Source organism: Lepisma saccharinum, chromosome 1, assembly GCF_977018435.1.
Source record: "Lepisma saccharinum chromosome 1, izLepSacc3.1, whole genome shotgun sequence".
In the NCBI taxonomy this organism is placed as follows: Eukaryota; Metazoa; Arthropoda; class Insecta; order Zygentoma; family Lepismatidae; genus Lepisma; species Lepisma saccharinum.
Genome location: NC_139229.1, coordinates 104,503,227 through 104,791,584, shown reverse-complemented (window position 1 = coordinate 104,791,584; position 288,358 = coordinate 104,503,227). Strand labels below are relative to the sequence as shown.

Below are 288,358 nucleotides of genomic sequence, written 5' to 3'. Positions count from 1 at the left end.
TCTGTATGGAGAAAACTGATAATTTTAAGCATTGAAAAATATCTCAATGGATGAGACTTTATAATGCAGAAAAGCCGGTGTAAATATCTCTTACGGTTTTCATGATATACATTTTCAAAGTTTGGGTTGTGCAACTTTTGAAACACACTGTATAAGAAGCTGAGCATCACTGTATTCAAAACATCGCTAAATCATTCGAGAAATAGGAAATGGGGTGTTGGGGGACAAAGAGTAAGAAATTATTACTGACTCTCTGGAATGTTCACAACGTTGATTTTTTTTAAAAAATAAAATCATTTGCTAACTTACGCTGTACTGCAATTTCAACTTGGAATCATCAAAATTTCGTACATATTACAGCATAAGATCACAGTCGCCAGGCTGAAAATTTTAGTCGCCATGGTGACCTGGCGACCGGGATTTTTCGAACCCTGTTTATGTGTGTTTATTTTCGAAGAAAAAATAGGCTTAGCTTTTCTTCGAATGCTTAGAAATCATTCATATTAACACGTATTTTTTTGTGTTATAATTATAAATAAGAGATGATTCGTGAAATGCTAACGAGTTAAGAAGTTAGGAAGAAAGCATGACCAAAAGTACTATGATCATATACATATAATCACAAACAGAGAGAGAGAGAGAGAGGTTATTTTATAATGAAAAATACACATCGTACAAAAAAAGATGTTCTATATGAAAAACGTGCTGCTGGAAGGAGGCCGTAAGATCTTCTAATAACCTTGCGTAAGATATCCCTATTGGTTATGTCGTAGGTGGGGTTACTGTCGGTGAAACGAATATCAACTTCATTTTTTTCAAACGACAAACCCCTTCTTTATTGCTGAATCAATTTCATCGCCAAAAATTATGGGGACTTCGTCGTCGCAAAGTTCATTTTGAAGCAGTGAGTCCCAATAAAAGTTACTATCCCTTGGTAGATAAGGCTTAGCAAACTTCCAAAACTGGGAGGAGGGGGGGGGGTATCTAATGTAAATCTGTACCAATTTGCATGTTTTCATCAGAAATTGCAGAGATCTTGGGAATAGATCAATTGACGTAATTATGCTTCCATATACGAGTAAAAGTATTACTGTTTCTATTTAACAAAAAAAAACTTTATTGATATAGAACAAGGTGCACATTTGTATAATCCTTAGGCATAAATCTACATTTATCTTTAACAGTGACACATATAAGCCTATAAAATATGGCACGGCATTTTTTCTTCTCGTAAAATCTGTTTTAATAACCATCGCTGATAACCACGGCACGAGCACCTTCAATAACGCAATTGCTTGAGTTATCGCTCGTTTGTGGCATTGTTCTCCACCATTTCGGCTTTTAGAGTATCTGCATCTGGATTATGATGAACAAGATGGATGGTGAACAATTTAAGCACTATTGGCTTCAGTTAAGATAAATTTTGAGTTGTTTCTATAGTCATATTTCGAAAATCCTTCGGATATAAATCTTATGTTCGATATAGGATGACTATCAGGGCTTGCATACGTTGATAGTGATGCATCTGTAAACACTTGGAGATAAGAATGCGTGGTTAAATTAAGAAAGAGTCGATCCATCATTTGGCAGCCTTAAGTGGTTGTCAAGTCAGATTTACAAAGTTTTTCTGATAAATTCCACGTGTTGCATGTTTTACTCAAGGAAAGTGGAAACGTTCAGAATTCGAGACTTGTTTTGGAACAAACCAATACGTGATGATGTGTCACTTTGCTATCAAGCAATCCCGGGTTCGATTCCCAGTTGGGGCAGTGTAGTGCTTCGGATCTTCACATTTACCAATCTCGGCTATATCGGCAGGCCAGCCTTCCTTGAGGGCGTTGTGGTAACGTCGTCGCTTTGTAATTAAGGGATCCCGGGTTCGATACCCAGTAGAGGCACATAGTGGTGCGGATCCAACTTTAAACTGTAGGTGCGGTCCCGATTAGCCTATCTGTGGACTGTGAAATGGACTTGAGAAAAACTCAAAGATACAATATTGGCAGGTCACTTGAGTTGTTCGTTGTCTCTTAAGGTCAGGAAGTAATCTATTGCATCGAACGACTGACAGATCTATAAATCCACCGAATTTCATCTTTGTAGGCCTAGTAGTTTCTGATATATTGATAGTTGACATGTTACGCCTAATGGATTATCAACACAATAAATTGATTCATGACATATTTTCAGCATTTCTGTTTTGCCTAATCTAGCTGAAAGGGAAATATTTTTAAAGGAGGTAAATTTTTGGTTAGCGAGTTGCGAAACACATACTTTGTTTTGTAAGGGTAACATCATAACATAATCCCTATTAATATAATTGTAAAACTGATTATGTTTTGCCATAAGGCTTCTGTTGGAAAATACACTTTACTCGTAAGTAATACATAGCTAGATCTTATATTAAGTACAATAATTACGACATACAGAGAACGACTAATACAAGCACTTTTATTATTTATAATTGAAGACGTTCTCCACAAATGAGTTCAAATCCGTCCTTCCCCCACCCCCCAATATTTTTTTTGCCCCAAACCAAACCATCGTTATTTGGCAAAGTAAACTTCAGATACGAAGATGAGAACCATCAAATTAATGTAATTTCAAAAATCCTTGCTTGTAAATATATCTTCAATTTGACGTTATATTCTTTTAAGTTATCGTAGATTGTGCCTTGTGTTTACACGTTTCTTAACACGTGTTATCTGTGAATTAAGCGTAGGATTAGGAAGAAAACATTAGTCAAAGTTAATAACGTTTAATCAGCAGCAATGAAGGTTGTTTGGAGTAGAGCTTTAATACATTAACTTTGATAAAGAAATGCTGATAAGCTCTACTCTTTCTATGATTTTGTATAATTCCAGGAACATGTGCGTGGGTTGATTGGAACTAACTACCCAAGGAATTTGTGAAAAGTATAACAAATACACATATTAATACAAATAAATGATAATATGTTCTCGTCCTTTTGGATAATATCGTCTCATACCCTTAGGTATGTGGGATCTTTTGGCAATATAGCTCACTAATCATCATTCATCCTTGATGGTAAAGCACTCTCTGCTCGTGGTGAGCTTGGTGGTAAGACGCTAGAGGTACTAAATTTACACACTTGAATGGCAACACATGACACTTGAGTTTCACACCCCTAAAGACTGGATCAGCGTGGGTAATGTAAGGATATACCTGTCTCTGTACTCGAACTGAAGATCTGCTGTGAGAGGTTATGGTTGTGACTGTACGTAGAGTCTGACTTGCGACTCGCGTTAACACACTCTCCCTAGAACCTCCTCCTCTCTCTATATTCAATCGTAACTTGCTCCTCAATAACTGAATTCGAACTGGCCCCGAACTCTCTGCCTCCCAGACATTTATTGCAATTCAATTTACTAAACAAATGCACAGTCAGGACTGTAGCCTCTTCCTGGATTTCGTCCGTTTACATGTTTATACCGCTGATGACCAGGAAGAGCTTCAGTGCTGTCTGCACTGCATTCCTGTGATGTTTCTGAATATTTTCTGATTGGAAAACGATGGTTGAATAACTGGAAGTTGGAGTTCGTTGTCCATAATAATTAAAAGGTACTACGGATCGTTACGGTATTGGGAAATCAATGAGTGAAAACAGGGAGGTATGTGATGAGGTGGCATTTCCCCTTTGATAGATAATTTTGCTGCACATGAGCCCTATTGATTGTAAATCCAGTTAGTATGACGACAGGCTCAAAACTTGGACGTCCTCACCGTTGGTGTGGTAGTAAGGTTGTCCCTTTTTAATCAGTGGGTGCCAGATTCGATCTCGCGTTTTGTCCCCTGTACCAGCGTTTCTCACGGCGCGGTATCGGGTCCTGACGTCAGTTATACCTGGTGAGGTGGTTCTGAAGTTTGCAAATTGCCCAAGCTGGTAACCACTTAGTAGATGTCCTTTCGTTCGTTCGTTTCGGTTTTCGAGTTCGACTGCGATAACAAGAAATGGTTACGAGACAGTATCAACAGATGGATCAACGGGCACCACGGTCAATTTAGTTTGGCAGCAATTTCGTTAACAAATATATTGAGGTGGAAATATTCTGATTAATTGGAATATTTTGGTGACCGAAATGCAACATGCAAATGAAAATCAGCACTTACAAAATTGATTTAATGATATTGGCCACAGGAAACTAAAATATTCCATTAGATGAAGTCGCTGTCAAAAAATTTAAACCAATTTTTATATTTTGCAACAAGCCTAGATATAATCGAATTAATATTCTCTATGTTTATTCACTAATTTATTTATTAATATTAAAATTTAAGGGTACATATTAATTAACGTATGAAGTTTTTAAAAAATAGAAACATAGTTACGAGTACAATTGTTAGCATCGGAGCATCAACTTTGAAAAAAACGAATTTACTGGACCGCGGGCTCACGAAGGTAAGAACCACTGCAATAGAGCGTTCAATGTCAACGAAATCTGAGGTACTAAGATTACAACAGGAACATGTTCGTCGACAGAGGCTGGCTGGGAGGAACACAATCAGGGCACATGGATCAAGTTTCCTGGGGGAAGCGTAACAACTTCTCCTGAGATTTCGACCTGTGTATGGGACCGGTTGCCACACACCATCGTGAGGAAATTGGGGAGCTACGAATGAGCAGCGTAACCCGATCATGGGAAACCTACAACGACTAGGGGTTCGTCGTGCTGACCACACGTCAACCCGTAACTGGTTGGATGATCTTCCACCTCCTGTGGGATTGAGGCCGGCAGTCGGTTACGCCACGGGTTATTATTTTTTCTGTAGATTGAGGCACATTGCACTGTGGTGCTGATCCTACTAGTTCACTACCAATTAACCTCTTTGAGCGTAAAGTGGACTTACACAAAACAAACTTTACTTTGTCAACTGTTCTTGGAACAAAATGGGGAAAAATCACTTTTATATACTATATAGTATTGAAAAAATCACTCATGAAAGGAAACAATGGGGAAAAGACTACTTTATGGACGCTTCGCTTCGGAATTTCGATAGATGTCTCTATAGACGTACACCAGATATACATTATAAATTACATTGAACCTCTTTAATGTATTGATTCACTTTTGTTTATCAAGTGTTCTTATTTAGCACCAGGAAATATTAATGTTGATTGATGCTTGTCTTTCTTCTACCGCATATTTTTTGAAGGAAATTATAGAACAAAATAGAAGTGCTGAATACTCAATAGGAAAAGTGGGCAAATCTAGTACAATGACAGATTGCCTAAAAGCATTGTTCTTCTTTCTGTTTACAGTACATATTGGATTGATTGATTAGCACCGCAGCTAAAGAAGTGAAGAGCTTTCCCAGAATTGTACCACACATGTTATGAGGAGATAAAGTTGAAAATTCTCCAGGTGGTAAAACCAAACAATTGCTTGATCATAGGCATGTAATAATGACCGGTAATCACAGATCTCTAGTTACGAAACAGGAAAAATATAATACTTTGATGCAGGGTGGGAGGACTCCCACAAGACTCAACCGACTGACTGATTTGGTTTATTTACATCGCTTTTCTTCCAAATTTAGCTAATCGCAAAGATGAGGATCAGTGATGATATGATGAAGGGACACTCACAAAGAACACCCATGCCCAGGCCGGGATTCGAACGCTGGACCGCTGGTGCCATAGCATGTAGTAACAGCAGTGGAACACTGAAATTTCGTGGAAAATATTAATATGAGAAAATGAATGGTCTATTATATAGTTAATAATTATCTTATCGTTTGCACTAGTCGTCGTTAGTAAAAATAACAAAGGTCTTTTATCTGCGGACCAAAAGAGGGTGGATTTCTAGCAACCCCCCAATAAAAATGTTTAAATCACCCACTGGTTTGATGACTGTTAAACTTAAAAGGCAAAATACGAGTCAGCTAAATTATAACTCAACTTGAAGTAACCGTAGTCTTCTGTCAATATATCAATGATACAAGACAAATAATATGCAATTAATAATAAAATAATGAGAAATGAGCTTAAAATTGTTACTCCGCCGTCTATCAAGATCGCGATGCTTACTTTCCGATCTAGTACTATATGTCTGTGACATTACTTCGTTGCCAATAGCAACATAATAAAATATAATTACTCCATGAACATAAGTTTCCATTTAGAATCGGTACAAGTCAAGGAAAGCTTGGAATCAAGGATATTCATAAAACAAAAATGGTTTTATTGATGTTGCAAGATTTGTTCAACACATTTTTGACGTGGGCAGCTCAGAATCCAACTGACTTCCTGTGTTATCTCTCGATGGTCCTTATCCCAGCTCTTCTGATGTCGTTGTTCCTCACGTACAGATTAATGAAAGAAGAACAAGCTAAGCAGAAGAGGAAGATACGTGTTAATCTGTCGAAGATCAGAAAGGGGAAGCATGAGTGATGAAGGTGAAGCCTCCAATGAAAACATGATGTAGTAGTTGACAGAACTCTCAGTTGTGGTAAAAGAGAAATAATATTTTGATTATTCTCTTTAAATATCTATTTCTGTGTTTGCTCGCTGCAAGTTTGTTGCTGAAAGATTACTGTTTGCGTTACTTGAGGAGCAAATAAATGAAAACATAGTGAAGATTAACAATAATATGATTATTGGGAAAGACTACATGTTTTTGCTCACTGAAGGTTTGTTACTAAAAGATTGTTGTGAATGTTCATTTGCGAAGTCCGATAAAAATCACTAGTAAAACGTTACTACAAGGTTTAGTATTGTAAATAATTAACCTAGATTGATGATAAATCTATCAACATAACTTCCCAGCATTGCCGTTTATGAACGTAATGTAAAATTACAAAGCTCAGATGCGTTATCGGGTCGTGTTTCGTACATTTGATATCAAAGGTGCTCATTTAATTAAAGTTGGATCATTGTATCTTGCCCTGACTTTTCTGAAACGTAACAGCATTGAATATTAATTAATATTACTACCGCAAATTTTTATTTTGACTATGAAATGCGGTGGTAAAATATTCTTATCTTCAAAATGAAAATTACACATACATTTTACACATATATATGTTGAATTTAATGACATTGTAGTGTTCAGTAACAAGTGTTGAAGTTTCTCTAATATACTCAAAATGTTTTAGCAAATATAGTACATCCATACAGGGTATGACTATCATTATTTTTACTGTGTTAAATTATCTATAGTCAGAAACCACAATATATTCAATTCCTATCTGAAAGTTACAAACAATTCACAAAGTGTGTTTTAAATTATTATATGCACAGATATGTCTACTGTGACTGGATGTAGGATTTCAAGTTAGATACCCGGGAATCAAACCCGTTTTTTCTAAATGACTTGTGGGATGGGATAATTTGCGACTTCTAATTTCTATGATGGGAAGGGAGTGGAGGTTGGTATTCTGTGGAAAAGGACAACAAGGACTTTCAACGTAGGAGTTACTTCATTTTTGGACTTACAAATTCAACTTCGACCCACAATTCAATACCTGGCCTTGGTAAAAAGAGGTAAGTTACCTTCTTTGGTTTAATTTTAGCCTTCATTTTTTGTATCTTCATGTGTCGATGCGGAAAGCAGTGAGAAATAGTGTGTGGGGCAGGTGACTTCGGCCAATTTCTAACATGCCTTTAAAAGGGACTCTATAGATACAGGCGGGGCCGCGGTAGCGGTAGGGGGCGGTAAGTCAATTACCCCAGGGGCGGAGCCGGGAACCGGAGGGAAATTTTGGCTCAACAATTGCAAACGACAAAATCGCCACTTTAAACGGCTGTACAGTCGTAAATACTTCTTTCCGCGCTCCAATGTTTTTTTATTCACAAATAGGAACGAGAATATTTGAAATGTGCGAAAAATCGAGGGTGTAGAAAAGGGTACCCGAGCCGGATAAATCATTGAAGCTGACATTGTTTCAAATATATAATCGAATCTAAACAATGAAAATACAATTTAATTACATCTCTTAATAATAAATAATTTACTGAAATCAGCCAAAAGTACAATGATTCCTTATTGTAGAGCGTAACATAAATTAATAGTTTTGCAAAGAAAGAAACATAACTTGCTACAGCTACTGGATTATGTTGCTGTCATTAAAAAATCTTCTAAAATATCATCAGCAGTATTGAAATTGAAGAAGACTGAGGTGGGAAAACTTCAAAGGTTTTATTTTTAGACATTTTGATTTTTTTAAGTATAATGAGCAACTTAGTATAAGTTAATTGATCAATTATGATACTAGCAACAACAAGGGCACAACAGTTTTCCTCCTTAAAATAAAGTTATACTTTTACAAATTCTTTGTGCACAGTAATAAAATATTAACAGAATATATTATGTTGTCAAGGGGAACTTTCCTTCCATGATTGGGTGCAAAATGTAGAAATATAGAAGCAAGAAGGGAAAAATCGAAAGACAAAGGAGAATCCTTTGGCTTCTTCCTTACAATCTGAATATAATCCTTACTGTCAGGCAGCTTCAACAAATTGAAAACTTTATTCTACACTCGTACATTTATATATTAGGTATTACTTTACTATAGGTGAGACATATATAAATAATTTATTTCGCACTTTTTTACATTGCTAACGTACTATTCTGCATTGCGGAACATTTATTTAGGTGAAATAATGAATTTCTAACGAAAATAATGTATATTTCTTACATTAACGAGTACTTACTGTTCTTACTTATAGAGTAATTATTAAACCATTGGCGTTAGCCCCAAAAACCATTGACGTTAGCCCCACAAACCATTGACGTTAGCCCCAAAAGCCATCCAGGGGTAGCCCCACAAACCATTGGCGTTAGCCCCAATAATTCACGATAGCCCCACGAACCATCACGGGGACGATGCCTACGAGGTTAGGTTAGGCCTGTTAGGTTAGGTTCCTTTAGCACTCATTTCGTTCAATTTAGCATATACGAACAACATCTGTGTTTTTCTCATTAAAATGGATCAAAACTACATTCACGAACTTCAACAACGCTACAGAAAATGATTTGCGTAAGTACTTTCTCCCGTAAATTTGAAGAAATCCGTCTCACCTATAGTAAAGTGTTGTGTTACCTGCAAGTTAACGTTCTCCACGTTTACCGGTCTCTCAGTAGCAGCGCGTTGAGCGGCTTACTCCTAAAGGAGAGGGGGTAAACGCCATCTAAAACGGCTGTTGACGTCAAAGGACTGGTCCCATATGTTCTTGGAAAAATGCACCTATTGGAATGAGCTAGTGGGGCATTCCAGCGTTACGTGTGTGACATTTCACACACAAAATGTAAGATTCTAGACATGAGATTGGATTAAAATATTCATAATAAACTGATTTGATAAAATTATGAGTACTTCGGGGTGTATGCTAACAAATTAGAAATTAAACTTGAGTTTTGATTGCATAGCCTGAATGCATGAAATTCATTAACGAAAATGTGTTATATGTGTGTGACACTTTAAAAATGTAGCAAAATTTGACTTCTGTGAAGCATATAGGCTACAGATATTAATAATTTTTGTTGGCGAAATGTGCAAATTGCATTCACAATCATTTAAACCTGAATGCAATTATAATTTTGATATTAATTCATTTTGTTATTTAAAAAGTGGAGTAGGACCACTTTTCGTGGAATTTCCCTAATAGATCGAAAAATAATTTCCTTGGCCTTACAATACGAGTACTGTCAGGCAGTTTTAACAAATTAAAAACCTTATTCTGCAGGATCCTAACATTTCAGTAATCGTGATTTTTTTTTAAAACGTCAGTTTTCAGATTTCGATTACATCTGAAAGCTCTTCCGTTTAAATATAACACATGGTGTTAACTATCAAGTGACCAGATAATAGAGAACGTGGAAAACCCGAACCTACATATTAATTTAACGAGAGGGCTTCAGCTGATATTACCGGTAGAGAAATAGCCTTGTATTGTATTAAATTTGTTAGAGTTGGTTACTTTGTACCAATATTAATTTTCCATTGTTTACTTTCATTATTTAAATAATATAAAATATCGTCACATTGATAGGGAAACATATGCTAAATTGATAATGAAATCAGAGACTATAATGTTAGAATTTCATCTACATAACATACTTGTATACCTAATGTGAGAAAGGAGCACGAAGTTACGAGAATAATGGACCATTTACACGAGGCCAATTGCGAATACATTCCACTATTGGCATCGTGTGAATAGAGGCAATCCATGTGAATAGAATGTCCCAGCCATTGTCTCAAGCCACTCCACTAAATTAGAATGTTTTCAAAGTTTTCGGCGCCAGTATCTTCATTGGATTGGCTCAGTGGAAAGTCTTCACAATTGGCCTCGTGTAAATGATCCACTAGCATTGTCCAGATAGGGAATTGAAGCTCCCCTTAAGGCACCCCAAATCAATTAGTCTTCGCACGCCTATGACTCAAACATGCACATAATTTTATGTACGTAAAACTATAGTATGTACTAACTGCTCAACCGCCACCTGATAATAAAATAACAATTCAATATGTCACCTTGTTGTGCTCACAGAAACAATGGAAGTTCGTGAAGACAAAATATTAAAGGTACTCAATTTTTTCGATTATCTCTAATTCTAATTTGATATATGAAAGCACAACTAACTGAACACGATTGATTGATTTGTTTTACTTGCCACTTTTGGTAACTGAACACGAAGTACTTAGATCCAACTTCACTCTAGGTGCAGGGATCACGGTTGGTCGTCTGAGCTAGTAGTACATTTTATTGACATACAGACTCGAAGTGGCATTAATTACGATCGAGTTTCGCCAAGCCGCTGGCACTCTCTCAAAAGGTGGGCACATAACTTTCAATCCACGAACTACACACACAATACAAGAAAGAAAAAAAAAAAGGAAACAGACGCAATCAACTTATCACTACCACTAAACACAGTAACTTCCAGTTCCCTCGCTGTGAGGCGCTACTAGGCCTCAAGTGAGTTGAAAGGGGCATACACACGATGCGTCCACACGTCGCAAAAATTAGATGCTGAAAAGAGTACTAACACGGTACTACAGCTGATCCTAACCACACCACGTAGGCATTATTAGAACTAGGTGTAACATTAATTGAAGGGCTCGGGTGTAAAACATGGTAAGTGACATTTTGATCATTTCTGAGTTACAAAGGAAAATGTGCCATCCTTCAATTTTCAAGTGAAATTGCCATGTCATACAATTTGCATTGGACTCGGTGAAGCCTTCTGAAATTGGTAAACACAACATGAGAACAATTTATCTACAGCATAGCTTCTCATAACCTTTTTTTCTTAATGAACTCAGAAATGATCAAATTGTCACTTACCATAGTTTACACCCGAGCCCTTCAATTGTAAAAACAATGCATGTAGCCCTAAGTTAGGAAGACTAGGTTTGGTCGCGTGCATGAAGATCCTGACTTTTTTTTACCCCGTCTGTATCTTGGTTTGCATGGATGGGCGTCCAGAGGGGAGGGAGATCAATCCGGTCAGTCAACTTCACGTGAAAATTTGGATCATTCATTTCAAGTTTGACAACAAAGAAAAAAGTATATTATTTTTATAGTCAATAGAAGAAAGAAGTTTTCAGTATTCCATCAGAAAATCCAAAGGAGGAAATTAAAGTTGGGAGCACAATGGGGTGGAAGTGACGCCAAGCGGCATTGAGAAAAAATCAGGTAATTAAGCATAAGGTCGCGCACTTCGACGGAAGCAGGGTGGGGCGCAGTGAGGTGAAATACTTCTCTCCCGAAGGTTGCTTGTCTACTTCAGGTGGTGGAAGGAAATTATTCGCTTCCAAATATTTAGGGCCTATAGGAATTCCAGGCACTGATAGTAAACATTTTCCGAATTATTAATATTTTATGCATAAGTAAGAACTTTATCCTTGACCTTAATTTTATTTGTGTTATTTAGCGTCGCTTTTCTGCCACTTCTGGCAAATCCCGACCATGAGGTTGAGTGATGATATGAAATTGATGAAGGGACACTCACAAAGAATGCCTATGGTCTTCGAACTAGGGCCCCTGGCGTCATAGCTCGCTGTGCTAACCACTCCGTCAAGGGGGTGGCATTATCTTTTTACTACAAATAAAAAATACACTATTATAATGCCAAATTATATGTGCACAATGCACATTACAGTATACATTCTTAGTCACTTACTCTGGAAAAGTATGCACTTTTGTAATTATGAAAGTCAATTGTGAAGGAATAATGGGCTGCATTTGATGAACTTACCTTTTTAGCTCGTCGTTCTAAACTTATAGATGGAGCTACGTAAGTTCTTGCTTTGAAAGACTGGCTGTGGCTCACTAAAACTAACCGATCTACCTGGAAGACTTCAGAAGTCACACTGAAAGTGACGCGTGTGCCCAAGTTGAAAATTTCCCCCACTTCCTTCCGCAGCACCACCCCAATTCGAGTGGAAGCGAAGGGGAGCGAGAAATTTTTCGCCTCCTCAACTCCCGAGACTCAGCCCTCTTCCGTCAGTGTGGAGTTTGAGTACAAGTATTTTCCGCCGCATACCCCGCTTCGATCCGATTGAGTTTAAGTGCGAAATGCGTTAACAAGGTCAGAATTTTTCCGTTTTCATATTCTACACCTAATCCAAGGAATAGGTGGTTTTTCTAGTTTTCGAAATTCTAAATAATAGATTTTTTTATGTGAAAGGCTCACACAACACAGACTTCATGATTAAAATTTCCCCTTAGCTTTCAAAGATTTTTCTTGAATAAGTGTCAATAAGTATCAAGGTACGAGGGTCACTATTTATATTTTGAGCCTTGGCAACACTGATTGAAGTTAGGCGCGATTTGACGTTTGCACGGAATCGTCTGGCATTATTGACCATAACGTACTTCAAATGTTTTGTCAATAGCTTCATTTGTGTTGTTTATGTTGCCTTGGAGATTGCGCGACAACAATAAAATGGAATTAACTCGTGAACATTTTCGTGCGATGATTTTTTAAGATTTTCGACGTGGATTATCAAGACAAGAGTGCATCGATCAACTTACTTCCACATTTGGCGATGAAGCCCTATCCTTTGCCACTGTGAAACGCTGGTATAACGAATTTAATCGTGGCCGCCATTCGCTCACCGACGAGATTCGCGAAGGTCGTCCAAAATCAGTTGTTGTTCAGGAAAACATTGATGCTGTGCAAAACCTAATACTGCAAGATCGTCATGTGACATACTGTGAAATTGAGGCAACCATAGGCATTAGTTCCACCAGCATATATAAAATATTACATGATCACTTAGCTGTGAGAAAGGTATGTTCTCGTTGGATCCCACACAATTTGACAAAAACTCAAAAAGACGCTCGCGTCAATTGGTGCAAACAAATGCTCAATAAATACAATCGTGGTGCTTCAAAAGACGTATATAAGATTGTAACAGGTGACGAATCATGGATATATGCATATGAGCCGGAACGTAAACAGCAGTCGACTGTATGGGTGTTTCAAGATGAACCCAATCCAACAAAAGTTGTTCGCGCTCGAAGCACATCGAAACAAATGGTTGCTTGTTTTTTCGGGAAAACTGGTCATGTGGCAACTGTGCCTTTAGAGGAACGTAGAACGGTCAACTCTGAATAGTACACAACAATTTGTTTGCCAGAGGTCTTCGGTCAAATACGGAAAACAAACAAACGCCGTCGGATCATTCTTCATCAAGACAACGCCAGCTGTCACACATCTCGTCTAACAACCGACTTTATGAACAGTCAAAAAATCGAATTGATGGGTCATCCGCCGTACAGTCCTGATTTGGCACCCAATGACTTCTTCTTGTTCCCGAATGTCAAGAATAAATTGCGTGGACAACGATTTTCGTCGGCGGAAGACGTCGTTGATGCGTTCAAAAACCATATTATGGAGGTGTCTCAAGAAGATTGGAAAAACTGCTTTGACAAATGGTTCGAACGAATGCATAAGTGTATTAACCATAAAGGAGAATACTTCGAAAAACAATAAAGCAGTTTTCAATGCCAAATTCCTGTTTTTTCATTGTTAGGCTCAAAATATAAATAGTGACCCTCGTATCAAAATAAAAAGGCTATGAATTTCAGTATGTTAGCACTAAATTACAAAATTAAATATATAGATATGAAATAATAGAATAGATCCTACACTCTTATACATCAACATAAGTTCATATTGTAACTTTCCACAAGTTCAGCAATTAAACCTCTTGTCCTTTAGAATTGATATATTTCTGGTATTTCACTTAGAAATTTTATAAGCTCTACATTATTAGCTATTCAAAAAGTATTCACTATGTACTTGGGAATATAAAATCGTATGCATAAAATTGTTCCTTTTATTTTTCTTCTTTCTTCTAAGGTAGACATATTCATTCAGAATAAGGCTATAAATAGTAATTATTTTTGAAGTAGTAACCTGATAAGAAGTTTTGGAACTAATTCGACTTTTTGAAGGTAACTCTTGGTAGTCGAAAACCTTAATTCATTACTATATTCTCGAATTGGACGAACGATTGTTTTATACAGGTATACTAAAGTACTTTCTTCTTGAAAATCTTTCCATGAAAACATTCGTATATGACCTAATATCATGTATGTTTTTTCACAAATTTCTGAAATATGTCCATAAAATACAAGAGAAGAGTCCATTAATATTCAAAAATCTTTGTAGTTAGCGGACACTTGCACTTTACGTTGATTAATGTAAAACTTAGGTACTATACGTATAATGAACTTTCTTAGTGCATGTTAAAACTTTACACTAATTCAAAAATTAAATTCCATTCCATTAAATGTACAGTCATGGAAAAAAGTTCTTCCTCATAAGGCTTTAATAGGAGCAAGTAATGCAGGAGGGTAGGCAACACATATTGCACCCTTCGATGATCGGGTGATTTTGCCTGTCTTAACACCGAGAAATGTGTTCCACGCGAAGGTCAACATGACAGGAAAGCAAAGAGGGTCACGTGACTATTGGTTACGTGGAGTGTTGTGCTTCTCCACGTCCCCAGTTCTTGATCCACATTGCAGAAAAAGTAGAGCTGCATGCAATATATGAAAATAGGTTGTTTTCAACTACACGCTTAATTATGATTTTCCCAATTGTAAATCTATCAGACGTGTCTCCCGATTTAGTCGGGACAGTCTTTTACTTTGAATTCCTGTTTGTCATAGGCGTAACTTGACGGGAGCAGAAAGGGCATTTGTAACCCCCCCCCCCAAAAAATCAGGTTTCTTAAAGCTGCTAAAACAGGAATTAAATACTATGATTTGACGCGTCCAAAAAAAGTATTATATTGAAAGATTTTTCTCAAATACGTAGATAGCAATTTAATACTTTGAAAGTGTCTCAGATTTGTTTATTGTCACAACTTAGTGTGGCACAGGTCTACTACAAAAGTGGAATTTCGTAACAGAAATATGAACCCACTCCTTTTATTTCGTAGCCGATTTCATCTTGAAACTGAAATTAAGAATATTAGTTAACAATGTCATTGGTAAACAATAAAAAAATGTGTTAGACCCAATTCTTTAATACCTTATCATAATCTTTATCGCAAGTTTAAATTTTGTTGTAAGTCCACTTTATGCCAAAAAAAAAAAAAAAAGGTAAAGTTCTCACCTGTGCTTGGCGCTACGCCATGAAGGCGTATAGGGGGTGTAGGGGTAACGCCCCACACTTTCTTGATTCGTTCGTGGTTTCCCCCAGGTACCCATGTCATTCGACGCTGGGTGGGCGCTGGGGCCGCTTCCAACGTTAGAAAAGTTCCCGGGCTTGAACCGGCCGGGAATCGAACCCGGGGCCTATAGCATGGTAGTCAGACGCGTTACCGACTGAGTCACCGGCACAGATAGACTAATCTGAAGTGCATACAGTTTAAGGTGGGATCCGAACCACTATGTGCGATCACCTGGTATCGTACCCCAGACCCCTTGATTACAAGGCCTTACCACTACGCCATCAGTGAGGCGCACACAATCTTTGTATTTCGACCTTTTTAAACCTATATGTATCATATAAGAGGTTGTTTAACGTTGCTATGCCTCTATGGATTATATTTAGCCAGTATTCGAGCACATAGCGTCAGATTTCATAGAATATAAGCTTCTCTTCCATGTTTATGGTTTCCTGTCTGCAGTAGAAAAACTGGCAGGTTCCCATAGCTTTTCTTTCAATAGTCTTCCAATGGTTGCATATCATATCACTCAAATTTGATTCATTCGTTTCGAACACAATCCCCGATGGCGCAGTGGGATCGTGGGCGCCTTGTAATTAAGGGATCCCGGGTTCGATACTCGGTGGAGGAACATAGTGGTTCGGATCCCCCTTTAAACTGTAGGTCCATTCACGATTAGCCTAACAGGACATAAAGTGGACTTAAGACACCAAATCAAGCAACCAACACAATCCCGTTATTGTCCAGATTATCGAATCCAGAACCTTCGTCGCGAAGACAACGTGAAATAACCGAACAGAAACAGAACCTAAAACCTACATCGGATAGATTGGATTAAGTCGACGATACAGCACGGGTTCTGAAATGAAAAAGAATACGAAAGTTGAAGGACCTCTATACGCACCCACTTTTCCTCCACTCAATGGGGAAGATATCCTTCTAGCTGAGAAACCTTTACGTAGGAGTGCCCTGAGGGAACTTCAAGGCCACGACGATAAAGGGTTCTACGTGCAATGACGGGACCAAAACATACGTCAGATAGCTGTGTTCCTCCTTATTTCGTACGCCATTGATAACTGGAACACGTGACCTCGTCTTTGGTAGAGCAGAAGCCTGCTTGCTTGCCACCACCCTTTAGTTCTGTGACCTTCGCCCGTAGTCAGCAAGAGTGAATGACTCACCATATACTTGTTGTCTGTGAGGCTACACAAGAATAGATATTTCGTTAGTGGCTGTAAGTATTGTTTCATCTGCAGTTATATCAGTTAACATTTCAATAGTTTCCTTCCTACTGGTTACGTTAGTGATAAACATGTAAATTAGTTCTCGAGAGTGAACGTTTTATCTATTTGAACGGGGGATTTTTATACAGCCTGCATGTATTATTTTTTCCTGAAACAAGAAGAAATTCGAAGACGCAAAAAGAGTTGTATAAGAGTAGTTAACAAAAGAAAAAAAGAAGAAGAAAACGAAAATGTAAATGCTGAAATAAATTATGGTAGAGATCGAGTGAATAACATTTTGTCATGGGGTCTCCTCGATGGCGTAGTGATAACGTCGCCTTGTAATCAGTGGATCCCGGGTTTGATACACGGTGGATGCACATAGTGGTTAGTATCCCACTTTAAACTGAAGGTCGAGTCCAGATTAGCATATCTGTGCACCAAACCAAAACTAAGAAAGAAATTGTCACAGTGTAAGAAAATTTCATGTTCAACCAGATACGAAACAAAAGGGAATAATATATTGCAGGTTGGAGTTCACATCTGTAGCATCTAACCAGCACAATTATGAATCGCAACATATCGTATCAGATCCATTTTTATTATACATGTATGATAATATAAGAGAAGTAGAGGAAAGAGAAAACCAAGCGAAACACGAACGCCTTCTCCAGAATTTCAAATCTCGTTACATAAGGTACTGGGTTGGAGTCCCGAACAGGCATGACTTTCTTGTTCTTGCCCTTTTATCTGCTTCATTTCATCATAATTCATCGTTATGGTTTACCTGCAGGGGAAGAATAATGACAATAATTGCCAATACAAAGCCAATGACAAACAGAACAACTCGATTAGGAGGTGCCAAGAAGAAACGAGACTTGACAGTTTCTCCGTCTCTCGGTTTGTCGAATTGAAAATTGCTCTCCCGTTCTCGGTCTCGATTAGTTAAATATAGAAATCGAAAATGTATGTGAATGCATATACATGTATTTTATATATTCCGGTTTTGTAGGAGATTTCGTGAGAGATGAAATAAGTACTCTTCCATCGTATTTATTAGGGCCTCCCCGATGGCGCAGTGGTAGCGTCGTCGCCTTGTAATCAAGGGGTCCCGGTTTCGATACCTGGTGGAGGCACAAGTGGTTCGGATCCCACCTGAAACTGTAGGTCCAGTCCCGATTAGCCTTACTGTGCATAAAGTGGACTTAAAAAACACCAACTCAACAACCATCGTATTTATTTTATAATTTTTATTCCCTGTTCGATGATCGCGACGATAAGGACGAGTGACCATTACATGAAATTGATGACGAAATAGTCAAACACCCCTGACAAGGACGGTACTCAAACCCGGGAACTTTGGCGACGATATCGAATGTCAATCACTTAATGAGCTTGACCACCAAGCCTGCTTAATGTTGTTTCTGTCAGGTAATTCGTAATAATATCCCACATTCACTATCATTTGCTTCATAATTTATCTTATTGTTGTGATTAACCTGAATTCAAAGAATTAGTTGAAAGGCAAAAATGCAAGATTGAATGTCTCTGATGTTACTTCGTGCCGAATAATATGACGTGGTATTATGATATGAATTTATTAATCATATAATATGCCTATTCATTCCATTGATTGATCCCAATTGAGCACACAAAATATGCTATAATGTCCACTCCATGAAGGAGTGGTTAGCACAGCGCGCTACGATGCCATGGGTCCCTGGTTAGAATCTCGACTTGGGCGTGGGTGTCCTTGGTAAGTGTCCCTTCATCAATTTCATCATAGCATCACTCATCTTCATCGTCGCTATTTGCCAAAAGTGAAAGAATAGCAAATCTAAATAACAAACATCCAATCAAATTGAACATCTCTACCGATTTAATTCTATACGGTACCGAATTCCCACTTTATTACTGCATCTTAAGTCATTTTACAGCATCTCAATTGTTTTCCGATTCGAAAACATTTGGAATGTTGTTTTGTGCAGTTGATTGTGCATTGTTTCGTTGTTTGGATTGTTTAATTAACGTCGCATTAATTAGTTTTAGACCAATCGTGACGGGGGAAGCAAGAGCACAAAGAAAGCGAAAAAGACAAGGAAGAGACCACGGCTTTCTTTAAAGATAGCATCCCGTGAATACAACTCAAGTGACTGCAGAATATTATGAATAAAATTTATTTCGCTTCTTCTTTTTATTTCTGTTTCAGTTATTTTACTTCGCTTTTCTTCTACCACTCGCGTTACTCGTGTCGGTGAGGAAGAATTATAAACTCGTGAAATGGACGATGGTACAAAAAAATATATGCCTCTCCCACGGTTCGAAACTGTCAGTACAAAATATTGTCTTATTTTTAAAATTTACGGGCAAATATGGTTTGTCACGTAGCAATTTTCGCTTATCTCTTTCTCAAGGGGTTCCATTGCCTCTCTGATGTCGTAGTGGTAACGTCTTCGCCATGTAATGAAAGGCTTCCGAATTCAATACCAAATAGAGAGGCATTTGGTTCGGATCCCATTGTAATCTGTAGGTCCAGTGCATGAACTGGACTTAAACAATTAACGTGTGGCATGTGGTCTGTGATGAGAACCATCATTTCAGCGAACCTTCTTGACAATGACTCTAATATCACTTGAAAGAATAGTATTTCCTTACGAGTAGCTCTTGTCAAGAATCCAGTTCCTGAAATTTTCTTCTGGAGGCATCGTAGCACCCAGCTGTTTGTTGTGGCTGGGGCACGAGTCATGTGACTCATGCTATCAAAGCTCAATCCTTCCCGAGAACTCAGAATCACCAGGCAAACTTAAGCGAATATTTTGTTATTTGGGTTGCATAAACAACAGGCTTTAAGACGTTACGAAATTCTACGTCCCGTGGCCCAGGTATTTTTTTCTAAGACTGTACACCAATGGGTCATTCTATCAATAATAATAATAATATATTGGAAATAAAAATAATAGCGTATTATTAGTTTTAGTAATAATTACTTAATTATTATTATTATTATTATTTCCACTATTCAGTTTTATATTAAGGCTGTTGAAACGGCATGATCCCAAACAAAGATGTCTGGCGACGCTTAAGAAAAGAACTAATAAGAATCCAACAAATAAAATACTTAAATCCAGCTTCTCATTTGCTTTGAACCTTGCTTCATCCGATCCTAAATTAAATCGCCTAATTAACTAATAATCTATTATCTTATCAACAACCTTTGAAGGAATTACTGTGGATTTTTCTTTTAGTAAAAATAACAAAGATTTTACGTAAATTCCAGTGTCTTAATTTCCTCTCCATCTAATTATCATTGGCGATGATTGTTCTAAATCTTCGCTCACTCTTCTTAACATCTCGTTTGTCACAATACAAAGACGCCGCAGAAGCTTAAAATGGCTGTTATGATTTATAACTTTCCAATAATCTTCAAAAGCCTTGATAGGAGATTCACGACACACAATAAGCAAATGCAATCGGAGATAGTATTTGCTTAATCTAGAGATTTACAAAAGCTATTGGGAGCACAAATTCCTTATACAAAAGTCAACTTTCGATTCTTTCCACCCAATTAAATTGAACGTACGTCATAGTAACCTCCTTAACTTATGGTAGGCTTGAATGTCTACTCTATTCTACAAACCTATATTTTCAGATAGGTAAATTAGTTTAAAGTCCAATGTCAAAATATTGTTTTAGGTCCATTTTATGCTTATAGACACTAATCGAGACTGGATTTACAGTTTAAAGCGGAATCCAAACCACCGTGTCTCCACCCTACAGCACTCCACTGAACCCGAGGTCCATTATGGCATGTGCATGTAAGCTAATCTCGATAATTACAACAGTTTAATGTGCAATCAGAACTAACATAATCACCATTATTAATTCATTCGATATGCCGAATGTGAATAATTTTGCATTTTGACAAGATGAAATTATACTTGTTATTTCCTTATTGAGATTTCAAGTAACAAATGTTAAACCAAAATTATGTTTGAATTTCCTCTGAAACTACACTCTGTCCAGGTAATCTGTGGAACAAGCCTGAGTATAACCGTAGAAAATGAGTGAAGGCGAGTGAGTGGAGCAAAGCAGTGCGCGCTGCTGCAAACAACTGGTAGCTGCAGCCGCGTTTTCCCCTCCATGAACTCACTTCCACTGTCACGAGATCATTGGTCGAGCTCTCTCGAGTGACTACTTGCTCCAGACATTTCCCGACAGAGTGTATTTATGATGACTCGTACTGATGACGCTCCTTGAGGTCGAATTGTTTAGATTTTGGAAACATTTTTGAAGAACATTTATCTTAGAAGTCTTCCGGGTAACGTAGACGTAGTGGTGCCCGCAGTCACAGTCGCCTGGTAATCAAACGATCCCGGACTCATTTCTCGGTCGATGATCATGGTGCTTCGAATAAATTCCCTATTACCTTGTAAAATGGACTTAAAATTACTTTTCCAAATGAATTGTTACCTTTATTTAAGTTCAAGCCTCGCAGTTAATTTTGTGTAATGGTGCTAATACGCATGTTAATCGTCACTAACAATATAGGTATCTTTATAGTACAGTAACGTTATTTGGTTGAATTGGTTTATTTGTAACGAAACTTCAAACATGCGTGATAGTAAGATAAAAATTCGAACTTCTTACTGTGCAAATATTGCAAACTTTAAATAGCATCGTGCATAATTTATTTGTGTTCAATGTTCTAATAAGTAATAAAAACTTTTGTGTTTTGTGTCGAGTGAAAAATATTGCGTAAGTTTTTTCATACCTCTGGATATAGCCGTTGACTTCTTTATGAAAGATATTGAACTGCTTTTAAAAAAATTAAAGTAATCATCGATAAAAAATGGAGCTATTGTGTTCCAGGTGGTACTGATCTCCACAACCTCCCTCCAGGTATGTGACATGACGCCAGGCGTTTGTGATTACATCTTCCTATGTTTTTGAAGTCGTATAAAACGTTAAATCATTACTGGGCAGCCACGTATCTAGAAATATACTGTATTCGAAGGAGGGTGGAGACCTGAACCAATTGTCTCACAAATCATAATAATATTAATATAAATGTTTAAATTAAAATAATTAAATTAAAATTATATTAAATAAAATTAAAATATTAATAAAATATGTAAATTAATATTGTATTGTTGTTATTACATAAATAGGTAAAAAGACGGCATAAGAATATAGATGTAACAGCACGTATTATCTTCTGTGTACTCAAGATCACCAAAATTTGTGTAAAAACAAGCGCTCTCGCAAGGAAATTCATTGTTTAATAGATAAAGAATTGAATAACAAACAAGGATGTTAGATCCAGTTGACGAAAAGTAAAGTTCCTGATTAATATTTTATACATATTATCAAAAGTAGTAGTGTGCATAAATCTTCTTTGTAATGTCCTTCGAAGCCGTAAGATCGCATGCACTCCTTGCCTTCCAATAAGTCCAGAGGAAATAAATAAGCATTGATTATACAACAAATGCTAAACAAGTACATTTTCTTTATTTAATTTATGTACTTGAAGTGTTTTGGGGGGTGCGGACCCCCTGTACCCCCTAAATACGATCTTAGTGATTGGGGGAGGGGGTCACAAATATGAAGAATGTATATTACAATCTATTATTTTCGATACAACAGTATTTATTTGCATTTCTTCGGAAAAGAGTGTATTTATAATAAGCACTGTAATTTCCTGCGACTAGGAAAGGAAGGAAGTTAGTGTTGCCCACGAGACGAGACTTTGGCCTGTCTCGTCTCGTGGAAATGCTGTGAAATGCTGTCTCGTCTCGAAAATATTCGTTTGTCTCGGGACACACGATCAATCTCGTCTCGTCTCGAATTTTTAAAAGCCCGTCCCGTCTCGTCCCGTGGGCAACACTAAAGGAAGTAGATTCACGCCATACGAAGGAAGTCTATTTTCCGGGAAACTAAATATTTAAATTTTAATTATCATTTATTGTATATATTCCCAGTATGTAAATATTCAATTGATCAGCGATACTATTCTTTTATTTTATTATTCCAACGCAATTTAGAAAATGATGCAGCCACACATTTTACACACCTTCTTTTCTAGAACTAGACTGATTTGTGAGAAACAGTCATTGAGACTTTGAGGTACAGCTACCGGCAAAGTTATGGTAGACAAAAAATTGTCCAACACTATTTCCATTCTTTTTTTTATTATTATTCTACAGGGTGATTCATAAGTCTGTGAAACATTTTAGGATTGTTTTACAGATAAACGATACAACTCACACTGCATGTTCCTTGAATTTTTTTTAAAAAAAAGCGGTACGCTTTCTCGGAGCTTGATTTACGGACGTTTTGAAATGGCTGGTAATTCTGATGCCAATGCAACTATAAATTATCCACGTTTTTGTACACACCTCACAAACCCTCTACCTTCGCTGATGCGCCAGACTAACTGAACTGTATTTCGTCCCACATGTGTGTTAGCATATCACGGTCTATCAGTGCCACAACAGCGGTGTTGCGAAGTTCCTGGAGATTTAAGGGGAGTGAATTAAGTGTAATAAATTATTACACTTAATTCAAATACAACATTAAGTTCTTTATTATTAAAAAAAAACAAAAAAAACAACGGCGTCTGACCTAATATTATTTGTAAATAGGTCAACTGTTATTATAACTTCATGCATGAAGGTATGCATATTGGCTAAATCATATTTATCATTAAGAAGCGTATAAAGCAATGTTTGTAGCATTCTCAAGAACACTTGCAGAGAAATCAATATTCTATTTTTCTTGTTCAAGGTCGCACAAAGTACATGTGACAAAGCAAAGAAAACATGAAGAAAAACACATTATGCGTATTAAATTTTAATACGATATTCATGCACATCCTTGGCGTCAACTCTTCAGGTGTAAAAGCAGAAAGACAAGCGACATGAGGACTGTTTTGGAGTTTCAGATAACTTAGACTCTATCCAAGTATTAATACATTTGTGAGATTGCGAGAAACGTACAATCTCTAATCACAAACTAGCATTGTCGGGAACGCATTTGTCTATTAAATGTGTTGCCATGTTCATCAATAGACTTAAACAGATTCATAAACAGTTCAGTTATTTGTACTTTAACTTCGGTGCCTAAGCACTTAAAGTGTCTCTCCATAATGTTTATGAGTCTGGTTTATCTCTTGGATATGTGAAAGAGTGTGAAGATGGTTGAGGAGTTGGTGAGTTCTTTTCCGAACTGCAGCTTTCTCGTCTGTTCTCGGAGGAGTTCACACAGAAGGATGTCTGAAAAGAAACAACGTTTCAGCGTTGGCTTACATAATCTCTTAATCATTTCAGCTTTCCTCAAGAACATGTAAAATTTGTTCTAACTTTGAAGAAATTAAATGCGATGGCATGATAATAATTCCGATACTGAGGATTGGATTGATATAGGCTATAGAATACTTGATAACAGGGGGAGTTTGATGTTGTCTCTGTTGTATGTCTGAAAATGGTAATGAAAAATCAGCACAGTGGCGTATTAAAGGTAGGCTATGGTTTACATGCTTTGAACCTTCCTAAATGTCCTCGATACGAATAATATTTGTCGTAAGAGGGCAGATTCATATGTTCTAAAAATGTCAAAACTTGTACTAAAATTTCGTCTTTGCTCTCAAACGTGGCGGAAAAGATTAAGCTTGCAAAATCTCTTTGTTTAAATTTTGGCTTTATGGTCAGATGGACTAATCACATTTGTATATTTCTTATTTTTTTTAAATTTTAAAATTGAATAAGTCTCCAGCTACGCAGATGTTTGCAGAAATACTTTAGAATATTCATAATGCATAGGCAGTACCTTACAAAATGAGAATTTTTAGACTGACAAGTCATGTCAATTACTTTTCATTTGACTCGAGAACCCAAGCCCCAATGACCCCTTCCCAACACGCCACTGCCTACACGTAACGGTTAATTCACTGAATAAGGACCGTCAAAATTCGACGTTATATGCTATGAATTAGAAATGAATATTTAAAGTTTATATGAAGCTGGTAAATACCTACCTGGCTAGCGCGTCGCCATTTTGCTCGTCTATTCTGGAACCACGTTTTCACCTGCAAGGACAAAGTAAACATATCGTGAATATTTAATGTCTTTCTACGCTCCCTTCCTAAATGGGTGAACCCCAGAGCAAGGAGGTCGTTTTACGCATGGACAAAGTAGGAAAAATTCCGACGTTAGATCACCCACCCCAAGAATGAAACCCGGATCTCCCGTGGGGCAATGCTGAACATCTTGCCACCTCGATGCTTCACGAATTTGTGAATAGAGGAGACCGGATTTCGTTGTGACAAAATGAGGATTTTTTTTATTTCGCTTAACATTTTCTTTATTTTCGCTGTTTTTTGCATATACATTTAGCTATTACCATGAATTTTTATATTTGTTCAAGTTACAGCATAAGGACAGTATGTGCAAAAAAGGAAGGATAAGTGTTTGACACAACATGTTCCGTTGTGGGGCTAGTTTACCAGGGGCAAGTTGTGACAGCAACTAGCACTTCTAAATTACATAGTGTTGACAAATTAATTATATGTCATCACTGTGCAGTAAAAATAAGTTCAATTATTAGAAACATAATTAATTACACCATTAAGATGAAAAAGTTACATCATCATCTGATTTGTAATTATTAATCAAGGGAATTCTCTAACGCCACATCAGGAAAATAATATAAGAATGTAATACTCGTTAACAACATAATAATACAATGAAATAATGAATTGTGTAATTCAAGATGGTTTATATATCATCATCTGAGTCACAATTTTGACATATATGAACAGATTGTCCCTCAGTATAAGCATCATGCACTACCCACTGTTTATACTCAAAGCACTGGACCCCACTTCTCCCTAGATTTACAATTGGAAAATGATTCCGTACATACAAGTCAAAAACAATCATCATCATTATATGAATTTTGATCATTTTCAGTACTCTTCCCCCTTTCATATAAAATCGGTAATTTGACAGCTGTCACAACCTACCCCTTACTTTTCTCACAACTAGCCCCATATGTACTTTTTCACTTCTAACCCTTGAAGCTCAACTTCAAGATTAAATTTACTTGAATCAAAATCTCTCACATACTGACTATAAATAATAAAATTCTCAGGATATATTACTGCTGTTTGAGGCTATATTGAAAATTGAAGAGAAGAAATAATATTTACCACAGAAATTAGGTAAAAAAAAACAAGAAGAAAACACCCACCTAACTCTTCTCTGGGGAGAAGCACACAACTGGCAAACAATGGATAAGAAATGCGCGTGCTAATGAACTATCACTGTCAACAACAAACTAATATCACTAATAGTTTCCACGGAACAGTGCTTGTCACAACCAGCGCCTGTCTCAACCAACCCCGGTCTCCTCTATTAAAAATCTCATTAGTTTTCCCGAACTAGCTCTTGCAAAGTTTATAACTGTATTGCGTCAGTTTGATTATTAATATTCGTTGTAAATATTCAGTTGATGGCCGTGTGTTTAGGAACGCTGTTGTCTGTTGTATTCTTAATAAATAAATAAATAAATAAATAAACTGCTTTAGAAGATTCCTGGTCATGGATATTTGTTTGAGTTGAGTTGGTGTTTAAGTCCACTTTGTGCACAGTAAGGCTAATCGGGACTGGACCTACAGTTTAAAGTGGGATCCGAACCACTTGTACCTCCACCGGGTATCGAACCCGGGACCCCTTGATTACAAGGCAATGACGCTACCACTGCGCCATGGGGGAGGCCCAATATTTGTACAAGAATGATCAGTGCCAAATAGTATAAGCCAGTGATTGCCAACTCTTTTCCTGGTGCAACACTTATCATGTTTTGATTGGCTCATTTACCACCAGAACCTGAAGTTTCAAATTATTTCAGAAGGGATTATTTTTTTTTTTTAAGAAAATGAGGACAGAATTGTATTGTAAGGGACAGTTTATTTGTGATTAATGATTAAGTATATATTCGTGTATTCTACAGAAATCCATTTCATTATGAGCAATCTGACAACCCGTCGGTGAGAATGAGACTAGAAAGACTACCCTACCCCCATAAAAAAAGCACTATCACTTTTAGGACTAGATAAGAACAGTTGTGGTCAAAATCACCTCCTGATTAAAATCTACTAATATCCATGGTTGTACATAGGACAGAAACAACAGAAAATCATTTATTGTGTTTTTTATGCTATAATGACTGGTGAGACTGCCTTCGTACTTCCATACGTCGGAAAGTGTAAGGTTATAAAGGGACCTGGACAGGACATACATAACGCATCAAAAGGTAAGGAGAGACTAAAAACCTAGTTCTAAAATAGTTTCGGTGAAATGACGCTCACCTGTCGATCCGTAAGCTTGAGTTCCTCCGCCAGCCTCCGTCTGTCCTCCGGGCTGAGGTACTTGAGACCGTCGAACCTCCTTTCCAGGGCAGCAGTCTGTTCCACAGAGAACCTCACCTGCCCGCCCTTCCGCTTGTTGGGGTGTCTGGGCAACGGGCTCCAGTCTATTACTGAAGGGAGGAAAAATAAAGCTTTAATAGAAACACCCTAAAGTTCTTGCTGTGAGTTAGTGGTAGGGGGATGCAGGAAGTATGTGAAATTCAGGGGGGAAACTTGAACGTTTCTTTTGTAGATAAGTTATGTTGAAGCAGTTTTCCATTGTTTCAATAAAGCCTAAATTTTCAAATAATATTTGAAAATAATTCCTGCTGTATGGACATGTAGACTAATCGAGACTGAACCAGCAATTTAATGTGTTATCCCAAATGTCAAAATTGCACTATCAGGTATCGAATACATCCTTAAAAGTTTCACAACAATGCCCAACAGCACAGGCGTGCGCACGGGTGGGGGGGGGGGCAATTGCCCCCCCTAATCATGGACTTCCGAAGATTTTTCAACGAAGGGACAAGCAAGGTATTTTTCCATGGGGCACAGTGGGGCGGTTGGGTTCCAAAACTTTGGGGGGGGGGCAAAGTGCCAAAAGGGGAGGCAAGGACAGTTTACTTTCCATTGGTACATAAGGTTTAGCATAGTGGGAAGGGTAACTGTACCAACGCCTCTCCTAATTTCCGCCGCAGATTACCCCGATAATAGCGTTGCCCCCTCAAAAAATACCACTTGAATTTTAAATTATCGCAATCCTGCATCCCCATTATGATAATGAAAGTAAATTACTGTGACTGAAATCAAATTATATATGTGAAATACTATATACTCTTAGGTTGACATTCGTTTTCTAAGGGGGAGATGTGGCCTTGCCTCCCCCTCCTCCAGACATCCATGCCCCTATATTATTATACTCGTACTTGCATCTAGAAATTTAGTGCAGAGGAATCTTATCGCCGTTATTAAACGATATTATACTCTTTAAAAAAATGGAAGTATTTTCAAGCAGATGAATGTTCAAAGCAACAACGTGGGAAGGGGCTGCAGTGGTGCGACCAGGGGTTCAGGGGGCATTGCCCCCCAACCGTGGACGGAAATCAATTCAAGCGGGGGCAAACAAAGAAGTGAAATAAAGCAAAACTAGCAGAATTTATGAGTAGCAGGTCAAAAGGATACTCAAGATGGTATTACTTTTCACGTCTATCTTGCATTATTTCTTCCAGATGGCCAAGAGCAACTGCAGGAGGGCACAGATGGTTAATTGCCCCCTTGATTAAAAATGTTATCGGGAGTTGGCCCTGAGCACCGAACGAACTAAGTGAAAAAAATTGTAAAGGAGAATGCCATGGCGCCCCATGAATTTTTTTGCGCCCTATTAAATCAATATTGTTTTCAGTTTGTACAAATTTAGATTTAAAAATTTTCTTGCTCGCTTCGCTCGCAATTTCATTGTTTTCGCTTTCTGTAAATTACCAGAGAGAGAAGAACAACTAAGTACTTCAGACTGTTGCTGCTAATCAGTTTTGCCTTAGATGCATGAACAATTGTTCAGATGAAAATGAACGCGCGCATTTCAGAGACAATTTATTTAATTTTGCTGTTGGTTTGTTATGGGACGGATTAATTGAATATGTAATGTACAGTATTTAAATAATATGTTTACATATATCTGTATATCTATGTCTGTATGTATGTGTATGTGTGTATATATATATATATATACTCAAGATGGTATTACTATATAAATATACCGGCTGAATCGCCTAAAACTTGCACCCCAAATATTTCAGAAATGGAAGGTGGAAGGTGCTACTGATGTGCTCTTTTCACAGAAATGAAGTGTAACCAACCAAGGGCTCATAATTGTAGCCTATACACAGATTTTTATAATTATTAGAATGTGTATTTATTTTAGAAAGTTACATTTTTCAAATGGAACAATGCCTATTGACAATAACAAAATAAAACTAGGGTAAATTAGAATGTCAATGATGTTTCTTTCAGGATTCTAGTACAAGTAGTTTTCGAACTATCGTAGTTTGAAAATTGTACAGACCGGCAGTTGTCTGCTCCATTCAACTGCTTAGTTACGAGGCTGTGATGTTCGTATGTTTGTTTCATATTGACAATAACAAAATAAAACTTAGAGTAAATTAGAATGCCAATGGTGTTTCTTTCAGGATTCTAGTACAAGTAGTTTTCGAGCTATCGTAGTTTGAAAATTGTACAGACCGGCAGTAGTCTGCGTCATGTGTCAGCACTAACGTAAGAAAAAAGTGAATAAATAAATTCGTTGGATTCTGAAGAAGAAAGAGAATTGGCCTTCAAAGGTTGTGTTCAAAATGACACCCACCAGCTTCAATACAAGCTTCCAGTCTGCCATGTAAAGATTGATGCACACGTTCTAGCATTTCATCATACATTTCAGCGCAGGCAGCAGTAATACGTCGTTTCATATCATCTGGTGTAGTCGGTATGTCCTTGTAAACAGTCTCTTTTAGCTTACCCCAGAGAAAAAATCTAAAGGGGTCAAATCTGGTGAACGGGCCGGACAAGGTGCAGGTCCCCTTCGTCCAATCCAACGATTTTGAAACAATCGGTGAAGACAAGGTGTAGTACGTCGTGCACTATGCGCTGGACAGCCATCATGCTGATACCACATGTTCCTCCTAGTCTGCAGTGGAGCGTCTTCTAACATCTGTGGAAGTTGGTCTGTTAGAAGGTTGAGATACTTTTGAGAATTTAGTGTTCCTTCTATGAACAAAGGGCCTATGAGCTGATGGTTCACTATTTCACACCACACATTTAAACTACATGGACGCTGACGTTCCACCTGACGAAGCCAATGGGGATTGTTGACGGAGCAATAGTGCATGTTTCGGAGGTTTACTTAGCCATGGTTTGTAAATGTTGCTTCATCACTAAACAAGATACATGATAAATCTGGTGTATCTTCTCTTAATGCCCGTGAACAAAAGTTAACACGATTCTGGAGATCGTTTCCATGCAGCTCTTGATTGAGAGAGACATATACGGATGCAACTTATGATGGTGGAGAACGCGTAGTACACTTGCCTGACTCATGTCACTTCCTCGTGCGCTTGCACGGGAACTAACGTGCGGATGTACAGCAACAACAGCGAGAACGTTAATTTCACCCTCTTCTCCAGTCACTCGTTTGTTTCTGTTACGTATTCTAGGTGTTACACTTCCAGTTTCACGTAATTGGTTGAAGAGGTTCACAAATAATTGTCGCGATGGGTGACGTCTATTGGGATATTGTTCCGTGTACAGAGTACAAGCACTAACAGCATTCCTCTTACATTACATAAGTAATGCTTTTGTGAAACTGATCTTTTTACCTTGGTCCTTTTTTTTGGCTTGTTTTATTTTTGTTTATTTTATGTTATCCGTTCTTTTGTTTTTAATCTTAGTCTATTGTTTTATTGTTGTTTCTTTCTGGTTTAAAATGGCTTCTGCTGTACTGGAAATTTCAATAAATAAATAAATAAATACACCATTAACATGTCGGCTTTTTCAGCATTGGTAAACACCATCTTCCACCACGTCCGACTTCTTGCACTATCACCACGTAACTGACAAGGAAGTCGCAATGCAATCAGTGGACTGTAAAGGCAACAACATCAGAGCCTCGTAACTAATTAACAGACAACTGCCGGTCTGTACAATTTTCAAACTACGATAGCTCGAATTGTACTAGAATCCTGAAAGAAACACCATTGACATTCTAATTTACTCTTAGTTTTATTTTGTTACTGTCAATAGGCATTGTTCCATTTGAAAAAAATGCAACTTTCTAGAATAAATACACATTCTAATAATTATAAAAATCTGTGTATGGGCTACAATTATGAGCCCTTGGTTACACTTCATTTCTGTGGAAAAAAATATATATATATATATATATATATGTGTGTGTGTGTGTGTGTGTGTGTGTGTGTGTGTGTGTGTGTGTAAATAAAATGAGGTTTATCTTTTCCGAATGAACTTTATTTAAGGCATTTGCCCCCTTAATCTGAGGGTCTGAGCACGCCTATGCCCTACAATTCTTTTCACAATGGGTTGATTTGTAGTCATTTTGATATTTTGGTTCTAAATTTTTCATTGCCCTTACACACGCAGATTGAAAATTCTGAATAAACTTATGCTTCCAATACCACCAAGAATGTACCATCTTGGGTTCAATTCGATTGAAATTCATCTTCATTAAAGATAGATGTTGAAATTGAGGCTGAAAGAAACATATACAAGAGAGAAGGAAAGAAAAAACGAGGCAAGACAAGTGGAAAACAAAGACTCGCTTGCAAAATAAACTTACACAAATGATTGGAAAGGGTTATGTTTATTTTCATTTACTTAGGTAGAAAAGTAAAAGGGGTAAGTCAAATGCAATCGTTAGAATAAACTGGATATGCCTGAAGACTTCCTCATTTCAATTTAATCAACATCCAAATGAAGAGTTTGACATGTTATAATGCAATACGTAGCAGGCCTGCCCATGGGCGTAGTTAGGTAGGGGCTAGGGGGCTAAGCCCCCAGGACCAGACATTAGCCCCCCCAAACGTATGCGACATATGCATAAAATAATTTAATATATAATAACTTTTTTACGGGGACCATATGTTAAGGAAATATATTACCGTTATTTCTTTGGTCTTTCACCTTGGAGCGCTAGGTAAACATTGTTACATTCAAACAATAGCGACGTTGCATCCGGAGTTTATATAAATGTAGCCTTTCAACAATGAGTTTCTACAATGGGGTTTTTCGAACATGAAAAAGAGAAGCCGTCATTGTAGAGACTTGAACAGAATAAATAGTTTTGATAGAAAAAAGGAGTGAGTTCAAAGAAGTGAATTTAGTTTCTGTGGATTTGTATTACGTGCAGGACATTTAAAGACGTATGCCTAAATGTCGCGTGAATGTGTACCGATCATGTAGAAGTGATTGAATCGCGCGTAATTGCTTTATTAAATGGTGCTAACTACAGTTCATTGACGAGATCACTCATTTCCAAGTATTTTGTGTCGTTGCACCGCGTCGCCAACATGTATGCAGATGCGCTGGATTTATTTGGATTTTTCATTGAACAAAGGCTGTGCAGTTGAAAGTTGTTGATCTCTCCTGGTGATGAGCGAATCTTGTGGATCACTTCTAGGGATGCTAGGAATCAGGTATCTATCTCTTGCAGTGTCAGCATCAGCGGCGGCGCTAGGATTAATTACCTAGGGGTATTGAGGGGGTGCGAAATGAAATTTAGGGGGTGCGATGTTGAAAATAAATGGCATTTCTTCGCGAACTTTGTTCCTCCTCGCAACATACTTTGAATATGTTTACTTGAAATGTTACGTAGAACAAATAGAACGTACTAATAAGGAAGCTACAAGCCACAATACAACTCACGTTAAATAATTTCAAGAGCACGACCTGGTGATATCTTGAAAGCAACTGAAATTCTTATTCCACTATGACTTGGAGAAAAGAGGAAGAACTATTAGTTCGGAATATAAAATGCACAAAATATAATAAAATAAAATAAAAAGAGGAAATGAAATAAAATATATAAAAATAATAAAACGACTCGCACTGAGCTATAGGCAATGATGGAAAGCAAAGAAACAGTCCACTCAATTCTTAACAATACTGAAGGAAAGACAGAAAGACGACGACCGCTGATCTTTGTAGATAGTACAGGAAAGTAAATGCTGCTTCTCTTTCAAAGTAGGATCTATGGTTTGCCTGTTGTATATAGTAACAGGGGCCTCACTTCAATACATAACATTCGTCGCTCAATATAACTTGGCATGGCATAATATGACAATGTAAGAGAGAATGCATACTGATTGATTGAGTTGATGTTCTATAAATCTACTTTATGCACAGTAAGGCTAATCAGTACTGGACCTACAGTTTCAAGTGGAATCCGAACCACTGTGTGCCTCCACCGGTTATCGATTACAAGGTGACGACGCTACCACTGCGTCATCGGGGAGATCCCCATGTCGCTTGGAAACGAACCAATCAACAGAAACCTAAGAGGCATGACAGGCTGCATAAACGTGTCGCTTATTTGTTGTTTCAAGTAACCCACAAAAAGATTGTCGTGGAAGGATATGTAGCAACAAGAAATCTTAATCATCTTTTGGAGATTGGAAATTATCAGAAAATCATTCTTTGATGTTGTGCTCATGCTGTTGTGAATTTAATGCATAAGATGACACAATGATCATTCCTTTTAATAGAGACTTTTGTAATAGTAAAATTCAGGCGTCGAACAAACAGGCTTAGACTATTGAATTTTTGAATTTGAGAAAGAAAATTAAAGATGTGATCATGTAAAGCCTGCTTCGAATGTCATATTTGGTGTTCTTTCGAAGTTACCTGGCCAGGATTATAACAGTTGGGCTGAAAAGTTCGTAGGCTGACTCATAGATGGCGTTACTAGAATTAAATCCATGTGATTTTTACTTAGTACTAACCTTCAAAAGATACGTGTATAAATTTCACAGCTGCCGGATAATTAGTTCGTGAGGTATAGCATTGTGAGTGAAGCAGCTTTTGTTATTGTGAAAAAATGGATAAAAAAGAATTTCGTGTGTTAATAAAGCATTGCTTTTTGGCGAAAAAAATACTGTTGAAGCCAAGGCTTGACTTGATAAACATTATTCGGACTCTGCACCAGGAAAATCAACCGTTGAGAAGTGGTTTGCTAAATTTAAACGAGGCGAAATGAGCATCGAAGACGATGCACGCAGTGGACGCCCCAAAGAGGCTGTTACCGACGAAAACATCAAAAAAGTCCACAAAATAATTTTAAATGATCGTAAAGTGAAGTTGATCGAGATAGCTGAGATTATTACATAGCGTTGTTGGAGCGTTTAAAGGATGAAATCACGAAAAAACGGCCCCATTTGAAGAAGAACAAAGTGTTGTTTCATCAAGACAATGCACCGTGTCACAAATCAATGAAAACGATGGCAAAATTATATGAATTAGACTACGAATTGCTTCCCCATCCACCATATTCTCCAGATCTGGCCCCCAGTGACTTTTTCCTGTTTGCAGACCTTAAAAGAATGCTCGCTGGAAAGAAATTTAGCACTGATGAAGAGGAAACTGAGGCCTATTTTGAGGCTAAAGAGAAATCGTACTATAAAAATGGCATCGAAAAATTGTATGACCGCTATAATCGTTGTATCGCCCTTAAAGGCAACTATATTGAATAATAAAATCGAATTTTGTCAAAAAAATATTTTTTACTATGTTAGCCTACGAACTTTTCAGCCCAACTGTTATATACGAGTAAATTGTTTGGTCGACGATCCTCATTTAAAAGTTTAGTTCTCAGGATAATTAAATTAGGTTCACCTACAATCAGCAACTTTCTACATCTCATGCCATAATTTATCAGTGCATGTTCTTTTTTTATATATTTTTTATCAATCAGACCGTCGTCTCAGGCACAAATGGTAATTATTTTAAGAAAAAGTGAATTTATCCTTGAGCCTACAATATAGAGACCAAGAATAGCACATGTTTCGCGATAATTCAGTAACTTGTGAGGTTCTCAATTTTGTAATAGTCTAATTCTTTGTTTTCTTAATTCACTTCTTCAACAGACATTTTCTTAAGATCCGAAAGCGTCATAAAACTTATAGTGTTCCAGTTTAGTGCATTTAATTTTAGACTCCCATATGTATCTATATATAAAAATACACATTATTTATTTTTAGATACGTCGCTGCTCATTAAATGTTGGCAAAACGTAAACGCTGATGTTCATTCTTATATGGTTTCTCATTTGCCAATAGATGGTACTGGACTATAATCTGAATCAATGAAACCAACAATGAATGGTGTTGATTTCTGTTACATTAGATATTACGCAATTAACGTCTAATTATAAGCATGGTTAAAAAAATCTGCATGTAAGGCTTAAATGAATGGAAACTTATTAGAGTCTACAGAATAGTATTCTGGGGAGCTCTTTGCAAATATCTATAAGATTATTAAGATATCAAACCAACTAAGTTCACCCTCTCCCCCCCCCCCGTTCTGATAAAATATAAAATAATAAATCGCACCCTGGGTAGGTGATCATTTTCAGTTGACTTAGATTTATTACATATCTATCTTCGGTTCCAGATGAACTGTCTTTTTCTGCAATGAAACGTATTAAAGCATGGCTAATGTCAACTATGGGCAAGACAAATTTTCTTACATCACTGTTGAACATAGAAAGGGAAATTGTAGTTTACCGACAGATTTTTTTTCAGGAATTTATACCGATAAGAAGAAAAAGAGCACTTCTCTTGAGGTTTTAGGAAAGACAAATACGTAATGCGTGTAATATCAAAAGTTTTCTTTGCGAATCTATTCGCAAGTGATTCTCAGTTGTAGTATAATTAGGAAAAAGCGAAGTTTCGTTGTATAGAAATTAAGGAAATTTAAAATTTTACTATTCCATTACCTATGTAGATTGTGCTTTTAAATGCCTTGCGTTGCAGCATTATAATTTGCTCAGTACCATGAACGCTGGATTACCCATTAATATTATCACATATTAAAATATACCTTCTTTAGTAGAGTAAATATGTACTTCTGACGACAACTCTGATTTCTTGACTAAACGACCACAAAAAGTTGAAAAACTCACTTTCCCCACCCGTTCCGCGCCTCATTTATTACGCTGACGACGTTTCACGGGCGCAAAAAGGCAGTGATGAGTGAAAGATGAGCTCTCATCCCCTCATCCTCTCATCTTTCTCATTCTCTTTTTATTCTCTCATCTTCCTCTCATCCTCCTCTCATCCTCCCATCTTTCTCTTATTCTCTCATTTTTTTATTTTCTTATTTTCTTATTTTTTGAAAGATGAGTGCATCTTATCGTAATTTTCCAAGTCTGGGACCAAATGTTTATATATCATGACCTACGTAAACCTCTTTTCTCATTCTCTCATTCTCTCATTCTCTCATTCTCTTATTTTTTGAAGGATGAGTGCACTTTATCGTAATTTTCCAAGTTTGGGACCAAATGTTTATATATTGTGATCTTCGTAAACCTCTCTTCTCATCCTCTTATTCTCTCATTCTCTCATTCTCTCATTCTCTCTACCTTTAGAATATTGTCGTCAATATTAGAGATGAAGTTGGAGTGCTGGAATCAACGGGGCCAAATGTTTATATATAGTGATCTTCGTAAACTTCTTTCTCGGGGGGGGAACGATGTGGCATATACACACGCGCGCGCTCTCATCTTCTCATTTTCTTATTCTCTTATTCTCTTATTTTTGAAAGATGAGTGTATTTTATCGTAATTTTCCAAGTCCGGGACCAAATGTTTATATATTGCGAGCTACGTAAACCTCTCTTCTCATCTTCTCATCTTCTCATTTTGAAAAATGAGTGCACCTTATCGTAATTTTCCAAGTCCGGAGCCAAATGTTTATATATATCGTGATTTTCGTAAACCTCTCCTCTCATCTTCTTATTTTTTGAAAGATGAGTGTACCTTATCGTAATTTTCCAAGTCCGGGACCAAATGTTTATGTATTGCGACCTACGTAAACCTCTCTCTCGGGGAGGGAACGATGTGCCACACACATACGTGCGCGCGCTTATATATTGTAACACAAACAAGCAAACAAATAATAATTGTTGTTTTTTAGAATGCCTGGCCCCTATATAACCTCGCCAGGGTGCGTGGTGCCCAACCAAAAATGTAAAAGTTTTCTAATGGCTGCGGTTATAGATTACCGCACCTCTGTAGAGTTTCACGTGTTTTTTTTTTTCCCCCAAACTTCCATGAAACCCTACAGAGGACCTCCGTAATGCATGCAACGTGTACTAACAACTCTAGTATTATTTGATGTTGTGATATTTTTTGGATATAGAGTTTTATTATAAGATAGATAAAAATGATTATGTTTATTATAATATTTTCTTGATGAAGATGGAGAATGTATGTGTGTGTGTTACAAATAAAGTTGCATGCTTATTTTCTAGTGTGTGTGTATATGTTTTTGATGTTTCGACAGCATCTGAAACGATAAAAAAGAAATTTTATTGTTAATTTTCACGTGTAAAAACAACAACAAATTTTTTTGTGCAAATTTTCTGATTGTCTCGTGCTATAGTGCAAAAAAGATATTGTAGCTGATAGCTAATGAAATTGAGATTTGTAACTGATCTGAACTAGTGAAATTCGTATTGTGCCATTGTAACTGATTGTGCTAGTGCAGAAAATTTCTTATTGTGCAAGAAAAGATGTTAAAAAACTTGTTAAAACTGCTCTGTGACCCTCTCATTCTTCACGTCGTAGGCGAAGGACTTCTCTGCAATCAGGATGACACTGCATAGGGTATCCTCGGGCAAGGCATCGTGGAACTCGCAGACGACCTTGATGTTGGTTCGATCGTTGACCACCACCTGCTTTCTCTTAGATGTGTTGATGACGGTCATGGGTCTCCGTGCTTTGAATTCGCTGGGCGTGTAGTACATGTCCACACTTCCCTCGGTCACGCGTTTGTAAGCCGAAAACGCTTCGTAAAGTTTGAGGTAATCGTTTTTGGTCACGTCAAGATTGTAATTCTCGCGCGGGAACACTTCATTGCGTCCATTCTTCAGATAAACGTTCTTGATCTTGCAGTCGTCGAATTTGCTGGAATCTTTTTCCTGATTTTTGTCCCTCCCGGTCTGAAAGAGCACTACGACGAAATCTGGCATGTCGAACTGTATGTTGTTGAACTGCGTCGTCACGTCGAATTCCATGTGACTTCCCGACGCCATCTTCTGCACGCACTGGTAACCGTGAAAGTGAATCGGTACCTGCGGACTTTTCAAGATCTCCGCTTTGTACTTGAGGGCGTAGTTCGTTTCGTATTCCACCACCGGCATTCTCAATTCCATGCTTCGGATGACGCATTTCGCTGCTTCGGGTAAAGTGTTGGCTATCGGCGTGGTGCCGTCCGGGCCCAAAGTAGCGTATCGCATCAGTGCGTCGTTGTCGTTGGCCGCTCTTCGAAACGTGACTCTCAGTCCTCCCTTCCACATGATCTCCTTGTAATCGGAGAAGAATCCCGGAAGCAGACGCATGGGAAAGAGCACTGTGTGACTTCTCGTCGATATTTTGGTCCCGGCTTCGAATCCTCCCGCTTGATAGTATGCTGCGTCCGTTTTGGATAATTTCAAAGTTCCCACTGCTGTCGACGTGATGCCTGGATAATCTATTCTGTCGATGACGGTGTTGTGTTTCCTCACCTCCACCTGCGAGAACAGGTGAGGCACGAAGTTGTCTACGAGTATCAAGTTTGCTGCTGCGGGAAACGTGTCTCCGCTTTCTTTTTTCACCACGTCGAATTGAAGGTAGAGGTCTGCTCTGTGAGGATGAATGAACCCATCGCCTACGTCAACGTCGTATTCGATCTCCCTGTTCGCCTCGTTGAGATTGGCGAACGTGCGACGGTTGGGAGGGAAAGATTGCAATTCGTAACTTTCGATTTGCTCCATTTTACATGTATGGTTATTTATTATACGTTGATCTCCACGATGGCAGTAGTTGTTGCACCTGCGAAATCCACCACGTCTCCTTTCTCGTTCGTCACCACCAACTCTATGTCGTCTATGCGGTTGCGACATACTGGAAAATAGATCGGCGAAGAGGGCGTGTAGATGATCGGTTCCATGAATTCGGAACTTGGTTTGAAAGTGGCTATGATTCCCGTCTGCTTGTGACTTCCTAACAATTCGTCCGAGGATTTCGTGATCATACCTTCTGCCACGTTGCAGTGTACGTTCAGAGTCTCTATGGCCAAAAATTTAGGAATGTTTGTTGCCACGTGCTTGATGCCAGCTTCGAGTTTTGTGTTGTTCTCGAAACCTAAAAGTTCTCCTATGGTGCCCAGGTCCACGGTCTCTGTCGCCGACAGGATTTCCACTCTGTGCGTGACCGAATTTTGAGAAAGGTACGTGCCTTTGGGTAACTGAGCTTGCAAAGTGGAAAGATTGTATTGTCCTGGCGTGACGACGATGTGTTCGCTTCCGACGCTAATTTTGTTGTTGTGCTGCGTAACATTAGGTATGAGGTACATGCTGTAGAATGCACGCAGAGCCACGGATTTAGGATAGACAATGTCGTCGTGCAGCGTGAGTTTCAAGATTGAAGATTCGCTCGTGAGATGGAACACGCCCATCCTAGTGATGCTGTTTCAGGTTCCACAGTACTTTCTGGAAATCCTCGATCGTAGGGTTATTTATTTTAGAGAGAAACGCGAGCACGGAGAGGCAGAGATGACCGCAGTTCACGTCTCCGAAATCTTGAATGCGTTCGTCGTTGTAGTATATGGAGGTTTTGCTTGTTTTCAGATAATGAACTAAATTTGTAGGTGGAACACCTCCGAAAGAATCGAAAACGAATGCTTTATCATCATTTTTGTGGTAACATATCCAATGCGTGCCTGGATTTTCTTGACCGTCCAAGTTGACTACTCCGCATTCTCTTCTTTTGACGCTTGAAGGTAACGAGTCGGACATAAAAACTCCTCTGAAGTGTTTGATTTGTAACGGTTCGATCAGAGATTCAATGTCTCGGTTGGTGAGTGCTTCTGTTTCTTTTTTTTATATTTCTTCAAAGCATCGAGGTTGCTTTTTTGTTTTTTGGTTATACCTTTCCCCTTCTTCTCCATGGCCAGGTTGTGACGTTTCTGTTCTTCCAATTCCGCCTTGTTCTTCTTCGAGTCGATGACGGTTTTCGCAATGGCGGCACTTCCGCCGGCCAAACTTCCAACGGCCCCCAATGCTGCCAGGATGGCCGGGATGCTGAATATGAAACCTCCGATCTTTTGCTGTTTCCGCGAACGCTGCAACCTTTTCAATTGAGGTGTGCTGAGCAGCAATTTCATTCCATGTCCTTTCGACAAGCAAGAACGTTTCTTCTCGCATTGTTTCTTGGTGAGTAACCCATCGAGGGTACCTAGATTTTTTAGATTGGAGTATGGTATCTGGTACACGACACCCTTGGGCTTCATGTTGATGCTCTATGTGTTATTTTCACGGTATGTTATTTATATATATATTCTGAGATTTTTTCTTGTGTAGTTTTTTACGGTATGTTATTTATATATTTTCAAGGCCTCGCAGTCGTTACACAAATTCTATAACGTGCTTTGTTTTCTTGCCAAAAAGTTCCTTTGTCCCCTTGTACACGATTCGAGTTTTGTTCTCGATTAAAATAGATAGCTTCTCATCCGATAACATGTTAGCGTATCGATCTGGTAAAAATAGACTGTATTGTGCGTTGAGCAACAGGCGTACCTTAGGACCATACTGGGTAGAAACGATTGAACCGGAAGTTATCGTGTAAGATTTGTCGACTTCCAATTCCCGAATTTTTACATACTCGACTGACAAATTTAGCATTTGTTTTAATGCCTGGAGATCACTCATTTTTTCAGTTGTCATATCGAAGAAGAGAAAAATTTCAGTGTGTGTGTTAGAGAAATTTAATTGTTTTTTTTTCACGATGTGTGTTATTTATATATCAAGTTTTTTGACACGTATATATATTATTATTTTTTTAACAGAGGAAGAAAGTTCGTGCTTCGGAAAACGCGAGGATGTGCGTAGTGATATCTTCCTTCTCCTGCATAGACTTGTACCAATCATCAGTATACTGTCTTCTTCCCTGCATCGCCTCGTACAGTTCGTCCGACCTATCGTCCAATTTTTCCCCTGCAGCCGAAAGCAGAATGTTGAGATCACCGCACCTCAGGCCGCTGATCTCCCGAAGAAGGTCCTTGAGAACCATTTCACAAGGGATGCGAAATTCCGGCATTGTTCTTGCCATGATTAGAAGTTTATTAACATCTCCGTTTACTATCTTTTTGAATATTTTAGATAATAGCTCGGGTGGCAAATTAGTTATGTAATCCATGTTGTTTTTTTTTACGGTATGTTATTTATATACCCCACCCCAATTTTTGTTTCGTGTTCATGGCGATGGTGGTACCCAGTGCGGCGACCCGTTCACCCAACGATGCGTCTCTGCTCACGAACCTTTCGAAAGCTGCGTGCTCTAACTTTCTGTCTGCTTCGTGACGTGCGTCCAGATCCGTCTGTGTGGTGTTGTAAGCGATGTCGTGATCTTTGCATGCGGCATCCAACGGATTCACACCCTTGTCTCCTCTCTCCAATCTTTTCTCGAGTTTGGTACCCGGTCCGCAGTACTGGTAGCCAGGTAGATGCATCTCGAAAGGTAACTTGTTGATGATGTCGTTCACGAGTCCCTTTCCTTCGGCCACGTTCCAAAATTTAGGAGGCAGCGTGTTGATGATTTTGATCAGGTAACCTATGCCCTTGTCGTCGTTCACGATGAAGTTGGAAAGTTTCGTGCTGATCATGTCCACGATGCCAACCTTCTCGTTGTAGAAATTACGGTTGCCTGCATTCTCCTCGCCGGCTATCACCAACAATCGGTCCACGAGTTTCCTAACGTCGTCCACCCAAACGAATTCTTTGGGTAACGTGTTGTAGCGTTTGACCCCGCTGCCTGTTTTGACCTGGTTCCAAATCGGTTTGATGAGATTCCTGTACTTCTCGCCGCTGCTTGATTTCACCCTATTCTGCGAGGCGTCGTTGTTCTGGTACAAGGCATCCGTCATGATCAGAATTTCCTTGTAACTCTGGTAATCTTCGTCGGTATAATCTTTCGGCTGCTTTTTGGCAACAAGTTCCCACAGTCCCACCGTACCCGGATACCTGTTCCAACTATCCTTTTCGCCTAAATTGACTTTAATGTCGTTGCCTTCGAAGGTCACCTTCGATTTCCCAATCTTCCACACCACACCGCCACCTTCGCTGGTTTCCATGCTGGGATACAATCCGAACACTTCATCCTTGTCGAATTTCCCTGTACTCAGGTAGTCTCGTGCCAAAGGTCCCAACTCGATTTTATCCGAAGACGACGACGTGCTGCCTATGGCTCGACGTCGTGCCGGTGCATCCTTCAGTTCGAACGGCGTCGAAGGAATGCTTGAAATAGGCGTGGGTACGGCATAACTTTTAGCTGCGAGTGGCACGAGTTCATTAATCAAATTTTTATTTTGTTCCGTGACACTTTTAATTTCTTTACCTAGACCGCTGATGGCATCGATCACAGGTTGATCCTGACGTTTCTTCTCTTCGTAGAATCCGCGATTCTCGGATTTCCAACCTTTGAAGCGTTTCGCGAGGTAATCGCGAAGCTTGAGATTTTCGTCTTCAATTTTTCGTTTCCTCATGACGTTATTTATATACGTCGTTTCTCACAACGTTGCAACGTTTAGAAAGTCGTTGATTTTGTTTCTGTATTTTCCGTCGTTGGGTTTCCTCGTCATGTCGATCGTCACGAATCCGAAATCGTCACCGTTCCAGCAAGAAGAGCAGCCTTCCGAAAATTGATTGTAGTTCATGTCCCCGCCTACGTAGTCATCGTACGCATGCTTGAGGTTGGTGTGATCTTGACGAAACAAACATATGAAATTAGCATTGTCGCGTACTAACTGTTTTGGAATTTTGGAAAACGTTTGAGCTAGGTAGAAGCAATCCATTCCTTTGTGACGACCTTGCGTGAAAAAGTTGCGAATTTCATTTTGATTTTCCAGGATGGCGTCGTCGAACACAACAACTGAATTTTCACGACAATCGTCGAGTGGTTTTATTTCCGAGGCGAACGTTGCAATGTCCAGACCATCGTACAGTTTCATCAGTTGCTGGTATTTGGATTGCTCCAAACTTTTCGAGAACACGTACAGGTGCCTGTTCTTCCAATCTAACCAATTCGGTGCGAGGAGAAAATTGTCCACGAGCAGTGTTGTTTTCCCACACCCCGAAGGACCTACGATCAGACAGCGGATGCTGTCGGGAAGCAATTCGCCGTTCTTTTTCTTCCTTCCACTTTCCGAATTAGGTAAACGTTTCACAACATTCCACGTACTCATAGAATCACTTCGTTTGAATCGATCCAACTTGTTTCCGGAAGTCCCAGCCATTTCACCAAAAGTTTGTTGCCTCTCTTGCGCAAAACTTTTTCAATAAGGTACGTGTCGGGGTATTTAGTTTTAGAGAGTTCCTCTTCATAGAAGCGCCCCAATAAAATTTCACCGCCACTGTCCTTTATTATATACGTGTGACGGTTCCCGGGTAGAACTCGAACCACGGTAAAAAGTTCAGTACTCCAGTTTCGTGTGAAACCCCTGTCAAACGTTCGCTTCAATTTACTGACCCTCACCTGTTCTCCAATTTTGTATTTAGCCTTTTTTGTCGTGGGCGTGTATTTTGGACAGTAAACGCTAGAAATTAAACGTTGCTCATCAGACTTGGTAACGTCAGCTGGCTTCATGCCTATCGTTGCGTGCCGTGTGTGATTATAGTCGTTAACAAGTTCCGGAAGAATAGTGACCCACTTGTAGCTTCCCTGAAGCGTGAAGCGTGACCACATGCGCGATTTCAGAGTGCGATTGAATCTTTCCACGATGCTGGCCTTGACGTCACTGAAGGTCGAGTAATGTTGAACGTTGTGTTTCCGAATAAACTTTTGGAATACGGCATTGTAAAATTCCTTCCCTTTGTCCGTGTGCAGAAACCGTGGTTGTCTGCCGCCGCTTTCGCGAAAAATTGTCTTGAATGCTTCCGTGACGCATGTTCCCGTTTTCGCCTTCAAAGGTAGAGCCCATGCGAATTTCGAAAACGTGTCTATGACGGTGAGGAGGTACTTGTTGCCCTTGTTCAATTTATGTACGTTTTTTAACTTGCCGCTACTCATTTCGACGAGGTCGCTTTCCCAGAGGTCGTCGATTCCCTTGGTTACCACAGCCAAACGTTCGTAGTTGCGGCGTGCAGCTTTATGCAATTCTTGGACGATAGCTTGCCTAGACATTTTTATTATTTTTAGAGATTACGTTTGAAGAGAAGCACAAGCGTGATGGGATTCAAAGAGGGTGGCACTTCGCTCGTGTTTTGAACGATCAGCTTATCGCCGGCACTCACGTCGAAAACGGTGAGATCTTCGTCTTCGTGTATTTCATATATGTTGCGCGTTTCGTTCCAACGTGCCAGAGGAATGTTTCCTGCTTTCTGGACACCACGATTCGATATCAAAGTCATGGTGGGAACGCTAGCTTTTCTGCCGTGAGACCAGTACGAAAATTCGTTTATCTGAATCGTACCATTGAGGAGAAACTTGTAGTACGGATGATAAGGATGCAACATGTACAGTTTGTTACCTTCGACGAAGGTGGAGATTCTCTGTTGATTGGGTACGCTGTTGATTTCGATGGCTTGCAGAGAATGCAGTTTAGCGAATTTAGTATCGACGCTAACGAGGTTGCTGTGAAGCTGACCCAGCGTGTTTTGTACGGGCAACAAATGTTCGACTATGGTATCCGTTACGGTAGAAAATGACGGTTTGATTTTCACTTCCACGTTCAACTGCTTGTAGCTTTCGTTGAGTTCTTGCAACTTGGCACCGAAAGAGGCCAGCGTAGATTCCTGCGTTGATTCCAGCACTCCAACTTGATCTCTGATGTTGACCACAATGTTCTGAAGGTTCTCGACTTGATTCAATTTCGAGCTCTTCTCGGTAAGATCGTTCACGATGATTCGCATCTCTGTAAACTGCGTGTGAAGGTCGACGACGCTCTGCGAAGTGGGTAGCGTCGACACCAGCGAAGCAAGTTCGTCTCGAATCTGTTCCACGTTCGTCGTTTCCGTTTCCAGTCGTTTCAGCATACGTGATATGTTCCTTTTCAAAGCGTGTAATTCTTTGGAGGTAGGGAGATTGGCCACTTTACTCTCGAGATCGCTCAACGAACTTTTGATGTCACTCGAATCGGATAGTGCCGTCACCGCCGTTTTCAATTTTTCCAAATCTTCGCTTGAAGGTACGCTCGTCCGTAACGATTCCAAGTCACCCTGTATGTTGTCCAGTACGTGATGAAAATGAGCGAGATTCGTTTCGACGTTCAAATTTTCTAAATATTGGATCTTCTGCTGAACCGTGCTTAACGTGTCCTGAATACTCGTCAACACACTTGCTTCAGCGTGAATATTTTTAATTTCTTCGTTGATCAACTCCAGAGACGCCTGAAGCGTAGCGATGGTGGTTTGAATGTGTTCGAAATCTTGATAAGCCTCCAGTTGAATTTTTATGTTCGCGACGCTTTTACCGATGACCTGCAGTTCGTCCGACGATGGTAGGTTCGTCATTGTATCTTCCAAAGTCTGCAACTTGGATTTAATTTCTTCCAACGTGCTGGTGAATTCTTCTTGTAATTTGGAAACAACGACATGCAAGCGTTCTGCGTCTATATCGTTCACCACAGTTTGAAGTTCAGAGAAATTCTTTTCTATTGCGGAAGTTCGTTCTTCGATTTCGAGTTTCAATTTTTCCAAATCTTCATTTTTCGATTGAAATTGTTGTAATTTGGCCAAATCATTTTGAAGCGAATCCACGTTCAACTGTATATTTTGAACACTGTCGTAAGAAGGTACGTCGACATAATTTTTTATCAGCGTTTTCAGTTCGGAATCGATTTTCAGAATAGGGTCGAGACATTGCGTTTGGAGCGTAGCGATTTCCGACTCTAAACTTTTGTTTAAGGTTTCCTGCAAAGCGATCAAATCAGTCCTCAACTTCTTAACTCGAATGTCCAACATGAGAATCTCTTCTGCATGGTCCACACGCTTGGTGTTGCCGAAAATGTCGTTAGGCATTTTTTGGTTAACGGTTATTTATAATAGGATAGACGATTCGTAATTCTACGAAGAGAGGAATAAGTTTGTCGTAGTCTCCGAGGAGTTCCACGTAAAGATAATCTCCTGCAGACACATCGTACGTAATGTTAGAAAGTATCTTGTCGTGCTTCATTCGAAAAATGTTCTTGCCGGTAGATATTTTGATTTCGCCTGTGTTCTCCGGATTCACGGTGATTTGAAGTTTCCCGTCGATCGGAATTTCATAGAAATGTAAATTGTTATTAAAAACATAAAACATCTTGCCCACATCGCTATTTATTTCCGTCCATATACTATTAAGATGTACAATTAGTAGACCATTGAGTTTAGATAATACGGAAGGTAAGAGGTTATTAGAATTCGGTGAAGGAGTGTCCATCTTGCTTTCTTTGCGAAAACCAAAGAGATTCATTGTCCTTGTTAGTTATTTAACACAATAAGTGTTAATGAAGTCCGCTGTGTTTTTTTGAAGAAGAATAGCATAGGGAGGAAAAGAATGAAAGTGGGAGCCCTCGGGCGATGAAAAGTTGCAACCTGTTATTATGCTGTTAAGCCCGCTCCAAAACGAGACTCATTAAATTCAACTCTTATTTTCATCGCCCGAGGGCTTCCACTTTCATTCTTTTCCTCCGCCTGCTTTTGAAGAGGAAAAAACACAGCGGACTTCATGCTATGGGGTTACGGTTAACACACGTCACATTTATCGCTTCCATTGTAGTGTCCCCACTCTCGCGTGTGTATTTGACAATTGAGAACACGTAACTTGTTGTCCCTTGCATCCAATGCTACTTTGGTTACGCGCATCGTGTACAAATCATGCAATTTACTTGCAATGCGATGATCGGTGCTGAGTTGCCTTTTACCATGAAAAAGGCATTCTTTGTAGTCTTGCATGCTAAATTTGCTGGTACTTATTTTTCCCACCCCCTTCGCCTTCTTGATCTCTTTTTCTTCTGTAATCTTTACACAGTACATTTTGGCACGAAGCCCCGCAAATTCACTGATGTACTCCCCGCCAACTTCATCTTTGTATTTTCCAATCGTCATTTTGTTTTCTGCCGAATGTAAGTGATGGCCTGATGGTAAGTTGCTAAAATCAAACAGATGCTTCATCTTAGTCAGATCATGTTCGAGGCTTGGTGTTTGGATTAGAAAAATGAAGCTATCCGTGTCAATGTAACATATTTGGATGTTATCTCCATAAAAAGGTTGAAACTGATCGTAGTACGATTGGTACATGTGCAATTTTGATAGTTCAAGGACAGTGGCACCTATGGCAATCGGCTTGTTGAGCATCACTTGCTTCTTGTTCCTCTCGACGAATACTAGATTCTCGTCGAAAATGGTGAAGTTTTTGAAGTAGGGGGACGCGACGATCTTTTCAAATTTCTTTTCGTCCGTGACCAACGTTGCGTCGATGTAATTACGCACGTTCTCCATCGTCTTGCCGTAGATGGCGTTATTGAACAGTTTGTACAGATCCTTGTCTGCAGGCGATGTCGATTGCGCTCTGCGTCGCGTGTTCTCGGCTATGTACGGTTCGAGCCACTTGCTCTGTCGGAACTTCAATCCTCTATGAACTTTCTTCAACTGCAAGCCGTGACTTATGTAAAATTGGAGGAGTCGGTAGTGCAGAACGTAATTCCGCTTGTTCTCCATGCTTAGTATGAGTTTTGGCTCCGATCCTCCAGGTGGCTTCTCCTTGGTGGGGGCCAGGGCCAATCCGTGATGTTTCTCGTGAAGCCTTTCGGGATAATCGAGATCGACTTCCAAGAAACAGCCCCATTCATTATCTTCGCTCCAGTTGAGAAAATCCTCGCAGGAGAGTTCCTCTTCGGTCATCCACCCGTAGTCGCTGATGGGAAGACACTGGGACATGGAGTGGCCGTACAGGTTGTTGACATCCCAGTAGACAATATAGGTGTTGGGCTTCGATGCATCGTAACCAGGCGTATGAGGATTGTTTGCCTGAGCATGGCGTCGGGGACATTGGACGATGCCACCGCGTATCGCACTCTCCATGAAAGCATACTGTTCCTTCTCTGCGATGAGGCCCAGTTCCACCTTGGTGTATTTCATCATCGATTCCCAAGTCAATCCCGGCGTGGTGAAGAAATACGCAGGATCCAACTTGTATATCGCGATGCATCTCTTACGAAACGATTCGAAAATATCCATCAGAAGTGTCACGTCCAATTTCAGATAAAGATCGTGATAATCCCGAAAAGTTTGGCAATTGAATGCCGTCCATACACTACGAGCGTGTTCGTAGTTTTCTTCGGAACAGACGTCCTCCGTGAGATGAGAATAAAATACCTCCCGGGGTGGAAGTTCCGTCTCATCAAATTTCTCGAAATCGTTGACGTACTCGTAGGGGTAGACGCCCTTGCGACGCAACAGATTCAAATTCTCATCTCTCCCCGAAAAACATTTTTGCTTGGTGGCCACAAGATCTTCGTCGTCAAGTTGAGATGCAAGGCTTGCGAGGCTGGAGGACAGGAAATTGTACGAGTCCAGGATTCGCACTTCCACACTTCCTCCTTCTTGGAGAGGGATCCACACTCTCACCGCAATATACTTCTCGCTCGTTCTCGGAATGATGCTGATTCGAGAAGTTATGTTGTGGAGCTCTTTGACGAAGAGATGTGTGTCGTACTTCTCCGTGTAGTGCAGAAACACGGCAACAAAATGCGACTCCTTAATTTTAAGATTGCACGAATTACAGATGGTGCTTAGAAATAATCCATTCTGGTGGTTATGGTGGACGACCTTGTAATTTTCGGGGGTGAAAGTCTGGTTACACTCCTCGCATCTTGTCGCCGCGTCATGTCTCTGTTGTTGTTCTGTTGTGAGAGCAGGTGGAGAAACGTAAGAGCCTTTCAGGCTGGGTGCAAGTTCTCTCGCGCATTCCGCTATCTTCTCAACAAAATGTTTTGCCGCATCGGGTCCGCAATACAAGATGACATCATTCAATTTTTCTCCGTAGATGGAGAAACTGCAAGGCTCGTGGTGAAAAATTTGGGTCGTGCTTGAGGTAGAGGGATCAGGGTTGCAAGACGTCATGGGAACTTGGAAGCTTTCAAAGTCGGCATAAAGGACGACGGGATGGTGGAGAAGAGCCTGGTGTTTCTGAAATTTCATCTTGGTTCCGGGTTCCGGCATGACATCTTCGGGTTCTGCATTCACGGAGCCAAAACACTTGTGCTGTTCTTTCATCTTCTTTCCCTCGCGAAAAATTCTCAAGCATCGATCGCAAATTTCGATCTTATCGTGATGCTTGGTGATCTGTCTTCCTACTAATCCTGAGAAATTCCGTATCAAACTGTAACGGCCATCTACAAGCAAGAGTCGAATTACATTATTCTGGCTTCTAGCAGGTCTTAACACACGAATATTGCCGGAATCGTCAACCCCAAACACAGAAATATCGATATATTCTCCTTTTTCCTCTCTATAGTTTTTTAAAAATTGATTGATCTTATTCAGGGGCACAGGATAGGAAATTCCTCTCATCATATTCTCGTATCTTCCCTCGTATCCTCTGTAATTGGACAGGCGTTCGGGGTGAACATTATTAGCTGGGTGTAATGCGGCGATGACAGACCATAGGAAACTCTTCTGATCATTACTTTGTATGTTCAACACTGCATTTTGTTTTTTTTGTTTTTTTGTTTTTTTTTGAGTGCTGCGTAATGGTTTGTAATTGCAGACTCGAAGTTCTAACATGTGGTTGTGACCGCAAAGACTCCACCCACTTCCTCTACCTTCAAACTCTTCTTGTTTTTGTGTCAGGTGCTCAAATAGCCGTGTCACTATCTCGTCAAGATTCTCGTTATTGTCATCGTGTAAGCTTTCACACCCTACGTAAAAGCTAAAAGTGCTTGACTCGGACGAGACAACTTTCTCATACAGCAGGGTCAAGACGAGATGAATTTTAATTGCAACATTGACGAGGCAATCACGTAATTTATCGACTACCAGAGATTTCACATTGTCGAGGAAGATGCTCGAGTCACATTTTTCGTCGCTTCCAGATTTATACGTCATGATGCGTGCATTTTTATTCAAAGCACCGTCTTCATGCACATCAATGCGAGATTTTTTTGCCGGCGGGGCTACAACATCATGATCCGGTCGACGACATTTTTTCAAATGCCTAGCAATATTAGGTTTAGAAATCAACTTTCCACAGTTGCGACATGCCACTTTCCCGCAAAGACCGGAGGGACCTGGTTGCGATTCCATTTTTCTCTCTGTTATTTATATATATATACAGAGAAATTTTTTGGGGAGGTTGTGGTGATGGTAGTGGAAAGCGCACTGAAACAGAAGGAAAAAAAAGTTGAAAAATGCTAGATATTTTTTCCTTCCACATATATATTAGACGCGAACAGTATGTATGTATGTATGTGTGTGTGCACTGTTGTAGGAGGTTAAAAATATGGGACATGTAAGTGTGTGTCAATTTTTTATGGCTCCTCTGAATATGTGTGTGTCAGACGCAAAACAAAAATATTAATATATCATGAAAAAATAAAAACTTACCTTTCAAGAGAGATAGAGAGAAACTTCAAAATAAAAACTTGTAGCTCACTAAAACTTCCACGATGATAAATATGTATACTGCCAGATAAACAATTAAAAATACTGAACTGCCACGATTGACGTTCACCTTTCAAGAGAGATAGAGAGACTTCAAAATAAAACTTGTAGCTCACTAAAACTTCCACGATGATATATGATATATGTATACTGCCAGACAAACAAATTAAAAAATACTGAACTGCCACGATTGACGTTCACTATGATAATAATGTACAAAAGAAGAAACTGGTACGTTATATAGGAACTCCTTTTTTTCCCCCCTTCTCTCCTTCCTACTCCACGCAACTCTCTTTGGTGAAAACACAATGAGCGCTATAGTCAATATTCTAGCAAATAAAACCCTTGTTGGCTGATTCATTTATTCATGCTATATTTTTTTTCAACAAAAGATTTTATGATGCGCACAATATCCTGTGGGGACAAATAACAATAAACGGGACGTTGATAGTTCTACCCATGTATGTATTGTCGATTATTTCCCCCCCCCCGGCCTCTATTCCACGCCCCGTCAGGGTGTGGTGTGTGAAACAAACGATTCCCAGTATAAAACTCAAAAAGCGGAAGTTGCTGCTGTGTTTGCTTCCGTCATATTCCCCTCTGATTCTATTGTTATCGGGGATGTGATGGATTCTTCATTCAGAACCGTGGGAAAGCTGAAAAAAAATAGAATCTCTTCGGGCGAAAGAGGATGCAAGGTGAATGGGTTCGGGGAGGGGTTGCTGTGGATAGTTTGGTCCGTGATGAAAATGTTACATTGGGCGACGAAACACAATTGCTCCACAGTGGGACAGGAAAAATTCTACCGAGCGTCGCTATCCACGCGAACATTAGAAATTGCCTGAATGCCTTGGGGGCTTGGCATAGGATTATCGATTTTTGTTTTTAGAGAATAATTTATGTAAGATTCTAGCATCGAGAATAAACAATATTGATTAAATTTTTGACAACATTCACAGTACAAATCTAAACTCGTGATGATTTCGTCGCCACCATGCACCCCCCCGGCGAGGTTATATAGGGGCCAGGCATTCTAAAAAACAACAATTATTATTTGTTTGCTTGTTTGTGTTACAATACGGAAAATAATAAGAGGCATACGCACGCGCGCACGTATGTGTGTGGCACATCGTTCCCTCCCCGAGAGAGAGGTTTACGTAGGTCGCAATACATAAACATTTGGTCCCGGACTTGGAAAATTACGATAAGGTACACTCATCTTTCAAAAAATAAGAAGATGAGAGGAGAGGTTTACGAAAATCACGATATATATAAACATTTGGCTCCGGACTTGGAAAATTACGATAAGGTGCACTCATTTTTCAAAATGAGAAGATGAGAAGATGAGAAGAGAGGTTTACGTAGCTCGCAATATATAAACATTTGGTCCCGGACTTGGAAAATTACGATAAAATACACTCATCTTTCAAAAATAAGAGAATAAGAGAATAAGAAAATGAGAAGATGAGAGCGCGCGCGTGTGTATATGCCACATCGTTCCCCCCCCCGAGAAAGAAGTTTACGAAGATCACTATATATAAACATTTGGCCCCGTTGATTCCAGCACTCCAACTTCATCTCTAATATTGACGACAATATTCTAAAGGTAGAGAGAATGAGAGAATGAGAGAATGAGAGAATAAGAGGATGAGAAGAGAGGTTTACGAAGATCACAATATATAAACATTTGGTCCCAAACTTGGAAAATTACGATAAAGTGCACTCATCCTTCAAAAAATAAGAGAATGAGAGAATGAGAGAATGAGAGAATGAGAAAAGAGGTTTACGTAGGTCATGATATATAAACATTTGGTCCCAGACTTGGAAAATTACGATAAGATGCACTCATCTTTCAAAAAATAAGAAAATAAGAAAATAAAAAAATGAGAGAATAAGAGAAAGATGGGAGGATGAGAGGAGGATGAGAGGAAGATGAGAGAATAAAAAGAGAATGAGAAAGATGAGAGGATGAGGGGATGAGAGCTCATCTTTCACTCATCACTGCCTTTTTGCGCCCGTGAAACGTCGTCAGCGTAATAAATGAGGCGCGGAACGGGGGGGGGAAAGTGAGTTTTTCAACTTTTTGTGGTCGTTTAGTCAAGAAATCAGAGTTGTCGTCAGAAGTACATATTTACTCTACTTTCTTTATTGAAAAGAAGAAATGTTTTCTATAATTAATTTGCAACCATCTATAATAGTGTATTTATTCTTTTTAGCAATTCCATTTCTTTCGGTTGATTTGATTTGATTTGTTTTATTTTACTTCGCCTTTTGTGCCACTTTTGGTTAATTTGCGAAAATGGGGATGACTAATGACATGATGAAATTGATGAATGGACACTCACAAACATCCATGCCCAGGCCAGGATTCGAACCCGGGACCCCTGGCGTCGTAGCGCAATCTGCTAACCACTCCGCCACGGGGGGCGGCCCATTTCTTTTGGATAAGATGATGTGGGGATTACCTGTCTACCAAGGAGAATGTCCGCGATGATTTTTGTAATGGGTAAAAGCATGAATAAGGTTAGCCCCAGGTAGCCCCCCAAGTGAATGGGCAAAACTACGCCTATGGGCCTGGCGTTAACTACGTATTACCAACTACTATGAAGTTTGGATTTTCCATGTGTTACGACATCCATCATATTAGTTGAAGCTGTATATTATTGGCTTTTTGTCTGTTCAAGCAAGGCGAATGTCGAGAACTGCAGGAAACACGCGCGGAAAACAGGAAGAAAAATTTGACCAAAATCCGGATTAAAAATCACTATTCGCATGTAAGCTTGGAAGTGTGTATCGTTATCGCTTCCTTCTCTAATTGCTAAAGAAAATTTAATTTCCTGCTGCTTTAACAATAGCTATACGATAGGAAGCATAAACTTCCCCTAATGTCCTATTTTCTCTCATTTATGCTCACCTTAAAAAACTTTTGAAATTTATTTGCATATTTGTGCAACACAAGTCAGCAAATTAAATGTTTGGCAACACAAACATCTACATAATATAAAGTAGATGAAATGCACTGTGTTTCAAAAGTCACGCAAATCTGCTTTAATTGCTTATAACCTGAAACTGGGAGAGATATTCAAACCAGATTTTGTGATACTTTGAAATACCTTTGGCTTGCCATTTTACACCACACAGGAAATTTTAGAAATTAATTAATGGCTCAAGTCAGATTTTTTTTCAGAATACCAATTTCGTGGAAGAAAAGGGGATAATAAATTATTGCAGCATCATAATTCGAAGTTCTGTGACTGGCACGCCTATTATAATTAGAGTGTGTATATACGAGGGTCGTTTCAAAAGTTCTGCATGCTGTCAAAGTAGTCTCGAGTTTTCTCTACATCACAGGTGCCAAACTGTTGGAAAAGTTGGAAAAGTCCCCAGGATGCCAGAATGCTCGAGTCATCTTATCAGAAATATTTTGAATTTTACCGAAGCCTTCCACTGAAAGGATCCAAACTTTCGTTTGCAACATCGTCAGCCGGCTACTTAATGCAGTCGACCGAGGTTGATGACTTCAAACCATCAAACAGATTGTTTGTACATTACAAACAATATAATTATGGTAATTTGCATATTCTTATTCGAGAAATGTTCATTACTTTCGATTGCGTTCCTTACGATTTCAAGAACCGAGAATGATTTGTTCGGCATCTTTATCGTTGAGGAAGTTTATATCCGGTGAACACTTTCCTATTATAGTCCCATAAATTGGCACAAAATTTTATTCTCTTCACACACACACACACACACACTGCACGTGTAATATGTAACCGCTTTTCCGCCGGAACTTCCCGTTTGTTTTTGTACTCACGACTAATTTAGCAGAAAATACATTCAGTATGATGTTTTGAGTTCATAGCATAATTTAAAAAGAAAAAAAAAAACAGTAGGCCTATTTGAAAATGACACATACATATATGTATGTTCGTGATGGTATTATCATTACAATGGGAACCAAAAGATTGCTCAACATACAGGGTGTTTCAAATTAATACATCGCATTACATAGCGATACTTGCAAATTATATAAAGTTCTTACAAGTTGGAGAAACTAGGAATGCACTGTTCAATCCAGTATGGAAACAGTTCGTAACCAACTAACAAAATTGTTCAATTAACTTTTTTTAGACGAACACGTTGCGAATGGATTGCCAATTTTGTGGTGGCCTCCTCCGATACAAACCTATCCAACTTTTTAGTGTATTTTATTTTGAAAACAAACTGTTGCGGAGACCCTCACACTAGACCATGCGATATTATTCAACCTCAGACACGAATATAAATGCAATGAAACATTTAATGTATATATATTTCGTGGTTTAGCTAAGGCGTAAAGGGTCAAAGGTGTCTAGTTATTAATTTTATGACCACGCTTTCTTAGATTTTCTAGCTATTGGGGTACTTTTTTTTAACACATAGATGCCTTGGAGAATTTGTCTCGTGTTGTATTTGAACACAATCGGAAGGAGTTTTAAAATCACATACAAAAGAAAACCCACTAAAATCCTTTCATCTTCGCATCCAGAGAATACACACAGTTGGAAACAGAGTTGCCCAAGTATATCTTACTCCACGTTACTAATTTTAAAGTCAACAATTTAAGTCTCTTAAAGAAACTGTGAAAGTAACTGTTGATGGCGTTATTACTATTGCAAATGTTACTCTGTTACAGTTACAGCTATTTACTTTTAAAAGTTAGAATTGCTCCAAAAAGAAACTGCTATTTGTCACTGCGTTACAGGTAATTAGTTACTTCCAAACATTGAGTATAACCTCTAATGCAACTGGCAACCACGTTTCTTGAGTTACCTTAGCAGTTATACTATTCATTCATTCATTTATACGAGGGCAAATCGAAACGTCTTTGCAATAGGTTTTTCTTGGAACGGCCCAGCGTTAACTCTCGGCTGCGCGACAGGGCGCTGCTGTTAGTTTGAAAAGATGGCTGTAGTACTCAACACGTCCACGTCGTATGAGCAGCGGAGTGTTATTCGTTTTCTATGGAGCAAGGGACGGACGCCCATCGAGATCCATAGCGAAATGCAGCCGAAGTATGGGGACAAGTGTCTCGCTTTGAGAAGTGTGCGGTGGTAGTGTTGATTCGAGAATGGCCGAGAAGACCTTCATGACAATGAGCGGTCGGGGGTCCTCGCTCCTCGCTCACAACGGAAAACATTGCCCGCGTCGATGCAATGGTGAAAGCGGATCGGCGTATGCATCTGAAGGACATTTTCAAGGAGCTTGGCATTTCTTATGGCAGTGTTTACGATATCGTTCACGAATCCTTGGGGTGTCGCAAGGTTTCATGTCGGTGGGTGCCTAAGATTTTGGATGACCTGAACAAAGGCAAGCGAATGGTGGCTTCACTGAAACATTTACAGCGTTACGCCGAGGGTGAAAGTTTCCTGGATCTCATTGACACTGGAGATGAAACGTGGGTATTGCATTCACTCCAGAATCAAAGCAGCAGAGCATGGTGTGGAAACATTCACATTCTCCTGTCACGAAGAAATTCCGCAGAACGCCATCAGTCGGGAAGTTGATGCTCACGTTCTTCTGGGATCACCGAGGACCACTCCTGCTGAATTTCATGACAGGAGGTGACACCATCAACGCTGGCAGCTATTGAGGCACACTCTCACGTCTGCGAGCTGCCATCAGGAAAAAGCGCAAAGCGATTCTCGATATGGACAATGTGGTTATCCTTCACGATAACGCCAGGCCTCATGTGGCAAACAGGACCATCGACAGACTTCAGTCATTCGAATGGGAGATTCTGGAGCATGCACCGTAGTCCAGACACTCCGTGCCCGGAAGTAGTTCAGGATAGAAGGAAACGATACTTGAATTGTGTTGCGACATTTGTTCTTGTATCACTATGAAGTCTTTGAGCTCTTATCTCTCTTGTCGTGTGCATCCTCTGGTGGTAAAATCAGGAAGTTGAAAGTTTAACTACACTGTTGGGGATATATGATCTGTGCTGTTCTGTTGGGTTTGTATCTATGCAAAGTAATGCTCATGGAAGAGCACTGATGTTGAAAGCTTCCCCACCAGAAGCCAGAAATATGTTCTTCTCGGGAAAGATACCTGAAACATTGAAGATACCAAATTTATAACTTTAGAAATGATTCTAGATTGATTTGAGGACAATTTCATTATATTGTGCAGGCGATTGTTAATAATTGAAGTCTTAGCTGGAATAACGGCGTAACTCAGAAAACATTGTTTAGAGGTAATCAACGAAAACTAACTTCACCCTGCATTTCTTGCTTGAATATGACAATATTCATGAGTATTTGCCTATGCATAACTTCCCTCCCCTGCTTTGTTGTCAAAAAAATTCAACAATGTTAAATATTAGTTTCTACTTTTGCTGAGTACGGTTTTCCCCTTCAAGATGATAGAAACCCTTAGTACTTACTGAATAAAAGTGAGGAGGATGTATTGAAGAATGCCGCACACTTTGGCAACGATGGGCTGAGGATTACATGGTAAGCAGCTGGTTGCATCGTCCACGCTCCCTCCGCTCGCTTACGGTTGAAGATTCGACGACAGCGCCAGAGGGGTGTTCTCATCGTGATCGAATGTCTTTGTCTCGCGAACTGAACTTCACAGACAAACGTTCGGCTAAGGAAATCTAAAGTGATACAGTTTCGAAAAGTGTGCTAAATATAAGTAGTATACGTGCCTGACACCAAAATCAAAGATTTCGGCAAACTACGATGGTGTCTGTTCGCGAAAAGGGATGTTCAAGGCTCACGTCTTGCTCCAACCTTTTATCAGAAAGAGTTGTTACTTCCAACTATTCGAGTGAGATAAAAGCAGAAAAGGAACATCCAAATCTTCCCAGGCCAACAGGCTGCTGATGGAAAAAGAAAAAGAAAATGTGGATGACAAAAAGATCGTTCCTGTCATTGACACTGCCTAGAGCTCCAGAGAATGTTGAATGAGGAAGTCGCAGGCGACGTCATTATTCCTTTACCATAATACGGTGGTGTCCAAAGAGTAGATAAATGGGAGGGGAAGATTTGCACGATCACCATAAATATTTATCAAGGAGTGTAACTCGCCGTATGCGCATAGGCAACAGTACTGCTAGTGTCAAATAGACCCGTGGTTGAAAGGTAAACAAAACACAGCATATCAGAACAAGAGTGCCTCATTCTGTATCGAACGCTCATTGTAATCGGAGGACAATCTCTTGGTAAAGTGTGCAATGTACAGTAAGAACATGGCACAAAGACGTCAAAGATGATTCACTCTCTACTTACATAAAGGAAGCTACACATAAAAACTGACATCTACATCCGCAGCGATTTTCAGCCACTCAAATTCAAATACGCTTTCGAAAATTTGCATTGCGTGCTTAACTTTTGGAAGGCAGTGTAGTTTTATGTACCGTCTTAATTTTTGACTATCTACCATAGGGACGATGTGTTTCTTCACAAATAAGATTTATGATTGCGCCTTTAGAAGATTCTTGAAATACAAGTTTGAAAAGATCAGAAGCATGATCGTTGTGCTGTCGGTTTTTCGATACAGCTATCGGAGCACTTGTGTCAATATGGTTGGATGGGATTAATAAACAGGTAAAGATGAACAATCTGTCAACAGTAACCGTGGTAGTTGATGGTTCAAGCTTTGTTGACACAGTGCTGCATTTCCTTCGGAGTGCTATCTGTCGGAGATAAAGACAAATAAAACATCGCTTGTCTGTCGCTTGAGCAATCAGTGATCGTACAACAAACGTCATGTTAACTTCGGTAACTCTGTACACATAATAGGTGTCATTCGTTATCTGAAGCACACTGAGGAGCGTCCTGTGTTGACACTCTAGATTCGACGGAAACTCGTTGTGTAGCATATTTAACGGAAGGGAAAGGTTTCCTTTGAAAAATGTAGGAAAAGGTGCAGTCCCCAAAATCGCAAAGGCATTCAAGTACTGCAGTAAGTGAATGAGAAAATTACACGAGGGTAGAGAGAATTTTGAATGCTTCTAAGATTATCTCCGCCATTTTGAAAATAGGACGCCATATTGGATTTATCGCATTGCTGACATTCAAGCCAGTTTTCTCAACAATCAATAAGAAAAATTGCATAGAATATTTAGAGATCGATCATAAAACTTGATTTCACCATCTCATATTGCAAGTTTTAAAATACACATTTGCTTGAAATGGATTTTGAAAAGAAATGCCTGACCATTATAGAAAATAATATTTAGCCTATTTTTTAAAAAGATATGTTAGAAGAGCTTTAATTTAATGTAATATATTGATAATATATGTGTATAATATGTTGGGATTGGTTGGAGAATGGCAGATTCATAACTTTTTATGGACTAAAATACAAAGCTGTAAATACTGTGTCTTATATTAAGTATAATTATTACGAGCACACAGAGAGTCATGGGCGTATTTAAGTGGGGGTTTAACAGGTCCAACCCCTCCCCCCTTTGGTTCAGTAAAATTACCATATTACCTGTTCTATCCGCTATGCGCAGAGATTTGTTCGTAAAAATTTATTCAGATTTATTTTTTTCTCATAAATTACAAGCGTATAGAACGAGATACGGATGGGAAAGAAATTAATTCCACACACCAGATGGGACTGGAAAGCAAGTGTCTGCAATTTCCTGATAGTTTCGGAATTTCTCTGGAAAATACTCAGAAAACTCCTGACGTTTCACAAATTTTATAATGCCACATGTAGCTAATTTCCGCCCGAAGCAGCTGCTTGTGAACTTATAGCACGAATATTATAATTTCATTAGAAGTTCCCGATATGGTTTGTTACCATTCAAGATTCAAGTATTCCTCAGATTCTAATTTTTTGATAATTTGAAATTTCCCAACTGTTTGATAATCCCGATAAACCATTTTCCAAACTCTAGATCGGAATGGGAAACTTGACCCTATTGGAGATTGTAACTGCATCGTGTTAGCTTCAGCTATTAGTACTTCTACTCTCTCTCTGGGTTGAGTGGGTGTGGATTTAGAAAAAGAAAAGTTCGTGAAGAATATGATAGTGCTGATGTAATGGGTGGTAGAATAAGGGGGGTGAGATAGATAGATAATTTCAGACAAGTGTCCAATAGCAATGTTTGTACATTGTTCAGCACATTTTAACCCTGGCTATTGCACAGTTCTGTGGAATTTCTGCAATATTGAGACTGTCAAATCAGTTATATTTTTTTCCTCTCGAGTCCTCTCAAAGGAGCAGCTCCCCATGGTTAGCACATCGTGGGTCCCGGGTTCGAAATCCAGAATGGGCATGGGCGTTTGTGGATGTCCATTCATCAATTTCATCATGTCATCAATCATCCCGATCTTCGGAAATTAGCCAAAAGTGGCGCAAAAAGCGAAGTAAAATCATGCAAATCAATCAATCTTCTCAAAGTAATTTTGTTGTAAAAACGCAGTGCAATATAGCTAGGGAAGTACTGTAACGTTCTCAAGTTGTTTGACACAATATGGACAGAAAAGTATCAATTCTCAGTAGGGTAACTTGTGAAATCGTATACACTAATAGTAGAAACTTTACTGTTGTCAATTTTTGGATGACCATTTTGTAGTAGAAATGAACCCAAGCTTCTCTGAACACAGTCAACACATTGAAAAATTGCAACAACTTATTCCAATATGAAATGCCTATTTTTTTCTTTCATTGGAACAGTGTGTTATAATGTTGGATGACCTGGTTGATATTTTTTACATTTTCAAATCTGAATGAAAAATGTGGCAAACAGTAATAGAAAAGACATGTCCAGGGTCTGCATTGTAGGGAGAAGAAAATTGTTGGTGATCTTGGCTACACTGCCAGTTTCATCTTCAACACCCGAGAGGATGTTCTCGCAATGGGGCTGTTCATTGCCAAACTTTTCCGGTGGCGGGGCCACCTCCGTTGCGTCCCTAAATAATTTCGTTCTTCATTTGGTTGCCCTAAACTTTACATTGACATTGGAGCTCTATGGGATGGCTATTCAAACGTTATTTTCAGTGAAGGTAAGAATTTCTCGTGTAAATCGATAATAAAAATGGGTTTAGCAAAGCTTTAAGATAATGTAGCCAGTCATATGTTTCCGAAAATTTCTCCTGAAGCTAAGAATTAATATATTAAAGCGCAACGGATGGTTGCGAAAATGAGCTAAATATAGTATGTTTATGCACAAAGAACACTAAATGACGTCATTTTGGTCGTCTCTAGCTGTCATGTGTCGATAATACAAAAATTTAGATTTTTACACTATGCATTGCTTTTTTCTGGTTGCGAGCATGTGTAATTCAACGGCGGGTAGGAATCGAAGAAACTCCCAACATTATAAAGAAAATATGTATAAAGTGTTTAAATGCATGATATATATTATTATACACTATAACTGACATTATGCCCTATCCGATAACTTAATATTAACGTATGTTTTCATTGTATTAAGCAGATATTCTCCCCTCGTATTTTCGTCCTTCTTTTCCTTGGTAACAACAATTTTAAAATTATAATACCTGTAAATAAGATAGCCCTAGAGGTTGCGGGACATGAAACAGAAGAAAAAATATTTTATGTAATAACTATTCTTGACAATAAGTGTGTGTAAACAAAACAAAGAACCATATTTACTAGTTACGTGGAAAAGTATTTATCACGTGAAAAAAAGTCAGTTATTAAAAATAACTATAAAAATAAAAGTAGAGTCGCGCTGAATTACTATGCATTATTCTTGACCGGATACTCAACAATAGATCACTTAAATTGTGAAAATTGCAAGTGACGTAAAAAAGTGCTGTGCAAATTTTAAGGCTTCTTTGAGTTCCGATATCATTCTGTTGTTGACGATCGTCTTTCCAACAGTCTTAATCTTACAGCACTGATTATTCAACTATCATGTTCAGACATCATTTCTGAGGTTAAGATGATATTAAACTTGCAATTTAATGTAATAGCAGCACGTTCGGCATCAAATTCCCCATGTATTTAAATGGGAGAAGAATTGCCCATCAAAAGCGTGGGGGCGGAACACGTGTGCTGCCACCCACAATAATTTGCTTTGACCAGGCCCATCCCACGGGAGATCCTCGACTAATGGACCCTGCACTACGAACTACATACAAATATTAAAATAACACCAATGGTGTTATTTTCAATTTTGTAGCAAGGAGGAAAATACTAATTCTAACATTGTAATTCTTTTTTAAAGAGAAGCTTGGATTAACTTTTTCAAAAGCATTTTTTGCTCATTTGATGTAGAAAAGTTAGAAGTTCGTAGATAGACTTAATTTAATAAATGTGTGACCTTCCATGTGGTGGCAGAATGGATTTTTATAGCCAGATGACGCTATACGTCCCGGATTTTCAGGGACAATTCCAGAATGGTATCATTTGTCCCGGTGTTTCGAATAGTTTTTTCGGGATGCACAAATGTCCTGCAATCGGGTGGGAGAAAGAAATGATTAAGACTACACTTTCCTGAACTTTTATTATATTTAAATGCGTGGACGTAATTTTAAAATGCTCATTTTACAAAACAATATAACTCTACATTGAACCACTCCCTCTCCATAATACAAGAGTTAACGAGATACAGACGGTACTGCAAAACATCTTTGACTTCACGATGGCGCCGCCGTCTGCTAGCAGTGCTGAATTTCAGTTACGATTCTCTTCCATTGTATATACTATAAAGAGTCAGTCTTTGGGTGCCTATCTGTTCAGTCCTCAGTTTACAAATAATGTTCCTTCCCACACAATGTGGGATGTAAATGACAATTATGTTGTACATACATACAACTTTATTGTGTTCAGCCCCCCCTCCCCCGCTCCCTAACAAGCTACCGGTCAGTAGTGTCCCGGATTTTCACTTATGAAATATAGGATCCCTAATTCAACCAAAAGTTGACCCCCCCTCCTTTACGTGAGCTATATATACGTCCATGCAGAGTTATTAATATAATAGTATTTCTAATAAAACGAATACATGTTTTTTTTTAATACAAAAGAACACCAAGATGAAGTAATATTTTATAGTGACTGAGAGTATTAATCGACAATGAGAATATTTATTTATGTTTCATAATGCTGCTATGATATAATTATACATTCATAATAACTCCATCAAACGCCAAACTCATGTTTTTGATTTTCCGATTGATCCGATTTTGACAGTTTTCTATTTTCAAAATGCCGCTGCACCAGTCATTACTTAGTACCCTCTACATCACGTCATCGTTAACAAACCACACACATTGACTGTTTTCAAACAATAAGTATAAACTCTGCGAGATCCTTACTGAAACTGGATCAAAGCGTGTAAGAAAATATTCAGATCTATTTCTTTGCAAACTGGCAATAATATTTATTTAACTCTTTTCCAACTACCTTCTTTTTTTTGCTCGTTCGGTGGCCTGGTCGACCGCCATTCTCCTCCGCTTCTATCTATGGCTCACAAAGAACTCCCAGGGTTGGAATTCGAACCCGGGACCCCTGGCGTCGTAGCGCGCGGTGTGACTATTATTTTTGGGTTTGTCAGTGACACAGCCAATTTCCCCTTTTTCATTAATCGTACTTCTATTTTACAAGATAGTATATTATTTTAATACTGAATAGATTTTAGTATATTTAATAAATATGCAATCTTATAATATATAATTATTTATAGGTTTACACTATTAAACCGATGTTATTATGTTCAGTGATGTGTTATGTTCAGTATTATGATAATTAAATTTTGAATGTTTTCATTACATGTTGTTACATATTTTAATCTACTAAAAATGCAACATTTTATTTGTTTCAGTCAGAAGATCTCCATGGCGGAGTGGTTATCACAGCGCGCGACGACGCCAGAGGTCCCAACATGGGAGTGTGAGTGTCCCTTCATCAATTTCATCATATATCATCACTTATATTCATCTTTGTGATTAGCCAAAAGTTTCAGAAAAGCGACGCTAAATAACAAATAAAATAAAAATCTTCATTTCAGAATACTATTCGAATATTCTATTTCACTAAACCATGGTTAGTAGTGGATGAATGAGATAAGCTCGCTCGCTATTTATTATTCGCAATTTATTCGCATGTACTTATAACTAATTTGCACGGGTTTTAATTAATTCGCATGTACTTAGAATTCATTAGCATGTACTTAGAGTACTTTACATTTATGTATTTGCATGTTTAGAACTTTTTATGAATATATATTTATTTATTTTATGAAAAATATGTATATAGAAGGTAATTAGAGGTACTAAACGCTATGCATATGGTTTTATATTCATTACTGCAAAGTATGTAATGTATAAAATGTTAATATTAATGTTTATAATATTGAAAATAAGTTTTCTATGGTTTATGAACCGCTATGAACGGTGGTAATGGGTGTAGGTACAGGTTCAATTACGATTGGGGACGGTTCCGGTACTCGAACCCGAGATATGTAATATTATTAATTAGTACTATGCAGTAATTTCATCATGTTATGAAACACGATGGTGCAACACGCTAGACAGAATACTGTCTCAGAATTTCGACTCCGCTCTGATGCCAGACAGAGAGAATGAATTAATATTCCGCGCAGGTAGAGAAGAAAGGAATTTTGGGGGGAAGCGCGCTCAAGGTCAAATGACGTCACAACGTCAGAACAAAGAACGAACCTGATTGACCAATCAGAGAACGCGTCGGTAGATTTTCAGAACCGGTTTTTTCAAGGTTAACCAGTACGCAAGAACAGGGGAAAGCTATGCAATGCTGTAGGGCAGGGGAGGGATTCAACCAGACAACAAAGGATGTCTGAGAATGCGCAGCAAGGGTTAAATCTCTGAAGCTATGCGGTTTCCGCCGCCAATTAATATTCCGCTCAGGTTTGCCTCCAAGGCACAGGACGCTTTAGCGCAGGGTTTTTTTTATCTGTACTATGAAGAAGGGAGAGCTATTAGGGACGGGGCCTACAGTTTTCACCATTTGCTTTTATCACGGGGTAACGAACCTAGGACCCTTTGATTATTGATTTAGGTAGTAAATGTATGTTACTGTGTGCTATTTAACTTAATTTTGAGTTTATTTTTTACCAAACTTTGACTTTATGTCAAATCTTTTACAAGTTTTTATGTATTTTTACCAAAATAACACTATTTATACTATTCAGGCAACATTTTTTATTAAATCTTGGATTCGCAAAGATATTTTTTCAACTTTTAATTTATTATTTTACAATTTTATGTTAATTGTTTTACCAAAATAACACTATTTGTACTATTCAGGCAACATTTTTTATTAAATTTTGGACTCGCAAAGACATTTTTTCAACTTTTAACTTATTATTTTACAATTTTATGTTAATTTTTTTACCAAAATAACACTATTTGTACTATTCAGGCAACATTTTTTATTAAATTTTGCACTCACAAAGACATTTTTCAACTTTTAACTTATTATTTTACAACTTTATATTAATTTTTTACCAAAATAACACTATTTGTACTATTCAAGCAACATTTTTTATTAAATTTTGCGCTCACAAAAAACATTTTTCAATTTTTAACTTATTATTTTACAACTTTATGTTAATTTTTTACCAAAATAACACTATTTGTACTATTCAAGCAACATTTTTTATTAAATTTTGCACTCACAAAAAAGATTTTTCAATTTTTAACTTATTATTTTACAACTTTATGTTAATTTTTACCAAAATAACACTATTTGTACTATTCAGGCAACATTTTTTATTAAATTTTGGACTCACAAAGACATTTTTTACCAAACTGACTTTATGTCAAACATTTTCCCAGCTTATCCTTATTATTACCAAAATAATACAATTCAATCTGTTCAGGAAAGACTTTTAGTTATATTTTCGACACACAAAGTGTGTGATCTCAACTTCTATCTGTTTATTTCACAAGTTTAGGCTTATTATTACCAAAATAATACAATTCAATCTGTTCAGGAAAGACTTTTAGTTGCATTTTCTACACACAAAGTGTGTGTTCTCAACTTCTATCTGCTTATTTCACAAGTTTAGGCTTATTATTACTCAAATAACACAATTTAAGGTATTCAGACAGAAGTGTTTATTTCATTGTGCATTTACAAAGAGAGATTTTCAACTTTTAACTTATTATTTACAAGTTCAGGCTTATTTTTTACTCTAATAACACAATTTAATTTATTCCGGCAACATTGTTTATTAAATTTTGGACTAGCAGACATTTGTTTTATTTGTAATTTATTATTTTACAACTTTATGTTAATTTTTTACCAAAATAACACTATTTGTACTATTCAGGCAACATTTTTTATTAAATTTTGCACTCACAAAGACATTTTTCAACTTTTAACTTATTATTTTACAACTTTATGTTACTTTTTTTACCAAAATAACACTATTTATACTATTCAGGAAAGAGTTTTAGGTATATTTTCGACACAAAAAGTGTGTGTTCTCAACTTTTATCTGTTTATTTCACAAGTTTATTCTAATATTTACTCAAATAACACGATTTGAACGTGTTTTTTATTACATTTTGGACACACACACACACACACACACATACACAGACACACACACAGACACACCATCACACACACACACAGACACACCATCACACACACACACACACACACACACACACACACACACAGAGAGAGAAAGAGAGAGAGAGAGAGAGAGAGAGAGAGAGAGAGAGAGAGAGAGATTTTTTCCAAGTTTAGGTTTCTTTCCACTCAAATAACACAATTTAGATGTGGTTTGAATTAAATTTTGTACACATGAAGTGTGTTTCGTCAAGTTCTACCCTTTTATTTTACAAGTTTAGGCTTAATATTATTCAAATAACACAATTTAATCCAGTCAGGAAGGATTTATTATTATATTTTGGATGCACAAAGAGATGTTTTCAACTTTTTTACTGTTTTTTTGAAGGGTATGTATTAATTTTTATTTATTTTGTTTTGTATTATATATACATTTACAAATTTTTAACTTAGAGTTTAGTATTTACTTAAATCTTTTCAAAATCACTAAATAAAAAGTACTTTTAGCTAAAATGTAAGCCACAGAATATATTATTATTATTATTATTATTATTATTATTAGGGTTTACTGATTTCCACTATGCTATTTTTGGTTCTGTATTTCTATATGTATTTATTTAGGTCAGGTTACGCCTGCTACGTAGGAAAGTTTGTTTATTTTAGAGTTTGCTGAGTATTTTGTTACTTTTATACTAGGTAAAGTTTCCTAAATATATCAGGTAGGGCTCCATCCATATAATTTTGTTTTTGCTGTTTGGAGATGATGCGATCAGCATCACTCTCCATCTGCTTTTTATTTTATGTACCCAATATTATTTTGAGGCTTAGTGAATTCTAGAGCCTATTTATGCAGGAGAGAGGGCTTGAAAATTTTGATCTCAGATAACCCACAACTATTTGTCAGAGTATTTTAAAGGATATTTTATATTTATTATGTGCCACTAGAATATCAAACCTTGCTTAATTTTTATGTCTGTAACGCTGTTATTGTATTTCTAGCTAAGCTTTACTGGATAAAGTACACGAAATGTTTATCATTTCGACTATTTACCTTAATACGAGGCCAAATTTTTAGTGTAACGAAAATTATTGTGTGTCTATAAAGACTGAAATTCTTTTACCGAGGGGTCCACAACTGGACGCTTACCAACATTGTTTTTTTTTTTGTTTTTTTTAATATAACCATTTATCAATATATTGACAATTCACAGGACAAGACGAAGTTCACACACGACTGACTATATGAACCATAGGTCCACTTGCTAAACTTTTTTTCTATGCTAGAAGAATAATTTAGCCTTATAGCTTTTTTCAAGGTATTTTGAAGTATAACTGGTTTTTTGGGTGCATCAACATTTGGGTTATTTCCATTTGGTTTATTACACTAGGCTACAATCACTATCTGAACACTGAAATCCTCTGATTGCAACTAAAAGCTTAGGCTGTAACTAGGGATTTAGTATGTATATCGACAATTTATAGGACAACACGAACCTTACAAAGGATTATAGGTGGCGTAGGACCACACGCCAGAGCTTTGTTAATCTGCAAGAAGCACTTACAGCTAATATTACGAGGAAATGAGGTTGATTTTTTACTGTTTCACAAGAATGCTACCTTTTATACACCCAATATTTGCTTTTTCAAGTAACTACTTGTACCAGAAGCATTTACAGGCCAACTCTAACTAGACTTCGACTTATTCTATATCAGGTGCTAAATTTATAAAGAACTATGATTGTGTATATTTCTGAGGAAGTACGCAAAAGCAGATTACCCGATTAAAGTATCTGAAAAACAGATTTTTCTATGCAAGTATATTTTTATTGACTGGATTATTTAACAGATCGAACAGGAAGACTGCAAAATTCATTAAATGTAGTTCTATAGTATAGGTGGTTTCAGAGATATAAAAAGAACAAATATAAGATTTCGCTTTTTTTGCTTCTGAGGCTAATTGCGACGCTAAGGGTAAATGACGAGGAAATGTAACGGAGGAGAAACAGTCCCAAAAGTTATGGGCTGCATGTAAGTTAATACCACAGAGATATTACAGTAGGTGTAGGTTCTACCACCAGAACTTTTCTATTATAATAATACTGGTTATGCTGTACTGTTAGCTAAAGATGCTGATATTTGAGAAATTTAAAAGCTTACTCACGACTTACTGTTGCAAAAGATCCGATGACAAAATTTAAAAATTGTAATCGGTCAGACAGGGACTCGAACCCTGGACAGATAGGTTAAAATTTTTACGCTATACCAACTAAGCTATCTGGCACAAGGTATTCTTTTCTTCAAAAGTTTGTTATGTTAAGAAATATATTGAAACAATTGAGAACACTGTTGGTCTGGTTCGACAGAGAAGGAGACAACATTTCCAAATTTTTACAGACTGGGTGTATTTTCCACTATTGAGGCCTTCACTATATGTAATTCGAAACGCTAAAGTTCAGCTAGCTTCCAAAATTGAGGTAAAGATTGTGTTTGGCGAGATTAACAAGTTACAATTATATCCAGTTACGGACAAATAAAGCTAAAACTCTCAGATTTACTCTACTAGCCAAGTTTTAGTAACATTTTCTTCACTTTAGTACAAATACCAAAGAAATAGGTATATTTTATTTATAATTTGACAAAATGTACTAGTATTTAATTCACAAAGTTAGGTAAAAAACAGTATTTTTAAAAAATATTGTTACTGCCTTCAAATTTTATGTTATTTACCCACTAACAACTGATTTACACTGTTTGGCATCTTTTAAATAGGAAAAGAAGGAATTATTTGTTTAGTATTTTTACTTTATATTTATATTTATTTAAGAAAACAATTCTACAGTTTAACTTAATTTTAACAAATTGTTACTAATTTATATATCAAAGTTATGTTATTTTGAGTGTATGAAGGCGTATAAAGTTAATATTTGCACTTATCAGTGCAACTAACAATTATATTTTACACACAAAAGATAATGTTTACAGTTAAATTACTTGAATCAGAGAATAATATTTTACAGTAATTGATTCATTCAGCACTAGTCAGTACTTTTATGCATCAGAAAGTTTTCTTAATTTTCTATTACGCATGCTATTTTGGGCTATTCTTAAAATGTATTTCTAAGGCAAACTGGTTTAATTTTCTGCTTATAATGCAAAGTTGACAGTTTTCGCACAATGCATTGTACATTTGTTATATTCTCTACGTACAATCCAAATATTATGCTTATTTAATGTATAACTAACTAACTCTCTAGTCTTTTTAAACCCGAATGTTCATGGCTGCAGCAACACATGCCTTTCATCTGTTCCTGTCCTAAGGAAGATCTATATACTCCTTTCCTTCCCTACCAATTTCCTTTAGGTTCATCTCTACATTATCCCTCCATCTTTGTTTTGGTCTTCCTATTGGTCTTTTACCATCAGGTTTCCCAACAAGAATCCTGTATATTTTTTTCCTTTCCCATTTGTACCACATGATCTACACACCTAAGTCTTCTTGATTTAATTATTCTAATAATATCTGGACATGAATACAAATTATGTACTTCTAAATTATGTAATCTTCTCCACTCATCTGCCTCTTCATCTGTTTTAGGCCCAAATATTTTCCTAAGGATTTTATTTTCAAATACTCTCAGTTTATGTTCCTTTTGTTGTTGTAGAATATTTTTGCATGATTGTTTTGAGATATTGAGTGTCTGCTGTTTTACTTGTAATTATTTTCCTTTTTGTGTTGTGTATTTGACTATATTTTGTCCAAGTTCGTAGTATTTAGAATAATTGTTATTGACTTGTAGATGTAGGGAGTAATAATCCTTTGCAAGATGCCCTATACTTTAGTCTGAACATTATTATTAGTATTCTGGTAGTATTATTAATGTAGAGGTAAATTAGGCTGAAATGTAGGCATTTTTCTGATAAATTATATTTACTTAGTTGTTTCAGCAGGTAGAAGTTGCATGATGGTTTACTGCTGATGATGTTAATTTGCTCTTCTTATGTACTACGTATGATGTAGCTTACTTGAGTAATTGGAATTTTCTACTGAAAAAAGGATTGCTTGTCTATTTTATTCCTATGTTGTTGAGTTTGTCCATAAGCTAGCCATGTTTTTACTCTATCCTATGCCTTGGAAGAATCTAGATATATTGTGTTTGCAGTTTTATGTTTCTCTAAGGTTTCAGCTATGTAGTTTCTTAAACTGTGCTATGGGTGTAACTATTGATTTCTTTTTCTGGATGCCATGTTGGTTTCTGTATTCCTCTTGCTGCTTGAATTTGATTTAGGTTGTTTGCTTTTCTTTTTAGATCTTTATTTGTTTATTTGTTCAGTATTTTTTTTATTTTCTTAATATTCTTTTACATAAAAAAATTCAAAGTACATTGTTAAAGTCAAAGTGTGTTAAAATTCAATTTTTCAAAGATAAAGTTTTAAAAATACAATTTTCTAAAATTAAAAGTTATAATAGTACATTTTTGTTACTAGAAGTTTTTATACTATTGCAAATTATTTTGTTGTTAATGTAAAATTTGTTAGTTAATGTAATATTTGTTAGTTAATGTAAAATTAAAGTAATTAAAAATCAATTTTTCAAAGTTAAAGTTTTAAAAATACAATTTTCTAAAATGAAAAGTTATAATAGTACATTTTTGTTAGTAGAAGTTTTTATACTAGGGCAAATTATTTTGTTGTTAAAATAAAATATGTTAGTTAATGCAAAATTAAAGTAATTAGAATTCAAATAAAATAAAAAAATACTGAACAAATAAACAAATAAAGATCTAAAAAGAAAAGCAAACAACCTAAATCAAATTCAAGCAGCAAGAGGAATACAGAAACCAACATGGCATCCAGAAAAAGAAATCAATAGTTACACCCATAGCACAGTTTAAGAAACTACATAGCTGAAACCTTAGAGAAACATAAAACTGCAAACACAATATATCTAGATTCTTCCAAGGCATAGGATAGAGTAAAAACATGGCTTGCTTATGGACAAACTCAACAACATAGGAATAAAATAGACAAGCAATCCTTTTTTCAGTAGAAAATTCCAATTACTCAAGTAAGCTACATCATACGTAGTACATAAGAAGAGCAAATTAACATCATCAGCAGTAAACCATCATGCAACTTCTACCTGCTGAAACAACTAAGTAAATATAATTTATCAGAAAAATGCCTACATTTCAGCCTAATTTACCTCTACATTAATAATACTACCAGAATACTAATAATAATGTTCAGACTAAAGTATAGGGCATCTTGCAAAGGATTATTACTCCCTACATCTACAAGTCAATAACAATTATTCTAAATACTACGAACTTGGACAAAATATAGTCAAATACACAACACAAAAAGGAAAATAATTACAAGTAAAACAGCAGACACTCAATATCTCAAAACAATCATGCAAAAATATTCTACAACAACAAAAGGAACATAAACTGAGAGTATTTGAAAATAAAATCCTTAGGAAAATATTTGGGCCTAAAACAGATGAAGAGGCAGATGAGTGGAGAAGATTACATAATTTAGAAGTACATAATTTGTATTCATGTCCAGATATTATTAGAATAATTAAATCAAGAAGACTTAGGTGTGTAGATCATGTGGTACAAATGGGAAAGGAAAAAAATATACAGGATTCTTGTTGGGAAACCTGATGGTAAAAGACCAATAGGAAGACCAAAACAAAGATGGAGGGATAATGTAGAGATGAACCTAAAGGAAATTGGTAGGGAAGGAAAGGAGTATATAGATCTTCCTTAGGACAGGAACAGATGAAAGGCATGTGTTGCTGCAGCCATGAACATTCGGGTTTAAAAAGACTAGAGAGTTAGTTAGTTATACATTAAATAAGCATAATATTTGGATTGTACGTAGAGAATATAACAAATGTACAATGCATTGTGCGAAAACTGTCAACTTTGCATTATAAGCAGAAAATTAAACCAGTTTGCCTTAGAAATACATTTTAAGAATAGCCCAAAATAGCATGCGTAATAGAAAATTAAGAAAACTTTCTGATGCATAAAAGTACTGACTAGTGCTGAATGAATCAATTACTGTAAAATATTATTCTCTGATTCAAGTAATTTAACTGTAAACATTATCTTTTGTGTGTAAAATATAATTGTTAGTTGCACTGATAAGTGCAAATATTAACTTTATACGCCTTCATACACTCAAAATAACATAACTTTGATATATAAATTAGTAACAATTTGTTAAAATTAAGTTAAACTGTAGAATTGTTTTCTTAAATAAATATAAATATAAAGTAAAAATACTAAACAAATAATTCCTTCTTTTCCTATTTAAAAGATGCCAAACAGTGTAAATCAGTTGTTAGTGGGTAAATAACATAAAATTTGAAGGCAGTAACAATATTTTTTAAAAATACTGTTTTTTACCTAACTTTGTGAATTAAATACTAGTACATTTTGTCAAATTATAAATAAAATATACCTATTTCTTTGGTATTTGTACTAAAGTGAAGAAAATGTTACTAAAACTTGGCTAGTAGAGTAAATCTGAGAGTTTTAGCTTTATTTGTCCGTAACTGGATATAATTGTAACTTGTTAATCTCGCCAAACACAATCTTTACCTCAATTTTGGAAGCTAGCTGAACTTTAGCGTTTCGAATTACATATAGTGAAGGCCTCAATAGTGGAAAATACACCCAGTCTGTAAAAATTTGGAAATGTTGTCTCCTTCTCTGTCGAACCAGACCAACAGTGTTCTCAATTGTTTCAATATATTTCTTAACATAACAAACTTTTGAAGAAAAGAATACCTTGTGCCAGATAGCTTAGTTGGTATAGCGTAAAAATTTTAACCTATCTGTCCAGGGTTCGAGTCCCTGTCTGACCGATTACAATTTTTAAATTTTGTCATCGGATCTTTTGCAACAGTAAGTCGTGAGTAAGCTTTTAAATTTCTCAAATATCAGCATCTTTAGCTAACAGTACAGCATAACCAGTATTATTATAATAGAAAAGTTCTGGTGGTAGAACCTACACCTACTGTAATATCTCTGTGGTATTAACTTACATGCAGCCCATAACTTTTGGGACTGTTTCTCCTCCGTTACATTTCCTCGTCATTTACCCTTAGCGTCGCAATTAGCCTCAGAAGCAAAAAAAGCGAAATCTTATATTTGTTCTTTTTATATCTCTGAAACCACCTATACTATAGAACTACATTTAATGAATTTTGCAGTCTTCCTGTTCGATCTGTTAAATAATCCAGTCAATAAAAATATACTTGCATAGAAAAATCTGTTTTTCAGATACTTTAATCGGGTAATCTGCTTTTGCGTACTTCCTCAGAAATATACACAATCATAGTTCTTTATAAATTTAGCACCTGATATAGAATAAGTCGAAGTTTAGTTAGAGTTGGCCTGTAAATGCTTCTGGTACAAGTAGTTACTTGAAAAAGCAAATATTGGGTGTATAAAAGGTAGCATTCTTGTGAAACAGTAAAAAATCAACCTCATTTCCTCGTAATATTAGCTGTAAGTGCTTCTTGCAGATTAACAAAGCTCTGGCGTGTGGTCCTACGCCACCTATAATCCTTTGTAAGGTTCGTGTTGTCCTATAAATTGTCGATATACATACTAAATCCCTAGTTACAGCCTAAGCTTTTAGTTGCAATCAGAGGATTTCAGTGTTCAGATAGTGATTGTAGCCTAGTGTAATAAACCAAATGGAAATAACCCAAATGTTGATGCACCCAAAAAACCAGTTATACTTCAAAATACCTTGAAAAAAGCTATAAGGCTAAATTATTCTTCTAGCATAGAAAAAAAGTTTAGCAAGTGGACCTATGGTTCATATAGTCAGTCGTGTGTGAACTTCGTCTTGTCCTGTGAATTGTCAATATATTGATAAATGGTTATATTAAAAAAAACAAAAAAAAAAACAATGTTGGTAAGCGTCCAGTTGTGGACCCCTCGGTAAAAGAATTTCAGTCTTTATAGACACACAATAATTTTCGTTACACTAAAAATTTGGCCTCGTATTAAGGTAAATAGTCGAAATGATAAACATTTCGTGTACTTTATCCAGTAAAGCTTAGCTAGAAATACAATAACAGCGTTACAGACATAAAAATTAAGCAAGGTTTGATATTCTAGTGGCACATAATAAATATAAAATATCCTTTAAAATACTCTGACAAATAGTTGTGGGTTATCTGAGATCAAAATTTTCAAGCCCTCTCTCCTGCATAAATAGGCTCTAGAATTCACTAAGCCTCAAAATAATATTGGGTACATAAAATAAAAAGCAGATGGAGAGTGATGCTGATCGCATCATCTCCAAACAGCAAAAACAAAATTATATGGATGGAGCCCTACCTGATATATTTAGGAAACTTTACCTAGTATAAAAGTAACAAAATACTCAGCAAACTCTAAAATAAACAAACTTTCCTACGTAGCAGGCGTAACCTGACCTAAATAAATACATATAGAAATACAGAACCAAAAATAGCATAGTGGAAATCAGTAAACCCTAATAATAATAATAATAATAATAATAATAATATATTCTGTGGCTTACATTTTAGCTAAAAGTACTTTTTATTTAGTGATTTTGAAAAGATTTAAGTAAATACTAAACTCTAAGTTAAAAATTTGTAAATGTATATATAATACAAAACAAAATAAATAAAAATTAATACATACCCTTCAAAAAAACAGTAAAAAAGTTGAAAACATCTCTTTGTGCATCCAAAATATAATAATAAATCCTTCCTGACTGGATTAAATTGTGTTATTTGAATAATATTAAGCCTAAACTTGTAAAATAAAAGGGTAGAACTTGACGAAACACACTTCATGTGTACAAAATTTAATTCAAACCACATCTAAATTGTGTTATTTGAGTGGAAAGAAACCTAAACTTGGAAAAAATCTCTCTCTCTCTCTCTCTCTCTCTCTCTCTCTCTCTCTCTCTCTCTCTCTCTTCTCTCTCTGTGTGTGTGTGTGTGTGTGTGTGTGTGTGTGTGTGATGGTGTGTCTGTGTGTGTGTGTGATGGTGTGTCTGTGTGTGTGTCTGTGTATGTGTGTGTGTGTGTGTGTGTGTCCAAAATGTAATAAAAAACACGTTCAAATCGTGTTATTTGAGTAAATATTAGAATAAACTTGTGAAATAAACAGATAAAAGTTGAGAACACACACTTTTTGTGTCGAAAATATACCTAAAACTCTTTCCTGAATAGTATAAATAGTGTTATTTTGGTAAAAAAAGTAACATAAAGTTGTAAAATAATAAGTTAAAAGTTGAAAAATGTCTTTGTGAGTGCAAAATTTAATAAAAAATGTTGCCTGAATAGTACAAATAGTGTTATTTTGGTAAAAAATTAACATAAAGTTGTAAAATAATAAATTACAAATAAAACAAATGTCTGCTAGTCCAAAATTTAATAAACAATGTTGCCGGAATAAATTAAATTGTGTTATTAGAGTAAAAAATAAGCCTGAACTTGTAAATAATAAGTTAAAAGTTGAAAATCTCTCTTTGTAAATGCACAATGAAATAAACACTTCTGTCTGAATACCTTAAATTGTGTTATTTGAGTAATAATAAGCCTAAACTTGTGAAATAAGCAGATAGAAGTTGAGAACACACACTTTGTGTGTAGAAAATGCAACTAAAAGTCTTTCCTGAACAGATTGAATTGTATTATTTTGGTAATAATAAGCCTAAACTTGTGAAATAAACAGATAGAAGTTGAGATCACACACTTTGTGTGTCGAAAATATAACTAAAAGTCTTTCCTGAACAGATTGAATTGTATTATTTTGGTAATAATAAGGATAAGCTGGGAAAATGTTTGACATAAAGTCAGTTTGGTAAAAAATGTCTTTGTGAGTCCAAAATTTAATAAAAAATGTTGCCTGAATAGTACAAATAGTGTTATTTTGGTAAAAATTAACATAAAGTTGTAAAATAATAAGTTAAAAATTGAAAAATCTTTTTTGTGAGTGCAAAATTTAATAAAAAATGTTGCTTGAATAGTACAAATAGTGTTATTTTGGTAAAAAATTAACATAAAGTTGTAAAATAATAAGTTAAAAATTGAAAAATGTTTTTTGTGAGCGCAAAATTTAATAAAAAATGTTGCTTGAATAGTACAAATAGTGTTATTTTGGTAAAAAATTAATATAAAGTTGTAAAATAATAAGTTAAAAGTTGAAAAATGTCTTTGTGAGTGCAAAATTTAATAAAAAATGTTGCCTGAATAGTACAAATAGTGTTATTTTGGTAAAAAAATTAACATAAAATTGTAAAATAATAAGTTAAAAGTTGAAAAAATGTCTTTGCGAGTCCAAAATTTAATAAAAAATGTTGCCTGAATAGTACAAATAGTGTTATTTTGGTAAAACAATTAACATAAAATTGTAAAATAATAAATTAAAAGTTGAAAAAATATCTTTGCGAATCCAAGATTTAATAAAAAATGTTGCCTGAATAGTATAAATAGTGTTATTTTGGTAAAAATACATAAAAACTTGTAAAAGATTTGACATAAAGTCAAAGTTTGGTAAAAAATAAACTCAAAATTAAGTTAAATAGCACACAGTAACATACATTTACTACCTAAATCAATAATCAAAGGGTCCTAGGTTCGTTACCCCGTGATAAAAGCAAATGGTGAAAACTGTAGGCCCCGTCCCTAATAGCTCTCCCTTCTTCATAGTACAGATAAAAAAAACCCTGCGCTAAAGCGTCCTGTGCCTTGGAGGCAAACCTGAGCGGAATATTAATTGGCGGCGGAAACCGCATAGCTTCAGAGATTTAACCCTTGCTGCGCATTCTCAGACATCCTTTGTTGTCTGGTTGAATCCCTCCCCTGCCCTACAGCATTGCATAGCTTTCCCCTGTTCTTGCGTACTGGTTAACCTTGAAAAAACCGGTTCTGAAAATCTACCGACGCGTTCTCTGATTGGTCAATCAGGTTCGTTCTTTGTTCTGACGTTGTGACGTCATTTGACCTTGAGCGCGCTTCCCCCCAAAATTCCTTTCTTCTCTACCTGCGCGGAATATTAATTCATTCTCTCTGTCTGGCATCAGAGCGGAGTCGAAATTCTGAGACAGTATTCTGTCTAGCGTGTTGCACCATCGTGTTTCATAACATGATGAAATTACTGCATAGTACTAATTAATAATATTACATATCTCGGGTTCGAGTACCGGAACCGTCCCCAATCGTAATTGAACCTGTACCTACACCCATTACCACCGTTCATAGCGGTTCATAAACCATAGAAAACTTATTTTCAATATTATAAACATTAATATTAACATTTTATACATTACATACTTTGCAGTAATGAATATAAAACCATATGCATAGCGTTTAGTACCTCTAATTACCTTCTATATACATATTTTTCATAAAATAAATAAATATATATTCATAAAAAGTTCTAAACATGCAAATACATAAATGTAAAGTACTCTAAGTACATGCTAATGAATTCTAAGTACATGCGAATTAATTAAAACCCGTGCAAATTAGTTATAAGTACATGCGAATAAATTGCGAATAATAAATAGCGAGCGAGCTTATCTCATTCATCCACTACTATGGTTTATCTTGTTGTAATTACATCAGTGGTAAGAAATATTTAAAGCAATGCTATTTTAAATAAATAAAGGAGTCCAATAGTTGTGCAGTACTAATTTTGTGTTACAGTTCATTTCACACACTCAAAACTTAAGTTTTCACAGTTTTCTCTACAGTTAATAAAAGTAAATTGTAATAGTAAATTAGCCACGGAAAAATAAAACGCCATCCAACTGGAAAACCGCTGGTGATATTACTACATGGAAGAAGTTGAGAATAGAAGAAGAATCCGAGTGCAAGGGCAACACTTACCTTTGAAATCAGATCTCAAGACGTCAGGATAGTGACTCCCATATTGTCCATACGCCGAGGGGTAATATGAACCGGCCTTCCAATTGCACAGCATTCGAGTGTCGTGAATAGCGACAGGAGGCAGGGCAAGTCTTCCATCCGACAGCAAGAACGGTGAAGCACTTAACACTTGGGTCTTGGGCAGACGCACAGGGTAACTGCCATGAATGGAAGAAGAAGGTAAGACCATTTCGCTCGCATATACAGGAACTGGACGCGACAACGGGCACTGAATGGTGGTAGTCAGAGGTTGGGTCTTCTTTGTAGACGATGTAGAGTTTGGTAGTTTGTCCACTACAGTGTCATCGCGAGTGAGGTCTGTAGATTCTTGGCTAGAACCAGCCAATATGTCGTCAATGAGGAACGACTTGGATTTGCAGCTTTTCGTGGAAGTATCTGACTGCATCTTTGTCCGCCACACTTGTACTCTAAAATCCAGACAACGATTTGCTGTACTTCTTACGGGAGTGTGCGTCTATGTAAATATATTTGTATATCTCACTTAATTTGTACGTTTTGTTGAAATAATTGAAAATAAGAAAGCAATGATAATATGCATATTTCCCTAAACCATATCGGCAGCACACGTACATATATGCATCCTGCCTCGTGCGGAAATCTTCACCGTGAGCCAATCGCTAGTGATGGATGTCTTCCCAGTCTCACTATTGCTCCTGAACTGCTGGCTCTCTCACACTCTCAGTCGGAGGCTTAACATTATCACAGCCCAATTGTTTCCTATTTGATAAGATATGTAGCCGACCACAGCCTCCGAGTTGCAGACGCTTGCCTATTCACAAGTGCGAAACGTTTGGAGCGCTAATAGTTGCTAAGATTTTCACACCTACAAGAGTGATGTGGACAAAGATGATAAAATTTAAATAGATGGTGACTGTTAATTTCACAATTTATTGGTCAATATAAGATTGCATATACATTGTTCATTCACCAGTGTTAAACAACATATCAAAGTTTTCGGGCTTTAATGATAACTTTGAAATATTAGGTACACAGTTGGAAGTAAATCCATTTTGATTTTCCCTTTACTTTTCCGTTGTTATGAAGGACAGGCCATTAAAAGGCTCTTATAAGTAAAAAAAAAACAAAAAAAACGTAAATGTGTTGATTAGTTTGGGGGACTCAAATGCAAGAATTATTTCTATCAAACATATTTTTAAAATACACACATGTGCTCATTATTGAAATGTATACGACAACCACCAATGACAGTTCGCAGACAGGGAACAGTGGGAAATTTGTTTCATTCGTGGCCCCATCTTCTACGCATTTTCTATCATAAACTATTTCTGGAGATACTACAGGCATACGTTTATTGAGAGACAGAAATTTGAGTGTGTGCCGCTCTTGGTTGAGTTGATTGATTGATTGGGTTTGTGTTTTAAGTCCACTTTATGCACAGTAAGGCTAATCGGGACTGGACCTACAGCTTAAAGTGGGATCCGAACCACTATGTGCCTCCACCGTGTATCGAACCCGGGATCCCTGCGTGCCGCTCTTGGATTTTAGGATGTAGCCAAATTGAGAAAAGATGAAAAGAAAAGAAAAGGATAGAACGTCGGCATCAAGGGCCTGAAGGTCCGCTGGGCTGTTTTCCACCGCGGCAGGGTTTGTCTGACGTCAGAATGAAACTGCCTTCCCAGCATGGACGTCCGAAAGGGAAGGGGGCAAGGGGTAGACACCCCCCAACTGGAAAATGAATGTCCACGTAAGAAGTATATATGTTACAACAATTTCTTTCCATTCACTAATTTATGTTAATTATTGTAAGGCTATTGAAGAAACATGATAATTCCAGACTGAAGCAGTGTTTTTCGAGGAAGCATCACTATTATGGGGGAAAATATACCTCCTTTGCCTCCGCCCTGGGGAAAAAAAAATACCTTGCTTGCCCCTACCTGGAAAAAAATCCTGCGGATGTCTATGTTTCTCAGTATCTCATACTTCAATAATGCAAACAGCAAAGCACGTAACATTCAGAGTAATGAACAAAGGTGTGGATTTATAGACACTAAATAAATAAAAACTTTCAAAATAGGTAAGCAAATAGGCACCCAAAGTGATGCAAATAGGCACTTCTTGACCTGTTTTCTTTCTTAAAAATTGCATTGTGTCTTTCTCATTTAGGGTCACTATTCTGTTACTTTAGAATAATCGCAAAAACGCAATGGCATTGAATAAGAAATCTTGGTCTAATTCATTGAAAACGATCTTATTTTTGTGTGTCAAACTGAATATATGATGGCAATGGATATGAGAGATTCCGCGCGGCCAAATAGTTAGCGCTCTCCCCTTTGGTGCGAGCGATCGCAGTTTCGAGCCCAATTGGTAACTAAAAAAATGGAGTTGACCCAGTATTGTGAGAACAATTGGGGAGCTACGTGGACTTAAAACCGTCATGGGTGCTGCCATTGATAAAACTAAAGTAGTAGAAATAATAACAATGACAGTTATCATGGTTATGATTATTATTATGTAATAATAGCTATTGTAAACTAATACAAATACCAATTTTTGAGCACTGAACTAACTGAACTATATTTCTGATATTAACAATAAAAAATTAAAAGCTTTCTGTTCTTTTGTAACTGGAAATGAACGATGGCAATTTTCAGTGGGACGACACACTGGTTCGAGTCCTCCCTCCCGCCCCCCCTCTCGAAAAACGACCTGGTAGGACTTGGTCTTCAAAAGGCTATTTCCATGGTGTTTAATTTTAATTTTACTGACCACTTTAGTCTTTTTACAAGAGCCGAACATGGATTTTTTTATGCACCGAATGATGGCACTTCCCTTCAGCCCACATTACCTGCCCCCCAAAAGGATTTCGGACACTGGTCACGTGAGAGTGTATCACGCTTGTCCCATTTCCCATTTCTTGTTAAATATGCATCCTTATCGTCGCGATTAGTCCACGAGAAAAGCAACATAAAACAACCAACTTAGAAATGAAAATTAAAAATGCTCCACCGCACGGCATGAAGATCTCCGTCCCCGTGTGTAGACAAATGAAAATAGAAAACGCTTGATAAGTAATTTGCTTCTCTATATCTCTTGATTTTATCATGTAACTGTTATGCACTACATAACTTAGGATTAATTAAATCGTAGGGATTAGCCAAAAGTGGAAGATGCGAGACGTTCGTTAAACAACAGGGCCGCCGTTAGGAAAAGCGAGTCCCTTATATTTTGAAAAGTAAAAATATAGTTACCTTTCATTCCTTGTAAAATTCTACACACAAATCTCATACACCCCCACCCTCAACACACATGAACAACTGACGAAGTTTGGCAGCGTGTAAAGGCGTCAATACATGCAACATTTTGGTAGTCAGGCCTTGTTTCGGCACTACCAACCTTCGAAAAACCCTGTATTTTATCGTGTACAGTACTCGAAGTGCAAATTTGTTGCTGGGGGGGGATGCTTGGCCGAGTTTGGAGATAGGGAGGGAGGATAATTGTATGGATCAACATGGAGACAATTCACTAGGGATAAAACAATGAGGGGGTTAGGTTAGGTGATTTTTCTGTCAGATAACATACTAATGACGTCAGTACTTTTTGATCTACAGATTATTTACCTTTCTTGGTGAAAGATCGGATTCCTCCATCTTAAAAGCGTGCAGAGGCGGCCACATAAATATTTGAGGGGAGGATTGACAAATATTCTTAATGTATAATGTATAGACCTCTTAAGAAATTTGTGGAGGGCTGAAAGTACCTTGAACCCCTAAGTCGGCGCTTAAGAAACGTGATTTTAATATATTTGATTCGAGCTCCATCATCGAGAAATGGTTAAACTATACCTATACGTATTATTTACCTCACTTGGGGAAAGATAGGATATCTCCATTTTATGAGCGTAATTTTAATAAAGTTGATTCCAGCGCCAAGATCGTGAAATTGCTGAACTACACATTACTTACCTTGGGAAAAGATTGGACACCTCCATTCAAAAACCATGATTGTAACATATTTGATTTCAGCGGCATCATCGGGAAATGACTGAACTACACACTTACCTCCTCTGGGAAAAGATTGGATACCTCCATGTTAAAAGCGTAATTTTAATATATTTGATTTCAGCACCATCGTCGGGAAATGACTAAACTAAGATGATTTACCTCCCTCTGGGCAAGGATACATATCCAAAGGAAGGTACATGATTTGCAGTTCTGCTACTTCCCGATGATGGCGCTAAATCATATATATATTAAAATCTTGCTTTATCCTATATTTCCCAGAGGGGTCAATCCATATGAAGTGGTGTACAGTGTCTCTCAAAAGTTTTAGGACAACGACATTTTAAACTAGGCAACCCAATTTACACAAGCCGTTGGTGGGTTGCGTGCAGAGTTAGGCTCAATTTCAGGGTTGCCACATGCACAATAGATATTTATAAAATACGCGAAAGAAATATAAACAAGTATTATTGTATAAAATTATTAAAAATATCACTATTATATCGCAAATGACAAAATTCTTTCTGAAAGAAAAAAAATAGGTTTTCTAGTATTTCATCGCTGATGAGTCTACAGTAAGGAAAAGAGGTGAGAGGAAACGAAAGGTTACAAAGGAGAAGAGAAAGAGAAAGCGAAAGGAGAAGAGGAAAAGTAGAGGAGAGAAGAGGAAAAAAGAACAAAGAAGAGAAAAGAGGAGGAAAACGAGACGAGAGGAGACGAGAAGAGGGAAGTGGAGAGTAGAGTAAAGGAGAGACAAGGAGAAGAACGAAAAAAGAGAGAATAGTGCAGTGGAGTCGGAAATCTAAGACAGGAAAGGAGATAAGAGGAGTGGAGAAGAGTGGGATAGAGATAAGATGCGAGAAAAGTAGGGAAGGCGATATGAGATAAAAGCATAACAGAAAGATGGGAGAGAAGAAGGAGAAGGAACTGGAGAGAAGAGGTAGTTGCAAAAATATCCTCTGAGCGTCAAGAATGGATGATGCATTGGTCAAATTATCGACATGAAACATTCAATAACATTTTGAAATGTATTGGAGAATATATTAGATCGGTGCGAAATGCCTTTTGGCTGAGTTCAGAGCAAGTTAAAATCTTCCATGTAAGATCTTTGATTTTACCTGCGATTACACCACTAAAAAAATGAACGTAATTTTTAATATTTATTCAATTTTTGTCCACTTCTCGGTTCGTTGAAATGAAGATTTTGTAATTCAATATTTCCCCTCCCCCCATCGTTAATTCCAAACGGAATCATTCCGTTTCACACGGAGTGGACAATGAACACAATGGGATATGTCTAAAACTTACGAAAATTTTCTGCCACCGGAAGGGTTTGAACCTACGACCGTCAGATTGACAATCCTAAACGGTAGCCACTACCCTACAAGCTTTCGCTCCTTAAACCAGGTAGAAGAACCACTACACCACGCCTTTACCTTCGAATGAAACAACATTTGTTTTTAAGTATTCTGTCCCTCCAATATTGTAAATGTCGTTTGGTATACGTGTAGTTGAACTTTTACTTTAATTTTGATTTGCTTTCTTGTAGTATAACCGATATCTTCGAGAAATAATTTTCGAAGTGATTAAAAACGAGAATATTGGTAGTTGTGAAAATGCGAGTTATTTCTTATAACTTATTATTGTGATTAGACATTATTAATGGAAACTATCTAGAGGCGTGAACATTACAGGACGATATTCTTTTCCTGTGATACTGTAACAGACAAGATGCTTGTTTACTGATGCAAGTCTTGTGTCCAGAACAGTCTTATGAAATGTATTTGCTGTTGCGAAAGGTAACACGAAATAATTACACCGTGTGCGAACTACCAAATCTGCGGAACGTTATACGTAAACAGGCGGAAAATTTTATTCATAAAATCATCTCACATTTGACAGTATGAGTCACGAGAGACTCGTGGGACACTGTGTTAAGGTGCTGGACTAAATCCTTCTAATTTTTTTCCTCGAAGAACAAGAAATTTCTAAGAAAAAGCAACAGTAATGCTCTTTCTTATTTCTTTTAAATGCTTACACTTTCCTTTAATTGGGTTAAAAATAAATAAGATTATTGCTTGCATTTCTGTCATTGACGTAGACCAGGTCCGTACGCAGGATTTATTTGAGGGAGGGGCCAGACCCAATTACATATGTGTGTGTGTGTGTGTGTGTGTGTGTGTGTGTGTGTGTGTGTGTGTGTGTGTGTGTGTGTGTGTGTGTGTGTGTGTGTGTGTGTGTGTGTCAGACAGATATTACAAAATAATTCAAATAGTGCGAGTGCCATTAAAAAGTCATGATAATTCTATGTTTAGAAAATAATATATTTATAAATTAAATGTTGTGTACTTAGAATTATTCATAAAATAAAGATCATGTCTAATTGTGAGTTAACGAGAACAATAATAAAAAACAATAATAAAGAGACATTTTCGCATCACGATTGCAGTTCGAAAAAGTCGGGACAGGGATTGTAAGTAGCGCACTGTCCTGACTAAATCGGTGAATCGGACGTCTGGTAGCCTTGCATCAATGATTATAAAACTAAAACCACCCAATATTGCTGCTTGAAGACTTTTGTGCAAGAAACAGATTCATTTATGCAAGAGCAAAATTGAAATTTTTACACATTTCAAAAATCGACGATGTTATTTTCGTATTTATTTATTATTAGGTTCACATTTAAATATTTGAGAGTTCGAGGGGGGAGCATGGCCCACATGGCCCCTCCTCTGGGTACTGACCTTACGTAGACAGTGGAAGAGAAATTTTGGAGAACCTTTCTATTAAATTTAGTATTTACATTCACCTTATGCTCAGATAGGTTAAACCGTTTATTGACAATCGTGAACTTTTCGTTTAATAGAAATATTTGGTTTTAAACGACGGGAGAACATTGGTCGAATTTCGTTTCTTGCTCTTTTGAGAGAATACAGTATATACTTCTACAATAGCAATCGCGTTCGGAAACCGTGAAACAAATGACTTGGTTTTCAAAGGCAGACAAGCTTGGTAGTCTAGCTTGCTCGCAATCAAAGTGACTCACTCACGCTATTCAAGGCCGCTTCTTATCGCAAAACACTGTGCTTCAATGCACAGTGTCTGCACCCAGCACGTTACAAGTGACCAGAGTCGAATTTTAAAGAGAATCTGAAGAATGGTAGATTTCATCAGAAGCAGCTAGGTAGGCACCAGCTCAACATGCAATAGTTTCAGTGATAATTCCTGACAAACAAAAAACCGTATTGAATAATTATTGGGATAGTAATACGTGTATCCGCTCCTTTTTAACAATGTAAGCTCGAAGACAATATGTATTCCATTTATTTATATTGGCAACTTGGTCAACCGGAGGTTATTTTATCGCCTTCGATAATCGAATTGTCTGATCGATTATTTTTTGTTTACCCAGGAACATGCCCCATAGGAGATTTCCGAGACCGGGTTACGCTACTCACTCGTAGCTCCCCAATTTCTTCACGTTGGTGGGTTGCCACCGGTCCCATACACAGGCCGAGAACCTAGAGAGTGAGCATAGGCGGATTCGAATCCATGCCGTCCTGCAGTCGGAGGTCACGGAGGAGGACTTTTCTTATTTTACCTTTGGCTAATCGCGACGATGAGGATGAATAATGAATAGAAAAATAAAGAAGGTCACGCACAAAGTAGAGGACGATCTTCAACCTCTTAGGTGACGAGTTCAAGCCCTAAATATGAGGATTTCAACCTTAGATGAGCTCAATTTCAAAATTATAAACAAAATGCCTACTTACACTAAACTTCTCATCAAGGCCAAAATAGTTTGTAACTGTGAAACTACCCCTGAATACAAATTGACATTTTTTTCCATGTGAGTAAGAATTAAATGTGTGGCATACAGAGATAGATGATACCTTTTGAGAAACAATTAACTGTACCCTGTCCCAGCATCTCTGGAGCAAAGCCGCGCATAGCGGAAGAGAAGTGGAGAGAGGAGAGAGGGGATCGAGTGGACAGAGCGAATCAGTGCACGCTGCTGGGAAGGCTGGTAACTGAAGTGGGTTTCCTCCCTCCACGCAATCCCGTTCCTCTCACGTGTTCATCGCTGCTCAGATACTTGTCTTCGTTCACCTGCTCCAGAGATAAGTGGGATAGAGTGTAGTTCACATACATGTAGCAAGTAAAGAAACTTATCCCAGAATGAAAATTCCACATAGTTTTAAAACGTTTGTTTAAGCAATAAATGACTGGAAACGGATCACACATAATTCCCTTGCCAAAATCTAGTGGTCGAAATTTAATTTCAAGACATTTCATATCTATTCACCATATTCCAAGTTATAAGGAACTATTTCGTAGATGTTCATGAAACCGTTATAAAATTACAAATAAAATATACGTATTCACAAGCTTAGACATACTAATACGAAGAAAGAAATTCATAGTTAAATTTCAAATGCATGTGTATAAAGTAATTCTAGAAGTACAGAGCTATATCTGAGTATTTAACTTCTTTTTTGCAGATGACGTTTACAATATTGAGGCGACAGAATAATTAGGAACTGTAGCTCCAAGAGAAACAAAGGGCGTAGTGTATTGGTTAGAGTTCTTCAAAGCATTGCGGTCCCACGTTCGATCCTCCATACTAGATGTTCCTTAAAAAATATCCCTTCCATTAAACAAGAGCATGGTAACATTATTTATAATAGCAGTATATAGTGGCTACATTGCTCTGCATATGGAATTTATAAAAAAAAAAAATGAATTGACACACGTTCACCGGGATATTTTTATATATAAGATCGTGAATTATGATACTCTAACGATAATTGTGTACTGCTTCCAAGACATTGACAAATATTAATGAAATAACTATTTATATGTGTGGCAATTCAGGACATGCTAATTTTACCCCTTTTCCCACTCGGGTTCAATGCAAGGATACCTCCGCAAATATCGAATGAAAAGTTCTCACCATGTGCAATCCTCCATTAAATGTTTTCGCCGAGTCGTACTACTTTCGTTTTCTTTGTTACAAACAATACTTGTTTGCACGTTACATGCAGGAGAGTTACATCTACATTTCTCATTGGTCAGCTCCTTCTACCTGACTTAAGGAGCGAAAGCTTGTAGGGTAGTGGCTACCGTTCAGGATTGTCAATCTGATGGTCGTAGGTTTAAACCCTTCCGGTGGCAGAAAATTTTTGTAAGTTTTAGACATATCCCATTGTGTTCATTGTCCACTCCGTGTGAAACGGAATGATTCCGTTTGGAATTAACGATGGGGGGAGGGGAAATATTGAATTACAAAATCTCCATTTCAACGAACCGAGAAGTGGACAAAAATTGAATAAATATTAAAAATTACGTTCATTTTTTTAGTGGTGTAATCGCAGGTAAAATCAAAGATCTTACATGGAAGATTTTAACTTGCTCTGAACTCAGCCAAAAGGCATTTCGCACCGATCTAATATATTCTCCAATACATTTCAAAATGTTATTGAATGTTTCATGTCGATAATTTGACCAATGCATCATCCATTCTTGACGCTCAGAGGATATTTTTGCAACTACCTCTTCTCTCCAGTTCCTTCTCCTTCTTCTCTCCCATCTTTCTGTTATGCTTTTATCTCATATCGCCTTCCCTACTTTTCTCGCATCTTATCTCTATCCCACTCTTCTCCACTCCTCTTATCTCCTTTCCTGTCTTAGATTTCCGACTCCACTGCACTATTCTCTCTTTTTTCGTTCTTCTCCTTGTCTCTCCTTTACTCTACTCTCCACTTCTCTCTTCTCGTCTCCTCTCGTCTCGTTTTCCTCCTCTTTTCTCTTCTTTGTTCTTTTTTCCTCATCTCTCCTCGAATCTTTTTCCATTCTCCTCACTACATCTCCTCTCCTCGTCTATCCTCTCTTTCTTCTCTCCTCTACTTTTCCTCTTCTCCTTTCGCTTTCTCTTTCTCTTCTCCTTTGTAACCTTTCGTTTCCTCTCACCTCTTTTCCTTACTGTAGACTCATCAGCGATGAAATACTAGAAAACCTATTTTTTTCTTTCAGAAAGAATTTTGTCATTTGCGATATAATAGTGATATTTTTAATAATTTTATACAATAATACTTGTTTATATTTCTTTCGCGTATTTTATAAATATCTATTGTGCATGTGGCAACCCTGAAATTGAGCCTAACTCTGCACGCAACCCACCAACGGCTTGTGTAAATTGGGTTGCCTAGTTTAAAATGTCGTTGTCCTAAAACTTTTGAGAGACACTGTACAACATGGTTGCTTGACCATTTTTTAAAAAGTTTAATTTTTGTGTGGTGTGAACCTCATATGTTGACAGTTTAGAACCACTGTTATTTTATTTTTACTATCATCGATTTGAAGATGGCGGGCATATTTTTATCATGGCGCGCGTCATTTTCTCCATTCGTAAGCATCAGCGGCAACTTTTTTATCTCAGCTCTGGTAAGTCCTACGACAATGAGACAAAATCTGTGATGTTAAGCACATTATAGGCTACAACCCCAGCTGAAGAACTCTCAGCGTATGTGAGAGAATGGAGTGGAAGGCCGCGTACTGCAACTGATGGAGGTCATCGGAATCATGTTCAGCTAGGATTTTCTTTACGAGCATGAAAAGCCCAAGATCTCACACTACTGATGTCTACGCATTCATCCCCGTAAAATGCCTTCAGTCTCAGATGAATAGCACATTTTCTGCGGTTAGAAACTCGATCACGGCAGGCTCTCCACCGACATAGCATGATAACATGCTGCCATTTTCCTCGCTATAGTTCAGCACCCCCAGGCGATATAAGTTTGAAACCTTCAATGGAGAAGTGGGAAAGTCTTATGGATGCTATTCACCGGATGTTTACATTTCTGTGTTTCCTTGGCGCTGGCGGGGACTGCACTTCCAGTTTTGAAAAGAGTAACATTGAATTCAAAGGAGTAAAGGCAGTGTGTTCGGAAAATGCGACAATGTTTGTGTGGCTTTTGGTTTCAACATGAGATAGGGAACAAACAATTGTTCTCAGGTATCTATACATCGTTTTCAGATAGACCCGATCAGTGGATTTAGGCAGTAAAAGCGAAAAGATTGGACACAAACACGAGGGAATAGGCTCTGCAGTCGGCACTTCATCAAATGAAATGAAAATATTTTACGTGTTTCGAAAATTATAATTGTCTAACGCACATGTGTTGTTTAAATTAGGGATGGCCAGATCCGGATCCTAGCGGATCCGAAATCCGGATCCGGTTGGTTCCGGATCCGGATCCTAAAATTTTTCGGATCCGGAATTTTCAGATCCGGATCCAGAACTTTCGGATCCGGATCCATTTTGCCATCCCACAAGCGCTTCTTTCAAAAGTAAGAATGTGTTTATAACATATTGTTACCTGCTAATATACATATACAGGGTGATTGGTAATTCGACCTATTCCTGGAAAGGGGTAATACTAGAACACATTTGCAACAAATTTGACCCTATGCACCGGGGGTCGGAAATCAATGGGTTTCGAGTTATTGCTGTTTGTAGATTTTCGTGACATATTCCGACTTGCGACCAAAAAACTACTAATTCTGAAAAAACTACTACACCCTGAGCATATAATCGACATGTTGCTAACAGCTGACGAATGAGTGACTACTGGGGAAAAAATTCATGCCCAAAATTCCCATACCCACAGAAAGAAACAGTCATTGGTGCAAACGTCATGAAGAAATTTAGAAATTATCGTTTAAATCGAAGAGGATTACTCAAACAATTGGTAACACACTTGGCGTAAAATTTACGGAAAAAACTTGCTCGTTTCATAAGCTCTCCAAAAAGATAAAAATGTTGTCAACTGACACACGGGTTGGGGGGAAAATCTGAATAAAAAGCGGAGAAGGCGCGTTGTAGACCTCTTTGTAAAGTGAAAAGAAGTTGTCGTTTGTGAGAAATAAAGGAACGAAAATGAGTGAAATAATAATGTTATTTACCATTCACATGATTCCAGGTTGTCAGAATTAACTGTTACAAAAACTACAAATCCTGCGGCGTACTTCAGACACAATCACTCGCGTTGACACTCTGTCTCTTATGTCTCAATTCTCTCTCTCTCAACTCTTCTTCGGAATCCACTGGTGTACTGTAGACTATTTCATGTGACAACAAATGTAAAAGTCGCATGCTATTGAGGAGGGAGATCCTGTCAGAAGGATGGATTTTTGTCTATTTTTACTACATACCGACACTGAAGACCCCCATCACCTGACAAGAATTCTGTGAACGGACGAATCCAAATTCGACCGCGATGGTATTACGAATTTTCATAATGCGCATTTTTGGGTCCCTAAGGGTCTAAGAAAATATAAAGAAAATGCTAACCAGAGAAAATTCTCACTAAATGTGTGGATGGGAATCATCGACAATCCTGTGATCGGTCCATTTTTTCTGCCGCAAAACCTAAACGGCATTACCTACGAAAACGTCCTAACGGAAGAATTGACGACGCTGCTGGAGGATGTGTCGCTCGCCACAAGAAGGGGTACCTATTATTAACCAACATGATGGCTGCCCAGCCCACTCTTTACGGGGTGTGCGACAGTGGCTGGACGACAATTATCCCATGCGATGGATTGGTCGAGGCGGCCCGGTTCCCTGGCCAGCGAGGAGTCCGGATTTAACGCCATGCGACTTTTACATTTGGGGTCACATGAAAGGGTTAGTCTACAGTACACCAATGGATTCCCAAGAAGAGTTGCGAGAGAGAATTGAGACAAAAGAGACAGAGTGTCAACGCGAGTGGTTGTGTCTGAAGTACGCCGCAGGATTTGTAGTTTTTGTAACAGTTAATTCTGACAACCTGGAATCATGTGAATGGTAAATAACATTATTATTTCACTCATTTTCGTTCCTTTATTTCTCACAAACGACAACTTCTTTTCACTTTACAAAGAGGTCTACAACGCGCCTTCTCCGCTTTTTATTCAGATTTTCCCCCCAACCCGTGTGTCAGTTGACAACATTTTTATCTTTTTGGAGAGCTTATGAAACGAGCAAGTTTTTTCCGTAAATTTTACGCCAAGTGTGTTACCAATTGTTCGAGTAATCCTCTTCGATTTAAACAATAATTTCCAAATTTCTTCATGACGTTTGCACCAATGACTGTTTCTTTCTGTGGGTATGGGAATTTTGGGCATGAATTTTTTCCCCAGTAGTCACTCATTCGTCAGCTGTTAGCAACATGTCGATTATATGCTCAGGGTGTAGTAGTTTTTTTCAGAATTAGTAGTTTTTTTGGTCGCAAGTCGGAATATGTCACGAAAATCTACAAACAGCAATAACTCGAAACCCATTGATTTCCGACCCCCGGTGCATAGGGTCAAATTTGTTGCAAATGTGTTCTAGTATTACCCCTTTCCAGGAATAGGTCGAATTACCAATCACCCTGTATATATAATATACATATATACACACATATATATAGTGTGTGCGCGCGCCTGCGCGATTTGTAATTAATTAATACACTTACAAGGGAGGTCTAAGTCTCCCCCTCCGATTTCCATGAAACTTGGCAGGTGTATGGAGGGGCCCAAAGGAAGAAATACGTGTTTTTGTGTTTCAGCTAAAAAAAACTGTTTTAGGGGGAAACCCCCCTCCCGCTCAAATATCAAGATGATGAGAAATTGAAGTGGGGATCCGACCCCGAAACCACGTAAATATGGCATACGAAGAAACCTGCCAAATTTCATGGAAATCGGAGGGGAACACAGGGGTCAGATACTTACTTCAATTTGTCCTCATCTTGACATTTGAGGGGGGTTTTGCACCCTAAAACAGTTTTTTAGCCGAAACAAAAAAAACTCGTATTTCTTCCTTTGGGTCCGTTTATACACACACCTGCCAAGTTTCATGGAAATCGGAGGGGGACACAGGGGTCTAATGCCCACTTAAATTTGTCCTCATCTTGACATTTGAGGGGGGTTTTGCACCCTAAAACAGTTTTCTAGCCGAAGCAAAAAAAAAACACATATTTCTTCCTTTGGGCCCGTTTATACACACACCTGCCAAGTATCATGGAAATCGGAGGGGGAAACAGGTGTCAGATCCTGACTTCAATTTGTCCTCATCTTGACATTTGAGGGGGTTTTGCCCCCTAAAACCGTTTTTTAGCTGAAACAAAAAAACACGTATTTCTTCCATTGGGCCCCACTATACAGCCTCCAAGTTTCATGGAAATCGGAGGGGGACACTTAGATAACCTCCCTTGTTAGTCTTACACTTTGTAATTATATAACACTGCATATATTATAATGTTTTATTTTAATTTGTAAAACTGTAACTGTAGAAAAATTGTATAATTTTTGTATAACATTTCTATCTTGTTATATGTGTTAAAGGTTTCATCCTGGAATGGAATTTCTCACATTTATGTGTGTTTCCATTTCCAATACATTCGAATGAATACATATTCGTTTCAATGGCATTTGAAAAATCACCTCTGACATTTTATGTTAAACAAGTAAGATTATTTTTGTGCACGAGTGTGTTAGCCGATGCGTAGGAAAGTATTTTAGGAACAACACTTGAAAAAAATTATTGTAGGACTAACTAATGAAAAAATTCTTTGTAATCGAAGATCATAATACCTTTTAAAGTGTGGTAATATTATAATGGGATTGACATACGAAACTCTCGGATCCGGATCTGGAACTTACGGATCCGGATCCAGATCCGATACTTTCGAACCCGGATCCGGATCCGGAATTTTCAGATCCGGAATTTTCGGATCCGGATCCAGATCCGTAACTTTTGGATTCGGATCCGGATCCGAATGGATCCGGATTTTTAGGATCCGGATCCGTTTGGCCATCCCTAGATTAAATTTAAAAGTTGGAACTATTTATAATCATATTATAACGCATTTGCCTTTTGGTTGTTGTTAAGCGCTCTCTCTATGGGCGTCGGTAGGTCAGTCTACCTCCCCCCCTTGGAAATTGACATCCTTCATTTCAAGTTGCAAAAAAGCAGGAAGTTTGTTATTTTTATTGTTTATAACAGAAGTAAAGTTCACTTGGTTAGTATTTGAACAGAGTAATCAATGTAAAATATGCATTACATCGAAAAAATGAGTGAAAAATACAGGAACTAGGATATTTTTTTCATATTCTACCATTTAATTCAAAGAATAAATGGTTCCACAGTTCTCAGAATTCGAAAAATTATAATTTTAGATGAGGTCACACAATATAAACTTTGTGAGTATTTTCTTCTCTTTTCTAAAGTCCTTTCTTGAATGACACTTGCAAAAGTCAATAAACAAAATACAATAACTGGGCATTTCAGTATAGTAACTATGAAATGTAAAAGTATTAGGCCTAATGGAAAATAGTTGTGCTGGATATTCACTCGGCTTGTGGATCGAATAGCATGATATTAATAATAAACAACAACAATAATAATAAAATTAAAATTATTTAATTAGGTATATATTATTCGTGTATAACAATAATTGTAACCGTAGTAATTATTATTATTTCTTTTACTGTTCTGATCGAAGTATTTCAATGTTTATAATTAGTGTAAGCTTCATTTCAACCTGGAGAAGTCTTTTCAAAAACGAAACTGATGGTAGAAGATCAACATTGCCTTGGAAAATATTAGTATTGTCCCTTATATCTGCATCCAAAGGATCCGGGAAATTGCCGATCTTTTCTAGGTACCTTTGTTTCTCTATATCCCACGTAACCACCACCGTTGGGCCAACGTCAGTTTTTACGTGGGAAAGGTTGGTTTTACGTTGGTTGGCAAATTGATGTTAGTCTTACGTTCAGGCCCGTAGCCAGGAATTCTTAGTAAGAGGGGGGGGGGTCAATTCTTGAGGGGGCAAATTTTTAATATATTATTTCGCATTGCCATATATAGTGGATATAGTGGGGTACACAGGAGGACGCGTTGCCCCCCCCCCACACAAAACAATTACTAACCGGAAAGGGATGATATTGTGAAACTCCAACGAACAAAAGAAAAAAAAGTCTAACATCAAATATGAATAAAATTTAAGATAAATAGGCTAATCCGGACTGTATCTACTTGAAATTTAAATGTGCTGCCACCGAAAATCGAATCTGAGGCAACTAGATTGCAGGTCGATAATGTTAATAGACGATTAACACGTACCAACTTTATAAATCGTGCTTCATAATCTTTCCCTCTAGTTTCCAGTATGCAAGATTTTTACCACTTTGATGGATACTGTAAAAATTTGTAACGTACAACGCCTGCTACATTTTTTGTACATTAAAACGTGGGTCTCTTAGGACTACCACGGATCATATTAGTTTCAAAGGGGAGACTCTTACATCACTACAGAAAATGTTGGCTTACTGGTTACGTAAATATTGTATGAATTGTATTATTTTATTGTTGAAAACACATTTCTTTGACACACAACAAACAAATGGGAACTCCTTGATTGATCAATGACTTCTTGGATTACGGTGTCATTTCATACTAAGTTGCATACAGGGGAATTTTGTATCCTCTTTACATTATGAAAAAAATGTTCCTTTATGACTATAATATGAAATCAACTATACAGTGTATAAGGGGCCTCCTTCACCTTACTCGATGCGTGAGGTCTCACGGATGCCTGTCACCACCAAAGCGTACAAACCCCAAATATCACGTTTTTTTTTTTTAATACTGATACTGGTTTCTGTGAAAAACAGAATGGCTTAAGATGAGTAAAATTAGGAAAATCCAATCCACAGCAGAAGAGTTGACAGAATGTTTTGGCAAAAAATTAGTTTATAAAAAGGCAAGGTCTCCTGTATATAGCACCGTGCCGTAAATCAATAATCAATGGGTCCAAGGTTCGATACCCCATGATAAAAGCAAATAGTGAAAACTGTAGGCCCAGTCCCCGATAGCTTTCCCTTCTTCCTAGTACAGATAAAAAACCTTTACGCTCCGTTCTCCTTGTTCAAAGTAAAGTTCTCGCTCCAATCTAATTGGGTATCCCAAAATTCGGTTACTTTGACAGAAACCTGTCCTAACATGCTAGCGTTCTACCCTAAAACCCTCGCTACAGCATCCCGTGCCTTGGAGGCGACCCTGAGCGGAATATTAATTGGCAGCGGAAACCGGTTCTGGAAAGCGACGCATACCTTCAGAGTTTGGCCTTTAGCATGCATTCTCAGACATCCTTTGTTGTCTGGTTCAATCCCTCCCCTGTCCTTCGGCTTTGCGAACCTTTCTCCTATTCTTGCCTTCTAGTTGACCTTGGAAAAACCGGTTCTGATTGGTCAATCGGGTTCTTTCTTTGTTCTGGCGTTCTGACATCATTTGACCTTGACCGCACATCCCCCAAATTCCTTTCTCGTCTACCTGCGCGGAGTTCACAGTCTTCTGCCTAGTGTGTCAGACCATCGTCTTTCATAACATAATAACATTATTATATAGTACACTATAATTATTACCGTTACATATCAAGGGTTTGAGTACCGAAACCGTCCCTAATCGTAATTGGACCTGTTCCTACACCCATTACCACCATTCATAGAGGTTCATAAACCATAAACTCTCATTTTCAATATTATAAACATTAATTATTATCGTTTCATACATTACATACTTTGCAGTAATAAACATAAAATCATATGCATAGCATTTAGTAACACTCATTACCTTCTATATACATATTTTTACTAAAATAAATAATTAAAAATTCATAAAAGTTATAAATATGCACATAAATAAATGTAAATTATTCTAATGATATGCAACTGTATTCTAAATTATGCAAATTAGTTCTAAATACATGCACATAAATTATGAATATTAAACAGCAACAGACGTTAGCGCGTTCAACCTCTACTCCATTCATTCATATTTTCTAAATTTTTACGTATATCAATTTTCTGTTTTCTGTATTCTCATTGGAACAAACAAAAACATCCAAGTCCGAAAGGAACTAGAATCTGGGACACCTGACATATAGTGTGTTGTGCTAACCTATCCGCCACGGAGGTCGACTGAGCTACTGCAACTCAAACATTTATATTTATTATCCTTGTTGTACTTAAGGAATATCCATTGGAGAAAGGGGGGGTCTAGAAACTGTACAGAGCGAGAGAGCGAGAGAGATCACTCATGTAGAATATTTCTAGCAAGGGAGGTCTGTTGCGCATAAAGTGTGCGTCAGAGAAATAAATTTGTTGTACAATTTCAAGTGTTTATGAACCAGAAAATGAATATAATGAAAAAATATAATGTAGTAGCCTATAATTGTATGTTATCAATGAAGGTGAGAACGGAATTTCAAACTTACCCCTTAAGTTCTATCTGAGACGATTACATAAACAAGCGAGAATGATGGCTAGGGTCTTCTTGATTCGTTCGTTTGTCACTTGAATGTTGTAATTCACTGTTGTATCAATAACAATGGTGCTATCTGTTACTTTTGTCATTTCAATAAAATGGGTTCTCATTTACATCTTAAACGAATACCACTTACCAAAATATATTATTTTTTTCAAAATTTCCAGAAATGCTGAATAATAGTAAAGAAGCGAATTCTAACCGGAAATGTTTTTACTTCCATTTTTAAATAATCAGGAACTGAGATAAATGTTTTCCATTCATATGCGCACTTGCTAGCTCTCGTCTTTTTCAGTTTCATCCATAGTACCAGTACCGTTCAACTCTTTCGTAATAACACACACTGAAATATTGCAGCACGTCCCTTTTCAGTTTAATCCAATATTATAGCAAAGAAGAAAACTATCGGATGCACAGAGAAACAAACTACAGAAGCAAGAGACACTTCACAGCACACAACTGACAATGGCAAATTGTCAGCAAAAGGAAGGAATTCTCCTCCTAGAAGCTTATCAAATCCACCCCTCTTCCAAGGTGTGCATATTGCTTTAGAATTCAGGTCTACCAAACGAAAGATGAAACATACGATAAAACTTGAAATTCCTGGCACCTGGCTGGAGCCTACCAAGTGCCCATCCCTTTTCCACTTCATCTATTGTTTGCAAGAATTAATGTATCAAAGAATGGGCTTTTATATCCCAGCAGAAACTAAATTCCAGCTCACCGTAAGTCCTAAATCGCCAATAATTTACTACACTTACATAGCAATTTAAGTGTCGCAAAACTGTTAAAACGTTACTTCTATCGTAAAAAAGTAATCCTATTACAGTTACTTACTTTTCAAAGTAACTAGTTACAGTTACATTTTCTCAAAAAAAGTAACTGTTACTTGTAACTGAGTTACTTCGAAACACTGTTGAAAACAATGATACCATGTAACTGAGAAAATGCTGTGTATAACTTACCTATTGTTTACATTTGGCCTCACAATAAATAGAGGCCGTGTCTGAAAGGTGCAAGACCGTACTTGAAGCGAGCATCCTCCGAGTATGGTCTTGGAGTGCAGTCTTCAAGTCATGGACTGGAAGTACACATCTTTCGAATTGCACTTCGACTGCAGCGCCAAATACGATCAGTAGATAAAACTGAGTACTCGTTGTTATCCTCGCGTTTTAAACACTTATTTCTCACCATAGAAATCACATAACATTTTCAAATTTTCTTACACATTTCCACACATTAGAAGAACTATAACCAACAACTTGCTGGCCCATAACGTATATCTACCTGTGTTGCTGGCTTTCTATCTCCGTGATTATAAACAAATGAACAATGAGTGTGGAAACCACGTGACCTAGTCACCAACCATTTGCACTGCGAGCTGTGCACTTGCGTGCTTCTGTTCTTGGCGCTTTCGAACTGTACCAGGTGACGTCACTTCCGCCAAAACCCTTACTTCAAGTCTGTACTTTGTACCTTTCGGACAGAGCCAGAGTATATATCAGAAAACAAACCTATCCATTCTTTAGTTTTCAGTACGTTGCGTCAACGTAAAACCATACGTTGGGTTAACGTAGTAACACCATATGTTGGGCCAACATAGAAAAACCACACGTTGGCCCAATGTTGGAACCACGGCCAAAATTACCATTGGCCAACAGTATGTTTTTGTTTTGGGCCAACCGTTGGCCAACTATTTTCAGTACGGTTGGCGCAACATTGGGCCAACCACTTTTGGTTACTTGGGATAAGTCAAAAATTTCAAGTGATCCATTTCGTTTCCGATCTTTCATAAGAAAATAAGCTCGGTGACGAACTGTATTCCACTTGTTTACATTGGAAAATTCGCCAAACCGGAAGTTCTTTCCCCGCCATCAATAATCAAATTGTCTGATCGATCATTTTTTTGTTTACTCAGGAATAACCCCCATAAGTGAAATGTATGGCTACTCAAAATCCAAAATGCGTTTACAAGGTAACAAAAAAAAAAAAAAAAACATAGGCAGCTTTACTTTTCAGCATGCCCTTGTAAATATACTTTATTGCAGAGTCATTTCAGGATTGTAATGTTGTTGATTGACATTCCAAATTACAGTTTGCAGAAATTTAGTACAAAATGTCACTAAGAAATGAAATTAGGCATACCATATTTAATGTAAAATATTGAATTTTTCACGAGTTTTGTGTCTCTTATCAAACTAAATTTTTTTACTGAAGTTACTTATCGTGGAGTACTGTATTGTGTACAAATTTCAGATTTTTAAACAACTGCCCATCAGAGATATTTAACCCTGAACTTGGATTTTTTTTCAACAAAAAGTACATGGTATATGATCCTGTAAAAAAAAAAAAGGAATAAAGTCTCAAGCTTCAAATAATTTTGACACACACTATTGGTACACAGGTAGTTGCACTAAAAAATTCAAGAGTCAAACAAACTGCCTTCCCCTAAAAAAATGTACAAAAATGTAATTTTGAGCGATTAAAATTTATTATGAAGGAATAATATTTTGAAAATTACACAGAAATATAACTGTAGCCTATAATGTGCTCAACATCACAGATTTTGTCTCATTGTTGTAGGACTTACCAGAGCCGAGATAAAAAGTTGCCGCTGATGCTTACAAATGGAGAAAATGATACCTGCTATGATAAAAATATGCCCACCATCTTCAAATCGATGATAGTAAAAATAAAATAACAGTGGTTCTGAACTGTCAACATGTGAGGCTCACACCACACAAAAATAAACTTTTTACAAATGGTCAAGCAACCATGTTGTACCAGTTCATATGGATTGACCCAGAGGAGAAAAATAATCTGTAGTTCAGCCATTTCCCGATGATGACGCTAAAATCAAACATAGAAGAACCACACTCTTAAAATGGAGGTATCAATCTTTTCCCATGGCAAGGCCTGTAGTTCGGCAATTTCCTGATATGCCGCTGGAATCAACTATATTAAAATCAGCAGTGGCGTCTCATGGCCTCAAATTTGGCCGGGGCTTATTTTTTAAAGAATTTGAAATATAATCACAATTCACATGAATTACAAAAAATAGGTATTTTTTTTCTTCTAGACTACAAAACTGAACTTACTTTTTTTGAAAGAATTTAAAATGTAATGACAAATTACATGAATTACAAAAAAATGGGTATTTATCTTCTTCTAAACTACAAAACTGGACTTATTTTTTTAAAGAATTTAAAATATAATGACAATTCACATGATTACAAAAGAAACAGGTATTGTTGTGAAACATACCTTTCTACGAACGTTGACTCCTGTTCTTCTGCTCAGCAAATTTTGTTATTACTTTTTCGTTGAAGTCCTCTATGTTTGAAATGTATTCTATCTCTATTGTAAGCAAGTGCCAAAGCATTTGGTCTGTCTTGTCCCATTGCATTTCTTAAGCAGGTTTTAATATGCTTCAATGTGCTGAAACATCGTTCATATTCAGCTGTTGCCACTGGAGTTATTAAAACCATGTTTGTCATTTTTACTGTTTCTGAAAAGGTACCCTCTAAATAATTTTAAATAAATAATGAATGCAATCTACTGATAGAGTTTATGTTTTTCAACTCTTCACTACAATAAAGAACACGAAGTTCCCTCTTTAGTTTTCTCTCTTCTATGAAGGCATAATAAATCTGGGAAGATGCCTCTGTTTAAAGATTGTTCTCTTTCATTATGTCCTCGTAGAGCAAGTTCTTGTCGACCACAGAATTTTAAGCAATCGATAATTCTATTTAATATATGCCTATTTTTCCGGACAAATTCATTGTGTCTTGTAATTGACAGTCTATGTCCTTCATCAATTTGTGTTCGAACATCAACCCTGCTAAACTCACTCAAACATAGTGAAGCCACCAAAACACTACAGAACAACATGCAAGATCGAACGCGACGGAACGGAACTAGCCCCGAATCAGCACTCAAATCCATTGCACTCTCCCCTCCTCTCTCTGCTAGCATGTGACCTTCACTGTAGTGTAGGTGGGTGTAGGCCACGCCTTCATTTGCGATGTGCCCCGGAAAACTATAATTGACATCAATGCCGCTAGGAGCGCTGTCGTATCCATTGCAACAGACGATGAATTTACATGGGTAAAAATCGCCTTTTTTGTTGTGTTGTTGCGCGGTTGATTGAGTGCACATGCAGGAAAATGGAATTTAGGAAGTGCAAAAACAATCCCGATAATTTTTGCTACATCTGTGGAAGTTACGTGGTGTTGAAGAAAAGGCAAAAAATTACATTATTTGTTAAGGCAGCATATCATGCTTATTTCGGGATTAAACTAGGGGATCAAGATAAATCATTTGCGCCCCACACAGTGTGCCGAGTTTGTGTAGAAGATTTAAGGAACTGGACAAAAGGTAAGAAGCAAGCTATGGCTTTTGGTGTCCCTATGGTGTGGTGGGAGGCAACTAATCACAGTAGTGATTGTTACTTTTGTTCTTGTGAAGTGAAAGGGTTTTAATGCAATGAACAAAAAAACAATACAGTATTCTAATGTGCGATCGGCAATGCGACCTGTACCTCACGGTCCTGATGTCCTGGTACCTGATCCACCTAGTGGTTTACAGCTAGGTTCGGATTCTGATTCCGTGAGCGACACACAAGATGATGATTACCGTGTTCAGGAGAGAAACGAGCCCCGGCTCTTTACGCAACCAGAACTTAATGATTTGGTGAGACACTTGAATTTATCAAAGCAAGCTGCTGAACTCTTAGGATCGAGATTGAAAGAGAAAAATTTACTTGCTGCAGGGACATCTTCAACATTATTAGGCATCGGGAACAGGAATTTATTCAATACTTTTCTGCAGAAGAAGATTTGTTGTATTGTAATGTTGTGACCAAACTCATGATGAGACTTACAGCGAATGGCTATTCTGCACAGGATTGGAGGTTATTCATAGGTTCAAACAAGTTAAGTTTAAAGGTTGTCCTACTACACAATGGAAACCAATACCCTTCTGTGCCATTAGCATATTCCGTACACCTCAAGGAGAATTACCAAAATATGTCACTGCTCTTCCAGAAGATAAATTACAGAGAACAGAATTGGGTTTTGTGTGGTGACCTAAAAGTTACTTGTTTATTGATGAGACATCAACTAGGATACACAAAATATCAATGTTATATTTGTGAATGGGACAGTAGAGATAAAAACACTGGACACAAAAAAATTGGCCTCTAAGACACGACCGCATCCAGGGCAGTAAAAATGTGGCGAACCCCAGCCTAGTTGACCCTGTGAGGATACTATTACCTCCATTACATATAAAATTAGGTCTCATGAAGCAATTCGTTAAGTCTCTCGATAAGAACTGTGTGTGTTTCAAATACCTCACCAAAAAATTTCCAAGTATCTCACATGCTAAGTTGAAAGAGGGAATTTTCATAGGACCTCAAATACGAAAGTCATTTCAAGATTCTAATTTCGAAAAATGCATGAACAACATGGAAAAGAAGCTTGGACAGCTTTCAGAAGTGTATGTGAAAATTTATTGGGTAATAACAGACATGAAAATTACAAGAACATCGTGTCTCATATGCTGCTCAAGTTAAAAAATTTAGGATGCAACATGAGCCTTAAAATTCATTTCCTGTTCTCGCATTTGGACAGATTTCCTCCTAACTTAGGTGAAGTCAGTGAGGAACATGGAGAGTGTTTCCATCAAGATATTAGCGACATGGAGCACCATCACCAGGGAAGATGGAGTACAACAATGATGGCGGATTACTGTTGTACGTTGCTACATGAGGAACCAAACACCGTTCACAAGAGAAAATCCAATCTTCGAAGCTTCCAAATAGGGAAAAAGAAGAAATGAGGTAAATATCAAATTCAAATTATACATTTTGTATACTTTTTATGACTATTTGTTGTGAGATTTACATTCCTTGTGTAATATTTCCCTAATGTCTGTAACTTGATTTTCGTATGTAAATACCGCTCTCGAGTGAAATTTAATTTCTATTTTGTGAAAAATTCTGACGTGATGGAAGAAAACCAATAACAAATTCGTGATCAGCGTACTTGAAATATATATCACCTCTTAACCGGAAAACAGCTCTCAAAAAGTTTCATTTTGTAGAGCAGTGTAATCTGTAGTTTAGCCATATCCCGATGATGGCGTTGGAAACAATTGTACTAAAATCACACTTTTGAAATGGAAACAACTGTACTAAAATCAAGCTTTTGAAATGGAGGTATTCAATCTTTTTCCAAGGGATGTATCTAATGTGTAGTTCCAGATGATGGCACTGAATTGAAATATATTAAAATCTCGCTTTTTTAAGATGAAGCATCCAATCTTCCTCAGAGGTAAATAATCTGTAATTCAGCAATATCCCAATGGTGGTACTAAAATCAAACATATTAAAATCACGTTTTTTAAAATGGGTTTCCAATCTCTTCCCAAGGGAGGTAAATAATCTATAGTTCTGTCAAGGATAATATATAATCCTTGGTTCTGCCATGTCCCGATGATTGAAATGTCCCCCAAAAATATATAAAAGAAAAAAACGTTGTGCTTGATAATCATTCATGTGGTGGATCAGGTGGAAAAGTCTACTCTAGTATATAATAATAATAATAATGTGATAATGATAATATAAATTTCTAATTGGGTTATTAGTTTATGATAATAATTATAAGCATACTACTACTATTATTAAGGTTTTATCATTGGGTTGACCTCCAATAAAAATTTCTTACAATGGAGGGAGGGAGAGAGCCAATGGATCTAAACACTTAGCCCATCACACAAACATTTGTGATTTCCCCCCTGAGATTACTATATTTGGGCCTCACACCAGCTTCCGTGATGTCTGATGATAGTCAATTCACAACATTTAACAAAGTGCATTATAAGATTATAAGATTTAGTTTTCCGACTGAATCATTCTTTCTAATTCATTCTGAACTTCGCATTTACCTCCAAGAACATATGTAACATCAGAAAAAACATAAATAATATTAATTTAAAATCCAATATTTACTGTTCTGCATAACCTACCTTTACATTTCAAATTAATAAGGGAGAAAAAGCACCATAGAAACAAATATTACATGCAAATACTACATTTGATACTTACTCTCAATTCCCAAAGAATTCTGAGTTCATCTACATATTTAATTGTTGTGCAAAACTAACTTGTGCCAGAGTTCTGTATGCAAGATAACTTTCTAAACTTTTACGTACATGAGGATGAGGGAAGGGTTTGTAAGAGTGACATTTCGTATTAAATGAGCTTTCAAACTTTGTTCTAATAACAAACGGAAATTGTGTATACAAAGTTTTATTGTTCGAGGAATATGGTAAATATTAGGCCACAGGAGTCCCCGTACTTATGAGTTCATATTTTTTTCTATTAAAAATTTTGGTAACACATGCAGGCAAAGAATGAAAGTGTTAAAACCAGGGTGCGAAATCATTGAAAACTGGTTGGGGGAAGAAGTTCTTAATCTTCAAACCCCCCTCCCCCAGAAACATGTGTGTCAATTATAGGATATACATATTTGTAATGTTATTAAAAGTAAAAATAAATTACTCAATTTAAAATATATTATTAATTTAATTACATAAAGGAAATTAATTTGTTACTTTTATACATATCAGATATTGTATAGCAGCTAACTAATTCCTTTACTAACTCCTTAAAGATGTTAATAAATTATGAAATAGTTGGTGGTTTTATTTTAAAGTTTTTGTTTAGTTTGTGTGTATGTTAATATAAATCAATTAGATTTCATAGTTATTATTTTTTTGCATTTTTGTTTTACTTTTATTGTACGTATTGATATAGATTTGTTAATGATCTCTTGAGAGAGAAAGCATTCAATACTCACAAGTCACAACTTCACAAATTTGTGTGCGTTTTCGATATTATTCTTAGTAAAGTATATTTGAAATTAAAAGTAATTGCTTATCGTTTGTTTGTTATAACTAGGGAGACAAATTTATGGTAAATAAAAACTGAGGAGAGCGGTAAATAAAAACGTTAGTTCAGCGGTATATACCAGCGGTGGGAAAAAAATGGCACACACTTTTCATTATGAGAGGAAACAACATGCAAAAGAGCCATAAATTGATAAACTACTTCATTTTTATATACTGTACACATACACAAGTACTTAGCTGTCCAACCAAAAAGAAAACATCAACACAAAATCACTTCATTTCTAAATTGCATGTCTCAAGTGATTTATTCATGGTAGGTATTTAAAGGATATCCTTGCTGTCCAACAAATAAAATAATCACCACTGCACATACACAAACATGTTGAAAATCACATGATGATAAACAAAATTCATTCATGACTGAACACAAATGACACCATTGTTTCCCTTGATGTGCGGGAACAGATTAATATTATCGCTGCTGCAGCTAGCAAGTTCAATGAAACTGGAAGTTGAGTAGACATTCGGGGGAAGAAAGGAATGTAGCTTGACAGGGAGCGAAGTTTTTGAACTGAGATTATGTGCATGGGAATTCCCAATTTCCAGCGCCTTCCTGATGTGATCGAAGATAAAACGTTCTTCAGCTGGAAGTGGTAGGAAACTTTAGGCAAACGTTTCATTACAAATCGACAGTTTGCGCGCACAACCTCGATTGCCGGTTTTTGTGTGTTTTCTACTTAATTTGATATTTCACGGTTATTTCACGTGGAAAAGCACACATTTCGCATTACTTCGCGAATAAAACTCATGCATATTTCATCATTAGGGGTGTAGTTACGTGCAGAATGTTCATAATTGCATATTTTTTTCACGTTTCGCTATTTCGCGCATCGCGAAAATTCAATGTCCCTAGTTATAACAAAAACTCTTCCCCCCCTGGAATTTTTTGGTGGGGGATTTTTGAGGCCAAGATTTCAGGTGGGGACCCCCCAGGATTTTGCACCCTGGTTAAAATACAAATGCAACAAACTAAATAGCCTAACCTATTCAAAACATCAGGATGTTAACAACACCAACCTTACATTACCTAAACCACCAAGTCAAACACATGGGAAATGATTTAGGCTAACGCAGAAAATAAATCTCATTGAGAATATCAATGAAAGCAGCTTACCTTAATTTTAAAAATCCAAAGCAAAAAGCAAGAGAACCTAGTAGGCCTTATGTACGTACCATCAGGAGAATATTGCCATTGTTTGTTCTAAAACCTCTACAATTTATATTCCTTTTTGGTAGACAAGCCACATAATGGTAAAACTCAAGTAGCAATGGATGATGGAAGTAGTATCTCAGGATATGCGTACCTTTTATGCATATTCGTGTATTCTGCAGAAATAGCTAAAACCGACAATTTACTGCTAACTGTACATGGACATGTATCGAAATCGTGTCATGTAAAATAGGTGTGTAGTATATGAAGAGATAATCGTCCTCCAACCTAAACTTGGCCCAGATTACGAATTCGAGAGTACTACTTCATCCATTGACCTGATATTAAATAGAACTTAAAATTCACTGACATGTAAATTGGTAATAGTATTTTCCCCCTTCCTAGTTATAATTAACCTATTTTTTCCTTTGCAGGTAAATAAGAAATAAGTTACAAGTTCATTAAAATATGCAACAACTGACGAAGTTTTGTAGTGCCTAAAATAACCTATTTTACTTGTTAGAACCTATTTTAGGTTTATGCATCTAAATCAAACCTTTTTTTAAGGTTATACAGAATTGTTATATCACACAGAGGTATTTGTTCTTTTTGGTGACAAAAAAAATGGTGTTTTTTTCAAGAAAAGCAGAATGTCTGGTGCCACTGATACCTGCACAGTCCAAAGTGCAAACTTCTGATCCGTGTGGACTTGCTCATTTTCACATCAGTTCGGTGCTTTGTCTCATTCATGCCTTGCAAAGTAACATTTCAGCATTGAATTTTGCACCACTGACCAAGTTTCTGTTGAAAGATCATTTTTAGCATGCAAGATGATGATCTCAGAAAAAAGGCAGTTTGGCTGTGGATAACATGACAAAAGATTATGTATTTAGTGTGGCCACTCTAGAACTATTATAAAATTCAAGTATAGTTCCTGGTTTTCAAGGGTACAAGCAGATGTTTTCTCTATTTCAACCTTATGTATTACTGCCTCTCACCACCCACATGCAAACACACACAAATATAAATGGTCCATGTGATTCCAATGTATCTAAAATGTCTAATTCCATTCAATTAAATGGTATATACTGGGTGGTCCAAAAGTCCCGGAACGGTCACATATCGTGAGAAATACACATCGAATCGGAAAACGACAAAATACGTATTTAGTGAAAGAAAGCTATTCAATATCATCACACTTGATTCCCCAACCTTGCCCCATGGGTGAGGGGGGGGGGGCAACTATGAAATTTCAAATGGAAACCCTCATTTTGCATTGTATAATCGGAAAGAGGACTTTTTTCCAAGTCCAACGAGATGAACCGAGATATGGCGAATTTTAAATTTTCGCCCCCCCCCCCTCCCCAAAAAAAAGGACCCTTGAGCTAGAGTGAAAGCCATTGCAGATTTGGAATCTGCATGTGATTGTAGACCCCCACCCTTCCATTTACTCACTCTATGGAATGTTTTTTTTTTTTTATCGTCATATCTCCGTTCCTAATTGAACCAGGAGGATGGTTAATAGCTCGTTGGACTCTGAATGAAGTCCTCTTTCCGATTCTACAATACAAAATGGGGGTTTCCACTTAAAATTTCACAGTTGCCCAGGGGTGGGGAATCAAGTGTGATATCATTGAATAGCTTTCTTTCACTTATTCAACACATATTTTTTCGTATTCTGATTTGATGTGTATTTCTCACGATATGTGACCGTTCCGGGACTTTTGGACCACCAGGAGGTATATATTTGAAAAATTTAATTCAAAGTGTTAGTTTACATTTACCATTTCACATACTTACTTTATTCTTTTGTAAAGGACACTAACAAGGTAAACGAATTGAGAGAATTCTGTTTATTTTCCATGCAGCTTTCTTTTCCTTCCACGATAAAAGTAAAAGCTAAACTGTAAAAACTTGCCTTAAGGTATTTATAAATACAATGTATAAATAATTCAATGGGATTTTGATTAATATAAGTTGCAATTTTTCATGTCTACGGAGAAAAACTCGCACACTATTCCAGGAGACAATAATTCATGCTTACCGTATTGGCCCAAATATAAGCTGAAAATTTATCCAAATTTCAATTATGAAAAATTAGAATGCATCTTATATTCATGACCTTAAAAAAATTATGACATTTATTCAAATCATATGCTGTTAAAAATGTGCTTATTTCTCATTTGAAATAACGATAAGACATAGTTACGATGAAAGTTTCACACTTGCAGTTGTTCGTTACACTAAAGCCACAAGCAAGAGAGAATCTGGAAGGAAATATGGACTTGACGAATCTAATGTGCGATGTTGGGTTGCTGCTAGTGACAATAGTGATGGCAGTGAATAGGCAAATTTTGTTGTCTTAATAAGTACTGTGCTGGTAGTTAACAGAAAGCTAGCTACCTTTGAAGTAGGTATAGCACACAATTGTAACCTTAATTTTTCAATAATGATACTGTATTTTGTATGTACTGTATTTATGATAAAATAAAATATGTACCTACCTAATTACCTGGTTACCGGTATTTTCTTTTCTTCCCTCGGCTTATATTTAGGTATCATCTTTTTTTCTTTTCGCTCCTTCAAATTTTAGGGTGCAGCTAATATTCGGGCCAATACGGTAATTCCCAGTGAGTAGCCACTCTGGTATTGCGCAGCAAATTATACGTAATTCATTTTTCATATCAACAAGTAACTTTTGCTAACAGAATAAGTGTAGTACAGGGTTTCTATAAATTAGTTATACAAAAGTAACCATTAATTGTGAAGAAAGTGTATGTGTAACAGAAATGGTTTATACATCAATGAATACAGCATATCTTCAAGTTTATTGTCGCATGTTGCTAGTTTCAGATGCTGCCTCTGGAGGCATGAGCGTTTATTTTACACAAGTACAGACTTGGATTGGTCGTGGTGGAACGATTCCATGGCCACCTCGTCAACCTTGCTGGGAAGAGGGGGAACAAACGCATGTTATTTAATGTAACCCCAGATAGAGATATTCACGGGGTCCAATCAGGCAAATGAGGTGGCCACGGAAGGCCAAACGTGTGAACCCTTAGATTTGGTGTCAGCTTCAACACAACGAATCACATTATTGTGCCTGTGTACTCTCTCAGACAATAATTTATGACAGGAAATCGGTCGAAGGTTGTGGTTACAAACTAGCTAGAAATTAAACTGCTTTCCATGGGTCACAGCAAGCTTGCAGTTCTAAATTAATAGAACCTTTGTAAGTTAGTTGCATGGAAAAAGTTAGTATTTTGCTTCAGTGTATTTATTAGTATGGTAACTTTTTTTAGATGGTTCACCCAGCATCATGAAATGTCTGTTCCAGTACCATAGCATCCTTATAGTGATTTCTTTGGACAAATAAGCTGAGTTAATATTGTCCTCTCATGATTGTCACTTCTTTGTGCAGTGGCAGCTGGTTGTCTGCTTCTCTGGATGTGCACTTCAGCCTTGCATCCACAAGTGTTATCACCTCTTCCAAATACTCACACCTGATTTGCGAAAAATTTTTAAAATATGCATTTCTTACAAATTTGAAATACCTTGATGATATTTCAGTCAATCAAGAGAAGAGTGATTGGGCTATAGATAATTCAGCATTCGATAGCCTGACAAAATCACTCAAAACATAGAAATACCGATCTACAATATCAATATTATTGTCAAATTCCAAAATCCCGTATTTACGAGTGCTGAGCCGATACAACTTTGAACCGATACCGATGACGATACTCCCACCTATACTGATGCCAATACTTGTAAAATTTGATTTTAATATAATAAAGGCTAGTTACCAAGAAATACTAACTAATCACATTACTTTAATGACATTGAATTACTCCCAAATTATTCTCATGTAGTATTATAATACTTTGAAATGTCTTGTGATACTTGGTATTTTCTTTATGCAAAGAAAGAGGTTTTTGAAGTGTTGCAAGACTTTTTAACGTGTCAAAGTTACAAAAAAAAATCAGTGGATTGTCTCTCTTCTTCAGTTTCACGTGAACACTATTCATTCTTGTAGTTTTGAGAGAGGGAGAAAAGCCAAGTAAAAATATATGCAAATAAAAAAAAAAAAGGTAAAGTGGTCCCCTGTGCTTAGCACTACGTCATGAAGGCATATAGGGGGTGCGGGGTTAACGCACCACATTTCCTTGATCCGGTCGCGACTGGGGTGATGTGATCAGCATCACATCCCTGACTGCTTTTACCCTCCAGGGTTTCCCCCAGGTACCCATGTCATTCGACGCTGGGTGGGCACCGGGGCGGGGCCACTTCCAACGTTAGAAAAGTTCCCGGATTTGAACTGGCCGGGGATTGAACCCGGTACCTTTAGCATGGTAGTCAGATGTGTTACCGACTGAGTTACAGTGGACAAGCAAATACAGTTATTAAAATAACGCATCTTTATAGTATGCTAACCATCATTCTGTCATTTGCAATCAAAACAAGTCGCTCAGGTATTGGCCGATATCAATAGTTACATAAAAGAGTTACACAGAACTTTTTTTTCGGGATGGGCTGAAATTGTAAAGGAGTATAGGACATAGCTGCTCCCTCTACGGGGTGGGGGGGGGGCATACATAACATATTAAATGCTTTGGGACTTTGCATTTACCACTCTGGGTAAACTCTGGTAAAACCCAAGGGTTTTTTACTGCTTTTATTTGAAAATATTGATTTTCTTACAATTTCTGAGGGGGTTGTAGCTACTTCAGCCTTCCACAACCCTCTCTCCCAACTTGAATGTAGATAAAACCAAAGATTCCGCAATCATCTGGCCTGGAAACAGTCCGGCATGGTAGTAATGAGGTTTTAAAAACATCCTCCTTCGTAGCTAACTTGTTTAACGAAAAGGATTTTACATCATAAAGCAAAGTTACACAGTTCTGATAGCGTGGACCTACCATTACATTGGAGCTGTAATACCGGTATTTGTCACGTGAGAAGTAATCATTAATAACTTTTTCAAAAACCATTTCTGATGTATGAAACTGTTAATGGTGCTTCCCATGAAAAACCAGCTTCTCGGATGGAGCTACCTGCAAACTGTCTTCTTTGATTTGATTTGATTTGATTTAGTTTATTTTACTTTGCGTTTTGTGCCTCTTGGCTAATTTGCGAAGATGGGGATGAGTGATGAAATGGATGAATGGACATTCACAAACAACCAAGCCCGACCGGGATTCGAACCCGGGACCCTTGGCGTCGCAGCACGATGTGCTAACCACTCGGCCACAGGGTCGGGCACAAAACTGTCTTCTTGATTCCACCATTCTTCTATAGTACTTGCATCACCAGTGTCAATGTGTTGAACTACAGCCCTGTTGGTATTTTCCTGCATGTACCACAAAACTTGCTATTTCAAACTAGTCTTCTTTCCCATCGACATCTCACACTCTTCTTAGAAATGCTAAACATGGTTGGATTGAAGCAAGGGGGGGGGGGGGGGGGGGCAGCATGGAAATATGAGCAATACAATATTCTCCACATTGATATTCTCGTCTTGTTCAACATAGTAATTGGTTGTAAAGCTATTGCTAAGAAAATAGAACTACCCTCACAGCAAAATACACACCTTCATTAACAATTTATATTTTTTATTTACTTTATACAATTATGTATTACAATAATTAATTAGATGGTTGAAACATAAGTTTTCAGTCCTCTATTATAAACTGAAGTGCATGGACTTTTACAACAGAAGAATTCATTCCATGTGAATCATGTGATTCACATGACATTAACATCATTTTGTTTCATTCATCTGCGGCAACTTACAAAACATCTAAATGATGACTAGTCACAAATTCTAACTTTCAGTGTTTCAATGTTAATATCGATACAAAAGAGGGAAAATTCATGGGTGGGGGAATGATGGATGAACTGACAATACAAAATACTCTAAACACATATATCACACACATTAAATGCAAGCATCCTTGTACATCTGCATGCACACAACGCACTCGCTCAAGTCTGCATTTTCACACATGTTGCAAGTCATGAGTTTAAAATTTACTAAATATTTCATAAAATATTCTCGTCCTGACTTACCAGATGCTAACAAACTTAAACCAGTTTTAGATCTACTGTGTTCTTTTTTAAAACATAAAAGTTTCTTTTCCAATAATATACATTAATTGGAAATGCTGATTCAATGATCAGGATTCTGTTCCTAACATTAGTGCAAAATCAATTCATTTTGCTGGTCTCCTGGTTGGTTCTGATGCCGTTGGTGGAGGAGGTGGGCCTCTCTTGTCCAAATCTTCTAAGTAAGTAAAAATCAACTTTCTTCTTTCTTCAGGAATATAATCTAAAACTAAGTACCGACGATCTTTCTTCAATATTTCTTCTATTTCTGCTATATGTTGGTCATTTTCTTGCACAATCTTTAAGGTTTTATGTGTAATTAACTTTGTTTCCTGAAAAACAAAATGATAAATTGGAATGATATAAAGTTGGTACACTATAATTTGTATTCCGTGAAATCTGAATTTCATGTCATAAGAGCTGACCTACCATGTATTGACAGTGGAGGTTATTAAGCTATTCAACAAGGTCATTCCACTTGGCTTTAAAAAATAAAATAAAAAAAATTATGGTCATAAATTTATTATGTTCAGACTCTTCTCTTATCTAGTCTGTAACAGTGCAGTCCAAGGAGTGAGGCTCACCCTTGAGTGCCTTCCGGAAAAGAGCCCTCTCTGACAAAGGAAAATGATGCTGTGGTTACTGCATCGGCCTTTGGACACAATTCTTTATGATGTTGAAGGAAGAAAAATGTGCATATTGGTTGTACTCTAGAACATACGAATACAACAGAAAATAACATCCTGGTCACATGCCCCATTCCCCCCACACCTTTACTGTTCTTGCATGGACATCAACACCAACTTTGGTGCCCACATAGACACACTTCATAAAATCTGGAACCTGCTGGCATAATTCCAAAACTTTAATTCATGGCCAAAGAAGACATTACCACACCATACACCCGCCGCAAAATTACTTCGGACCTCACTAACGTTTTCCATCAGACTCGGGTGCATTTCTTTAAAGTTCTGACGCTGCCAGTCGAGGGTTTTTCTTTATTTCTCTCATTAGGAGAGCGTCTATAGATTTGGTTGTTTTCCTTTGCCTCCCACCACGGAATTTGTGCTTTGGAATGACAGTCAGAGGCAGTCCTCTGGCGGCTGCCAGTACCTTCATTATGATTGATTTTGCACGACCTGTTTGTTTACATATAGTCTTTATCAGGACGTTCTCACTTCGCCCTGCAATAATGCTGGCTTTTTCCACACTACTACAGTACTTTCCCAGCATATCACAAATACACCTGTACAGTAGTCAATACAGTAGGAAAATATCCAACACAAAGTGCACCACACGAAAACACAGCAATTTATCACACACACTACAGCAGAAAGTCACCCTTCCTGTGCCAACTAACAATATGAAATGAAATGAACTCGCTTATCAGCAGTAATACACTGTTGCCAGATACGTTCATGCAGAAACAATTCAGTGTTCGAAATAAAACAACACTAGATACAAGGCTACAGTGATAGACCGCTTACTACGGCAGATTTCACATGAGGTCCGCAGTCATCTTGTAGTGGGTGTAGAAGTAAGTCTTGTCAACTTCCCCACAGGTAGGGGAAGACAGAAATACTTTGCTTGTAACGAACCAGTACATACCTGAAGAAACTGCCACAAAGGCAGTGAAATTGACTCCTCGTAAAAACTTTACTTGGAACAATACCTATATTGTTAAGAATGGATTGTCTTCCTCCATGGGCACACAAAACCAGTCTTTTAGAAATAATAAACACACATTGAATTCAGTTCAGGTCACTTGTCATAATTGCCCTGAAACAAAAACTATTTCGAACTGTTATCATGTGCACCTACCTTCAGCAACTCCCTGAAGTCTGCTTTGGCAGCAACCAGTTTATCTTTGATGTAGTCTTTGAATTCCCTTTCACATTTCTGGAACAAATAATGACACACAATGTATATTCATGTAGTATATTTTGATTAAAACACTACACAAAATAAAAAAAAAGGAACTCAAGTTAAGTCTTCTATTGAATTATATATATATTAATGGAAACAAAGCTATAACATAATATGCATTATTTTCAGTACTTAAATCAGAAAATAAAATTAATTTCCTGTACGAGGATACTTTTTTTTTTTTTTTTTTTTCAACATCCGATGACGCTGCCAGGTGGCCCGTGAAGCAGTGTGTCATGCAGCATGATTGGCATCCCCCTGCCACTACCACCACCACTGGCAAGGCCAATGCTTCAGTTGAAGCTGAGCGACGGGCACGTGGAGATGTCTGCTACAATCGACTCTCCCGGGAAGTGTGAGGTGTGTTACTGGTTGACTGTATGGAGCCTGGAACCACCATCAGTGCGGCCGCATACTGTTTTTGGGCATTGTCCCAAGACCTTCTTCAACGATTCCGCTGGGAAGTGTTTGATCACTACATCCCAGTCCTGGTGCTGAGTGACTTCCACCTTTTCCCGGTGATGAAGAAGTGGTTGGGAGGACTGCGCTTCCGCACCAAAAAGGAGCAGCTTCGGGACACCTTGCAGATCTGCCTCATTATAAACAACATTTTTAGTTTCACCTCCAGGAGCAAGAATAAATAAATTCTTCGGGGAACCCACCTTTCAGCAATCAACATAAAGTTGTCCGTGGGAGAAAAATGGCGATCTTAAATCCACTCCGCAGTATTTAATAGACTCGGTGGGTTGGTCGGTCTGTCTCTCTCTCTCTCAAATGTCACCAATTAGCTTAGTGACTCCGAAAACTATGGATTCGACACTAATGTAGGTCATTTTTGACATTTCATTTTTCACACACTCTCACAACTTGGAGTTGAACGGAATTCGGAGTGTCACTGTTCATCTTAGCGACCCCAAAAACTATGGATTCCACTACACCCCAGTCCTGGTGCTGAGTGACTTCCACATTTTCCCGATGATCAAAAAGTGGTTTGGAGGATGGCGCTTCCACACCAATGAGGAGGAGCGGACAGGCGGCACCTTTTTTTACAGAGGGCATTGGAAAGATGGTGCATTGCTATGATAAACGACTGAATCTTCTTGATGATTACATTGACAAGTAGATTATACATGTACGTAACTTTTATTCTGTCAACAAAACCATTTTGCTATTCACTGTGGTTTCGATTTCATGCCCTATCCGAGGTTGAAACAAAAATAGCCCTTGTAGAAAACAGGTTCAGTTAACAGAGACATGGGGAGAAATATAAATTACCACAGAGATAATATAAAAAGGCTACTTTGTTTTAAATCCACTTTCACCACAGATAAATAACATGGACTAGTATAACTGAGTAGTTCATTTTGGTGTTTGACACACATTATATGTTGCAACCTCACAAAGCAAGGATCAGATATTGATTTTCTTGATCATCGAGGTTCAATAACCTCATCATAGCTGCTCATAGACACATCATTTCTTGCAGGAAAAGTCACACATATAATGAACTTATATAAACAGGGAAATCTCCTTCACATCATTTACACCACAAAAATTTGTGGAATCTATATATATATACACAGGAACAGGATCAGAAAAGGTGCCAGAAGTGCGGATAAATACAAATGATGAAGGAGACAGTAAACACTTACCACACGAAGAGAAATTATTCTATATTTCGCGATCTGAGTCGCATTTTCAAGCTAGAAGGAAAAAGATCGGCGTTACTGGGAGAAGAGTCACAGAATACTGACCGTAGCGTCTCTACGAGCAGTGTTGCAAGAAACAGTTGATAGATGACGAAAAGTACTTTAGCCAGTGTTTACTGTAAGGTGGGTGGGTAGTTTCAGGGTGGAGAGGAAAGGGTAACTGGTTCGCTAGGTTGAGTCCCGGGGTTGAGTCCCCTTCCACACCACTCCCCCCAGCTCACAGTTGCAACAAACCCAGATGCAAGACCTGCCCCATACTCATCACCTCCCCCACCCTCCTGATCCCCACAGTGGCAGGTGAGTTCACCCTTCACCCTAAGGGCACCTACCACTCATCCAACCTAATTTACACCCTCATCTGCCAAATCTGCGGCAACTTCTACGTAGGCAAAACCTCCACACCCTTGAATCTAAGGATTAATAATCACCGTTCCTCCACCCAAAACTCCGATTTCACAGTAGCCATCCACACCAACAGCCATAACACCACCTTCAATAACTGCTTCCGTGTTGCTATCATCCATCTTTTACCCCCCCCCCCCTTTAACACATCTTTCCGCAGGCGATGGAAAAGGGCCTATATAGCAGACATGCATGCCACTCTACCCCCCGGACTCAACCTAGCCAACCAGTAACCCTTTCCTCTCCTCCCCGAAACTACCCACCCACCTTACAGTAAACACTGATTAAAGTACTTTTCGTTATCTATCAACTGTTTCTGACAACACTGATCGTAGAGACGCTACGGTCAGTATTCTGTGACTCTTCTCCCAGTAACGCCGATCTTTTTCCTTCTAGCTTGAAAATGCGACTCAGATCGCGAAATATAGAATAATTTATCTTCGTGTGTTTACTGTCTCCCATCATTTGTATATATATATATATATATATATATATATATATAATGGATAAAAGCAAGGAGGGCCAAAAGGGCTAAGTAAAAATCAAATAAGGTAAAAGGAAACACTCACCGGACAGTAGGAAAATTCAAAATTTTCGCTAATTTATAGCATCATCGGTGTGAGAAGAAACAGAAGACGGAATATATATATACACAGGAATAGGGTTAGAAATGGTGCCAGAAGGGCGGATAAATACAAATAATGATTCTGTGCCTCTACCCACAGTGTCGTCGATCTTTTATCTACCTTCTTGAAAATGCGACTCAGATCGCGAAATATTGAATTATTTCTATTCGTGTGGTAAGTGTTTACTGTCTCCTTCATTATTTGTATTTATTTATATTTATATTTATATATATATATATATATATATATATATATATATATATATATATATATATATGGAATATAAATGGAAGTATGTGTACGTATGTTTGTTAGGTATTTATTTATCTCAATCTTCTATTCGACAGGAAAATAATGAATTCTAAGTATAGTGTAAAATGTAACTAATTTTATTTTCAAATTATAAACTAGAATCTTTTACAAATTCACTATAATATTAATTTAACTCAAAACCTCAACATAAAAAACATTTTTAGTTTCACCTCCAGGAGCAAGAATAAATAAATTCTTCGGTGAACCCACCCTTCAGCAAGCAACATAAAGTTGTCCGTGGGAGAAAAATGGCGATCTTAAATCCACTTCGCAGTATTTAATAGACTCGGTGGGTCGGTCGGTCTGTCTCTCTCTTTCAAATGTCACCAATTAGCTTAGCGACTCTGAAAACTATGGATTCGACACTAATGTAGGTCATTTTTGACATTTCATTTTTCACACTCTCTCACGCCCCATGCCGATAGGTGATGAACTTGGGAGTTGAACGGAATTCGGAGTGTCACTGTTCATCTTAGAGACCCCAAAAACTATGGATTCCACTACACCCCAGTCCTGGTGCTGAGTGACTTCCACATTTTCCCGATGATCAAAAAGTGGTTTGGAGGATGGCGCTTCCACACCAATGAGGAGGAGCGGACAGGCGGCACCTTTTTTTGCAGAGGGTATTGGAAAGTTGGTGGATTGCTATGATAAACGTCTGAATCTTCTTGATGATTACGTTGACAAGTAGATTATACGTGTACGTAATTTTTTTTTGTCAATAAAATCATTTTGCTATTCACTGTGGTTTCGATTTCATGCCCTATCGGAGGTTGAAACAAAAAAAATTGCCCTCATAGAAAACAGGTTCAGTTAACAGAGACATGGGGAGAAAGATAAATTACCACAGAGATAATATAAAAAGGCTACTTTGTTTTCAATCCAATTTCACCACAGATAAATAACATGGACTAGTATAACTGAGTAGTTCATTTTGGTGTTTGACACACATTATATATTGCAACCTCACAAAGCAAGGATCAGATATTGATTTTCTTGATCATCGAGGTTCAATAACCTCATCATAGCTGCTCATAGACACATAATTTCTTGCAGGAAAAGTCACACATATAAGAAACTTATAAAAACCAGGGAAATCTCTTTCCCATCATTTACACCACAAAAAATTGTGGAAACTATATATATAAAAATGGAAGTATGTTTGTATATACGTATGTATGTTTGTTAAGGCATAACTCTTGAACGCCTGGAGCATATTTCAACCAAACTTGGTACACATATGACTTACAATCTGGAAAAAAATACTGTGGGGGTAAGACACCCCTGGCACCCTTAGGGTGGGGGTGACATGTAAAAATAATCTAAAACGACTGATATTAGAGTGAAATCCATAGATTTCGGGGTCGCTAAGATGAATAGTAACACTCCGAATGCAGAATAATGAATTCTAAGTTTAAAATGTAACTAATTTTATTTTCAAATTATAAAGTAAAATATTTTACAAATTCACTATAATATGAATTTAACTCAATACCTGATGATAAACATTTGTAGTTCACCTCCAGGTGCAAGAAAATATAAATTCTTTGGTGAACTCACCCTTGAGCAAGCAACAAAGTTGTTCGTTGAAGAAACAAGGCGATCATAAATCCACTCCGTAGTACTTAATAGACTGGCCTTGTGACTTGTTGATCGTGATCGAGAAAGCAAGTCTCTTGTCTCTCTCTCTCACTCTCTATCAAATGTCACCAATTAACTTAAGAGACTCTGAAAACTATGGATTTGACACTAATGTAGGTCATTTTTGACATTTTGTTTTTCACATACTCTCACTCCCCATGCCGATAGGTGATGAACTTGGAGCTGAACGGAATTAGGAGTGTTACTGTTCATCTTAGCGACCCCAAAAACTATGGATTCCACTACACCCCAGTCCTGGTGCTGGTGATGAAAAAGTGGTTGGGAGGACTGCGCTTCCACACCAATGAGGAGGAGCTGTCTCAACCGACAGGCGGCATCTTTTTTTGCAGAGGGTATTGGAAAGCTGGTACATTGGTATGATAAATGTCTGAAACTTCTTGGTGATTACGTTGACAAGTAGATTATACGTGTATGTAACTTTTTTTGTCAATAAAACCATTTTGCTATTCACTGTGGTTTCGATTTCATGCCCTATCGGAGGTTGAAACAAAAATAGCCCTTGTAGAAAACAGGTCCAGTTAACAGAGACATGGGGAGAAATATAAATTACCACAGAGATAATATAAAAAGGCTACTTTGTTTTCAATCCACTTTCACCACAGATAAATAACATGGACTAGTATAACTGAGTAGTTCATTTTGGTGTTTGACACACATTATATGTTGCAACCTCACAAAGCAAGGATCAGATATTGATTTTCTTGATCATCGAGGTTCAATAACCTCATCATAGCTGCTCATAGACACATCATTTCTTGCAGGAAAAGTCACAAACATAATGAACTTATATAAACAGGGAAATCTCCTTCACATCATTTACACCACAAAAAATTGTGGAATCTATATAAATGGATTTATGTTTGTTCCGGCATAATTCTCCAACGCCTGGGGGTAAGACACCCCTGGCACCCCTAGGGTAGGGGAGGGAAGGGGGTTACATGTAAAAATAATAAAAAACGACCGATATTAGTGTGGTATCCATAGATTTCGAGGTCGCTACGATGAATAGTGACACTCCAAGTGCCATTCAACTACAAGTTCATCACCTATTGGCATGGGGGAGAGAAGGGGTGAAAAACAAAACGTCAAAAATGACATACATTACTGTCGAATCCATAGTTTTCTGAGTCGCTAAGCTAATTGGTGACATTCACGATGACATTTAATCCCAAATACCCCATTCCACACTATATTTGCCACTTCACATCACCAGGCATAAAATCCTTCCCGCAACATAAGCAAGGCAAGTGCTCGGGCGCAGGTGCTCAAGATATGTAAATTAATCGTATGGAATGAATGCACCATAACTCACGAGAAAGCTCTCGAGGCCCTTGACTTCACTATCAGAGATCTGAGAGGAAACGACAACCTGATGGGAGGAGCTCTGCTACTCCTCTGGGGAGACTTTCGTCAAACTCTGCCCGTCATCACAAAGTCTACACCGGCCGATGAGATCCATGGATGTTTAAAACATTCCTTCTTGAGGAGACATGTGTGAAAGGTAACTTTAAAGAAAAACATGAGAGTACACTTTGGGGATGCGAGTGCTCATTTTTTTCAAATTACTGGAGATCGGAGAAGGTACATTATCAGTTGTGTCTTCTGGCAAGATAAAATTGCCATCAGATTTTTGTAATCTGGTGTTGTACATCACAGAGCTATTAGATGCAGTCTATCTGGCTATTTTTCAAAACTATCAAAATTTTAACAGGTTGCGCGAGAGGACCATTCTTGCTGCTAAAATTGAGGGAGTCCACGAAATAAACAATCAAATACTAGCCATGTTAGCAGTCGTAGTCACTGAATACAAGTTTATCGATACCATAATGGATGCTGATGTCGTCAATTTCCCACGAGAGTTCCTAAACTCACTTGATCCGGTTGGATTGCCACCGCTTCGTCTTTTACTTCAAACTTTGCAAAGGCACAAGGCTGTGTGTAATGATGATGCTGGGCAATGTAATTGAAGCAATTATCTTAACAGGAAAGGGAGAGGGTGAAACAGTTTACATCCCACGGATACCACTCATTTCGATGGATCTCCCATTTAACTTTAGAAGATTGCAATTTCCAGTGAGACTTGCTTTCTTGATCACGATCACAACTCACAGAGGCAGTCCATTAAGTACTGCGGAGTGGATTTAAGATCCCCATGTTTCTCCAATGGACAACTTTATGTTGCTTGCTCAAGGGTGGCTTCACCAAAGAATTTATTTATTCTTGTTCCTGGGAGGTGAAACTAAAAAAGTTGTCCATAATCAGGTTGATTGTTAAATTAATATTATAGTGAATTTGTAAAAGATTTTACTTTATAATTTGAATACTGTACTTATACGTTTAAATACGTGTAAATAATATTATTTACATTTTACACTATATTTAGAATGCATTTATTTTTCCTGTCTAACAGAAGATTTGGATAAAAATATCTTTGCCCAGGTATTTATTTATCCCAATCTTCTATTAGACAGGAAAATAATGAATTCTAAGTATAGTGTAAAATGTAACTAATTTTATTTTCAAATTATAAACTAGAATCTTTTACAAATTCACTATAATATTAATTTAACTCAAAACCTCATTATAAACAACATTTTTAGTTTCACCTCCAGGAGCAAGAACAAATAAATTCTTCGGTGAACCCACCCTTCAGCAAACAACATAAAGTTGTCCGTGGGAGAAAAATGGCGATCTTAAATCCACTTCGCAGTATTTAATAGACTTGGTCGGTCGGTCGGTCTTCTCTCTCTCACTCAAATGTCACCAATTAGCTTAGCGACTCTATGGATTCGACACTAATGTAGGTCATTTTTGACATTTCATTTTTCACACTCTCTCACGCCCCATGCCGATAGGTGATGAACTTGGGAGTTGAACGGAATTCGGAGTGTCACTGTTCATCTTAGAGACCCCAAAAACTATGGATTCCACTACACCCTAGTCCTGGTGCTGAGTGACTTCCACCTTTTCTCAGTGATGAAAAAATGGTTGGGAGGATGGTGCTTCCACACCAATGAGGAGGAGCGGACAGGCGGCACCTTTTTTTGCAGAGGGTATTGGAAAGTTGGTGCATTGCTATGATAAACGTCTGAATCTTCTTGATGATTACGTTGACAAGTAGATTTTACATGTACGTAATTTTTTTTTGTCAATAAAATCATTTTGCTATTCACTGTGGTTTCGATTTCATGCCCTATCGGAGGTTGAAACAAAAAAAATTGCCCTCATAGAAAACAGGTTCAGTTAACAGAGACATGGGGAGAAAGATAAATTACTACAGAGATAATATAAGAAGGCTACTTTGTTTTCAATCCAATTTCACCACAGATAAATAACATGGACTAGTATAACTGAGTAGTTCATTTTGGTGTTTGACACACATTATATATTGCAACCTCACAAAGCAAGGATCAGATATTGATTTTCTTGATCATCGAGGTTCAATAACCTCATCATAGCTGCTCATAGACACATAATTTCTTGCAGGAAAAGTCACACATATAAGAAACTTATAAAAACCAGGGAAATCTCTTTCCCATCATTTACACCACAAAAAATTGTGGAAACTATATATATAAAAATGGAAGTATGTTTGTATATACGTATGTATGTTTGTTAAGGCATAACTCTTGAACGCCTGGAGCATATTTCAACCAAACTTGGTACACATATGACTTACAATCTGGAAAAAAATACTGTGGGGGTAAGACACCCCTGGCACCCTTAGGGTGGGGGTGACATGTAAAAATAATCTAAAACGACTGATATTAGAGTGAAATCCATAGATTTCGGGGTCGCTAAGATGAATAGTAACACTCCGAATGCAGAATAATGAATTCTAAGTTTAAAATGTAACTAATTTTATTTTCAAATTATAAAGTAAAATATTTTACAAATTCACTATAATATGAATTTAACTCAATACCTGATGATAAACATTTGTAGTTCACCTCCAGGTGCAAGAAAATATAAATTCTTTGGTGAACTCACCCTTGAGCAAGCAACAAAGTTGTTCGTTGAAGAAACAAGGCGATCATAAATCCACTCCGTAGTACTTAATAGACTGGCCTTGTGACTTGTTGATCGTGATCGAGAAAGCAAGTCTCTTGTCTCTCTCTCTCACTCTCTATCAAATGTCACCAATTAACTTAAGAGACTCTGAAAACTATGGATTTGACACTAATGTAGGTCATTTTTGACATTTTGTTTTTCACATACTCTCACTCCCCATGCCGATAGGTGATGAACTTGGAGCTGAACGGAATTAGGAGTGTTACTGTTCATCTTAGCGACCCCAAAAACTATGGATTCCACTACACCCCAGTCCTGGTGCTGGTGATGAAAAAGTGGTTGGGAGGACTGCGCTTCCACACCAATGAGGAGGAGCTGTCTCAACCGACAGGCGGCATCTTTTTTTGCAGAGGGTATTGGAAAGCTGGTACATTGGTATGATAAATGTCTGAAACTTCTTGGTGATTACGTTGACAAGTAGATTATACGTGTATGTAACTTTTTTTGTCAATAAAACCATTTTGCTATTCACTGTGGTTTCGATTTCATGCCCTATCGGAGGTTGAAACAAAAATAGCCCTTGTAGAAAACAGGTCCAGTTAACAGAGACATGGGGAGAAATATAAATTACCACAGAGATAATATAAAAAGGCTACTTTGTTTTCAATCCACTTTCACCACAGATAAATAACATGGACTAGTATAACTGAGTAGTTCATTTTGGTGTTTGACACACATTATATGTTGCAACCTCACAAAGCAAGGATCAGATATTGATTTTCTTGATCATCGAGGTTCAATAACCTCATCATAGCTGCTCATAGACACATCATTTCTTGCAGGAAAAGTCACAAACATAATGAACTTATATAAACAGGGAAATCTCCTTCACATCATTTACACCACAAAAAATTGTGGAATCTATATAAATGGATTTATGTTTGTTCCGGCATAATTCTCCAACGCCTGGGGGTAAGACACCCCTGGCACCCCTAGGGTAGGGGAGGGAAGGGGGTTACATGTAAAAATAATAAAAAACGACCGATATTAGTGTGGTATCCATAGATTTCGAGGTCGCTACGATGAATAGTGACACTCCAAGTGCCATTCAACTACAAGTTCATCACCTATTGGCATGGGGGAGAGAAGGGGTGAAAAACAAAACGTCAAAAATGACATACATTACTGTCGAATCCATAGTTTTCTGAGTCGCTAAGCTAATTGGTGACATTCACGATGACATTTAATCCCAAATACCCCATTCCACACTATATTTGCCACTTCACATCACCAGGCATAAAATCCTTCCCGCAACATAAGCAAGGCAAGTGCTCGGGCGCAGGTGCTCAAGATATGTAAATTAATCGTATGGAATGAATGCACCATAACTCACGAGAAAGCTCTCGAGGCCCTTGACTTCACTATCAGAGATCTGAGAGGAAACGACAACCTGATGGGAGGAGCTCTGCTACTCCTCTGGGGAGACTTTCGTCAAACTCTGCCCGTCATCACAAAGTCTACACCGGCCGATGAGATCCATGGATGTTTAAAACATTCCTTCTTGAGGAGACATGTGTGAAAGGTAACTTTAAAGAAAAACATGAGAGTACACTTTGGGGATGCGAGTGCTCATTTTTTTCAAATTACTGGAGATCGGAGAAGGTACATTATCAGTTGTGTCTTCTGGCAAGATAAAATTGCCATCAGATTTTTGTAATCTGGTGTTGTACATCACAGAGCTATTAGATGCAGTCTATCTGGCTATTTTTCAAAACTATCAAAATTTTAACAGGTTGCGCGAGAGGACCATTCTTGCTGCTAAAATTGAGGGAGTCCACGAAATAAACAATCAAATACTAGCCATGTTAGCAGTCGTAGTCACTGAATACAAGTTTATCGATACCATAATGGATGCTGATGTCGTCAATTTCCCACGAGAGTTCCTAAACTCACTTGATCCGGTTGGATTGCCACCACTTCGTCTTTTACTTCAAACTTTGCAAAGGCACAAGGCTGTGTGTAATGATGATGCTGGGCAATGTAATTGAAGCAATTATCTTAACAGGAAAGGGAGAGGGTGAAACAGTTTACATCCCACGGATACCACTCATTTCGATGGATCTCCCATTTAACTTTAGAAGATTGCAATTTCCAGTGAGACTTGCTTTCTTGATCACGATCACAACTCACAGAGGCAGTCCATTAAGTACTGCGGAGTGGATTTAAGATCCCCATGTTTCTCCAATGGACAACTTTATGTTGCTTGCTCAAGGGTGGCTTCACCAAAGAATTTATTTATTCTTGTTCCTGGGAGGTGAAACTAAAAAAGTTGTCCATAATCAGGTTGAGAGTTAAATTAATATTATAGTGAATTTGTAAAAGATTTTACTTTATAATTTGAATACTGTACTTATACGTTTAAATACGTGTAAATAATATTATTTACATTTTACACTATATTTAGAATGCATTTATTTTTCCTGTCTAACAGAAGATTTGGATAAAAATATCTTTGCCCAGGTATTTATTTATCCCAATCTTCTATTAGACAGGAAAATAATGAATTCTAAGTATAGTGTAAAAATGTAGCTAATTTTTAATTTCAAATTATAAACTAGAATCTTTTACAAATTCACTATAATATTAATTTAACTCAAAACCTCATTATAAACAACATTTTTAGTTTCACCTCCAGGAGCAAGAACAAATAAATTCTTCGGTGAACCCACCCTTCAGCAAACAACATAAAGTTGTCCGTGGGAGAAAAATGGCGATCTTAAATCCATTTCGCAGTACTTAATGGACTGCCTCTGTGAGTTGTGATCGTGATCAAGAAAGCAAGTCTCACTGGAAATTGCAATCTTCTAAAGTTAAATGGGAGATCCATCGAAATGAGTGGTATCCGTGGGATGTAAACTGTTTGCAGAGGGTATTGGAAAGCTGGTGCATTGCTATGATAAACGTCTGAATCTTCTTGATGATTACGTTGACAAGTAGATTTTACATGTACGTAATTTTTTTTTGTCAATAAAATCATTTTGCTATTCACTGTGGTTTCGATTTCATGCCCTATCCGAGGTTGAAACAAAAATAGCCCTTGTAGAAAACAGGTCCAGTTAACAGAGACATGGGGAGAAATATAAATTACCACAGAGATAATATAAAAAGGCTACTTTGTTTTCAATCCACTTTCACCACAGATAAATAACATGGACTAGTATAACTGAGTAGTTCATTTTGGTGTTTGACACACATTATATATTGCAACCTCACAAAGCAAGGATCAGATATTGATTTTCTTGATCATCGAGGTTCAATAACCTCATCATAGCTGCTCATAGACACATCATTTCTTGCAGGAAAAGTCACACATATAAGAAACTTATAAAAACCGGGGAAATCTGTTTCCCATCATTTACACCACAAAAAATTGTGGAAACTATATATATAAAAATGGAAGTAAGTTTGTTCCGGCATAACTCTTGAACACCTGGAGGAATTTCAACCAAACTTGGTACACATATGACTTACAATCTGGAAAAAAATACTGGGGGGGTAAGACACCCCTGGCACCCTTAGGGTGGGGGCGACATGTAAAAATAATCTAAAACGACTGATATTAGATTGAAATCCATAGATTTCGGGGTCGCTAAGATGAATAGTGACACTCTGAATGCAGAATAATGAATTCTAAGTAAAGTTTAAAATGTAACTAATTTTATTTTCAAATTATAAAGTAAAATATTTTACAAATTCACTATAATATTAATTTAACTCAATACCTGATGATAAACAACGTTTGTAGTTTCACCTCCAGGAGAAAGAATATATAAATTCTTTGGTGAACCCACCCTTGAGCAAGCAACATAAAGTTGTTCGTGGGAGAAACATGGCAATCATAAATCCACTCCGCAGTATTTAATAGACTCGGTCTGTCGATCGAATTAATAGACTGGCCTTAGGCACAAGGCTGTGTGTAATGATGATGCTGGGCAATGTAATTAAAGCAATTATCTTAACACGAAAGGGAGAGGGGTGAAACAGTTTACATCCCACGGATACCACTCATTTCGACGGATCTCCCATTTAACTTTAGAAGATTGCAATTTCCAGTGAGACTTGCTTTCTTGATCACAATCACAACTCACAGGGGCAGTCTATTAAGTACTGCGAAGTGGATTTAAGATTGCCATGATTCTCCCAAGGACAGCTTTATGTTGCTTGCTCAAGGGTGGGTTCATCAAAGAATTTATTTATTCTTGCTCCTGGATGTGAAACTAAAAATATTGTTTATAATCAGGTTGAGAGATAAATTATTATTATAGTCAATTTGTAAAAGATTTTACTTTTTAATTTGAATACTGTACTTACACTTTTAAATACCTGTAAATAAAATTAGTTACATTTTACACTATATTTAAAATTGATTTATTTTCCTGTCTAATAGAAGATTGGATAAATAAACTGCATTTTTCCCCCAAAGTCGAAGAGTTCCATGCGTGTTTAAAACATTCATTCTTGAGGAGACATGTGCAAAAGGTAACTTTAAAGCTGGGCAATGTAATTGAAGCGATTATCTTAATGGGTAAAGGTAAAAGGTAAAGTGTTCCCCTGTGCATAACACCATGCCATGAAGGCGTATAGGGGGTGTGGGGGTAACGCCCCACACTTTCTTGATCCGGTCGTGAGTGGGGGTGATGTGATCATCATCACGCCCCTGACCGACTTTACCCCCCAGGGTTTCCCCCAGGTACCCATGTTATTCGAAGCTGGGTGGGCGCCGGGGCCGCTTCCACCGTTAGAAAAGTTCCCGGATTTGAACCGGCCGGGGATCGAACCCGGGACCTTGAGCATTGTAGTCAAACGCGTTACCGACTGAGCCACCGCGGCCACTATTATCTTAACTGGAGAGGGTGAAAAAGTTTTCATCCCATGGATACCACTCATTCCAATGGATCTCCCTTTTAACTTTAGAAGATTGCAATTTCCAGTGAGACGACTTTCTTGATCATAATCAACAACTCACAGGGGTAGTCTCTTAAGTACTGCAGAGTGGATTTAAGATCGCCATGTTTCTCCGGCGGACAACTTATGTTGCTTGCTCAAGGGTGGGTTCAATAAAGAATTTATTTATTCTTGCTCCTGGAGGTGAAACTGAAAATGTTTATAATCAGGTTTTTGGTTTTTAGTTAAATAAATATTATAGTGAATTTTTAAAAGATCTGGAAAAAGCACTATTTTCAGGCCCATCCGGAAAAGGTTAAAAAACACAAAAATTCTGCTCCTTCCATTTTCATAGGTCGGTATTTTCTTAAACACGTTTATAAAAATATGCAATATGGGGAAAATGGCACCTTTTTTTCAGGTATATAAGTACTAACCAAAAAAGAAGTTCCCTTGATGTGTTTGTATTTGTATTTTGTTATTTAGTGTTAACAGTTGGGCTGAATAGTTCGTAGGCTAACATAGTAAAAAATATTTTTTTGACAAAAATCGATTTTATTATTCAATATACAGTCAACTCTCGATTCAACGACCTTTCACAGTTCCCGGGAAAAGGGTCGTTATTTCGAAGGGGTCGTTATTGGAATTTGCCCCAATTTTCTGCTTAAACGGAGCTCAAACTGACACAAAGATGCATAGGAGATGGTAACACCATTTATCCTGGTAGTTATACAACCTGTTATGCACAGGACGTGTGTTGTGAGAAGGAAAATAGAACATGAAAACGTTTTCACAAAAAATAATGTTACTTTCTTTCAATTGTGCACAGTCGTTGCTTTTCCAGGAAATTCTTACAATTATAGTTCATGAGAAAGCTGTTTGCACCGAGACCTATGGAAAGGAAAACAATCTCTCGCTTATTGCAAGCGAAACTCGAAGAATCTTGACACCAGTTACACTGGCGCCAGCAAAAGTCGGGAGATAATCGGGCAGAATGAATGTTGGATTTTATACGTGTCTAGTGGAGCATTGTCTGTTACAAGATTAACTGGTAAGATTAGATCTCTCGGGAGAAACAACACAACCTTTCTAGGCACCAGGCAAAAAAAAAAAAAAAGGCAGGGCTGTAATTTTCGTTCTGGTTCGGCTGTGTAAAATACATCGCAAAAAAAAAAAAAAAAACACGTTTTCTTTGCTTCAACCAACTCCATTCACCCTCCCCCCTTCCCCATTCAAGGGAGCAGTCCAAACTCCTTCTTTGACTTGCATTGTAATCCAGTGTGAAAAAGGAAACGCGCAACTTGCGATTTGTCTTCACCCAATGCGTATTCTAGGACACATCCTCCCAGTCGAAAGTCATTTAGGTTTGGAATTGAATTTCACTTTAAACTGTATATTTAGTACCGATTAGCCCATCAGCATAAAATGAACTGAAAACAAGCTTTATGAAACTGCGCACTTTTACATGTCAAAATGGTAGATCGTTATTTACTCTCATGTTGTTAATCGATGATTTAATGTTGGATTTAGGAGTATTCCCGATGTCAAACACCCACTCCTCCAAAAGTTTTCCCCTTGAATAATGTCTTTCTAATCGATCTCAGCGACCATTCCTACATTGAGCACTTTTTTTTTCTTCACATGAATGGTTCTGAAGAAAAGCGGATGTGAATTAAATTTACAGTTTTGCTTATCAGAAGGCGCAGAACATGAAGTTGTTTTAACTCTTGTTTTCCTTTCTGGAGATCGAATTTCGTTATCCTCAAATCAAAACAATAACATTTTTCTTCGTGCTGGATGAGTCATTGCTGTTAAGCAAGCAAGAGCTTTGCGGATGCTAGACAAAACACTGGTGCCAGCTGCATCGTAAAAACAAGGAGACCCGCTGGAAGTTCGAGCAACAGGTGGCGGAAGAGAAAAGTCCCAGCATCTTAAAGATAACGCAACTGTCGCAACTGTCGAAGACAGAACTTTTAACAGTAGTGTAAAGAAGAAAGAAATGTCCCTTGCTTTACGTTTTACCATGCAACAGACAATAATACGGGTAATATTTCCTATGCAGACAACAGCATAAAAAAAGACCTGAATTCTGCAATTATCAACATTGCCGTGCACACCAGTGGCGGAAAATAAGCTGGGAAAAGGGGGGAGGGTTAATTTTTTTATTCTGTTTTTGTTCGTTTTCAAGAATATATCCAGAACTGGTTGCCCCATTTTAGACGTTAAAGGAAGAGGGGTGGGTCCACTTCCACCCTCGCCTGCAATCAGCCCGTGTGCGCACACGAGCAAGAAAATCGTCCCTCCCCCCTTTGCTGACAGGAAAAAGGGGAGAAGTCAGTCAGCCAACGGAACACTTTTTTGGCAGATAGCAGATATTACGACACAATTAGGAAAACGTATGAAGTGGGGAAACGGGAGTTATGATGCACGTAAGATCGAAGTAAACTTTTGTGGAAACCTGGATGACAACGCATTAAGCGGGTTGACGATCTTTAGTTCGCCTATGTGGCTTTGATTATCTCTAACAGTTTCGCTTTTTTATGAAGTGTTGCAGGGAACAAAGAACACGTTTTGAATGAAAGCGGTTACCGGAAGTTGTCGGCTACAAGGCCGAAAGTTGCTCACTCACGGGAACCTGCTGAACTCTAGGTCAGAGCTGGACAGATTGGCCAGACTTCCAGGCGCCACGCATCTGTATTTTCGAAACATTCCTGCGATCTTATCTCTCAAGGTGGTGTATTTATCGATAAAAGAGCTTGACCTGCCATACACATTGGCAAAGACTGCAAGTCCAGCAGTCATTTCGGCCTGCTCCCCCCCTCCTCACCTGCGAGTTTTCAGCAGCTCTTAGGACAAGGAAACAAGTCAAGGTCGATTTAAAATAACATCCAAGCACATTCGATCTTCTCTTCTCGCGTATCCAAGAGAAAGCATGGCAAAACAAGACTGGCACGTTGGGTAGCGGCCGTCGGGTGCGGGGTAACATTGGTGCGCTTGAGGGAGGGGGGGGGGGGGGCAGAGGTCAAGTGCTATTGGATATCACTCAAGCATGGTGTGGTGGTGTCTATTTTTAGTTCAGACCCAATTGTGAGCAGTAGAGCGCTCGTGAAGGGAATGATTGGGAAAAAAAAAAATGCATTTTTCGGCCGATTTCCTTCAATTTTTCAACTTTTTTTCCAAAATTTTCAACTTTTTTCTAAATTTTTCACGGTTCCCGGGAAAAGGGTCGTTACTTCGAGGGGGTCGTTATACCCGGGGTAGTAGAATCGAGAGTTGACTGTAGTTGCCTTTGAGGGCGATGCAACGATTATAGCGGTCATGCAATTTTTCGATGCCATTTTTATAGTACGATTTCTCTTTAGCCTCAAAATAGGCCTCAGTTTCGGCGATTACCTCTTCATCAGGGCTAAATTTCTTTGGCGTGTCACACATTGTCTTGATGAAACAGCACTTTTTTCTTCTTCAAATGGGGCCGTTTTTTCGTGATTTCATCCTTTAAACGCTCCAACAACGCTATGTAATAATCGCTGTTGATGGTCTGGCCCTTTTTGAGGTAATCGATGAATATAATACCATGCGCATCCCAGAATACTGATGCCATAACCTTGCCAGCCGACTGCTGCATCTTTCCATGCTTTGGATTCGGTTCATCACGTGCAGTCCACTCGGCTGACTGTCGATTGGACTCTGGAGTGTAGTTATGGAGCCATGTTTCATCCATTGTAATATATCGACGGAAAAATTCGTGTTTATTACGGTTGAATATCGCTAAACATTGCTCCGAATCATCAAAACGTTGTTGCTTTTGATCGACTGTGAGCACGCGCGGCACCCATTTTGCACACAGCTTTCGCATGTTCAAATATTCATGTACAATATGTCCAACACGTTCCTTTGATATTTTTAAAGTATCAGCTATCTCCATCAACTTCACTTTACGATCATTTAAAATTATTTTGTGGACTTTTTTGATGTTTTCGTTGGTAACAGCCTCTTTGGGGCGTCCACTGCGTGCATCGTCTTCGATGCTCATTTCGCCTCGTTTAAATTTAGCAAACCACTTCTCAACGGTTGATTTTCCTGGTGCAGAGTCCGAATAATGTTTATCAAGCCAAGCCTTGGCTTCAACAGTATTTTTTTTTGCCAAAAAGCAATGCTTTATTAACACACGAAATTCTTTTTTATCCATTTTTTCACAATATCAAAAGCTGCTTCACTCACAATGCTATATCTCACGAACTAATTATCCGGCAGCTGTGAAATTTATACACGTATCTTTTGAAGGTTAGTACTAAGTAAAAATCACATGGATTTAATTCTAGTAACGCCATCTATGAGTCAGCCTATGAACTTTTCAGCCCAACTGTTACTTTTCTGCCACTTCCTGCTAATCATGACAATGATGGTGAGTGATGATTTTATGATATAATTGATGAAGCGACTTTCACAAACATCACACACACCCAGGTCAGGACTCAAACCTGGGAACTTCGGTGGCAAGTTCCGCATAATTACATATATTAAAATTGTCATTTGTTAGGATATATAATAATCTTCATAACTTTTCCTGTAAGTCAAGTCACATCCTCCAACACACACACACACACACACACACACACACAAAGGATTACTTACTCTGTCACTTGATGAGAACTTTGAATATCTTGGATCATCTTTAATCATCTTCCTTATTTCCTTCCAACCACTTGTCAAAGAAAGATCCGGTGTCTCATCTAACAGCTCCCTGAAACATTAACATTGTGTATACTTCCAGAATATGTGCACAAGTGATTACGGTGAATAAGTAAATTACAGATTTTTTAAGAAGATATTCAAATGGAACTTTTTAACAAATACTTTTCCCTTAACACTAGTGGAATTCAAACAAGAAAGTTAAGCAGTAGTTCCAATATCATATTTACTCAGGCAAGCTACAAACTTGGATTTTGATGGAAGGAAATTGGAAAAAAAAAGTTTGTTCCATTCTTTTTAGTCGGTGCAATGACTTGTACTTGTGGAGCAGAAGTTTTCTCATGAGTACGTTTCACAACCACCAATTTCACCGTAGCATCACATAGCATTTCCAAAGGTTGATCTGCCTTCCAGATTTGATTGAAATTATGAATATTTTTTCCACAGCTTGCCCCAGTTGAAAATGTCAGATTTTATCTTTGCAAACACATCAGGAAGTAGCAAATGAAGTAGTCTTTTTATTATTCTTGTAACTTTATTGATCCTGTTAATTGCCAATGCAAGTGCCTTCAATTAGCACATTCCAGCAGGAAACGCAAACCAGAATGGTCTTTTAATTAAGTGAACATCACATGTCACCTATACCACGTACCTGAACTTTTCCTTCTTTTTCTTAGACAGCTGTTCTATATGTTGGGTGAACAATTTCTCCTTCTCTTCTCTATCCAGTAGCTCTGCTAGTTCCCATCTATGGTCCTTCCTCAATTGACGTTTTACCTCTCTCCAACCCAATTCTGAATTACGGACCTACAAGTGAGGGAAAATATGAATAAACCTCTTGACCAAAATAAATCCTCTTAAACCGTATGCATACCTTCAACTGATTAGCTAAACAGTCTAAACAATGTTCATATTCATACATATTTAATACATATGAAACTGATAATTCTAATTGTTAAACTAAGATGTAAAGAAAAAAAAGAAAGTAAAATTTTTGCATACCTTTCAGACCACATTTCAGGTTCATAAAATATAATTTAACTATTATAATGGTAAAAAACGTATATGAATTACCTAAAAAGAAACACCGTAATAGGTATGTCAATGCTTTATATATATTTCATCACATATTTATTTATTAAACAAATAATGCCACAGAACATTGTTCCATTGAGGCACACACACATTTTGTGCATAACAATTTTTTTTTACTAATTGTCAACTTACTAAATCTGCAAGTAGTGCATTAAAATGTTGCACAGCTTCGTCATGCTTGTGTTGCTCCCTTTCCTTGTCCCTGTCACGCAGATGAGTAGCAAGAGTCCTCTGGACTTCCTTCTCTCTCTCACGAAGACTAGCTTCAACACGGGCTTGCTTCTCCTTTTCTTTCGCTTCTTTCTCACGTTCTTCATCAGTGTTTTCATCCTGGTGGAGAAACAGTAAACAGATTTTGAGCTAATATGAATAAAAATTGTAAATCAGATTTGATTCATGTATGTAAACAATGCAATCAATTGCAATTTCTTCCATTTAAGTATGGATGCAAATGATTGTAACAGCAGATACATGTATAATAATTCTAATTATTAAATTTGTATGTTTCTAATTGTTAAATTTGTTAATGTGCTATTTTACTTTTTTTAAAAAAAATACGCATTTCATCACACGCAATGAACAATTAGGAGATTTATAACATGATTCTTCACAACATGTTTACATTTAGACACAAAGTGCATACTGAATTGGTGAAAAAATGTTATAAATTCTACATTAGTAGAAGCATTATGCTTGCTGGATCTGCCGGAAGATATTGCAGTCTCACCAACAAGTTCCTGGTTGTCCCGATTGATGGCTGAGGAAGATGATTTTTTTTTTGTTTGACTGTTATACCATTTTAAATTAAAACTTCCACATAAATTGTCGATGAGATTATTTGCATTTTTAATCATGTGTACACCTTCCTTAAAATCCCGTTCTATTTCTATTTTAGCATGCGGCAAAAAGGAAACGCAATCCTGTGGTAATTGGTGGTTGGTTCCTGGGTCATGTTTGGTCAACCCGAAAGAACTTCCTTTCCTGCATATGTATCCTACGTGGTCAGAGAATCTGACCTTGATAGGTCTTTTGCATTCGCCTATGTATTTCCTGTTGCATTCACATTTAATACTGTAGATGCCGGAGTTCATTAAAGGATCTTTCTCAAAAGTTCTGAAGCTTGCTAAACTTTGACCTATGAAGCATAAAAACCAGAGATTTGAATACGGGACCCCTGGCACCGTAGCATACTTTGTTAACCACTCCATCACAGAGGTTGGAGCAAAACCCACTGCAGTTAGCTGATTACATACAACCTTAGTGACAATGAAGTTCGACCAGTCACAAATATAGGAGTGCGTTGTGAAAGAAGGAGAACACATGCATATGCTGAACATATTTTATTCAGCAGGGTACATGGAACAAAGGAAAACATAAATTTCCGCTGCAACGCAGTAATGTATGGTATCCACACAAAATAAAACATTTTCGTCCATCTACACGTGACATTGAAGCTCGACCACTGTTAGAGGGGATCCTGTTTACCATGGTGTGACGCCACCCCGTCGGCCAATAACTGTGGCAATGCGTCGGGGCATGCTGCGGACGAGTCGTTCAAGGTATTCCACATCGATGCGGTGTCATTCCTCCTGCAGGCAGGTGATAAGAGCAGCCACTGTCGTGGGTCCCCTCTGTTGCACACCTCGCTTAAGAACACGCCACACATTCTCAATGGGCGAGAGGTTGGGACTCGATGGTGGCCATGGCAGAGTTCGCACGTGATGGCGAGTCAACCATTCTCTTGTCAGCTGCGCTGTATGAGGCCTGGCATTGTCGTGTTGAAAGATGAGATGCCGCCTGAGGAACAGGTGCCTTCGCACTGTGGGAAGATGCCGCTCCAGTATGCGTGTATAGGCGTGTGCATTCACAATGACCTCACAGACGTGTAGTGGGCCAACCCCAGATGCCATCATGCATCCCCATACCATCACTGACGCAGGTTTCTGTACCCGACGTTCATAACATTTTGCTTCATTCTGTTCCTCCTTCCGACAAATGACTGTTTTCCGTATTTTCCCGTACACAACATTGAAAATGGATTCGTCCGTCCACAAAACCCTGTTCCACTGCCGAAATGTCCATCCCCGGTACATTCGTGCCCACCGTAGTCGATTGCCTTTGTTCAACATGGAAAGGAAGGGTTTACGTTTTGCCTTGTACACTCGGTAACCGCATCGCTGTAGGTAACGGCGAATGGTTCTGGTTGACACTTCAATGTGAAAGCGTTCTCGAGTCCACATTCATAATTCGGCCACAGAAACATTATTGTTGGTCTGGATATAGAGCCAAAATATCAGTAGGTCACGCACGCTCAGCAGGCGTTTCAGACCGGGGGCCTTACCTGGCTCTGTAGTACCCGTATTTTGGTGGTGTTTGATGATGCAGTGGACGGTTGACTTGGGTAAGTTCAATTGGCACCCTATTTCCCGTTCACTGAGTCCATCCCATTGCAACTCCACCACTATTCTCCTCACGGTGTTGTCAATAGGTTTGCCCCTGGCCATGGTGATGATGCACTGCGGTTCCTCGGTGCACAGCATGCGCTTATATACGGCGGACTCCCTTATCGTGTCCGTGACGTCATGCTTCCATCGAATGTGCCACTATCTGGAATTTTCCATATGGGTCTGGTGCCTGGTCGAAGTTCAATGTCACGCGTATAGTTCCCCATTTTCGTTCTTTACGTGACCTTGGGTGCAACATGCTGGGATCACGATTCTTGCCTGCTCACACGCCTCCTCTTACACACATGCGTCACTTCTGTGGGTCACCCATTAAACCGCCTATGCCTCTGTGCATTTAATCACGTATTCCTTTCTGGTCGAACTTCATTGTCACCAAGGTTGTATATTATGTAAGAAAGTTAATATACCTTAGGGAATGTTTGTCATTTTATATCGGATTGGTGAAATATCGGTTATCAGCACAAATTTCATATTGGTCTATCCCTACGATATAATCAGCAACTTACCTCACTGCCTTCTTCCTCCTCCTCCTGCCCTCGTGACCGTTCACGCTCTCTCTCCCTTTCACGCTCACGTTCTCTTTCCTTCTCCCTTTCTCTCTTGTCTCTCTCCCTGCTTCTATCTCTTTCTCTGTCCCGGTCTCTATCTTTCTCTCTTTTCCTTTCTTCCTTCAGCATCTTGATATAATCGCGGAACCAATCCTCTCTAGCAGAACTGGATTCAACGGCCTTGTATCGGGGATCTGAATCAACCCTCTTCTTGACTTCACTCCAACGGGAGCGTCGGTCAATGTCGCCTAGTTCTCGCAGCATCAGGAAGAAGTCGCGTTTTACCTGCAAACATTAAACACTGATGACTGCATGTCTTTTGAACTGAGAAATATGTACATGTTGAAATGGAAGGAAAATAATATTAAACAATCTCAATATTAAATAAATCACGCCTCCAGTCCTACATGTAAGTAGAAAAAATCACATTAGCCCGGGTATGCCTGAAAGAGTTGCAGTGGTTAGAACAATTTAAGACAAAAGTTCAAGTACTGATGCTTCTTTTATATTGATGTTCAAAATTAATGTTAAATTCAGTTTATTTCAGCAAATAAAAAAAATGCCAACATGGCGTGAAATCTTTCTATATTCACAAAGTCAATGAATTGGCAAGTAAATTAACTGAGTCTCGTATTTATGCACTTTGTGTCTAAATATCTGTATTATCATTGAAAAGCTAAAGTTTATTTAATAAGAAATGCTACTGATAAGTTCATAATATATACTAAATAAAATTCCATACTAGAGATGTGCAAGTAACTATCACGCAGCATCTAAAAATCTTTCTTTTAGCATGCTTCAACTTTTGTTTGCTGCAAAAATTCACACAATATTCTAATTAGATATTTGCTATTTTGATATATCTGATCTCTACTCATTATATATTGTACTATAACTATATTCAAGACGATCTGTTCCAAAGATGCTGTAAAGAAGTGGTTTTCAAACACTCATAATCATACACCGCTAGAATATATATGAATATAAAAGTCTGAATTATTATACAAATATATATAAATATTAAAGTGAATGCCAGTATCTGTAGGTTCAGATTTTGTTACTTTCCTGTCAATAACAATAACAATGGAAATCATGTTCCAAGTGACATATTAACAAGACACTATTGATGTGTAGCTAGGAATACACGTTAACTCGGTTGAATTTTTTATCAGACTGCAGCAGTCCGTGTTTACGGGTCTCACTATAGAAAGGTGAGGAGGCAAAACAGAGGGTACAAATTTCTACGAATCTTGAAGATACATATTAATGTATACAAACATACATACAATGGAGGAAGCTGGCTTTAGGTTTAAAAACCATACTTCATTCAAAAGAATGAAATATTTTGTCAATGGGTTAAAAATGTAATTGAGATGGAAAAGATTAATTGGTACTCTTATCAGCATTAGCTGATATACCCATAAATAGCCTGTAGCTTAGTGCAAAGCTCTGCCAATTCTAGTCATGCAGTTCCTTTTTCTAAAGCAAAGACCAGACCATTGCAGTCAACTGGTTAACTTACATCAATTAAAGAACTGAATGAATTATTTGCAGTTTTATTGGCAACAGTAAAAAACTCATGTTGTTCTATCCCCAATAAATTGATTTCAATCTTAGGAATAATCTGTGGCAGATAGGAAATAAGTTCTCCACCGTGCACGTGCAGTTGAAGGTGTTATGCTTAAGGCCACGGGATGAGTGCATTTTCAAGTATCCTCGGGAAAACATAACTTCTCTCCTCAGATATTGGCATGTGTATGGGACCGGTGGCCACCCACTGTGAGAAAATTGGGGAACTACAAATAAGTAGATTGGAAAAAAAAGAATACAAAACCTGTAAATTCCAGTAGGTATTTACTAGACGAATACAAACGAACTTATGTGAAAGGATACTACTTTTCAACATGGTCTCCTCCCCGGTTCATGCCTTTATACCAGCGCTTCACGCAGTTCACGATGCCTGTCTTATAGAACTCGGGATCCTGTTGTCGGATCCCAACTCTACTTCCTGGTGGACATCATCCAAGTGAAAGCGGCATCATTGCTGCGCCTATGAACAAGAGATTTGGAAAAAGAGGCCCGGACTTTTCACCACAGGAGTTGTTCTGCTTCATGACATCCTGGGTTGGGCTCCGACAACAAGACCCCGAGTTCTACCAGACAGGCATCACAAACCTCGTAAAGTGCAGGGATATAGGCCTGAACCAGGGATTCGTCTAATAAATACCTACCGGAATTTACAGGCTTTGCATGATTTTTTTCTGATCATCCCTCGCAGATATAAAATTAAAAAATATATGTATATCGCTTACTCAATTGGAGGTAAAAAGCTTTAGGTGAGTGATACTGCTTCTATTTTGTAACTTGGAGCTTCAGTGGAGATTAAAGTGAAACTAACGAATCAGGCAAGGAATCGATGGATGAGATCATACATCATTGTATATGCAACTGGTGTTGCAGGGGAAAAAATTACAAAAAGCACAGGGGCAGTTGGGGAAAATGTAGGTTTTTAACAAGTAATTTTATTTCTAATTGAATTGCTTTTGTCCTTCTATAGGTTAACTATGATGATGAGGATGAATGACAAACTGATGAAGGATAGGATAGGGCAAACACAATGACAACCTGGAACCTCTGGATTTGTGGCACATTAAGCTAACCACTCCATTGAAGAGACTGGCATCAATATTTTTAAGTATCTGTAATATCATTTAACTATTAACTAACATTTAATTGGTAAACAGATCAGTGTACTAGTAAAAATTGTTAAAATATTTATAAAAATCAATGAAGATAAGAAGTGAGTTTTTTGTGTGTTTGCAAAATTAAAAACTCTTCAAAATTGGGGGAAAGTGAGGAAATATATTTCTCTGGTTACTACTTTCCAATGCGATTCTTCTGCTCTTCATGTTCATTTCAGGTATTTACCTTGTTGAACTATATAAGTTAACGTGTACATATAAAACAATTCCTGCATACATTAAAAGAAAACAATACATACATACTGAGCCCTTGAGACACAGGATAGTACTATTTCGTTCACTATCCAATATTCATCGAGTTACCACAACTTGCAACATCTCTCTGAACTATGATTTCATAGGTTGCCATAATGTCCGATTAGAAAACTGTCAACAGCTACTAAATGGTAAAATTTTGCAGCAGTAGAAAATACTGGAATTAGTTAATTTTCTAATATTTGTATTATTATAAAAGGTGTGAAAATAAATATTTTTTTAATGCTATCACTTCATTCCACAAAATATTAATTTTAAGAATATATTCAATATTTCCCATCACTGAAAACATTTATATCCCCAGCCAAAATTATGTATGTTATATCCTCAACCAAACACAGAAATAGTACTATAGACAAATGTACAACATATACATACTTGACCATATAATAAGTCAACAAACAAAAGTTGAAGTCAATACTCTTATATGTTCTTTTATAAATGAAAACAAAATGCAGTATTCCTGCAATAATATGTTTTTGAAAAATTTTAAAAATTCATGTAACTTACACCCAACTTTACTATGCACTTATATTTTTCCCCTAGTGATTGGAAAGCCACACAAGATATTTTAGTGATGTATGTTTCAAAATCAATACCCTCACAATATGTCATGGCATTTCATTCATTTAGTCTTAACACCCACTGAAGGGCATCTTCCATTTTCAAAATATGGACCTAATTAAAAAGGCAAGGGAAGTAACTTTCTTGCAAGGATCAGGCAAATATGAAAAAAAGTTACACTTCTCTTTGTATAAGATTCACCAGATCAAAAATCTAAATTTTGAATGTTATAGTGTATATTTTTTCCCCCCAAAATGTACTTGCACACCCCTAAATAATACATGAATTGGCCTACAGACCAACAATACTTTGTGAATTCAAAAACTTCTCACAAAAGTTTACTCCAAAATTCACAGCATGCACATGTACAAATGGTAAATATATATTGGCCAACACTTCTGAACATGAAGCACATACATAACTTTTGACATATAAAGTTAGAAGTTATTACTTTCTTCAAAAACTACTGCTTAGTCAAAATAAGCAAGAAAATTAAATTACGTAACATTATTTTAAAGCCATATTCAGCAGTGCTTACCAGTACACTGTACATTTAAGAGTGAAAAAAAACTGAATAAATGTTAGTCCAAGTGTATGAACTATTACACATACACAAGGACCTGGAGAGAAGTGTTTGGTAACAAAAATATTTTGTCAAAAACAAATATTGAAACAAAATAAAATTTTCCAGCAAAAAACTGCAGATAATTACATTTTATGAACTACTAGTTTGGTAAGGTTTAAAGTGGGTAAAAAAAAAAAACTGCAAGATTCCTGCATTTCGTTCATAATGAGCACAATACAATTGCTTTACATACTGTGCGTGATATTCGGTTCTTGCTATCATGATTATGCAAAAGAATGGTAAAATTGAAGCTTTTTAATCTGAATACAACATCCCCCCTTAAAAGAATTCCTCTTCTTTAAAATTTAAGTAAAATGGTCCTGCCTGAAGCATATTTAGTGATGTAACAAAGCAGGAAATATTTAGGCATATTTGGAAATTGCAGATATTACTGATGCAATATTTCTCTTAGTAGCCTTCGACTTGATGGAATATTCAATCATTGTGTCATTATTTTTATGCAAAAAGTTGGGATTCTGATTAATGTTCTGGCTATTTCTTGTTCTTAAAAATAACAATAAATATACTAATTTCTACATTCAAAAATGCTGCAATCATGACATTTATTTTCAGTTATTTTAAATTACACAGTTCAAATTCATAATAAAAGTACTAATTCATACTATGGGAATGAGACACGCGGTAATATATAATTAAGGTACTCACGTTTTCCGTGAAGCTGTTTTACATTATTTTCTATTAATTTTGGTAGCCACTGCCAACATCCTCATTGGAATTCGTTGTGTTGTTGCTTGGCGCGTTTGTTGTTTTTCCTAAATCGCTGCTAGGTGTGCTGCTGTCACCTGTATGTCTGCGTATATGTCGTCTGCTGTTCACCGGTGCTAATTGCTGCAATAACGGAAGCCAGGCGTGGTGTGCCTGACCACTATCTATGTTCAGTTCATGGTTGTGGTGCACGATGGCATATGCTTTGTATTTGACATGTACTTTCTCAGTTTTATGGTTGTGGAATTTGATATGCTTGGCAAGTCTGGTGGTGGGTTGGGCAGTTTTTGCATTTGATAGGTGCTGCTGAATTCTCTCACTGATGGGCCTGATGGATCTGCCGAGGTAATGAGCCTTGCACTCGCATTCAGCATCATAAACAAACATGAACGGTTACTTCCTCTCCCCCCTGAACAATACAGGCATCTATGATGCTGAATGCGAGTGCAAGGCTCATTACATCTGCAGATCCATCAGGCCCATCAGTGAGAGAATTCAGCAGCACCTATCAAATGCAAAAACTGCCCAACCCACCACCAGACTTGCCAAGCATATCAAATTCCACAACCATAAAATTGAGAAAGTACATGTCGAATACCAAGCACACACTCTCATAGACACAAAAATTAAAGAAAAACACGCCATCAGCAATACAACCATGAAATGAACATAGATAGTGGTCAGGCACACCACGCGTGGCTTCCGTTATTGCAGCAATTAGCACCAGTGAACAGCAGATGACAAATACGCAGACATACAGGCGACAGGTGCACACATAGCGGCGATTTAGGAAAAACCAACAGAAACGCGACAAGCAACAACACAACGAATTCCAACGAGGATGGTGGCAGTGGCTACCGAAATTAATAGAAAATAATGTAAAACAGCTTCACGGAAAACGTGAGTACATTGAAAGTACTAAATTGACAAAAGTTTTGCATCTTTGAAAGCGGGAATTAAAATTTACAATATATATAGAGTATGCCATTATCCCTAAAAGAGAATTTGACACAGGTTGTAAATTAATTGTTTAGTGTTTTATTACAAATTTTAAGGATTTTTCAAGGTTTTAATATGTATTTAAAATAAATCCCACTTTAAAATGCAAAGTGGCACAGAAAAAAGGGGGGAAATAGTATTTTTTGGTAATTTAGGAAAGTCTCTTACATAATAATCACATGTGCCTGCATGCAAAACACTAATTATTTTGGTTTGTTGCCTAACAACTGTCCATTCAAATAGATGAACCAACCTACAAGCTTATGCAGACCTAAACTCCAAATACTTGCATCTAAAATATTCTACCATTTTTAACCATTCCAATTTTGGCTCGGGTACCCTTTTCTACACCCTCGATTTTTCGCACATTTCAAATATTCTCGTTACGAAAATTAGTTCTTCATAAGAAACAATGATTCTAAATAGCGCGGAAAGTAATTTTTTTAGATCTATGTGCTAGGAAACTTACGGTTTTCAATATTTAGATTCCTTATGTAACGTCGAAACGGTTTTGCAGGGATTTGATCATGGCGCATCTTGGATTCATGTCACAGGCGCACGTCTGAACATTTTCTTTTTCTTCTTATCTTTGACTTGTGCAATGGGATAATTTGCAATTTTTTCTTGTTATGAATGACTTGTGCAACGGGATAATTTGCGATTTCAATATATTATTTATGTAATTTATTGGCGGATTGGATATTTGAGACATTGCAATTGTTTTGTGCGACTTTAGACATTGGAATTGATTTGTGTGACATTGAATTAAGACAAAAGGACTAAATATGAGATTGACACACGTTCAACGGATGAAGGACATAGAGGTCTTTGTTCGACGAGACATACGGGACATTGTAATTGACTTACAGGGAACCTAGCCCCACGAACCATTGACGCTAGCCCCACGAACCATTGGCGCTAGGCCCACGAACCATTGGCGCTAGGCCCACGAACCATTGGCGCTAGGCCCACGAACCATTGGCGCTAGCCCCACGAACCATTGGCGCTAGGCCCACGAACCATTGGCGCTAGGCCCACGAACCATTGGCGCTAGCCCCACGAACCATTGGCGCTAGCTCCACGAACCATTGGCGCTAGCCCCACGAACCATTGACGCTAGCCCCACGAACCATTGGCGCGTGGATAGGTTAGTTCAGTTAGGTTGAGATCGATAGTTAAAATTTGGTGTCGTGTTAGTATCACGATCTAGAAATTGGAAATAATTGCGAACTATTTCAAACGACAAAATTTCAACTTTAAACGGCTGTACAGTCGTAAATACTTCTTTCCGCGCTCCAATTTTTTTTATTCACAAATAGGATCAAATAATGTTCATAATGAAAAAGAAAAAAATTTAAAATTCGAGGGTGTAGAATAGGGTACCCGACCCCCAATTTTCAAGATGAGAACAACAGAGGAATCTTTGAAACAGACATACAACAAAGGTGAATAAGGGGGGGGGGGAACAAAGGTATGTATTTTTATCATATTGTCTCCGTAATTTGCAATAAAAAGACATTTCCACATTAACTTCCAACATCACTACCCATTATACTGATTTACAACCTAACTGTTACTAATGAGCAATTTCTATACATTATAAATAAATCAATAATCAATTCTATTTCTTGGGACCTAAAACACACAAATCACACAAAAGACATCCTCTGCACAAATATTTTATGTCACTCTATACTGAAATGTGAGGATCCAGTTATATTTTATTCAATTTCACTGGACCTAAGCAGGACAAACAAAAAATGCATTTCTGAGAAGTTGGAACACGCAATATATACAAATTTTGCCAAAAGTATATTTGGAAACAAAACTCCAAATTGTTAATTCTTTACAGAATATTGTCAAGTGTTTCATAACTAAACTGTTATACACACTACAATGTACACGTAGCATTAAAATACAATTTTCATCTGAAAAAGATCGTTGATAATATAAAGGAAAATAATTACTGTAAATTTGCAGTTACTTCTTTCTACATTTTCCAGTGTTACTAGTGTTACTAATAGACTTCTTAACAAAAATAATAAAAACAGTGTGTCTACAATTCTATAAAATTAAAATTCCCCAACTTCTTCCGGTTTTCTAGACCAAGAACCAAGATTTCTCACATGAACATGTCTGGAAGGTTTATTACATTTTACTGAAACAATCACACTTAAGAATACCATTGACCAAGTTTTAGAATATCCAGTTCACATGTTAAGGCAATGATGTGCAGAGAAATTGTACAGTAATTGACTATTGGGTAGAAGGAGGGAAGTGTGTACGTATAAGGGGGAAGATTTTGTGTGATACTTGCCAGGTATTGACTAATGATTAAAAAATTGTCTTTCTCTTCTAAAAAGTCATAAGTTACAGTGTAAATAATACATAATTATAGTAAACATTTGTCCATGGCAAACTGAAAAGTTCTTGCATTTTTTTGTTTGTTTGTTCGAAAATTGGCTTTTACTGTATTACTACAAAAATGTTGATTTTTCCAGAAAAAAAATGAGTCAATTTCCCTGACATTCCATGACTTTTCCAGACCGTAGACACCCTGATAGAAGAGACACACACATAGCATGATGTACTTTACTACAAAGTATGGTATGCATGTACTAGCAAAAATGCATTTATAATCGCTTCCTATGATTACTGATGTGCCTATTAGGAACTCTCTTGACGACAGAGCTATACTTCATTTGATTTGAAATTATGATTCTTGGTACATCAGCACTCAGGCTCATGTAGTTTTATTTTCTTTTTCTTTTTCATGGTAAATTTCATCCTAGCTTCCCAGAACTTTTTCAAGTCAAGATAACCAGACACACATGTATTATTTTGCATTTATAACAAGTGGTTATGCGAACCTTTAAAAAAAAAAAAAACTAGATATACAAGGCTCATGTAGTAACAGGAGGGGTCTAGATTCAAACTCATCTTTTGGAGATTAATTCCTTATCATGACTAGCAATTAAAACATCTCACTCTCTTGCCTGTGACTGAATTTTCCAGGGTGTGCAACACAGAGCTGGCATTTGAGTGCCTTCCGAAAAGGTCACTCCTTATAGACCACATTATCCATGGGTTGAAATAGATGACAGCAACACAATCAATTTAGCTACAAGTTTGTAAAATTCCAATGTGTTTTGGATCCCACTTTGTATTATTAGTCCAGTTTTGATTAACCTATCTGAGCATATCGAGGGTTTTAAAGAAATTTTGCCATGCATCCATGACTTAGCCAGGATCTGAACCTAGGACCTTGGAAATGTAACATGCTATGTTAGCCACTACATAAAGGAGGCCAGTTATATATACTGTAAGTCTTCAATTTATACCAAATATCAACATACTGCATGTATGTCTCACTTTAAAAACTTTAATTATTCCAACGCAAAGGTAAAAAATTCATTCTGGAAAGCAGAACATAACCTGTAATTATCTTCAGCAGTTTAATTAAAAATTCCATCTGTCTTTTTTACTATCACTATCTCAAGTAGTCAACTGCCTTCATTCAATTTGAAGGTTTACCTAAAAACACTACAGGTAAGACTGACTAATTTCACTCTGATCAATATTATAAATGACATATGCCAAAAAAGTATATTCAAATTAATAAAAAAAAAAAAAAAACCTTTTTCTCGGCCACACACACTTAATTAACTAGTAAAAGCAAGCAAGGTTAAGTGATGCAAACTGCAGAATTAAGAAAAAAATGTGTAGAAAAGCACAATAAGTGACTTGATGGATATTTTTTTGAGCCTGTCCAACACCTTATGATGATGGACAATTTATCGATCTATTACTTCAGAAAATGAAACCACACAAATCTTAAATGGTAAATTTAAAATTTACTTATAAATACAAGAATCACCACAAAAATAATGTTCCTTTTCAATAACATAGTGTTAACAAAACATTTCAATTACATGTGAAAATATGTGCACTGCAACTACTCTAACTTGGCACTAGGGATGTGCCGAAGCCGATTACAGATGTATGAAAATCGGCCGAAATTGACACATCGGCATCGGTATCGGCAAAAAACCGATATTTAAACCGGTACAGATTATACTAGAGCTTTTACCTTCTAATAAGTTTTATATTCTGGTTTTGTAAGATTTATTGAAAATTTGGTTATGATTCGACATTATTGTAGAGTTTTTGTAATAAAATTATTGCAAACTCATTCAGAGGATCAACCTAACTATAAATCGGAAATTAAACAGTACATTGCTGAACCAGGATCTGCTGTTGTATTGGAAATTCAAAAATGAATATTCAAACCTGAAGCAAGTCGTGAGAAAATACTTGGGCATACCTGCTGCATCAGTATTCAGTGATTGAGTGTTCAGTGTTGCTGAACAGATTTGCGATAAGAGAAGAAGTAGGTTACTTCCTGAAGTTGAATCTGGCAGAACAGGAATTCATTTTGCATTTCAAAGAACTGCTTGTGTACTAATGTTTAGTCTCTTGAGAATCCATGTTCTTTTTAAAGGTTCACATAACATTTTGTAGATGCAAATGTACATTCGCATCTCTTGAGAATATATATGTATATACATATCATATGCAATAGAAATGTACATAGCAAATTTATTTTTGTCATGCTGAAAATAGCATCCCATTTCTGTTCAATAATCTTATGTATCGGAATCGGTTAAATATCGGCATCGGTTCCAAAAATTATCGGTGAGTACATCGGCATCGATAAATTTTCAGCTTCGTCACATCCCTACTTGGCACCATCTCATTTCAGAATATGCTCAGAATGTATTGCACACCACGATCATTCAAAGAAAGTATGTTACCCAACTCCCATTTGAACTTGATATTCAAGTACAGGAAGTACATGGAAATCTAACATACTCCAATTTGAATGTTATCTTTCAATTGTATATGCCCATACAGGATTTTATTTCAACTGAGCTGCTGCTAGAACGTGCATATATGTGTGCAAGCTAATCTCAATCTTACAATAGCTTATTCCTTGGCAACAAAAATTTCCCTTCTGTGATTCAATTGTTACCTTATTTATTTTACATTACATAATGCAGGAACTTATTTTCATGATGACCCTCATATCATAACATTAAAAAAAACACAATTTACACACAAACATTACCTATAACTATTTAACTTGAAGTCAAATACAAGCAAAAATGAGGAGAAAACAAAAAGAAATATAAGCAAATTTTTGTTCAATACATGAAAAAATAAATGCCTACATTACATTTATAGGATTATAAAAATTGGATTATATTAAATTAAGCTTTTTAACTACAGGGGTTCAAAGTAACTTACGGTGTATACATATTTCATGAAGGTGGTTGAAGAAACCGGTTGTCCAGATATTAGAAGTCAAGAAGACTTAGATGGGCAGGCCTTAAACTTTCAGGTTTATGAAGGCTGGATAGTTTGTTAGTTAGTTATGGTGGTTGAACAAATATCCTCAAAACAGATTCCCTTGGAATCACATCTATTCATTTAAAGCAGTTAAGAAGCACCTACATCTTATTTCACAATAACAAATAACCTAAGAGGAAGTTTCTCTGAAGCACAAAAAATATGCTAACATCATTATATGCACATGAATTTGATTGGTTGTTCTTGTGGTAGGTATATTTTCCCCACCCAAGGGAATATTGCAACCAACAGATTCTTTCTGATCCCGGTATATGAGTACTGGTTCAGATTTATAGAAATATCAAATTGATTTTCAGACTTATGATTCTCAAAACAAAAAGAAATAAGATGTTGCTGTTCCAGATAGTCACGACACAAGAGCTCAGTTTGCAACAACAATAAGCGACCAATCTTTCACAAAGAGAGGAGATAGCGCAAGGGAGGGAGCACTATTAGTGTGTTGGTGCTCCATTCATTTTTTACACCATCAGATTCAGAATGTTAGAGATACAGAATACTACAATTAAAACTGAAAAGTAAAGGCACATTAATCAAATACAACACTTAATGAAGTGGCAAACGTCTTTTGCAATCAAGTAATATTAATGTAAGATTGCTTACGAAAATTATAAACTTATTAGCAGTTGCATCATACACTTGGAATGTCAAATGTGATAAACTGAATACAGTGGAACCCACATTTTATGCTCCTGAACTTATACATTCAATACTCATGGACCTCAATAAAGCAAAATATTAAAAGAATGTTTTGTTGGGTTTTTTTGGTTTGTTTTTTTGCCCAGATTTCCTAACAAATGTAAAACACATTCCACTGTAATTATCAAGCACAACCTGAATGCAAGTACATGATGTAGGAGGCTTTGTTCAATGTCGTTATGAACAGTCCAGAATGAAAAGAAATGTAATTGGAAACCAGGGTGGCTACAGACAAGCAGAAATGAAATTCCTTGACTTTTCCAGGACAAATGTTGCATTTTTTCCCCTGACAATTTTGCACTAAATCCACGTATTTGAACATGGAAAATAAACTCGTACAGCTTTCAGGTATGGACTGTATTAAGTATCTATATTAGCTTACGAGAAATTGACTTAATTTCTCTACAATTTATATTTGTTCTGAAAAATACTGAATTTGAAAAATGATTACAAGTCCCAAGCTAGGGAGGGATTTTTACAGGGCTTTAAATAAAATATTTGGTTATTTTTAAAGTTACGACTAAATGAGATTAGAGTAAATTAGTTGTTTATAATGAAGAAATTTTGTAATTTTTCCTTATTCTAAGCCTTTCTCGTTATTAAATGTTGATATTTCACCTGCCCCTTGCAAGAACCATGAATGCTAACTTATTTTCGAAACATTAACTCTTGTATCCTACGTCTCTTTTCTATATAAAGCAAACAAACAACTTAATCCATGCACACATGATTGAGATATTGGTACGGTAAATTCCAGACTTCTTTGATGTGAACATGGCAACACATAGCGTCCGCTTTGCACTCAAAACCCTAACATATCTTAAACCTGCTTCTCAGGACTAAACGTTCTGAAAGTGAAGCAATGGAATTGTACAAAACAACTTACGAGGGGTAGTCATAAAGTTTTAATTATCACCTCGAAAAAATAGTTATGTAATGAATTTTTTGTATGTTTGCAGGTACATGTCTGCAGTCATGGTACACATTGAAATCTCCGTGCTGCAGTACCGTAGCATGCCGCTAGAGGAGCCAAAACAAAATGGCGCAGCCCATTGATAAAGTGGAGTATCGTGCGGTAATTCATTTTCTGCATTTGAAGGGGAACAACGCTGCAACAATCCATGCTAAGTTGGTGGAAGTGTACGGCTGCAATGCACCATCATATGACACAGTGGTTAGGTGGTGCAGACGCTTTCAGTGTGGTCAAACCAGTCTGAATGACGAAGTGGCAGACCATCTCTCTGTGAAGAACCGGGAATCGCAAGAGGAGTGGAGGCCCTGGTGGTCGAAGACCAGTGTATCACAATCGAGGCGATAGTGGAAAAAAGTGAAAATTGGTCATGGATCAGTTTTTAACATCTTGCACGACATTTTGAACATGACAAAGGTTGCTGCCCGCTGGGTCCCGCGACTGCTTACACCCATTCAAAAAGCCCAGCGAACCAAGGCAGCAGCAGTGTCAGGCCAATCCAGATGACTTCTTTAGCCACCTAATCTCAATGGACGAGTGCTGGGTGTATTACTATGACCCCGAGACAAAGGAGCAAAGCAAGCAATGGAAACATGGGGATTCACCACCACCAAAAAAGGCGAAGACCCAACCATCATTGGGCAAGGTGATGCTGAGTGTTTATTGGGACTGCCATGGTGTGGTGCTAACAGATTATGCTCGTAAGGGGCAAACCATTACAGAAGCATACTACTGAAATCTCCTGACGAGGTTACGGGAGGCTGTCAAGATGAAGCGTCGCAGGAAGCTGTCCAAGGGGTATTTTTGCTCCACAACAACACCCCAGTTAATTCTGCACAGGACACAGTCACACATGCTGCTTCTTTGGGCTATCAAATTTTGCCTCACCCCTCGTATTCACCTGACATGGCACCCAGTGACTTCTTCATCTTTCCTCGGATGACGAAACCATTGTGTGGCAGGCATTTCCAGAATGACGAGGTGATTTTCGAGGTGGAACGTTTCCAGAACAGCCAAAATGCAGACTTCTACAACCAAGGTCTCCACCAAGTCATCCATCATTGGGAAAAATGCATCGCATTGAAGGGTGAATATGTAAAGAGGGACTAACACCATCACTAAGTTTCATGGTCGCAGCTTGATTTTTTCAAGGTGATAATTAAAACTTTATGACTACCCCTCATACATTATTAATGTGAATTCTCTTTCAGTACAAACATTCACAGTATATTCAAGTATATATATACAGGGTGAGTCACCTAAAATTACCACTGGAAATATTTCGTGAACGTAACAACTTTCCTAAGCACAATGCACGCACAGTATGCAGAAGAGTCACATGTGTGTTACGATACACAAATGGCATCAAAAGGGGGATGGATATACATGTTACGACACATGAGTCAACTTGTGAGACTATTTGTTTTAAGCGTCGACTTAACGTTACAATTACTTGAGAACTATATGACGTATTACAATGTAACAAACGCCATTCTTAATGAATTTTTCAGTACTTTCAAATGAGGTTTCCATTAAAAAAACTAAGTTTCTGTTGAAAATCGTACTTCTTTACATAGTTGAACGTATTGTGTCCATTAATTTCATGAGCCCGTCTCATACCTATATATCTGCGAAAGCAGTTTTTCAATATTTATTGTTGTTCACGAAATATTTCCGGTGGCAATTTTAGGTGACTCACCTGGTATATATATAATATTAAACACTTAACGTAAGCAATTTATAGTAGGGGAATCTACTACACTGCACAGGCATCTGATTTTGCTAATCAGACGGGATAAGATATTAACATGCTGTTAATAGCAGCATCCGTAAGTTTATATATGAGACACATCCAGAAAGTAAGTTACAATATCGTGGGCTGCGCTTGTGGTTGGAGCACGATGTGCACATACAGATAGGAAGAGGTGGTATGTGTATGTAATGTGGTGCAGTCGCATTGTTGTGAAGGGTGTTAAGAACAGTGTTATACCAGGGCCAAGCTATCTCCTGGCTATATTCACAGTGCAGAATGGTTATTTTAGTAAAATTTTGTTCCCCTAATGGCTGCTGCAGGGAGGAGGGATTCTAAGGTTGCTGAAAGAGGGGGGAGCAGTAGGCCTAATTGGCTGTTTGACCGCAAGTCTCTTCGTAGATAAAAGTGGCAACAGCGGGTCACTGCCATAAAGATGGGTCCTGCACCAGGAGTTAGCTCGGTTGATTGATTTGCTTTATTTTACTTCGTTTTTTGTGCCATGTTGGGCTAATTTGCGAAGATGGGGAAGAGTGATGAAATTGATGAATGGACACCCACAAACATCATGCCCAGGCCAGGATTCGAACCCGTGACCCCTGGTGCTGTAGCACGATGTGCTCACCACTCTGCCACAGGGGCCGGCAGGGGTTACCTTGGCTCAACTCTATGAGAAAGATGGCAGTTCTCATATACAGACTGCGTGCTGTAATCAGATTTTTGCACGCTAAGAAGTGGATGCTGGCAGAGATGCACCAGAACTTGTGAGAGGTGTAAGGACTGGATGCCATTAGCGACAGTATGGTCAGACGATGGTGTACACAATTCATGGAACGCAGATCCATCATGCACGACCCCACACACCTGACCGCAAGTGAGCTCTTTTGCATCACTTTAAGTGGGAGGCCCGATCTCACATGCTATGACTTTCATCTCTTCCTTCAGTTTTAGGCAAGACATACATTTTGACAGTAACGCTGCTGTACATATGGTTCCACTTTTTGGAAGCAGACATATGACATGGGCATACAAAATTTAGTGCCACACTACAAGAAATACCTGAAGAACGGTGGTGAATATGTCAAAAAGTAAGGTATGAGTCACTGTAATTAAGACAATAAAATGTTAATTATTACCGAAGTTTGTGTTTTAATTTATGGCTAATTGGAATGTACTTTCTTGACCATCCTCGTATAAAGCTTCAGCCTGTTAAATTCAATAACAGTAGACGAACAGTGAAAAGGAACATTGATTACTGACAAAAATGATATGTTTTTAGAATTGAGAGCCTGAGTCGGACAGTGCCAGAGTGGGTGCACCCTTCTGGTCGACAGGCCCGAGCCCCTTTATAGCTCCCATAGACAAGAAAAAAAGAGATGACATTTAAAGGTTCATCAAATGTGTCTGCCTCACTGGAAATTTCTCCTCCCCACCTCATCACCTTCCATTACTTGTTTCTGGCACCGTGGTTGTGTCCAATGCATAATAGAGACCCAAAAGTTTATGCCAAAGGTTGGCAACATGATTTTCCATTGTAGTGCAGCGCTTATTACGACTTCTTCAAAATAAAAAAAAAAAATAAAAAAATTGTCAATACAAAATTCCCTGGTATTTCCCAGACTTTTTTTTTTTGACCTCTCCAATTCCCTGATTTTTCCAGGTTTTCCAGGTCTGTCGCCACCCTGTCAACATAATATTGGAGCCTCTCCTATCACGTAGTGGTTTATGTTCTTACCTTGTAATCAACAAGGGGTCCTGGGTTTGATTCCCATGGAGACATTCCACAGTGGTTTGGAACTGTGGCTTCAGTCTCAATTAGCATATCTGAACATAAAGTAGACTTAAACCAAACGTCTGACCAAGTATTTTAGCACACGAACTAAATGTTCCGTTTATAACTCATGATTTTTGTCATTCAACTAAGACTGCAAAAAGCTTGTGCAAATTAGGTTAAATTCAAGTGTAGATGTATCTTTCATGGTAATTTTACTCTTTCACTGCCCAAAAATCCATAGCATATGAAAAATTCTCACCACCGCCTCCCCTTTAAAATATCAAGTACAGGGAGAAGAGCAGATTGAATATCTCTACAGCATAAGCAGTGTTTTCAGTACAGATCATTATTGAATGTTTCATTATGTCTATTAATTTATCTGTGAGACACGCAAACATTGATCTGGAAAAGAAAAAGTGCTGGAAGAAAGTATATTATTTCAAATTTTATTACACAAAATGTAAATGAACTAAAAATAAAGATTCAAACATTGAATTGAGGCAGTTGACTACTGATAAATAAATGTGAAGTAAAAACTCTTCAAGATATTTTCACTTTATATATTAATCAAGCATTATTTCCATTTATTTCATTCTCGTTGATTGTGAAGACATTATGCTAAGCGAAGACTACCAAACACTTCCATCATAACACTACCTCCTTGAAGACTGATTCACAGCCTCAAATTACATAAATATCAACGTAATAAAATAAATCTAGGCTTTGTAGTTAAAGTGTGTCATCATCTAGTTTTCATACTTAACGAGATTTCTTCAATATGACACAAAACTGACACAGCAATAAGCTACAAATGAGTAAATTAGTTACAGTAGATCTTAATATTTATCTCTCATATTTTGAAAAACTTTAAATCATGGCTAGGGAACAAACGGAAAGCAAGTTCAGTACCGGTCACATCACCAAAGCATTGCTCTGTCCTGAGACTGAGCTATCCCGTTAAACTTGGCAATGATTAGAATGGTTGCTAGGCAACAGCTGGCATCCTGAAGCATTCAGGGCGGGATCACAGAGAACTGGAAAGTTGTTGACGACTTGAAAGTGAATAGAGTTAAGCGGTAAGTTAGTGACTATGGTACTTCAAAATTACAGAAGAAAAAATCTCAACAGATGTAATATACTAGATTTGTTATCAATGTTTTCCAAATTACTTTAAATAAATATGTATCTCTAAATGATATTATTCTGATAAGCTGACTTGTTTTCTATATTCACTCAAAATATGTAAAAAAAAAAATACTGCTATCTAAAAAATGTATTTTCTGCATTTGAAATTCACTAAATTATTTTTAATTTCAACAAATTTTAAAATTTGATATCAAAGGTATTTATGAAGCTGCTGTTGAAATAATGATGTACTTTCTTTCTTTGTAAAATATTTAAGTATTTCTTTTATGAATCTACACTACTGTACTGTACATACTGATGTCTATATCTTCAGTAAAACAATTGATTCAGAAAGCATGCATCCTCTACATTACAAAATACGAGGTCTGGAATTAAGATATGTAACTTGTTAAACACTGGTTTATCAAAAGCCTGAAAGAGAATAAACATGGACATATACAATACTGAATTATTTGAATAATACACATCCAAGCTGTTTTAAACGTTTCAGAAACAAGAGTTAAAAATTGCCAAAAATGAGAAATACACATGCACAGTTATATTTATCACTATTAAAAATGTAAATCTATATGAACCACAAGATGTTCACAATATTTAATTTCTTAAAAGAAATAATTACATATTTCTTTCAGACATGTAAAAAAATATCAATGTTTTCTTTTATAATTCTCACTATCATTTTGCTTTGAAGAAACAGGTCAGAATCAGATCTTCAATTTTTTCTGTAAAATTTACAAGCAGAACACATGCACAAAACTATTCTGCAAGCTCTCAGGAACCATTATACCATTGAAAGGAGAGAAGGAAAAGATAAATTTTAGTCCCACCATTTATGCAAATAAATAAGAAAAATTACACAATGACTACAAGACCACTACACCGACATGTACCTCCTCCTACCAAATCATGTTGAAGATGTGCTGGCACAATTGCAAATACACAGACCTTTCAATTGATGGTGGTCCTTTTCTATATTAATTTATCATTTCTAACTGTGAACAGCAGTCCAAATTATCTTTCCAAATTAAGAATGAATATTATGACTAAGATGACATCCTACATGCATGCCAATATTAATGCCAGTGATTGGAAACTTTCAGGAAATTAACTCTCACACATTATGAATAAGACAGAGCCAATACTGACACCAATGTATCAATACTAGAAAAATTTGATTTCAATTTAATCTCACATACTGGCTAATATCTTGATAGATTGGGAATGTACAAAACCAAACAATGCTGTGGAATGATATAATAATCTGTCACTTTTTTTTTTTTTTTCTTCCAGATATTGTGGGTGAACTGATTCAAATGGAATTTATATGAGCAAGCATTTTGTGCAATGTGGGAATTTGGGGTCCACAAAATGCCGCACAACATTTTTGCAGTCATATCCTGGATATTATGATTAAATAACATGTGCTTTAATATTCTGATCACCTCATATGTAAACAGGGGAACACTTAGGGTGTCTGGTAGCCATGGACAACACCAGGTTTAAACTCTCAGAGTGGGATTTTTTCCCCAACAATGTCTCTTACAACGCAGAGCGGTGCCCCAGCTCGCGCTGTCTTTAAATCAGTGCCTACATGAGTAAGATGTAGGGGGTGACAGTGGCCAGACCATGGTGCTGATCACATCCCCACCACATGCCCAAGACTGAGAATATGAATCTCAGTTGTAAAGTGGATGCTGCATGTCTAACATTAGCTGCTTGTCCAATGCTACCAATCATGATACTTGTATTTGCTTGTTACCGTCAAGGTCCTTCGACCCCTATTTTCCTCCACGATCATGGGAGCCCACTCATAACTCATAACATGCAGCCCTCACATTCAAGGGAGGAAATGATGTGCTTACAATGGGTTTGGAAACTTGGAGTGTATCCCAATGAGGTTTGCACACATCGGGGAAGAAGGGCACAGTTCTATACATAGGTTGTATGCACAAACAATAATGATTTTTTTAATGCTATAGTTTTAATAATTCAATGCTAAAAAAATAAATACAACATACATGTTCCTGCTCCCCTTCCAAACAACAAAAAAATCTTTGTTAACTTCACTCAATGAGATTATCAACAAGATGTATCTATACATGAAAAAAGCACTAAAAGAAAGATGAATGATATATCTGAACATTTGGCATTAATGAAAAATAGAAAAATGAAAGGTTTTTCGTAAAGGATTGATTGATTCATTGAATTGCTTTATTTTACTTCACTTCTTGTGCCACTTTTGGCTAATTTGCGAAGATGAGGGCGAGTGATGATATGATGAAATTGATGAATGGACACTCACAAACATCCATGCCCAGGCCAGGATTCGAACCTGGGACCCCCTGGCATCATAGCACGATGTGCTAACCACTCTGCCATGGGGCCGGCTTTTCGTAAAGTATATGTCGAATTACAGTTTCCTTTTCTGCAAGACAAAACCCATTGTATTCACCTGGTTACATACATTTTTTCATGGAGCATTTGCAGTTATATATCAGATTGGTGGAATATTAGTACACCTTTGAATAAAAATTGGTGTACTTTATCACTATATGCAACAATTTCTTATCGGTCCACCTCTTAATAAAAGTATGTAAAAGTTGAACTGAAACTTTTCGACTGAAAACTGAAGGTCACTAACAAGGGAAAAATATTTGTTGACTGATACTGTTAGGTATTACAATCCTAATAATTTATAATATCAATATTCAATGTAACTTATCTAGTTCCTATTGATTAATTATGCATTGGGCTGAGCCGATACTGAATTGTTAAGTCCACTTTATGCACAGAAAGGCTAATCGGGACTAGACTAACAGTTTAAAGTGGGATCCGAACCACTGTACAATGCCTCCACCGGGTATCGAACTAGAAACCCCTTGATTACAAGGTGATGCCTTTAGGGAGTCCCCTGAGCTGATACCGAAGTTAAGTATCAGTAGGAATTTTCTCACTGATAACAGCTGATACTTTTCCAGAAACAATGACAAGCATGAAAAATAACATCTGACACGTTTGTGGAGTCTAAATATCCTAGAAATTATTTTTTGAAACCAACACCAGTGGTCGAATTGGAAATAAGTTACTACTGGTACGTTTGTATGCTCAGACCTGTCTTTTGATATAATCATTTTTGTGTGTTATTTGTTAAAAAATGCATCAATTCTCACTTTCGCTTCTTATTCACCACAAATTCTACTCGTTTTTAATTTGTGCCACACATGAATTGTCCGATTTTTTCACTACTTACGTTTTTAGCATTTTCAAGTTCAATTTCAGTTGTATCGAGTTTGTTGGAAGGTGTTGTTCGTTTTAGCCACAAATCTAAACTCATTTTTCACTTGTGACACTCACACGCAAAAGGAATATGTCGCACAAGTCTGACCGTGACACCAACTGGACGAGAAACAAATATTTATACAGTACAATAACAACTTAAAGCATTTGTTATTACTCTTCAATCCACGGCCACAAGAATCAGAACTGAAAAATGGCTGTATGGTAAGTAAACGGATAAACGACGTGACTACATATTCGCATATAACATTTTTAAATAATTTTGATCAATTAAACCACATAATTTTAATTCTCCAAAGCAAAAAGCGAAGTTTACATTATCAGCACTTATTTAAATTACTATTTTAATTGCAGATGCTATTGTTGTGACAAGGAGTACTCGGCCATGGTCGACTGGGTGGGAGAAGTGCCCAAGTGCTGTACGGTACAGCTCAAACGTGCGATCAAGCGAAAGAGAGAGAGAGAGAGAGATAAATGAGCGAGTAAATTGTTGGCCATTGCTTAGCTACTTGTGGGATCAGTTCCAATAAATAAGTGACAATTTTTAAAATTTACTGCCGGTATGCCTTTTGGCATCTTAATTTAGTACCAGTTTGCCATATTGGCTCATACCGGCACAATTCGATCATTGAACAACACTGTGGAGAGAAATGTATTTTATGATCATCTAATATGACAAACGTTTCATAGAAACTTTGGTAGCTTGATTATGACATAGTTCTAATGGAAAACTTGTATGTTAAAATTCATAAATATCTGAAGTACTTTAGCGTGTTTCAATTCCAAAGTATTGGCATCGGTATCAGTGGGAGTCTGTAAGAGTATCGGCATTGATGTATCAACTCAGCCCTAATTACGTATATATTAGAAGATCTAGACTGCATATCAAAATGACATTAACTGATCAGATACAGATAAAGAATTTGTTTACCTTCCTGAATTTAATGCAACAACCTATTTTGTTGTCGTATGTTCATATCCTTAACTGATTAGCATTCTCAAAATTGCCAGTATTATATACACGAGGATGCTCAATTATAACAATCGTGTTATAAAGTTAAAAAACTTAGAATAAGGTTGACAAAAGGGAATAGAGAATAGCAGGATGACAGAATGAACATGTTAAGGGTTAATGATAAGAGCACTGAGAGCTAAATTGAATTATGTGACAATCTTATTTTATCCCTACAATGTGAGGTAGACCACACACACTACTAGTATTGAATTATACTGATGTCTTGCCTGGATTCTGACACTGTTTCTTTTAGGGGAAAAGACAATGAAAATCTCACTCATTTAATGTTTATGTGCTGAAAGAAAATTTGCGTTATCACAAATAGGTATCATGAAAGTATAATCAATAAAAGTTATGAAAACATTTCAAAAATGTTCAAACACATTATGAAACTGCAGCAACAATAAAACACTAAAATCTAGCCAGAGTACACAGAATATGGTTATTATTAATTGAGTATGGAAGTATGTAACTGTTACTCTACTGGCACAATTCAAGGCTAGTACTATAATGGAAAAATTTAAATATTTTTTTCTCAATAATTATTCTTTCATGTTGCAGTTTTGTATCTCCATTGACACCGACAATATTGATGTAGTTTTACACATTTGCATTTTTCTAAAAAATACTACTACATGCTAGTTTTTCAAAGATTATTTTGTGGTCATTTGTGTAACATGACTCTTATACTTGAATCAATTTTATATGAGGGAAATCAGAAACAATGAACAGACAAATAATATTGGCTATGATATAAGTTCATGAACTTTCATAGCATTTTGAATGCATTACTTTCAAATTAATATTATTAACTTTAGAAACTCTTTTCAAACATTTTTTTGGAAATTTCCCAGCAAACACTTGCCACATTTCTTAAGAATTTTACCCAAACTATTAGTTTACCAGAATTTTGGAGGCACAAATAATGGAAACAACATTTAATATTAACAGCTCAGGATCAATTAAACCAAACTACAGGTGAAATGGTAGAAGCATACTGAGAAAATTCCACAATATGGTTTAGAATCAATATATACCAACAACATTACTGGCCATTTCTAAAACAACATATCTGAAACTGAAATAATTATAAAAAGGAAACACTTAGCATAAGAAATATTTAGACAAAGGTAAGAAAATCACAAAGTTTCAGTGTCTTAAAACAAATTCTTTTGAAATAAATATAGGAAATGTTTATTACCATATTCTTTTTCCATTCCTTATTGTTCAGATAGTCTAATCATGATCATTTAGATACTTGTCATGACCATTTTCTCACTTTCCTACCATTGAAAAAAACACTTCTTACTATTCTTGTAGGACTACACTAATATTTCCTTGTTCTAGCGAAGGAAAACTACAGAGAACTATGATCACACTAACCCCCCTAACTTTCCATGTTTCTGTATGCATTTCCAAAATTTCCTGGTTTTCCAGGTCAGTGGGAACCTAATTTTGGATCTTGCACTTGCAGTAATAATTCATTTCACTTTTGAGTCACTTAGCAGATGCAGCAGCATCGTAAATGAGTCATTATGTGAATATCTAGTCACATATTCCCTGGCACGGAATTTCTCATGAAATGTCAATAGTAAACTGTATTACAGATTACCATTTCCCAAACATGAAATGAAAGCAGATATATTTCATTTGTGATAGGGTACTTTAATGTACCATTTCATAGTATCATGTAATTATCTATTTACTACATGTGGGACAGGTTGATTGGTATTATTATTGGTATCAACTGATTGTAAATAATTTTACTGAGCAGATTTTTCTATAAATAATATGTAACTCAGTACAATTCTTTAGATTGAAACTCAATATTTCCAAAAACTTTACCCTCTTTCCATTTTTCGCTGTATGCACCAACAACATAATTGTCCTATGCAACCAGACTTTTGAATTACCCTATATATCCCATAAACAATTCTAAAACAAGATCAACAATCCCAGCACTAGTGCATGTTCATAAAATTCATCCAAAATTCTCCAAAACCTAATGTACAGAAAGCATCAGCCTTAAATCAGTGCTCAATTTCGGATTGAACATCAGCCTGAAAGTTCCATTCTCAGTTCAGGAAAAATCTTAAAATTGCACTCAAAATTCAATGGAGACATTATTATCTAACTTTATATATCATTAGAGGCACATATTTTTGGTAAATAAAAAGATAAAATTTCGGTACAAAAACTGAGTCAATTTCGGGTTCAAAAGCGGTAAATAAAATAAAATATCGGTGTTATAGCGGTGAAAAAATGGATGAAAAGTGGTATATAAAAAGACATATTGGTTTTAAAATTGTGAAAATAATCCTAAATTTGATTTAAAAACTACACTTATTCCACAGAATTAACATTTCACTTCTAATAGCACATTTATGTAGTTATCCGAGCATTAAGTTTATTTCTGTGTAAAGGAGTCCATTTTTGCTTCTCCAATATTAACAGCAGAATTAATCAATTTTCCGGGAATTGCATAACTCTAAGGATAATTCAGACCTCTGAAGGTCTCGCGTCGGTGAATAAACCCTGAATTTCGTGTTTAAGAGTTAATTTCGCTTTTTGCAGTTCATTTCGCATTATTTCGTGACAAAATATGGTCACAAAATGCACCTCACACCTTTCAAAAACATGAAAAATTAACACTACAATGTGTTTTTTCAAATTTCGTTTTTTCGTCAAAAACGAAATATGCATGCCCCTATATATCATATTAAACTTCCCAACAGAGGCAGTATTCTTTTAATACACCGTAATGTTCTCTGGTCCATCCTTGTTAATTCTACAGTGATAAGATGCACTAAACAGTAAAAACTACTTGATGATATAATATCAGTACATGATATTACTCCCATTTCTGAAAATTATTTTCAAAGAGTAAATTCTGAACGAGTAAAAAAAATTACAAATTCAGTAAACCCACCTCGAATACATAAAGTTCAGATTATTTCTTGGTGCAAATGAAAATGGTTAAGGGTCTGAAATATGACAATGCTTAAGAAACATTTGTCAAAAATGAACCGTACAGTTTTGCAAATTTAGTCCCTTTGTACAAATCTTCAGAATGAGCATATTGTTTTTCAATCAATATATTGTGCAAATTTGTTCTTTTCTTTCTTCTTTTTTAGGGAATTTATGTTTATTACGCCACTATGGTTCTTTGGATGTACAAAAGTAGTCCATGAGAAAATTAAGCAGGGAAACTACATACAAGTCCAGAAATTTCTTACAGTTAACTTGTATATTATTACTGCAAATGTGTAAATCATGATTTGTAAAATATGTGTTTCAAAAGAGATGGTTATTATGAAGTATAACATTAAGACAAAAAAATTCAATATCTTAAATTTAAGAAACAAAGTGGTATACAGTATTGCGAATACGTAAAAATTCTGAACTTCCCAGGCAACATCAAGATTCGAATTCCTCCTATTAAACATATACACCTAACACTTGGATACTAGAGCTATTCATTCCAGTGCCAATTCAAACTAATGAGCAATTGCAAGTTACATAAAACAACATTTAATAACTGATATTTCAACAGGAATGTTAGCAAAGATATAAATTGTTATCGACATTTTCCTACCATTTTGAATATTTCCACGAATTTTACAACTATCATATGGATCTTATAAAACATATAGACTGAAATTATATGATTCCCACCATTTTCATTTGCATCCAAGATCATAAACTATCATCTACCTAGCATCTACCAAAAGAAACACTACTAACTGCCAACGAACATATGATCTTACCTGTTCCCTCTTCATTACTTTTTCTTCCTTCTCCCTCTTCCTAACTTCAAGTAAATACTCATTGAACAAGCTCTCCCTTTCTCTCATTTTCTCTATATTCTTGAAGCGTTCATCTTTTCCGTACTTTTGGGCAAAATCACTGAAAGAAGATCTGAAAGAAACCAATCAAGTGATATATATATTAAAATGAATCAATATGCAGTAGGGATGGACCAATATAAAATTTCGGCACATACCAATAACAGACATTCTACCAATACGATATAAAATTCCAAATGGACATGAACTACCTGAGTGGTTTATTGGCCTCATTAATAAATGTATGTTACCAGATGATTGCAATGCAGAAGAAGCTGCATATTTAGACATTTAGCTTTAAAAAATAGGGAATGGAGATTATGTATTTATATCCACAAAATTAAGAAAAATGGCAAATATTGCACTAAATTATCAAGATTTTGATATATATCAGATCTGTAAAATTATCAGTAATTATACCTGTACACCGATATGTTTAGATCAGTCTATAACAATAGTGTACCAATTAATCTGTCGCATCCCAAAATGCACATTATGATATTGTGTAGTGTTATGTAGACATTGTAACCATAATTTGAAAATGTAATTTACTTAAATATAACTTGTACACTTTTGCAAAATGATTTGGAGTTTGAGTTCAGTCCACTGTATGTACAGATGGTGTAATCTGAACTGGACCTACAGTTTAAAGAAGTGTGATCTGGACCACTATATGAGTCAACCAGGAATCGAACCTGGGACCTCTTGATTACAAGGCAACAATATTACCACTACACCACTGGGGAGACCTATTTTTCCAAAATGACAAAAACACAGTGAAATATTCATACATGTCATGCATACAAAAATACATACATTATTACCTACAAGCTTTCAGCTAGTACTTTATTTGGTGGAATAATGGGATCCCTAACGGACGAGCTCATCCACTATCACTGATTGATTAGTTCATAGTGGAAGATGCATTGTGGCATGTACTTTTTTAATCTTAATGTCAGTAAGGGTGCATGTTGAATGTAAACTTTCTGATTTTTTGTGGTAATTATATCCTATTGGTTTGGCTACTTACGTAGTGGGATGAGTCTTCTGTGCATCAACCAAGTGGTACTTAATACTAGCATGTATGGTCTGTTTCAAATCAAGTGCGTGGCTTGTTTCAACACGTGTGTGGTTTCATATGATAGCTAGTGAATGGAAATCGCAGAAATTTGTTCATATACATAGATGGAAACCCTGCTCATGAATTCCTTTTGCAGGAAGAGAAAAAGTCAGGACTGACAAGATGAAATGAACTGCTCAGGTATTATAATCTGACGCTCAACCTATAATTTAAAGAGAGATTTGAAAGAATGAAATATACTCCCCACCAGCAATTGAACCTAAGATACCTTGAAATATGTTCAAGAATTGAGCCCTTTATATGAACATAAAATCAAACAACTTCAATGGGCACTTACTTTCCATGCAAGCCTGCTTCTTCCATTAACCTTCTGAACTCATCTTTCCGTTCTCGCATCTTGTTTCTCTTCTCCCGTCGTTCCTCTTCGGCCCTCTCTTTAACATACCTCTCAAACACTTGTTTCCTCTCCTTTGAAGTTAGAAGAAGATACCTTGGATCGAACACTATCTTGTGCAGTTCTTTCTCCCAGGTACTGAAAGCTGAAACCTGGAATTCACATTGGAAAATAGATATTAACTTTCCAAGATTCCTACTAAACTGCAATTGAGTATTTGGGGTCAAGACATCTCAAATATATGAATACAGAATTTGTTTACATTTCTGACTGGCTTAGATTAATAAAAATATATATAAAAAAGTGAAAGAGGAGAGAGAGGAAACACTCACCAGGCGTAGAAAAACTTCAAATTTTCGTGACGATTTGTCACATCATCGGGAGTGGAAAGAAGGTTCATGTAGTGAGCGACATCAACAGTGTGATAGTGTGGCCTGCAGGGTTGCCAGGTCCAGAAAGAAAAAGTAGACAGTTTCACACACGAAAAAATCATGTTGTTCCCTCGCTAAGCTGTCGAAAACTGTGAGTGGTGAAAGGTGTAGGGGGAGGTAAAGGGTGTTGCTGAAGGTGAGGGGGTGGTTGTGGGGGGACATTACTGGGTGGCCTTGTTCAGGCCTGGGGGTGTGGTTGCACTCATGGCTGTAGGCCCTCTCCCACCTTCTACGTACGCAGGTGTTGGTGGATTAAGGCAAGGAGTGGATGATCGCTAAATAGAAGCAGTCATTGAAAGGAATATTGTGGTGATTGGTGAGAATGGCACCCAAAACCTGGACCAATCACCACAATATTCCTTTCAATGACTACTTCCAGGTAGGGATCGTTTACTCGTTGCCTCAATCCACCAACACCTCCGTACGTAGAAGGTGGGAGAGGAACTACATATCAGCCATGAGTGCAACCACACCCCCAGGCCTGAACAAGGCCACCCAGTAATGTCCCCCCCCCACAACCACCCCCTCACCTTTACCTCCCCCTACACTTTCACCACTCGCAGTTTTCGACAGCCTAGCAAGGGAACAACATGATTTTTTCATGTGTGAAACTGTCAATTTTTTCTTTCTGGACCTGGCAACTCTGCAGGCCACGCCATCACACTGTTGATGTCGCTCACTACATGAACCTTCTTTCTACTCCCGATGATGTGACAAATCGTCACGAAAATTTGAAGGTTTTCTACATCTGGTGAGTGTTTCCTCTCTCCTCTTTCACTTTTCATTTAGCCCAAATGGGCTAACTAAAAATCAAAGAAGGTAAAAGGAAACACTCACCGGACAGTAGAAAAATTCAAAATTTTCGCTAGCTTCGTAGCATCATCGTTTGAAAACCACTCTGGGTTTGTCGGGAAACCAAAAACATATTTCCCGACAAACCCAGAGTGGTTTCCTGAAACCAAAAACATATTTCCCGACAAATCCAGAGTGGTTTCCTGAAACCTAAAACATATTTCCCGACAAACCCAGAGTGGTTTTCAAACGCCCACCCAACCTCCAAAACATCCTGGTCCACAACACTCCTTCACCACACATCCAACACCGCCCTGCCCATAAATGCAACCACCCCAGGTGCAAGACCTGCCCCATCCTCATTACCTCTTACACCCTCCAGGTGCACACTGCCACTGGCAAATTTACCCTCCATCCCAAAGGGACCTGCCATGCCTCAAACCTTATCTACATCCTCACCTGCAACATCTGTGGTGATTTTTACCTGGGGGAAACATCAACGGCCCTCAACCTCCACATCAATAACCACTCCTCCTCCACCCACAACCTGGACTTCACTGTCGCCGTCCACACCAACCACCACAACATCAGTTTCTGCGTGCCTCACTACTTCCCCGATGCCCGTGCAATATAAAAAACAAAATTCGCAATATAAGAAAACAACATGCGCAACGACTGCTTCCGGGTAGCGATCATCCATCTCCTACCCCAACCAGCCAACACCTCTGTTCGCAAAAGATGGGAGAGGGCCTATATATCGGCCATGAGTGCAACCACTCCACCTGGCCTGAACAAGGCCAACCCAGTAATGCCCATCCCTCACCCACCTTCCCTCCCAAACCATACCCTCCCTCCCGCCCTCCCAACTCTTCCTACACACTCACAGTTTACGACGAGCCTGGTGACGAAACAGTGTTTTTTTCGTTCCACGCATCGCTTCTTCTTCGATGGGGGCCTGGCAACTCTGCAAGGCCCCAACTTCCGGTTCAATCTCTTTCTCCTCACACCGATGATGCTACGAAGCTAGCGAAAATTTTGAATTTTACTACTGTCCGGTGAGAGTTTCCTTTTACCTTCTTTGATTTTTTGATATATATATATATATATATATATACAGTAATAGGATCAGAAAAGGTGCCAGAAGGGTGGATAAATACAAATGATGAAGGAGACAGTAAACACTTACCACACGAAGAGAAATAATTCTGTATTTCGCGATCTGAGTCACATTTTCAAGATAGAAGGAAAAAAGATCTGCGTCACTTGGAGAAGAGGCACAGAATACTGACCGTAGCGTGTCTACGATCAGTGTTGCCAGAAACAGTTGATAGATAACGAAAAGGACTTTAACCAGTGTTTACTGTAAGGTGGGTGGGTAGTTTCGGGGAGGAGAGGAAAGGGTTACTGGTTGGCTAGGTTGAGTCCGGGGGGTATAGTGGCGTGCATGCCTGCTATATATATGTAGGCACTTTCCCATCGCCTGTGGAAAGATGTGTCAGAGCAGGGGGGTAAAAGATGGATGATGGCAACAAGGAAGCAGTTATTGAAGGTGGTGTTATGGCTGTTGGTGTGGATGGCAACTGCGAAATCGGAGTTTTGGGTGGAGGAACGGTGATTTTTGATCCTTAGATTTAAGGGGGTGGAGGTTTCGCCTAAGTAGAAGTTGCCGCAGATTTGGCAGATGAGGGTAAATTAGGTTGGATGAGTGGCAGGTGCCCTTACAGAATCCTTCTAGTTGACGGGAACAAGAAAAAAAGCGAGAAGGGGGCTTGTTTGTGAAAACTTTTCTTTCTTCTTGTCTGCACCGTTGGAATAGGAAAAAAAATAAGAAGGGTTTGCCAACCTCTGCTATCCGATACTGAATAAGAACTTCACTTCTTTAATGGGAAGTCGTTTAGATTCCTCAGGAAATACGATTGGATCTAGTCTATATTTCATTGTAAATTATTTTTAATCTGAAGTTTTTTCACGAATGCTATATATCATTTGGTCATCAGAATGACGCTAAAGTGATTCTTGTCAAATCAATTATTTGTGGGAGGAGGGGGTGAAGTTCGGACACATGTATTATTCTGTGTGGGGCAGAGAATGGATTCTTTTATGCAGATTATGTGACTCACGTGTTGTACAGTGACGGAGTCTGGAAAATGAGTGCATAAACAAGGGGTGTGTCAGTATTCTCTAGGAGCAGTAAAATTTAGTGCATATCTAAATACCATTAAAATGCTTATTTGGGCCAAAGTGCATATATTTATTTACTTTTTCTCATTCTCTGGGGAGCCGTGGTCACCTAGTCGGTAGATCATCTGACTGCCACACTGGAAACCCAAGTTTGATTCCCGGGGTGGTGATCTAAGCTGTCTCATATAGTGGCTCTGGAGCTCACCTAGCCTCAAATAAATGAGTACGTTGGGGCAAACTTGGGGGATAAAGGCTGTCCAAGCATGGTGCTGATCACATCACCTCCAAATTGGCCGAGATCGAAGAATAGGAAGGGTAAAGGCAGCCCGAGCATGGTGCTGGTCACATCATCGACCACATACCCCTATATGTTTGTCCCGGCATGGTGCAAAGTACACGGTGAACTTTACCTTCACTTTTTCTTTCCATTTCCTGGGGAGGGAGGGGGGAGGGGTTTGCCCTCATGTCCCCTAAGGTATCAGCATGATATGGTATGTAATTACTAAAAAGTACCAAATATTTCTGCCCCGATTTTCTTGCTCGTGTGGAAGAGACAACCAATTAGCATAATGGCGAAAGCTTTCTTCCCTTCTTATTTCCTCTGCGGTCTACAATTAAGCAGTTGCTCCTAGATACGTACATTCTATGAACATAGTGTACTGTCTACAAGGAAAAAGTCACCCATCCCACCCCTGCACACACACACACGAGCTCATTACTCATTAATCTGCCACTGGTGTGCATGATTCAGCCCCAGCCAGTATTTTTGTTGTTGTTGTTGTTGTTGTTGTTATTATTATTATTATTATTATTATTATTATTGCCTCTATCTGCACCGGAAATGTTGCTTGTATGTCAGTAGCATTGAGGCAAGAGCGTAAAGCAGTGACCCCCCTCCTTTCTTTATTTCTTTCTTTCTGCAACCTTGGGCCAGTGAAGTATCTGAGCAACGCTCGCTGAGCAAGATTTTCACTCGTTGAGCAGACAGATCATTGACACTATGTGCTCACTAACCAAATAATCAGTGCCTTTGAATAATCTGAAATTATGTGGCTGCATCGAGTGGACAAAATTTCGTGTTTGAAAAGCTGTTAATTATGGAAATAGAATAGTTGATGTGAACAAAACTATCAAAATCTTCATTTTCACACCCTTGCAGAACTTTCCAAAACTATGGTGTGAACTTAATATTCATTATTTGGAATAAAAAAATGGAATATTACATTACCTTCTGTTTCTTAAACTTCCACTGTAATTACGCTATATCGCAAGCCGTTCATCATAAATATTTCCTCATTCATCGACACCCCGTCATCATCATACAGTTTTCCTCCTCTTACCCTCTGCCTCACGAGATCGAAACATCTGTGGCTGAAAACTGTGGCAAACAAGGTTCAAGGAGCAACGATTGAGGAGCAATATCTATTTGGCTGTCAAGTAACTGAGCGATCATGTTGCTCACTGAGCTCTCAGAAACTTGACATGCCCTTGGTCAGGAATGAGCACACATTTGATAAGACTTTTGTTCAACAACTGCATTGGCGATGCTCCACAAACTGTTCGTCTTCACTTCCCTTCCCTCTCCTTATCGCTGGTCCGAGTGGTATCTGCAGGCAGTGAACAGCTAGAGCCAGTGTTTTGTCTTGTGGTGCCACAGCAATGACTCATCCATCGGAAAGGGAAGAAAAATGGCATTGTTTTGAATCTCGCCTCAGAAGGTTTTGCTTTTGAAGATTACGAAACACAAGCACCAGACACAAAGGGACAAGTTAAAAGACAAGCTATTTCTTTCTTGTTTTACCTTCTGATAAACATCTTGACCACACAGAACAGTGCAGGAAGAGAATCCACACTATGCTAATAATAAATCGCAAAATATTAAACATGGAAGGGGAGACAAAAAAAAAACTTTATTTACGGGAAAACTATTGGTGGAAGGGGTGTTTGCACTCTGCAACAGTGCTAAATCCAACAATAAATCGTGGATTAATATGGATGTAAATAACAATAAGTGGCATGACCAGGGGAGGTGTTGATGGGGGTCATAACCCCTCTTTGACCCATTATTTCTATAAAAAAAACAAAAAACGTCAAAGGCAGGAAAAGATGCAAAATGAGGACTATTAAACTATTTGACATGACGTCAAAAAATGCGTAATTTTGACAAAACTTGTTTTCAGTTCACTTTATGCAGTTGGGCTGATCAAGACTGGACACACATGCAGCTAAAGTGCGATATGAATCATTCTACATGTCTCCACTGTGAACGAATCCCGGACAATTTGATTACCGTATATAAAGAGATCCTTGACGTCCAACTATAAATGATTACCCCCTCTCCTCCAATTAGCAGATACTTTTAAAACTAGCAACTAATTACCAGTTTACAGAGTAAATGAAAATCCCACACAATCAGAGGCATAAATTGAACCTAATAGACGGTAGATAGAAGCAGTCATCCACCGTCCCTAAACTCGGAAGTAGGTCACGTTAATCCGCCACTGATTTTCATAGCAGGTCTTGCTTTTCTTCCTCTTAGAAATTCATAATCATACTTCTTTACAGTTGTTGAATTATTTTTGACACAATATACCCCTAAAAGTAGATTATGAAGTAGTTTCTTACTGACACTTGAGTTCTACCGCTCCCCTATGCTTTCCCACTTATTAAGTTTCCCACATTTTACTTTTTTTATTCACAGGCCCCTGAAAAACGTAAAATCGGGGTTCCACTGTACCTTGCAACAATCAATATTTTCTGGTTTTATCGAGATTGTGAAAACTTAGCTTTTACTGGCCCGATAATCATCAAAAGTAAGGTCATACTGGCCCGATGATATCATATGGTATCATAGTGCTGATTACAAAATGGATGTGCTTTTTGGACCTTCATACTCTTATGTTTGGGTGGAAACTCTGACACAGGTCTGGAGCAAGCCTGGGAAATTCACATTGATGACCCCCCTCCCCCCCTCTCTGCAACACACCCATGCCACATTTTCGAACAGAGTTTCACATTTTGGCTCATTATTCAACTTGTATGGCACCCAGGAACATGAAACATGTTTCATTCTCTTGAGAAACGTCCATTCTTTGAAAAGAATACCAAGGTTTGCGCCTTCTCCTCAAAATAGCGGGAGAAGAGGGGGCAAACTCCAGATTTTTATGTTTTTTTCCCATTGAAATTCGGGGGGCACGCCACACAACCAAACCCCCTTCCTCGGTTTGGCGTTCTGAATTGTACACGGTTGCATGCTCTGATGTTCTAGCTACAAAACTAAACTTATCCAAAGTAGATTGCTCCCATAGTGCCAGAGATATAACAATTTTCTGAGCAATATGCAAATTACCTATTTTTCATAAAAAACAGAGTTTCACATTTTGGCATATTATTCAACTTGTATGGCAACCAGAAACATGAAACATGTTTCATTCTCTTTGGAAACGTCCATTCTTTGAAAAGAATACTAAAGTTCACACCTTCTCCCCATAATAGTGGGAGAAGAGGGGGCAAACTCCAGATTTTTAAGTTTTTTCCCATTGAAATTCAGGGGTCATGCCCCCCTTCCTCGGTCCGGTGTTCTGAATTGTACACAGTTGCATGCGCTGATGTTTTAGCTGAAAAACAAAAGTTGTCCTAAGTAGATTGCTCCCAGTGTACCAGAGTTATAACAATTTTCCTCCAAAGAGGGTTCAAATTTAAAATTCCCGCCAAGAAGCCTGGGCCAGAACGGGGTTACTTTTGTACACCTGCTCGGCCATCTAAAGGTTAAAGCCCTCAACAATATCTTCACCACCTTGTAGATGTATTCAAGCAATTCTGTTAATCAAGCTATTGACAACCAGTGGGAACACAAAGGAGATACTTACATCTTTTTCACATAGCATTTCCTTGAACTGTTTTATTCTGACTTCAAGGGGTACGACTGCTCTTTCTCTGGCAGCACGGACCTCGGCTTCGATAGCTGCTTCCTTCCCTATATCAATTTGCTTCTTGTCTACACTTTTATCTTCTTTAATATCCTCTATAAAAGACAAAAGTTAAGTTGAAAGTTTACAAATGCTCATATAAGGTACCAATAGTCAACACTAAACTGCCATCAATAGTATACATATTAAGATTTTCAGCACTTCATGACACACTAGAAATAATCTGAATGCTATGCTTAGTTAAAAATAGAAATACAAAGTTTTACGGATTTCCAACAAACATACCAGAACACTAACTTATCTTTATCAGTAAAGGAGTACATTAAAAAATATAGGTGACCAACAATTTATCAACAAGAGAAGAAAAGACAGAATATAATAATTCTACAAGAACAGTTCAAATGTGATTTTAATGCTTTTGAAATGCTGACTAGCCTATAAATGTGAATTTATCATGCTGCAGTAATTTCTGAAAGCTTGAAAGAGCAGCAAATTAAAGAAATTAATATTCTTTACAATGTTAAATATCTCAAAACAGCATTTTTTCCCGCATATACTGAACCTCAAAGTAATCACTATGTCAGGTTTTCTTGAAACATTTCCCAAAAATGAGGAATCAATTTTTATGGTTCAATCAAGACCCAGAATACATACCAGAACTGTTTTAAACATGTGAGCCTTATGGATTCAAACCACTGACACTAGATGCTTCTTACTTTAGGGTATGTCCATGAGAATGGTGACAAAATTCATAATTTCAAGAAAGTGTTCAATTGTCACACAATCTGGTTTTTAGAAGGCAAAAATATGTGAAAATGTTGGATGAAAAACATGTGGTGAAAACAATGTATCTTCATGTTTAGTGCATGTATCTTGACAATCCATGGCAAATAACATGTGTTACTTTTACAAGTAACAATGGTGGAAGTTATAATAATGAAATAGTGAAGTTATCTAAAAACTTGGTTCAAGTTTTGAATTATTTCTATTTTCTACCTTTTAATATGTAGCATTATATGTATTTTACTTATTGTACATCAATTCTCTGTCACTTTCAGCTACTTATGACGATGAAAATGAGTAACGATTGGATGAAGGAATAATCAAAAAGGAATACTGATGCCAGGCCAGAACACGAAAACTTGAACCCCAATTTTCCATTTTCCTGTATTACACATTCAATCTTGATGGTCCCAACATAGAAAAATGTAATAAAATTTTCCTTTATTTTGCCACATTTAAATTTTTTTCAGCTTTTATATTCATTAGAAAATATAATTTTATTTTGCTTTAAGATTATTAAGTAAAATAACATGGGCAGATTTTATATATCTGCATATAATCTACTTTTAAAAAAATCATATGCCCCCACATGTAATTTCGAATTTGGATATTTTGAAGAAGATTATATCTTCCACAAGTAGAATATAAAGAATTGAACCAAATTAATCAATTGGCTTGCTAGCTTAACGTAAAATCAATAAAATTTACAAAGTTTTCTACATGGATGAAAGCCATCCATGGTGATTGAAAATAATTTGTAATACAGAAGACACTACTGTACCATACACAAGGATTTTCAGTTAACTTTGCAGTAATATTACTGATCTAAGATAGCCAAAAACAAATACATTTCTCAGGGTCAGTTCTGAGGGGGAAAAAAATAATGAATTACTTTGCAATCAAAGAAAAGGTGCTGTTAATTGAATAAGCCTTTCCACCACCAGGAAAGTTCAACAAGCAGTTTTCCGGAAGAAAATTCAGTCTTAGCCATCAATAATGTGATATACATAGTACTTCAGTGAGCAGATTAATAAGGAATTAATAGTTGCAAATTATTATATCAGAGGCTAATGTGATTGAAGGGAATGCAAAAGTTCATGGAGGAAAATCATCCTCAAAACTTTGGCTTTGAGGTGTCACACAGAGCTTTTGGTTCAGATTATTGATATCAATGACAAATGATATACTGGAACATTTCTACTTTTCAGCTAAAAAAGGACAACCTAAAAATGAGCTGTTTGACCTTTGCCAAATTTTGTGAAGTAGAAAAAAAGTTCAACATTTCATTATGTAGTACTTTGCTAAAATTACACAGAAGTAATGTGTTGGAAAAGTTAGAAAATCCATTTTATTCTGACATAAAGGCTCAACTTTGTGAAATATGAACTCAGAAATAATTCCTTTTCATTAAATTAGAATGCAAGGAAAACAGTTTTAAGAAGTACTATTAAGGGCTTATTGATATTCTTCTACATACAAATCTTCAGTTAACATGAAAATATCTTTGCAGAATATGTTATACTTGTGCAATATTTATAAATGTATCTCCATATTTTTAAGTGATATATTATTTTATCTTTAAAACAATTAACATATATGTTGTCATTCTTTTATTAAACAATTTGAATAATTACAAGTTCCTTATTGTCATAGGGATATGAATTTTGTATTGCAGCCTTATCATGCTTAAATGTAATTTTAAAATGATAGATGTAATATGAGTTACCAACATGTAACAATTTGTTTAAATTCATTTTAGCTAAATTAGTAATGTGGTTATTAATACGATATGCATTGTTTATTTAGCTACTACTGGACAAAATTACAACAGTTTTGATTATTTAACCATTACCAGAGCAGAATTAAAATATGTGAAATATGGTTTGAAATATCTTTCCCTTTTCTGTACTGAAGATTGGGCCATGATGGTAAAAATGTTTGTACTACGAACTTTACAAGAAAGTAAAAATTTTCTTTTAAACAAAGTTAATAATATTAAATTCTATAATAATGTAAAAGAAAACTCAGTCGGAACACTTCTCACTTTGTAATGTGAGTTACCAATTACATGACCTTTAGCATTCAAACTGATTAATACGTTTAAGAATTAAATTGCACTGTCAATCATTAAAAGTTCATATGTTTGGCATGAAATATCAAATCCATTATATGTGACCTGAAGTCATCCTTTGCTGCAAACATCATCCTGACATACCAGACACAATGAGATAATTTAGTTACTTGCTGTAGGAGGGAGGGGGAGGACTTTATCTCAAGGATAAGTGTGCATTTGTCAACAATATTTATCACTAATCACACAAGCACAAAAGAACTATGATGAACACACAAAGTTTATAAATGTTTTGTTAAAGTTGTTTAGAACGGCTAGTTCATGAAAGGGTGTTTTCATGTTCATGAGCAAAATTCATTCAGAGTCCACATTAAATTCCTGGTGGTTATAATTTCTGCAAAATTCCTGGAATTCAAAGAATTCCTGAATCAGTAGACAGCCTAAATCTTTGATGTGATATAGTTTTATTAAAAACAGATAATTATATAAACTGCATAAATTAATATGAGCATAATTCACTAAAGCAACTTCAACACTCAGCTAAAGAAATTTCTATTTGTATACTGTTGGCAATCATTTACTTAAAGTTATTTACCATAAAACAAACTTAAGTTCTTTGGCCTTTCTCCCTCCCTATTTAACAGTGATTTGCATAATTTTAATATACAAAGTCATCAATGTGTAAATATGTCCATAGAACCCCATTCTTTCACTTACACTTCTCCATATCTACATAATTTGCTAAATGCTTACATTCAGTGTTTGGATCCCTTGATACGGGCATACACTTTGAGCTGAAAAACATGACTACCCTGTCCACTGTAACAAATTTCAAGTGGCACTTCTCATGCTATATTGCATAATGATAAAGAAAATTTAGATCCAGAAACATACACAAATCATAACTATGTAACACAGAATTATGTAACTTGATATTTCTGTGCAAATAAATATGTTCACTGTTGTAGCCACTACATTCTGTACTAGTATGAACTCAGTAGAGTATAAAACCTATTGTATCAGTAAGAAGGAAATAGAACCTAACTGATTCATCAAACTATGTAATCAAAAATACAATTTTTTTCTTTCTACTTCATTGGGTCTGATGACACAAATGAGAAGTTCGCGATAAGTTACCGGTTTTAAAATAATCCATGTGCTGTTTACAAATATTTAGTGAATAATAAAATATGTACAATACAGGAAAACCTTGTTAATACGATACTGGTTAATTATTTTCCTGTAGTTTACGGTTATTACAAGCATAAGAAAACAGTTTTTTCTTTGTGACGTTTCAGGAGAACACACGCTCCTTTCATCAGACATTTATTTTCATTTACATGTAACATTGACAACATCCATTATATAACAGATTCTTTTTGTTTAAAAATTACTAACCATTGTTATAACTGTATCTTTAGTCAAAATGAAAATAAATGTCTGATGAAAGGAGCGTGTGTTCTCCTGAAACGTCACAAAGAAAAAACTGTTTTCTTATGCTTGTAATAACCGTAAACTACAGGAAAATAATTCTATCATGCAAGCAATGCGTACGTACAAGAAAAACTATGATACTGGTTAATACGAAGTACCCTTTAATACTAAGTTCTTCCCATTCCCCAGCCGATAAGATAGGATTTATAATGTATTTCAGTACGGATAAATCAAATACGGATAATTTTTAATACGAAGTTTGTCTCAAGTCATAATTAATAGGTTTAATATTTTTAACAATAGATGTCAGGGGAATTCAGTTTTGTTTTATGTTTACTCTCGAACAGAGAGAGAGAGAGAGTGACGCTCAGTCAGTTAGCGAGACAATATGGCCGAGTGTGCGTGGTAATTTCATTCCGTCCATCGCGTTGCATTGCAGCAAGTTTGTATATACATGTAATCTTCGGTTTTAGTCAATATATCTTCGTTATTATCAGTGAGTGTCATTTGCAATCATCATCCCAGTCGAATCACCTTATGGAATTCAATATGGTCCTCCACTCCAGAGGTATGGGTTTGTGATAGCAACACGCAGTAAGTACTATCATTTTCTTTGGCGTGCATCGTACAAATTAGACAGACCCATCTCGGCCCAACAGGCAAGCACATTTTGGTTCATCAGTAGCCACACACAAAACATTCATTTTGGTCAAGTGAATGGACTCATTCAAAGTTGTTTACAAGACCCTTCGGCAAAACTGGTTTCGCTTAAGTCGAAGTAGACACCTGTGTAAGTCGACAAGAGAAGATCGAATGTGGAGAGAGCTTGGACGTTATTTTAACTTGACCTTGACATGTTTCCTTGTCCTAAGAGCTGCTGACAACTCTAGGGTAGCAGCCCGAAATGCCCGCTGGACATTGACATTCTTTGTCAATATGCATGGCAGGTCAAGCTCTTTCCCCGCTGAATGCGCCACCTTGGAAATATTCATCAGTGCTAGATGAGTAATGTGAGAAGATCGCAGGAATGTTCCAAAATACAAGATGCATGGCGCTTGGAAGTCTCACCCATCTGTCTAGTTCTGAGCTCAAGATTCAGCAATCTCCCTTGAGCGAGCAACTTTTGGCCTGGTAGCCAACAACTTCCGGTAACCACTTTCATTAAAAGCGTGTTCTTTGTTCCCTGTAGAACTTCATAAAAAAAACGGAAACTGTTACAGATAATCAAAGCCACATAGGCCAACTAAAGATTGTCAACCAGCTTAATGCGTTGTCATCTAGGTTTCGATCTTACATATGTTGCAAGTCCCGTTTCCCGCAACATACCTTTCCCAACTGTGCCAGACATAAAATTTGCCAAAACAGTGTTCTGTTTGTTGAGTAACTTCTCCCTTTTTTCTATCAGCAAACAGGGTGGGGGGAGGGGTTGCTAATTGTTTCGGCCATGATTTTCTTGCTCATGTGCGCACACGGGCTCCTTTCCTTTGGCATCTAAAATAAAGCAACCAGTTCTGAATACCTTCTTCAAACTGAACAAAAACCGCAGGATAAGTAAAAGAAAAGTGACCCCTCCCTTCTCACCGGTGTGCATGGTAATGTGATAATTGAAAAATTCAGGTCCCTCTTTCTTGTTTGAATGCAGCTGTCTGGATAGGAAATATTGCCCGTATTATTGTCTGTTGCATGGTACAAGGATAATTTTTCTTATTCACACTGCTAATAAAAGTTCGGTCATCGACAACTGCCTGCATGACCAACTGCCTGCGTTATCTTTAAACTGAGTTATCTTTAAAATGCGGATGATTTTGCTTCTGCCATCTGCTGCTCTAACTTATAGCCGGTCTCATTGTGTTTCAGCTGGAGCCAGTGTTTAGTCTAGCATCTGGAAAGCTGTCCCCGCAATTGCTGATAACCGCAATGACTCATCCAGCGCGAAGGAATAAGCCTCATTGTTTTGAATCTCGCAAAGCTGTCGAATAAAAGTCCGCCGCTTTAGCGTGCTGCTGTGCAATGCTCAGTGTAGGAATACGAGAGGAAACGTTTTTGGGGGGAGCGAGTGCTTGACCTCCAGAATACTCCTGAATCCTACAATAAATTGTCGATTAATCTGATAATACGCAAGTTTCATAAAGCTTGATTTGAGTTCATTTTATGCTGATGAGCTAAGTGGGACTAAATATACAGTTTAAAGTGAGATCCAAACCAGAGTGATTATCGAGTGCGGCACTGTTTAATGTGTCCTAGGATACACATTCGGTGCAAACAGATCGCAAGTCGTGTGTTTACTTTTTCAGAGTGGATTACAATAAAAGTTGAGGAAGAGTTTGGACTGATCCCTGCAAAGGGCGAGAGGGCTAGGGGGCGAATATGAAGTTAACTGAAGCACAGAAAACGTGACTTTTTTTAAGATGCATTTTAGAAAGCCGAACCATAACAAAATTTACAGCCCCGATTTTTTTTTATTATTATTATTATTTAAGGTTCTGTTCTCTCCCAAGAGAATCTTCTCTTACCAGTTAATCCTGTAACGGACAATGTTCTAGTGAATGAACATAAAATCCAATATTAATTCTGTCCGATTATTTCCAGTCTCTTGCTCGCGCCAGTGTGAGTATTGACAAGTTTCTTCCAAGTTTCACTTCTTGCAATAAACGAGATTGTTTTCCTTTCCGTAGGTCTCCGTGCAAACGGGTTTCTTATGAACTAAAATTGTAAGAATTTCGTGGAAGAGCAACGACGACTTTGCACAATTGAAAGAAAATACAGTTTTTTAAAATACTTTTGCCACAACATGCATCCCGTGCATAACCGGTTGTATAACTAGGCAGGATAAATGGTTTTAACCGTCTCCTTGGAATCTTTGCGTCCGCGTAAGCTCCATGTTCTCATTTTGCGTAACATTTTTTACAATTTCTTTAAAACGTACAATATTATTATATAGTACATATAAAGCTTATTTTCTGAGCTACCACCAAGTATAAAACATCCGTTGTGGGGGAGTAATTGATACTCTACTTTATTTACAACTGAAAAATAGGCACCATCTTGAAAAGTTTGGATAACTCGGTCGTTTAATTCGAAGTTGACATTTTTTGGTCCCTTGAACTAGGTTTTCCTGTAGTTGGTTGGTGCACATAAAATGTTTGTTCACATATCTACAACATTAATAAATGTAGTACACACCTAGTGAAAATAGTCTCCTCGGGACTCGTGTACTGCTACCAGCATTGTGCAGAGTTAACCCCATGATGGAAGTAGTGTCATGGTTCCTTGACATACACAACTGTTGTTTTGAACCCACACAGCAGTGTATGATCCAAGTGGCAGAAGAGGCGATAATCCCGTTGATAGAAGCTATTGTGAAAACAAAGGTGGGGAAGGGATTCATAACCCCAGGCCAGTGTTATTTGCAACATGTAGGGAAGCAAGTGTTATTGTGCAAGACAAGGACACCATTGTTGTTTGTCAATGCTGCCTGCTTCTGATGAAGTTGTTGGTTAATATCTCAGTGTGGCCCAATAAATAAAGAGTACAAATTCATGGTTTAGCCTTGTCTGAGGAATTGTCTTACCAAACCTATTTTTCATCACTGGTGACAATTAAATTAAAAATCCTGGTGAGAGCTGCATTATTTGAGCTGGTGTGAATTGTTCACTGGAATCAAGTCATTGGGCAGCCCATATCCCTACTTTTTGACCTTGCTTATTGCCCAATCCAGAAGCTTGCTCAAAAATGCTTGTGGTGAATGTCCTCACCTTTGCAAAATTTTGCAAACTGCCCATGAATTTTCACGAGTGTTCTGGCTGGAACACTGTGTGGTGTTTTCTCTTGCAACACAAGCAATATGACCTGGCTTGAACTTACACAGAAAAATCACCCTCAGTTGTGAAGTCTCCATGGTTCACTTTGACAGACCACTACTACTCAAGGGCATACCCCACCCCCAACAAATGAATGACTAGGACAGAACTCACCTGTCTACCAAATGCGTGATGTCACACAAGTAGCATGAGATTGATTCCTTGACATTTGAAATGTACTAACCCAATAATATAAGGAATAATCAAATGAAAAGGTATCTTGCAAAACATATCACACGAGCTGGTAAAAACGGTGTTCACTTTCATCTTTAACCATCTACCAACCTGATTGCAGTGAGAACTTGTCATCTGGTAATTAAGTGGTGCCAGGTTTCACACCTGATGGAAGCAAATAACTCCAGATTAGCCTATATGTGCAGTGAACTTGAAACTCAAACTACAGCAGCATTCCATGACACATCCTCCTCTGAGAACAATCATCAAGAACAAGCAGCAGAGCATGCAGCAGTGGCATAATATTTTCTGCCTAACAATGGCACTGCTTGAGACTAGACTTGCACCCTTTCTTTTTCACATTTTCGGTCCTCTGCCAAAAAATAAAAACTCTAGGGAAAACAGACAAAGAAGTGCAAATAGCTGCTAAAGACTGAACCCATTCTCAGAGGAAGGACTTATTCCAGGCAGACATTCTTTACTTTGCTTCTCAATGCCTTAATATGCATTGCAATTATGTGTAAATATCTCTTGAAACACATTTCCTTCAGTAAAGTGTATTTTCATTTCATCCCCCATGCAATCAAATGATGGTGAATGTAGTATCAAATTTCCTTGGGTGATTATGTAAGTAATATTTTATATGCTTTACAAACCCCGTCTCCTTTTTCTATAGCTACGAAAAGAACACAGCTCAGCTACAATGCTAATAAACTTTTCAAATTTTGCATTATGAAATTTGCTTCCGACACTATTTAAGTTCAGAATTCTTTAAAATCATGCAAATTACCATGACATTTAACTTACCAGGAGTTTTATTTCCTTCATACATACCTCTTCTCCCTCGTGAAAAACACATCTTGGTATCTACACTTTATTGGACAATGTGCTCAACTTCTATAAGTGCATCTTCAAGTACTATTAACTATTGTTGCTGCCATACATTGTGTTTAGACAATATTAACACTCAAGTTATCATTATCAATACAAACACACAAAACACACACACAATACATTAGTGTCATATCTTTGTATTTACTGCAGTGATGTGACACTGTAACAAGTTCATTCCAGTACTGCATGAACTTGTGTCATTAATTCTTTCAACTTTAATAAAAGTTAAATACGATTTTCTGTTCTTGACTCATCCAAGTTGTAGAAAGTTGTTAAATAGTTTATAACAATTAAATCTACACTCTTGGAGAGATTTCTTCCTGTTCTTAACATAATGTTAGGTGTTTATTTTACCCTAATAATGAAAAATGGGTCTCTGCAGAAAACAAACTTGGAGAAGCTAACATGTATTCATTTTAAGAACTTAAGAACAAAATGTTGGCACATGACATCCATCAAGTACAGCAAAAAAGAATTAAAATATAGTTAATTTTTTCTGGCATGACACTTGAATTACATGCAATTGATAAATCCTTTCTGTAATTCAGATGTACAACGAAAAAAGTTTCACATAAGTTGAACAATGTTACTCTAGGAATAAGAAAATAATCAAACTAGCACAAGATTATTGTTCAATTCACTGTTGAAAAATATACACTCTTAAACTTGGACAGTTTATATTTTAGAGCTTTCAGTACATTAGTAAATCTAACTCATGTATTTCAACAATTTGTGATATATGCAATGAGAAAGAGTCTCCTGTATTATTCACAGTGAAATTCTGCATTTCTAACTGCTATATACCAGCTTTGCACATGTTATTTGAACATAAATTGTATTGTGCACCATTAGGTTAAGCATAATAGGGAACATAAGACGAAGAGAATACAAGGAAAAAGATCTCAGCATTCATATGAAGTGATTGAGGTAAACGATTGTAAAACCTCATGAAAAAAGTATACAAGCAATGTGTGTGGTTGATCATCTGAAAAAAACATTAATACATGAAACAAATTAAAATATTAATAATGTACACATACCTTTGATGTCTACTTCTTCTCTCTTAACTTTCTTAGCTGCTGGCTCTTCATCACTATTCTCCTCTGCTTTCTTCTTTTCGCCAACTGCATTAGTCTGAGCAGCACCTGCTGGTCCAGAAGAACCAGCACTGGTAGCATTACCTGTTGCCGATCCTGTATTAGGGGTTACAGCATCTGGGGGGTTCTGGACCATCTTGTCAACATCCTGCCGATTCAGCAGCTCGTCCGGTCTTTCCCACACAGATGTTCGGGAGGATGGATTGTAGAAAAATACCCTGCCATCTCCAGTCCATACGACGCACCTGTAACAAATACATAAAGTCATATATCAGAATTTAACATGTGTTGAGCGATCTCCCAAAGCATACACTTGGCAAAATTCACATAGCAAATATTGTCATGCACCTAGCTGAAAAAGAAATTCTTCACTCACCAGAACTCCAATACATATGATATGGCAGATATGCAGATGACACCTTGGTCATTTACAAAAGGGAAGAGGAAATAGATCTACTCGTGGAAAAACTTAGCAACATTCACCCCAGGTTGAAAATTACAATAGAACGGGAAAACCAAGGCATCCTTAACTTCCTAGATCTAACCATCAATAGGAGGGGCAACAAATTCACTACCACGGTCTATAGAAAACCAGAGGCAGGGAACCAGTATATCCACTCACTTTCCAACCACCCACCCCAACATAAAACCAATGTATGGCTTAACTTCTACAGAAGAGCTTTCTCACTGTTCAAGTGAAGAAGATTTGAAGGAAGAAGTTACCATAGTGACGGACATAGGACTTCAAAATGGATACACAGTACATCAACTCTCTACATGGTGCAGCAAAGCAGAAATCCAAGTACGACAACCTAACCCAGCCAGCAGTGATAAAGCTAAATGGAGGATCTTCACTTACCACCAGACTACATCCAACTGCCTAGCCAAGACCTTGAAACAATGACATAAAACTCGCACACAAACCAATGAACAAATAGCCATGCCCTAAGCAAACACAAGAGATCATTCCTTTCCCCACTAGACAACCTAGGTGTATATGATGCCCAGATCTGTCAACGAGCGTATACAACAGCACTTAGCGGATGCAAAAAAATTCCAACCCACTACCGGACTAGCAAGGTGCATGCAATTATGTACTTTTCGCACAAGCTGAATATCAACAGCAGTCAGGCTCATCATGTTTGGCTCCCGCTATTACAACAGCTCAAACCCATCGCGCACGGCAGACGAAATGGCTACACCAGCACCCCTAGCGGTAGTCGAGAAAACAACAACAGGAACCGGAAGTCAACCTAACAGTAAAGCATAGAGTTTCCAAGTGGATGGTGGCAGAAGCCACCGAAATTAATAGAACATTTACAAGTAAGTTTCAGATAAATCTTTAGTAACTCGCTTATGTCATAAATTATCAACCACGTTGTTTATTCCCCTCAAGATGAATTACAATTTATATTAATGATAAGTTATGTAAGATGATGCATGGAGGTAGGAAGAGGATTGAGCAAGCCCTGTGCATTGTTTCTGAAGCTGGGTCATGTGACAGCACCAGCAAGGTCAGACCAAAACATTCCAAGATGCCATAACAAAGCATGTAATTTTGTATAACTTTGAATGAGATTGGGAACGAATGGTGACCTGTTCAGCATATGGCTGTACAAAAAGAGAAGCAACAGGAAACCTTAAGCAATAACATTTATAAGAAAGTAAATCTTGTTATAGTTTGTTTTTGTAACATTTAAGTGTAAACCTCGCATTGTGAGTTTGCAGTTTCAGCCTACTTCCTCTATCTCCATGCTACTTCTAGCCTGCATGCTTTTGCAGCACAAGATGAGACATTCTTTTGTCAGTTGAGTCATTGGCTGAAGTAGATGCATCCATCTTACTCAGACCAACTTAAGTTCCACCCACTCTGCAGGCCCCACGTAAGATGGATATAGAACTACAGGTTCAAGGATATAATACAGCTTTTATAGCATGTTAAAGTGATCATTAATAGAATACCATACAGATGGACTGAAATGAAGTTTTTATCAATATTGAAGACATACCAATATTTAACTTACTGTTACCAAATCTAATGTAAAATTAGAAATTATTCATGAATTTCAATTTATTATTATGAAAAACACAAGTTCCCAAATATTGTTTTTTTATTTTTTTTATTTCTGAGACTTCTTTATAAGCGATAAAATAGAGGGTTCAGTAATTTACTTAAGATACCAAAGGAGCTTACCATGGAGTGCCTGGAACGGGGGTGCTCGAAACTGGTCTCGATCTATCTTGAACCTTCTGCTGCTCCTTGGCTTTCTCTTCCTCCTCCTTCTTCTTCTTTGCTTCTTCATCGTCAATGTCCATGGACTCCTTGTCATCATCACCAGCTTCCCCATTGACCAGGCCTTCTTCCTTCATCTTCTTTGGAGAGTCAGATTCACCATCTGATGCATCTGCGTTTGTTGGTGTTGTTGGTGCGGTGCTGCTGGCTGCAACTCCTTGGGCAGCTGCTAGTTTGGCAGCTGCAAGTAATTCAATTGCATCATATTGAAGCTGACCTCCGTGGTGGAAAGGTTATCACAGTGTGCTGCAACACCAAGGGTGCTGGGTTCGAATCCCAGTCGGGGCATGGAAATTCTTTGTGAGTGTCCCTTCATCAATATCATCACTCATCCTTATCTTTGCGATTACCCAAGAGTGGCAGAAAAGTGAAGTAAAATAAACCAAATCAAACAATCACACATCAGATTGAACCTTTATTTTCAAATCACCTGCAAGATGAGCATAAGAAAAATTAAGGTTGAACAGGTACCACTGAAAAATTTCCACCAATACTGATATTAGTAAGGAGATACTAGTACTCACTTTTTACGCGAAACTGTTTTTTTCTTCTTCGTTCTATTAATTTCAGTGGCCACTACCACCATCCTTGTTGAAACTTGCAGTGGCAGTGGCCACTGAAATTAATAGAACAAAGAAAAAACAGTTTCACGGATAAAGTGAGTATTAGTTTCTCCGTATTTATGTACTACCGCGTGTGTCTTTTCCCAATTAAGAACTGATATTAGAATATGAAATTGTTCAGAATATTTATGTTAGTATCGAAGTACTCCATTGTAACTACAAAATAACCAAAAAAAGTTCTTGCCGTTTTTAACATCACATGGGAAGAAGTGATCACTGATAGGAAAATATGTGTGCCACGTGGCGGAAAAGTGGTCAGGGTGGGAGTGGGGACATTGGTCTTGCCCAATACAGACACATTGCGCACTCATAGCAGCCATCGCTTGAGCAGGGGCGAAGAGAAATGGAAGTGTTGAAGCAGCTCGTTTGGGGTTGTCTGCTTTATGACTTTAAGGTGGGCTTGTCTGGAGCAGAATCAAGTTGCCGAATAGGTCAAGCCTTTGGGGATAATGCTGTGAATGAACGCACCAATAGGAATTGGTTCCAGAAGTTCAGATTGGGAGATCTGTCACTTTGTGATGAACCCAGCAGTGGCCGACCACAGGTCCTGGATGAGGAGGCCCTGACGGCAGCCATACAGGAGGACAGCAGCCTAAGGTGTGGTGAGCTTGCCAACCATTTCCAGGTTTCCAATAAAATAGTCAGACTGCACCTGCATCACATAGGAAAGACGTTCAATTTGAGCAAGAGCCTCATACACCGTCAGAAGGCTAGAAGCAACAATGAGTGACAGCCTGTTCCTCGTTGCTTTCTTGCACAGCAACACACCCATATTCTGTCGAGTGCTCACCAGTTACAAAAATTGGGTCCTATATGACACTCCCAAGTGTGCCCAACATTGGTTGTCAACACGGGACTTTGTGCCTCACGCCAGAAGACCACCTTCACACCCATGCAAGATCATCCTCTGTATGGTGGACTAGTCGCCAAGTGGTGCACTATGAGCTGCTACCAACGGGCCAAACCATCACTGGGGACCTCTACTCGCAGCAGTTGCAACATGCGCAACAGGCACTGAAGCATAAGGTGCCAGCATTGGTTAATCGCAAGTGTGTACTGCTTCTTCACGACAATTCCAAGCCGCATGTGGCCAAGGATACCATACAGTGACTTGGCTGGGAGATACTGTGCCATCCACGGTACTTTCCAGATCTTGAGCCAACAGATTATCACCGCTTCCATTCCCTGCACAACCACCTTCGTGGGAAATCCTTCACAAATGAGGCAGACTTGCAGCAAGCACTCACGGACTTCTTTCCGTCCGAGACCCCGAGATTTATTGCCAGGGCACTGCACAGCTGGAGACATGTTGACGAAAGGTGCTGGATGCCGATGGGGATTACTTTGAGGAACAGTATGTGACATTCTTTGCATACCTTTTTGTTTCTGATGATCAAAAATGGCAAAAACTTTTTTGGTTACCTTGTATATACACTAGGGCTGACCCGATATCACCACTGGAGAGTATTGGTTCAAATTTTATTACCAATACCACCTGATTCTTTCCAGAATTGGGCATCTCGTGAGATCCACACAAAGCTTCTCAGGAGTCTAATTATCATGGACATTACAAAAAGTGCATAATTGTATTTAATTTTAAAAGTGAATTTCATAATTAAATAACGGAACAAATCAATAATAATTAAATAACGGCATTTTTTAATAATCCAAATACCTTAAGGTTTAAGGATTGTCAGAATTTCAGATTCGAACCTTCCACTACATTTTCACTGTTTTATTGAAATTTTGTTCCATGCCCCATTATAACTAAAGCTTGTACTTACTCTCAAAGTCTTTCAAAGCTTGTGGTTTCTCCCACGTAGACTCCCCAGCTTTGGCATTGTAATAGTAGTTTCTCCCATCTGGAGCTTTGTGTTCAGTCCATTCTGCAGCACGAGCCTCTATTTCAGGATCAACCTGCAACACCAGCATAGACACAACACTAAGACAACCATACGAGATCCAAACATTCATGTAAAAACATCTTTTTTGGTTTAAAAATTAAACTTTAGATACTCTTGTTTACCTGCAATTATGTGAAACTTAGATTTATGTTTATCAAATATTTTTTTTTGCATCATCGGATTTATAAAAGATTAAAATGTGTTAAAATTATTCTTGCAGTGAAAGTGCACCAACAGAACAAAAGTTTACATTCAAACATTCTATATAAAAAAAAAACATTAAAAAAATACAAAAAAAACATTTTCCGGTAGGGACTTGTTCATCAAATTCCAATTGAGGAGTCAAGAATATATTCCCATACCTTCACAGCAGCCCCACCATCTTCTGCACCACTTCCTCCTAGAGACGAGGACGTGTTGGATGCTGTTGTCATGACACCAGATGCTGACGACATGGATGTGTTCGTGGATGATGTTGAGACTACAGCTCCTGCAGGTGGTGTTGAGTTCATGGATGGTGCTGGTGCAGCATTCATTGGAGGCACTGGCTGAGGAACTGTATGGGGAACTGGTTGAGGCACAGGGGCCATCGGTGGTGTCATCCCTGGAGGAGGCATTCCCCAGCCACCGGGAGGAACTCCTGGAGGTACACCATAACCACCATACCCTGGGTAACCTGAAAAGATATAATCATATTGCATTTTAGACACGAAAGCCATGGTGGTACAGTCAGTAGGGTGCCTGCTGCCACACAAGGGATCCAGGTTTGATTTAATTCCCAGGGTGGGTGATCTAAGGTATAAATTTTTCCGGTCGTGTCTTTGCATAACGTGGATCTGGACTTCATCCAGCCTAAAGTAAATTTGATATTGAATTGATTTTCGTTATTTAGAACCACTTTTTGCCACTTTTGGCTATCGTGATAGTGAGAACGAGTGATATGATTAAATTGATGAAGGGACACTTTCAAAGAATACCCATGCCCACACTGGGATTCAAATCCTCGACTCCTAGTGTATTAGCATGCTGTGCTAACCACTCTGTCACAAAGATCGGTCCAGCCTAAAGTAAAAGTAAATAGCTACCTGGGGAGCAAGTTCAGTCAAAGCCAGAGTTATTGGATGCTTAAAAATATGACCACCTTGGTAAGTGTCTTCTTTTTTGATATCTGCAATAAAGTTTGGTTTGGTCCGAGTTAGTTTTAATTCCACTTTATGCACAGAAAGGCTAATTGGAAATGCACCTACAACTCGCCATAAAGATGTATAGAAGTGTGGAGTTAGGGCCCCACACTTTCTTGATCAAGGTGGAAGGTGGGGGTGATGTTATCAGCACCATGCCCCCTGGCTGCCTTTACTCCCCCGAGTTTCCTCCAGGTATCCACTTTATAGGATGCTGGTGGGTGCCGGAATCACTTGAACAGATGGAAAAAATCCCACCTGGCTCTTTCGTATTGTAGTCAGATGCCAACTGAGCTATCGTGTGTGTGGTCATTTTTGACATCAGTGGAAAAAAAATTCGATATCGGCAGACACCCTGTTCAAAACATGTGACATTTCACTTTGCCTGAAAGAACAACAAAACTATAACAAAGTTAATTTGTCATGTAGAAAGTTGCTTCTCAGGAATCAACCACATGTGCACAGCATTTCCAGTGCATGGTCCATGAAGCACTAGTTGGAAATAACGTGAAGACAGACTTACCAGATTTTCCAAAAACACCAGGAGGAGGCATGCCAAATGGTGGTGGTCCTCCAAATGGTGGGGGTCCCCCAAAAGGTGGCATTCCTGGTGGTGGCATCATTCCTGGGGGAGGCTGCATTGTGTTGGGCATACCTCCTTGAGGATGCTGTGATGGCGGACCTGCAAAATTCAATGGAATTCGTGTACAGGAAGGAGGAGCTACAGAATATCCTTTCAAAATCCCTTACATCACAAATGAAAATTATTGTTTAGCTATTACTGAACATCAATGAAAATGTTACATTCGGTGAGCACCAAATAAGGGTGAAACTAAAAATATTTACAAAATACTTCTTTAAAATGCAATAAAACAAAAGCTGCTACAGAATGTAGAGACTGAACTCAACTTGGACAGTTTACAATATACAGATTAAAATATTGTTAACCAAGGCAAACATTAGGTACACAAATGGACAGATTGCTCTGCCAGATACAACTCGCTCCCAGTCATCCATCCTTCTCTACCACCAACAGTATCCCTGATAATTTAAAACAGGCTGGAAGATTTACAAATGCGTATACGTAACTATTCAACTGGAGCTATACATATTAATCTACACGAGTCTTATATTTATATTTTCATAAGGTATCATACAAAAAAATCAGAATATTAAAATAGCTTCAATCACAAAATCCAGTGCTCCATTCAATCCTGATACAAAAGGTAATGTGATGTAGGAACACAACATTCAATCAATTAATAAAACTCCAAAAAAGAAGGGCCTGCCATTGCACAGTGTGGATCAGATCACACTTTAAACTGTAGGTCCAGTCCCAATTAGCTTATCTGTGCATAAAGTGGACTTAACAAAAAATTAATCAAAAACAGAAAAAAAAAGTCTCATGGCTGATTGATGGATTGATTTATTTCGAGTCATTTTCATTTTCCACTTTTGAATAATTGCGATGACACATTTCATGGACAACTGAGAGGTTCATTATGGTGTTTGACACATTTTACAGGGTGACTGGTAATTAGATGTATTCACTGAAAGGGGTTAAAGTAGAGACAATTTGCAATAAATTTGACTATATGATACCCCGTCCGAAAATTAGTAGTTTTCGAGATAATCGAATTTCAATTGTATTTTTTAAAAAATGACAATTATCCACATAAAAAGATGAATTGAGAAAAAACTGCTCATTGTATGGAACTTATTTCAGCGTTTTCTGATAGCTAAGAAATAGGTGGTTCGTTGAAAAAAAAAGTTTTTCCCAAATAACAATCACATGTAAGTACCGGGTGGGTCTAAACTTACAAGTGATGATAAAAAATTGCACTCTTAGTTTACTTGGCAACGTATTAATAACAAAAATGGTATGACACGAAGCGTACAAATTACTTAAATTACTTCCTTGTGACATCTGCTATCCAACAAGGTGCAAATGTTGCTGACATTCACATTTGTGTACAAGAAATAATACTTCATTCATCTTCATCTGACTGGAATCAATGAACAATACAATTAAAGAACATTATATGTCTTGCTCAAAGTGGGCACCTCCGTTACGAATGCGGGCACGCAGGTTTTTACGGACATTTGGTCTCTTAACTCATGATGTGATGGTGTCCTTGATGTGTTGACCAGCTGATAAGATCCTCTCCCTGAGCTCTTCTTGTGAGTTTACCGGTGTTTTGTCATGTGGCTCCAAATGTAAAAGTCGCAAGGCTTCGAATCGATTGGGGGATCGAGCTGGGAAGTCATCATGCTGATAAATCATGTCATGTCTTGTAGCTAGAGGCAGATCCTCCAACAACATTGCCATCCCGTTCCTCAAGAAATGTTCATAAGCGATGCCTTTTAAGATTTGGGGCAGGAAAAATGGCTCGATCAAATGATTGTTGATTACGCCCATCCATACTTCTGCCTGGGCGTGCGACTGTGGCTGGATGAAAATTACCCAAAGAAATGGATTGGCCAAGGTGGCTCGATTCCCTGGCCGGCTCGATCCCCTGATTTGAAGCCTTGCGACTTTTCTCGAAAACTACTAACTTTCATACGGGGTATCATATGGTCAAATTTATTGCAAATTCTCTCTACTTTAACCCCTTTCAGGGAATACATCTAATTACCAGTCACACTGTATGCTGAAAACCTCACAAAGCAAAGATCAGATATTTATTTTCTTGCTCATCGAGGTTCAATAACCTCATCATAGCTGCTCATAGACACATCATTTCTTGCAGGTCAAGTTGCACATATAAGAAACTTAAATAAACAGGGAAATCTCTTTCACATCATTTACACCACAAAAAATTGTGGAATATACAAAATGAAGTTAATAAGGGTGAAACTAAAATCTTTACAAAATACTTCCATTAATTTTGCAGAAATTAACATAAATATACATTCGTCAATACAATACAGGTTCAAAATATTTTTAAATTGCAAATTTTGAGTAATTTCCAGGATATTCAACAAGGATGGGAAATTAATTGGCACTCAATCTGTGTGTCCATAAAATTAGATATATATTTTTTCCAATCTGATATATCTATAGTGTGTAATTCAGTGCAAAATCAGTAGCCGATTAGCTTATCTGTGCATAGAGTGGACTTAACAAAAATTTAATTAAAAACAGAAACAAAAAAAAAGTCTCATGGCTGATTGATGGATTGATCTTTTTCGAGTCATTTTTCTACCACTTTTGACTAATTGCGATGACACATTTCATGAAGAACTGAGTAGTTCATTTTGGTGTTTGACACATTATATGCTGCAACCTCACAAAGCAAAGATCAGATATTTATTTTCTTGCTCATCGAGGTTCAATAACCTCATCATAGCTGCTCATAGACACATCATTTCTTGCAGGTCAAGTTGCACATATAACAAACTTAAATAAACAGCGAAATCTCTTTCACATCATTTACACCACAAAAAATTGTGGAATGTACAAAATAAAGGTAATAAGGGTGAAACTAAAATCTTTACAAAATACTTCCATTAATTTTACAGAAAGTAACATAAATATCCATTCGTCAATACAATACAGGTTCAAAATATTTTTAATTTGCAAATTTTGAGTAATTTACGGGATATTTAACAAGGATGGGAAATTAATTGGCACTCAAACCATGCGTCCATAAAATTAGATATATTTTTTCCAATATGATATATCTATAGTGTCCAATTCAGTGCAAAATCAGTAGCCGATTAGCTTATCTCTGCATAAAGTGGACTTAACAAAAATTTAATCAAAAACAGAAAAAAACAAAGTCTCATGGCTCATTGATGGATTGATTTATTTCGAGTCATTTTTCTACCACTTTTGACTATTTGCGATGACACATTTCATGGACAACTGAGTAGTTCATTTTGGTGTTTGACACATTATATACTGCAACCTCACAAAGCAAAGATCAGATATTTATTTTCTTGCTCATCGAGGTTCAATAACCTCATCATAGCTGCTCATAGACACATCATTTCTTGCAGGTCAAGTCGCACATATAACGAACTTAAATAAACAGGGAAAAATCTCTTTCACATCATTTACACCACAAAAAATTGTGGAATATACAAAATAAAGGTAATAAGGGTGAAACTAAAACCTTTACAAAATACTTCATTAATTTTACAGAAATTAACAAATATTCATTTGTCAATACAAGTTCAAAATATTTTTAAATTGCAAATTTTGAGTGATGAAATTTTACAGAAAAGCCTTCACACACAGCTGCACAGAAGATGACCTGCATGATGAAATAGCGTGCGTAACTGAAATAGGCCTAAACAATGGTTACACCGAGTGCAAACTATCCATGTGGTGTGCAAAAACATAAGCCCAGCTCAGACACCCAATAAACAGAGATAACCCGAACCAAAATCCTAAACCCAAATGTATCGCCTTTTCATACCACCCCGCCACATCTGGCAAATTTGCCAAGGCCCTCAAACCTTTCAACATCCGAGTGGCACACAAACCCATATCCCAAATCGGAAGAGCACTACCCAACTTCAAGAGATATTACCTACCCAAACTTGCATCCCCTCGTGTCTACAAGACCACATGCCAATGCCACAACACCTACATTAGCAGAACCATCCGCACTATCCAAGAACAGATCAACGAACACATAAAAGAAGCCAAAAATGACACACCAAAATCAGGCCTCTCCCAACACCTCCACTCCACTAACCACACCATCTCCTCCATATCCATACTTCACCCAACCAGCTCTGTCATAGAAAACACTGTCAAGGAAACCCATGCTATCATCCAACAGAAACCAGCACTGAACCTGGACAGGCACACCCAACTTGGCACCCAGTCCTCAGAAAGATCCCCGACCTGAAAAATAAAAGATGCGGTACACATACTCGACCCCCCTCCAGCCGCGAGGGAAACAGGAACAGCACATTGCCGAGCAGCACGACCCAGCACCCCAACCGGAAAGGCCACTAGACAACAGGAAGCAGACAACACGAACCAGGATGCGCACGCCAGCACCGCCGAACGGGAGAAATCTCAACTACCTACGCCCGGGAACAAACAATGCAGTGACACGGTACCATCTCCGCTTAAACGCTGTACCCTTTTGTGAATGACGACAGTGGATCTTCGAAATTAATAGGATTTAACCATTAAACTGTGCAACGCGGAAGTTCGAAATTTTCTAAATTTCACGTAAGTAATTTCACAAGGATGGGAAATTAATTGGCACTCAATCCATGCGTCCATAAAATTAGATATATTTTTTTCCAGTTTGATATATCTATAGTGTCTAATTCAATGCAAAATCAGTAGCCGATTAGCTTATCTCTGCATAAAGTGGACTTAACAAAAATTTAATCACAAACAGAAAAAAACAAAGTCTCATGGCTCATTGATGGATTGATTTATTTCGAGTCATTTTTCTACCACTTTTTACTAATTGCGATGACACATTTCATGGACAACTGAGTAGTTCATTTTGGTGTTTGACACATTATATGCTGCAACCTCACAAAGCAAAGATTAGATATTTATTGTTCTTGCTCATCGAGGTCAATAACCTCATCATAGCTGCTCATAGACACATCATTTCTTGCAGGTCAAGTTGCACATATAACGAACTCAAATAAACAGGGAAAAATCTCTTTCACATCATTTACACCACAAAAAATTGTGGAATGTACAAAATAAAGGAATTAAGGGTGAAACTAAAATCTTTACAAAATACTTCCATTACTTTTACAGAAATTAACATAAATATACATTCGTCAATACAATACAGATTCAAAATATTTTTAAATTGCAAATTTTGAGTAATTTCCAGGATATTCAACAAGGATGGGAAATTAATTGGCACTCAATCTGTGTGTCCATAAAATTAGATATATATTTTTTCCAATCTGATATATCTATAGTGTGTAATGCAGTGCAAAATCAGTAGCCGATTAGCTTATCTGTGCATAGAGTGGACTTAACAAAAATTTAATTAAAAACAGAAACAAAAAAAAAGTCTCATGGCTGATTGATGGATTGATCTTTTTCGAGTCATTTTTCTACCACTTTTGACTAATTGCGATGACACATTTCATGAAGAACTGAGTAGTTCATTTTGGTGTTTGACACATTATATGCTGCAACCTCACAAAGCAAAGATCAGATATTTATTTTCTTGCTCATCGAGGTTCAATAACCTCATCATAGCTGCTCATAGACACATCATTTCTTGCAGGTCAAGTTGCACATATAACAAACTTAAATAAACAGCGAAATCTCTTTCACATCATTTACACCACAAAAAATTGTGGAATGTACAAAATAAAGGTAATAAGGGTGAAACTAAAATCTTTACAAAATACTTCCATTAATTTTACAGAAAGTAACATAAATATCCATTCGTCAATACAATACAGGTTCAAAATATTTTTAATTTGCAAATTTTGAGTAATTTACGGGATATTTAACAAGGATGGGAAATTAATTGGCACTCAAACCATGCGTCCATAAAATTAGATATATTTTTTCCAATATGATATATCTATAGTGTCCAATTCAGTGCAAAATCAGTAGCCGATTAGCTTATCTCTGCATAAAGTGGACTTAACAAAAATTTAATCAAAAACAGAAAAAAACAAAGTCTCATGGCTCATTGATGGATTGATTTATTTCGAGTCATTTTTCTACCACTTTTGACTATTTGCGATGACACATTTCATGGACAACTGAGTAGTTCATTTTGGTGTTTGACACATTATATGCTGCAACCTCACAAAGCAAAGATCAGATATTTATTTTCTTGCTCGAGGTTCAATAACCTCATCATAGCTGCTCATAGACACATCATTTCTTGCAGGTCAAGTCGCACATATAACGAACTTAAATAAACAGGGAAAAATCTCTTTCACATCATTTACACCACAAAAAATTGTGGAATATACAAAATAAAGGTAATAAGGGTGAAACTAAAACCTTTACAAAATACTTCATTAATTTTACAGAAATTAACAAATATTCATTGGTCAATACAATACAAGTTCAAAATATTTTTAAATTGCAAATTTTGAGTGATGAAATTTTACAGAAAAGCCTTCACACACAGCTGCACAGAAGATGACCTGCATGATGAAATAGCGTGCGTAACTGAAATAGGCCTAAACAATGGTTACACCGAGCGCAAACTATCCATGTGGTGCGCAAAAACATAAGCCCAGCTCAGACACCCAATAAACAGAGAAAACCCGATCCAAAATCCTAAACCCAAATGTATCGCCTTTTCATACCACCCCGCCACATCTGGCAAATTTGCCAAGGCCCTCAAACCTTTCAACATCCGAGTGGCACACAAACCCATATCCCAAATCGGAAGAGCACTACCCAACTTCAAGAGATATTACCTACCCAAACTTGCATCCCCTCGTGTCTACAAGACCACATGCCAATGCCACAACACCTACATTAGCAGAACCATCCGCACTATCCAAGAACAGATCAACGAACACATAAAAGAAGCCAAAAATGACACACCAAAATCAGGCCTCTCCCAACACCTCCACTCCACTAACCACACCATCTCCTCCATATCCATACTTCACCCAACCAGCTCTGTCATAGAAAACACTGTCAAGGAAACCCATGCTATCATCCAACAGAAACCAGCACTGAACCTGGACAGGCACACCCAACTTGGCACCCAGTCCTCAGAAAGATCCCCGACCTGAAAAATAAAAGATGCGGTACACATACTCGACCCCCCTCCAGCCGCGAGGGAAACAGGAACAGCACATTGCCGAGCAGCACGACCCAGCACCCCAACCGGAAAGGCCACTAGACAACAGGAAGCAGACAACACGAACCAGGATGCGCACGCCAGCACCGCCGAACGGGAGAAATCTCAACTACCTACGCCCGGGAACAAACAATGCAGTGACACGGTACCATCTCCGCTTAAACGCTGTACCCTTTTGTGAATGACGACAGTGGATCTTCGAAATTAATAGGATTTAACCATTAAACTGTGCAACGCGGAAGTTCGAAATTTTCTAAATTTCACGTAAGTAATTTCACAAGGATGGGAAATTAATTGGCACTCAATCCATGCGTCCATAAAATTAGATATATTTTTTACAATCTGATATATCTATAGTGTCTAATTCAATGCAAAATCAGTAGCCGATTAGCTTATCTCTGCATAAAGTGGACTTGACAAAAATTTAATCAAAAACAGAAAAAAACAAAGTCTCATGGCTCATTGATGGATTGATTTATTTCGAGTAATTTTTCTACCACTTTTGACTAATTGCGATGACACATTTCATGGACAACTGAGTAGTTCATTTTGGTGTTTGACACATTATATGCTGCAACCTCACAAAGCAAAGATCAGATATTTATTTTCTTGCTCATCGAGGTTCAATAACCTCATCATAGCTGCTCATAGACACATCATTTCTTGCAGGTCAAGTTGCACATATAACGAACTTAAATAAACAGGGAAAAATCTCTTTCACATCATGTACACCACAAAAAATTGTGGAATGTACAAAATAAAGGAATTAAGGGTGAAACTAAAATCTTTACAAAATACTTCCACTAATTTTACAGAAATTAACATAAATATTAGGGATGGAACCGATTAATCGGTACTCTATCGGTATCGGCCGATATAGGCATATCGGTGTATCGGTTTATCGGTAAAATTACCGATTATTTTACCGATCCGATATATTGATTATTATCTGATAATTTAGTGCAAAATTCTGCCATTTTGTTGTAATTTTTATGGATAATCTCCATGCCCTACTTTCTAAAAAATTAAATGTCTAAATATGCAATTTATCTTGCACTGCAGTCACCTTGAAACACACATTTATTAAAGAGGTCAGTGAACCTTTCAGGTTCTTCAAGGGCCATTTCTAATTTTATATCGGATCAGTAGAATATCGGTTATCGGTATCGGTAAATTTTATATCGGTACTTTATCGGTATCGGCCAAAATTTCATATCGACCCATCCCTAATAAATATCCATTCGTCAATACAATACAGGTTCAAAATATTTTTAAATTGCAAATTTTGAGTAATTTCCAGGATATTTCACAAGGATGGGAAATTAATTGGCACTCAATCCGTGTGTCCATAAAATTAGCAATATTTTTTCCAATCTGATATATCTATAGTGTGTAATTCAGTGCAAAATCATGCCATTTTGTTATTATTCTATGTATGTAGATATATTACAAGGTTCATTCAATGTATAACTGGAAATATGTTGTAAAAAATATTTATTACAAGCACCAAAAAAACTACAGTACTGTGTTTCAACATAGTCCCCCTCTAGTTCAATGCACTACGCCAGCGTTTGATAAGGGCACGGATTCCACAGGAAAAAAATTATATTTTGGATGCATGCGCAACCACTCATGCACCGATGACTGGACTTCGTCATTCAGGAACCTTGATCCACTTAGTCCATCTTTCAGTGCGCCGAAGGTATGGAAATTGTAAGGTGTGCGATGAAGAGAATATGGTGGTTTTAGTTTTTCAAGCAAAAGGTTGGAGTATGTGTTACTGTTTACATTATGACCTCTGGGCATGTAATGTTCAAGAATTGGCCCCTTGTGGTCGCAAAACAAAGTTAACATGACCTTTCCAGCACTCCATTGAGCACACACTTTCTTCGGTCTGGGAGACAAACGATGTTGCCATTGTTGTCCTCCTACATTCTGGTTTATAGAAATGAACCCAACTTTCATCTCGGTGACAATACGATGAAGAAATGCCTCACAGTCAGCTTCATAATAGCGCAAAAGTTCTCTGCACACATCAACATGTCTCTCCTTCATTTCCAATGTCAAACGTTTCGGAACACATCTCGCTCACACTTTTCTGAACCTCAGTATGTCATGACTGTTATGGTGGGCTGATCCTACACTTATTTCCATCTGGGAAGCAATTTCAGGACAGTAATATGTCAGTTCTCCTGTACCAAGACGTCACCTGAGCAATGTTGCTTTCCATGACGGCAGTGACAGAGTGACCTGGACGCGGAGAATCGTCAACACTGGTTATGCCCTATTTGAACTTCTCAGCCTACTTGTACACTTGTGATCAATTGATCGACTCATACAGTTGTCACCGTACTGAACTGTCATGCAACGATGAATTTCTGTGTGTTTCATGCCTTCACTCAACAAAAATCTCAAGACACTTACAGCACTCGTGTAAGGGTGCCGCCATCTTGTGTAACTTTTTCCCAGCGTCTCGTGCACGAGGCAGGCATGCCAACCCCAACTATGAATAGCTTACAAATGCCTTCACAAAATAACAAACATATAACAATAACGGTCGTATTTTAGATTTTTTTACTACTTTTCCAGTTATTTATTGAATGCACCTTGTAAATATACCTTGGTTTCATAAAATATATGTCAATTTTTGACATACAAAAACATATTGCAGTCATCTGGTTAATAACCACATTATTTTCTTCGCAGTGCATTTACAATATTATTGGGTATATATGGGCAGTTGAATATCAGTTACTGGTATTGGTCCATCCCCAATATTCTCAATGAAAATTTAATATTGCATGTGCAGAAACTGTACAACGCATAGAATACAGAAAAAAATGTAATTGTTAATGGTGATTAAATGTGAACAAATATCGATAGTTTAAACCAAAAGAGTTCTTGGTGAAATGCAGACGTGTCTCTTGTTATTTGTCTCCCAGAGTTACAGCTGCTGCAACCAAAGGAGAAGTTTATTGGGTACATGGAAAGTATGTTGAATGTAGGAAAATGATTATCATGAAGATAATGTTGTCAGGCAACTGATTTCAATATTAAACAGAACTCACCAGTAGGTGCGGGAGGTGGCTGATTTTGTGCTTGCCCACCAGCTGAGTTGCTTGAAGCTCCTCCTTCATCCTGGTTCTTCTGCTGGGATGCTGCCTGGGCTTGTGCCACTGCCGCCTGTGCAGCCGTTGTGGTTCCACCTCCGCTGGCACCACTCCCAGAGGAGTTCACCCCTGCTGCATGAGCCATAGCTTCCACCTGCATTAACAAGAATACAGCATTTAAATTTGGGAACACAACTAAACGACATAAAAGAAAAGCATAAAAAAAAAAAAATCATACAAAGTAAAGACTGAGATGATGTTCAAAATTAATTGCAATTGCATTTACCTTATATAACTTTTGTTTCTCTGCCACTTTAGGCTAATGGAGGTGATGAGAATGAATTATGATTAGATGAAATTGATGAAGGGACATTCAGAAAGAGACACCCATGCCAGGATTCAAACACTGAACAATCGGTGGTGGGATCGTGCATCCAGCCCTCAACATGTTTGGCCACCGAGGCAAGGAAATTTACCAAGACAATGATGCAAGATAATAATTATGAAAATATAATGATATGTGAAAAAATGAAGGAAACAGGAAACCATTTGTGAACAAGTTCAGTATCAAAGTATGCACATGTTTCAGAGGTCCTTGCACTGAATAATTCACAAACTACAAGTACAATCAGAGTGAAAGATCATCAAAAGCAGTAATGAAAGAAAAGTTGAGATATTCTGTATAATTGCTAGCATATACTAATACAGAAAAATTTAGTGAATCAGTATTATGTATTGACAGAAACATTACAACTAAGCACCTCTTAGTGGACATGCTTCAATGGTTTTAAAAAGGGACTTTTATAGAGGCATTTTTATGCTAGATCCACATCACAGCAAATTGTTTAAGCAGCTCATTTCTATAGAAAGAGCTAACTCATTGAAATGAACTACAACTCAAAACTAATTACTTTAAATGTAAGGCAACTTTATTTCCAGAACATTGATTCATTCTGGCATAACTGACAGAACACAGAATGTGCAATTAAGAAGTTTGATCAACACCATGTATAATGATAATTATTTCATGTTCAGTCTTTTCTGCCCATTTAAACATAACTCTCTCAACTGTGGAAATATATTATTTTATCCTGAAAACAAAATAAACATTACTTACTCTTCTTCTAGAAAACATTATCTGCTACAAAAGAAAAATAAGTTAGTTAAGGCTCCACATTCCTAATAACAAATTCAGTAAAATTCTACAATGTACAGCAAGCAAGGTTACTTTACAAACAGGAAAAAATGAACTAAGGTAAAGCTTACTTGCACACAAAAGTTTAACATTCCAAACTAAATAAACTACTAAGCACATTATTAGTACCAAAGTATGGGCATAAGCAAAATTTGCAAGCAGGTGAGAACCCTACAATGGGGCTTAAATTACTGTACAATTACAAGGATCAAGGAAAATTAGAGGATACTAATAAACTGGCTACCCACCTAGTTTCAAGTTTCATTTTCTTTGTATTTCCAGCATCTTGTTATTTGTAAGTCAAAGCTCCAACCCATTTGCTTGTCTATCAAAGGAATGTTTTTCCAACAAACCCCACTGTCATGCATCCCTTATTTTTGTATTATTTCTTATTTTACATTGTTTTTCTGACTCTTGTAGAGTCGCGATAAGTAGTTTAAGCCAGCGAACGGCCTAAACATAACACTTAGATGAAACTGATGAAGGGTCACCCAAAAAAATACCCCAATCTGGAACTTGAACCTGGAACCTTCGATGGTGAGATTGTTAGACATTCTATAAACAAGCAATCCTACAGCAATGGCCTTATTTAGCAGGAAGATGATAGCAATGAAGTATTATGCTACGATATACTGTTTCAAGCCCTCGGTGCTGACATATTTCTGTAACCATATTGGTGTGTCAGTTTATCAGTAAAACTGCCATTAATTTTACGGATCCAATATTTTTATACTAGTCTAACAATTGTGTGTACAATTTTGCCATTGGGTCATTCCACGCCATTTCAACAAGGTCATGACACCCACCAACTCAGATTTAGATTAAATTTGGTATACACCCTTACTTTATGGTTGAAATTTTTTTTTCACTATCTCAAAGAGTTTTCATTTCACAGCACTTTGAAATGTCATGAAATCATCGTTGTCTGTCACTCTTGAGACTCTCGACACAAGATACCCTTGCTTACATTTTATTTATTTTCTCCTTAACCAATCATCAGATATCTCTGAAATTTTACACAAAGTTCAATGAAATTATGAGGATTTCAGAAAAATACATCAGCACTCAAAAAATTTTACAAATGCCTATAAAAAGACTACTAATGGATTTGTAGCCTAATTTTTGTGGTGGGAAAACAAGGTTACGAAAATCTGAATTTTCATCATGTGGGTATTTATTTATTTATTTCGTCTTTTTTTACATGGCGAACCATGATATGATGGAACCAAAAACTTTTGACATTGAAAATCATTGCAAAGACATGCTCTTTCTCTACAAAAAAATTTTTTTTTGTTTTTTTTTATTCCTTCTAACGATTTTACGTTTTTTGGAAATTGCCTAAAATGTCAGGGTCAAATTGTACCAAATGGTCCAGCACTGGTCACTCGTCTATTTTTAAAATTTTTCATTTTTACCGTCATAACCCCTGTACAAGGGTAGTTCAAAACAGGCATAATTTTTGTAGAACTAGACTTCGTTTGAAAATGGAAGCAATGACTTGCAACATTTTTTTTTGGCCTACGCAGACAGTTGCGATAATTATGACAACTCAGCTAAGAAAAAATATAGATTATGTGGGGTAAAAAACATTCTTTTTCAATACATTTCAGGCTACATTTTATGTTCCGTATCTTTTTCACCACATCTAATGCAAATGGCTGAAATTTAGGGTCAAAACTGACCGATATTCAATTTTGAAGGAAAATCAATGTATAGGATTTTTTTTATAGTAGGTAAGCAATAGGATATCAGAGCTATAATATTTTTCAGAGGATACATGTACATCCAAAACTTCAGCTGAAAATATTTGAGCCCTGTTACTGGTTTCTGCATTGAGTTAAAGCTCTTTGAAAATGCTCATTTTTCTCAAAATTTGGGCTCCAAATACAGGGTGAACATAAAGTCCCAGCCCATTTTGCAGAAATAATTAATGCATGGTTTTTATATTTCAGGTGAATGATACTCCGAGGAGATGCTAACAACAGAAGAACGAATTGTGATTGTAACGGCACGTTTGCGTGGTCAGACATTCGAGGAGGTCAGGGAGACGTTTCGTAAAAAATGTGGACGAGAGGCTCCAACACGAGGTAATATCAGAAAACAGGTGAACAAATTTATGCGCACAGAAATCTGTACTCGATGAGCAACGTACAGGTCGACCATCAATGTCGGGTGATACAGTAGCACGTATCCATGAAGCCATTGAGCGTAGTCCCACTGCATCAACTCGTCGCCTCAGTCGAGAACTGGTGATACCTCAATCATCGGTGTGGAAAGTGTTGCACTACACCTTAAAAAAGAAAGCGTACCACGTCCAGGTTGTCCACAAACTGGAACCGGAGGATTACGCTGTACGGAAAGACGTGTGCTACGAACTCTGCGCGGCTGCAGCACAGGATGGATTAATGGAGAACATCCTTTTCAGTGATGAGGCGACATTCCACACCTGTGGAACTGTGAACCGTCATAACTGTCGTATCTGGGCTTCTGAACACCCGAATGCTACTATCGAATGGGAACGGAATACACCCAAGGTGAACGTATGGCTTGGTTTCACGAAACAAAAACTCTATGGGCCATTCATGTTTGCAGAAAACACCATCACAGCAGACCCTTATCTCGAAATGTTGCAACTGTTCCTCCAGCCACAGCTACAGGATGATGGGATTCTTGATTCCGTGATCTTCCAACAAGACGGCGCACCACCGCACTTCGCCATGACTGTGCGGGAATACCTCAACAACATGTTTCCAGACAGATGGATAGAAAGAGGATCCACACGTGTTTGGCAATCGCGGCCCCCCGACCTTACACCATTGGATTTTTTTGCATGGGGTTTTATCAAGGAACAGGTCTACAAGAGTAAGGTTGCAAATGTGGCAGTCCTCAAACAACGCATAAGGCACGCATGCGAACTCATCACCGGGGCGATGTTGGACACAGTGTTTCGAGCAACACTGACCCATTGGGAAACGTGTTTTGAAATTGATGGACATCACGTTGAACAGCACTGATATGCTGTATACTAATGTTGTAATATCACATTCATGAATACATTATTTCTGCAAAATGGGCTGGGACTTTATGTTCACCCTGTATATGTCTGGTTGGAAGGGTCTTCCCAATGGCATGGTGGTTACGTCGTCGTTTTGTAATCAAGGGGTCCCGCGTTTGATACCCTGTGGAGGCACATACTGATTCGGATCCCACTTTAATAAACTGTAGGTCCAGTCTCGATTAGCCTTCTGTGCATAAAGTTGACTTAAAACTGAAATCAAACCAATATCTGGTTAACCTAATAAAAATTGATATTTACTGCATAAAGAGGTAGCCTGCAGAAAATTCCGAGATTGATATTACATGATAACAAAGTTACAACTCGGGGAAGTTTTACAAAAACAGGCAAATTTACGTTATTAGTTACAATTATAATTATTTACTTTTAATGAACTATCATGCAATTACAATTATTGTATGTATTAATTAATTGCAACCCGTTAGTAGCTATTATCAAAGAAAAGGTGTGTACGGCTGTGTGACAAATATTTTCTGCTGAAACTTTGGATGTGCATGTTTCTTCTGAAAAAAAATATAGCTCCGATATCTTATCTCATTGTTTATCTACTAAAAAAAAATATCCTATACATTGATCTAACTTCAAAATTGAATATCAGTCAGTTTTGACCTTAAATTTCAGCCATTTGCATTAGATGTGGTGAAAAAGATACGGAACATAAAATGTAGCCTGAAATGTACTGAAAATGTTTTTCACCCCCAGATTTCTATAATTTTTCTTAGCTGAGTTATCATAATTATCACAACTGCGTGCATAGGCCATAGATGTTGCAAGTCATGAAACAAAAATGGCCGCCATTTTCAAACGAAGTCTAGTTCTAGAAAAATAATGCCTGTTTTGAACTACCCTTGTACAGGGGTTACGACGACAAAAACAAAAAAAATTAAAAATGGTCGAGTGACCAGTGCTGGACCATTTGGTACAGATTGACCCTGACATTTTAGGCAATTTCCAATAAAACATAAAATCATTAGAAGGAATAAAAAAAACAAATTTTATTTTTTGTAGAGAAAAAGCATGTCTTTGCAATGATTTTCAACATCAAAAGTTTTTGGTTCCATCATACCCACATGATCAAAATTCAGATTTTCGTAACCTAGTTTTTCCTCCACAAAAATTAGGCTACAAATCCATTAGTAATCTTTATAGGTATTTGTAAAGTTTTTTGAGTGCTGATGTATTTTTTCTGAAATCCTCATAATTTCATTCAACTTTGTGTAAAATTTCAGAGAGATCTGATGATTGGTTAAGGAGAAAATAAATAACATGTAAGCAAGGGTATCTTGTGTCGAGGGTCTCAAGAGTGACAGACCACACTGATTTAATGACATTTCAAAGTACTGTAAAAAGAAAACCGTTTGAGATAGTGAAAAAAAAATTAGGGGGTTTCTTTCAACCATAAAGGAAGGGTGTATACAAAATTTCATCGAAATCAGAGTTGGTGGGTGTCAAAATCTTAGTTTTTTGCATTGATTTGATGTGGAATGACCCAATTATAAAAAAATTAAATTAAAAAATACAAGTTTTGACACATACCTCAAGGTATGATAATAGAATTTTTCAAAGTGACTTCAGAAATTCCAGAGAGATCCAAAATCAATATCAAAGAATGTTCAACTGGACTTTGCACAATTTTATGTTTTATGTTTACAGAGTGGTTCTGCATCTCAATTTTTTAAATTCATTTTAGTTTATTTTGGGGACTGTGGGGTCTTGTAGAAGATATTTTTTGTGTTATATTTAATTTGCTCTTCTTGTAACTGCATTTGTTGGGAGATGGGATAACAAAATGTAAAATTCCAGGTTTTCCTCCCAAAATAGCAGTAACTTCAACTCGACACAAGTTATCATCCTAAGATTTTTTTAAATATATATGCACATTTGAAAAGCCTGTGCTTTAAAATTAATATTGATTTTTAAAAATACAACTTTGAGTAACACAATACACATATTGCATCTTAACTCAAGTGTATGTATAAAACAAAAAGTGAAAAAATATCAACAGTTGTTTTGGAGAAATGGGGTAATCAGTACAGTCTTGGTTCAACCCCTCGAAGGGAGTTATGCATGCTTGGTCAGATTATGAACAAACCAGCTTTTAAAGTTCTCTATAGAACAACCACCCCATGGCATTTGCCTCAACTGCCAATCCTGCTCCAGATGCCACAACAATGTCTCTCCCTTATTTTCAATTATTTATGGTTTTAACCTAAAACTTAATTCCATCTTGCCTAACTTCCTAAGAAAAATGTTTTTGTGGATAAGAAGAAAACGTCATGTCGAAGACAATGTTAAGTATGGCATGAAGTGATATTCTTTTAAAAAGAAAAAGAATTGGAAATGTGGACATGAAATTTATCCTGAACTGGCAGCGTGTAACTAGTTTCAGTTTTGAGTACATGTAAAATTGCAGCATATACAGCATATTTTAGAGCAAATTCTACAGAGTGAGAGAAATACAATCTTCCCAAAGTTTTCAGAATCAAATTTGATTTTCAACTATGAACCAGATTTGCACCTAATGGAAGTTCATTTTATGTCAATAACTAATCAACACAATTATGTCAGTGATTTAACTTAACTTCAGGTAGCTTACAAGTAGGTTTCATTAAAGTAAACTTTTGCATATTATTCTTTGGTCAACATATATTAATAAATTACTTACTCTTCTTCTTGAAAGTGAGATCTGTTAACAAAAGAAAAGAACTTGCATTAGGCCTAATCAATTCTTTTCCCGTTACAAAACTAAATCAACTAAGCAATTATTATGTATCGTTCTACAAACTTTCACTTTGAAACAAATTTAATTTTTAAAGATGTTCCTATGATTAGAAAGAATGGCACTTATATAGTCCTTCGATTAATGACTCCGCTGGAAATAACTAGAACAAGAAATATGCACGGAACTTTCATATTCTTCTTCAAAGAAAAATGCTGTGTTCATTTTCCTCATGAGATTCAAAATGAAGTTTTTAACATTCATATCTCCTGATATTGTCATCAAAGCAAATGGAGATTAAAGACTAGGAAGAAGAAAGAACATTTTAAGCCTAGATTCCAATGGCATTAGATTCTGTAGTTCATATTTCCGTGTTTAAATATGAGTAGAATATACAGAGTGTCCGAAAAGTCACGCAACCCGGTGTTTACGACCGTATAACGGAATAGCGAAACGGAATGAGAAGAAACGCTTTCTGCCAAGAGAATGCCCTGTATATTGGAAAAATTTAGAGAGACAAACATATGTAAGAACATGCATGTTTTAATAACAAATAAGCAAAGTGTTGCCAAAGGCGGAAAAAAAATATTTGCAAATCGTGTATATTGATGCACAGAACTCACTGAGGTAAATTATTGCAACATTTCACAATACCAACGAACAATTTGGATGGCCATCTAATGAATTTGACAGAAAAAGAACTTTGACGAAGTTTCAAAAACATTGCAGAAGGGAATAAATGGGCTGTTCCAAAAATCGATGTTTTCACAATATTACGAGGGACACTGGCAACACTGTTGGTGTCACGTGTCACTAACAGACGTGTTTCACCTCAGCCTATCACACTAAGGCACTTTTAACGACAAAGGAGAAAGTTGGTTATTCTCGAACATATGCAATAAATTACATACACCTTGCAACCCTGAAATGTGGTTTCAATTGGATAGGTATGTCAACAGCCAAAATTCCAGGCATTGGTCGACAGAAAACCCACATCAGTTGCATGAACTACCCTTGCACTCTCCGAAAATCGGTGTATGGTGTGGAATATCGCGACGTCGTATTGTGGGACCGTTATTCTTTGAGACAACAGTGGATACTGCTGTGTACGGGGATCTCATAATGCAATTTGTTGCTCTCCTGGAAGAAGACGAACGTGATGTTTGGCTACAACAAGATGGAGCAACTTGCCATACATCTAATGAATCTCTTCGTATGCTGAGAGAATTTTTTGATGATCGTCTAATATCCAAGGATTTGTGGCCCAGTCGCTCGCCCGATTTAACATCTGGAGATTTTTTTCTGTGGGGTTACTTAAAGGGGAAAGTATACCAAACGGGACCCAGAACATTGGAGGAGCTGAAACGAAACATTACACAGGAAATTAATAATATCGGTGCTGCAACCCTCAGAAAGGTATCTGAGAACATGATCAAGCGAACTAACTTATGTATCCAAGAAAATGGTGGACACTTCAAACATTTGCTTTAATTTGTAGCGATACCCACATTTCAGGGTTGCAAGGTGTATGTAATTTATTGCATATGTTCGAGAATAACCAACTTTCTCCTTTGTCGTTAAAAGTACCTTAGTGTGATAGGCTGAGGTGAAACACGTCTGTTAGTGACACGTGACACCAACAGTGTTGCCAGTGTCCCTCGTAATATTGTGAAAACATCGATTTTTGGAACAGCCCATTTATTCCCTTCTGCAATGTTTTTGAAACTTCGTCAAAGTTCTTTTTCTGTCAAATTCATTAGATGGCCATCCAAATTGTTCGTTGGTATTGTGAAATGTTGCAATAATTTACCTCAGTGAGTTCTGTGCATCAATATACACGATTTGCAAATATTTTTTTTCCGCCTTTGGCAACACTTTGCTTATTTGTTATTAAAACATGCATGTTCTTACATATGTTTGTCTCCCTAGATTTTCCCAATATACAGGGCATTCTCTTGGCAGAAAGCGTTTCTTCTCATTCCGTTTCGCTATTCCGTTATACGGTCGTAAACACCGGGTTGCGTGACTTTTCGGACACACTGTAGTACTCAAGCAATTTAGTTTCACATGACTTAATATTCATTCAGAAATAAACATCATTACTGTTGATATCCCATAGCTGTCGATGTTATTAGATTTCAAGTTACACTTTTGGATTAGGGTTTGAAACTGGCCTTTCATAATCTAGAAAAATAACAAACTATTAAAATCATAAATTTAGAACAAAGGCAGCAAAAAGAACTGTTTCTGCTTCTCAGGTGAATGATTTCAAACCAAGTCCATTACACAAATCACACTATTTTCATCAGCATAACTTCTGTATAAAAACACTAAACAAGGCCAGAGTATACAATTTTTATTGTCATTAATTTTTTTAAGTACGGCTTAATTCCTTAGAAGTTCAACCATCATTGTGAGTTGTATTATGTCGGTATAAACACATCTACTGAGGAATAGGTTTGAAACATGATTGATAACATTAACTGTATGTCCATTTCTTATTGATCTTCCTTGCAGAAGTGTGACCAGTTAAGGAGTCTTTTCTTATAAATTCACATAAAGTATGCTGTTATACTATCCATCACAGGAGCACATACACTAAAACTGAGAACAAAAAGTTGGAAGTCTGGCTATAGCAGATATTGAGCATGTCGGTACATCATGATAAGCCTGCACAAAAGGAATGTGGTGCTAATGTTGGTATGAAAGGTTTTGTGTGAAGGAATTTTATGGCCATTATCTAAAAGAAACTTAAGACTAATTTTTATACAGTGAAATCTCAGTTCTACGTTTTATAGGGGACAGAAGGAAAAAAAACATATAACTGAGAAAAACGTATTATTGAAAGATAATTAAAATGATAAAATTAAGTACACAAAGAAAGAAAAGGAGGATTACATATGCACCAAAGTTTGCTGTATTGCACTGATCTGTTCTAAATCATTATTTTAAATTCACAAAATCATGAGAAATATACAGTGAAAGCATCGGGGGGTGGAAGGGGTGCAAACAAGGTTTACCCGCTTCATCCGTTCAGCCAATTCCCATGTTGGACATTAAAGTCCATTTTTTCCTACTACGAAGTGGATGTAAACAAAAGCACGTGTTCTAGAGAAAGGCAGTGCAGCCCTATTGGTGGATTCTGACAATAGTCCCTCCGCAGACCTTTTGTACCCTGATAGATAGTCCATTCAATGCGGTCTTGAAACTAGAGTAATACAGCATTGTATGCTGTTAAAAGCATTTACTAGCCTTATTCTTGTTTATGAATTCATAACCATTCTTTAGTAAAGCACCTACGGTGACATTCACTCATTAAAATTAACGAAATTCCCGCTCCTTGTCCGTCACTCTGTGTTGTGCAGTGTTGCAAATTCTCAATATTAAGTAAAGTCTATAATCTTGAAACACCGGACTAGACAGAATCAGAAAACGTGATTTAGACTGACATGGGAATCTCTAGATTACACACATGTTGGTGTATATACCACAAACACGCACACACTACTTTCAACTCCATGCGTTTTATCTAGAATGGCAAAATCAACACACTGCAAAAGATTGTAGGGAAACCTTTGAGAAAGCCAAAGTGCTTGGTGCAAATACAACCAGTGTTGCTTAAAATCGTACGGGAATGTTACTTTAGCATTTATTAAATTATCCACCTACGCTTCCTTTAGTTTACTTCCCACATAAAACATGCTCAGATTTCAGGAACCTGAATTCCCCAGCTTGTCAAAAAAAAAATGCCAGATGCATACACTGGCAACTGCTTCCAAGAAGAAATTTGTGGAGGGCGGGGACACAAGCTTTTGGCATTACAGATGGGCAAACTGTGCCATTCAGTGATGCTACCCGACCTTTATAGAAACATCGTTACAATTCGGTAATATTCCAAAGCTGTTATCGTATGTAATTGCTATATAGCCAACTTCACAAATACAAAGTTTTGTTAATGTTCCAACACGCGTGTACGTAATAACACCTTCACATTTCTTGTATCTAATTCATAAGGGGAAAAATAACATAGTTGGAGAGACTACTTCTCGTAGTCAAGAATCTTCCGAAACACTCTTACCCCTCAAGCACATGGCTATTTATAGCATTCCTCCCCTCGACCCTGCAAAACCTGCCTTCCTCTCTGTTGCCATGTGGTGGTTCTCGAGATTTTGCGTAATGTTTATAGGTTGTAAGTATCATTGAATGTTGATGTGACTTCAACAGCAAGTGTTACAAAACATCTACATTTGAAACCTTGAACAAGTGGCGATACCAAAATTGCGGTGAATCCAGAGTATTGTGTTGAATCGTTAACTTCTGAACAGGTGTCTTAAAAACAAGCATTTATGTGGTCCACAAGGAAATTCAGCCAAACAAAAATGCAGATGGCACATTTTAGCCGATTTTGTACTTGCTGCCGTAAGCAGGAAAGTGGATGTTTTTTTTGTTTTTTTTATGGATATGAGTTTGTCTATGCTGATAAAATTATTGCACGATTCATTTGGTTTATTTTACTTAGCATTTCTGCCACACTTGGCTAATCGCAAGGATGGGGATGAGTGATGATATGGTGAAATTGATGAAATAACACTCACAAAGAATATCCATGCCCAGGCCAAGATTCAAACTCGGGACTCCTGGCATCATAGCGCACAGTGATAACCACTCTGCTACAACGGCCAGCTGTGTGAATTCTTCTTACATGGTATATTACCATTGACGAAAACTGACATCGTTGGTAAGTATTTACCTGTATTTCATTATATTTTCTTCATCTCTCGTATTTACAACAGTGTTCATTTTAAAAACTAATATTTCCACATTTTTAAAAGTCACTAGTTTCGAAATGTTGTGGAAAATACTGACACTGAAGCTAACACGTGCGCTGGGAGGGAAGGGCAAGTGCTGGTGAATAGAAAGTGGGCACCGCGCGCATTAATACAAATTTCGGTAACTTATTGGCCACACCTACTTCGTTTTAAAGCTGGAAACAGTATAGGACGTTTATCTCCATCTTATGTTTACTAATTCTCGTTTCTCGCTTTACACGTTTTCCAAACCCAGCCGATGACAAAATTTGCCAGAAGTTTGCTCCGTATGCCAGGTGACATCTCCCTCCCCTCTCCCTTGCTTTTGCAGCAGTCTCATTCATTCACCATGCGACCTTGAACTCCTGCCTTACGATTGGGGAACAAATGCACAATTGCCAGCCAAAATGATAGTCACTAAATGCTGCTTTCTGTAGGGTTTGAACACATTCTAAAAGTGTGATTGAGATGTCTTTGTTCTCCCTTCCTCCACAAAAAGTGGACAACTGAGAACATGGCTCAATCACTATTCACACTTCTTAACAGACGTTTTTACGTAATCCTTTATAGTATACAGGAGGGGAAAACTCTCCCTTCTTCTTGTTTGCTGGGAAAGAAGTAAGGAGAATTTGCCAAACCCAGTTATCCAATATTGGTTTAGGAAGGAGTAGAAAAAAGTTGCTAATCTGCTCTCTCAGGTGATAATTAATCTGCAACTGCTGTGCAGGGCTATGCAATAATTTCATAATCAGCCTTCTTTTTAATATAGCTATCTGCACAGGAAATATTGCTCATGTGTCCCTTACAATACAATGGGGATGGGACCGATTAATCGGTACTCTATCGGTATCAGCCGATATAGGCATATCGGTGTATCAGTTTATCGGTGGCCGCGGTGGCTCAGTCGGTAATGCGTCTGACTACCATGCTCAAGGTCCCGGGTTCGATCCCCCGGCCGGTTCAAATCCGGGAACTTTTCTAACGTTAGAAGCGGCCCCGGCGCCCACCCAGCGTCGAATAACATGGGTACCTGGGGGAAACCCTGGGGGGTAAAGGCGGTCAGGGCGTGGTGCTGATCACATCACCCCCACTAACGACCGGATCAAGAAAGTGTGGGGCGTTACCCCCACACCCCCTATACACCTTCATGGCGTGGTGCTAAGCACAGGGGAACACTTTACCTTTTTACCATATATCGATAAATATCTTATAATTTAGTGCAAAATTCTGCCATCTTGATGTAATTTTTATGGATAATCTCCATGGCCTTCCTTCTAAAAAAGTAAATGTCTAAATATTCAACTTCTTTTGCACATTTCAGGTTCTTCAAGAATCATTTTTAATTTTATATCGGATTGGTAGAATATCGGTTATCGGTATTGGTAAATTTTATATCGGTACTTTATCGGTATCGGCCAAAATTTCATATCGGCCCATCCCTACAATACAATAATCCTTCCCCCTTTCTTTCTGCAACTTTGTTTGGGAATAAGCAAGCTGATGACCAAAAGAAAGAAGAAAAAAAGGAATGCTGTAGTCCAGCTTTTCTTGTCTTCAACAAGTGTTTTATCTTTAAAACGCGCAGGACCTTATATTCCACCAACTGTGCATTGGTGCCAGTCTGCCTGGAAGGAGGCTGCTACCGGCGCGTGTTATGTCTAGCTCCTCCACAGCAGTCCCTTGCCGATATCGCTTTTGACAGCAATGACTCATCCAACATAAGGGATGCATCTTTTCCTTTTTGTGCTGCCTTCTGATAAACAAAACCATAACTCTTCATTTTGCATATAACACAAGATTAATCCTTTTGAACACTAGAGCAAGTGGCATGCCCAGGATTTTCAAGGGAGGCTTAAGTATACCTTTTTCTTCCCCCCCCCCCCCAATGGCATCATGGTAATGTCGTCACCTTGTAATCAAGGGGTTCCTGAGGATACCTGGTGGAGGCACAAAGTAGTTCGGATCCCACTTTAAACTGTAGGCCCAGTCCCAATGATTAGCCTTCTGTGCATAAAGTGGACTTAAAACCTTTAGCAGATGGAGCCTGTATTCCCGTTGATGTCGGTGTCTTTTCAAGCATGCTCTTTTTTAAAGTGGCTCTGGAGTTCACCTAGCCTCAAATAAATGGGTACCTTGGGGCAACCCTGGAGGGTCAAGGCTAGTGTTGGACGATATATTATCCAGACGATATACCATGATATTGAAAAAATATTGAGCAGGCGATATCAACTAGATGATATATCGTCACAATATTTAGCGATATATATCATGTTGACAATATATCGTCATGATATTTTTGCGATATATATCGTGTCAGCAATATATTGTCACAATATTTGATGATATATATCGTGGAGACGATATATTGCCGATATCAGAATACAGAAAAAAAACTAATCGTATAGTCTGAGACAATATTTTCTTGACGATATATTGTGCTATGAAATTTTCGATATCATCCATCCCTAGTAAAGGCTACCCAAGCATGGTGCTGATCACATAACCTCCAAATTGGCCGATATCGAAGAATAGAGGGTAAAGGCAGCCAGAGCATGGTGCTGTTCACATCATCTCCCACATCTTCCCCAGCACGAGCTCATCAATCTGCCACTGGTGTGTACGATTCAGTCTGTTTCTCTCTTTTCTTATAATGCCTATATCTGCGTCATAAATGTTGCTCGTATGTCAGTAGCGGTGACCCCCTCCCCCTTCTTTCTACAACTTGACCAGGAATGACTCTGAGCACACTTCTGATAAGACTTTTGTTCAACAACTGCATTTGCGCAGCTGCACCACCTGTTCATCTTCACTTCCCCGCCAGTGTTTTGTCTCGTGGCTCCAGAGCAATGACTCATCCATCGTAAACTGAAGAAAAACTGCATTGTTTTCAATCTCCCCTCAGAAGGTTGTTTTGCTTTTGAAGATTATGAAACACGAGCATCAGACACAAAGCGAAGAGTTAAAAGACTAGCTTTTTTTTCCTGATAAACATGTTGAACATACAGAAGAGTGCCAGGTGGAAATGTACATGATGTAATAATAATATACTAGATACTTTTCTTGGGAACCATTCACGTGCTGAAAATAAATCGCGAAATATTAAACATGGAGGGGAGACAAAAAAAGTTATTTGTGGGAAACTAGCCCTCCACAACACTGCTAAATCCAATGTAAATACCAATCAGTGGCTTGCCCAAATAAGGGTTTGATGGGGGTCATAACCCTTCTTTTGCAGACTATTTAAAAAAAAGACAAGAACGTCAAAGGCAGGAAAAGATACAAAATCAGGGCTTACTATTAAAAAAGTATAAGTAACATCCCCTCCACCGCCTGTCGAAACTCCTGGGCACGTCACTGATAACAAACCTCCTATTGTGATGTCTAAAAATGCGTAAGTTTGACAAAGCTTCTTTTCAGTTCACTCTATGCTGTTGGGTTGATCGGGACTGGACACATTTGCAGCTTAAAGTGGGATCTGAAATGTTCTACATGGCTCCACTGTGAACTGAATCCAGGACACTTTGATTACAGTACATAAAGATGCTTGACGTCCAACTATAAATGATCACCCCCCCCCCCTTTTCAATTACCCGATACCTCTAAAACTAGCAACCAATTACCAGTTTACAGAGTAAATCAAGATCCCACAAAATCAGAAGCATAAATTGAACCTAATAGGTGGCAGATAGAAGCAGTCACCTCGAAAGCGGGTCACATTAATCCGCCACTGATTTTTACAGCAGGTCTTGCTTTTCCCCCTTAGAAATTCATAACCATAGTTCTTTACAGTTGTTCAGTTATTTTTGACAGAATATACCCTCTAAAAGTTGAATGTGAAGTCATTTCTTACTGACACTTGAGTTTCACCCCTCCATTATGCTTTCCTGCTTTTTACGTTTTTTTTACAGGCCTCTAAAAAACGTAAAATCGGGGTTCCACTGTACATAGCTGATGCTGAAAAACTCCTTTGTATTGACATGTGATCCGCCTTTGCGTGAAGTTCACTTTAAGTGCACTTTATTCACTATTAAGCTAATCAAAACTTCATGATGGTTGCGGTAAACGTGGTTTAAAATTACTTACGTGAAATTTAGAAGATTTCACACTTCCGCATTGCACAATTTAATGGTTCAATCCTATTAATTTCGAAGATCCACTGTCTTCATTTACAAAAGGGTACGGCGTTTGAAGCGGTACCATCTCCGCTTCTCCGCTTCAAACGACGTACCCTTTTGTGAATGAAGACAGTGGATCCTCGAAATTAATAGGATTGAACCATTAAATTGTGCAACGCAGAAGTGTGAAAACGTCTAAATTTCACGTAAGTAATCAAAACTTGACCCATAGTTAAAAGGGAGATTTGAAACACAGTGTCATTTACTGTAGTAGTTTGGAATGCCTCCAAGGTCACACCCACCCAAACGTAACTGAAAATGTCAATTTGTATTCTTTATGTACATGTGTGTTGTAAAATTGTAAAATGAAAATCCTAAACATCACTTGGGAAGTACTATTTCATTATGTATGTACACTCCTGTTCAGATAAAGTGGCACATTCTTGCAACTGTTCAACCTTACAAAGTGTACCACTTTATGTGAACAAGAACGTACAACATACTTTCACTTCTGACTGTGAGTGTATATACATTTCCATGAAACTAATTCTTCCATTTTCCACATACATGATATTCTTCTTTCATGATAAATACTGTTTTGGGATATGAATTTGTTTGAATCGTTGTTTTAAGTCCACTTTATGCACAGATAAGTTAATCGAAACTGGACCTACAGTTTAAAGTGGGATATAAACCACTGTGCAATGTGCCTCTATCAGGTATCAAACCTGGAACCCCTTGAATTACAAGGCGATAATGTTACTACACCATTGGGGAGGGCTGTTTGGGTAAGTGATGGCAAAATCCAGATAAAATTTTATCCGGATATCAGATAATCTCCTATCCGGATTTCAAAAATCCAAATACTGGATATTCTGATATCCAAATACACATATTATCTGGATTATCCAAAATGTCTGTATATTCGAATGTGTGCATTATCCTGATAGTTTTATAATTTATCCGTCATGGACCATCCACATATCCTTTTATTTTCATGATATTATTTCATTGTATGGATTTTCTGCAAATCCTTCGTCAAATCAGTATTACTTGGATATGTGAATTATCCTGACAATCAGATTATCCTGATTATCAGGATATATGCAAATTATTCGTATATATATTATATGGATTTTGTGTCCATCGCTAATTTGGGTATATAACAGCGCTTGTAGCACACAACCGTCACATTACAGATATCTGTTAGTAAATTAATAGTATGCACATCTCAAGTACTATGAACTTCAACTGAATCGCAAAAGTCGAAGTAAACTGAACAAATCAGACAAAATACATATTGACCAACTTCTACTTCTAGTTGTATGACTGTTTACCTACACCAGCATGCTGAATTTGAAAATCATTTGCTTCAACTCCAGTTACTTAATAGAAGGAAGATGTCTACTACTACAGGAAGAATTCATTCCCATTGATTTAAACATCAAACTTACACTGTTCCAATACCATTCCCTCTACCAGTTACTGTGATTCCATGCAAATAAAAATGGTAGCATAATACTTTGGTGCATTTTACATAGGTCAGTCCGGTGAGAGTATCACATGACAGAACGAACACTCACCTGTTCCTGTGTGATAACCTTTGCATTTCCTTCTGGCTTGCTCCAGGTTGTTTCTCTGGTGTGGGCATTATAGTAATAAGCTTTCCCCTCAGATGTCTTTGTTTCCACCCAAATCTCACCACTGAAGTCAATTCCAGGCAAAGAATTTGTCTTTAAAAAAATGTTATAATCTTAAAAAGTATAGATATAGAGGAAGGTAGAACTGTTTACACTAATACTGAATAATGTTATAAATTCTATAGTGAATAATAAATTTGAATGGGAACATGAAACTTGAGACTTATGGGTAAAGTTTGCACAATTGCAAGCACACATTCATGCGGTTTTAAATTATAAAAAATAAATTACAAATAAATTTCAGAAAATAAAAAGTCCTGATTACACAGGAACTTATACTTAAAGATTAAACATAAACTATATGAATATTTTAATATTTTGTACGGGAAGTAGCAAAATTTCACGACTGTCTTCTGAAAATGCCTACCAAAAAAAAGTGTGTAATGTAGTGGAACCTAATTTTATGTTTTTAAGGTGAGAATAGTGTATCAAAACTTCAAAATCCAGGAATATTTGTAACCTGCAAAACTTTTGATTGATTTTGTGTTTTAAGACCAGTTTATGCACAGTAAGGCTAATTGGGACTGGACCTTCAGTTTAAAGTGGAATACGAAACACTACGTGCCTCCATCGGGAACCTGCAAAACTTGTACTATGAAGCAAAAAAAATGCAGTGAAAAGAAATGAACATAAAATCGTGGTTTCACTGAATACACAACACACATATATACATGCTAAAATAGTCACAAACCAAAGCATAAAAAAGGCAATAAGACACTAAGTATTATTCTGGAACATTAGGGCTGGGACTGATGAATTGGTCAATGATGATCGCTGCCCAATCATGGCATTATCTTCCATCAGATTGCATGAAAATTATTTTTAACCAATAAATAATCTTTTCATGATAGATGCAGCAAATGCAGTTTAGAATTACTTACATGAAATTCTGAAATTTCGTACTTCCACGTTGCACAATTTAATGGTTATGTCCTATTAAATTCAAAGACTCTCTGTCTTCATTCACTAAGGGTACGGTGTCTGGAGCGGAGATAGGACAGAACCATTAAATTGGGCAACGTGGAAATACTACATTTCAAAATTTCACGTAAGTAAATAATCTTTAGCCTATGTAGTTTTGTCCACAAGGCATGAATTACTAACTTGCTTGTGCTTGAAATAATATTTGCACCTTATTTCTTCTTTCTATGATCTATTTCCATCCTCCACCATATTCAACATTCAAGTTTATAATAACTTACTGAAAAGTTAGTGCAAATTGTAGCTTAACCAGGGATTATCTTCACAACATAGATCTCTATGTAAGTTTATCATGTCCATTATAGGTATACTGCAATTCTCTGTGTTGCATTTGGCTGGTTCAATTCAATTTTATGGTGTCTCAGAATGCAAAATGAGTATATGACCCTCAACATCAGCAAACACAAAAACCCACTGTTTCACTGCATTATGAACACTCTAGGGAAAGATGTGATTGAAGTATTTTGTCAATACATTACCAAATCTAGCATCATATAATTTATTTCAGCTATTACATTTGTGTTTCTTTAAAGGGCATGTACAGTATGAACTGTTACACTGAAAGAGCTTAGAATTAAAATACTTCCCTTTGCCTCAGGTGCATGTGGTGACAAATTTCGCAAGTTAACAACACTACAAAGTGCTGTGATCCTATTGCTTAATGTTGATTGTAAATGGGTTTACTATATAAAATATCTGAACAGAAGCTTACCACGGCAAACTAATGGATAAATCACAGATTGGAGTAGAAAATGAACAAAATAAAATGTGAGACAAAAGAGGTTGTGAAAATTCCGTAGTGCCGGTACATTACAACGAAGATAGTACAGGATCAATGAATCTAGAAATACAGTGTGTTTTATACAGTGTACATTGATACACGTATCCTTCACTCTTTGTAAACATGGTTAGGAGCTTTTTCATCTTCATTAATGAGAATGAAAATTATATTACAAGAAACTACAGAAATGATTATGGCTTTATCACAATCCAATCATGTAGATTGAATTGTATCTTTTGAAAATCCGCTGTATGAAGGAACAAGCTACCGGAGTAATAAGTGAGGTGAGTATATATAGGGATTCTAATTACAAACACTAATGATTAAAGCAGTACTGGAGGAAAAAAATTAAACTGCAAATATATCTGTACATTTCTGTACACCAGGCTAAAAAAAAGTTAAAATAGTGTGAATGGACATAAATCCGTAAGCATTTGTAGCCTAGAAAGGACAAACATGGAAACAAATTAAAATGGTGTAGATATTAAACTGATCTCAAAGAGACATCGGGAGTAATCAGTTTGGTACAACAAACTAAAAACTCAGTCAATGCTGGAAGACTGGTCCCCCTGCAGAGAAGACAGATTCCGTGAGAGTAATAAGTTTTGTGAAAATAATACTTTAAACAAGTAAGTTCTTCTTAATCTATGTAGGAAAAACAGCAAATAATAATGAAAATCTATTTGTAGTAGTGAATATATATATATATAGATAATAAACAGTAAATAGGAAAAGCATATGAAAGTTGGGAAAATTGAAAAATGTCATCTGATGATAAATATTCTCAGACTCAATGTCACCAACACAATAGGAGAATTTGCAGTTCTAATTTGGTAACCCATGGTAGGCACATTTCATAATGCCTGCATTACGTTCAGCTGGCACACACACTACAAGTGATGTAAAAACTCAAAACAAGAAAGAAAAGACTGTAGTGGAACCTAGATTTTGTTTTCAGATAACAAATGTGGGGGGGGGGAATGCAAAATTTGGGAAAATTGTCTATTAAGAATGAATATATTATGCGGGAAAAATACAAAATCCGAGAATGTGAAATTGGGCTTCCATTGTATCATCTAGCAACGTAGAATTCAGGACAATTGGAAAGAATATGATACTATTACATATTCTTTACGATATAAAGGTTCAAAGGATGGTGTACTTACTGTGATGCAGTTGCAGCCACGAAGAAAACTCCCAGAAACCACATGAAAAACCTAAGTATTTTAAAGTTATTGTATAACCGTGAATTGATTAAAAAAACCTATTCAAAAGGTTTAGACTGAACATGCCATGAAATGTCACAATCTTTGACGGTTTATTGTAGCTACACAAGCGTTATCACTCTCTGTAAAGAAGCAAAAGTCACATATCTAGCGATTGCAAGGAATGTTATAGGTATAACTGTCGAACAGTCTTGGTAGAACACAGAAACTGCACCATCCTTTTGGTATTCTTATCTTATCTGGTACTACTATCATTGAGCTAGTGGCCATCTTTGAGTAAATCAGAATGCAGAAACAAAGGAGCTCAAACCCATGAGGAGCCAGAAGGAATGGAGCATAGGTAAGTACTAGGGATGGCCAATCGGATCATTTGAAATCCAGATATTTATTATCCAGATTTTGTGGCCAACCCTAGTAACAAATAAAATCCGAAATATTATAACCTGGAATTCACTACGTAAGCTGCTTCAAAACTTATCATCCTTTAGTTGCGATAATGCAAAAGCCATTCCAGCACTGCAACACACACACATTTATACTTCTCTAAGGTACGTAACGAGTTAAAACAAAATATCACAAGCTAAAACTATGATTCTGCATCTATATTTCAACATGACTGTGACAATTTACTAACCATTGAATTAGTGGTCTGTGTGTTCCCTGCAGACGACTGCAGCTGCCCCTGCTGTTGCTGCTGCTGGGGTGGTGGTGGTCCTCCCATTGGTGGTGGTGGCCCGTATGGTCCTGGGGGAGGCATTCCCATATGTCCCATCATGTGAGGTGGGGGCTACATGAAAAAATATTTGCACTATAATATTTAACATCCTAAATGACAAGCTGAGAACTTGCAAATAAACTTTAAAAATCAACATTTCCACCTTCCCAGGTATTCTTTTACAATGAATATCCATAAACTTTAGGTTAAAAGATTAAAAATCGGCAACTTACGTGTGTGAGTATGAGATTTTTCTTACTACGTTTCGGAGGTTACACTACCTCCTTCTTCAGGTTGAAACGATGTTATTCAGACACCTGACATGGTGCCTCGTCGTGAAAGTGAAGGTTAAGGATTTAGGTTAAAAAGTTGCTTGAAGGACACTTTCTAAAAAAGAATATAAATTACACATCTAAAACCGCGCAATACTATAAAAACAAAATAACATCCAAGGCTGAAGTCGGCGACTTCAGCCTTGGATGTTCTTTTGTTTTTATAGTATTGCGCGGTTTTAGATGTGTAATTTATATTCTTTTTTAGAAAGTGTCCTTCAAGCAACTTTTTAACCTAAATCCTTAACCTTCACTTTCACGACGAGGCACCATGTCAGGTGTCTGAATAACATCGTTTCAACCTGAAGAAGGAGGTAGTGTAACCTCCGAAACGTAGTAAGAAAAATCTCATACTCACACACGTAAGTTGCCGATTTTTAATCTTTTAACCTAAAGTTTATATTTAATTGTGAGTAATTCGCACATTACCAGTATGTTAATGAATATCCAGACCTTTCTGAGGTGTTCCTTGCTTTAACTTGGTATAGAAAATATTTTTAGACTGAGGAAATGACAGCAGTAGCAAGAAGCACAATAGTGCCCCATCTTTTCTACATTCATGCACTGAACCCTAAGTTTATTTCTATCTTGGATGTGGAAAATTAGCATTGAACCCTAAGTTTATTTCTATCTTGAATTTCATCCATGCCGTTGCACTTACAACAAAACTTTCCACCAGGAAGAAGGCCTGGTAGTGAAGCTACAGAATTTCTGATGTTTCCTCCTCAGTACACAAATAGATATGAAAGTTCAAGAGTCAGAACACTGCCATTTTCTACTGTATGTAGGAGATACAGTACATGAGAATTTCACTCATCCTACTGAAATGTCTTTGTACAGTCAGGAGAAAGTTGGTAATTACAGACATACTTAAAAACATGTTGACATTCTCATAACTTAGACACTATCCTGAAAATAACCTTGCATCATGTGTTACCACTTGATTTTTACCACTATCTGGTTTGTCTGTTATAGAGAAATATGAATTATACAAAATGTTATGTTTTAATGATTCTATAACAGCAATCTGTTCCTGACTGCACATAAAATGAACGCTGAGGCTGCAATGAAAGCATTGCAAATACACATTATACAGAGACATACTTAGCAAATATAGTATTGTTTGCATTTGAGTGAAGAAATGTCATTCTCAGCATCATTTTCACGAGGAAAAAAACTTATTTTTAGTACTATTCTAATTTCTAGTCAACTTTCTTGTTATAAATAGGAGGATATGGAGCAAAGCTTACCATCCCTGGTGGTGGTGGTCCCATCATTCCTGGTGGTGGATGCATTCCAGGAGGAGGTGGTGGCATGGGACCCCAGTTAGGATCAAACGGTGGAGGTCCTCGAAATCTAGGACCCCTTGGTCCAAAATGTGGTGGTGGAGGTGGTGGTCCTCTGAACGGGGGCCGTGGTCCGTATCCGCCTCTCCCGCGAAATCTTGGTGGGCCAGGTCCTGGATGGCCAGGTGGCCCTGGAGGGCCCGGTGGTGGTGGTCCCCTTGGAGGTCCATAGTCATGTGGGCCACGACCACGACCTCTGGAAGGATAACTGTAAATTGGTTCTTAATAATGAAAATGGAACCAGAAACATGTAACTTACATTAACAGAGTTCATTTAATGTTAGATACTCCTCACAAAAATGCAAAAGAATCTAGAATGATCTGTAATCAGTGTATACAGCTTCTACACATAGACAAAATGTGTTCAATGTAGATTTTTAAATTTGTTCAATTCATTCTCTTTTCATCCTAAAATTGTATTGTTATATTAGGTAACAAAAATATATCATGGCCTTTCAATAGCATAGTGGCTAACAAGGTAGCTTTCCAATCAAGCTGACTCCGGTTTGATTTCCAGTGGAGTCACAGTGAAGTGCTTCAGATTCCACTTACAACTGTAGATCCAGTACCAATTGGCCAAACTGCACATAAAAGTGGACTTAAAAAACCAACTTCAGTGTAAATTCAATGACCAGACTAGAAAATTGTCACTCCTTTAAGAAATTCATTTTATAAAATAACCATTAATCAAAAATTATGTTATTTATCATGATATAAAAATCAGTATTAATAGTACATCAGAAATTTTATCAATGATTTTACGAAATTATGTTATTTTTTCAGTATAAATTTGAAATTCATATATAGTCCAGGTAAACTAAAGCAATTTTGACCTAAACCTGGGCAAAATTGCTTCAGAAGCATTTTAAAGTATTTCTAGCTCAGAAATCATTGCTGAATAACATATCCAAAATCGGACCACAGGAAAACTCCCCAAAACGGATTTCAAAATGGCAGACTACCTATTGGAAATTTCCTAATATTTTATGTTTATTTGTGAATGCCTTTTAATATTTTTTTTGTGATATGACTTACAATTTGTGTTTCTTGTTGTGTCAAATTATATTTTGCCTTTTAAGAATGGAAATCTCTAAATTGTGCATGATTTGTAAGAAAAAATTGGACCATGGACAAGAGATACAACATGGTGCTCCTTTCCCCTTTGGGCACCTGATGGCGGCAGGCTTGGTGGCCACCCGGATGCCAACTCCCGTCAAATCGTATGCGATATCTCCGCTATGGAAACAGCTAGCTTCGAAATGACTTCAAGTTCTCAGAATTATAGTTATAATTCAAAATAAGCACATTAATTGTCACAGGGGATGTTGGAAATATTATTCTCGTCCATCCACACCTTCTTTGGCATGTTTTTTTTTTTTTAATTTCGCATAGCTTTGGTAACAAGACACGCTAAAAGGGCACTTAAGTTTCCTAACAGCTCGTGGTGCCAGAGTGCCAACTGAAACACATGGCTTCGAGCATAACTTGTAGATATCTTTCTTAACCCCATTCCATTTCATTTCGCGATCTCAGTTCAGTCGTATTTTTAAAGTGGTTACGTGTTACAAGTGGTCTTGCGATTTTCTATTGTTCTGTAAAGTGTTTGTTAAGTGTTATTTGCATTTTGCTATAGTTTTAATAATGGCACATACGTAGGCCTACACATTACAACAAAAAGTTTTTATGTATGATTCGTATGTGATTACAAATTCTTGTGGGAATGTTTGTAGACGATTTTCAACAGAATTCCCAGGTGTGTCTGTTCCACACAGAAATACCGTGCGAAACTTTGTGAACAAATTCAAGGAAACAGGATCTATTCTCGATAAGAAGAGAACGGCAAAACAGAATGTAATTACCGAGGATAAATTGAACGAAGTCAGAGAAACATTAGAACATTCTCCTCAGAAATTACTCTTGACGACTTGCACAGAAAACAGGAATTTCTGAAACAACAGCATGGTGAGTTACCAAAATTTTAAAACTGAAACCGTACAAGGTCACTGTTGTCCAGGAATTGTAACCACGTGATAATCAGAGTCAGGTAAATTTCTGTAACTGGATTTTGGGGAATGTTCATGGTAGGGTATTTGATCCACGTTTAATATTCTTCTCTGACAAAGCATGGTTCCACTTAAGGGGCCATGTTGCGTCACAGAATAACAGGTATTGGAGCTCGGATAAACAAAATTTTATACACGAAACTCCTTTGCATGACCAGAAAATCGGTGTTTTGTGCGCAGTAAATGCATACAGACTTACAGGGCCAATATTTTATGAAAATATCATAAATGCACAGAGATACAGGGACACACTGTCCCTATGAAGAAACTGTAGAAACGTAGCAATTCAATGAACTAAAAAATTGTTCAACTGTATCAGTATCTTCCTTTGATATTGAGTGATGCCATCCTGTTGAACCAACAGGAACTGGGGCACCCACAATCTTTAAAACATAGCGAATTGGAAGTGATGGTGTGGTGTTGGTGTCTTGAAGCTGGAAATCTGTATCCAGCAGCCGGTTCATGTGGTAGCAAAGTTCACAACAATTTAATTTAACTCACAACTGATATCTATAACCTCTGCAATCCACCAGTCACAGACATACACACAGGCCACAAACATCCCTCTTTGTGGGTTGTAAATCTGAATATTCTCCTTCCGTTTCCGAGATCTTGGTTGGACATATTAATTTTTTTTCTTTCTTGCATTTTAAAGTTCGTGCAATATAGGTTAGCCCATCACTTGTGAGTCCAGACATGTGTCTTCTGAATTCCTTTCACAGGGGTAGTTTGGTTGGATCATGCTTTTATTTTCTGCTGGCGGAATTCATCAACTTCCTCTTTGAGCAACAATATGAGGGCTGTTGATGTGTATGACTTCACCACTCTTGTAAAATCCTCGGCATTCTGAATTGCAGCTGTACTTGGGTTGGAAATATTTTGTAGCATGTTGCATCAGTAGGCCTCCTACACCATCGCAAGGCCCCTTCCCCTGACCAGTAGCACTGTTTACCCACTCCATTGGCACAAGCAAGTTAGTCAATTCAAACAATTTCTTCAGATGTTGGTGTGTTACTGCTTTCACTATCCATTTCCCAAGTTCGTCAAGGAAGGTCAACCCATGTTGCATATGTAACTTCTGAAGTGTCCTCTGTCATGTTTTCCAGACCAAGTGTCTGTAAGGCAAGTCCTCCCTTTCCAGGGCAGTCACCACATTCCTGAAACAAACAGGTCTCTCGCTCTACATCACAGACCACTAAAGACTTCACTCATCCAACCAAGGTGTTATGTGTCACACCTTCAAGTAAGTTCTTCAAAGTTACCACGCAAAATTCAAAATTGGCACAATACACACACAGACAGACATCTCTAGGTGGGTGTGGAACCACCCATTTAGGTCGTAGTGCAAAAAAATTTGATCTTCCAATGTGGAATACTGAATGTTACTTCTTATATATGGCGAAAGTTTCTTTAACTACTTGCCTTACGACTTTTTTTCCAAATTGATGTCAAAATTTCAGTTTTTTTATTTTATATTTTACTACTACAGGGAGGTTATTTCAGTCGTTCACCGCCAGAGTGACGGCCGTTCGGCAGACTCTTCATGCAACAGGTCCCGGCAAATTGCGTTCAGGAAGTCCGTAACAGAAACCGCTTGTTTTCTAATGTTTCCACTTTTCACAATTACAGTTACAATTACAATTGAAATAAGCACGTACCTTGTCGCAAGTATGCTGGAAAAGGTGTCCTCTCAAATACAAATATTTCTGGCACCATATTTCTGACATCTAATCTTAGATTAGTCATCGCTACTTTATCCTCAGTTGTCGCGACAGCGCCGGCAGCTTATCGGGGGTTGGGTGAGTTGTCAGCCGCGAGAGGGCGCTTCATACTGCACGTGTCGGCAGTGATGCCAACCGTAGGGACATGTCCCTAAGCATAGGGACTTTTCACTAAATTTCGCCCGCGTAGGAACGTAGGGACAGATTTTGCCAAATGAGGGAAAACGTAGGTACTTTTTTCAATCTCGGTAAATGACATTTTATGAATTAGTTTATCTAGATACTTTAGCGAAGAGGAGAAAAAAGAACTAACTAACAAATCTCCATCAGAATTTTGGAACATGTTATCGGTTACCAAAAACTTTCAAGGCAAGTTCCTTTTTGAAAACATTTCCACTCTCGCGAAAATAGTGCTAACATTGCCACATTCTAAAGCGGAAACGGAAAGAATATTTTCAATGTTAAGTGATACAAAAACAAAAAAGGGAAATAAAATGGGACCAGAATCGTTAAAGACTGCAGGAAATACAGCATCACCAACCAACATCTATCTCTGCACAGCAGCAGCATGTATGACTTCAAATAACATAATCAACAGTAAACGACTCAACGTTATTCATTAGGGGTGTGCGGGATCCTTTACTTTAAAAAGTCGTTAATTCTCGACGTTTTCTGCCTTGTAAGTTTCTGGAACTTATCGAAAATTGTAAGTTTTTATTCTAGAAATGCAAAAACAATCACTTAAAGTGAAAATGACTTGTAAAATTCGAGATTTCCAGTGCTTCGGGAAATTTCGAACATTTCCCGTCCCGAAAATTTTCCGACTTGGTCGGGAAATTGCAAATTTTTCAGTCCCGAATGTCGGGATTTAAAAAAATTACCGTCCCGATCCCGTCCCGACCCAAAAAATTCTGTCCCGCACACCCCTATTATTCATTAAGGCAAGAATTTACAATACCGGACCCTTCTGTAATTTCTATGCTACGTCTTATACTCAAAAAAGGTAAAGTGCTCCCCTGTGCTTAGCACCACGCCATGAAGGCGTATAGGGGGTGTGGGGGTAACGCCCCACACTTTCTTGATCCGGTCGTGATTGGGGGTGATGTGATCAGCATGACGCCCCTGACCGCCTTTACCCCCCAGGGTTTCCCCCAGGTACCCATGTTATTCAACGCTGGGTGGGCGCCGGGGCCGCTTCCATCGTTAGAAAAGTTCCCACGAAATAATTATTCGTGATGATTTATCTCAAGTTAACATGTTGGGGTGAGGGGAAAAAAATGTTAATTAACGTGTAGAAGTTGTAAAATAAGCATTTCAATTCTCGCAATGATTCTCCGTATACAAGTATGGTAGCCATATTTGTTGATATGAACAAATTACAATTAGTTACGCTGTCTACAGCGTTGCCACACTGTTGATTTCATACTTGGAGAGCATGGATTGTGTAAGAATAGCGGAAGAGAACAGTAAAAAAGTTGTTAATGTTATACAGATTGTTAGGTGGAGTGTGCAGGAGGGCTAATTAATAAACTTATTCATTTCAGTATATTGCCCAAAGAACGTGCTTACATGTGACAGCGACAATCACGATGTAGAAGAACTGATTTGATTACAGGTAAATTTGGCAACATTACATCAATCATAAAATTGCAGGATACTAAAATGGCGTCTTCGATGATGTTAAAGTGCTACGAAAAAAATATTTTTTATCGGTTCGTAATCACAATTACCGCAAAACCATTCAGGAATAGCCCCACTGAGCATTCTCGGTAAGGTTAGGTTAAGTTAGGTTAGGCAAGGCAAACATAGTTAAAATTTGGGCTCGAAAAACGGGTAGCCCAACAAACCATTGACGGATAGCCCCACGAACCATTCAGGTACAAAAAAGGTAAAGTGTTCCCCTGTGCATAGCACCACGCCATGAAGGCGTATAGGGGGTGTGAGGGTAACGCCCCACACTTTCTTGATCCGGTCGTGAGTGGGGGTGATGTGATCAGCATCACGCCCCTGACCGCCTTTACCCCCCAGGGTTTCCCCCAGGTACCCATGTTATTCGACGCTGGGTAGGCGCCGGGGCCGCTTCCAGGTACGGTTAGGTTAAGTTAGGATAGGCAAATGTAAATTCGCTCCTTCATTAATTGTGGAAGCACCGAGCAGAAAGATTTGGTAAGTAAATGTGTATATTTTATCTTCTGTTTTGCATGCTCATGAGGTGATAATTTTTTTAGTCGCTTTACTTGGCGTAGGGACATTTGGTCAGTTGTAGGGACATTTTGACTACGTCTGTAGGGACATTGCCGAAAAATGGTTAGCAACACTGTCGGCTACCAGACGTCAGTGTACGTTCATGTTCACTTCTGTTTGCGTTTATCAGTTACGCGTGTTTTTTTATACTGTGTTATTGCTAGTGCTAGTGCTTTATTGTGTGTTAATTGTTATTCATTCATTAGTTATGTCGTTAAACAAATATAGTCTTGAACAGAGAGTTTTTATGTACGATAATTACGTAAAAACGAATTCTTGCAGAAAAGTGGTCAGGGAATTACGATAGACAGGATCTCTTGAACCTAAGAAACGTGTTGTATTGCTGTTAAAGGAGGTCATTTTCAACATCTCTTATAACACAGGAGGTTAGTGATCATCATTATTATTACTTTTAAATATAATTTTACGCTTTCGGTTTGCTTTATGCGCCGGGATGCTGTCTTCCCTTTCTGACAACTGACGATAAAGTAACGATGTCTAATCTAAGATTTTCTGTCAGAAATAAGGTGCCAGAAATATTTGTATTTGGGAAGACACCTTTTCCAGCATCCTTGCGACAAGGTACGTGCTTCTTTCAATTGTAATTGTAACTGTAATTGTGAAAAGTGGAAACATTACAAAACAAGCGGTTTCTGTTACGGACTTCCTGAACGCAATTTGCCGGGACCTGTTGCATGAAGAGTCTGCCGAACGGCCGTCACGCTGGCGGTGAACGACTGAAATAACCTCCCTGTACTTTACATGCAAAATTACATTAACAATGATTTTTGGTACAACAATCAAAAATAATCAAAATATTCTACTCCAAATAGGCATTCCTTTATTAAACCGAGTATACTCGGAGCTGTTAAATGTGATATAAATTGTGATATTTACTAACAATAATGCACCGAACAAAATGGTATGTTGTTTATGTTATAAATGATATAATATTGATTTCAAAAGACAAAAAAAGTAATTATTATTTTCACAAACCACTCACATAATTACTAGCCCAAGTAAACTCGGAGCAACAATTTTCTTTTTCATTTGAAAATGTTAGTTTTACCAACGTTTAGGTGTTCTGCTACCTGTAGCATTTCACTTCAGACACTAGGTGCTGTGTGGTATACACGGAAACAGGGCACTACACACAAACCCACATTACAGTCAGGACAGTAGAAGCGGGATTCCCTTCTGATTTTTTTGCCCCGGGCATCACGTACTCTTGAACACACATAACACTGCTTCGTAGGATTTGATTTCTTTGGAGTGGGTGGCAAATACTCGAGGAACTGACGACCTGAAATACTCGAGGAACTGACGACCTGAAAGTCGTAGTGGACTTGGATGTATGCTTGGTCGTCCAAATCTTGGTGACAGTGATGGTGTGTGGTTCTGCTTGATCAGGTCATTCACAAGTTCCAGACGGAATTCCAGGTGTGTTTTTGTTCCACCACATTTTGTGTACAAAACAAACGAGTTCCATATGGCCAGATCAAGAAGGTGTAGGAAAATCTTCTTATAGTATTTTTTGCCACGCTTTCTGGGTGTTGCATAATCAGCAAGATGCTGACCTACCCTATCCACCCCACCCATAGTGTCATTATAGTCAATAACAACCCAAGGTCTATATTTTGCTTCTCCCTGCCTCTTTACTTTCACCATATCAACTGTGTGTATGAGGGTCACTATTTATATTTTGAGCCTAACAATGAAAAAACAGGAATTTGGCATTGAAAACTGCTTTATTGTTTTTCGAAGTATTCTCCTTTATGGTCAATACACTTTTGCATTCGTTCGAACCATTTGTCAAAGCAGTTTTTCCAATCTTCTTGAGACACCTCCATAATATGGTTTTTGAATGCATCAACGGAGTCTTCCGCCGACGAAAATCGTTGTCCACGCAATTTATTCTTGACATTCGGGAACAAGAAGAAGTCATTGGGTGCCAAATCAGGACTGTATGGCGGATGACCCATCAATTCGATTTTTTGACTGTTCATAAAGTCGGTTGTTAGACGAGATGTGTGACAGCTGGCATTGTCTTGATGAAGAATGATCCGACGGCGTTTGTTTGTTTTCCGTATTTGACCAAAGACCTCTGGCAAACAAATTGTTGTGTACCATTCAGAGTTGACCGTTCTACGTTCCTCTAAAGGCACAGTTGCCACATGACCAGTTTTCCTGAAAAAACAGGCAACCATTTGTTTCGATGTGCTTCGAGTGCGAACATCTTTTGTTGGATTGGGTTCATCTTGAAACACCCATACAGTCGACTGCTGTTTACGTTCCAGCTCATATGCATATATCCATGATTCGTCGCCTGTTACAATCTTATATACGTCTCTTGAAGCACCACGATTGTATTTATTGAGCATTTGTTTGCACCAATTGACGCGAGCGTCTTTTTGAGTTTTTGTCAAATTGTGTGGGATCCAACGAGAACATACCTTTCTCACAGCTAAATGATCATGTAATATTTTATATATGCTGGTGGAACTAATGCCTATGGTTGCCTCAATCTCACAGTATGTCACATGGCGATCTTGTAGTATTAGGTTTTGCACAGCATCAATGTTTTCTTGAACAACAACTGATTTTGGACGACCTTCGCGAATCTCGTCGGTGAGCGAATGGCGGCCAAGATTAAATTCGTTATACCAGTGTTTCACAGTGGCAAAGGATGGGGGGCTTCATCGCCAAATGTGGAAGTAAGTTGATCGATGCACTCTTGTCTTGATAATCCACGTCGAAAATCTTAAAAAATCATCGCACGAAAATGTTCACGAGTTAATTCCATTTTATTGTTGTCGCGCAATCTCCAAGGCAACATAAACAACACAAATCAAGCTATTGACAAAACATTTGAAGTACGTTATGGTCAATAATGCCAGACGATTCCGTGCAAACGTCAAATCGTGCCTAACTTCAATCAGTGTTGCCAAGGCTCAAAATATAAATAGTGACCCTCGTACACTCGACAATAGACCAACATATTTTTTGTCGTTCCACTTCATAACTGTTACTTTACCCCTCCTGAAACCTATGATTCCTCCCTTTTCAACTCGTGTAACTTTCAGTTCCTTTGGTAAGTCATTTCTGTTTGTATTTAGTGTACCATAAACGTCTGTCTTGTTTGATATAAGAATATCTGCCAGCTGGGGTGAATTGTAATAATTGTCCATTGTTACGCTGAATCCCTGGTTTAGAAGAGGATGTAAGAGAAAGACATAACACGGGAAGACACTGGTAAATCTTTGTATTCTTCCATGAAGTGTGTATCTTTCCCAGTGTAAACAATTATATCCCAAACATAGCCACTTTTTGATTCACAAAGCATATACGACTTTATCCCAAACCTCGCTCTTTTTAGTGGTATGTACTGAATCCAACCCAACCTTCCGTTGAACATAAGAAGACTTTCGTCAATAGACAGTTCTCTTTCTGGCGTAACAAGTGTTTGAAATTTCTGCCGCAGATGTTCAATAATGGGCCATATTTTATTTAGCTTTGGATTTGGATGGATTGCTGCATCATAGGTTTGATTGTTTGAAAAATGAAGGTACCTTTTGATCAAGGAAACGACGGTAGCTCATTGTTTGTGAAAAAAAATGGAGTTAGCAACAATGGATTTTTTGTCCAATAAAACTGTAGGTCGGGTTTCTTTACAATGCTTTGTAGTATTGTAAGAGCAAGGAAAATTCACATTTCGTTCACACTTACTTGATTCCAAGTAGCATTCCCTTCTTGCACTGCAAATGTGCTCGTTTCATTCACTATTAGAGTCACAATATCATTATCAATGTACTGTTCGAAAAATTGTATCAAGCCCTTACTTTCGTCTACACCAAACTTGGCACGTGGTTGAGCAGAAAACGGAAAGCGTGGTGGAGCTGGTGCTGGAGATTCAGGATCAAGTTCTTGCCACACTCGTACAGACGTCAAACTAACATCAGAATGCGAACTTTCGATTGACTTACACTACACTCTGATGCACTTATGTCTGTGATTATATCACTCATTTTGCTGCCAAAAGGACGAGGAAGTTCCAACCGAATCAACGCTACCGAACAATGCATTCTTGCAAGCAACCGAATGTCACGCAATGCAGAAAAGCTGTTGTCTTTCTTCACTTCTTGGCACCTCAAGGCAGGCACAAAAAATAGTGCACGCTCGAGACATCTGTTGGCCGGACTTGCAACTAACTCCACCTACCCAATTCATCGTGAAAGTTTTGCCCGACTTAGTACGGGCCGGTAAAAAAATTACATTCAAAATTCCTCAGGTTTCCGAGATAACTCGGGATAATATTTTGCCAGAAGAGCACCACATCTGAGATAATTCGGGTTAGTAAGGCAAGTGGTTAATACTGTTCGTCATGTATCTTTTCACTTTCACCACTTTTTCTCCTGCAACTGTTATAGTGAAAGAGTTTTTTTTTGTTGACGCTCTGGTGAGAACAGTCCCAGTTTTCTATCAGATAAAATGACTGTGCAATTTGAAGATGTGCTTCATTCACAGGATGACCATAATAGGGACCCGGTTTTCCAAAAACTCCTTTCGCAGACCTCACATTTCTTGTTTTGTCCACCACGTATTTTGTTGCAGACGGAATGTGGTGCAAAATTTGTATCTTAGAAAGGGACACTGGGATTATTGTTAGAACTTGCACCTTTTCATTATAGGATTCACACGATTCAACAGCTGAATTGATGTTTCATATAAATTCTCGGCAAGTTGCACAAGCTTCTTTTGGCTCATTTTCTTCTGCAGATGGAATTTCTACTTTGAATAGTTTGGTCAGTTTTGTTTTGGTGTACTCATCCACAGCTTCAGTAATTTCTCTGCGCTTTCTTCATACATACAGCTTACGACTGACTTCACTGACCATGGTTTCTTAACAGGACTAATACCAACCTCTATAGATGACTGATTCAGGGAATCTAATTCTTCTTCTGCAGTTACAAATTCTTCATCATCCACACCATGGGAGTGTGTCAAAACATCTAGAACACAGAAAGTCCTCACTGGAAACATCTTGACTTTGAAACAGAGTCTTGAAATGAGCACTATTACTCCCAACCTGAAGGAAGTCTGGTTTTTTGCTAGTCTTATATATCATTCTTTTATGGGATATGCAAATAGTCAGCACACTTCACTCTCCTGTGGGCCCAGTCAAAACACATTTCAAAGTCAGTCCTTTCCACAAAACAATTACACCTCAATCAGCAGAATTCTCACAAAAGCTTAGAGGTACTGTTGGGACCACAAATTTGGTGAACTGCTCTCATTGTTTGCCTGTTGACAACTGAACTGTGAATTCATGTGTCCTCCCTTTTATATGCATGGCCAAACACACAGAATTATCTGGAAGAAACTCCAGAAGAATAAAAACATTTCACCAGCTCCAACTTTGTTTAATTGATCATTTTTATTCCATCACATTGAACACATTGGTCCGAGAGTGGATTTTTTTAAAAAAAAACATTATGTAAAATTCCAGAACCAAAGTGGCGTGTTCTCCTTTTCAGGATATGTAGTACCCTTAGATATACAACTCCTGTAAAATTCCCAGAATTTTTGAGATTGGTGTTTTTGAGACAAAAAAGTTAAAAAACTGCAATAAAGAAATTAGCCAAGGAAGTTAAAACATGAGCATTGTTTATAAAACCTGTTAAACTCGAAAGTGGAAGTTCTCCTTTTCAGGGAATGTAGTACTGTATGGTACTGATCAACAGTAAAAAAATCATTTTGGGGGGGATTGTCATTTTTGAAGAAAGAAAAAAAATTGATTTTTCAAAAAAAAAATCAGAAGGCTACAGCAAGAGAACTTGGACACATATTTCCAAACGGAGGTTTTCATTTTAATCAGAAAATTATTCTCTTTCAAATAAAAAAATCAGCAACAAAATATCTTGAACCGTTCCAGAGATAGAGCATTGTTGACCGCCATATTGAATTAAATGCTAAAATTTCAAAGGAAAGGGGGTGATGTGATATATCAAATCAGGCTAGAATTTCAAGAGAAATGAAGCCGCAAAGGTTTTTTCAACTTATGTTTAGCCAGCAAAAAGTTATACGCATATCTTTCACTTACGATATATGCACATTATAATGTTGTCAATATTCCTGTGAGCACCCTTGTTGACGTCTCTCACATAGAACATTTGGCAATGTAGCAGGTGCAACATCATCGCAAGCAGCAACTATGCCTCCTCTCAGATGGTAAATATCACGGACTTTTAGTGCAGGCACCATTCTCTTCAAATGTTTCTGAAGGTAAAAGTCCTCCTAAGATGTTAGATCTGGGGAATGTGCAGGCCTTTTAATAGATCCCCGTCTGACCATCAATCTACCTAGAAATTTACCATGAAGAAATTGCTAAAATGTCCACATAGTGTGTTCACAGTCTCTCTCCTGTTTCAAAACTCTGGAAAAGTGCCATAAGCAAGGATGAAAAACCTGTTCACTTAACAAATCCAAGAAACCCTCACCATTTAAGGTTCCGTTGTTGAATATGGACCAACCATTCCCATTCTCCATATACTATACCACATCATTAGCTTACCAGCAACAACCATTCGGCTGGGATCTGTCTACTGTAGATTATCAAATCACAGGTATTGAATATTCTTTTTATTAACTTCACCGTGAACATAAAAATTTGCCTCGTCACTGAAGAATTTTACATTCCAAAGGAAGTGTCACCTAATTGTTTGAGATACTTTTCCCAATATTCCTCACTATTCAACTATTTGGTGAACGTCGCTGATCAAAATCATATGCAATGGTGTGTATACTTCTTTCTCTCCCGAGATGTTAGCGTGATCTCGACGAGTTCCTAACACGTTACGAGCATTCTAATGCTTTGTTTTTAACACCTCGAAAATGAGAAAATGGTTACAAGCATGCAGTAATAACTTTATGCTGGCTAGAGATAAGTTGGAAAAACCTTGGCCGCTTCATTTCTCGTGAAATTCTAGCCTGATTTGATATATCACATCACCCCCTTTCCTTTGAAATTCTTGCGTTGAATTCAATATGGCGGTCAACAATATGCCGGACTTACGGTTGAAACACACAGCTAGAGATCTCCATGTGCCTAACCTATTTCTTTCATGACCAGGGTAACTCCTTTACATTTTGTAGTGGGTGTTAAAAGACTTTTCACTCGTCATAGCTCATGTAATGGGGCTTTTATCAGTCACATAGTTACACATATTATTTTGTATCTTCTGATCCTATTGCAGTCCCAGAATGATTTTTTGATATGTTTTATAGTATGGCATGAGAGATCAAATATATATTTTCACGATTTTTGGTGATGACATGTTTTGAGATATTCAAGGTCAAAGACCAAGGTCACGTGACAAAATTATATTTTTATCCAAAGGTAGGCTTGTTATATATCACTGGAAAGCTTGTTCAATTCCCTGTACAATAAGCTTCATTTAAGCTTCCTAGATGAAATAGGGGCGGAGTTACAGCACATTTAGTATAGCTAAGCGGGCTCAAAAAGGGCAATTTCTGCTAAATTTGACCTTGAATAATTTAACAATTACAAGACAAATTAAACTAAAAATTTTCATAGTTACTAAATTCCATGCATAGTTTCAACTCCCAAAATTTCATGAAGATCGGAGATGGTCAAGTTTGAAATTGCACATTTCTGTGTTGATTTGGCATGGAATGACTCCATAACTTAGCAATACAAAAATAGAATATACCATAGTTCTGTTGGAGAATAGTGAACAACACAATGGAATGTCAGAAAGTAGACAAACAGGGGATAGTAATGATTATAAAAAAGTGACGGAAGGACCAGAATCCATATCCCTATTCCATTTTGCAACGACCCAAGTTTTATCGTAGCAAAAGACTTATTAGTTCTGTGTTTAATTTATGTACATGTTTGTTTTACCCAATGTTATTTGTTCATTGTCAAATAAGATTTCAAGTGTTATCACACATATAGGAGGGCCTGTATGGTCATATGATAATTTTCTGTGTGAGGTTGCCAACTCCGCAAAAATAAGCGAGTTGGTAACGATGGGAAAAGTGAGAGTTTCGCTTTCTTTCTTGCGGTTTGGTGATAAAAAAAATGAATAAAAGATGTCTTTAATGTAATGAAATATGATTTTAATGTAAGTCGAAGTTTGGATTTTTCAAGGTATTATGTGAGTAATCTTGCGACTATTTCTTGTTTCTAATCTGCTGCATATAGCAGAGTTGACATTTAAGGGAAACATTTGCCTCTGCAAGGCTTTTCTAAAGTAGATATATCAGTGGAAGTGTTTTTTAAACGTGCAGAGTCAGTGCGTTAACTAGTTTCTAGTTAAATAAATTTACTGTTAATAAAATGTTAAGTGATTAAGTGAATTAAGTGTTACTTAAACCCAGCAACACCCTGAGTGTAAAAGAGTTTCCGTACTCCTAGCTGGGGACGTAGCAATTTTGAGACTAGTACAGGACAGCTGATCCAGTTAATTTTGATGAATTGCATTACATCGGTACGGACATTGTCTTCAAAATGATTGAGAAAGAGGTGTTCAAATATTCTGCCAAAAGGTTAACAAAGTGAAAGTCGTACGATTTTCTGAGGCTGTTGTGAGCCCTGTCGGATGGGGATATACCAGTAGATGCAGCCCCTTTCAGAGAATGATGACTTTTGCCACTGCAGTGTCACTGGAAGATGTCATGTCTTACGAGCTTCGTGCATATCCTCATGCATTATTCGAATCACGAAGTATGTTGAGGAGAGCCGACAAGTCTATTAGGTCTTGAAATACCCAAATACGTACACCAACAAGTTACAAATGGAAGAATTTTAGTGTACAAGGATGGTGGCTCTATCCTATTTCATTGTGTATCAATGAAATACACAAAAACATTACAATCTCTTATGTAGATTTATTTCTGAAAAACAGATGGAAGGGCTAACGTTGTTTCTGATGGCTACAGTGGCTTTCCTACGATCATGGGCATAATCCTTAGAAGACGCTGCACCAAGACCAGTAGGAATGTTATTTCAACGCCAGCAACGAAGACACTAGCTAATGAAAACAACCAAGGTATTATTTCTCTTATACGAGTCAGTGAGACAATGAAGAGGTACCGGTGTGCTGTGAACAACGCAGGTGAGGATGCATCATGCTGCAGTCTCCTCGTCCCAAAATGCAAGTACAACCTTGGTGACAATGAAGTTCGACCAGAAAGGAATACGTGATTAAATGCACAGAGGCATAGGCGGTGGAATGGGTGACCCGCAGAAGTGACGCATGTGTGTAAGAGGAGGCGTGTGAGCAGGCAAGAATCGTGATCCAAGCATGTTGCACCCAAGGTCACGTAAAGAACGAAAACAGGGAACAATATGCGTGACATGGAACTTCGACCAGGCATCAGACCCATACGGAAAATTCCAGATAGTGGCGCATTCGACGGAAGCATGACGTCACGGACACGATAAGGGAGTCTGCCGTATATAAGCGCGTGCTGTGCAATGAGGAACTGCAGTGCATCATCACCATGGCCAGGCAAAAACCTATTGACAACACCGTGAGGAGAAGAGTGGTGGAGTTGCAACGAGATGGACTCAGTGAACGGGAAATAGGGCACCAACTGAACTTACCCAAGTCAACCGTCCACTGCATCATCAAACACCACCAAAATACGGGTACTACAGAGCCAGGTAAGCCCCTTGTCGAAAATGCCTGCTGAGCGTGCGTGACCTACCGATATTTACGTGCTATATCCAGACCAACAATCATGTTTCTGTGGCCGAATTACGACTGTGAACTCGAGAACGCTTTCACATTGAAGTGTCAACCAGAACCATTCGCCGTTACCTACAGCGATGCGGTTACCGAGTGTACAAGGCGAAACGTAAACCCTTCCTTTCCATGTTGAACAAAGGCAATCGACTACGGTGGGCACGAATGTACCGGGGATGGACATTTCGGCAGTGGAACAGGGTTTTGTGGATGGACGAATCCATTTTCAATGTTGTGTACGGGAAAATACGGAAAACAGTCACTTGTCGGAAGGAGGAACAGAATGAAGCAAAATGTTATGCACGTCGGGTACAGAAACCTGCGTCAGTGATGGTATGGGGATGCATGACGGCATCTGGGATTGGCCCACTACACGTCTGTGAGGGCATTGTGAATGCACACGCCTATACACGCATACTGGAGCGGCATCTTCCCACAGTGCGAAGGCACCTGTTCCACAGGCGGCGTCTCATCTTTCAACACGACAATGCCAGGCCTCATACAGCGCGGCTGACAAGAGAATGGTTGACTCGCCATCACGTGCGAACTCTGCCATGGCCACCATCGAGTCCCGACCTCTCACCCATTGAGAATGTGTGGCGTGTTCTTAAGCGACGTGTGCAACAGAGGGGATACACGACAGTGGCTGCTCTTATCGCCTGCCTGCAGGAGGAATGGCACCGCATCGATGTGGAATACCTTGAACGACTCGTCCGCAGCATGCCCCGACGCATTGCCACAGTTATTCGCCGACGGGGCAGCATCACACCATGGTAAACAGGATCCCCTCTAACAGTGGTCGAACTTCAATGTCACGTGTAGATGGACGAAAATGTTTTATTTTGTGTGGACACCATACATTGCTGCGTTGCAGCGGAAATTTATGTTTTCCTTTGTTCCATGTAGCCTGCTGAATAAAATAGGTTCAGCATATGCATGTGTTCTCCTTCTTTCACAACGCACTCCTATATTTGTGACTGGTCGAACTTCATTGTCACTAAGGTTGTATTTGTACAACAGTAATAGAGGGAAGAGACCGACTTGTGTTTGTTCCAAGTCAAGTACAATGGTTTCAAGTATCGCAGTGACATAACTATGTTCCCTATCCTCGGAATTCAATCATTGTTGGGTTGCGACATCAGCAAGCTGCTTCTGTTTCTGTAGGTTTCACGGGTGTAACATCACACCCAGAATGTTTCTGGCCTCCCCAATGGCGCAGTGATAACGTCCATCACCTTGTATTCAATGGGCTCAGTGTTCTATACCTGGTGGAGGCACGTAGTGATTAGGATCCCACTTTAACCTGTATGTTCAGTCCTGATTAGCTATCTGTGAATAAGGAGGACCTAAAACACATTCAGAATGTGTTCGATTGGGAAATCCTCAGCATTAGGCAAACTGATGAAAGAAACTGAGCTGCGTTCAGCTGCCAACATTCAGATATTGAAGCCGTTGGAAGAAAAACAATGTTTATGTTGAATGACTACAAGTCATTGGAATCCACAAACAAACTATGTCTTCGAATGTTAATTGCAAAGATAGCTGCAGCTACATCGATTATTACACCTGAGTGTTTTCATTCGCGCACAAAGTACCAAAGCTTTTGCACACACTTTCAAATAAAAGTAGAGTATACAGAAGAGATGATCAAAGCATATGGATGGGGTTGGATGTAAAGAATAATTCCTGCTATGGTGGCTCTACACCCACTGCATACAGATTTCCTAATTAAAATAATTTGATGTTCCTGCATGATGAAAAATGATACTTCACGATGTGGATGCAAGTGTAATCGATTGTATTCTTCAACAGCTCGTGGCAAGTGGTTGCAATAATAATATGATGACAGTGACTAGCATACACATGAGTATCTCTTTTGGGGAAGGGAGTAGGGATGGTTGGAATTGTAAAAAGGACATTATTTACATTCTACTGGTGGGAGGGATACACAATAAAATATTTTGTATATTTCGAACTTTCAAAATTGTAATATGAGGATTAATTCAGAGGAATTTCCATTGAGCACTTTGGTTTTTCCAAGTTCTTTGGTGCTTTTATTTTAAAATTTTGATTTTTTTTCCTCAAAAAATGTTGGGAGGGACTGTAGCCTCACCCCCACCACACACACACGTACGTGAAAGCCAATCATTACAGTGATGAAGACAATTAATTAAACTTTGTCTATCCTGAGAAGTTGACTTTATAATTTAGAGAACTTAAAAAATAATTTTCTTGACTTGTAACTTCTATAAATAATTCTTAATATCAACATTACATAAGAAATGGTACATTGTTGAAAAATAGCTTTAGTTTAAATATTATTAAATATAAATAAGAACATTATCTCTCTCTCTCTCAAGCGTAAATTCCATTATTTTTGCTAGTTGAAAACATCAACTCTGCCATCTTGAAATCAGTTTTTGAGGAGTTTCCCATGGTCCGATTTTGTCTCAATTCCGATACGTTATTCAGCAATGATTTCTGAGCTAGAAACTCTTAAAACAAAAACTTCTGATGCAGTTTTGCCCAGGTCAAAGTGTATATTGCCTGGACTAATACCTTGATAGAGGCAGGGGTCTAAATACACATTTCATTTTTCTTAGATAAAAAACTATTCACGTTCTCAGTGAAACAATACACTTCGATCACTAGTATATTGGTTATTGCCATATATTACATCGATCCTTTATCAGGCCATAAGAATTTCATATCTTTCCATCTCTAGCAATTATAAAGGCTAGGCTGATATCAATGTAACACACTTAAATCACTAAAACCGAAAATTTACTTCTCATGAGTTCTGCAAAGTGGTGTGGAAAACTGGAAATTATGCAATTTTTTTTACTAGCACCCACCGATGTAGGAATAAATATACCATCATTAACAAGCAAAAGACCTTTTTAAAAAAGAACCTCCTCATTAGTAAGAATAGAAAGTAGTTGTACTGGTATGTGTACAGTAAGCAATGGCTCTTTCTGTACTACCTGGCAGTATTAAATGTGTGTCAGTATATTATTGAAAAGTTAATTATCTGGTAGTTCGCAAATTTCACATTTTATTGCCTGCTAGTGGCTGCACATGCTGCATTCCTATTTTTCATTGCAATTAAAAGATCTGTAACAGACTGCAAACTAATAGAAATTTTGAAACTACACTAAAATTTGACCCCACTACTTTTGTATTCTATACCAAAACTTAACTAACTGAGCTACTAAACTGGCCATTGTTAAGTTTCAATTTCACACTAATACTTATATAAATGAATTTGAATTGCAATTATGAAAAATTACATTTTTACTCACTTCAGTAGATAGTTGCTTTTCAATCCCCTACAAAAGACAAATAATAAGCTAATGTAGATAGATTTAAAGTCCATAAAACTTACGTAAATAACAAGATTATTCAATGTCACTGCGAGTTTTTTTTTTTAATTAGCATTTATCATCAAGGTATGAATTCTTATTTTGAACACATTCATTTTTGTAAAGATACAAATAAACTTTAAACAGAATGCATAATCAAAAAAATTAGGATTTTGGTTTCATCATTAAACTTGATATCTAAAACAATGTATCAATATATCTCATATACTTGAAATATTCCCGAACTGGAATAATCAATGTCCATCAGCATTCTTTATTTACTCAATCTTTCAATGTCATAAACGTACAGATTTTTCAAGTTTAAAATACAGTGCACCTTTTTGGCAACAAATTATAAAATATAAATAATTACATATAATGGAAGAAATGTTGAATGATATTAATTGCTTTAAAAAAAGTATCAAGTCATAAAATATTATTTATATAAATAAATTATATCTTCTGATATAGAAAACTTACAAATCAAAGTAGGTAGTCTTCGTATTTTTTTTAAATTGAACAAAATATTTTTAAATATTTTTTATGTTCTTATGAGAGTATTATCAGTTAATTTTATATTATTCACTGCAACATTTTTCATTTTTAAATTATCTATATTTAACAATATTCCTTCCTTGAAATGTATTTATTTTAATTTACACTGCTTCACTTGTAGATTAATCACTACAATAATGTAATACCTCCTTCAGAGTGCTAATAAGAAATAATCAAATACCAGGGAAGTTTCAGTCATAGTCATAAAAGTATTTACAATAAATGCACACACACACACACACATGTGCCCCTCCCCCATAAAAACCATTGAGACAAAGCTTCATATGACTTCAATATGATTCACAACCTGCAGAAACTATGGATCACTATAAGCCTGGGAAAAGAGCCATGAGAATTACTGTTTCAGCAGAACAAAAGCAGTTCCCAGCTTCACATATGATGTTTCACGTTGCCACATAAGAATAAAAGAAATCAGCAGAATAATTTTTGTGTTTCAAAAGAGCAAAGATACGAAAGTAACCAAAACTAACTATCCCAACCTCCCATTAAGGCATTCAGTAACTGGAGCATGAGTCAATGCTTTACAAATGAGGTGGAGAATGCTCATCAATTTTCCTTAGAGCAGGGAAATACAAGTTCAATTTTATGAAAAATATTAAATTTCTCAGACATCTGTTTTTGTTTTACTTGCATGACTGCATTGGTGTTTTATTTCTATTTTATATAATTAATCTATGTAGATGGTGAGTGTACTCAAATATGTACAATACATTGTTGCAATTCCAATCTCTGGTTCTGAAAGTTTAGTGTACCTGGGAACTTTGGGTCAGATGCAGCAGACTTCAGGAAATTATTTCCCAACTTTTTGGAATCTCAAACAATGAGAAAACTGCCTCACCTAGAATTAAAGATTTGTTCCACAAGGTAACTTGTTGCCTGTTTTCATTTGAAATTCGAAGATTAATTAACAAGAAATATCAGAAAGTTTTCCCACTCCCAGCACTGATATTCTGGAATTCCACATACCTCTGGTTTCCTTCTGCCAGCAAATACATAAACACTTCAGTGGTAGGAAATTTTGAAATCCATATTGGTGCCAAAAATTCCCAAATAGTACCTAACCAGCACTTCTGGCCTAACAAGAAATCATCAAAACATGTACAACGATAAAGAGTAATTACTATCATTTTGACCTAATTATTCAAGATAAATGATATACGGACCTGGAAAGCATGCAGTTACCAATCCGTTCTTGCACGGACGAAATGTATGAAGTGGCAGACAAATCACAGTCTACTCACCACGAGCAAGTGCCCTGTAGATAACGGGTCTCACTTATTGCACAACACTTGAGCAACCTTCTGTCCTGACGTCACGTGGGAATGGCAACCTTCTGTCCTGACGTCACGTGGGAATGCTTTTTAATTTTTGGCTAAATGCCTTATATTTATGCTCATGTTCCCTAACCTAACCTTATAGGCATTCCTCATCTGACATCAGAAAGCTAATGTTTCCTAACCTAACCTTGTAGGCATTCCTCGTCTGACATCTGAACGAGAGATTGCCGTAGGGTTGTGCAATAAGCGGGAACCCCGTCAGAACACGAAGATGGCAACGATGAAAATGACGTCTTAAAAGTACCACCAAAAAAAATCTCATTACTCCACTATAATACATCTTCTAAAGCTAAAAACAACACAAATCATTCGTATAGAAATAATCTTCATAAATGGCACAAAAATAATATCCTGATCTCGGGGGTACGGAGGGTCAATGGTACCACCCTTCTTTAGGAAAGCCACTCCACAGCAAGAATGAGTTACTATTAACCCATCTTGTATTAACTAATAAATTAGATGTTTTAAGATCACATTTCATAGTTTATCTTAGTTGCATTCATGGTTTTCTTAGCCGTCAAGGGTACTGGATGATGTCTGAAATTTACCTATATCCAGACAAGTGAAGTGTTTTAGAAATAATAATAGGTCCCAGTTCCTCTTGTTTAATTGTTATTTCATCATGCTTCGCATGCATTTTTCGTATGGTTCGGTTTCTAATAATTATGCCCAGGGATCGAAAAATCCTGGTTGCCATGACGACTAAAAATTTCAGCCTGGCGACTGTGATCTTTTGCTGTAATATGTACGAAATTTTGATGATTCTAAATTCAAATTGCAGTACATCGTAAGTTAGCAAATTATTTTTTTTATCAACGTTGTGAACATTCCATAGAGTCTGTAACAATTTCTTACCCTTTGTCCCTTTGCTTTCTCAAATAATTTAGCGATGTTTTGAATACCGTGATGCTCAGCATCTTATACAGTGTGTTTCAAAAATTCCACAACCAAAACTTAGGAAATGTATATCATGAAAACAGTACGAGATATTTACACCGGGTTTTCTGCATTATAAAGCCTCATCCATTGAGATATTTTTTAACTTAAAATTATCAGTTCACTCCGTACAGAAAATTAATAACTGATGGACAGCAACATTCAAATTTTTCCAGAAATGAACTTCTGAGTAAGAAAAATATGTAAGAAATTATCGAAGGGTCATCATTAGACATTTGATGACTGATGCCATGTCAGTCTGTCATTTGCGTATTGGTCATGTGCAACATTTGATGAATTTTTGACTGGCGATTTTATGGGTAAGTGAAAAGTGCCATTTTTGGGATGTATCTCCGTATATGGCAACACTAGAGGTTGAAATATTGCCAATAGTCGCATGCAACATGTGTCTACCAGGTGTATAAGCTTAAATCTGCTGTTTTGTAGTCAGAAAAACACATGGTTTGTTCATAGAAAGCAACAAGAAATTTATTCAAAGTACTTGCCCTCACGAGCTACACATTTTGCCCACCTCTCGGGCAATTTGTGGATATCACGCCAAAAAAGTCCTTCTCTTTCGAGACAAATCACTCATCAAGCCATTTTCAGACGTCTGCATACGAATCGAAGTGCTGCTCAGCGAGGGTGTGGCCCATCGACGAAAACATATGGTAGTCGGAAGGGGCCAGGTCTGGTGAATAGGCGGGATGGGGTAGCGCCTCCCAGTTGCGTGTCTCCAAGTAGTTTTGGACCAGTCTTGATGTGTGCGATGGGGCGTTATCATGGAGGAAAATCAGCTTGTCATGCCTTTGTTGATAATCGGGCCTTTTGTGACACAGAACACGGTGCAATTTGATCAGTTGTTGGTGGTAGCGGTGGGCAGTGACAGTTTCACCAGGTTTCAACAGCTCAAAGTAGGCGATACCCTGTTGATCCCACCAAACACACAGCATCATCTTCCGGCCGAAGCGATTTGGTCTCGAGGAAGATGTTGATGGTTGGCCGGGATCAACCCACGATTTCTTGTGTTTAGGATTCTCGAAATATATCCACTTTTCATCGACAGTCACAATCCGATGCAGGAAAGACTTTCTTTTTGTCTAGCAAGCAAGATTTCGCATGTGTTTTGGCGTCTCTCCAGCTGCCGATCGGTCAATTCATGCGGCACCCATTTTCCGAACTTTTGAACCTTTCCCATGGCACATAGATGCATGGAAATGGCTGCTTGAGTAACACCCAATTGCTCGGCAAACATCTTTTGCATTTGGGTATCGTCCTCGTCCAAAAGAGCCTGCAATTGATGGTCCTCAACCTTCCTGGGCCGATTTTCACGCTTCTTGTTGCTCAGGTCAAAATTGCAGTCTTTGAACTGACAAAACCAATCCCTGCACGTTGTTTCCAATACATCGCTGTCACCATAGGCCTCCACAAGGATTCGATGCGATTCGGCAGCCGATTTCTTCAATTGGAAGCAGAAAAGCAGAGCTTCCCGCATATGCTCTTTTTCTGACACAAAACTAGACATGCTTACCACAGGAACACTGTCTGTTGTTGTCTGCACATGCTGACGATGTGCACTGATTCGTGTTGGCAGATGTCCAACTCATACAAACACCAGGTATGGCGGGCCCATGGTAGCTTCATACGCTCACTAACGCCATCTATGAGCAAACAGCATATTTAAGCTTATACACCTGGTAAGTATTGGCTATACATTTATGTTAAAAATCGTAAATCAAGATTTTGTGCCGAAATTGAACTCTTGAGAGAATCCTAGACTGCCCCTGGTTACATTGAATTCTCTTCGCTCACTTTCGCCGCTACTGCGTCTGTTTTTTTAAAATTAATTCAGCATGGTGTATTCATTGAAGCAATGCGTGCGCATTGCTGAACAGTATTTTACTACTCATTCTTACACTCATGTGCAAGAGGTTTTCCAAGAAAAATGCCCTGCTTCTGCTGTACCTCAAAAAGCAACTGTTTTAAAACCAATCAAACACCAACATATGATCCCACAAATTGTTCAAGAGTTGGTATTTTTTGTTGAAAATCAGTTCTGATGTCTTCAGCAAATTAACAATGTTCTTTTAAAATAATGTAATTGCTTTTATTTAGATAAAGGCTAACATAAATTTAAGAACCCAGTGATAGCCTACAAAATTAGTTCAGTGCAGAAAACGTGGTGTAAATATCTCTTACAATTTTCATGATATACATTTTCAAAGTTGATTTCGCGACTTTTGGAACATACTCTAGTGTGCACATTGGCTAATAGGTGGTTTCCTGGTGCCTGATTTCCAGAGCTGGCACCTAGCTTTGAAGAAAACTTTTTCGAGCACTGATTATGCCTAGGACTCTTCAGAAGTATGAACAGTGTTAATTTCTTTCAGGAGGCTTCAAATTTATGTTCACAATAATTTTCACATGATGCAATTCTACTTCTCTCTTCTATGAAAGAAAAATGCCTCAATGGGAAGGACTAGCTAATGTTTGCATACAGTAAGTTATGGTAAAACTTCGACACAGTCCCAACACCTCTCACTCGTTCATTTAGTCACTTTTAACATTCGTACTTACCTATTCTGCATTGCAAAAGATTCTTCTAGGTGGTATTTTGCTTTTTCAGGAAAATAATTTCAATCTGTGACATGAGGAATAATTATTGTTCTTCCTTTTTTCGCTTCCACAATATGGAGAGACAGCTTGACTAGCGTGATAGACCATCAGTGGCACTGTTTCCAACCTTGCCAACTGAAATATCCCCACGAACCATTCACGGATAGCCCCACGAACCATGCACACGTAGCACCACAAACCGTTCACGAATAGCCCCACAAACCATGCACGGCAAGGTTAGGCAAACATAGTTAAAATTGTCATCTTCTTGCAAAAAAAAATGGCGTGATTGGAAACACTGACAGAGAGTTACGCCATCAAGCATTTGGTTCACATAGTGCAAGCAAATGGAAGCAACAGCAATTGTGCGTCTGAGACATATTTCAGTTGAAAAAAACATGATTTCCCAGTGAAATAGATTCCACGGTGAAAGAAAATACCTGCACAAACTTCTAAATGCTACAGAAACTCATTTTGGTAAGTTGTTTCTTCAGTAAAAACGAAGAAATCCGTTGGGACTGTGTCAAAGTTTTACCTAAGTTTTATGTCTACTTTCAAATAAATTGCACTTTCCCAAACTCCAAAGAGTGGTAATTACTTTCACCAAGGTTGAAATTTACTGTAACAATCATTTTTACAATTTTGCGATACTTTGTCTTTCTCCTATGAAAAAGTAATAAACTTTCGAAACCGTTACCTAATAATATGCTTCAAGACACACTACTCACAAAAAGTTTGGAATATTGTTACATAGACCAGGCCTTCAAATGAAACAACACATGTTATCTGTCTGATGGACATGCTTGTCTTATCGCTGACATATCCCACCATGCCTATCACCTATTGCCTAATACAATAATATACCAAACTTGTTGGGCCTATTATAACAATATTCCAAACTTGGTAACACTTTCGTATAGTGGAGATGGATTTCTAACTTTTTACAGAAGAAAGTACTTACACAAATCATTTGTTTAGTGTTGTTGAAGTTCGATGTTGTCCATATATGCTAAAGTGAACAAAATGAGTGCTAATGGAACCTAACCTAACCTCGTAGGCATACCTCATCCCCGTGATGGTTCGTGGGGCTAACGTGAATGGTTTGCGAGGTATTAGCATAATTTCAAATCCGGGATTGAAAGTAGGTATTTTTCAGTGAAAATTAATGCTAATGGAACCTAACCTAACAGGCCCAACCTAACCTTTTTTGCTTTCTGCACGAGAGTGCAATGTTCCGTGTGTTAAGATGATGCAACCCCGTAGCCAGTGTTTCAGCCTCGACGTGTTTTCACTAGAACATGACGTGTCTAATATTTTCAATTTTTTTTTTTTAACTATGCTTGCCTAACCTAACTTAACCTTACGGAAAATGGTTTTTGGGGCTAACGTGAATGTTTTTTGGGGCTAACGTCAATGGTTTGCGACGTATTAGCATAATTTCAAATCCGGGCACGAAAGTAGATATTTTCCGATGAACGAGGTTTCAACACTGCATAAATCGACAAAACACACTCAAAACGTCCCCTAAACCAGTACGCTATCATGGCCATAATGTGTTACAGATTCGAAAGAACAAGTAACGGAGCGATTTTACAATACAGGGAATTTCTCCATTTTGTTTGAAATTCGGCATACTCACTAATTTTGGCCCCCTAATCACGAATCTGCAGTCAAAATTTGGCGCTCACACCTGGAAATAGCAAAATAATCGAAATTAAGTTCTTATTTCCACACCCTCGATTTCCGAATTTCCCGCCGGTTCCGGGCTCCGCCCCTGGGGTAATCGACTTACCGCCCCCAACCGCTATCGCGGCCCCGCCTATATCTATAGACTCCCTGTTAAGGGCATGTTAGAAATTGGCCGGATTCACCTGCCCCCAAATAAGCGCGAAATTTATACGTGAGCGCCAAATTTTAAGTGCAGATTCGTGATTAGGAGACCCAAATTAGTAAGTAACCGAAAATTCAAACGAATTGGAGAAATTCCCTGTATTGTTAAATTATACCAGAACGATAAAATAAGATTTAAACGCAATCAAACAATACCAGTTGCATTACAACTCTTAACAAATATGCTGCATAAAGAAGTAAAACGTCGCATTATTAAGGGAGGCGGGTCTACAACCACCTTCTTAAAGTTCTTAAAGCGTAGCATGTTAACAACTTTACATACAGGTCAACCATGTTTCATTCATTTGACATTCTGTCCTTTGACCAAGCATTTTACCCCATGGAATTAGTGACTTTCTGACCGGTTTTTCACAAGGCATTTAAAAGGATTTAAATAGAAACGCAAGATAGTCTCCTACATTAGTAGTCGCTAATTATATATATACCTAACGCAACATAAGCGAATTACAGGTATTTCTGGACAGAACTTAGCTCATATAGAGGAAGCTGCAAATTCTGGCATCATACCGGCATATTCGCAAACAAACAGCTTCCATGGGTTAGACCATCAATGGAGGACGCACTTCAACATGTGGATTCGCACAAAAGAATCGTTTCATATCTAGAGCACATACCTGTACATTCCCCTTCCTCGACCTGGAGGCATTCCTCTAAACCCTCCTTGTGCATCTCCTTCACCCTGATCTTCATGTTTTTGCTCAAAATTCTGCTGTGCTGGTGCTTGAGACGTCTTTTCACTTTCCTCCGCCATTTTCACCATCTAATAGTGTTGCCAAGCATAGCACGCTTTCGATCTTCCATACAAAAATCACTGAAATTACCACCGTGGCACGATATTCATTTGTGAGTTTAGCAAAGCCCATTTACGTTAATTTGATTTGCATATATGCAAATCAGTGCTTGTAAGTAACTAGTTACTTCTAGCGCGGTTACAAGTATTAACTACTTTTTTCGTGAAATTCACTTCCAGTAAATGTTTGAGAAGATAGCTGCATTCATTTGGAACGCGGATATGTATATATAGAGAGAGTAAAATAAAATAATGGATCCTTCAAGTAAAGATGACTCTCTTTTTTAATTATCTACAGGGTGTCCCAAAAAAATGTATACACACATTACCAGCGTTGGCCCCAACCCCCCCCCCTATACGCCTTCATGGCGTGGTGCTAAGCACAGCGGAGCACCTTTTTTTTTTTTTTTTTACTTTACCAGCTCATAAAGCGGGCCATCCATTTATAAAGAAAAATATATGGAAATGTTCCCTTGCCGTTGGCGAGACGCTACGATTGCCAAAACCTGGAGTCAAATCGTTGCACACCTGTATCTGGAAAATCAAGGTCACTCATTTCTCGTTGCATTTTCTTGGCTTCGCCCATCATTACATTCGGTCAATTTCTTGCGGCAAGACCTGGCTCCTATCGTTTCAAATCACAGTGTCCCTTGTTTCAATGTTATTTTAGATAGCGTCCTTTTAAAAAAGAAAAGACAGTAAAGATTCTGGTATCTTGCAATGAGAATTATACATTCAGCCATGGGCGTCTTCAAGGGGGGCATGAGGGGGCCACACCCACCCTGGAAAATGAATGTGTAAATAAAAATTATATAATTTACACATAATTTCATTTCAATCACAGTAATTTATGTTAATTATTATAAATTCGTTGAAGAAACATGATAATTTCAGACTGAAACAGTGTTTTTTGAGGGGGCATCACTATTTTGGAGGAAAATATGTGTCCTTTGCCCCCCTGGAAAAAATTACCTTGCTTGCCCCTCCCTGGAAAGAATCCTGCGGACGTCCATGCATTCAGCCATACGAATTTGCTGAATGAGTTTAAAACTGAACAACCAGGCCAATGGGCGCCGACTCCATGGGGCTTGGAGGGGCTTGAGCCCCCCCAATGTTATCGATGTGGGGGCAGAGCCCTCCAAATAATTTTGCTTAAGAGAATATAATGTAAAATATACAAAACAGTAATTTTGCCTGTAGTATTATATGGATGTGAAACTTGGCCCCTTACATTGAAAGAGGAACATAAATTGAGAGTATTTGAAAATAAGATCCTTAGGAAAATCTTTGGACCTGAAAGGGATGAGGAGACAGGTGAGTGGAGAAGGTTACATAATTTAGAACTACATAATTTGTATTCATGTCCAGATATTATTAGAATAATTAAATCAAGAAGACTTAGGTGGGCAGGCCATGTGGCAAGAATGGGAGAGGAATGAGGAGTTTACAGGATTCTTGTTGGGAAACCTGATGGTAAGAGACCTGTAAGAAGGCCAAGACGAAGGTGGAGGGACAACGTTGAGATGGACCTAAGGGAAATCGGTAGGGATGGAAAGAGTATATAGAACTTGCTCAAGATAGGGAAAGATGGAAGGCCTGTGTTGCTGCAGCCATGAACCTTCTGGTTTAAGAAGGCTAGAGAGTTAGTTAGTTAGTTAGAATATGATGTATTATTTTACTTCTCTTGTAAAGTTTACTCTGAATTGTGCCTCATAAACTTAACTTTAAATACACATTTGAAATGTTCTAGACCATCAACTTTGGGGGGCTGAGACCCCTAAACCATCAACTTTGGGGGGGGGGGGCTATGACCAGAGACAGGAAAGCACATGACTTATTACTATATACTAAGTATATAATTATGAGTATTGTTAACATTTTTACTAAAAAGAGTTTCAAAAGAAGATGTGCATGAATTAGAAGAGTGGATGGGACGTTCGGGCTACAAATGGCTCTCACATGACATTCAGAACGAGATCATTGATATATTAGGGAGATTTGATTTGCGCTCCGTGGTAGTAGATATTAAAAGTCGGGAATATTTTGCTATTATGGTTGACGAAGTTTGTGACATATCCATCCGTGAACAATTTACATTTTGCATTCGAACTGTAAATGAAAATTTTAATATTTTTGAGGAATTCATGGGCTTTTACGAGATTCCGAACACTGAAGCCAAAACTTAAAAAAGGGAGGGAGTGAGTCATTCATTAATTTATTTCAGTGATCAGAGTCCCCCCAATAATTTTGACAAGTCGGCGCCCCTGACCAGGCCCGTAGCCAGGCAGGGGCCAGGGGGGCTCAGCACCTTCTGGAACTACCATCAGCCCCTCCTGGCACTGAGGTCAACCCCCTCCCTTGACATTAGGTAAAACTATTTTGTGTAATTTGTTTCCAGTGAAAAGTGAAAATGTAGACAGCAGAAATTATTTTGCTCACAACTTTGGTGAAAGATAAATTCAGGGTGCATAAACAGCAGCTACACGTTCATCTTATTTATAAGAAGTGTTAAGTAGCGGCAAGTATTTAGGAGATTCTCCTCTCTCGACTTCAGAAAGTTTCTATCTGTACCTCAGTTGTCCCTGCTGCAATCTCCCATTTAAACAGAAATCTGTGGCTTTCATGTCATTATGCAAATTCCCTCTGCATCTGCATCAAAGGTTAACAGCTCCCAAGTTTTGGGAACGAAGGGGTTTTATTGTTTCCGTCGGGGAGTGGAATGTGCGGTAGGCCTATGATTGAATATTGTCCATCTTTTCTTGTGTATTATAAATATCTGTATCATGAAACGTAGTATGGAGTGTGTAGTAAGGGATGATTTCAGTAGCAGCCAATTAACACTTCAAGTGATATTTTAAAAGATATAGAAAAATGTAGTATTTGTGTGATATTTCTAAACTTCATGTAACTAAATGACCCCCTCCCCACCACACACATAATTTACCTTCATTTAACACTGTTAAACCTTTGAGAAATTAACTTGATTTACAAAGCCCCCCTGATAACCTGTGAGCCCCCCCCCCCCTGGAGATCAATTCTGGCTACGGGCCTGTGAACAACAGATAAAATTACAGAAACTTCACACAACGACGAAGCTTGCAATTACGTATCTAGAAATATATTTCTAGGGTAGGGGTCCAAACCAAGTTTCTCAGAATAGTAATAATAATATAATATATGGTAATAATATATTAATAATTATTTAATTAATCGTGCACCATTGCACCACAAACAATTGGACTAATAATCTCGGGAAAATACCATGCAATTTATTGTTATGAGAACAGAGTATTTGAAAGTGTGTTCATTACTTTTGCATTCACGTATTTTTCTAAACCTGTTATAACAGTTGGGCTGAAAAGTTCGTAGGCTAACATAGCAAAAAATATTTTTTTGACAAAATTCGATTTTATTATTCAATATAGTTGCCTTCGAGGGCGATACAACGATTATAGCGGTCATACAATTTTTCGATGCCATTTTTATAGTACGATTTCTCTTTAGCCTCAAAATAGGCCTCAGTTTCGGCGATTACCTCTTCATCAGTGCTAAATTTTCTTCCTGCGAGCATTCTTTTTAGGTCTGCAAACAGGAAAAAGTCACTGGGGGCCAGATCTGGAGAATATGGTGGATGGGGAAGCAATTCGTAGTCTAATTCATATAATTTTGCCATCGTTTTCATTGATTTGTGACACGGTGCATTGTCTTGATGAAACAGCACTTTTTTCTTCTTCAAATGGGGCCGTTTTTTCGTGATTTCATCCTTTAAACGCTCCAACAACGCTATGTAATAATCGCTGTTGATGGTCTGGCCCTTTTTGAGGTAATCGATGAATATAATACCATGCGCATCCCAGAATACTGATGCCATAACCTTGCCAGCCGACTGTTGCGTCTTTCCACGCTTTGGATTCGGTTCATCACGTACAGTCCACTCGGCTGACTGTCGATTGGACTCTGGAGTGTAGTTATGGAGCCATGTTTCATCCATTGTAATATATCGACGGAAAAATTCGTGTTTGTTACAGTTGAATATCGCTAAACATTGCTCCGAATCATCAAAACGTTGTTGCTTTTGATGGATTGTGAGCACGCGCGGCACCCATTTTGCACACAGCTTTCGCATGTTCAAATATTCATGCACAATATGTCCAACACGTTCCTTTGATATTTTTAAAGTCTCGGCTATCTCGATCAACTTCACTTTACGATCATTTAAAATTATTTTGTGGACTTTTTTGATGTTTTCGTCGGTAACAGCCTCTTTGGGGCGTCCACTGCGTGCATCGTCTTCGATGCTCATTTCGCCTTTTTTAAATTTAGCAAACCACTTCTCAATGGTTGATTTTCCTGGTGCAGAGTCCGAATAATGTTTATCAAGCCAAGCCTTGGCTTCAACAGTATTTTTTTTCGCCAAAAAGCAATGCTTTATTAACACACGAAATTCTTTTTTATCCATTTTTTCACAGTAACAAAAGCTGCTTCACTCACAATGCTATATCTCACGAACTAATTATCCGGCAGCTGTGAAATTTATACACGTATCTTTTGAAGGTTAGTACTAAGTAAAAATCACATGGATTTAATTCTAGTAACGCCATCTATGAGTCAGCCTACGAACTTTTCAGCCCAACTGTTACATATTACAAATAGGCACTTTTCACAAGCAAACTAGTGTCTTGCGATATTACTAGTTCTGGGTTCGAATCCCATGTGAGGTATGGATATATGCGTGCTGTAGCAAAGTATGACGATCTTTATAACACCATACATCATTTTTGCAATCTGAAATTCTGGGTTCAAATATCGAATGAAGTGCATGCTGCACTCATCCAGGAATTGCATGCGGAAGTCCATTCTAACCAATATCTACATAGCTTTTACATAAACAGTATCTAAGAACTACCCCGTGGTCTACAGGGATTAACGTGCACAGCTGAAAACAAGGGTACTGGGTCCGAATCTCCGATAAGTAAAGGATGCTAATTAATTTTCTCAATCATTATTATATATTTCCATTGTCGTGATCTACCTAATTAGTAATTACATAAAGATGTGAATAGATATGGTGAAATGATGAAACAAGGACCTCTCCTATAGAAACATGTTGCCCCTATTGATGTAAAAATGTATAAATATGCATAAAGCATTAGGGTCGTTATTTACTTATTTTTATAATTTTGATTTGGAATGTATATTCTTAGCACACATCCTCAATACAAGCTTGGGAACAAATAATTAATAGAAAAATATTCATAATAACCATCTATACACCAATTAAATAAAGGACAGCTTACTGTATAATACTGATATACAAATTATACATATATGGGTGAAGCCAGGCCAAACTTTGAAGAAAGGAAATGTATCCATAATCCCTACTGGAATTTAGAAGATGCACTTGAAGTGCGAAGACAGTTTAGGAAAGAGAGTCAAACAGACAGACCCCAGGAATTCCTTTCGGGGGGGGGGAGGGGCTGAACATCATATTTTTAAGTGGTATATATAGAACCTCACAATTGTATGTTTAAGGCCTGTGGTGGCGATTGGGTTCCAAAACAAGGGGGGGAGGGTGCAAGGAAAGTTTACTTTCTCTTGGTAGACAAGGCCTAGGATTAAGAGGCAAAACAATGGGGAGCAACTATCCCCTAAATGGTTGCCACTGTTTAAGGCTGCCATTTTAATCAGAACGCGAAATCGGAACTTTTTTACCACTCGACTCCCCTGTTTCAATGCATTAACATTGTCTGCCAGAACCATCTGAGTGTGTGTTTGTCCATTTCTTCTCATCAGGCATCAATACATCTATGGTGTCCGAGTGTTTTTACGAAGCCGTTACACATGCACGGGATGGACAATCCACTCGACAACGCGAGATTGAAACTGTGGGCTGCGAGGTGGACGCAGACAGTTTTCGAATATTTCTCTGATTCGAGCCTGAACAACACTACTGTGTCTTGTCCTCCCATGTTTGCAGCTCTTATAAAAGCCGAAACCCACTAAATTGTTCATATTCAGGCCTCTGAAAACCCTTCCGTTCCCAACACATCTAATGTTTCGTCTCCCAATATGATCAAATGCTTACTTATTTATTTCTAGTGACGTGTCCAAGGGAGGATTGGTGGGGTCATAACCCCATTTGATCCAGTATTCCTTAAAAAAGGAACGTCAAAGACAGGAAAAGATGGCAAAATGAGGACTGACTACCAAAAATAGTATTCGTAACCCGTCTCCCTACTGATAATCCTGGGCACTCCATTCTTTATCTGGGACACATTTTTTTTTAAATCAACTCACCAGAAGTTTTTATCATTAAGTATTCGAGACTTAGGTAAAGTACGTTCTTCCTGCAGGTTTGGATATTATCCTTTAGGGTGCTTTCGCCTGCCTTCGCACCTAACCTTAACAAAGCCCTAATTTTCCATCCTTGTGACTTGGATCTTCAAAACTTAAGTAGATTTCAGACCAAAGGGATACGCGATACATGACATTTGGAATGAGCCAATCAACAAAAACGTTTCACACCGTAGCGACGCAAAAGGCCTGACAAACCAACGTTCGACTTGTGAAATCCTCAGGCAACACAGTGTGAAATCTCCCTTAGTAGGCCACTGTCATCGTCACCAAGAAGAGGCAGCTCGTATTGAGCACCGAAGAAAAATGTCTCCTCAACCGGTGGGAATGCCCCTCAGATTTCTTCTTTCGCCTTTATTTTCTGTGCTTGTTAATAAAACTGGTAACATCTTACAATTTGACATACACAGAACATGTACTATGTAGCCTATACATTTTAGCGCAAACTCAGTCGAAGTCAATGGTGGCTTGGTGGCTTGGTGGCTCAGTTGGTAGAGCAATGGCATGGTATGCCAGAGCCCTGATTCGGGCCCTGGTAGAACCTGCAATTTCCGTTAAAATAACTACATATGCAACATCTTCTTGCTTTCTCTTATCGACATTCATAAAATTTTCGGCTGTCCCTACATGGTAGTTAAGTATTTATGTGTGTGCGAACCTAGTAGGCTTAAACAAAATTATTTCTTTTATGCCATGAAATTCTCGGACTGCATACATGAAATTTTGTTAGGGCACAACTAAATCATCACTCAAAACTTTGATTTTCAGTTGATCTGTGAAGCTTATTTCTGTTTTAATAAACCGCTGAAATATTCAATTTAGAGAGAGAGACCTTCGATCTCTTTGGCCCTCGACCTGAACTAGCTTCACTACATTGAGGCTCCGGAAGTTCCGCTGTCGTCAATGTCTTCAGCTTTGGACCCGAACTAGTAGAATTCGTTACTTTACGATATTCAGTCCATTTTATTTTAGAATCACTAGATCTTACAAAACAAGCAATGGACACTCACAGATCACTAATCGACTGTATGAATTGCCATACTCTGAAAATTCTGAAGTCTCATTAACCGATTCTGTTGTACAGATCAATCGGTAAATTGAAGCCGCGTATTTATATCCTCATTATATTCTAGAACGTTCCGCAGATAAAACGATTCGTTAATATTGCCAGCAGTTCAACTCCTTCTCTTATTCAAGAACGTTCCCTCTCGCGCTTTCCAGAGATTATAAATTACAACGAATCGTCCTACTTGTGGCGCTACCTTTGTTGTGCAGCTTCCAAAAAGGTTCGCTGCGACAACACCGAAAGTGCAAGAAAAGTTTACGTGCAATATTATCAACAACAGGGTTATATAGAACATTCTCCGTCTTTATAATTATGAATCTCCTTAAATTATCGTCACAGTATTCAAGAAGACAAGAACATAATTTTATGTAGTGTAAACTGAAAATTTCCTGTTTGTGTGTGTGTTGGGGGGAGGGGGCTCAAGCACCCTGATCCCTACCCTGGATACATGATATTGACAATAACAGGGTTATAGAACATTTTCCGTCTTCTCTTTATAATTATGTATCTCCTTAAATTATCGTCACATTATTCAAGAAGACAAAAACATAATTTTATGAAGTGTAAACTAAAAAATTCCTGAAGAGGCAATTCGAGCCCCCTGATCACCACCTTGGATACATGCTATTAACAATAATGAGGTTATAGAACATTCTCTGTCTTGCCTCTATAATTATTACTCTCAAATTATCATCATATTATTCAAGCACCAATGACCTAATTTTATCTAACGTAATGTGAAAAATTTCCTGAAGGGGGCTCGAGTCCCCTGATCTCCATCTTGGATACGTGCTATTAACAATAACAAGTTTATAGAACATTCTCCGTCTTGCCTTGATAATTATTTTTCTCCTTAAATTATCGTCACATTATTCAAGAAGCCAATAGCCTAATTTTATCTAGTGTAAACTGAAAAATGGCCTGGGGAGGGGGGCTCGAGCCCCTCATCCCCACCTTGGATATGCACTATTAACAATAACAGGGTTATAGAACATTCCCCATTTTGCCTCGATAATGATTTCTCTCCTTAAATAATTGTCACATTATGCAAACAGCCAAAAACCTAATTTTATCTAGTGTAAACTGAAAAATTTCTTTGGGAAGGGGGCTCGATCCTCCTGATTCCCAACTTGGATACATGCTATTATCAATAATAGGGTTACAGAACATTCTCCGTCTTTCCTCGATAATTATTTCTCTCCTTAAATTATCCTCATTTTATTTTATTTCACACAACAAGGAACCAAAAACCTCATTTTATCTAGTGTAAACTGAAAACTTTCGGGGGGAGGGTCGAGCCCCCTAAGCCCCACCCTTGGATATGTGCCTGGACAGACCTACTAATATGAGACTTACTACCACTCGTGGAACTGTTCAGAATGTCAACAAGAAAGGTTGATAAAAATGTATTGCCACAGTTCAAGAAAATATGTGCAGCAAGCAGGTTGTAAGATAGGAATTTCAAGATCAAGCATCCATTGTATTTTGAAGCACTGGCACTGGAAGAGCTATATTCCAAGAAAGAAGAGTCCATACTCTCAGTGCCGATGATCTGGACCAGAGAGTGCAATTTTGTGAGTGGTACATGACAAAATGCGCCAAGCAGGTGGTTTGGACAAAAAGGTTCGGACGAATACCCTCCAAGTTTAGCAGACCTCACACCACTGGACTTGTTGCATGGGAATACATAAGAGATAAAGTTTATGATATAAAACTGGCAAGAGTCAACAAAATGAAGGCAGCAGCTGAACAAAAATTCACCCAAATACAAAGGAATGATTCTATGTTCACGATTCCATTGCTTCACGCAGTTCCTGGATCAGAGAGGTTATCAGTTTGAAAACAATTATTGGCAAGGAAAAATTGTCCATGTCTAGATTATTTTAAATTTTGAAAATCAACTGCATCATTAAAAACACTGATGTGATAATCATTCAAAGTGAGTAATACGTTTTATTGGGACACCCTGTATATGTTGTAGTTACATAAATATATGAAGACTTATATTATGTACCAGAAACATAAATAAAAACACAGGTAAGTCTTCATATATTTATTTTATTACAATTAATGATAATTTATTGTGCTGTCATTTGTTTCAAACAAAATTTCCAGGAGAAAGTAACTTAAAGTTGTTTATTAAAATCAATAACTAAACTGTATCTCAGTTACTTTTTGAACCAAGTAGGGGAACCTGGGGCAGAATGAGGTATGCAACTTTCAATGTTAATAAAAATTACATTATTAAATTTAAAACTATAAAAAAACTAGAAATTTCTGGTACACTTCTGTTCACAAAAAGTGGCACACTCCTTTGAGTTGAAGTCTAGCTTCGTGGCCGGAAGTACAGTGGGATCCATGAGTATTACCATGCAAATTGTCCATCACCATGTTCGTACATCTTACTTGATCCAATAACAGCTTCAAGAATTAAAAGAGAACTCAAAACAAGCTGTTGACAACTTCTGCACCAGCATACATAAAAATCCATCGCTTAAAAACACACAGGATGTAAGAGAAAAAATAATGAAAATAGTCATGGACAATTTGCAGGGTAATACTCATGGATCCCACTGTACAGCCGAAGTAAAATTCTTACCGAATGAATGAATGCCTCCATAGATTCCAGAATAATGACTCTTCATTTTGAAATAAATAGTTTAAAGCAACACTGCTGCTTTCCGAACACTTACTTCGGTTGTACTTCCGGCCACGAAGCTGGACTTCAACTTAAACGAGTGTTCCACTTTTTGTGAACAGAAGTGTACAAACCTTTAATAACCACAATACATTGAAAAACTTCACAAATATTAACGGTTATTATTTTTCAAAATATAACAAACAATGCAAATTGTCTTTCGATTTATTAACAGGGTGGAATGGGGTACCCTGTTAAAAAAAAGTTACTTTTATGATGCATGCAATTCAAGTACCACTTCGTCGCAGTGGCGTATGCTGGTTCTAAAGAGTGGGTAATCTCCGACCCTTGATCCTCAAACTCCAAAAGTTTCCGTGCAATTTATGTCAGGACCCATATTGGATTTAGGAATATTGTGTCGGAATGTTTGTCTTATTGCTACGACCACAATCAATTAATTCTCGTTATTGCAGTTTAATATACGTGTAGAATTTCAAATAATAAAACAAGACAGTATTATAAAGCTATAAAAAAACAACCTGTGAAATATAAAATGAAAGACGTGCACTAGTGAAATAAAAACCCGCAATATTAATTTAAGTGCAAAATTCAACTTACTCCAGGACCCGATTACTTGTGCCGTACCACATCCAAAGCATGCTGTTTGTCCAGTTGCACGTCAATACGTGTCTGTGCGAAAGTTTGCAGCTTAACAAAGGAAGTTATGTGACTTTTGGATTTTTCATGTCTGACACAAGCGTTGCAAAGATTACAGTATCCGCCACGCGTCCATATACATTCTTTTCAGCCCCGAAAAGTAAGCACGACCAACAAAAAAACCAAGCTTATTAACACTTATACTTCCTGTCAACCATGGTGTTTTGTTATAATTTGCTTGCGAAAATGCCTCACATATTCCCGATTTTTGTCTTTGTGCGTAGAAATAAGTTCAAGCGATGTGTGGTGTTTGCTTATAACTCGTATAATTTTAAAAGCTCCACCACATTCTCCTCGTTATTCTAACAAGGAGTTTTGCGTCATTGTGTTCCTGACGCTCGGCTCTAGACTTCGAGCAAGGTAAATCTGGCAACGCTGTTTCCCCTAGCGGAGAACTTTGTAACTAAAGGGGGAAAGCTTCGGCTACGGGCGAAGATTTCTCCCGAGAGAACAGTCGTTCCAGCTGAGGCATTGGTATAGTAAGGAGCTTCCTTTCTTCTTCCTTGATCACGGGCGAGGGTGATCGGATCCGCATCGACATACGAATTTGACTGTGGCATTGGACTGATGTCTGGACATGGAATAACGGGGTATAATAATTTAATTTATTTCAGTTTATGTTAAAGTTAATTGACCGGTCATTTTTTGTTCAGTAATGATTTTCAGGAATAGTCTTTTTTGAATTATCTATTTAGTGTTTTGGAAACTAAAGCCCCTATCACACGGAACTGGATTTCTATTTGGAATGCTCTAGTTGACGCTGGACTGGCTACCCATTTGCTAGTTTTCGCCTCACACGGTACTTGTTATACCGTACTTGTCGATAGTCTTTCGTTTCCATAATGGCGGCCGCGCGAGATGTAAACAACGTATCACTTCACACTTTTAAAATACGATTACTATCCAACCGAGAGGAATATCGCATCGCATTAAATGGTTTTAGGTAGAGAAGAACGGCGCTGATAAAATACGTACTTTACAACGTTTACTATACACGTATGGAAGAATATTTTAGCTTTTTCAATTGTAAACTTGCCTTTCGTGTTGTATGCACTCGGTAGCCACAGACAAAAAAAGGCTACTTTACAAACTCACAGAATATCTTCACATGGCCAAACTTTGCTCTGATTGGCTGTTCCACAGAATCTAGTCGAAGAAGTTAGTAGCAATTAGAACATGTCCTATTCCTCAAAACCAGTCAAGCAGTCAGCCAGGCAGCCATGATAACTACCCAGAAAGTTAGTTCATCGCCAACTAACTAGAAATCCAGTTCCGTGTGATAGGGGCTTTAGTGCATTTATTCCATGCCAAACGTAGTACAATTAAAAATTCGACATCTTGATTGTTGAGAATTTCGTCGATATAGGATTCCGATCACCTAAACCATAAACATGATTTTGTATTTATTTAACGGGTGTTCATTGTTAAATTTTTAACGACATGTAGGATAAAAGGGAATTATTTATTTCTCCACGTGGGTTTTATTATATTGTACAGACAAATATATATATATATATATATATACGGGAGAGATCTTTTTGTTAAATTGTTGGGGAGATGTTTCTAATTGTCCGGGTGACAATTTGTTACAATAAATGGACACTAAAAATGAATTTTGACGTATCCAATGGTTCTTATTTTTACGTTCACTAGCTTTCCACCTTGTTTTGATATATATATATGTTGAGAGCGTTTCCGTTTTCGTGGCTAGACGACCACGAACACAGAAACCAATATTAAATCTCGACGATTAGATAATCTGGGAAGTATATGCATGGTATATGGTATGGTGGGGATTGGTGCTCGTGATCCACGTTAATTTCGGAGTCGGCGCAAGGGGGCCAATTATATCTGTGGTCATCGTTTTGGAATGAATGGTGATTTTACCACAGTGGCAATAAATGGTGGAATAGAGCAAAAAAGAGGAATGGGTTGTGGGTATTTGAATATTCGTACAGATCTAGTTTTTTTTGACAACCAACCTTTTTGTGGATCTATTTTTTTGGCCAGTGCTGATGTGAAGTGGTCGTGGACTTACTGGTATAACAAAACCTATTTCATATTTTTGTTTAGCTTCCAAAATTTATACCACTATACTCAAAGGACGCGACCACGTCACAACATTCAATGGTAGCAGAGCATGGTTAAACCATATAGCAGCAAAGCTTATGGAACGTTGGGCGGGTCCCGCAAAAATTTTGAAATTATTAGGACCTCTTACTGCCTTACTTGTTGATCCAGAAACAGAAGTCTTTCTGCGTAAGATGCATGTAATGCATTTAAAACCGTATCATTTACGGGAAGGGTCAGATCGGGTAGAGGTGCTTTCCCAACCTGATTCAGATTTAGGCGCTTGCCTCTTGAATTTGGAAAGCCTTCCTCAAGAAACATCTTCTATGAAGCACGAATTTGACGTGGCTCCTGCAAATGATGATACAAAAGATGATACTTCGATACCAAGGTTAACCGCGATGCCTTCTCCTAATGTGAATTTAACAGGCACCATTCAGAGGTCATATAATGTAAGAAATGTGCAATGCCGCCGCTGTTTACGATGGGGGCATCTTCAAAAATTCTGCAGAGTTAGGTTACCGAATACCCCTCAACAGGGGCATAATATGTAAAGCTTGTCTTGTATACTTCGGAATCAAAATTGTAGAAAGTTTGGCAGATTACTAATTGTTGCGTGAATATTTTCATTATTCTTTTCTATACGTTGTGGGTATTTGAATATTCGTACAGATCTAGTTTTTTTTTGACAACCAACCTTTTTGTGGATCTATTTTTTTGGCCAGTGCTGATGTGAAGTGGTCGTGGACTTACTGGTATAACAAAACCTATTTCATATTTTTGTTTAGCTTCCAAAATTTTTACCACTATACTCAAAGACGCGACCACGTCACAGATGACACTAACCTGCCTGTATTAACAATTTGCAACTTCCCCTGAAAAGATCATGTTCCAAAAGGTTTCACCAGCAAATCTTGTATCTCATTCATTACCCTTTAACAGAGCACTATCACGACTAACACTAACACCTAAATAAATAATAAACAGGAAGCCAACGACTACACGCATTCAGTTTCACGCGCCCAACTTCTGTTGTTGTGTTCCTGGCTCAGAATGAAACTCCCTATGAATGATAAAAAAAAAAAAAACCATTTCCGAGCTCGAAATGACAGGTTTTAAAAGTTGGAATCATTGCAGGCCAGAGCCAGAATTTTATTTCGGGATGGGGATCATCCCTTATTAGCAGCCGCCACATAAAGTTGAAACAGTGGGATTAGAAGTCCTGAAGATGAATCTCAGATTATTACAACGTATTATGCAAGGTGTTTAATCCTGCTAATGAAGTAAAATTAATTACCACTATACACTTTATAAATTAGATATTTGTAGGATTTCGGGAAGGGGGGTTTCAGCCCCCCCCGAGTCCTCCACCTGGCTACGTGCCTGATGTGTTTTTTTTCGTTTTATGTTTAATTCGTTCATCTTCATCACTATTAATCTAAAGAGGCGGAATATAGCAACTTAAATTAATATATATATATAAGACAAAATAATTCGTTAAGAGTAGAGAACTAACAGACTTTATAAATTCAGTTTTCTTACAGTGTTCTTTTTACTTTAAGTTCAATACACCAATAGGTGTAGTGGTGCAGTACCTGATCCCTTTTCAGAAAAATCTGAACTACGAAGACGAATGATCCATTGGCATATTTCTCCAGGCCGGAGCTCTTATCAGGAACCTTCGATAGAGAGATAATGTATCGATCGCTAAACGTACTTGATCACCAAGGCGGCTCAATAGACTTTTGCTGTTCACAAAATTGTTTTTTGTCATTGTGCAATACGAGTGTCCTTTACAGTTCAGCGCTTGATATAAGTATGCATTTCTTGGCTTTGGCTTTTAATAAGCACTAGTTTCAATGTGTGAATTTATTCATGCCAGGGGTCTTGGGTTGGAATCCCGACTTGGACATGGATGTTTGTGAGGGTCTATTCATCAATTTCATCATATCATCACTCATCCCCATCTTCCCATATTACCCAAAAGTGGCACAAAAGCGAAGTAAAATAAAGCAAATTAATCAATCAATCATTAAATTTAAAAAAGCCTTGCAATTACTTACTTGTGAGACGAACATGATTAGCAATAACAATAGCACAGATAGGAATAACTTCCAAATAAATTGTAATAACATTACAGTCTGCGTGTTCGAAACGAGGCAGCAAGCACATCATGTTAACATTTGTTCGTTCGCAGATTTCCCCTATCTCACGTGTCCCTTGCAATTGTTGATATTGCATGATACACTCCGTGATGATGTGGTTAGCACAGAAACCAAATCAATCAATCATTTATGGAGATATTTTAGAATGAGTAATCTTGAATTTCAATCTGCCCATTTTTTGTCTTGGTCAGTTTATAAATACTGTCAATGCTGCTTACATCATCGTAAGTATCAATAATGTTTTGAATTTTGCTCAGGCAAGACTCCCAAGTTGTTGTTTTCAAGTATTCTCTCTTAACGAGGAACGGTAGTGGCAACCCTGCCACGCGCCCCTGGTAGTTATGTCAGAGCAAGCGTTTGCTGTGTTGGGTTGCATACGTACAGGATAGATTTTAAGCGCTTATAGCTCAGAAACTAAGCTCTTTCGAGGTAAACTTTATAGGGAAAAGTTACTTGTTTTTATGATATCTACCAGCACCCAAGCGTTGTTGAAAGAGTTTTGCGACACCCTGTGTGTGTATATATATATATATATATATATATATATATATATATATATATATATATATATATATATATATATATATATATATATATATATATAATTTATTTTTTATATCTTTCCCTTTAAAAAATATTCAGTTCCGTGAAAGAAGTATTCTCGCTGCTTTTGAAGATTAGAGAGGAGAAACAATCACTATTTTTGTAAATACAAGGATGGGGGAGTCAGCATATAGGTGCTTTAATTGCTTAAGCTTTGAATTTTAATTTAGTTTGCTTCATCTTCAATATTTAAGCTTTTTCCTTTTGATAAATTTATGTTCAAGTAACAGAAATCAGCAAGACAGAAGCAAATGTAAAGTGAAAATTAGCGTAGAATTGGTTTGCCCATGTTATTCAATTTTCCTGTTCTTCGCACTCTACCGGGTATGTTTTCCCTAGTTCAGCGGAGGGGACGGTAAAGGCTCTGAAGGTTGAGAGTGCGACCGGTGGACTCTCACAAGAAGGAGCTTACCCTGGCCACGGAATCACCGCGCCTGAGAAGCAGTGTTTCCTCTCCCTCTTTCCTTTCTCCTACCTCCTCGCCAAGGGTTGTAAGGGAAGAGGGAGGAATGACGTCAGGGTGAGATTCCACCGGCTGGAGAAAGGTCCCCGGACATTCAGCGGCAAACGGTTGGAAGCATTCGCGTGCTGGAAGCAAAGAAATGTATGCATCGAAATTGGTTTGGAAGAATATTGCGAAGAAATGTATATATATATATTTTTTTTTTTTTAAAAAAAGAAATACAGCCGGGTCATCTGTGATTACCTAGATGACCCAGAGTATACGCCGCTGCTTCGTCATCATCATTGTTTATACCAGCACACAAGTGTTTGACCAGTTTTTACATAGAACACACGACACTCAGTTTTCTGTCAGAGTACAAAGTAACTTTCCACAGTAAAGACTCTTTTGCATATCTTCCTGATCATCATCTTCATTTTACTCTTAACTCTTCTAGTAGCGTCTTCTTCTTCATCAACTTCTTTCCAATTGTTTGATATTTTGATTCTTGGAAAAGTTTTATTTTTACCTTCTTTCATATTCTTACTTTCCTACCCCATTCTGCCCCAGGTATTGTTGTTTGTTTGTTTGCCAAGTGGTTATTTTTTAAAAATGTGGTCTGCATGCTGTTCCATCACTGCAAACAACGTTGACATTTGGTGAGCTTATCTTCATGTTACCTCTATGTGAACAAGCTCAAAGAGTGTTGGTATTGTAATAATGAGTTTGGATTGTTCAGTCGCTGAAACCACCTTTTGGCGTGAACTCAGCTAGTGCAGTATTTGAAGCCACTATGGAACAAATATTGCTTGGAATAGGTACTCTCAATTTTTCAGGATGATATTCTAGTGGAAGAAGTTACTCGGGAGGAGTGTTATGAAAATGCTAGAAAGGTGATGAACTTTTCTCTGTCTATGGTGTTGTGTTCATAAACAAAAGTCTGCTCTCTTCGTACAGAACATAAAATATCCGACACATTTGCTCTCAGTGGAAGGAATTCGTCTATTGAGAGAGAACATTGATAATTCAATGTTAGGTGCAAAATAATGTCAATGAGTTCAAGTCATTTCTTAGTATGGTTACTTATTAGGCTTCATACGTGTCAAACCTTCCTGATTCTGTTGTAAATTTCTGTAATTGGTGGAAGAACATCTGTGGCACTGACAGCTACAGGCATTACACACAAAGTGAATGGCATATTGAGACCTATTATGTGCATGGCTGCTACTTTATCTGCTGAAAGGAATTACAATCAATTAGAAAATGAATCACTTGCTAGTTCATGGTGTGAAGTATTTCCACAAGCATATCATTAGACATACTTCCATTGCATTTACAGATTTGAAACTGGTCTCATTTGTTGGGTCCAGTAATTAAGCTGTCTGCTTTGGTTATTAGTAGAATCAACAGGTGGAAGTTGATCTTGGAAGAATACGATTTCAAAAGTATAAATACTGTACAAGTAAAATGGGCTGATACTTAATCTAGGATTTGCATAGCAGATAATCCAGTATGTGACAATAATGATGATTATGCATGTCAACCAGCAGTTGTACTGATTGTTCTTAATCCCATGAACAGTTGAATTGATTGTTCTTATCACATAAAATCTCCCTTGTTGGTGTATATTGCATTAGAATCTTAGCGTGATCCTGACTTGTCTAATACTTATAGATATGTCCAAGCTAGATGCCCACAATCCATTGCCAGAACAAAAAGGTATATGCTTACAAAGATTGTTGACAGACAATACGATGTCAATATACAAAAAAGGTGCAATTTTGATGGCAAGATGCTGGTCCTTCCTGTATCATGCATTCAGAATATACTATCCTTGTTGCAAAAATACCATCAATGAACTAGCACGTCCATCATTTTTCTGGAGTATTTTAAACACAGAAGTTACAGTGTACCTGGTACCAAATTTGATGTGTTGCCCATTGCATTTAAACCTTTTGAGTGAGTGCATCTTGATTTCTTTCACTTTTTGGACATGCACTTTCTATTGTTGGTAGATGGTTATTCGGATTGGATATCTGTATGTATGGTGATACCATGATTTGTTGTTTTAATGAATTTTCATCACACTTTGGTAGCCCTCAAACTTACGTGGGCCGTTCAAGTCAATCGGGGACTTTTTTTTTTCCAGGTTTAAATAGACGCCTAGGCTGGAGGTTTTGTATACAGTAGGAAATGGCAACTGTGTGCTGTTACTGGTAGGCGGCGCTCATTTCCTGCGTTTCTGCATAGATCGTTATTCAAGATGGCGGACAACAGTGTGAATGTCTACATGGAACAGCGTGTTGTGATGAAGTTTTTAGTGAACGAGGACAGAAAACCTGCAGAAATTTACAGAAGACTTCAGGCTCAGTACGGTGATGAGACACTCTGTCGCAGTAAGACATTTGAATGGTGTAAGCGCTTCAAAGATGGCTGTATCTCTATTACTGACGATCCCGGTCGTGGTGGATCACAGCCCACGGCAATCATTCCTGGAAACATTCAGCGCGTGGAGCAGCTGATCCTGGACAACCGTCGCATAACCTGTCGTGAAATTGCAAGGGTGTGTAATCTGTCGTTAGGAACAGTGAACACAATAATTCATGATCATTTGTTGTTCCGAAAAGTGAGTGCACGGTGGGTCCCAAAGCAGCTGTCCGCTTTTGACCGACACAGAAGAGTTGAAGTCTGCAGAGAACTCAAGGACCGCTATGACATGGAAGGCCAGGATTTTCTGAATCGCATCATGACATGTGATGAAACATGGGTTCACCATTTCACTCCAGAATCCAAAAGAGCATCGATGCAGTGGAAGCATACGGAATCACCACCTCCCAAGAAATTTCGAACAGTTGCGTCTGCTGGTAAAGTGATGGCAAGTGTCTTTTGGGATAAACAGGGGATTATTTACGTTGATTTTTTACCCCATGGTGTCACTATCAACAGTGAGTATTACTGCCGTGTTCTGCGTGATGTGCATAAGAGTTTACGGAAGAAACGTCCGGGTTTCATCACAAAAGGTGTTCTCTTTTTGCATGACAATGCACGACCGCATACCGCTCAACACACATTCCAAACATTCCAGGAAATCGGCTGGGAGATATTACCACCCCCCCTATAGTCCTGACTTAGCACCAAGTGATTTTCACCTGTTTGGACCCCTGAAGGAATTCCTTGGAGGAAAACATTTCAACACTGATGATGAAGTGAAGAATGCGGTCCTACAATGGTTCCGCCGTAATGATAAATCCTTCTATGCGGAAGCATACCAGGCATTAGTTAAACGCTGGGATAAGTGTATAACTGTAGCAGGAGGTTATGTGGAAAAATAAATCCAGTTACCACACTTTGAAATTTGTTCTTCTATTTTTTTAAAAAAAAAGTCCCCGATTGACTTGAACGACCTAGTACAATGGTCAACTGTTTGCTTCTTATGATTTCAAAGACTATTGTATGAAGAGAAATATTAAACTCTTCACTCAGTACTTTACACCTCAGAGTCTAATGGGTTAGCAGAAAGGAATGTTGAAGTTATTAAGAACACGCTCTGGAAGAAATATACCGGTTGTGCATCTATTACTCTACTTGAAACGGATAAATAAATTCCATTACTGATGTGCACACTAACAAATACTCCTGTACATATATGTTCTCCAGCTGAGGACTGATTTCTCAACTTCAGGCATATGACGCATTCCAAGAATCAGGTTTCCAGTACAAGGCTATTTCATCCAAGTAAGAGAATGCTCATGGAATGCAATAAGACGAGTCATGGATCCAAGTTTGCAGCAGGTAAAATTGTGAAGCTGCAAGGTCGGAAGATGGCTAAAGTGATTGTAGAAAACAATGTTGTCATGATCCATATTTCAAGATGAGAAAATACCTTGCGAGTGCTGGGAAATGCACTGATCTCCAAGAGCGAAGTTTTGGACACAGCACTGATTAAGTTCTTGTGCAAGAAGACTACTACATCGCTTCTTCTGCTGCTGATAATGAACTGAAATCATAGGAGTATCTTAGGCAGGGGCAATTGTCCCCTAGGACCTGAGAAACAAAGTAATGATTATTTTTTTATGATTTTGCAAATTGAAAAGTTATTTAACAAAATAGTTAACAAAATAGTACTTACTGGGGGATGATGTGAATACAATTAAGAATAATGCTAAAATATTTTTCAAAACTGCTAAAGAGATAGGTTTGGAAGTTAACAAAGCGAAAACTAAATATATGCTTACAGGCCAAAACCAAGTGTTAGGTAATAATCAAAATCTAATTATTGATAACAACTCGTTTGAACCAGTTTCCAAATTCAAATACTTAGGAGTAATATTAACAAATGAAAATTATATTAAAGAGAAAATAAAAAGTAGGCTTAATTCAGGAAATGCATAAACTTTTGTCTTCTCGTTTAATATCTACTAAAAGTTAAAATATACAAAACAGTAATTTTGCCTGGAGTATTATATGGGTGTGAAACATGGTCTCTTACATTGAAAGAGGAACATAAATTGAGAGTATTTGAAAATAAGATCCTTAGGAAAATATTTGGACCTAAAAGGGATGAAGAGACAGGTGAGTGGAGAAGGTTACATAATTTGTATTCATGTCCAGATATTATTAGAATAATTAAATCAACAAGACTTAGGTGGGCAGGCCATGTGGCACGAATGGGAGAGGAAAGAGGAGGAAACCTGATGGTAAGAGACCTGTAGGAAGGCCAAGACGAAGATGGAGGGACAACGTTGAGATGGACCTAAGGGAAATCGGTAGGGATGGAAAAGAGTATATAGATCTTGCTCAAGATAGGGAAAGATGGAAGGCCTGTGTTGCTGCAGCCATGAACCTTCGGGTTTAAGAAGGCTAGAGAGTTAGTTAGTTTAGTTAATTTAACAAAATAGTACTGGATATTATTTTTATGGGATAAAAATTTTGATTTGAATGTTTGAAGGTGAATTCCACAAGAACCAAAACAAATACAGATTAAGAGGAATGTGTCCATTCACCAAAGTTTTGAGATCCACCCTGGCAATACATTGCGAATGCCCCTTCATCATGTAATCATCACTCAACTGCATCACAATTAGCAAAAACTGGCAGGATAGCCTTGCAAAATAACAAAGTACAAAAATAAACCAGTTCTCTGGAATCTTACTCTATCCTAACATACGTACTTTCAAATAATGACAAAGATAGAGCAAAAAGTGCATTTACAAGAAGGTAATCAAAATTATACTTTTGACAGGAATTGAGTTGAGTTGAAACGAGTTTGTTTTATGCTCAGATATGCAAATTGGGATTGGACCTACAGTTTAAAGTGGTATCCAAAGCACTATGAACTTCCAAAGGGATCAAACCTGGAACTGCTTAATTACAAGGCGATGACAATATTGACAGAAATTGGCAATGCTGTAAGACAACTGCATCAACTGAAAGGTATATCCCTAATCAACGTGTTTTGAAATTTCAATGTGAGAACATAATCACATGGGGTTCTATCTAAAATGAACCTGTCTGTTCCGATTTTCATAGTCCCGCACAATGGCTGTGCAGTCTACAGGGTGGCTACAAACAAGCAGAAATGAAATTCCATGACTTTTCCAGGTTTTCCAGGACAAAATTTACATTTTTCCCTGACAATTACAAACTAAACTAAATCGGATTATTTTCGCAAATGGAAATAATAAACTCATACAGATCCACATATGGTTTTGCTAAGTACCAATATTATCTTCTATTAAATTGACTTAATTTCTCTATTCTCTATGATTTGAATTCAAACTGCAAAATAGTGAATTTGGAAATTACAATTCACAAGCTAAGCAAGGATTATGGAATTTTGTCATATGCAGTAAGTTTAAAATAAAATACTTGATTATTTTTAAAGTTACGACTAAATGAGATAAGAGTGAAGAGTGATTGATTAAGAAATACAATTTGTAATTTATCAGCTTCCTTATACATTCTCGGTATTATATGTTGATATTTCCACTGAGGTTTGGAACCCTCTGCTTGCAAGAATCATGAGTGTGGACCAGGGGCGCCGACTTGTCAAAATTATTGGGGGGGCTCTGATCACTGAAATAAATGAATGACTCGCTCCCTCCCTTTTTTAAAAATAAAAATTACGTCTTCGTATAGCAGTTTTTAAGCAGCAATTATATTCCTCATGCAAATGAAATGTAACATGAAAAACGTTTAGAAAATGTTCCAAAGTCACTTTATGTCTTTTGTGTCTGCTCATTTGTTTTTTTAGATAACAATTAACATTTTTATTGAAAAGTATGTATTTACATTAAGAGGCCAACCTAACAGTTTTATGCCGGCCTCGGTAGCCGAACGTGTTGGGTGGTCGACTCAACTCGCTTTGATCCAGAGGTCTCGGGTTCGAGTCCCGGCGAGGACATGGATGTGTCTTAATGTCTGCAACAGACATGTGATGGGTTGCAAATAACCTGAGTGTTGATGTACCCATAAAATAACGAATATTTACAATATTTAACAGTTTTATTTAATTATTTACATAAATGCTAACACAAATAGCAGGAAAATAAGTTTTACTTTTTTGTTCTTGGTACAATATTTAACTTTTTAAATTTAATTTTGCAATAATAAAAAACAGAAAGCATGTACACTAAGATATAAAGTGACATACACAACAAAAACATATGAACATGATTTGAAAATAAAGCAAAAGTTGCTCTACGCACTGGGTTATTTTTTTATGAACTCATTAACGAGCGGTCTCAGGTCCAAATTATCAAGCACAGTTTATTGTATGTGGAGTACCGCTAAGCTGCTTAGTCTCTTCTGCCCCATTGTAGATCTCAAATATGTCTTCAGTCGGCGAATAGCACTGAATGACCTTTCGGCTGTGGCTGTCGTCACTGGCACAGTGCGGAGGACCATCATGAATTTGGCAACTTCAGGCAGAAACTCCTGGAGGGTACTGTCTTCCAAAAGAAACTTCCTTATGTCACGCATGGTAGTTAGAACCACTTTCTTCTGTTTGGTGATATCACCAAGCATGGACATGTGTAAGGAGAGCCTATCGGCATCCAAATCTTGGCGAAAGAATTCTCGCGTTTGCTGAAAGTTTGTTGTGCAACTGTTCACAGCTGAGATACATCCTTTCTCTACGGATGTTACTTTTTGTAGGCCTGTAGATTCATGTCCTTGTTTAACACATGATTTTGCTGTGTTACACACGTTAGTGTATATTGATTTATAATACTATTTTGGAGTGTAGAACTTGAGGTTTGGCAGCATTAGGTTTTTCAAGTCTCTTAGGGACGTGACGTTGTCGGGGCAATTCTTGCTCATCAACGAGGCTGGGTTTGACCTCTGTGCATTTTGACTTCTGCCAGAACTGCTCAAAACCCATTCGCTTTTCTTGAAAGATGTCAGTCAAGTATTGGGTTGGCAACTAAGTTCCCGCCGTTTTTTTTAATTGGAAAAATCTCTATGACATTAAATACGTTTGGCACGAAGGTGTACATCATGCGAAAGAGAATGTATTGTTCTACCTAAATTTATGTTTCTTTGTTACTAAGACACATTTTTTTGTTATTTACAGATCATTAAAATGGAATGTCAAGTTGAGATGAATGAGCATTTTCGACACCTCCTCCTTTTTGCCTTTAATCAAGGTTCTAAGGCCGCAGAAGCTGCTCGCAACATTTGTGCTGTGTATGGAGTGGGTGCTATAGCTGAAAGAACCACCCGTGATTGGTATGCGAAGTTCAAAAAAGGAAATTTTGACCTCAAAGACGCATCACGTTCTGGCCGTCCAGTTGAGTTCGATGAAGAGCAATTGAACCACCTGTTGCATGAAAATCCGCGTCAAACAACAAGGGAACTGGCAGAGACAATGGGTTGCTCCCACACTACTGTAGAGAAGCATCTTCACTCGATGGGAAAGGTTCAGAAGTGTGGAGCATGGGTGCCTCACACTTTAAGTGTCACCAACAAAAATCAACGAGCCACAATCTCCGCGGTTTGCTTGCTCGGCACCGTGCAACCCATGGACACAAGGAACGATTTCTTCACCGAATCGTTACTGGCGATGAAAAATGGTGCCTTTACATGAATATGAAGCGGCATAAGGAATGGCTGAGCCCCGGGAAACAAGCGACCCCACGCACGAAACAGGAACTTCATCCGCGTAAAACGATGTTGTGTGTATGGTGGGACTGGGAAGGGATTCTCCATTTCGAATTGCTTGAAAGGAACCAAACGATCAACGCGGAACTCTATGTGCAACAAATGGAACGACTCAACACGGCTATTCAAGAGAAAAGACCGAATCGGCAGCATGGTGTTATTTTGCTGCACGACAACGCCCACCCTCATATCGCCAATATGACCAAGGACACCATTCAAGCTTATGGTTGGGAAGTGCTGCCACACCCACCATACTCTCCCGATTTGGCACCAACGGATTTTCACCTCTTTCGATCTCTTTCAAATGCTATGCGGGGAGTTTCGTTCAATACTGATGCAGAATTGAGAGCTTGGTTGGATGACTTTTTCGAGTCTAAACCACGTGATTTCTACCGACGAGGTATTGAAAACCTTGTTGAACGTTGGCAAAACGTTGTAAACAACACAGGAGAATACATTATTGATTAACTACTTGTATCTGTTTATTGAAAACTAACCTTTTAACACCTTCCTTAAAAAACGGCGGGAACTTAGTTGCCAACCCAATATTTTAGTTTTCATCCCACTTCAGTAGCATCAATGTGTGGAAACTGAATCTTACAGTTTACCTCCTCTATTGGATCCATCACATGGCAGTAGAGGGTGAAACAGAAAAATGTCTTGAAGTGAAGCATTGTCTCCAGGTATCCAGCACATTTTGATGCTGCGTCAGTAGAATCTTCTTCAGAAAATTTCTCAAAAAAATTGAGAAGGTTTTCATAGTTCCTTAAGATCTGTTGCATACTGGAGGCTCTCAACCTCCACCGACGAGGGCAAAGTGGTCGCAGTCCAGTATGGCCAGCCTTCTCATTCACATCAATAATATTCCTAAATATTTGCATTCTTTTAGGGGATTCCCAAACAGTCTTGAAGAAGTCGTTGGCTAAATTTATTATGTCTCTGATTAATATATTATAATTATATTCTTAGTATGTAGTAATAAGTCATGTGTTTTGCTGTCTCCGGTCATAGCCCCCCCAAAGTTGATGGTTTGGTGATCTCAGCCCCCAAAGTTGATGGTCTAGAACATTTCAAATGTGTATTTAAAGTTAAGATCATGTGGCACAATTCAGAGTAAACTTTACAAGAGAAGCAAAATAATCAATTAGATCCTATTAAGCAAAATTATTAGGGGGCTCTGCCCCCACATTGTTAACATTGGGGGGGCTCGAGCCCCCCCAAGCCCCATGGAGTCGGCGCCTATGGTGTGGACTCATTTTTCAATGCATACAGCTACTTCTCTTCTCTGTAAAGCAAATAACTGAACTCTTGCATATAAGTGAATCAATTGAATTGTACAAAAGAAAGTGTCATATTTCCTTACATTATCAATGGGATTTCTGCTTCAGTACAGTATATCCAAGTGAAGTACTCTGAAACTATCATTATTGCTGACGAAAAAGGTATGTAAGTATTTGAAATTTAACGCAAGGAATTTATAGAATTGCATTGCATAGATACCTGATTTAGCTTAACCACACATTAAAACGGAACTCTCTAATAATAAAAGCTTCTGAAAGTTCATATACGAGGGGCATCCTGAAAGAAAGCTCCAATGGTGCCTATATGCAGCACTAGGGGTCGGAGAGCGACACACACACATGCAGGCAGGAAGAAGTGGTACAGTTGCAATGCAGCCGGTTTAGGACAGTTCTAGGTTAAAGATTGCAGCTCTCATAAAGTCTCCCACCGACTGCGATGTAGCCTACATTGCATGCTCAGAATTTGGCACAGAGCCACCAGCAATCGTGTGAGTTGTGCAGACCGGACGTCGTGAGTGATACTTAGTATGGTCAGACGATGGTGCAGACAATTCACGGAAGGCCAATCTAATGTACATAACTCCATACAGCTGAGTACACGCGGGCCCTTTGCATCACTTCAGGTGAGAGATCTTGGACTACTCCCTGTACAACCCTGGCCTTGAATGTACCGACTTTCATCTCTTTGTTTAGCTGAAGAGGTTTCTGGCAGGGCAAGGATTTGACAGCTAAACTGCGGTAGAGATAGTTCCAGTCTTTGCTGTCAGACACATATGTTATGGGCATACAAAATTTAGTGCCATGCTACAACACATGCCAGAACGGTGGTGATTATGCCGAAAATTATGTTAGGACTCACTGTTACTAATGCAATAAATTACAACTGATATTCTTGTTTTATTTATGCCTAATCGGTAGGGACCTTGATATTTTGTTGTTTTTTTTTCAAATTGGTGTATTTTCTTATTTTTTATTTTTTACTATACAGTGTTATTTTCCCCAAAATTCACATTTTCATTTTAGTGCATTTTCTGGCAAATATCTGAAATTATACCTTCATGGTGTTTTTAAACTACTGTTTCAAATTGTAAGTCACATGGCTTACACCTCTTCTTGAGAGTTTGATATCTTGAAAGTTATTTTGGGAAAGTAATTTTGCATACCCCCCATTTTAATTTTAAGGTAAGGGTTTTATAAAATTTAATTTCCCGTATATACTGAAGGGTGCATAATGACCATAAGTGGCGACGCACCCAAAATATTAAAATCAATCAATCCCACGTGACAGATACCAATATTTTATAAAAAAAAAAAGAAAAAAGGTAAAGTGCTCCCCTGTGCATAGCACCACACTATGAGGGCGTATAGGGAGTGTGGGGGTAACACCCCACACTTTCTTGATCCGGTTGTGAGTGGGGGTGATGTGATCAGCATCACGCCCCTGACCGCCTTTACCACCCAGGGTTTCCCCCAGGTACCCATGTTATTCAACGCTGGGTGGGCACCGGGGCCGCTTCCATCGTTAGAAAAGTTCCCGGATTTGAACCGGCCGGGGATCGAACCTGGGACCTTTAGCATGGTAGTCAGACGCGTTACCGACTGAGCCACCGCGGTACTAAAAATTGGCATTATCTTTTTTTGACTTGTTAGTGTTAAATTTCCCAAAATTCGGTTTTTGTTTTAGAACATTTATCTGCCAAATATAATGAAACTTAATACTCCATTGTGCTTTTAAACGATTATTTTAAATTGTAGGTCACATGGCCTATGTATGTATTTTCGTGACAGTTTGATATGTTGGAACAGATTTTTGAGGAAGTAAAAAGTAAAGTGCTCCCCTGCACTTTTCCATGAAGGTGTATAGGGGTGTGGAGTTAGGACCCCACACTTTCTTGATCACAGCACCACACTCCTGGCTACCTTTATCCTTACGTTTAGTTTATGTTTTATAATAAAATAAATTTCTGCCTTGGTCTGCATATTTAGTTTTTATATCATGGAAACAAGGCTTTGGTGTTATAATCTCCCTCAAAGTTTTCCTCAAGGTACCAGCTTCATATGTTGCTGGGTGGGCACCGGAGAAGTTTGAATAGGTGGAAAACATCCCGGTTCTCCCCCGCAGGGGATCGACCCCAGGTCTCTCGCATAGTAGTCAGATGCCCTAACGACTGAGCTCCATTATTACTCGCTCAACAAATGCCGATAATGCACACTTAGCTTGGTAATTCAAAACATATCTCGTGCAACAAATACAAAGATGTGGCTCCCGTGTAATGGTAGATACGCACTCGATATCCTGTTAGAACCCTGCCACTTTGCTCTGTGATGCATTGATAGAAGTTGAAAAAATCGTGGGAAATAAATGATTTAATGTGGCTGTCGGATTTATTCCATGTACGTATAACTCTATAGTTTACTCTTGAGTAAAATGTTGGAAAACTTGCATGTTCTATGTACACAAACATGGTCTAGAAAAGACAAGAATGTTGGATTTCATGGAATTTTTCGTTGTTTTAGGACATTTCTTTTAAAAAAATCGCTAAAAATTCCAACAATTCGCAATTTATGCCAAATTCGCATTATTTTGATATTTCGAACAGGCGAAAAATGTGTCCAGGCATCACTTCACATTCCTAAACATAACTTCGCAGCAATTACCATTTTTCACGGTTTTGACGTTTGCGAAAAATCAATGTCCCTACTAATTGGAAATTACTTTCTGGCCACCCCTCCTATAAATCAGTAGATGGAAAGTGAAAATTTAGTAGGGCTGGCAGAGAAAAGTCAATTCTTGAAGAAAGTGATTTGCTGTTATGATTGAATGATTCGAGTAAATATATTAAAATATTTACGTATTTATTATTAGTATTTTATTTCATAATATTGGACATTAACTTCACTCAGTGAGAGATTAATGACCATCTCTCGTGAGTTTAAACAGACAGGACAGAGAGTGGCATTAATTTAATTGCAATACTAGTGTTGCAGTAAATTTGAGGTTGGGAGCATGCACTTGCCAATTTTTATAATGTTCGCCAATGCAGATTTATGTTTCACTTTTTCGTGATAGTATTCAATATATATCCCGCTTGGTTGGATTCTTCTTGATATCTAAGAATATTGCAATGTCATTGTAAACATATGTTACCTTGTGCGAAACCAGTCAGGATGAAGAAAGAAAACCTTCGTAAGCACTGCTACATTAAGTAAGGTGAACTGAGCCAGAAGAGTAATAAAATTCCAGCAGCATATTTGCAGTCTAAAGCTCTTCTTGTTTATGCATACGATTTTTGTTGGATGTTGCAGTCCATGCAATTTCTGTCACATGTTGTAGTGAGATACTTTGTCGGGTGGCGATATTCGACAAAAATCGTTTGTATCAATGGAACACATTTGTTTCCATGTTCCTTCAGTTTGTCCATCAAAATGCTTTACTACGACGTCCGACAACTATCGGACGGCACCACCCGCTCCGATCCCCTCCACCTATTGACAGTTCTGTCCCCTTACTACTCCCATACGGACAAGAAAAAATGATAATTCAATGCATTTTCCACGTAATATTTAGAGGCTTAACCTTTACTCCCCCGATGATACCATATGGTATCATGGTGCTGATTACAAAATGAATGTGCTTTCTGGACCTACATACTCTTATGTTTGGGTGGAAACTCTGACACAGGTCTGGAGCAAGCCTGGGAAATTCATGACCAACTTCCCCCCTCTCCGCAACATATCCATGCCACATTTCCGAACAGTTTCACATTTTGGCTCATTATTCAACTTGTATGGCACCCAGGAACATGAAGCATGTTTCAATCTCTTTGGAAACGTCCATTATTTGGAGAGAATACTAAGGTTTGCGCATTCTCCCCAAAATAGCGGGAAAATAGGAGGTAAACTCCATATTTTTATGTGTTTTTTTTCATTGAAATTCGGTGGTGGCACCCCCAAACCCCATTTCCTCAGTTCGGTGTTCTGAATTGTACACGGTTGTATGCTATGATGTTTTAGCTGAAAAACAAAACTTATACGAAGTAGACTGCCACCATAGTGCCCGAGTTATAACAAGTTTCCTCCAAAAATGCAAATTACCTATTTTTTGTAACCTTAACCTTTACTCCCCCGATGATACCATATGGTATCATGGTGCTGATTACAAAATGAATGTGCTTTTTGGACCTTCATACTCTTATGTTTGGGTGGAAACTCTGACACAGGTCTGGAGCAAGCCTGGGAAATTCATATTGATGACCAACTTCCCCCCCCCCCCCTCTCCGCAACATATCCATGCCACATTTCCGAACAGTTTCACATTTTGGCTCATTATTCAACTTGTATGGCACCCAGGAACATGAAACATGTTTCAATCTCTTTGGAAACGTCCATTATTTGGAGAGAATACTAAGGTTCGCGCCTTCTTCCCAAATATTAGGAGAAGAGGGGGCAAACTCAAAATTTTTATGGTTTTTTTACATTGAAATTCGGTAGTCACTCCCCCAAAACCCACTTTCCTCAGTTTGGCGTTCTGAATTGTACACGGTTGCATGCTATGATGTTTTAGCTGCAAAACAAATCTTATCCGAAGTAGATTGCTCCCATAGTGCCCGAGTTATAACAATATTCTGATCAATATGCAAATTACCTATTTTTCGTAAAAAAAAAATTATCACATTTTGGCTTATTATTCAACTTGTTTCATGCTCTTGGGTGCCATACATGTTTCATTCTCTTGAGAAATGTCCATTCTTTGAAAAGAATACTAAAGTTCGCATCTTCTCCCCAAAATAGCAGGAGAAGAGGGGACAAACTTCAGATTATTATGTTTTTTCCCATTGAAATTCGGGGGACGTGCCCCCCAAGCCCCCCTTCCTCGGTCCGGTGTTCTAAATTGTACACGGTTGCATGCGCTGATGTTTTAGCTGAAAAACAAAAGTTATCCGAAGTAGATTGCTCCCATAGTGCCCAAGTTATAACAATTTTCGTCAAAAGAGTGTTCGAAGTAAATTAAGACTAAATTCCCTGACATTTCCCTGACTTTTTTTGACACCTCAAATTCCCTGACTTTTCCCGGTTTTCCAGGTCTGTCGCCACCCTGAGTCTAAGGTGTCATGCTTTTGGGCTCTGGCTATGTGCAGGTTCGAGTCTCCTTGGGGAAGTGTAACAACTTTTCTCCTGAGATTTCTGCCTGTGTGTGGGACCAATGGCCACCCACTATTGTGAGGAAATTGGGGAGCTACAAATGAGTAGCGTAACCTGGTCATGGAAACCTACAACAATGCCTGGGGAGGGGGGAGGGTCTTCATGCTGACCACACATCACACCATAACTGGTTGGATGATCTCCCACCTCGGCAGGTGCGAGTGAGGCTGGCATTCGGTAGGCCCTGGCTCTTATGGGCTGTTGTGCCACGTGTTATGTTATGTTCAATCATTTTCATATAATCACACAACAGGGTACAGTGTATATGAGTATTAACAGCATGTTTCAGTGGTTTCACCACATTTTCAGCTGTACGTTGTAGCATTAACCCATGTACTTTCTGAAAACTCTCAATAATATCGTTCTTCAAACCCTCTTGGATATCTAAGAAACTTGCATTCCTACTACATTACAATTTTACATAGATATTCAGCAATGACTACACAATGAAAAACACATAATTTTTACTAAATTTATTTTTAAGGCATTATACACAAAAAATTACAAAGGCAATATATTAAAAGAAGTGTCGTCACACTTGCATCCATGTTTTACAGAAAAATAGTTGCAAAAATACTAAAAGATAAGGGATGAATGTAAAGGTGGCAGCTGGGATAAGAAGGAACACATATTCACGTATATTGCTTGATTGTGACCTCTCATTAGATGCCAATCTACTGTAACCCTTATTAAATGTAAAATGCTCATTTTTTTAGACCTACTTTTTCACTATCTGCTTGTTTATAGCATAGTGTTTTTGAATGTGGCCACAGCCTTTTAGATAAGTCGAGATTAAATACTGTTTGGTCATCCAGTAACCGTTCACCCCTCTCCCCCCTTCCTTCAAACACACACACACGTCAACATTATATTATGGTATTCACCTAGGTAAGCTGGTAAGATCCGAATGCTAGGTTCTAAAGACACTTGTATAATAAGCATACTAATTATGAAGCATTCCAATAAGGTCTGCCCCCTGGAAACCATGCTGGTCGAGAAGAATCGTTCTTCTTTTTCCTTAAGATTTCTTTTTCTTTTCTTCTTTCTTCAGCTTTGTCTAACCATTCTTCGAAAGCCTGTTCAGCCTCGTATGATCTTGCATTTACTTTTAAACTAATTTTGGCTCGTTCCTTCTTCTGTTCCAACCTGCATAAAAAGTAAGATCAACAAATTTTTATCTCTACTTATCTTATTTGACTAAAGTGCAAGAAACAATAATAATCCTAAAGAAAACACTGTTCTCAAGTACACATGCATTATTATCATAAAACTATTAATTTTATTACAATTCAATTGTGCACAAATGGCATAAGCACTGATTGCTTGAATGTTGAAGAACAGCATAACAAGAGAGCACAATTTTTGTGTTCCTATCGCATTCTAAATGTATTAGACATGAACGAAAATTCTGAGTGTGTATTATCAGTATTTTCTCACTTGTGGTACTTACACCGATTCAACAGATAGGATGAAGTAGTGTGAAGAACTTTCAAACCAATCTCACACCTCTATGTCAGATAAAAACAATAAGGCATAAGTTCAAAACTGTTTATCTGTTGTGAAGCAGGTTAGTGCTCACTTACACCTCTTGCCATATGATGGGATATACATATAAATTTGTGTTGAAAAAAAAAGCTTGAAAAACAAGTAAGTTTCCTGAAAACCTTAAATATCTTTCTTTGGAGAACATGAACTCATTGTGGCATTTGAAACTTCTTTCAAAGCATTGGAATATTGTGTAAATTATGTATGTAGCAAAATACCAAAAATCTGCAATCAGAAGAGGTGGTGATGTGACACAGACCAGGAAGTGAAAGCTGTCACATCCACTACCTTACACTGTCTCTCAGAAAGTGGTCTGCAACATGCGTTTGAGAAGATAGTGCATCACTGGAATCGGTGTATAGTGTGTGAAGGGTGCTATTTCGAAAAGGAAACTCACACCAACCCTCATACTGAGTCGGACTCCAAATAGTGATCTCACGAACTTTCGGAACAACACTCGTATTTTCCAAAAATGTTCAACGTATTTTTCAAATCGAATTGAAACCGTACAACTTATATGGGTGTAGAAAGGAACTTTTTTGTTCCAAAACTCTGTTAAAATCTTACTGACTCGCAGAAAAAGCAATCAAATGTAGAAAACACACCTCGAAGAAACTTCAAAAATATTTTTTTAATGTTCAAATCTAAATTTGTTTCTCGTACTCTTAGATATATACGTAAGAAAAGACATACTGACTCAAGGGTAAGGAACCAAATGTTGTCACTTTTCAATATCGTTATTTTGACAACTCTGACATTTCGTATGGGTACTGCAATGGTTTCTGCATACAAATAATTTGCATTCTGAACAACGTACAGTCATTTTATTCTTCTAACTTCCCCCAAATTCATGGCTGGCGTGCTGTGATTTAAGATATGAAACATTCCCGTGTGGTACTGAGTGCCGCCAAAGGGTGACTGGTCACTTCAGAGGCATGTAAGCAACTGAAAGAACAACAGAAAATAGGCGCCGATGCCTCTATGTTTTCGGGGGAATAGTGAAGATAAGTTACCTAGTACTTTCTCGACCATTATTGCCCTGGTAAGGAAAATAATTCAAGATTTTAAGAAAGGTGGCACTCAGTGCAGGTTACGGACGGTTAATGAACTTCAAAACTTTTCAAAGTTTCTATCAGCAATTAGGATGAAGGCATTATTATGTGTTGGGAGCTTATGAAAAGAAAGTTACAAAAAAAATGTATTTAGTGTAATTTGTTTCTGATTATAAATGTTCCTAATTGAACTTTGCAATCCCTGCTCATTTTAATATCATAATATGTATTATTAAATCTATTTTATTTTAAACCTTTCTTACCTATTCTCCTTTAATTTCTTTTTAATTTCATTATCTTTCACTTCTTTCCAGGCTTTAAAACAGATGCTTGCAATTTTTGCTCTCTCTTCTTTAGCTATCTTATTTTCTGCCAGTTCATTTTGTTTCTTAATTTTCATTTCTTTCTTCTGTTCCAGTAGATTTTGATCTACACTTCTTTTCCATGATTGAAATACCTAAAATATTAAGCAAAATTTCTGTTCTAGGATTTTTCTTTTAATTTACAGTTGTTGCAAGAGAGTAAAAATGTTTTTTGATGTAATGTTTACAAGATTACATAGTCTTTATCAGTTTCCTTTATCCCCATATTACACATATAATTATTCTTGTATGTATGTATTGCTCGCATTATGCAATTTTTTCTTTTAATTTATGGTTGTTACAAACAAGTAAACATGTTTCTTGTTGTAACATTTTGGGAGAACACACATTCCATTATCAGTGTGCTCTCATGAAACATTCCATAAAAAAAGTGTTTACTTGTTTGTAACAGTAAATTATTTCTGTTGTAGTTTATGGTTGTACGAGCATATAAACACAGTTTTTGATGTAATGTTTTGGGAACATATGTTATCTTCTTAAAAATTTTATATGCTTGTAAGAACTGTAAACTACAAGAGAAATAATTCAACCATGCAAGCAATATGTACTTACAAGAATAATTATTTTATGTGTTTTCCATATAATGAATTTGAGAATTAATACTAATATTTTTAAGGTGACTACTTGTTTTTTTTTCACAAGTAACTAAGAGTGAATGAATAATAGAAGTACTTCATGAAAAAGTTTGACTCACTTATTCTTAAATTTTATATAGATACTTTACATTTCTAATTGATTATTTTATGTCACCTCACTAATTTTTAATTATGAAAGTTTGAGACAACATATGGTTTACGATTCAATCAAAAGTGCATTACAATAATGTAAAATATATTGCAGAACATTCTATAGGCCTATTCATTTGCATCAATACATTGAATAAGATTCTTTTCTCATGCAATTTTCTATAGTGTTAAACAATAAGCAACAAAATAAGTGAGTTTATTAAATGAAAATAATACATGCACAGTATGTGCAAAATAATGCATGGTGTCCTTTCTAATCATTCTTTCATTCTTTGATTGTTAGTGACAATGACAATGGTTCTACATTAGCATGCAATGGCAATTGGACATTATCCATTGTCGAGTGCTTATTCTAACACTACATTTTGGGAGAATACTTCTTCTCTTGTCTTCATGTGAACAAATTTATATTTACCAGTGGTAGCTGTGATTTTACCACAAACGCATGCACTAACCAACTACTCCACAGAACTCTCATTTGACTAATTAAAATGCATACTGAAAGGCTTTTCTAGCATAAAATGCGCGCATTACAAGGGATGGCAAAGGAAAGGCATAGTTTCATTTTATAAAAAGTAAAGATCCCCATGCACTTTGTGCATTATGGCACGAGGCATATATAGAGGTATAAGGAGGTAGGACCCTACACAGTCTTTGATGTCAGCCATTTTCGAGGTGATGTGATCAGCATCAGGCTCCAGCTGCCTTTATCCTCCAGATGCCCATTTATTTGAGGCTGGGTGAGCCCCGAAGTTCATTTTATAAAGTAAGATGTTTTCAGTTCACTTGTGCTGAGATGAGACTTACAGTTTAAAGTGACGCAAGCAATGTACCTCCACCAGGAATAGGGTTACCAGACGTCCGGTTTTTCCCGGACATGTCCTACATTTTAGCCTTATGTCCAGCGTTCGGGAGGAATTTGAAAAATATCATAAATGTCCTACATTTTGAGCGTCACATAATATTAATTAGGAAAATACGTAACAGAAAAAAATCATGCAAGTTACAAGTCTATGAACTGCACTTCCAAACTCAATAGTGAAATTTATTTTGATTCAGTCATTGCCCAAAAAGAAAGAAAAAGTTTGTCCTATTAAACAAACAGGAAAATGGAAGCAATTAATGAACAAAGTTTTGGGACCACTTTCTGATAACGTCACTGTTCAATGCCTGAGCAGAATTTCTTGCATTAGGGTTTATACTGATGGAACAAGGTGTTGCCCATTCTTATTCAATATTCAATATAATTTGATTGTAAAGCAGGGGTATAGAGAACAAAGTTATTCAGGATGTCTGCCAGTCAAGAAAGTCATGGAAGTCAAGAAAAAGTAAAGAAATCAACAAGTAGGTCAAGAAAGTCAATAAAAAGGCGACAAATTATTCTTGTGGTCAAGAATTCTCCCTATCATAATGACTGATTGGTTGATTTAGTTTATTTTATTTCACTTTTTCTGTCTCTTTGGCTAATCTCGAAGATGAGGATGAATGGTTTTACGATAAGATGAATAAAGGAATAATCACAAACATATAGGGACAACCGATACAAGCCCCACATAAGATTATACTGGCTGTGAGTCCAGATGCCAAAGCCTCGCTTGCTGCCAAACACAGTTCAGGATACATTAATACAAGAAAGCAGATCTAATTCTCTTCTTAAATTCAGCTTCAGTTTTTATCTTAACTGACCCTTTGGTAGGGATTTTCATTAAATAAATATTTATTTTCTTAATTACTAATTTCCAACTTTACCTAAGTAGGAGTCAAATAAATAAAAGTTAAGAAAAACAGAAAAAAAGGTGTAGAAAAGTCCAGAAAAGTCAAGAATTCTGGATGTGTTATTTTGGTAGACACCCTGTTATTGATCTAAAAACTACCCAAGGTGAAACTTCTGGAACCATTTTAAATTACAGTATTTGCTGAATATTTGTTTGCCATTACAGGTCATAACTCAAATGTTGAACAGACTCACGAGAGAGATTATTTTTTCATAAAGTCTGTAAAATGTTCGGTACTGGTCCCTATAATTTCAAAGAGTTCGACTGTCCAATCTAATATAAATATAGTTTGACTAAACATGAAATTTTGATAAAAAATGTCTTCTCTGAGAAGTATCACTTAAATCATGTATTGATTAGTATGATTGCAAGTTTTGAAATTTTGCATTTAAAAATTCATTAAGAATTCATTTTTTTTAAAACTAAAAAGTGTCATTTTACAACTACTTTCTAACGTGTTCTATAGAAATATGTATTATTTATTGAGAATCTTTTGTGTCCTACATTTTGACTTAATGTCCTACATTTTGGGACAGTATGTCCTACATTTCCCTTACAGCATCTGGTAACCCTAACCAGGAACTGGATCTTTCTAATACATTTATTTGTTACAACATGAAGCATTTCATAGCTTAAAGGCTTAAAATTGTTGTTAGCATAACTATTTTTGTGCTGCTTTGGGTAATTATTAAATAATAACCTACTGCCTCTGTAAACAGAAGATAACTAAAACCACATATGCAAAATCCATGTACAAGGGATAGTGTATACTTTCTTTTAATTAATGTAATGTAGTTTGACATAATATGAATATACATTTAGGTTAATCAATGAAGCAAATTTTATCATCCATTTCCATGTGAAATTTAATAGACTGACATTATAGGCCAGTAGGTGTATATTAGTGCAGCTCTCGCCAATCAGTGGTCAGTTGTCCATAGGCCACTGTTGCCAAACGTATGTTTTGTGCAAACATGGTGACTAACTGTGCTGTCGCACAAGTCTTTTGAAAGGGCAAGCAAATAATATCACTGAGCTATTCAAGCCTTTAGAGAGCAAGTTATTCTCCTCTCATCATCTGAAATCCCTGCATTTCAGTTATCTTCCCCTCCCCTCTGCTGTAGATGTGACAACTAAGTGTTCAAATTCCACTCATAAAGGAAACAACAAGCTTTGGCTGGCAGAGAACAAAGCACGTACTGTCTTCAGTGCTCCTCTTAGGCTGTGTCCAAATCGGCAACTGTTGACACCTACAGTACCATTCCAACTGCGGAATTCTCCTACCACTATTATCTGAATCTGCGGCATAGGTGGAGTTATTAACGAGAGGAAAAATCTTAAATTTCACCTCACCTGAGATTTGAAACTGGGACTCTGTATTACTGGCAGGGTGTCTTAAGCAACTGAGATATCAGCACCATCCGCACTAAGGCCTGCTTTCCAGCGACGGAGGTAATCTATAGTGCTATGCTCGGCAACCATATTCCAACTTTCTCTCTGTGGAGACACTGTTCACTGCATAGGCGATCTAAAACTCTGTGTTACTTGGACATTTTACTGATAACACTGTATTAGAAAAATGTAAAATAAGAAAAAACGTGTCACATGTTTGTTTGGAGTCTGCCTTCTGATTCCGTACTGTGCACCTGCCGCCCAGAGCAAGGTGGGTGACATTCAAACTGACACCTTGCGGAACTGTACTGCAATGAAGCATCTAGATTTCAATGGCAGAGGAAAGCGATGGGAAATAATGTAACAGCACATTTGTCAGATTCAGACATGGGTGGAATCACTCACGTGATGGTTGCTAAGATCTTCAAGCAGATGACAGACTTGCACCTTCTGAGGTACAATCAAATTACACTACGAAATTATATAACATGAAAATCCAAAATTGTATGAATGCAATTTAAAGGGCATGGTACTTTTGATACTGCAGATATTTTATTTCACTGTTTAATATTATTATAAATTTTCTGCCATGAGAACAAAAAAATATTCATTTATGTATGGACCTAATTAATAGTGTGGCTGGCATGGGAACTAGATGTAACCTAAAGATAGATCTGTGATGTTAATCATGGGAAAATTCAGAGGAGAAGAAAATCATATGTAGCCTCGTAACACTTGCCGGATGTGTCGGACGTTCAAGGCAAACCGAGGGGATGGGAAATATTCACAATGCAAAGCCCAGACTGGACTTGAAACTAGAACCTTTGATAGTGAGTATAAGACTGGTTTACCAAATGCTTAGCCATCAGTTTTTAATCGTATGTTACATTTAATGATTGTTAATACGAGGGTGGATTGAAAAGTTCGTGGCCTGACCTAGAAAATGAGAAGATATTTGGATAAGTTATGTTTTATTTTTCCACGTAATCCCCCTCGAGGGAGATACATTTACGCCACCTCTCCGGTAACGCTGCTATACCACTTTTAAAAAATGATTCCTCAAGGTCTGCAAAATACCCCAGTACAGTACTTTTCACCTCTTCATCCGAAGAAAATCGCTAACCCCCCTAAACCTTTTTCACGTTTCCGAACAGGTGAAAGTCCGAGGGGGCCAGATCAGGCGAATAGGATGGGTGCGGCAACAGTTCGAACCCACAGGAATTAATTTCTGCCATGGATGCAAGGGACGTGTGAACGCGCGCATTATCCTGGTGAAACAACACCTTTCTTCGCAGCATTCCTGGCCTCTTAATTTTAATTTCCTCGCGTAAACGTCGCAACAGGGTGCAGTAGTATTTAGAATTGATAGTCTTTCCTTTTTCCAAGAAATCGATTAAGATAACGCCCCTAGCATCCCAGAATATTGATGCCATAACCTTGTTTGCCGACAAAACCTGTTTGGCTTTCTTTGGGGTAGGAGATCCTTGTCGTTTCCATTGCTTTGATTGTTGTTTTGATTCCGGTGTATGATGGTGCATCCATGTCTCGTCCATAGTCACAAATCTGCCAATAAACTCCTCCGGATCACTTTCAAACAGTTCAAAACAATCACGGGAAAGGGTGAGTCGAGTACGTTTGTGTTCAACTGAAAGCAACTTGGGTACCCATCTCGCAGACACCTTAGAAAACCCTAAATCGTTCACGATAGTGTTTTTTGCTCGCTCATAGGAAATACCCACAGTGTCAGCTATCTCACGGATTTTGATTCTGCGGTCACTCAAAATCAGGTCACAAATTTTATTGACATTTTCTGTTGTGGTCGACATTGCAGGCCTGCCACTGCGGGGGTCATCTTCAATGCTGTTTCTTCCACGCTTAAATTCAGCCACCCACTTTTTCACCATGGAATACGAGGGCTCGGAGTCTCCAAGCGCCTCTACCATGTCCGTATGAATTTGCTGTGGTGTTAAGCCCTTTTTATGTAGGTACTTAATGACAGCGCGATGCTCTATTTTCTCCATGTCACAAATTTCCGTCACTTCTGCCCACTAAAAGTCCTCACCTGAAACATTAGAGCAATGAAATGAAATGAAATTTTACACAGTGACTACCAAAGGATATAGCTATGCAACTAATGTATGAAACTTAAAATTAAAAGCTTCCTTCCTACTCAGGCCACGAACTTTTCAATCCGCCCTCGTATCTGTGAAGTGGAAAATAGAAAAGAAAAATCACATTCTTTTTTAATTCATTAACATTACTGTACATACCAAAAGAGACAGACCTTTTCTGCCCCACTCTTCTGTTCTTCTTTTGATTTCATCATTTCTTTCTCTCTCTTCTCAAGGGCCTTCCTCTCTTCTGTTTTGGCTTTCAAGAGTCCATCCTTTCCTTTTCTCCATGACCAATAGGCAGCATCAACTTTACTTTTAAACTCTTCTGTTGATTTTGA

The 288,358-nt window shown here is 37.7% G+C and overlaps 3 protein-coding genes across 12 annotated transcripts in view; all 3 read right to left on the bottom strand.

The window, feature by feature from the left end:
• Positions 1–23,656: 23,656 nt before the first annotated feature.
• On the bottom strand, positions 23,657–78,712 carry LOC145985850 (hematopoietically-expressed homeobox protein HHEX homolog). Its single transcript, XM_083119953.1, has 4 exons — positions 78,113–78,712; positions 27,241–27,410; positions 24,907–24,957; positions 23,657–24,145 (listed from the first exon to the last, which is right to left on the bottom strand). The coding sequence occupies exons 1-4, from the start codon at positions 78,555–78,557 to the stop codon at positions 24,023–24,025; spliced, it is 789 nt and encodes a 262-aa protein (XP_082976079.1). The 5' UTR covers positions 78,558–78,712; the 3' UTR covers positions 23,657–24,022.
• A 32,484-nt stretch (positions 78,713–111,196) lies between these two features.
• LOC145998946 (transcription elongation regulator 1-like) lies at positions 111,197–248,257 on the bottom strand. 3 transcript variants are annotated; one of them, XM_083135765.1, is made up of 21 exons: positions 248,120–248,257; positions 240,070–240,096; positions 220,871–221,174; positions 219,208–219,360; positions 215,469–215,618; positions 204,909–204,929; positions 197,931–198,126; positions 187,602–187,760; positions 186,260–186,573; positions 185,778–185,910; positions 183,272–183,551; positions 181,021–181,322; positions 170,705–170,859; positions 163,375–163,583; positions 161,879–162,029; positions 136,061–136,387; positions 133,222–133,419; positions 132,647–132,801; positions 131,938–132,046; positions 113,532–113,609; positions 111,197–112,042 (listed from the first exon to the last, which is right to left on the bottom strand). In XM_083135765.1, the coding sequence occupies exons 1-21, from the start codon at positions 248,254–248,256 to the stop codon at positions 111,818–111,820; spliced, it is 3,783 nt and encodes a 1,260-aa protein (XP_082991891.1). In that variant the 5' UTR covers position 248,257; the 3' UTR covers positions 111,197–111,817. The 3 variants fall into 3 exon arrangements, with proteins under 3 accessions (XP_082991891.1, XP_082991901.1, XP_082991910.1); XM_083135775.1 differs by lacking the exon at positions 204,909–204,929; XM_083135784.1 differs by lacking the exon at positions 240,070–240,096.
• Positions 248,258–279,480: 31,223 nt separating this feature from the next.
• The window catches only part of LOC145998916 (uncharacterized), a 281,190-nt gene continuing 272,312 nt past the window's right edge, over positions 279,481–288,358 (bottom strand). For 6 of the 8 annotated variants that reach the window (XM_083135724.1, XM_083135704.1, XM_083135695.1 and 3 more), the window contains exons 5-7: positions 288,191–288,358; positions 281,874–282,067; positions 279,481–280,159 (exon numbers count right to left, since the gene is read on the bottom strand). The exon at positions 288,191–288,358 is cut by the window's right edge and continues 105 nt beyond it. In XM_083135724.1, the coding sequence (XP_082991850.1) occupies positions 279,961–280,159; positions 281,874–282,067; positions 288,191–288,358 (561 nt within the window). In that variant the 3' untranslated portion in view covers positions 279,481–279,960. Of the gene's footprint in view, positions 280,160–281,873; positions 282,068–288,176 lie in introns of those variants that run through there. The other 2 variants (XM_083135741.1, XM_083135749.1) reach the window with 2 other exon arrangements.

Coding starts and splice junctions, on each gene's coding strand:
- LOC145985850 (XM_083119953.1), bottom strand. CDS start 78,557: ATGCAGTCAGATACTTCCACGAAAAGCTGCAAATCCAAGTCGTTCCTC. Junction 27,411..78,112: donor CTTGAGATCTGATTTCAAAG/GTAAGTGTTGCC, acceptor TCCTCCCTTCAG/TAATAGACTGGAGCCCGTTG. Junction 24,958..27,240: donor TCAAGCTTACGGATCGACAG/GTGAGCGTCATT, acceptor TTGTCCTTGCAG/GTGAAAACGTGGTTCCAGAA.
- LOC145998946 (XM_083135765.1), bottom strand. CDS start 248,256: ATGGCGGAGGAAAGTGAAAAGACGTCTCAAGCACCAGCACAGCAGAAT. Junction 170,860..181,020: donor AGAAGAAGTAGACATCAAAG/GTATGTGTACAT, acceptor TGTCTTTTATAG/AGGATATTAAAGAAGATAAA. Junction 132,047..132,646: donor AAAAAGAAGGAAAAGTTCAG/GTACGTGGTATA, acceptor TTAATGTTTCAG/GGAGCTGTTAGATGAGACAC.